At 47.0% G+C, this 231,605-nt stretch overlaps 1 protein-coding gene across 4 annotated transcripts; it reads right to left on the reverse strand.

The window, feature by feature from the left end:
* Nucleotides 1–48,731: 48,731 nt before the first annotated feature.
* Nucleotides 48,732–213,501, reverse strand: LOC147109516 (gephyrin). 4 transcript variants are annotated; one of them, XM_086003527.1, is made up of 15 exons: nucleotides 213,338–213,501; nucleotides 156,975–157,067; nucleotides 156,817–156,872; nucleotides 152,605–152,724; nucleotides 152,410–152,430; nucleotides 151,092–151,150; nucleotides 133,522–133,675; nucleotides 119,982–120,103; nucleotides 98,494–98,581; nucleotides 75,750–75,823; nucleotides 68,090–68,154; nucleotides 65,957–65,995; nucleotides 60,138–60,241; nucleotides 54,998–55,094; nucleotides 48,732–49,692 (listed from the first exon to the last, which is right to left on the reverse strand). In XM_086003527.1, the coding sequence occupies exons 1-15, from the start codon at nucleotides 213,429–213,431 to the stop codon at nucleotides 49,559–49,561; spliced, it is 1,320 nt and encodes a 439-aa protein (XP_085859653.1). In that variant the 5' UTR covers nucleotides 213,432–213,501; the 3' UTR covers nucleotides 48,732–49,558. The 4 variants fall into 4 exon arrangements, with proteins under 4 accessions (XP_085859653.1, XP_085859650.1, XP_085859651.1 ...); XM_086003524.1 differs by having other exon boundaries at nucleotides 152,605–152,757; XM_086003525.1 differs by lacking the exon at nucleotides 152,410–152,430 and having other exon boundaries at nucleotides 152,605–152,757.
* Nucleotides 213,502–231,605: the final 18,104 nt, after the last annotated feature.

Genomic DNA, 231,605 nt, shown 5'->3' on the forward strand with positions numbered 1-231,605 from the left:
GGGCCCGGCTCGCACGGGGAGATGGACCCGGCTCGCACAGGGAGAAGGGCCCGGCTCGCACAGAGAGAAGGGCCCGGCTCGCACGGGGAGAAGGGCCCGGCTCGCACAGGGAGAAGGACCCGGCTCGCACAGGGAGAAGGGCCCGGCTCGCACGGGGAGAAGGACCCGGCTCGCACAGGGAGAAGGGCCCGGCTCGCACGGGGAGAAGGACCCGGCTCGCACAGGGAGAAGGGCCCGGCTCGCACAGGGAGAAGGGCCCGGCTCGCACGGGGAGAAGGACCCGGCTCGCACAGGGAGAAGGGCCCGGCTCGCACAGGGAGAAGGACCCGGCTCGCACAGGGAGAAGGGCCCGGCTCGCACGGGGAGAAGGGCCCGGCTAACACGGGAGAAGGGCCCGGCTCGCACAGGGAGAAGAGCCCAGCTCGCACAGGGAGAAGGGCCCGGCTCGCACGGGGAGAAGGGCCCGGCTCGCACAGGGAAAAGGGTTCTGCTCGCACAGGGAGAAGGGCCCGGCTCGCACAGGGAGAAGGGCCCGGCTCGCACAGGGAGAAGGGCCCGGCTCGCACAGGGGGAAGGGCCCGGCTCGCACAGGGAGAAGGGCCCGGCTCGCACAGGGAGAAGGGCCCGGCTCGCACGGGGAGAAGGGCCCGGCTCGCACGGGGAGAAGGGCCCGGCTCGCACGGGGAGAAGGGCCCGGCTCGCACGGGGAGAAGGGCCCGGCTCGCACGGGGAGAAGGGTCCGGCTCGCACAGGGAGAAGGGCCCGGCTCGCACAGGGAGAAGAGCCCGGCTCGCACAGGGAGAAGGGCCCGGCTCGCACAGGAAAAGGTGCCCGGCTCGCACAGGGAGAAGGGCCCGGCTCGCACGGGGAGAAGGGCCCGGCTCGCACGGGGAGAAGGGCCCGGCTCGCACGGGGAGAAGGGCCCGGCTCGCACGGGGAGAAGGGCCCGGCTCGCACGGGGAGAAGGGCCCGGCTCGCACGGGGAGAAGGGCCCGGCACGCACGGGGAGAAGGACCCGGCTCGCACGGGGAGAAGGGCCCGGCTCGCACGGGGAGAAGGGCCCGGCTCGCACGGGGAGAAGGGCCCGGCTCGCACGGGGAGAAGGGCCCGGCTCGCACGGGGAGAAGAGCCCGGCTCGCACGGGGAGAAGGGCCCGGCTCGCACACAGAGAAGAGCCCGGCTCGCACGGGGAGAAGGACCCGGCTCGCACGGGGAGAAGGGCCCGGCTCGCACGGGGAGAAGGGCCCGGCTCGCACGGGGAGAAGGGCCCGGCTCGCACGGGGAGAAGGGCCCGGCTCGCACGGGGAGAAGAGCCTGGCTCGCACAGGGAGAAGGGCCCGGCTCGCACACAGAGAAGAGCCCGGCTCGCACAGGGAGAAGGGCCCGGCTCGCACAGGGAGAAGGGCCCGGCTCGCACAGGGAGAAGGGCCCGGCTCGCACAGGGAGAAGGGCCCGGCCCGCACAGGGAGAAGGGCTCGGCTCGCACAGGGAGAAGGGCCCGGCTCGCACAGTGAGAAGAGCCCGGCTCGCACAGGGAGAAGGGCCCGGCTCGCACAGGGAGAAGGGCCCTGTAATGTATATACCTTTCAGGGAGGAACTACTTTTTACAGCTCATGTATACTGTCGTACCGGCAGTGACCACACCTGTATATAGCACTGAGTAGTAATCTGTACAGGCAGTTGCAGTGTGAGCCACGTTGAGTAAACACCTGTTGTACCGTTCTCCGCAGTCTGTGTCTTATTATACACGAACACTACATTGGCGACGAGGCAGGTTCGAACCTACCTGCAACTCTGCATCACCTCCCGGGGATTCGTTCCTGGAGATCAGTGGATTGGAGGTCAAGGCCAGAGACTCGGGCGTCGACCACGGGCAACCGCCCAGTCATCCAGCAGAGACTCGAGAATTGCGGGGGAGGCTGTCGAGAGCCAGGCTTGGCTTTCCAGTCGAGGTGGTCCAGTGAAACGGGCTGGCAACAGGTAGTGCGCAGACCCTTCCCGGACAGCGGCGGGCTAGAGCCCGACCGAGCGGCACAACAAAGGGCCGAGCAGCGTCGACGGGGGAGAGAGAGAGAGGGCAGAGCGCACAGGGCGCAGCCGGTGTTCAGGGGCCGAGCAGCGTCGGAGAGAGGGAGAGAGAGACGCACAGAAACCCGCGAGGCGCCGCCATTGCCACAAGGACCGCCGAGAGCGGCGTTGGCAGCAGCGCAGGAGAAGTGCGCGAAACCTATAGGGCGCCGCCATTGCCATGAGAACCGCCGGGAGCGGCGTTGGCAACAGCGGGGGAGGAAGGAAAGCGCGGGAGACGCCATTTTAAGCCATTGGGAGATGCCATTTTAAACCACACCCAAAATGCCGAAGAGTGGCAGTATCACCGCATTTGACAATGAAGTCGAAGATTGGACTACATATGTCGAACGAATAGAGGTGTACTGCAAGGCAAATGAGGTGTCAGATGACAAGAAAGCGTCGGTATTGTTAAATTTAATGGGTGCAAAGACGTATGGTTTATTAGGAAATCTAGTAACCCCAATGAAGCCAATGGAAAAGAGTTTTGAAGACATAGTAACGATACTAAAGGAACATTTAACCCCACACCGCTGCTGACAGCAGAAAGATTAAAGTTTCACAAACGGAACCAGCATAAGGATGAAAGCAATGCTGATTATTTAACAGAACTGCGCAAACTATCGAAACACTGCCAGTTTGGAGCGGGACTGGCAGATACCTTAAGGGACAAGTTTGTGTGTGGGCTTCAAAGTGAAGGAACCCAGAAACGGCTTTTATCTGAAAAGGACCTTACGCTGGAAAAGGCATTCAGCATTGCGGTATCATATGAAGCAGCAGCACGGGGCGCTGCAGAGATACAACAGAGACCGCAAGAATATGGCACAAACGAAATGTCATATGGAACAGAGAAGTGCTATCGCTGCGGCAGAACAACACACGACCAGAATGATTGCTGGTTCAAAGACAAAGGCCTAGAAATTCAGTGCCCTTAGCACCGATTTTGCGGCGCTAGAGGGCCTAGCGCTGCAATTGGCGCCGGTTCCTAAATTGCCTGGGGCCCTTCCGCGGCGGTAGACCGGTAGCACTGCGCCGGCACCGATGACGTCATCGGTGTGCGCAGTATCCCGGTTGCCGTGGTAACCCGGCCCCAAGCCGAAATTCAGTTGCGCCCGCCTCGCCCGTGGCAGGCGCAACTAAGACTCTGGCAACAGAGTCTTCCCCCAGTGTGCGCCGGCGCATAAAGGTGGAGCGGCGGCCGGCCGCGTTCCCGGCGGCCGCCTGCCCGCACCTCCCTTCCCGGACTCCTGCATTCCCCCCCCGCGGCCCTGATCAGTGTCTCATGCGAGCCCGGCACTTCCCCGAGGTGCCGGGCTCAGATGTCGGGTCAATCCGCCGGACAGTTGTCGGCTGCAGGCAGCTCCTCCTTAACAGGAGGAGGAGGCCTGCAGTTCCCCCGCCTGCCGCACCGCATCGGGTGCCGCAGCGGGGGATTAGCGCCGGGAAACCCAAGTTCGCGCCCGTTTTGAGGCGCTAAAGGAGGGTTTTAGCGCCCGCCGCCGTCTGGGCCCAGCGCACCCGAATTTTCGGCGGGCGCTGCCGCATTACCGCTGGCGCAAACTTTCTGGCGCTACAGCCCTGGCAAGACCAGAACCCAATTTCTAGGCCAAAGTGTGCAGACAGTGTGGAAAAGTAGGACACATAGCACGAGTCTGCAGGTTGGGAAAGAAAACCAGCAATAAGAAACCTACCAAAGGAAAGTACAAGAAGGTACATAAGATGACGGAGAATAGTTCAGATGAACAAAAGAGTGATAATGACTCCGAAAGCAGGGAACTGAGTTGTCTGAAACTACATAATGTGATCACAACGGAGGATCACCGAACCATTTGGGTCACTCTCAAGATAGCAGGAGTCCAGGTAAAGATGGAATTGGACACAGGATCAGCCCTAACAGTCATAAACCGACGGGACTACGAGCGGCTATTCTCACACATACCCTTGAGAGACACAAAAATTATTTTGAAGACGTACACGGGGCAAAAAGTCTACCCCAAAGGAAAAATAAGGGTGACCGTTATATATAACGGTAAGGAAACACCAAAACTAGACCTGTATGTATTACAAGATGGAGGACCACCATTACTGGGACGTGAATGGATCCAGAAAATACAACTGGATTGGCATTCCATACAGGCACTGACTGTGGCTGACAAAAAGGATGACGACGTCACACCTGGGCGACTGTCAAAGATCCTAACTGACGCGAAAGAAGTGTTCCAGCAAGGACTCGGAACACTAAAAGGCATGACAGCGATGATTAAAATTGAAGAAAACGCAAGCCCAAAATTTTTTACGACCAGACCGGTACCTTATGCGATCCGCCCAGCCGTCGAAGCAGAGCTGGAGAGTCTGGAATGTTCAGGTGTACTGTCCAAGGTAGACTGGAGCGAGTGGGCTACACCCATCGCCCCTGTGATGAAAAAGTCGTTGAGCAGCACGCCTGGGGAACCAAGGAAGGTTCGCATCTGTGGGGACTTTAAGGTAACAGTGAACCCGGTCCTTCACACCGTACAATATCCACTTCCGCGGATTGAAGATATTTTCGCCTCGCTATCTGGAGGGAAACGCTTCACTAAGATTGATCTGGCCCAGGCGTATCTGCAAATGGAGGTAGAAGAAGCATCAAAAAAATACCTCACAATCAACACCCATAAAGGTCCCTACCAATACAACCGGCTGGTATTCGGGGTAGCATCAGCTGCGGCTATTTGGCAGAGGGCAATGGAACAAGTCCTGCAAGGGATCCCAGGGACCCAGTGTTATTTGGACGACATCCTGGTCACGGGCGAAAATGACAGTGATCACCTTGCCAACCTGGAGCAGGTGCTCACTAGATTGCAGGAATATGGGCTCCGAGCTAACCGTCCCAAATGCGAGTTTTTTAGAAAACAGATCTCGTATTGTGGCCACGTTATTGATAAAGAGGGGTTACATAACTCCCCAGAGAAGATTGAGGCAGTAGTCAAGGCTCCAGCACCGGAAAATGTGTCACAACTGAGGTCGTTCCTCAGGCTGGTAAACTACTACCATAAGTTCTTGCCAAATTTGTCTACAATACTACACCCACTGAACACCCTACTGCAAACTGGGGTGCCATGGAAGTGGAGTGACAAATGTAGACGAGCTTTCCAGAAGAGCAAAACACTAATCACATCAAAAGAGGTATTGGCCCATTACAACCCGGCATTACCAATTCGGTTGGCATGTGATGCGTCACCCTACGGCATTGGAGCGGTGCTGTCGCACAAATTTTCAGACGGCTCAGAGAGGCCAATAGCCTTTGCGTCACGATCACTAACCTCAGCCGAGCGTAACTACGCCCAGATTGACAGGGAGACCCTCAGCCTAGTGTGGGGAGTGAAAAAGTTCAATCACTATCTGCACGGGCAGAAATTCACCTTGCTGACTGATCACCAGCCTCTTGTCTCCATTTTTAATCCGAAGAAGGGCATTCCGGTGATGACTGCGCAACGACTACAAAGATGGTCACTTTTTCTAGGGGCGCACCACTATGAGATTGAATATAAGGGCACGAAACAGCATGGAAATGCTGATGGACTATCACGCCTGCCACTGCCTACTGCGGAGGAAGCACCAGCAGTGGATCCTGTCGAAATATTCCATTTGACTATAGTTGAATACCTACCGGTAACTAACGCTTGTATCGAAAAGGAAACCCGAAATGACCCGACACTGTCTCAGGTATATGATTTGACGGTGAAGGGATGGCCAGCACATGGCGACTCACTGTTGCCAGCATTCTCGACAAGGAGAGAACAGCTGTCAGTGTGCCTGGGGACCTTGATGTGTGGATCCCGAGTGGTAATTCCACCCAAGTTAAGGGATAGAGTGCTCAATGAGCTTCATGAGGGTCATCTGGGAGGGATAAAAATGAAAAGCCTAGCCAGGGCTTATGTGTGGTGGCCGGGAATCGATAAACAAATGGAGGACCTGACCAAGAGCTGCTCAGGATGCCAGAAAGTCCAAAATGCACCACCACAGGCCCCTCTACACCCATGGGAGAGGCCCTCATCTCCATGGCAACGGGTGCATATTGATTTTGCTGGTCCATTCATGGACTCAATGTTTTTAATAGCCGTGGATGCGCACTCGAAATGGCCTGAGGTCATCAAAATGTCCTCCACCACCACCGAGAAAACTATTGCAGTCCTATGGACCATTTTTGCCAGGAATGGCTTGCCAGAACAGATTTGCTCCGACAACGGACCACAGTTTGTGTCCGAAGAGTTCCGGAGGTTCTTGAAAAAGAATGGGGTAAGGCATTACACATCCGCCCCGTATCATCCAGCCACAAATGGATTGGCTGAGAGGTTCGTACAAACCTTTAAGAAGGCAATAAAGGCTATGTACAATGACAACATTCCGCTGCAGCACAAGGTGGACAATTTCCTGTTCGCCTACCGGAATGCGACACATGCAGTCACCAACCAGGCCCCAGCCATGATGTTCTTTAACCGAAGGTTAAGATCTCGCCTGGATTTGCTCAGACCAAACGTACGAAGAGATGTTGAGAGTAAGCAATTCCAGCACATCCATGAGAAGCCAACAAGGAGCTTCAATGTGGGGCAACCAGTCTTGGCCCGCGACTACCGAACAGAAAAATGGCAGCCAGGAACGATATGCACACGGCAGGGCCCACTAATGTACACAGTGGACGTTGGGGAGAGCATCGTGAGACGTCATGCTGACCAGATCCTAGAGTCACAGGAACAAGTCAACCCCATGCCCCGCCCATACGTACCTGGTGATGAACCCGACGTACAGGTCGCATCTACCCCAGAAACAGTAGCATCGGAAGCTGATGAACCAACCGACGACAGGGGGCCAAAATCGCCTCCGCACCAAGAGCAAGACACTTGGGAAAGGCGCTATCCAGAAAGGATCAGGAAGCCTCCCCAAAGACTGAATATATAAATAGACTATTTTCAGCTAATGTTGCATGTTAAAAGTGTTAATTGTAGTTAGTTTGATACTTAATTGTTAAATGAGTGTTATGGTACTGTTAATCTAAAAGGGGAGGAATTGCAATGTATATACCTTTAAGGGAGGAACTACTTTTTACAGCTCATGTATACTGCAGTACCGGCAGTGACCACACCTGTATATAGCACTGAGTAGTAATCTGTACAGGCAGTTGCAGTGTGAGCCACGTTGAGTAAACACCTGTTGTACCGTTCTCCGCAGTCTGTGTCTTATTATACACGGACACTACAGGCCCGGCTCGCACAGGGAGAAGAGCCCGGCTCGCACGGGGAGAAGGGCCCGGCTCGCACGGGGAGAAGGGCCCGGCTCGCACGGGGAGAAGGGTCCGGCTCGCACGGGGAGAAGGGTCCGGCTCGCTCGTGGAGAAGGGTCCGGCTCGCACAGGGAGAAGAGCCCGGCTCGCACGGGGAGAAGGGTCCGGCTCGCTCGGGGAGAAGGGTCCGGCTCGCACAGGGAGAAGAGCCCGGCTCGCACAGGGAGAAGGGCCCGGCTCGCACAGGGAGAAGGGCCCGGCTCGCACAGGGAGAAGGGCCCGGCTCGCACAGGGAGAAGGGCCCGGCTCGCACAGGGAGAAGGGCCCGGCTCGCACAGGGAGAAGGGCCCGGCTCGCACAGGGTGAAGGGCCCGGCTCCCACGGGGAGAAGGGCCCGGCTCGCACGGGGAGAAGAGCCCGGCTCGCACAGGGAGAAGGGCCCGGCTCACACAGGGTGAAGGGCCCGGCTCGCACAGGGAGAAGGGCCCGGCTCCCACGGGGAGAAGGACCCGGCTCGCACAGGGAGAAGGGCCCGGCTCCCACGTGGAGAAGGACCCGGCTCGCACAGGGAGAAGGGCCCGGCTCGCACAGGGAGAAGGACCCGGCTCGCACAGGGAGAAGGGCCCGGCTCGCACAGGGAGAAGGGTCCGGCTCGCACAGGGAGAAGGGCCCGGCTCGCACAGGGAGAAGGGTCCGGCTCGCACGGGGAGAAGGGTCCGGCTCGCTCGGGGAGAAGGGCCCGGCTCGCACAGGGAGAAGAGCCCGGCTCACACAGGGAGAAGGGCCCGGCTCGCACAGGGAGAAGGGCCCGGTTCGCACGGGGAGAAGGACCCGGCTCGCACAGGGAGAAGGGCCCGGCTCACACAGGGAGAAGGGCCCGGCTCGCACAGGGAGAAGAGCCCGGCTCGCACAGGGAGAAGGGCCCGGCTCGCACGGGGAGAAGGACCCGGCTCGCACAGGGAGAAGGGCCCGGCTCGCACAGGGAGAAGAGCCCGGCTCGCACAGGGAGAAGAGCCCGGCTCGCACAGGGAGAAGGGCCCGGCTCGCACGGGGAGATGGACCTGGCTCGCACAGGGAGAAGGGCCCGGCTCGCACAGAGAGAAGGGCCCGGCTCGCACGGGGAGAAGGGCCCGGCTCGCACAGGGAGAAGGACCCGGCTCGCACAGGGAGAAGGGCCCGGCTCGCACGGGGAGAAGGACCCGGCTCGCACAGGGAGAAGGGCCCGGCTCGCACGGGGAGAAGGACCCGGCTCGCACAGGGAGAAGGGCCCGGCTCGCACAGGGAGAAGGGCCCGGCTCGCACGGGGAGAAGGACCCGGCTCGCACAGGGAGAAGGGCCCGGCTCGCACAGGGAGAAGGACCCGGCTCGCACAGGGAGAAGGGCCCGGCTCGCACGGGGAGAAGGGCCCGGCTAACACGGGAGAAGGGCCCGGCTCGCACAGGGAGAAGAGCCCAGCTCGCACAGGGAGAAGGGCCCGGCTCGCACGGGGAGAAGGGCCCGGCTCGCACAGGGAAAAGGGTTCTGCTCGCACAGGGAGAAGGGCCCGGCTCGCACAGGGAGAAGGGCCCGGCTCGCACAGGGAGAAGGGCCCGGCTCGCACAGGGGGAAGGGCCCGGCTCGCACAGGGAGAAGGGCCCGGCTCGCACAGGGAGAAGGGCCCGGCTCGCACAGGGAGAAGGGCCCGGCTCGCACAGGGAGAAGGGCCCGGCTCGCACATGGAGAAGAGCCCGGCTCGCACATGGAGAAGGGCCCGGCTCGCACAAGGAGAAGGGCCCGGCTCGCACATGGAGAAGAGCCCGGCTCGCACAGGGAGAAGGGCCCGGCTGGCACAGGGAGAAGGGCCCGGCTCGCACAGGGAGAAGGGCCCGGCTCGCACAGGGAGAAGGGCCCGGCTCGCACAGGGAGAAGGGCCCGGCTCGCACAGGGAGAAGGGTCCGGCTCGCACAGGGAGAAGGGTCCGGCTCGCTCGGGGAGAAGGGCCCGGCTCGCACATGGAGAAGGGTCCGGCTCGCACAGGGAGAAGGGCCCGGCTCGCACAGGGAGAAGGGCCCGGCTCGCACAGGGAGAAGGGTCCGGCTCGCTCGGGGAGAAGGGCCCGGCTCGCACGGGGAGAAGGGCCCGGCTCGCACAGGGGGAAGGGCCCGGCTCGCACAGGGAGAAGGGCCCAGCTCGCACAGGGAGAAGGGCCCGGCTCGCACAGGGGGAAGGGTCCTGCTCGCTCGGGGAGAAGGGCCCGGCTCGCACAGGGTGAAGAGCCCGGCTCGCACAGGGAGAAGGGCCCGGCTCGCACAGGGAGAAGGGCCCGGCTCGCACAGGGAGAAGGGCCCGGCTCGCACAGGGAGAAGGGCCCGGCTCGCACAGGGAGAAGGGCCCGGCTCGCACAGGGAGAAGGGCCCGGCTCGCACAGGGAGAAGGGCCCGGCTCGCACAGGGAGAAGGGCCCGGCTCGCACAGGGAGAAGGGCCCGGCTCGCACAGGGAGAAGGGTCTGGCTGCCACAGGGAGAGGAGCCCGGCTCCCACAGGGAGAAGGGTCTGGCTCCCACAGGGAGAAGCCTGTTGTTTTAATTCCAGATCAATGCCTATTCTATCCCATGGCTTGTGTTAATATGCTAACTCTTTGGGCTCGAATTTCCAAGCCCCTTGGAGGCGGGAGTGGTGGGAAAATTGCAGAATCGGGGGGGACGAACCCATGCCGTCCCCAACTCGCCTCCGTGCCGATGTCCCAGGAGGTGGGTATCTGACCTGTGCTGGGAGCCGCCTCCCCAAGGCAGGAAGGGGATTAGTGGCAATTAACTACTTGTTAACAGGTAGTTAACAGGCAGTTTTTTGCCTAATCCCTATTTTTAGCCCTGAAGTGTGGGCTTCCCGACGGCTCTGAACCACGCCAAGTTAGCGAGGTGGACTGTTGGTCTGAAGGGGTTGGAGGGGTCGAGATGTCCGTTGTGCAGGTGAGTGATGGATGCATGTGTGCAGAGGTAAGTGTGTCAGGTAAGTGTAAAGTGTTTTAATAAGTTTTACTTACCTTTACTTTCTCCTGCAGGCTTCCTTCCTTCAGTTCTCGGGAGTCCCTCAGTTCACCGGCACAGAAAGCAGAATGGCCGCTGAAATGTCAAAAGCTGCAGCCTCTGCTTTCTGGTCTGGAGAGATCTTTAACTGAGTCTGAGTAGAAGAACTCAAGTTAGAAGACAGATTGTCAGTGTTTGACAGCTTCACAGAGCTGTCAAACGCTGATTTTTCCTCTGTCAAAAGCTCTTGACAGATGAAATGTCAATCATTGACGTCACCAGTAACCATGTGTCCCTTAATTGGCCTGCTGAGCCCGCTGGGCGGACTTAACAAGGTCAATCAAGGGAAAATAGCGTGGGTTGGCCACAAGTCGATGGAGGCGGGACTACAACCCAAAAAGTGGGAGTCCCGCCTCCATCACGTCCCCATTGACAAAATCCAGCCCTTTGACTTTTGAATCTTCCAGAGAATTAGTGGTGTTCCATCCTTTAATTCTTATTCTGTTAGAAATAAATTTAAAAGAAGCATTTGCATCAATTTCTAATTTACAAACGTATGAAAACAACGAACAGGGGAAGACAGGAATTGAGCCTGTACCGTATGATCTTTGTGCAATTTATGCACACCATGAGTCTCATCCATCCCTTCCCCCACCCAACCACCCACCAGTCACACAATCTCATGGAAGAGGCGGGAAAAACCTTAGATCAATTTAAGAAAAACCTCTGGGAAATTCCTCCAACCTCTGAGGACGATGAAACAAGTTCCAGGAGTCCACAGTGACTGGGAGACACATCCTCCCAATCCCCACATACCTTCTATATGCACTTAAGTTGGCCACATTCAGGAACTTGTCCAGCTCCCTTTTGAAAATTTGCAGTGAACCTGCACTTACTGGCAACTTGTTGCATAGGTCGATGACTCTGTGAAGTACCTCCTGACATCTAACCTAGTTTTATGCTTATGTCACTTATAATCATCATGTCCCCTGGTCTTCCCTAACCTACTTAACTCAAATAGCCTGTCCACAAGGACTGAATCTAATCCTTTCATTATTTTAAAGACCTCAATCAAATCTCCTCAAAGCCCATGCTTTTCTAGAGTAATCCTGGCAAGTATGGGTTTTAAACTAGGTATCAATCTAGTGGCCCTCCTCTGGACCTTTCCCATGGCTTCTGTATCATGCACTATGTGAGGGGACCAAAACTAGTCACAGCAAATGAGGCCTGCCCAAGGTCTTATACAAAAACAGTATAGTAACTGTTTTGCATTTAATTGTCCTGGCAATACATCCTAACACCCAATTTGCTTTCTGATAGCCTCACCGTACTGGTTGTGGACCTTGAGAGATTCATGTATTTTAACACCCAGCTCCTTCTCCAGCTCAAAAGCCTTGAGCACACAATACTGCATGGTGCAGACATGCTCGGTGTTGCCCCTACCTAAGTGCGTAACACTACATTTATCTCTATTAAACGACATCTGCCAGAATGCGGGCCCATTCCCCCATCACATCTACATGTGTCTACAATCTGTTTTTCTTATCTAAGTTCCTAACACTTGTGCATGTCTTTGTATCATCCACAAACCTGCAGATGGTTCCCCGATGCCTTCATCCAGAACATTGATACAGATAATGAAGAGCAATGGCCCTAGCACCAATGCCTTAAGGACTCCACTAGTAACCGGTCCCCATGCAGAACCATTACCATGAATAACAATCTTCCATCCATGAGAATATAAATAATTCCAAAACTCTGCCCACCTCTTCCACGGGACTCAACCGTATTAAGTAACCTATTGTGTGGCACCTTGTCAGAGGCTTTTTGAAAATCAACCTTTAGAATGTTGACTGGGCTACCGAAACCCACCAACTTTCTGGAATCTGGACAATGAGTCCAACAGACTACTTGTTTTACCTCCAGGCAGGCGGCTTAAAGGCAGTGCACACAGAGGCCTGGCAGCAGTTAATCTGTGGGGGGACCCAAGAATGGGGGAGGCGGCGCGGTAGGGTGGGGAAGGTATGAGGAAATGGAAGTGGAAACGAACTAAAAATATTAGCAAAGAAAACATTGCAGTGTAGCTTCATTGACACAGATGCTTAGCAGAAATTAAGATGTTAGACTATATTATTAAAATGTTAACATGGACTCCCTAGATTATTTATTTCTGCCAAACAAAACGTTTTACACCAGTGGAGAGCAGAAAAATATGAAGAAAAGTTTCAAAGAGTTTGTTTTTCTGCTGTAGAAAGAATTTAGTGTTTACTTTGCACTTCCAGCCTAAACTAACAGTGTTCACTTAACCAAAATATCTCAATCACTGTCTGCTCCTCTAATAAAGCCCGACACTAGATGAAACTGAAAAGAGCAAGTGAAAAGCTAATGCGTAATATAAAACATTCGGATTTTTCTCTCTCCTGATCCTGTGCAGTCTGAATAAACTGGATTCAAGAGAAAATGCAGTTGGGTTGTGTTTACACAAGGGGAATGTGATTAGAAAACAAGGTTGACACTTGATGTTCAACAGATCTGCTTGATGTGTGTGCATGCATAAAGAGGTACATGGACTCGAGTGTAAGAAATTGAGATGCATAACCACACAGCACAGGGCATACAAGAGTGCTCCTAAACAAAATAACTGGCAGACTCAACTAGTATTCCAGAGCTGCAGATATAGGGACATCTTGTAGTCGAGCAGCCAGAGATAAAAAGGGTCTGCTCCCTTCTTGTGCTATCTGTAATGGGAATCGAGATTAATGGGAATCCAGATTAAAACCAGAGCAGCTAAAATCTCTGTTAAATTAGCATTTGATTTGAACAGCTCATCATTTCCATGCCTTGATCACTAATGGTGTCACAAATGTTGTCACAAATATCAGAATCAAATTTTGGCCAATGGCACAATGCACAATGCACAGTTTGAACCCAGAAATCACATCTTCAAATTCCTGGCAGCCTCAGCTTGATTTGGATGGCATGGCCTTTAGGAATTGAAGGAGAAAGTGCCATTCCCTGCCCTATCCCAACAGATGTGCCATTCCCTGCCCTATCCCAACAGATGTGCCATTCCCTGCCCTATCCCAACAGATGTGCCATTCCCTGCCCTATCCCAACAGATGTGCCATTCCCTGCCCTATCCCAACAGATGTGCCATTCCCTGCCCTATCCCAACAGATGTATTCCTTTTGTTGGTCCATCATGGATTAACATTAATGGTAAAATACCATCAATGACTTTGATATATTTGAAAGCGTTCAGAAAAGAAGACAATTCTAAGACTTTGGATCGAAAGTTCTGAAAAGAGACACGAAGGATCGGATTTGTTTTTTTTGGAGGGACGGCCATCAAAAGGGACAGAATCCAAAGTTAATGAACTTAGAATTATAGAATCATAGGGGACAGTTTTCTGGGGGGTTAGTAAGCGCGATCAGTGGTGGGTCAGGTGGGAAAGTGTTTTTTTTGATAGCGGGTCGGGAACCCGCTATCAACCCGCCACCACGCGCCTTTACCAAATGTCGGGTCTGCCAGCGCTGAGCAGGCCCGACACGCAGTGGCGGGGGAGGCAATTGAAATCATTAGTGGCTTGTTTACAGCCATTTAACAATGCTTTTTGTCCCAGCTTTTTGATTGTGACAGGTCACCCACCGGTTTCCCGCTGTGCCTAGACCTCATCAGTGAAGCTGAGGTGGGAGGTGACTTGCCATTCTTTCAGCTGATGAGTTGACAGCTTCAAATGTCAAGTTAAAGCTCCCAGCTGAATCAGATATCTTCCCTTAGCCACTAGCTTCTCTAAACTGCACTTCCACTACAAATTCAGGATGCTGCAAGTCTTTACACAAGTCTCCATCCAGTCTGACCTCATTACCTCTCCCACCATTGACAGATCGCTTCTATCACCTCTACCTCACCTGCCATCTATTCCATCAGCATGGGTGCCCTTGAAACTATCTCACCTTGGTCCTCAGAATCCCACCACGATCAGCCCCAACACCAGCATCACCAGGCACACCAGCAGCAACAACAACACCAACCTTCTCCACAATCAACTGATGCTGCACAGGACACAGGGCATCAGCACCTGACCACATTGCTGCCCGGGAGGCCAGGGATGGTCTCACCATGGCCACATTTACTTCATTTGACACTGCACACCCTGGCTGCCACATAATGCGCCAGGTTGGCACCACCCCACCCCAACACCATAAAGCATCCCTACAATGCCCAAGCCATTCCTTTCACATTCATTACCATTGCAGGGGGTACTATTATGTCTCACTGCAACTCACTAAGCCACTTCCAAAGGTGTACACCAATCTGTCGAAGAACACAAAGTGTTGAAAATAAAGGTTTCAATGTTTGACACCACATTAACAGAAACTTTACATGAACATTGCATAAAACAGCCAAGTGCTGACCCTTGTGTGTTGTTAGTTGGTATGATTGCACTAGGATGAGGGTGAGTGTGAGGGGTGGCTAGTGGGGAAGTGATAATGTAGATAGAGAGGGATGGGTGGAGGTGCAAGGTAAGTTGGTGTGAGTAAGGGTGTGCAGGAGTAGGGTAAGGAAGGCAGAGTGATGGAGATGTGATGAGTGGCACAGCAGGATAAGGTTGAGTGTGGCTTTGCAGTAATGTTTTGTGATCTACTGAGATCATTGAAAGGTTTGCGCCACTGCAGCCTGGTCCTCCTGATGACATTCCTGCTTGTGTTCTCCTGCGCAATCTGCAACCAGGCTGCGTTGGTCTCCTGGGGAGGTTTCTTCTGCCCATTGGAAGGGAAGAGAACCTCCCTGCGTGCTGTGACACCCTCCATATGGAGGGAGTCATGGGAGAGCCTGGGTGCAGCCGTGCACCTCTGTGCCGTGCTTGTCAGTGTTTGCAGCACCTCAATGCTGTAGAACACTGACAGCACAAATGTCAAAATAAATTTGGGCATAGTCCCTTTAAGGAAACCGGCTGATGACGCGTCATCAAATGATGTCACCAGACCCGCTTCCTTCAATTGGCCGGCAAACACGCTGGGTAAGCTTAACAAGCCCAATCAGGGGAAGTCATTCTGCACAGTGGGCTGGAGCCAGCAGCGAGGCCAGGACCTGCCAATGACATCGCCCGCCATGGACCCGCCGAGGTTGGTAAAATCCAGCCCATAGAATCATAGAATAGTATAACACAGAAGGTGCCCATTCAGACCATCGAGTCTGCGCTGGCTCTTTCAAACAGCAATCCAGTTAGTCCCACTCCCCCGCTCTTTCCCCATATCCTTGCAATTTTTCCTCCTTTAAGTATTTATCCAATTCCCTTTTGAAGGCTACTATTGAATCTGTATCCAGCACACTATCAGGCAGTGCATTCCAATACTAACCACTCTTTGTGTAAAAGAGATTTCCTCATGTCGCCTCTGGTTCTTTTGCCAATCACCTTAAATCTGTGCCCTCTGGTTATCGACCCTTCAGCCACTGGAAACAGTTTCTATTTATTTACTCTTTCTATACCCTTCATGATTTTAAACACCTCTATCAAATCTGTCAGCTAAGAAGAGGAGGGCATGAGTGCAAAATGATCAAGCCCCAAGCAGGGTGAGAAATTATAAGAAGCTGTTGCTTCAAAGAGTAGTAAAGACGTGGAATAGATTCCCAGAAAATAAATTCATGATCCTGAAATCAAAATTGCTGGATGAATAATTAGTTAAAACCAATACTGCATGGAGCACTCCTGTGCAGTTTGGACCATGGAAATGCCATTCATGGAGTGTAAGTGGGTTGTGGCTGAATAATGTAGGTTGTAAAATTCAATTGGAAATTTGGAGTTTTGATACATTAACTTAGGATCTTTTAAAATAATTAAAAAGTTTTATCTTGTTCAAAATGTCATTTGTATCTTTCCCTCAGGAGATTAAATTGGGTAGAATCGGTGATAGGGCAAATTGTACCAGGCCTGTGGTAGCAATGGACTTAACAGGTCAAATAGCCTTTGCCCATCCCATAGTTCACATCGTTAAAATTGGAAGGAAGAAAAAGAGTAAATAATAAAGCACTGCCCTTTATCTATTCTTATCTTGATTATTCGGCGTATGTGTGCTATGTGCTTGAGTTTTAAAATCTACTGAGTCAATCTGGAGCAGGGAGACAATTAATGGGAATGTTTGTTTTACTGGGGAAATTTTAAACAATCAGTTTACTTCCAATGATTAAAAGCAGAAGAGAAAGTTTTCTAAAAGGGTGTTGGATTCAGCAAATTCACACGGAAATCCAAGCTCTGCTTACTATACTGCATGCACCAGAAATGGAGTGGACTGTGTTGTTACGGCCCGGAATTTGCAGTCGGGATGATGGCGAACTGGCAGTGCTCGCCGTCATGCTGCCTTTGAAACTGATCGCAACTTCGGGATTTGGCGCAGGCGCATGCGGAAATCCCGAAGTTGCGGGCTGTCAATCCATCTTTCCTGGAACTCCATGTTTGAATCCCCCCAATCAGGTTTCCGCCCCTGCCACAGTACCGAAATGGCTCTCAGCAAAGTCACAAATGACACCTTTGTGACTGTGACAAAGGTAAACTATCCCTCCTCGCCCTTCTCGACCTGTTTGGAGCCTTTGACACGGTTGACCACTCCATCCTCCTCCAACGCCTCTCCACTGTCGTCCAGCTGGGTGAGACTGCACTCACCTGGTTCCATTCTTATCTATCTAATTATAGTCAGAGAATCACCTACAATGGCTTCTCTTCCCGCTCCTGCACCATTACTGTAATGTCCGTGTGTAATTGAGACACGGGCTGCAGAAGTTGGTTATAACAGGTGTTTACTGAATGGAGACAAAACTGGAACTACTATACAAAGTTACTACACAGGCTTATATACAGGGGTGGTCACTACTGGTACTGCAGTATACAGGGGCTGCAGAATATAGTTCCTTCTTCAAAGTACATACACTACAATTCCTCCCCTTTTAGCTAAACAGTACATAACATTCACACAGAATCACAGAATCACAGAAACCCCACAGTGCAGATAGAGGCCATTTCGGCCCATCGAGCCTGCACCAACACATATCCCACCCGATCCCCGTAACCCCTACACCAACACCAACACATATCCCACCCTATTCCTGTAACCCCACGTATTTAATCCCCCTAACACTAAGGGTCAATTTATCATAGCCAATCAACCTAACCCGCACATCTTTGGACAATTAATAATTAAATAACATATTTACAATTACAGTTGCTATATACATTAGCTGAAGTTAATCAATTATAAATTCAGTCTTTGAGGAGGCTTCCTGATTCTGTCCAGATAACGCCTCTTTGGGGTATCAGGTTCTTCTGGCAAAGTTGATTCGGGATCAACGTCGTTGTTTGGTTCGTCTGCTTCCAATATCACCGATTCTGAGGTAGATGCAATTGGTACTTCGGTTTCATCACCAGGTGTATTGGATCGTGGTGTAGATTTGACATTTTCCAGTGACTCTAGAATCTGGTCAGCATGGCGTCTTACAATGCTCTCTCCAACGTCCACGGTATACATTAGAGGTCCTTGCCGTGTGCAGATCGTTCCTGGCTGCCATTTCTCTGTGCGGTAGTCCCGGGCCAAAACTGGTTGACCTATCTTGAAACTCCTGGTTGGCCTTTCATTCATATTCTGAAACTGCCTGTTCTCCACATCTCTTCTGACGTTTGGCTTAACCAAATCCAAGCGGCATCTTAGTCTTCGATTGAAGAACATCATGGCTGGAGTTTGGTTGGTAACCGCATGTGTCGCATTCTGGTAGGCAAACAAGAAGTTATCCACCTTGTGTTGTAGGAGTATGCCTTCATTACACATTGCCTTGATAGCCTTCTTGAATGTTTGAACGAACCTCTCAGCCAATCCATTGGTGGCTGGATGATATGGGGCGGATGTGTAATGCTTAACAGCATTGTTCTTTAAGAACCTCCGGAACTCTTCAGACACAAACTGTGGTCCATTGTCGGAGCAAATCTGTTCAGGCAGCCCATTTCTGGCGAATATGGTTCATAAGACTGTGATCGTTTTTTCTGTGGTGGTTGAGGACATTTTTATTACCTCTGGCCACTTTGAATGTGCATCCACCGCAATTAAAAACATCGAGTCCATAAATGGACCAGCAAAATCAATGTGTACCCTTTGCCATGTGTGGTAAACCACTGTTATACCTGTCTGTATGTGTATGTGTATTCCACTAGGTACAGGTCTGGACATGCCTCGGCTGACTCCTCTCACTATTCCAAGTATATAAGTGACTACCTCCCAGTCCCTTAGTATTCTGGACGGGTCGACCACTCGAGACTAGACCTTCATTCTTTAGTTAATAAAAGCCTGGTTGTTACTCGCTTAACCTCAGTCTTTTGAGTAATTGATGGCGCATCAATTTTATTAACTAAATTTTTTATAATGGAGAAGATCCTCACACCAGCATGCCTGGACCTGGACAGTCGGGAAGCGGACGCTTCCACCAAGTTTGCTCACTGGCTCATGTGCTTCGAGGCATTCCTGACTGCCTCCACTGCGGTCGTAACGGATGCGAACAAACTGTCTGTCCTGATCTCCAAGGTGAACCACCGAGTGTACTCAGTCATCCGGGACGCGACCTCGTACACAGCCGCCCTCCAGCTCCTCAAGACCCAGTACACGCGCCCTGTGAACGAAGTTTACGCCAGGCACCTCCTGGGGAGTCGCAAGCAACAACCTGGGGAATCGACTGAGGAATACCTCCAAGCACTGTCCGTGCTTGGCCGGGCCTGTGGGTGTAAGGCGGTAACGCCCACTAAGTACACGGAGGAACTGATCTGGGATGCCTTCGTAGCGGGCCACAGGTCCAACTACACCCGACAGCGACTGCTGGAGCAGAGTGACCTCACCCTCGACAAAGCCTCCGAAATCGCACTAACGCTGGACGCAGCCTACCGGGGCATGGATGCCTACTCCTCTGCACCATGGACGCCGCGGGGAACGACAACCTGGGACACGGTAGGACAGCCCCATAGCACCGTGCCACCCCAGCCACAGCCCAACAACGGCCCAACCACCGCAGCAGTGTCCCAAAGCCAGACAGCAGTATCCCAAGGCCAGAAATGCTACTTCTATGGCCAGGCCAAACACCCCAGAGCGCGCTGCCCGGCGAAGAATGCGACCTGCTCGGGCTGCGGGAAAAAGGGACACTACGCTAGCGTCTGCAAGGCCAAAGCCACCCCGAACGGCAGCAGCGCTGCGTGTGGGCCGTGTGAGCCGCCATCTTGGGCCCCCAACAGCGCCGCGTGTGGGCCGTGCGGGCCGCCATCTTGGGCCTCCCCAGCCATGTGCGAACCACCGCAGCAGCAGCCATCTTGGACGACTCCAGCCACATGGGAATCATGGACGCTGCCATCTTGGACACCAGCCGGGACGCAGCAGGCCGCCAACCCCCCCCCATCTGATACCCGCAGCGACACACCGACCCCTACGCTGGCCTCTGTTACGCTGGACCAAACGAGACCGCACCAACTAGCTCGGTCCAAAATGGACGTTAAGGTAAACGGCCATGCAATAAACTGCCTTTTTGACTCCGGGAGCACAGAGAGCTTCATCCACCCCGACACGGTGTGGCGTTGCTCTCTCCCAGTCCTGCCTGCGCACCAGCGGATTTCTATGGCCGCTGAGCCCCAGTCAGCGGACATTGGCGGCTACTGCGTGGTGACACTAGTAGTAGACGGGACTGTGTTCAATAATTTTAAACTCCTGGTCCTGCCCCAACTTTGCGCTGCCGTTCTACTGGGGTTGGATTTCCAGTGCCACCTCAAAAGCGTTACGATGGCGTACGGTGGCCCCCTCCCCCCACTCACAGTCCGCAGCCAGCAGCCTCCAAATTGCCTGCCATGCACCAGATGCAACCTCTCCACACTCAGAGTCCCACCCCCCCCACTGTTTGCTAACCTCACCCCCGACTGTAAGCCCATCGCCACAAAGAGCAGGCGATACAGTGCCGGGGACAGGGTTTTCATCAAAACCGAAGTGGAGCGGCTCCTGAAGGAGGGGATTATTGAGGGCAGCTCCAGCCCCTGGCGAGCCCAGGTTGTGGTCGTTAAGACCGGCGAGAAACAACGCCTGGTCATCGACTACAGCCAAACAATAAACCGCTACACCCTGCTGGACGCCTACCCACTCCCCTGCATAGCTGACATGGTCAAGCAGATCGCGCAGTACCGCATCTTTTCGACCATTGACCTGAAATCAGCATACCACCAGCTCCCCATCCGCCCCGAAGACCGCCAGTATACTGCTTTTGAGGCAAACGGCCGCCTCTATCACTTCCTTAGGGTTCCCTTTGGCGTTACCAATGGGGTCTCCGTCTTCCAAAGGGAGATGGACCGGATGGTCGATCAAAACGCGCTGCAGGCCACTTTCCCTTACCTAGACAATGTGACCATCTGCGGCCATGACTTGCAGGACCATGACGCAAACCTCGAGAAATTCCTCCGCACCGCCCAACTCCTGAACCTGACATATAACAAGGAGAAGTGCATATTCCGCACAGACCGCCTCGCCATCCTTGGCTGTGTTGTGGAACACGGGGTCATCGGTCCCGACCCGGACCGGATGCGTCCCCTTATGGAACTCCCACTGCCCCACTGCCTAAAAGCTCTGAAGAGGTGCCTAGGTTTTTTTTCCTACTACGCCCAATGGGTCCCCTACTATGCAGACAAAGCCCGTCCGCTGATCAAATCCACCTCTTTTCCCCTGATGGCAGAGGCCCGCTCGGCCTTCCACCGTATCAAGGAGGACATTGCCAAAGCCACCATGCACGCAGTGGACGAATCCATCCCCTTCCAGGTGGAAAGCGATGCGTCCGACTTCGCTCTGGCCGCCACCCTTAATCACGCGTGGAGACCTGTGGCATTCTTCTCACGAACCCTCCAGGGCCCGGAGACCAGACACTCTGCGGTCGAGAAGGAGGCCCAGGCTATTGTGGAGGCTGTGCGTCATTGGAGGCACTACCTGGCCGGAAAACGATTTACCCTGCTCACTGACCAGCGTTCAGTTGCTTTTATGTTCAACAACAAGCAGAGGGGCAAAATCAAAAATGACAAGATCTTGAGGTGGAGAATCGAAATTTCCACCTACAATTACGAGATTTTGTACCGGCCTGGGAAGCTCAATGAACCCCCAGATGCCCTATCGCGTGGCACCTGCGCCAGCGCGCAGATCGATAGGCTGAGGGCCCTCCACAATGACCTCTGCCACCCGGGGTTCACCAGGTTCTTCCACTTCATCAAGGCCCACAACCTGCCTTACTCCATTGAGTAGGTCAGGACCATGACCAAGAACTGCCAAGTCTGCGCTGAGTGCAAACCGCACTTTTATAGACCAGACAGAGCCCACCTGATAAAAGCCACTCGCCCTTTCGAACGCCTGAGCGTCGATTTTAAAGGGCCTCTCCCCTCCTCCGACCGCAATGTGTACTTCCTCAACATCATTGACAAGTACTCCCGTTTCCCGTTCGCTATCCCCTGCCCGGACATGACCAGTGCCACGGTCATTAAATGTCTGAACAGCCTCTTCACCCTGTTCGGTTTCCCCAGCTATATCCATAGCGACCGGGGCTCATCGTTTATGAGCGACGAACTCCGCCAGTACCTGCTCGCTAGGGGTATAGCCACAAGCAGGACCACCAGTTACAACCCCCGGGGGAACGGACAGGTGGAAAGAGAGAATGCAACAGTTTGGAAGGCCGCCCTACTAGCCTTAAAGTCTAGGGGCCTTCCGACCTCCCGCTGGCAGGAGGTGCTCCCCGATGCATTCCACTCGATTCGGTAACTGCTCTGCACTGCCACCAATGCCACCCCTGACGAGAAAATGTTTGTCTTCCCAAGGAAGTCCACATCGGGGACAGCGTTACCGCCATGGCTGACGTCCCCAGGGCCGGTACTACTGAGAAGACACGTGAGGACCAATAAAATGGACCCCCTGGTCGAGAGGGTCGACCTCCTCCACGCCAACCCCCAGTACGCTTACATTGCATACCCGGACGGGCGGGAGGACACAGTCTCCATACGAGACCTCGCACCCTCGGGGACCACTGTAACCCACTACCCATTACCACCCCCCCCCACGACACCCTCTGGGACCGCTGTAACCCACTACCCATTACCACCCCCCCCCCACGACCCGATATCCGACCCCAGCAGCCGGCTCGCCTCGGACCGTCACCCACGAGGACTACACTCCAGTGCCCCAGCCTACACGGGACGCGACGCCGGAAGCTCCACCACCCCTGCCGTCGCCACGTCGATCACAGCGGCAGACAAGACCTCCGGAGAGACTCCAATACACGAACTTTTAAATACACTTCACCCCACCGGACTCATTTTTAAACAAGGGGTGAATGTGGTAAACCACTGTTATACCTGTCTGTATGTGTATGTGTATTCCACTAGGTACAGGTCTGGACATGCCTCGGCTGACTCCTCCCACTATTCCAGGTATATAAGTGACTACCTCCCAGTCCCTTAGTATTCTGGACAGGTCGACCACTCGAGACTAGACCTTCATTCTTTAGTTAATAAAAGCCTGGTTGTTACTCGCTTAACCTCAGTCTTTTGAGTAATTGATGGCGCATCACCATGGAGATGAGGGCCACTCCCATGGATGTAGAGGGGCTTGTGGTGGGGCGTTTTGGACCTTCTGGCATCCTGTACAGCTCTTGGTCATCTCTTCGATTTCTCTATCGATTCCCGGTCACCACACAAACGCTCTGGCTAAGTTCTTCATTTTTACCCCTCCCAGATGACCCTCATGAAGCTCTATCCTTCAATTTGGGTGGAATTACTACTCTGGATCCACACATCAAGGTTCCTCGGCACACTGACAGCTGTTCTCTTCTCGGCGAGAATGGTGGCAACAGTGGTTCGCCATGTGCTGGCCATCCCTTCACCGTTAAATCATAGACCCTGGAGAGTGTCGGGTCATTTCGTGTTTCCTTTTCTATGTTTGCATTCGTCACAGGTAGACATTCGACTATGGTCGAGTGGAATATCTCCACAGGATCCACTGCAGGTGCTTCTTCCACCGTCGGCAACGGTAGGTGCGACAATCCATCAGCATTCCCATGCTGTTTAGTTCCTTTGTACTCGATGTCATATTGGTGTGCCCCTAGGAAAAGGGACCACCTCTGTAGCCGTTGTGCTGTCATTATCAGGACGCCCTTCTGAGGGTTGAAAATGGAGACAAGAGGTTGATGATCAGTTAGTAGAGTAAATTTCTGTCCGTGCAGGTAGTGATTGAACTTCTTCACCCCCCACACCAGGCTGAGGGCCTCTCTGTCAATCTGGGCATAGTTACGCTTGGCTGAAGTTAACGAGCGTGACGCAAAAGCTATCGGCCTCTCTGAACCATTAAGGAATTTATGTGACAGTACCGCTCCAACGCCGTAGGGAGACGCATCACACGCCAATCTTATCGGTAGTGATGGGTTGTAGTGAGCCAATACTTCTCTTGAAGTGATCAGGCCTTTACACTTCTGAAAGGCCCGCTTACATTCATCGCTCCATTTCCATGCTACTCCAGTTTGTAGCAGGGCATTCAGTGGGTGCAGAATTGTGGACAAATTCGGCAAAAACTTATGGTAGTAATTCACCAATCCGAGGAATGACCTCAGTTGCGACACATTTTCAGGCGCTGGAGCCTTAACTACCGCTTCAATTTTGTTAGGGGACTTATGTAACCCCTCTTCATCAATCACGTGGCCACAATACGATATTTGTTTCTTAAAAAACTCGCACTTGGGGCGATTGGCTCGTAGCCCATGTTCTCTTAGTCTAGTGAGCACCTGCTCTAGGTTGGCAAGGTGTTCACTGTCATTTTCACCTGTCACTAGGATGTCGTCCAAGTAACACTGAGTCCCCGGAATCCCTTGCAGGACTTGTTCCATCGCTCTTTGCCATATAGCCGGAGCTGATGCTACTCCGAATACCAGTCGATTATACTGGTAAAGACCTTTGTGAGTGTTTATCGTGAGATATTTCCTAGAGGATTCTTCAACCTCCATCTGCAAATATGCTTGCGCTAGGTCAATTTTTGTAAAACGTTTCCCTCCAGATAGTGAGGCGAAAATATCTTCTATCCTCGGAAGAGGATACTGTACTGTGTGAAGGACTGGGTTCACAGTCACCTTGAAGTCCCCACAGATGCGAACCTTCCTTGGCTCCTCAGACTTATTGTTTAACGTTTTCTTCATGATAAGAACGATGGGTGTCGCCCACTCGCTCCAGTCTACCTTAGATAACATGCCTGCATTCTCCAGATTCTCCAGCTCTGCCTCAACGGCTGGGCGAATTGCATACGGTACCGGTCTTGCTTTGAAAAACTTGGGAATTGCATTCTCTTCTATTTTTATCGAGGCGGTTATGCCTTTAAGAGTTCCCAGTCCTTGTTGAAATACCTCTTTAGCGTTAGCTAAGATTTTTGACAATCGTCCAGGTGTGACGTCGTCATTCTTTTTACCAGCCACAGTCAGTGCCTGAATGGAGTGCCAGTCTAAACTTATCTTTCTGATCCATTCACGTCCCAATAACGGTGGTCCACCATCTTGCAGTATGTACAGATACAATTTCTGTATTTCCTTGCCGTTGTATTCGACAGGCACCCTTATTTTCCCTCTGGGGTATACTTTCTGCCCCGTATATGTCTTCAAGACAATGGATGTGTCTTTCAAGGATATGTGTGAGAATAGCCGCTCGTAGTCTCATCGATTCATGACAGTCAGGGCTGATCCTGTATCCAATTCCATTTTGACTTGGGACCCTGCTATCGTGAGGGTGACCCAAATGGTTTGGTGATCCTCTTTTGCGATTACGTTGTGTAGTTTGAGACAGCTTAGTCTCTTGTTCCCGGATTCACTATCGCTCTTCTGGTCTTCGGAACTACTGTCTGTCATCTTTTGTACTTTCCTGTACTTTTCCTTAGTAGTCTTTTTGTTGTCGTTAGTCTTCTTCCCGGACCTGCAGACTCGTGCAATGTGTCCCATCTTTCCGCATTGCCTGCATGTTTTGTCCTTGAACCAGCAGTCCTTCTGGTCATGGGTTGTTCTGCCGCAGCGATAACATTTTTCAAATCCCCATGTCATTTCATGGGTGCCGTATTCCTGTGGCTTTTGCTGTATTTCCGCAGCTCCCCTTGCTGCTGCTTCGTACGATACTGCCACGCTGAAAGCCTTATCTAGCGTCAGCTCTTTCTCTGAGAGTAACCTCTTCTGGGTTCCGTCACTCAGGAGTCCACAGACAAATTTGTCCCGTAGGGTATCTGCCAGTCCTGCTCCGAACTGGCAGTGCTTTGATAGCTTGCGTAGTTCCGTAAGGTAATCAGCATTGCTCTCATCTTTATGCTGATTTCTCTTGTGGAATTTAAATCTTTCTGCTATCAGCAGCGGTGTAGGATTTAGATGTTCCTGTAGGATATCAACAATTTTGTTAAAACTCTTCTCCATCGGTTTGACTGGAGTGATCAGGTTCCGCAATAGGCCGTACGTTCTTGCGCCCATTAAGTTTAGTAGTACCGATGCCTTTTTCTCATTGGCTACTTCATTTGCCTTGCAATATACTTCGACTCTTTCCACATACCTGGTCCAGTCTTCTATTTCATTATCGAAGGCAGTGATATTGTCAGTCTTCGGCATCTTGGAGATCTAAGATGGCGCCTCCCGCGCTTTGCCTTCTTCCCCGATTGAACAAAATGGTGCCTCCCGCGCTTTGCCTTCTTCCCCGATTGAACAAAATGGCACCTCCCGCGCTTTTCCTTCTTCCCCGCTGGATTAAGATGGCGCCTCCCGCGCTTTCTGTCTTTTCCGCTGCTGCCAACGCTGTTGCTGGCGTTTTTATGCCTTGATGGCGACGCCCTATGGTCTTCGCGCGCTTCCCCCCGTGCTGCTGCCAACGCCGCTCTCCGCGGTCCCCGTGGCAAACTGCAGCTCCTCGCGGCTTTCTGCGCTTCTAATTTATTTTTCTTTTATTTTAATTTCTGTTCCCGTCGTCAGAGCAGACCCTATGGGACACTTTCCTCCCTCTTCTCGGGTCTGTATGCTGCCCAGCTTCGTAGCACCGGCCGCGCCCTGTGTGCTCCACCCTCTCTCTCTCCTCTTCTCGACAACGCTGCTCGGCCCCGTTGAAAAGCCACCCGATCGAGCTCTAGCCCACCGCAGCCCAGGAAGGATCAGTGTACTACCTGCCACCAGCCCGATTAGCTGGAACACCATAGACTGGAGAACCAAGCCCAGCTCTCGACAGCCTCTCCTGCAAATCTTCGAATTCGATGAATCAGAGGGCGGTTGCCCACGGTCGACACCCGTTTCTTCTGTTTTTTTTCTTCTCTTTTTGGATTTCTTCCTTCTGGCTTCGACCTCTAATAACTTCGCTTCAGGGATGGATCCCCGTGAGGTGGTGCAGAACTGTAGGTAAGTTCGGATCTGTTCGTCGCCAATGTAATGTCCGTGTGTAATTGAGACACGGACTGCAGAAGTTGGTTATAACAGGTGTTTACTGAATGGAGACAAAACTGGAACTACTATACAAAGTTACTGCACAGGCTTATATACAGGGGTGGTCACTACTGGTACTGCAGTATACAGGGGCTGCAGAATATAGTTCCTTATTCAAAGTACATACACTACAATTACCTCTGGTGTCCCCCAAGGATCTATCCTTGGCCCCCTCCTATTTCTCATCTACATGCTGCTCCTCGGCGATATCATCTGAAAACACAGCATCAGTTTCCACATGTACGCTGACGACACCTCGCTTGACCTCACCATCACTTCTCTTGACTCCGCCACGGTCTCTAAATTGTCAGACTGCTTGTCCGACATCCAGTACTGGATGAGCAGACATTTTCTCCAATTAAATAGTGGGAAGACTGAAGCCATTGTCTTTGGTCCCCTCCACAAACTCCGTTCCCTAGCCACCAACTCCATCCCTCTCCCTAACATCTGTCTGAGGCTGAGCCACACTGTTTGCAACCTTGATGTCATATTTGACCCTGAAATGAGCTTCCGACCACATATCTGCAGCATAACTAAGACTGCCTATTTCCACCACTGTAACATTGCCCGTCTCCGCACCTGCCTCAGCTCATCTGCTGCTGAAACCCTCATCCATGCCTTTGTTACCTCTAGACTTGACTATTCCAATGCATTCCTGGCTGGCTTCCCACGTTCTACCCTATGTAAACTTGAGGTCATCCAAAACTCGGCTACCCGTATCCTAACTCGCACCAAGTCCAATCACCCATCACCCCTGTACTTGCTGACCTACATTGGCTCTCGGTTAAGCAACGTCTCGATTTCAAAATTCTCATCCTTGTTTTCAAATCCCTCCATGGCCTCGCCCCTCCCCATCTCTGTAATCTCCTCCAGCCCAACCCCCCCTCCCCCCCCGAGATATCTGCGCTCCTCTATTTCTGCCCTCTTGAGCATCCCTGATTATAATCGCTCAACCATTGGTGGCCGTGCTGGCAGCTGCCTAGACCCTAAGCTCTGGAATTCCCTCCCTAAACCTCTCCACCGCTCTTTCCTCCTTTAAGACGCTCCTTAAAATCTACCTCTAACTGCCCTAATTTCTCCTTATGTGGCTCAGTGTCAATTTTTTTGTCTTGTAACACTCCTTTGAAATGCCTTGGGATGTTTTACTATGTTAAAGGTGCTATATAAATACAAGTTGTTGTTGTTGATGACAGCTCTGAAACTGGCTGCGTTGTGATTCACGCACCCCACACCTCCACAGAGCCCGCAATCAGTGAAATCTCATAAATCATTGAAACTGACGAAAACTTCGGCTCTTCCGCAATAAGTACGCTGTTAATATCCCCCCCAAAAGGTCCCAAAGGGATTAGGTGTAACTGGGGTTTTAACAGTGTATTGACTGCTAAAAAAAAGTTTAAGGGCCTGGAAAACGAATTTTAATTTTGTGCAGTGTGAAATTTGTCCATTTCACTAAAAATTAAAATTTTTAAGAAACTTCAAAAATGTTTTAAAATTTCTTTTTAAGTTTGTCTATCTTTATTTTAGATTTGCCTTTTCCCCATGTGAGAACCCCAATCTTTCTTTTGCTCTAACTATTTAAAAAAATTAGAATTTTAAGGGCTTACTCACTTCCTTGTTCGCTGTCTGTGAGAATTCTGCCTTTTGATTGGCTGCTTAGACAGCCTGTTGACGTCACAGCAGTTCAAACAAGGGGATTCCCATTAAGTTCCGTTGAATTGAATTCAAGGTCAGGAAACCCAAAGTTCTCGACGCAGGGATTGTGAGATCCTTGTGCGGAGCCTACTTCGGAGCCAGCAGTGAATGCCTTCGCTTCACTGCTGACCGCAAATTCCGGGCCAATGTTTTCCTGGATAAAATAGGATGGTTGGGTATATATGAGATAATTCCATTGTCAGTACTGCATAACAATTAATGGGTTTCAAAATTCTTACCTGGTGTCACAGGCCCTGTTTTAATCCACTATTAGAATTGCACGTGCTGTCTCCTGGCAACAGTTATTTACTTCGCTCTGCGCCCAATCACATCTTTCTTTCAGGCCAAAGCCATACAATTTGCATGTGTCTGAACCTGGAATATAACTACGTGCGGTATTGCAGAGTTTGGATTCCCTTGCAAATTTGCTGAATCCCACACCCTTTTAGAAAATGTGCTTTTCCAATTTTAGACATTGGGAATAAACTGACAGTTTAAAATTTCCCCAGTGAAAGGAACAGCCCCATTAATTGTTTTCCTACTTCAGAATGACTAATCCAATAGCTCCTCTGAACTTTTCTTTTGTTACTCCGACACTCAAAGACATCACCTTACATACTCTTTCCTGCCAATGTGTTGAAGTCAAGACTCATTACATCTCTTACTCTCACAAAAGCAAAATATTGCGGATGCTGGAAATATGAACTAGAAACAGAAAATACTGGAAATACTCAGCAGGTCAGGCAGCATCTATAGGGAGAGAAACAGAGTTAATGTTTCAGATCGATGACCCGTCGTCAGAACTGCTCCTATTCTAACTGATTCTTCCTGAACACCTAAAACTTGTGGAACTCCTTATTTTCTGCAATCTTCCCATCCTCCAACAATCTTCAAGCATTCAAAACCCGAGCTTGGTGCCACCTAATCAGCATTCCTTGATTTACCTTCTACTGCTACGAACGGTTATATGGCATCCATAACATAGAAAAATGTCCCACAGTGTTTCTGTTTGGTAAGAATCCAAAAGGTCACAAACAGCTGCCATACTGATAAAATGCTGAGGCTCAAAAACAGATGGAGATTAACTACTGCTTTATTATATTTTAGCAATTACTGCTTCAACAAAATTAGCAAATTTAAAATTGAAGTAAGCTGGGTGAGGTTTGGAAAGTCTTAACAGAACATAATTTGTGCAATGTGATTTTGTAATAATCTGTAAAATACCTACCAGCTACACAATCCATTTCTCAGGTTGGTTGTTGACTCATAATTGAATCATGTGGAGGAGCTTAATTATTGATGTATTGTAATACAGGAAACTTCGCGATATCTGGCACCGACGGGACCGGTGTGATGCCGATCTATGAAAACTTCTGGACAGACCAGCGCTAATGTTGAAGGGTACGGAGGTTTTCATCTCCATATCTGACAACAAACACTGTTGCTTAGCAACAGCTTGTAAACAGTCGGCCCGTACCTTGGAAGCGTCTCTGTAGCTTAGCAACAGCTTCAGAGAGGCTTTCCAGAGACTGACTGTTTAAAAAAATGCTAGGAGAAGAAAAAAAAAGAAAAAAAAACTAAAACGGCTGCTGATTTCTGCCGTTAGATCGAGGTTTCCGGCCATACAACCTCCGGATAAACCAAAGTTTCCTGTATACCATTTTCCCAATTACTTTATCGATGGCCTGAGTATATCTCTGTAATAATTCCTATGTGCGTCATGACTGTTACATCTGTCCTTTATATTTCTTCTTCCTCAGTGGTTAAGTTTCTGCATTTTTCAGCGACGCCCGCGAACTTCCCTGGCGGTTTTGTGCTGGTGCTAACACCGCCTTGGTCTCCAGTGCCCCATAGAACGTGACATCATCAAGTGCACAGCGCCCCATTACCGCCCCGGATGTGAAATTCGCTCCTGCCCCCTGCTGTATCGCTGGGCGTCAATAATGGCAGCAACAGGAGGTGCCGTCACATCGGCTGACCACTTGAGGAGCGATAATTAAAGGCAGTGGTGGTCAGGTAGGCCAAACGTTATTCTTCGCACCAGTCTGGTGCCTGCTGAAAGTTTTTGAAGCCTCATTGCTGCGCGATGCCTATGCCCTCCACTCTCCGAGAATGATTGGGGCTGTAATGGAAGTCATGTAGGTCCCCTGGCCCCACAGAACTAAGAAGAAGAATGTTGCAAACCATCATTAGCCCTTACCTTTAAGCGAGGGAAGGAGCCTCTGATGCTGGTAGCACTGCACTGCACATTCTTCAGCGCTCTGCTGCTACCACCCCTCTCACACACTTTAGCGCCCTAAGAGAAGTGGTTAGTGCTTGATTTCATGGGAGGCGAGAATGATTAGCGCCAGGCGCTAATTTTTCAACTTTTAAAGTTTTAGCGCCCCGTACGGGGCTATACCAAATTTTTCCCCCATTGTCTCCAACAAATTTCACTAAAATATCTTTACCCGATCATACTACGGACACCACAATATTCCCTACCCAGGCTCAGCCTGAGAGGATATCTTTTGACAACAGTGTTTCTTTAAGTGTGAATTCTGAGACGAGGGGATTATCAGATGCCCTCAGATATAAAATGACAAAGGGATTCCGTGCACATCGATTTCCCGTATGTTGGTGGAGACTGCTCGGCCTCTTGTTTAGGGCTAGGGCAAACAGCACCATTACGGAGAAGTGTATATAATTTAAAATTTGCTGTCTGCACCCCTGCTTGATAGGAAATTAGCTAATTGAGTTTTGTTTGAGAAAGGGCGATACATTGTTGTGGAGACAATTATTGAAGCCCAACTGTTATCAAGTGATATAACAGCAGTGGCAATGTTCAAGAGTCTGCGATCAGTGCAGCTAGCAACAATGAATCAAATTAGTGACAGGGGACAAAGAAATACAAAGACAATGCAGGCTCAAGATCCGAGAGCAACAGTAATCACTTCTTTTCACTTTAGCCATCACGCAGCCCATATGATATTTTTCCAATTTTTTTGAGCACAAATGTATTCATGCCATTCATAACAATCTTTTCATTATATATTCATTCATTTTGTTGTTGTTGTTGTTGGGATGTGGGAAACACCAGCAAGCATGTAGACCAGACCAGGCAGGGTGGCAGGTTTCCTTTCCTGAAGAATATTAGTGAACCAAGTGGATTTTTAATGACAAAACAGCAGCTTTCATGGTCAGTTTCTGGTGATAGCCCACAAATTATCAGATTTATTCAATTCAATTTCACAACTCGCCATGGTGGGAATTAAACTCACAATCAAGTGGGTTGCTAGTCCAGTACTGTAGCCACTGGGCTACCATACCCATACTTCCTCTAAAATTTCCATCTGTAACCCTGGAGAGTGAGTGCTTGTGGTCTGTTTGACAGTGGAAACCTTTGCAATCGAGCCCAGCCCTGTCCTCACATGCACGGTGTTGAAGCAACAAGATCAGAATGCTGTGAGTTTTCCACTTACCCAATGAGATGCACCAATCCCGCTGGATCACCTGGGGTTGGCACTCACTCGATATGCAAGGAAAGGCCCGGTCTGGGCCTGCAAGTGGTAGCTCATCACCGGAGAGGTTGGGCAAGAGATGTTGGGAGTAATTTTGACTTTGGGTGGCTTAAATAGAAATTTAAATTGGGAGAGATGTAGAATGGGTGCCTAATTCAATATTGCCAATTTTACTCTATCTCCCAAAGTCAAAATTACCCCTGTTGTGTGTTACCAGCCCTTAAAGGGCTGATGCCCAAATTAAAGGGACATGGGATACTTAAGGTAACTGGCCGCATGTGGGAACAAAGCTGTTGTTCAGCCTCTCCAAAGGCTGTATGGTGCAAAAAGAAGTGACTAGCAAAAAATGAATGTTTTGGCATGAAATTAAAGTTTATGGGTAAATGATGGATTGGCACAGCAACTGACCCCATGTTAGGAGGGCTGGCCTGTTTGGTACTACAGACACCCTCCCAAGAGGGCAGCAATACAGTGTGCCTGACAGTCCAAGAACATCTTAGGGAAGTTATCAAGTTAAGACTACCCAACAATACTATTTCAGGATTTAGCACACGTGCAGCCTAACACGGAAATCCTGAAGTTGTGGTCTGTCATTTGCCTCTCCTCCACAGTCTGTGCTGAAGTCGCCTTGACATGTTGAGGGAGCACATACACAGTGATAGATACTTGCCCAAACCTCAACCTATTCTGAGTGTCCATAAGTGACTATGCAGCCATTGTTACAATACTTTCACGTGCCATTGAAAATATCATGGCTTTCAGCTGTAAGTTACAGCTTCAGCATGTGCCCTATTGAAGTATGGATCTGCATGGAAAACAATGACAGATTCCCACTAAACTACGTTGATTTCAACTGCACGTCGGAAAAGCTGAACTTCTCGTCACAAGAGATCGCGAGATCTTTGTGGGAAGCATACTTTGGGGCCAGCGGCGAATGCCTTTGCTTTGCCGCTGACTGCAAATTATGTGCGATACAAACCTGAATTACCAACGCGCACTTCTGGTGGATGAGGCTCACCCGCCAGAAGCACAAAGTAATACATACAAACATACGAAAAGGAAGGACGGCGAAGGTCAGTTGGTCCATCGAGCCTGTCCTACGCTGTCAATGTGTAACTTTTGCACACCATCACCACCAGCCGACCCATCAGCCACACAACCTCCCAGGAAAGGCAAAAGGACAGAGAAAAAAAACCATAAGCCAATTTATGAAAATATCTGACCCCAAAGGCAATCAAACAAGTTCTAGGAGCCCAGAGTGACTGGAAGACACGTCCCCAATACCCACCTAGCTTCTACATGCAATTATGTTGGCCATGCTCAGAAAGCATATGCTGGCAACTTGTTCCAGAGGTTGACAACTCCCTGCAAAAGAAGAAACTCTAACATCTTACCTAGTTCCATGCTTATGTAATTTATACTAGTGTCCTCCCTAACCTATTTCGCTCAAATAGACTATCCATGTGAACCGAATATAATTCTTTCATTATTTTAAAGATTCAATCACATCTCCTTGAAGCCTATGCTTTTCGAGAGTAAAAAGCCCCAGCTGTCCATACCTCTCATGGTAACCGAGGGCCTGTAAACTATGTATCAATTTAGTGACCCTCCTCTGAACCTCGTTCAGGACCTATATATGATCCACCATTTGAGGAAACCAAAACTGGAAACAGTATTCTAGATGAGGCCTGATCAAGATTTTATACAGAGACAGGATAGTACTTTTTGTTTTGTATTTAATTGTCCCAGCAATACTGTATATCTTGAAACTTTATTTGCTTTCGCAATAGCCTCACAGCACTGGTTATGGATCTTCAATGACACATGCACGATAACACTCAGAGTTTTCTCCTGCTCATCAGCCTTGCGCACGCAACCCTGCATGGTGTACACATAAGAACATAAGAAATAGGAACAGGAATAGGCCATACAGCCCCTCGAGTCTGCTCCGTCATTCAATAAGATCATGGCTGATCTTCTACCTCAACTCCACTTTCATGCCCGATCCCCATATCCCTTGATTCTTGATTCTCCTAGAGACCAAAAATCTATCTATCCTCCTCAAATTCGGCTGCCCTCAAAAGTTTGTCACCATCCTCCGCCTGCTTCACAACGACATGCAAGCCGTGATCCTGACCAACGGTTCCACCACAGACCCAATTCATGTACGGACTGGGGTCAAGCAAGGCTGTGTCATCGCACCAACGTCCTTCTTGATCTTCCTTGCTGCAATGCTCCACCTCACCCTCAGTAAGCTCCCCGCTGGAGTGGAGCTAATTTACAGAACAAACAGGAAACTGTTCAACCTCCGTCGCCTCCAGTCCAGATCCAAGGTCGTCCCATCCTCTGTCGTCGAATTACAGTATGCAGACGACGCTTGTGTCTGTGCTCACTCTGAGGTCGAACTCCAAACCATCGTCAACACCTTCACCGAAGCGTACGAGAGCATGGGCCTTACACTAAACATCCATAAGACAAAGGTCCTCTACCAACCTGCCCCCGCCACACAGTACTGCCCCCCGATTATCAAAATCCACGACAAGGCCTTGGACAACGTGGACCACTTTCCATACATCGGGAGCCTACTGTCAACAAGGGAAGACGTCGATGAAGAAATCCAGCACCATCTTCAGTGTGCCAATGCAGCCTTCGGTCGCCTGAGGAAAAGAGTGTTTGAAGACCAGGACCTCAAACCCGGCACTAAGCTCATGGTCTACAGAGCAGCAGTGATACCCGCCCTGCTGTATGCCTCAGAGACATGGACCATGTACAGCAGGCACCTCAAAGCACTGGAGAGGTACCACCAACGCTGCCTCAGCAAGATCCTGCAAATCCATTGGCAGGATAGGCGCACCAATGTCAGTGTTCTCGCTCAGGCCAACATCCCCAGCATCGAAGCTTTGACCACGCTCAATCAGCTCCGATGGATGGGTCACATCGTCCGCATGCCTGATACGAGACTCCCAAAACAAGTGCTCTACTCAGAGCTCCGACACGGCAAGAACGCCCCAGGTGGGCAGAGGAAACACTTCAAGGACACCCTCAAAGCCTCCTTGAAAAAGTGCAACATCCCCACTGACACCTGGGAATCCCTGGCCCAAGACCGCACAAAGTGGAGGAGAAGCATCCGGGAAGGCGCCGAACACCTCGAGTCTCTTCGCCAGGAGCAAGCGGAAGCCAAGCGCAAGCAGCGCATGTCAACCCAAGCACCCCACCCACCCGCCCCTTCAACCACCGTCTGCCCCACCTGTGACAGAGACTGTAGGTCCCACATTGGACTCATCAGTCACCTGAGAACTCATTTTTAATGTGGAAGCAAGTCATCCTCGGTTCCGAGGGACTGCCTAAGAAGAAGATCTATTGGTGGATGTAAGTAGCTTGGTAAACATGCTTGCTATTTCCCCAACCCAAGTGCATAACACTATATTTATCTATATTGGAAGACACCTGCCAGATGCAGGCCAGATGCATCACATCCAGATCTACCTTCAATCTATCTTTCTCCTCAAAGGCCCTTAACACCTGCACTTATCCTTGTATCATCTGTGAACTTGCGAACAGTTCCCCCGCTGCTTTAATGCAGATCATTGATAATGATGGTGAAGACCAGCAGTTCTAACATCGATCCCTGCGGGACTTCACTAGTAACCTGTCCCCATGATGAACCATTGCCATTAATAACTACCTTCTGTCTACGAGAATGCAAACTGCTCCTTATCCAAAGCAAAATCTGTTTGCCAATCGCACAGGACTCAATCTTTTCAAGTAATGTTTTGTGTGGCAACTCATGAAAGGCTTTCATGAAAATCAAGATACACAATGTTGACCAAGCTACTTATATCCAACAACCTAGTAAGCTTTTCATGAAATTCAACCAGGTTGGTGAGACATGACCTTTTTCAGAAACCATCTTGAGGTTTCCTTATACCCTCATCTATATCAAAACAGTTGTATGGTGCATCTCTAATGATTCCTTCCAACAACTTCCCAATAACCTAAGTCAAACTAAGGACTGTAATTTTCCAGTTCTGACTTACTGTCCTTTTTAAATATAGGGCTGGATTTTGTCATTGGGGACGGGCTGGGGGCATGTCAGGTGGTCGGCGTGTCAGGACCCCACCTCTGATGTGAGGCGGGACAAAAGTGCGATTTTCCCCTAATTGGGCACTTGATTTCCAGCGTGTGGGAACCCCTGGCCCAATGAGTCTTTTGATACTGAAACTCGCCTCCGATGACGTCATCTATGCAGCTGGATTTAAGGCCTGCAAGCAGCCTTGCTTCTTTTTCAGCCTTTCAACTTACACATCATACTTCTGAGGGATTCCTACTGCTACTATGTCCAGCACCAGACCAAAGTGTGTACCCAGATTCACTGAGGCATCCCTCCAAGCTCTGGTAGAGGGAGCAAGAGCAAACAAGGAAGGGCACTTTCCTTCCTCAGGGAGGAAAAAGCCTCCACAACAGACTAAAGCTGTGTGGCTGCAAGTGGCACAGGAGGTGAATGCCATTTCAATGTGCAGCAGAACCTGGCTGCACTGCCGAAAGAGGTTTCATGACATTCTCTGCACAGGAAAAGTGAGTACAGTATTACATTCCCATCACCCTCAATCTGATCCCCATCGCCTCTCATCACCAGCACTCTGCTTTGTCAGCCTCCTCCTCCACATCCCACTTCACCCTTACATCTCTGCACCCTTACCCATTCCCTCTCTCTGTATGTTCACATTCACTTAACTATTCGACTATGTAGCCCTCACACTCCCTATCACTGTGATGCTATGACAACAACTTACAACACACAGGGAGGGCCCTTGGTCTTGGCACCTCACTCCATCTTTGTGTCCTTCTAAGCATCTATGCTATGGATTCTCTACACTCACTCCTTCATTCTCACTCAAACTCCACTTGTGTCCCTCATTGCAGGAAAAGAGAGCCCACAATAAGAGAGGGCAAGGACAGGAGGCGGGCCATCCTCAATAGCCCAGCTCACCACTGCGGAGGAGGCGGCCCTGGAGATCGTGGGAGTGGAGGAGGATGTGCAAGTGGGGGACGGACAGACGGGCGCATCACAGCAAGCTGGTGACAGAATAGTTTTTCATCTCTCTCACTGACATTGCATGAGTGACTGATATTGATTCTGATGCTCTAACAGATTGACTAATGATCATCTGCACAATTCAATGTGCATGCAATGTTTACCTCACATGTCTAACTCTTTCCTTTACTCCCCCACAGGACCAGCGACAGCCCCCCCCCCCCACTGTCCAGGAGGAACAGCCTGAGCCCCCAGACTCCTCAGAGGAAGCTGCAATCTCTGAGGGCGCAGCGCCAGCAGAATTAAGCACACCCAGCACCAGCGCAGGCACTCACACCTCAGTGGGACCTTCGAGGGATAGAGTTGTTACCTGGTGTATCACAGCTCACAAGTGAGCATCAGCAGATGGTGGAGACAGGGACAGCAGTGGAGAATCCTCTTCGGAGGGCGCAGGACTCTCCCAGCTTGGCTCCGCTGCATGTCGACCCTGTGCCTCCGGGTCCATCCAGAAGGAGAGCGGTGCTGGAACTCCAGGAACAGGTGCAGGAGTCTCTGGCAGGTTTTGTCTCCAGGGTCGCTGCGAGTGTGGAGCAAATGGAGGAGTCCATCGCTAACATGAGCAGAGCCTTTGTGGAGGCGTTGGCACATGAACGCATCACCATGGAAAGGATGGCAACCTCCGTGAAAAGGATTGCTACCTCCATGGTAAGGCTGGCTACCATAGAGGAGAGGATGGCTACTGGAAGTCCTCTGGAGTAGGACTTCCAGTGCAGAAACGGGTCTTCCTGGCCCCCCTGAAGTGCAGCAAGGTGCTGTCAAGCCACTTGCTAGCTCTGAAGTAGGGCTGACCCATGAGAGGGATGTTGGTGGCAGAGAACAAGGAAGTGGGGGCTCCTCTCCAAGCGCTCACATGACCATGCCACTGCAGAGCCCCACCAGAGTCCTCACCCAACTGAGATCAGTGTCTCAACCCCTGCATAGTCGTAGGAGCACCAGACTGTTGCCGAGCCCTCATAGGCTCGCAACCCCAGAGGACGCCCGCCAAAGGTGTTGAGGCAGGAGCAGCAAGAAAGTGAGCAAGTGGCCTCCACATCTGCTGAAGCAACAGGGGAAGCACCACATAGGAGCACACGTAAGAGGAAGATAAAGCACAAGTAGTCACAAGGGTAGTCACTTGGGTGTTACGTTGTGTTTATTTTTTAAATGCCATCCGTTGATTGTTGTGATAAAAAATTCTGATGGCAAACTGTTGAAGTTGTGGCCTATGTCATTTCGCAAATGGGACTTCCACATTGAGGGCTTAGGGTGACTTGCAATTGTCAGTATGGTGGTCAGAGTTATAGGAAACCGCAGTTTCTTGGCCATTGTCAATGCTCTGGTAAGAGGTGCGTTTGATTGGCCAGGCTAAGGAAATCTGGCCAAGATGAGTGCGTCCCTTGCATCCCGGGCAGCAATGTGCTCACGTGCTGCTGCTACTGGTTGATGCGCCTCTGCAAACTGTTCGTTGTCGCTCTCCTCCTCCTCCTCTTCATCTGAAGAGGCTATGTGATGAGTCACTTGTTCCTCAGGCATCTGCAAGCCACAATGCTGTGCCATGTTGTGAAGTGCACAGCAAACCACGATCATTCTGGAGACCCTGGCTGCTGAGTACTGCAGGGCTCCACCTGATCTATCAAGGCATCTGAAGCGCATCTTCAGCAAGCCGATGGTTTGCTCGATTAAGGATCTGGTGGAAATGTGGCTGGATTTGTACGCTCCTCAGCTTCGTTGGATGGCCTCCTCAATGGCATCATTAGCCACGTCTTCAGGGGATAGCCCTTGTCTCCAAGTAGCCATCCGAAAAGTTGGTCTGGCGGACTGAAGAGCGGAGGCACACTAGACTGGCGCAGGATGAAGGAGTTATGGCAACTGCCAGGGTACTTGGCGCAAACATGCAAAATTTCCTTCTTGTGGTCACACACCAGCTGCACGTTGAGGGAGTGGAAGCCCTTGCGGTTGACAAAAATACCTGGATTGTGATGGGGTGCCTTAAGGGCCACATGTGTGCAGTCAACAATGCCCTGCACCCTTGGAAAGCCTGCCAGATTAGCAAATCAAACCGCACGCGCGCTTACACTGGCTTGATCCTTGGAGAAGTTGATGTCATTGTGCGCGATGGCAAAGAGGACATCGGTTACCTGCGTGATGCAAGTGTGTGCGGCCGCCTGGGAGATGCCACTAATGACTGCTGCTGATCCCTGGAATGAGCCTGAAGCAAATAAGTTAGTGCGGTGGTGACTTTGATGGCCACTGGTAAGGGGTGTCCACCTGCTCCTCTAGGCTCCAGGTCTTGCTGCAGCAATGCGCAGATGTCACCCACTACCTCGCGCGAAAGACTGAGCCTCCTTTGACACTGCTGCTCAGTCATGTTGAGGTAGCTCATTCTCTGTCTGTAAACCCTGTTTTGGGGGTATTTCCTGCGGCGAAGTGCTTCCATGCGCTGGCGCCTTCTTGCCTGTGCAGCTTCAGGTGGGTGAGCAGCAGCTTGGCGGTCCTGTTGTTGCTCCTGCTGTTGGTGCTGCTGTTGTTCAGGGTTCTGCTGCTGCCGTGGCTGGTCTTCGTCCGAATCTGATGTCCAGGAGGAAAGGAAATAAATGGTTCCCATTCTTCTGGTATATACCTCAGTTGAGGAAGTGCTCATTCAAGATGGGGAGAGGTGTTTCCCAGGAAGTCACACTTGTAGTGTATGTACCTTTAAGAGAGAACTACTTTTACAGCTCCTGTATACTGTAGTACCGGCAGTGATCACACCTGTATATAAGCCTTGAGCATGCCTCTGTACCCCAGTCTTGAGACTACCCTACTCCAGTAAATACCTGTTGATTGTTAAGTTACAGCATCCGTGTGGTTATTGAAAAACATCATACTCTCAGAATCACGGATCTAACAGTGGCGACAAGTGTCAATTCGAATCTACCTGCAACTCTGCATTTCCCTTCGAGGATTCGCTCTGGAGGGCAGTGGAAGAAAGTCGAGGCCAGAAGCACGAGCAACCGCCCAGTCGTCCGGCAGAGAGTGAACATCGCAGGGGAGGCTGTGGAGAGCCGGGCTTGGTTCCCCTGCCACGACGATCAGCAACAGACTGACGACAAGTACAGCGCAGACCCTTCCCGGACAGCGGCGGCTGGAGCCGACCGATGGCGGAGAAAAAGCTGAGCAGCGTCGACGGGGTAAGATAGAGGGTGAAGCGCACAGGGTGCAGCCGGGGGTTGAAAACCGAGCGGCGTCGAGGAAAAACAAAACGGACAGAGAGAGGGTAAAGCAGCAGTCGGGTTCAGGACCGAGCGGCGGAAACGGGAAAGGAGCACAGAAAGAAAAAAAAAAAACGCGCAGAGCACAAGGGCTGAACAGTGTCCGCGGGGAGAAGGGAGAGCGCGGGAGACGCCATTGAGCCGCGGAGAAGGAAGAGCGCGGGAGACGCCATTTTTAGAAGCCGCAGCAGAGAAGGGCGAGCGCGGGAAGGAAGGAAAGCACGGGAGACGCCATTTTGTGCCAGCGGAGAAGAAGGGGAAGCGCGGGAGACGCCATTTTTGACAGTTAAATCACACCCAGGGATGCCGAAGAGTGGCAGTATCTCTACGTTCGACAATGAAGTCGAAGATTGGGCGACATATGTGGAACATGTTGAGGTGTACTGCAGGGCGAATGAAGTGCCAGATGCTAGGAAAGCACTGGTTTTGTTAAATTCCATGGGTGCAAAAACTTATGGGTTACTGCGAAACCTAATAACCCCAGAGAAGCCTGTGGACAAGAATTTCGAAAGCATAGTAGAAATCCTACAGGACCACTTAAACCCCACACCGCTGCTGATAGCAGAACGATTTAAGTTCCATAAAAGGAACCAACACAAAGACGAAAGCAATGCTGAGTACTTAACGGAACTGCGCAAGCTATCGAAACACTGCCAGTTTGGAGTGGGACTAGCAGATATGTTAAGGGACAGGTTTGTGTGTGGGCTGCAAAGTGAAGGAACCCAGAAACGGCTTCTATCAGAAAAGGATCTTACGCTGGACAAGGCTTTCAGTATGGCAGTATCACACGAAGCAGCCGCAAGGGGCGCTGCAGAGATACAACGGAGACCGCAAGAATATGGCACCAATGAAATGTCCTATGGAACAGGGAAGTGCTATCGCTGCGGCAGAACAACACACGACCAGAAGGATTGTTGGTTCAAGGACCAAGTGTGCAGACAGTGTGGAAAAGCAGGACACATAGCAAGAGTCTGCAGGTTTGGGAAGAAAACCAACAGTAAGAAATCTCCACAGGAGAAGTACAAAAAGGTACACAAGGTGATGGACAGTAGTTCAGACGAACAGAAAAGTGACACAGACTCCGGAAGCAAGGAGCTGGGTTGTTTGAAACTACATAAGGTAACCAAAATGGAGGATCACCAGACTATCTGGGTTACACTCAAGATAGACGGAGTCCAAGTGAAAATGGAATTGGACACAGGATCAGCCCTAACAGTCATAAACCAAAGGGACTACAAGCGGCTATTTTCACACATACCCTTGAAAGCTACAGAGATTGTCTTGAAGACGTACACGGGGCAAAAAGTCTACCCCAAAGGAAAAATAAGGGTGAAAGTGATATACAAATGCCAGGAAATACCTAAAATAGACATATATGTATTGCCAGATGGAGGACCACCACTGCTAGGACGTGAATGGATCCGGAAGATACAATTAGATTGGCATTCCATACAGGCACTGAAGGTTGAGGCCAAAAAGGATGACGACGTCACACCTGGACGACTGTCAAAAATGCTAACTGACACAAAAGAAGTGTTCCAGGAGGGACTCGGAACACTAAAAGGCATAACAGCAACGATTAAAATAGAGGAAAATGCAAGCCCAAAGTTTCTTAAGGCCAGACCAGTGCCTTATGCGATCAGACCAGCTGTCGAAGCAGAGCTGGAAGGGTTGGAACGTTCAGGAGTACTGTCCAAAGTAGACTGGAGCGAGTGGGCTACACCCATCGTTCCTGTAATGAAGAGGTCGTTGAGTAATACGCCTGGGGAACCAAAGGAGGTCCGCATCTGTGGGGATTTTAAGGTGACAGTGAAACCAGTCCTTCACACGGTACAATAACCGCTTCCACGAATTGCGGATATTTTCGCCTCGCTAACTGGAGGTAAACGCTTCACCAAAATTGATCTAGCCCAGGTGTACTTGCAAATGGAGGTAGAAGAAGCCTCGAAACAATACCTTACGATTAACACTCATAAAGGTCTCTATCAATACAACCGGCTGGTGTTCGGGGTAGCATCGGCTCCGGCTATTTGGCAAAGGGCGATGGATCAAGTCCTGCAAGGGATTCCAGGGACCCAGTGTTATTTGGACGACATCCTGGTCACGGGCGAAAATGACAGTGATCACCTTGCCAACTTGGAGAAGGTGCTCACCAGATTAAAGGAATATGGGCTACGAGCTAATCGCCACAAGTGCGAGTTCTTCCAGAAGCAGATCTCGTATTGTGGCCACGTCATCGATGAAGAGGGGTTACATAAGTCCCCTGAAAAGATTGAGGCAGTAGTCAAGGCTCCAGCGCCGGAAAATGTGTCACAACTGAGGTCGTTCCTCGGGCTGGTAAACTACTACCATAAGTTCTTACCAAATTTGTCCACGGTATTACACCCACTGAACACCCTACTGCAAACAGGGGTGCCATGGAAGTGGAATGACGAACGTAGACGAGCTTTCCAGAAGTGTAAAGAATTGATCACGTCAAAAGAGGTGTTGGCCCATTTCAACCCAGCACTACCAATTCGTTTGGCATGTGATGCATCACCCTATGATATTGGAGTGGTGCTGTCGCACAAATTCCCAGACGGGTTGGAGAGGCCAGTAGCCTTTGCGTCTCGGTCACTAACCTCAGCCGAGCGCAACTACGCCCAGATTGACAGGGAGGCCCTCAGCCTAGTATGGGGAGTAAAAAAATTCAACCACTATCTGCATAGGCAGAAGTTCACCTTGCTGACTGACCACCAACCACTTGTCTCCATCTTTAATCCTAAGAAGGGCGTTCCAGTGATGACTGCACAACGGTTACAAAGATGGTCCCTGTTTCTAGGGGTGAATCAATATGACATAGAATATAAAGGCACGAAACAGCATGGGAACGCTGATGGGCTATCGCACCTGCCACTGCCTACTGTGGAGGAAGCACCAGCAGTGGACCCTATCGAGATATTTTATTCGTCAATAATTGAACGATTGCCAGTAACGAACGCGGATATAGGGGAGACCCGCAATGATCCGACGCTGTCTCGGGTATATGATTTGACGGTGAGGGGATGGCCAACACATGGCGACTCACTGTTGCCAGCATTCTCATCCAGAAGAGAACAGCTGTCAGTATGCCAGGGGACAGTGATGTGTGGATCCAGAGTGGTGATTCCACCCAAGTTAAGGGAGAGAGTGCTAAATGAGCTTCCTGAAGGTCATCTGGGGGGAGTGAAAATGAAAAGCCTTGCTAGGGCTTGTGTGTGGTGGCCGGGAATCGATCAACAAATCGAGGACCTAACCAAGAGCTGCTCAGGATGCCAGAAGGTCCAAAATGCACCACCACATGCCCCTCTACACCCATGGGAGTGGCCCTCCTCTCCATGGCAACAGGTGCATATTGATTTCGCTGGTCCATTCATGGACTCAATGTTCTTAATAGCAGTGGATGCTCATTCGAAATGGCCTGAGGTGATAAAAATGTCCTCAACCACTACAGAGAAAACGATTGCAGTCCTACAGACCATATTTGCCAGGAATGGCTTGCCAGAGCAGATTTGCTCTGATAATGGACCACAGTTTGCGTCCGAAGAGTTTCGAAAATTTATGAGAAGGAATGGGGTAAGGCATTACACATCCGCCCCGTATCATCCAGCCACAAATGGATTGGCTGAGAGGTTCGTACAAACCTTTAAGAAGGCGATAAAGGCCATGTGCGACGATGAAATTCCACTACAGCATAAGGTGGACAATTTCTTATTAGCCTACCGAAACGCGACACATGCAGTTACCAACCAGACCCCGGCCATGATGTTCTTTAACCGAAGGTTGAGATCTCGTCTGGACTTGCTCAGACCAAATGTGCGAAGAAATGTTGAGGATAAACAATTCCAGCACATCAATAAGAAGCCGACAAGGAGCTTCAACGTAGGACAACCAGTCTTGGCCCGTGACTACCGAACAGAGAAATGGGAACCCGGAACGATATGCACAAGGCAGGGGCCATTAATGTACACAGTGGATGTCGGGGAGAACATTGTGAGACGCCACGTCGATCAGATCTTAGCGTCACAGGAACGAGTCAACCCCATGTCTTGCGTACCTGGGGATGAACCCGACATACCGGTAGCATCTACCTCCGAACCAGTAGCAGTGGAACCCGATGAACTAACCGATGAAAAGGGGCCAGAATCGCCTCCGCACCAAGAACAAGAACCTCAGGAAAGGCGCTATCCCGAAAGGATCAGGCAGCCGCCCCAACGACTGAATCTATAAATGGACTATTGTTGTTTAATGTACATGTTAAAGTGTTAATTGTTATTTGAATATTATGGGTACTGCTAATCTAAAAGGGGAGGAATTGTAGTGTATGTACCTTTAAGAGAGAACTACTTTTACAGCTCCTGTATACTGTAGTACCGGCAGTGACCACACCTGTATATAAGCCTTGAGCATGCCTCTGTGCCCCAGTCTTAAGACTACCCTACTCCAGTAAATACCTGTTGATTGTTAAGTTACAGCATCCGTGTGGTTATTGAAAAACATCATACTCTCAGAATCACAGATCTAACAACACTGGAGATGGATCTCAGGCTCCAAACTTCCATAACAATGAGTAGGCCTGCTAAAAGTTCCCCCAGACCTGAGTCAACAAAGTTTTGCCACCTGCAAATGATGATTGCTGAAAACTCCTTTTTAATGGTGGAGCTGCAGCTGTTAGTAAGCAGTCCACTTGTGAGGCCGCTAGGGTTAACTGGCGTGTTCCAGAGGAGACGTGCAGCACGGGGGGAAACTGTTAAATTCAGAAAGGCCTCTCAAAATTGGATTATAGAGGCACTTAACTGGTTGTTAAGGGCCTATCCCGCCCTGTTGGAGGTGGGATGGAAGCGGGGTCTGAAACCCCGATTTTGGGAAAATTGCTCTGAGGCGGGCTGGAGGCGGGATCGGAGCCGCCTGCCATTTTTTGCGATTTTAACACCTCACACACCTCCAAACCCGCCTCCTCGGGCCTGGCAAAATCGAGCCCATAGACTCTACACAGGCCTTTCTCCAGTTCATAGGAACAATACAAAGGAATAAATGTGAACTGCAGCAGGGCTCATAAGTTACAAGCTCTGGACCCGCTTGTTGACCAACCTGGACCTAATTGTATATAAGAACATGGAAGGAAGATGAAGCTGCAGATCTCCCTCCAAGCCTAGTGCCAGAGCTATCTTGATAGTACATCGAGTCCCACTTCTCCCTCTCTCTTGCACAGGCATACACACAACCACACAAACATTACACAGCAGATATTCCTCCGCGGGCCCTCTGCCGGGTGCCAAATAGGTGCAGCGCACTGGAGGTGCTGGGAGGAGTTTGCTGGAATTTCCTGGCCTGGGCCATTTGCATGGCCTGGGTGTACTCTTGGTTGGCAGCAACGGGGCCTTCTGACTGCTGCAGGACAAGCCAGCACCTCATTGCGACCAGTGCCTCCATCACCAATGCTTAGAAGCAGAGCCAAACACATATTAGAGGACTTAATTAGTGAGCTTGAGGAGATGGCTATGGTGAGCCACAAGTGAAGAGGAATGAGCAGTGGTGAGAGAGATGCCTCAATGGTCTAGTTGATATCAATGGATTCCTGTAGTTTGGGAAATGCATCTGTGCAATGTCATTGGGCAGCTGCATCATGCTTCTGTTACTATTTAGTGGGAAATGGCAAAAGAATTGGCCGTGCTGACCACTGCATGAATCACCTGTTTGAAACATTTGTGGACATCACAGTGGCTGATACTGCAGATGACCCCTCTGTTGGATGCAGAGATAGAAACGCGATGGTGAACGTAACCTCCAATGGCAGTGCCGCCCCTGTGTTGGACATCCGCTGCAAGGTTCCTTGCCTCAGATGGCACAATTCCAACTGGCTTCCCTGTTCACTGGGAATCTGCTGTCTTAGATCATTGCCAGGTAGATGTGTGAGGGCCTGCAGATATGTTTGGTGGAATAATGAGATGCAGGCACAATGACTCTGGTACCTGCTGATTTTCCTTGGATACCTTCTTTCGTCTCGCACCACTTCAACCACGAAATATGGGATGTTCAGGACCAACCCCCCTATCGTTAATTAATTTTAACTCGAATAGGCGACTGCCATCAGTGTGCACTTTGGATTCATTGTTCCCAGAACCCGTGAAAGTTTGCAATCCAAAAGACCCTTCGTATGTACCTGTTTCTTTTGAACGCTTTCTGTTCTGCTGAAGTCTTGTAAATGTTTAGTCAGCTTTCCAGTGATTTGCAGGCATTTGCTTCTTCTGGCATCAACGTAAACATTTCCTAACATATTCCGAAAAAAAAACTGAAAGAAAAAAATAACTGTTTTGAGAAAAGAAGCAAAAAGAACCCCAAAAACCAGCACTAAGTTGTGGAAAAATGGAAAGAAAAAATTACACAAACAAACAAGGATCAGTCATTTGAAGAGTTCCCTCTCACAGAAAACTTGTGTTTTTGCTAACTTCAGATGGGTGAGCAGAGTGCATGATGCGATCCTACCCTAAACAGATGGGAAAGCATGCTGTGTTTTATTAGTATATACACTTAAATTGATATTTAAATTACGCTCTTGCACTTTTTGCACAAAAGCACTTTAGGTTAGCTGCAGATAGCACGCTGCCTGAACTGGGAGGGGCAACCTACGAAATGATTTCCTCTTCAGTTCCCAGGTCCCCAATCCCCCACTGCCCCGTAATTTAGTCTAACATTTCACAAATGTTTTCCTTCCCTTGTCTGTTGCACATTGCCATTGCAAAGGTCAGTTCTACATCTTGTTTGGGGAGCTGCAATTAAGATGCTACCTTATGGCTTTCCAGAACAGCAGTAGCCAATGTCAAATGGTGTGTCTTCAGTACCTGATGAGTTGAAGGGACAAATAGCAATTGCAAAAGCAAACTTACATCTGATGCCCCTTGGCGACATCATCCGAAAACACAGCGTCAGTTTCCACATGTACGCCAATGACACCCAGCTCTACCTCACTACCTCTTCTCTCTGTCAGACTGCTTGTCCGACATCCAGTTCTGGATGAGCAGAAATTTTCTCCAATTAAATATTGGGAAGACCAAAGCCATTGTTTTCGGTCCCTGCCACAAATTCCGTTCCCTAGCCACTGACTCCATCCCTCTCCCTAACATCTGTCTGAGGCTGAACCACACTGTTCACAACGTTGATGTCATATTTGACCCTGAAATGAGCTTCCGACCACATATCCACAGCATTACTAAGACCGTCTATTTCCACCTCCGTAACGTTGCCCGTCTCTGCCCTTGCCTCAGCTCATCCGCTGCTGTAACCCTCATACATGCCTTTGTTATCTCTAGTCTTGACTATTCTAACGCATTCCTGGCGGGCCTCCCACATTCTACCCTGTGTAAACTTGAGGTGATCCAAAACTCGGCTGCCCGTGTCCTAACTCGCACCAAGTCCCATTCATCCATCACCCCTGTGCTCGCTGACCTACATTGGCTCTCGGTCTACCTCTCTCTCCTCCTTAAAATCTACCTCTTTGACCAAGCTTTTGGTCACCTGCCCTAATTTATCCTTATGTGGCTCAGTGTCAAATTTTTTGTCTTATAATACTCCTGCGAAACGCCTTGGGATGTTTTACTACAGTAAAGGCGCATGTAAATACAAGTTGTTGTTGTTGTCAACGAGTGATCGACATTTTGGATAGACATCTGGGTGGAGGAAAAACCCGGCAATTACAAGAAAAAGCTAGGTGTTGTGAGGTGGAGGACTCTTGGTGCTCTCTCGATGGATGAGCTGGGATAGGCCTTCCTCATCCATATCTATCTTGTGAGCACAGTACACATTACTTTTCATCATTGTAATATTAGACTTGTATAAGGTGTTCAAGCATTCTACAAGGCAATGAAACAGTCAAGTTCAAAACCAGCAGTCTTAATATTGATGTTGGAGGGAACCGGCTGGGTGTGAACCTGTTGGTTATTGTTAGTTTATGTGAGTGATTTCTGTGACAACTATCGGACAAACAGTGGAAGCCCTATGAAATACAACTCATTCTTTCCCCTTTTTGGCATATATTCTTTTGAAAAATCAGGTCTAGTTCCAGCAATGCTGAACCAGCAATCTGATCACTGAAGTGAAATAGGGAAGTAGCATTTGATTAGTGATAGAAAGAACACAATCATGAACAGTGTAGGACAGTTCAGTGGTCCTAATAACTGTAACCCCCTGTGCCACTGGGGATGGTGTTCCTTAATATTAACGCAAAATAAAAAAGTGGATTTATTTAATGTAAAATTCCAAAGCTATTTTCCACATTGCACCATGACAATATAACTACGGCACAAAAGCAGCAAGAAAGTTTTTTTTTTTTAAAAAGACATTGAATATCTTTGCAGATAAATTTTAATAATGATCAAGGATTTTTATTAATATTTAATATCATTACAGAAAATGTTATGGTACAGTGTTGTTAAATGTCTTTCATTGCTAGGAATTACCACATGATTGCTGGTACACTATTATCTGTACAATATCAATCTTTGTATTACTGTACACTTTTTGTTTAAATTGGTAAAAAGGCTGTCAGCACTTAAGGAAGCAATTTCTTTGTTCAAATGAAAGATTTCCAATTCCTGTCCAACTCGGTGGTCAGCTGAGACAGGTGGCTGCTGGGAATTTTCTCAGTCAATGGCACTGAAAGGGCAATATACCAACCCAGTCCACTCCAGCTTTTGGCACTGAGCACATGAACACAAGATACAAGATAAAGAACAAGCAAAGCTCTGTGTGAAGCAATTATGTTGCGTACTAATAAGGATAATAGCTGTGTTTATCTAAGCTGGTATAAAGTAAGCAGACAGCCTTGCTAGTAGCATAAGTATCTGTATCTGAAGATGAGAAAACACAAGTTTAGCAGGCACCTACCGCTGTCTATCAAAAGCTACTGCTATCAGACCTAGCATTAAACACACAAAGCAACTGTAATGAAAGAGAAACTTTGCTCTGAATATGATACAGTATGGATTCAATGCATTTCTTTTCTCTCCCTCTCATTTCATTTACTTTATCTGATTTCTTTTTGAAATTACTTCAAGATGTCAACAACACTGGTCAATTATTTTCAAATCATTAAAAACTAGCTGTGCCGTTCCATATTACAGGATACAGTCAATGATATGTAGACATGCACCGACGCTGCTTTTGTGGTGACATCATAGTCTTCCGATCACCATGACGTCTACCACTTCACCTTTGTGGAGCTCCACGTACTGCTCTGTCTTTGGAGGTAGCATCAGCAGTCCATTGGCACTACGCATGCTCATCAGACGACTGCTCATCTGATTTCCTGCAGAAAAATAAACAGATGGTTTAAAAATCTTCCTTGGCAGTGATGGAGTACTGACAGAGAACAGTTTATTCAAGCAAAGATCAAACTGTAGCTTTGCTTCAATCCCAATCGTATATTGATCTATATTACTAAAACAAATCTTGTGCCTGTAGCATTGTGTAATTGCTTTACTATTGCTAGCCTCTATCATTCCTGATTGGCCCAGATTGTTGCAGTAAACAGGTTTTGCCAGTTTTCTTCGCAGCCAAGTTAGTTCCCTGGGATCTTCCACCTTGTCCAACCTCTGCTCCCTTCCAGGCCACTTTCCTTCAGAGTGTTACAGCTCTGCTCTGCTGCCTCGATTCTCCTCGGCCCACTGTAAGTGCTGCACTCCTTCCCCCGCCACTGGGGCCCTCTATAAATGCACCAGCTCTCACTGTTTCTTACCTTGCAGGCCCACCCAAGGACTCCAGCCAACTCCTGCTGTCTCAGTGAGACACATGCCGAGTACTCCAGCGGCATTCCCTCCCTCCATCGAAGTCCTTGCCAAGTACTTGTGCTCTGTCTCCATTTCTCTCTGCTTAGCTCTGAGTGCAGCTCGTCTCACCAAATCCCATCCAACTCTGAAGCTTGGCAGAGATTAAACATTGGTTGGCCATTTAAATGCCATGTTTACTGTATTTTTAGATTTTGTTCATAGTTATCTTGACGATCTGATTGGTCTGCCTTAACCATGTCACTGTTAATGTATTATCGTTCATGTGGACCAATTCCCCAGCTACTGGTCTGACTATCACCTGCATCCGTGCTCCTTCCAAGCCTGAACCCCTTACCCCCACCCCCCACCCCCCAAGAAACATTTAGGGCGTCTAACATAGGCAACAAGATGACAGTGCTCTGTTCCCAGAGGATGACAAGATCATTTCTGCAGCTGTCATAGGTTTGGAACGTCTAGTCTGACGGGAAAAGGAGAAGGTACAAGACAAACAAGAAAAAAAAGAGACATAAAGAACGAGAACGTGTGTAAGATGCGTACAGTGTAACAGTTAAACAGAAAGATTGAAAGACAGACATAGAAAGACCGTATGGGTTAGATGAATACAAAGAGAATAAGAGACATATAGAAGATAGGACATACAGAGAAGGACAGACTTGCAGTGGGGGTGGGGGTGCGGGTGGAGAAGAGAAAGAAAGAAAAGGAAACAGGAAGAATTGAAGTCAAACATAAAGACAAATAATTAGAGAAAAGCTGAAACAGAAGAAAGAGGCAATTTCTTCATTTTTATCCATGAGCAATGTCACAAGAGAAAACTAGTTTTGATCAGTTCAGCTGTAATTTTAAAACAGTTTAATTGTGACCAGTTTCTGATTACAGTGACTGCATGGTATGGTAAATATATTGGTCGGGACTCCAGTGGGATCGGCGTTGGAGAGAAACAATGGTGCGGTGTGGGTATAAACGCGGGGTTTGCAGTCAGCGGGTTTTTGGGGTCATTGTGTGACGGGGATATCTGTTTTTTATCCGAAGGGCTGCAGCAAATAAGAAGTTTAAAGAAGATTATTGGCCCAGAAGTTCAGGTCCCCACGGGTGAGTACGTGCTGGGTACTCACCCGTAGGCCCAACGAAAGTGCCGGTTTTGTGCATGCACTGCGCATGCGCGGGAAACTGGAACTTTCGTTCCCTTAAAGGAAGGGGTTCAGAGGTCGAACGCGTGTGCCGGAGAGGCAGCGTGTACGCCTGGAACTTCCGTTTTTTTCCAGGTTTTTCCGGGAGGGTAAGTCTCCAGGAGCTATGCTTATAAAAAGCAGGCACAAGGCCTGCTTTTAACAAGGTAAGTGGTGAATTAAGTAAAATTAAAACATTTTTTCCACAGGTTTATTATTTTTAAATACTTTAAAGAAAGGTAAGTTTATATTTAGCCCTGTTAGAAACTGTAATTAATTTTTTCAAAAATTTAAATTATTGTTTAAAATAGTTATTTTATGTAATTTAGTTATTTTAAAAATGTGATTAAAAAAAAAATTATTTGAAGTTTTAGTTATGTTTTGGGGCTGAATTGTATTCATAGATTTGACAGCTCTTCCTGTCAAATTTATGAATGGGCATTCCCTGCTACCATTGGCTCTCCATGGCCCACGTGATCCCAGGGGATGCTTCGAACTAACTGCGCCCCTGGAATACGCAAGCACTGTGCGCCGGCAGTTGGAGCAGGCCCAGGATCGGAATCCCACGCGGGCCCACAGCACAGCGGCCGGCGCGCTAGGTAAGTGCAGGTCGGGGGCTTACACCCGCGGGAAGCCTCCGACCCGAATTTCTGGGCCATTATATTTTAGACTGAGAACTGATGTCAGTAGTTGGCTTTTTTTTCTCCTTATGGGGGGACTGTTTCGATGGATAGGTGAGTACACTGCAGAGGGAGCTGACACATTCTCCAAAATATGCCTGCAACAGTGATCTGTGCATTTCCCACCCTTTCATGTTTGGTGGGAAGAATAATGTTTTACAATCGGAAAAAACACTCATATTGCTTTTATATTTCTCAAAAAACTTAGAGATTACAAGACTAATAGTTGGACAGTGGCCTTTATTTCTTCCTTTTATGATTGTCAGCAGTAATACTGTGACTTCATTTTTGTTGGCTTAAAATTGTATTTTGTTTTCCTTCAATTGTACCTCTTCCCACCCAGTGCACTGTCCCCAGTGTAGGGCACTACCAGCTTTTGTCTATAACATTTTGAGATGAACGTTTTGCTGCACCCCATTTTCCATCCTTTTGAGTTAAGTACCTCCTCCTAGCACTTGCCTACAGCATGTCCAAGGTTGGAAACTTGTACGTTAGCACTCTGTAGCAACACGTTGGTGCACCACTGTACTGTGCCCAGTAGTACCGTGTGTTCTGACATGGTGTCAGCAGCAGTAACATTTATAAACTGGTTTTATCCCTGCCACATGGTTCATCCAACAATCCCTGCACCAAAAAAACCAAATCAAACTCCCACTTATTCCTTGGGATATGTAGGATTCGCAAAATCCAGAAAATACAGTCTAGATTGGTAAAACCCCTGAAATGGCCACATTGTGAGAACACAAGATGGAGTTGGCAGTTCTCATGGCTCAGTTCAAAAGGACACACCAGCAGTATCTTACAGCAGCCTGAGTCATCACCGATTAGAAGATTCCAGAACATACTGCTATTGATATGATAATATGGTTACAGCAGTAACGAACTCGTAAACAAAAGTATTTGCACCTGGAGGTGCGCTAATTGCTAGCAAAACGCAAACCCATCTCTGAAATCGCTGAGCACAGAAAAAAAAACATTATCTGTACCAAACTCAGAGGGACACAGGACAGATCCCATCAGTTTCATTTACAAGACATTAAAATAAAGTACTTGCTTTTGTCAAAGCAGCCTGCCCATTACCTTGACAAAAGAAAACCCCTGATTTGGTGCCGAGATAAGGGCTAGGAAACAGTATAACTGTTGAGGGAAATTCTAACAGGCTAGATTCATTCAGTGAGATTCAGACAGATTCAAAACACAGTTTCATACAGGAGCACCAAGGTCAAGGACAGTTTTAAAAACCCTGGTGAGGTTCGAGGAGCACAGAGGGCCCACAAGATTGTGCAGGAGAGCAGATTCAGAAGTTCAGTCCAGATCCAAGACCATCAGGAGTTCGAAGGCCGAGTGGAGAGGAGACGGTTCGAGGAGTTCGGAGGACTTTCAAGATTGTGCAGGAGAGATTCAGCCAGACTCAGACAGATCCACAAGATTCACCAGAAGCAGTGAAGTCCAAGTCCAGATACCATCAGGAGTTCGAAGACCGTGCGGAAGAGTAGACGGCTCGAGGAGTTCGGAGGACTTCCAAGTTTGTGCAGGAGAGCGGGTCCAGGAGCCGGTCCCATAAGGAAGATTGGAGATCCCGGATGTAACAAGGAGTGCCAAGGTCCAGGAGGGTTTTAAAATTCTGGTGAGCATAAAGGTCCAACTCTACCTAACTGATATAGTTGAGGTATATTTTAGCAACGGGAGGGTTTGTAACATTAAGGGTTTTGTCATTCAGGAGTGTGATTTATCCCTCGATGTGTCCGTGCGCTTTTCCCACCCCCCGTTTTAGTATACCGCTGATTAAGAATTGTTGTATGATTTAAGATAGTCAAAGTTATTCCTTGTGTGTTAAATTTTAGTTCCCATTGGGAGACGTGCTAATGATTTTTGTCTAAATTGATTCTTGCATTCTCTGTGTTTATTCTCCTTGAAAATAAAGATATTTCTGATTTAAAACTCACCTTGTCTCACCTGATCCATTTGTCTTCCGAGTCACAAGTTGGGCCACACATCAAGGTTGTCTGGCAATAAGCCCAGTGTCTAGAACCGGTGAGGGGGGAGCGCTTCGGAACCGCTCACGAGCAGTGCGAAATCAAAACCGATCTAGCACACCATAAGCTCGTTAAAATGACCCCTTACAGATAGGTCAATTATTTACAAACACTCTGGCACCAATTCAGTGAAAAAGCCTGATGCAAAAAGCATGTTCACTGGACAACATTTGCACATACCTTGTTGCAAGGGTCGGTAAAGGTAGCACAGAGAAATAGGCTCATCACTGGAAGTCAATCTTACTATACCTATTCCTTTTTGGGATGGGGGAGGCGAAGAGAAGTGGGGTCTCTTTGGCTCCAAGATTACATGCCTGCCACTGGAAATTCAAAACCAAGTCAACCCTCTGTGGCAGGCTTGGTAACCCGATAACTGAGCCAGGCAGGTCTGCAGTACTCCAGGGCACTGTTCATGTTTGACCAGCTGACTTGGCTCACTGAAGAAATCTTGATGGGTAGATTGTCACTGGCAGGGATTCTTCCCACTCAGCTCCAAACAACTATACAAGCCAATGGCCCAATGAACAGGGTAGTCCTGCCTGAGACAAGCCGTAGGAAGCTTGTGTGCAGATTGAATTGGTTAAACTCCAGCAGTATCCTTGGAGCAGCCAAGACTGGCCTCCCTAGACTTAGAGAGAGCATGTATCCTGTATCTGACAAAGAGAAATTCTACCTGTGTGGATTTCTCATTAGCTTGGTTAGAAGGGTCTTAAAATATGATGATGGGCGTCAGACCAAAAGAAAATCATTACAATTACTGGATGATTCAAATTGGAATTGGACAAAAACCCTATCTGGATACTGTACAATATATCAATTCAAAACCAGTTCATGACCATCAACCTTTGTAATAGTGCTTTAGTGACCATTTTCTGTGAATAACTGCTATTTTCTAAATTAAAATTACAAGTTATACTTCAATAATTGCTTCAAAAATCTCACCTGTACTCTGTGCCCAAGGCAATGGTTCCTGGTGGTGCCAAGTCAGAATACAGCGATGGTATTCAGGCCGCGGATCGAGCTTCACATCACAGGACAACTGCAAAATGATAGCGTTAAAATGAAATTATTGCTAACTCGTCCACACAAGGCAGCTGATCAAATTCAGCTACATATTCCATCTATCTCCTTCCTAACTAATTATGACCCCAGGGTGGCTAATGGAAGATGCTTAAATATCATATTCATTGATGTTCTTGCATATCAGTGTATTTAAATAAAAGTCAGAGGTAGGACATCAACTGGAACAATACACAAAATGGTATAATGTATAAAAATAGGGTATGCAGGAAAGAGTTATCTTTGTGAGATCAGAGCTTGATTTATTTCAAAGATAAATCAGACCCTTTTAATCTTCATTATTCAATGATTTAGTTGCTTTGGGTTTTTAAATTGTCCTACTGTCCACTATACAAGTTTATACTTATGATGATGGGAGGTGGGGAGGGGAAATGGCCATGTTTTCTCTTCATACTCACTCTACACGTGCACATTTGTGGACAATAGCTGAAGAAAGGATTTGGATTGGTTGTGCTTTTCACCAGTGCTGACAAGTCTATTGACAACAAAACTTGCATTTGTTCATCACCTTTAACAGAAAAATGTCCCAAGGTGTTTCACAGAGGTGTAAGAAAAAAATGGGTGTCCAGCCAAAGAAAGATAAATTAGCAGGGGTGACCAAAAACTTGGTCAAAGAGGTGCGTTTAAGGACGGCTTTAAGGGGAAGAGAGAGGTGGAGAGGCAGAGGGGTTTAGGGAGGGAATTGCAGAGAGTGGGGGGCAAGGCTGCTGAAAGCACTGTCGCCAATGGTGGGATGAGAAAGATGTAGCGCTGCATGAGGTTACAAATATAAGGCCATGGAGGAACTTAAGCACAAGGATAAGAATTTTAAATTTGAGGCACTGAGGGACTAGGAGTCAATGCAAGTGCAAGTCAGTGAAGACAGGGTTGTTGGGCAAGGGGAACTTAGAGCAGGATAAGATATGGCCAGCAGAGTTCTGGATGAGCTAAAGCTTATGGAGGGTGGAGGATGGGCAGCCAGCCAGGACTGATAGAGTCTGGAAGTGACAAAGACATTGAGGAGGGTTTCAGTAGCAGATGGCTTGAGGTAGTGATTGAGGCAGGTGATATTATGAAGGTGGAATTAGGTGGTCTTTGTGATGGAAAGAATGAAAGGCTGGAAGCTCAGTTTGAGGTTGAATAGAATGCTGAGATTGAAACCAGTCTGATTCAACCTGAGACAGTGGCCATGGGGAATGGAATCATCGGTGAGGATACGGGGTTTGTGGCAGGAGACAAAGACAATGGTTTCAGCCTTCCCAAAGTTTAAATGGAGATTGCAGCTTATCCAATACTGACAACACAGTGGCGGTGGATGGGCTGAGAAAGGTGATGGAGAAATAGAGCTGGGTGTCATCGGCGTACATGTGGAAGGTCATCCCACGTCTGTGAATGATGTCGGCACGGGGCAGCATGTGGATGAGCAAGAGGAGGGGGCCAAAGATAGATTCTTAAGGTGCTGAGGTGATATTACGGGAGTGGGAAGAGAAACTATTGCTAGAGATGCTTTGGCTATGATCGGATAGGTAAGAGTGAAACAAAGCTAGGGCAGTACCACCGAGCTGGACAATGGAGTAGAAGTGTTGGCGAATGATGATCTGGTCAATTGTGACTAAGGGTGCAAAGAGGGCAAGGAGGGATAATCCACCATGGTTACAGTCATAGAAAATAGTGCTGTGACTATGTTTACATTTGGAAAGGTGCCAGTGTGTGAGGAAAGGGAATCATTCACAATGCTGACTAGAATGGACCAGGGAGGAAGTTGGATAGTCAGGAGTTTAGTGGGAATGGGGTTGAGGCAACAGGTGGCACATGGGCAAGGGCATGGGGGGAGATTGGAAGGAAACTAGAAAGAGATGGGAGTTCAGGGCTTGAGCGGAAGGGAATTGGGAGAGGTTTGGCTTGGTGGGCAAGGGGAAGGGGGAAGCAGCAGAGGCAACTGAATGGATGGTTTCTATTGGCAGTCACTACCTCAGCTCACTCTAGGAGAACAGCCACCCAGTAGGGTACTGGAAGACAGTTAGAGCAGGTGGAACCTCATCCAGGCATTGACTATCACTTTCAGAAAAAGAGGGAGGGAAAAAATGAGGGGAAAAATTAGAATAAATGCATTGGATTTAAATGAATCTCTTGTTTTGGCTAAGGTTGTAGGATAGTGTATAATATAATAGGAAAAATAGCTTAATACAGAAATATTATGAGAATGTATTCTGTGTGATAGAGGTTAACACTTGGTTTAGATTAGATCATTAGGATTCCGCAGGGGAATGCTAAGTAAGTAGGAGGTGTCAGGTAAATGCAATTTAAGAAGCATCAGAGGGTTTGTGTAAGAATTATAGCAGTTTGGAGCTAACATGTCTACGTTTTAGCTGTTAGCATTCTGTTAAGGTGTGATATTTATAACCCCATGCAAACTTGTGTTATCTTATACATAAATGGCAGTTACATTCTCATGAGAATGGAGTGCATCTGGTGTGACACTGCCATCGACTGGTGAAATTACATGTGACACAAAGATCACAACAATAATCTCAGTATTGAAAGGTTTAGAGCGAAACATCTGACTTTGGCCATCCAGGTGTATAAATAGGCTCACTTTCTGTAATTCTTTGGTATTCTGTGCTGAGAACTCGCCTGGATTGGTTTGTAGTTTACAGACTCCAATGGGTACTCTACTATCTCATCTCTTCTCTTCTTCTTCTTAGGCAGTCCCTCGGAAACGAGGATGACTTGCTTCCACATTAAAAATGAGTTCTCAGGTGACTGATGAGTCTAATGCGGGACCTACAGTCTCTGTCGCAGGTGGGGCAGATGGTGGTTGAAGGGGCGAGTAGGTGGGGTGCTTGGGTTGACGTGCACTCCTTCCGCTGTTTGCACTGGGCTTCCGTTTGCTCCCGGCGAAGAGACTCGAGGTGTTCGGCGCCTTCCCAGATGCTTCTCCTCCACTTTGTGTAGTCTTGGGCCAGGGATTCCCAGGTGTCAGTGGGGATGTTGCACTTTTTCAAGGAGGCTTTGAGGGTGTCCTTGAAGCATTTCCTCTGCCTACCTGGGGCTCTCTTGCCGTGTCGGAGCTCCGAGTAGAGCGCTTGTTTTGGGAGTCTCGTATCGGGCATGCGGACGATGTGACCCATCCATCGGAGCTGATCGAGCATGGTCAAAGCTTTGATGCTGGGGATGTTGGCCTGAGCAAGAACACTGACATTGGTGCGCCTATCCTGCCAATGGATTTGCAGGATCTTGCAGAGGCAGCGTTGGTGGTACCTCTCCAGTGCTTTGAGGTGCTTGCTGTACATGGCCCGTGTCTCTGAGGCACACAGCAGGGCTACTATAGGAAGTGTATAGATGTACAACTTGCTTGTACTTTTTGTTGATAATAATAAAACCAAGTTGATTTTTCTCTGGTGTCCAAACCTATATAATTTGGATTAATCTGCTCGGTTGATCTAACAAAGGCAAGATACATTAGTGCTGGGGAATGGGGAATGTGGTGATATGTGGAGAAAAACTCTCCCCACTCTGCTCCAGCAATGAGCCTCAGCCCATGTTGCAACAATATGTAATGTTTCTAGTTCCCACACCTGCCCTGCTGTGACCTTTTGGAGTGAGACTGCCAACATAATGGCCCGGATTTTCTGGGGCCTATGACTACGTACGCTGCCCCGCAAGTTCCGGGTTTCTGCATGCGATGCGCATGTGCGAAAACCTGGAACTTGCAATCTGTCATGTTTCAGCTTGACAAATCGTATGAATGGACATTCGCTGTCGCAGGGTTGGGTTTGCCCAACTACTGCCCAGTGAATGCCCATGAAACTCTTATGCCTGGTAAGGCTGTCTTTTACCAGAGTAAAGGTTTAAATAAATATAAAAATAATGTTAAAAAAATGATTTAAACATTCAAAAACCCTTAAAATTAATTCAGATTATATTGTGGCCCCTTTAAAAATGTTTAAATTTATTTTTCAAAAAGTAATTTTTGATTTAAATGTTTAATTAAATTGTATTTTAATTAATTTTTTACCATGTGATGATTTGTTTTATTTAAGTGGGGTGAGAGTGTGTTTTTTAGGGGATTCCTATTATGCTTATGGAGAGTCCGTACGTAAATGGAATCTCCATAAGCATAATGGGAATCCCGCTTTTTGATTGGTTGGGCCGGTCCACGTGATCCCAGGGAACCGCATGCGCCCCAGGGATCTGTGGGCCTTTGCGTAAGCCTGCAGGCCCAGAACCGCAAGAGTCCGAGGTACGGCGGCACCAGGTAGGTGCGTACTTTTCTTGCAGTTTGGAGGCATTCGCCTGCGGGAAGCCTCTGACCGCAATTTCCAGTCCTATACCACATTAGGAGCTATTTCTTTGCTGTGAGGCAGTGTTCTTTTTTTAATTCATTTTTTATTGGGATGTGGGCATCACTGGCAATGCCAGCATTTATTGCCAATCCCTAATTACCCTTGGGAAGGTGGTGGTGAGCCGCCTTCTTGATCCGCTGCAGTCTGTGTGGTGAAAGTACTCCCACAGTGCTTTGTCGTAGCGGTCTGGTGGAACTGAGTGGCTTGCTAGGCCATTTCAGAGGGCAGTTAAGAGTCAACCACATTGCTATGGGTCTGGAGTCACATATAGGCCAGACTGGGTGAGGATGGCAGATTTCCTTCCCTAGAGGACATTAGTCAACCAGTTGGGTTTTTAATGACAATCCGGTAGTTTCACGGTCACCATTACTGATACTAGCATTTTATTCCCCAGCTGCTGTGGTGGGATTTGAACCCACGTCTCCGGATCATTAGTCCAGGCCCCTGGATTACTAGACCAGTAACATGACCACAATGCTACCGTTCTCTTAAAACGGACCCTTTGCAGCCAGCAGACAGATTAGACTTTCACCCTCTCATTCCAAGATGGATTCAATCCCAGGTAAGACTGGAAAGATCAGTATCGAGCTCACTGCGTCACCAAGCCTCATTAGGCATTTTTCAAATTTTACCAAGTTATAATGAGCCCTCACTTGTTGGAAACGTATTTGACCTACCCTGGCTTTGATGATGGTGGGTCGAGGATCAAGGATTCCTTGCATTTTCCTCAGTGCAGGGATTACAAAGAGATTGCAGGTAACAACTGCTGACACCGGATTTCCTGCAGGGAAATCATATTACCATGAAATAACAGCACCAGATTACAAACAATTAACGGTGGCATGCAAAGAGAATCATGCCTGGAACCAAGCAGGCAACTGCTCCAACTCCAAAAATCAATTAAAGGCACACTTGGAGAGCTAATTGTTTCTGCTGTTTGCTTCCAAGTATTTTCTTATGGGTAGCCTGTTCTTTTACTGTGGTGACTTCAGCTGAAACACTTGCTGCAGTGCCAATGCTATACATGACTCGTTATTCATTACAAATCTCCCATTGCTGCTTATGTGACTTATAAGAAGCAGGCATCAGGGAGATAAGCAGCAGTGTGCTTAGAAGCTTCCACTCCAGACTGCAGAAGATGACTTCCCAATTTAAGATTATTTTCTTCGCCCATGCGGAAAATGTCAGTTCAGAGCAGTTCATCTACTGAACTGGCATCGATTGAAGCTCAGAGCATGAACTGATTTGGAGTTAATTCAAGAGCCTCTGCTTGGATCCAAAGAAAACTTCAATTGGGTTCAAAGCTGCCTCCACCATTTCTGTTTTCCTCAACTCAGTGAGGTGGAAGGAAAAAGTAAAACAAAGAGGTCGGGTGAATGCATGATTAGAGTATTCACTGTACCTGACAATTGCAAGGCACTTCCTTACAAGTCACGCTACATTGCAGCAGCTGTTTGTTGTGTAATTGGTTACACAAATTAGATAATTAATGCAACTAAAAGAAATCCTTGGGCATCACACAAACAATAGAACGCCACAAGCTTTCCTTTTATAAATATGAAAAACCTATTACTATGAAATCACCACAGTGGGAGGTGAGTTATGTTTTTGCAAATGAAATTGGACTAATTTGCTTTTTTTCCAAATTATTATTCAAGCTTCAGCACTACCCATACTGAAGTTCACAACATCAAAAAGCATTCATATGCTAAACATTACACTAAGTTTAAAATCTAGAACATGCATGTTTCAAAATTGCTAAAATAATGATTTAACTGCTTACCAATGAGATTCAATAATAATTCAGGCTACAATTGACTAAATGCTTTTAGTGTAGAACAAAACATTATATCAGTACTCATTTAATTCTTTAAGTAAACCATATCAATTACAAGGAATTACAGGCTAAGCTCACTGATGTAAGGAGACGGTTTCATAAAACATTATTTGTTACAATTATCAAACTGAACTTACAGATAGTCAGATTTCAAGGAAAGTCTTAAAATTATCTCAATTTAATGAATTGCTCTATTCTGAAGAGTTACAACTTATAAATGTTGATAATTCCAATTTTGTTTTACTTGTTCAATGAAATTATTATCTCATATCAGCAGAGCAGGAAAGGCTGCACTTTGCTGCCCTCTTTGGTTGATTTTTGAAATATTTCACAATGCATCAACATTGAATGTTCACTTAAGAGTTCTGTTCACACAACAATTGCTTTTCAGTTATAAAATTACACTTTGTCTCCAAGCAGAGTAAGTGAAGATAGTGAGAATAATAACAAGTGCAGTTGTCCAATTTTGCCAAGTGACACATGAATATTAGCACAATTTTTAGAACACTTGCAATTTCATTTTTCTACTTTCTGATGTGATTTTTTTCAATACTTAAACTCCCCCCCCCCCCCACTAATTTCCTTGACTTTAGTCTTCCTCTTCTTCTTTTAAAAAAATGAGGTTGGTAAAATCTTTTAAATAGGCCGTGTGCCTCAATTTTTGCAGGTTTGTTATTTCGGCCAGGTTTCCCGGGCCTCGGCAGGAAACCCAGCAGAAAAAAGGAGGCAAGAAGGGCCAGATCCAAAAGGTAAGTGCATTTACAGCACTGCTTGTGGGCCAGGAGGAGCAGGAATGTTCCCTCCAGGCCCAACAAGCTAGCCTGCTTCCCTCCCAGTGATCGACTGATGCCCCCCCACACCCCCACGATCTCAGATTCCCCCAATCTTGCCCCACCTCCACACTCTTCCCATCTCCAACAATGATTCTTTCTCCCCGACCACAATCCTCCCCCCTGACCATGATTCCCCCACCCCTCCCTCCTCTCTGCTCCCCGGTTGTGGCCTTGTGCCGTAGACTTTCCCGCCCGACAGGCAGTGCTGCGGTTAATTTCAGCGGAACGTCTGGTAAAGCATACTTCCAGGTTTTGCATCCACAACTCCGCCCCACTGTTCCCGCCACGCAAATATCGGGGCCCAAGTCCCTACCAACATTGATCTATAATCAGCCACTAAGTGGTATGGATGGTAACCCCGGCCTACTATTAACTAATTTTTCCTCCATGCCACTGGGAATGGCCAAGCCTCCACTTGGTGCCCCTCACTGATGGTATAAGTCAAAGTTAATAGTTCCTTCTCGTATGAACCAACAACCGTCTGCCTCATAGCAACATGTACTGAAGAACTGGGTAAAGCTTTTGTTTTCACTTCAACTGAGTGACTGTACTTAAAGTACATCGTTCATCTGCAGAGTAAAACAAAATGATCCTTTAATGTCTTTTAACATGAGCCTTTAACATACAATCTCACTTTCAGCTAAGTTGTGTCTTTTTGACACACATGGATGTTTGAAACTTGAGGTTTGGCAATCCTGGACACTTCACAAAACTGACCCTTGTGCTTGCTTAGAGTGCAAAAGGTATGGAGAATTTGTTTTTTGCCTGTCACGAGGCAAGACCGAGCTTCCCCATGGCCTACTGTATGCTGCAAAAATCCCATCGCTTCTGCGTTGAAGTTCAAATGCAGATGTCAAGCACCATCTGTCCAGCCAGAGCTCCAAGCTGTGAAACTGTCCCAGAGAGTTTCACAGGCAGAAGTGGTTTGTGATATGCCATGCAAACATTTTAAAATTGATACAGAATTCAGAGATGTAGCTTCAGTAATTTGTATTCTTAAATAAACATCATTTTGTTCCAGTTATATTCTTGCAGACTGTTTGGCCCCATGTCTGTGCTGCAGAAATTGGAGTCTTGCTTACAGTAAGCCACCTCCATCCCATCCACTGGTCTGCATGACTTTGGATTATACCAAGTCCAGGAGTAAGAGAAAGGTCTTTTCTGCACCCTGGCATTCGGGGATACATTGGGCCGGATCTTGCTGGACATGTTGCGGCTGCCCCGTTAGTTAGATTTTTCTCTGCACCCTTCAGTTCAAAAATATTTTGCGCTGTAAATTGCTGGAAATGCGAGCTGGTAACAGCGCAGCGAGGCCAACAGGACATCCGGGGCCTCAGTGAACAGTGGGACCAACAGTCCATCTCCTTAACCAATTAAATGTAAGGATTGAGAAAGAAACAGATGCTGATTTAGAAGGAGGGCGAATTAGGTCAAATCAGGTACAGAAAGAGAAATAAAAAAAGAGGGAAAGACTGGATTAAGAGAGAAAAAAGACAGAAAAGAAAAGTAAGAAAAAAAATAATTTTATTTGACATTTAAAAAATTTCTAAGAACAATTTACCACCTAAGCAATGAGACTCCAAAGTTTAAATTGTTCACTTTCTGGGCCAGAGAGGTTGATTGGCACTGCATTAACAATTATCACGCTGTTAAAAAGGTACTTGCGCTGTTAATTACTAGACTTAACTTTCTGTGGTGAGTTTAATGGGTAATTAATGTGAGAATCCAGCAACTTCTTAAAAATAATGGAGAGGCTAATAGCGAGATGCTGTTTGTTTAAAGCAAACGGCGGAGCAGCGTAAATCAACCAGCAAGTTCTGGAGATTCGCAACTCACAGCGTATCTCTTAAGCCCCTGAATTTGCCGGCTGATTTACACAGTAATAATGGCTTGCGTTGTTAACACGCCATTATTTTTTCAGCAAAAACCGGCCCAATACCAATTTTGCACAGACACATGCCTTGGATAACACTCAAATTGGGAGTATTCCCTGACATTAGAATGGTAATACATGCAAATATTTCACTGAGTTATTATGATTTTACCAAGATTTTTATGTCAATACTGATGTCCTGGAGACAAGTTGCCATATCAATCCCAAGATACTGAAGAAACAATTGCTGTGTGAAAGAGGCTATACTATCTATTCTGGGTTCAGCAATCGTGTTCGAAAGTACTGCAAAATATTAATTACTTTGCATTATCACCCATCAACTCGTAAAGTTTGGCACTTCCACCAACCAAAATATTATGATACAATGTCTTGTCCTACGAGGGTTTCAGTCATTCAGAAATTTGGCCTAAATCTTTATCAGAACACCTTCCAGAGCCACAGTGCTTTCACATTTATATATTTTTATTTCTTGCAGAGGCTGAACAACAGTTTATTTCCACAGAGCAACAAAATACAAACTCAATGATGGGCACACAGCTCAATTAAAGTTGTAGGCTCCTTTTATTCTGACTTAGTAACATTAAATGTTGCAACAAATGGGAGAAACTACATAACATCCTGGTTCTGATCTGGCAATAGGGATCAGTGTTTGCAACTCAAAAGTTGTCCTGTAATTCCATTTCACCACAATATTAGTAGAACTAATAAATTTCAAATATAAGGGGCCTGACTGACTAGTGAATTTTTTCCATGTGTGTATGATTTGAGTTCCAGTTGATGCCCATTCCAATTTCCAGTCAGAAAAAGAAAGCTCAACTAAATCCCACCTTTTTTACATTTAAAAAGTTAAGATTTGCCATATTGACTTATTTCGCTATCCTCTTTTTGGTCCACTATGCCACAAACACCAATCACTTACAGACAGGTTAGGCAGGAGCTGAATTTGGTGGCCTTCAGCTCTGTTGCTCTCCAGCAGTCTACTGTGAGATGTGTGGGAAGAGACAAAGGGTGACTTCCCAAATCATTTTCCTTCTCTCCCTCTGAAGAAATGCCTAGACTCCACATACAGCATCTTCCCCGAGACTGACTGAGATGAGCAAATCAACGTCTGACAACAACCATCAACCTACTGGTGTTTCTTTTTGTTAAATCATGCCAGGGTATATAGAAGGACTGCTAAGGAATATAGAAGGACCAAATTAGTTTGCTCGTCAGTAGTAGACTTCTGTTGAAAAAGCTTTTAGCAGGATACCAAATAATGATGAACAAATAAAGTTCTATTCCTGGAAGGCAGATGACGTTTGAACACTAGTGGCCACACTGCACAATAGTACAGCTATGATACTTTTTCACACTATATTAATTATACAACTAAACTACTGTAAGAAATAATGACATGAGTTCTTGCTAAGGATTTTTAAAATCTGAAATACGAGAACCAAGTTGGTAATCTTTCACTTATAATGCTATATCTGGTGACAGCCCCAGTGGCACAGTACATTCATGTATTAATACTCTATACCGCAGAATGGTTGGAGTCAGGCTTGCAGATCAGATTCCATGCACACGGTGAATTTCCAGACTCAGTTGGAGCCAACTAGGAAACCGGCAGATGGAGGGGAGGCAAATTCTCCAAGGGAGGGTTGGAAATTTGAACTGTAAGTAAATTCACACTGCTTTCACACTGACTGGCTCAAAGCAAAATAGGCAGAGGCTTGGAAGTAGCATCAGGCAACCAGGGTCGGGGGAGATGATAGAGAGGAACAACTGGAAAAACTAGGCTAAGGGAATAGAATATAAAACGCTGCAACTTTATCTGCTTCTTTGTGTAAGTACTGGCTATAATATATACTGAATAGTTTATTTAGTGGTAATTCGTTGTCGCAAAAAAAGCTCGTGATACTGTAATACCCATCATGTGATGCCATATACCTTCAGATCCTACGTCACCATCAGCCTCTACCGCGCCCGCTGCATAACGGTAAAAAAAGTTGAAAACGAATGTTATTTTCAAATAAACTATTCAATATATATTACAATCAATCAACAAATAGCTTGCAGTGACTTTTAAGGCTTCAATTCAATCTCAGGGGTTCTGCTGATGTTCTTAAACCACTCCAGCTCATTTTTGTGGTTCATGTTATCAGCACTGCTCAACTGAATTGCAGCCTCGTAATTCATTGTCAGCTATGTATTATCCTACACACAAGGGCCTAGAAATTCGGTAGGCTTAGCGCCGCATTTGAGGCGCTAGAGGGCCTAGCGCCGGAGTTATGGCCAGTTGAGAAATTCCCTGGGGCCCTAAATCGGCGTTGCACCGGTAGCGCTGCGCCGGCACCGATGACGTCATCGGTGTGCGCAGCGTCCCGGTTGCCGTGGTAACCCGGCCCCAAGCCGAAATTCAGTTGCGCCCGCCTCGCCCGTGGCAGGCGCAACTAAGACTCTGGCAACAGAGTCTTCCCCCAGTGTGCGCCGGCGCATAAAGGTGGAGCGGCGGCCGGCCGCGTTCCCGGTGGCCGCCTGCCCGCACCTCCCTTCCCGGACTCCTGCATTCCCCCCCCGCGGCCCTGATCAGTGTCTGATGCGAGCCCGGCACTTCCCCGAGGTGCCGGGCTCAGATGTCGGGTCAATCCGCCGGACAGTTGTCGGCTGCAGGCAGCTCCTCCTTAACAGGAGGAGGAGGCCTGCAGTTCCCCCGCCTGCCGCACCGCATCGGGTGCCGCAGCGGGGGATTAGCGCCGGGAAACCCAAGTTCACGCCCGTTTTGAGGCGCTAAAGGAGGGTTTTAGCGCCCGCCGCCGTCTGGGCCCGGCGCACCCGAATTTTCGTCGCGCGCTGCCGCATTACCGCTGGCGCAAACTTTCTGGCGCTACAGCCCTGGCAAGACCAAAACCCAATTTCTAGGCCAAAGTATATTAAAATGTCATGATTTTTTTGCCAACGATTCCAGCGCCAAAGTATTTTTTTACTATCGCACCATTACATAGTAAATAAATCTTAACATTAAAATCCAGATCATAAGTAGTTATTTCAACTCATTGTTACCCACAATTTAGTTTGTAGTTTTCTAGAAAAACCTGAATCGATGCTAAATGCATAGGGCTACAGCTCCATTGCATATATCCAAATATGCTGGACATATCAAACGGGTTCAATTAAGAGTTTAGAAACAACACCCGAGTTAAGACTGGCTTCATTTCCAAGCAGATATTTCTCCATTTAAGAGCTGTCACCAAAGGTGTTGTATTTAAAAAAATAAGTAGAAATCAAATGGAAAACTTTTACTATCTTGATGGTCAACAGTGAGTAAAATAACTCAACTTGAAGAATGATGAGTCATAATGACCTGACACAATTATGTTTTCATGACACAAATCATGACATTGTGACGTCAATTAAGCTGCGCATTTATGAACCGGCGAAATAAAAGTTAGTGGGTCATCAAGGATGGATACAATGAGCTTGTATATGTTATCCATGTACTAAATTCCTGAACAGAAATGAGGTCAAGTAGTGGGGGGGTTGTCACATCAATGCGGGCCCCACTAGCTGGTACGGATCCAAAATGTCAGCACAGTATAGGATCTCAAGCACTCAATCATTAAACAACTTTTCACAAATCAGAATTTCAAACTTACAACCCAAATATTCCTATACCCTATACAAATAGAAATGAAACCACAGCCTTTAAATAAGGTTACAATTCATTTCAACCAGTAATACGGAATGCATTGGTGTACAGGGCTCTTGATTTCTGAAGCTGTTCACAGGAAAAAAGTAATGCTTGCAATTCAACTGCAATGAATGAAGCTTATCCAATGTTGTAACGCATATAACCTACTCAAAAAGTAAATGATCTTTTGAAATAAATGAACTGCCCAAAACTGACATGTGGAATTGGAACACCTACATGGCTGCAAACATTAAATAAAATTGCCAATAAATTTACAGTGACCAGCATTAACTTGCCTTACCTTTAGACATAACAACTAACAGTAGATTTTAAACTAGTCACATTTCTAACAGTTAGGTGGTATTCTGCTAAGAGATTAACAGGTCTGTTACCTGGCAGCGCAAAGATGATTTTTCTGATGCCATCGGTGTCCAAAGTTGCAAAAGTTGTTGGGAGGCTGTGGAGGCAAGGATGTGCGTTTAATATATTGCTTTGACTGAAAACCACACAAACGATCAATTTAAATTCATTAATTGAATTTCAAAGTGTTCAAAGTGAACTGTAATGCGATTCCACAAAACATAGGAATAGAGGTACTGGAGTAGGCCATTCAGCCCCTCGAGCCTGTTCCGCCATTCAATGAGATCATGGCTGATCTGTATCTTAACTCCTACGTGCACAATCACAATCACAGAGTGGGGATTCCACATGTCCAAGGCCTCTATAAGAAACACTGATATTTTTGTATTTATTATTGAGATTGCTGTGAATATTTTCTGTAAATAGCTGGAATGGGATTCAATGAATATAACTGGAAGCATAGATCAAAATTCTCATTTTCTTCTTTTTGTTACCTCACACCACTCATCATTCTCCAGCCTAAGGGAGGGAAGAAACCAGGCTTTTGCAAATTTCTCTTAAGCCAGTTATTGGAGGTTGAGTTAACAAGTGGCCCATAGCGACTTAAGCAGATTTTTCCAACCTCCCTGACCGGTGACTAGCTAATGGAAGAAAACAAGATTGAAACAGAAAAATAAATGCAACTGAATAAAAACAAAATAACCAGTTAATTTACATCTATTCTATATCAAAATGCTGAGTGGCTTTCAACAGTCCATTTCAAAATTCACTAGAAACTCCTGCGTCAGGCTTTATCTATGGCAAAATCCATTGCAAAAGTATCAACATTTACCTCCAACACTGTTAGACTCGTGATAGGGATTTCCAACACAATTAAGTGTTCTGCTTTTGAATTAATGTATGTGACAGCCTAACTCTTCATGTGTTTTATACAGTGCAAATGGCAAAAAACACCATCAGCCTTAGCTCAAGAGGGCCATGGACTCGAGCCTCACTCGAGGACTTGAGCACAGAATCTAGGATGAGACTTCAGTGCAGTACAGAGGGAATACCACATTGTCAGAGGCATTGTTTTTTAGTTAAGGCATTAAACCGAGGCCCTGTCTGCCTGCTCAGATGTATATAAAGGATCCCTTGGCACTAATACAGAGGAGTTCTCTAAGTGTCCTGCCCAATACTTAACCCTCAACCAACACCACCAGAAACAGATTAACTATTCAGTTATCTCATTTGCTTTTTGTGGGGCCTCGCTGTCCACAAATTGGCTGCAATATTTGCTTACAAAACAACAGGGACTATACTTCAAAAGTAATTCATTGGCTGTAAAGCATTTGGGATGTGAAAGGCGTCGTATAAAGTTGCAGACTCTGGGCAGCACTGTGGCATGGACTGAAATCTTTTCCTTTGCTGCTGAACAGAACAGAGTGGGATGATGGATTAAGCTTGCAAGCCAGACATTTTTAGGTGTAAGTGAACAGTAGAGATGACAAATAAAAACAGAAAATGCTGGAAATACTCAGCAGGTCAGGCAGCATCTGTGGAGAGAGAAACAGAGTTAACGTTTCAGGTCGTCAACCTGAAACGTTAACACTGTTTCGCTCTCCACAGATGCTGCCTGACCTGCTGAGTATTTCCAGCATTTTCTGTTTTTATTTCAGATTTCCAGCATCCGCAGTATTTTGCTTTTGCAGTAGTAATGACACTATCCTTTAAGCGGAGAGGCTTTCAGCAAGTAGAACACGATGGAGATTTGGTGAGGAATTTACATATTTAACAAAGTGCAAATCTAATTTTGTTATGGTAATCATGTTTTATTATATTCTCTGAAGCAATTTGTCTGTCTTGAAGAGTTCAAGCAATTTTTTATACTAAGCAAATTTTTAACCCAAGCAAGGAGCCAGCATAGTTATGTGACAGATAAATGGACAGAGAACTTAACTTTACAGTCTGTTGACAGCTCTAATACGGACCTGCAGTGATGGAATTTCACTCCTTTCTCTCTCGACCCCCCCATAATAAGCTAGACAGTAAGATTAGAGAATGCCAGGGTGCAGCCTCAGTGGGACCAATCTTTCATCTGATAATGTGTGCTCTTTTTGATGTATTGCTCCTTGTGAAAAGAGACATACAGGAGAATTTTAACTCTCCCTGATCGGCAGGAAAGGACTGGGGAGCGGGTAAAATAGAGCAGCTCCGTTTCCGCTCCATTCCTGCTGACTTGCGATTCTAAAGCCGCTGGCTTTGACGGTGGACTGAGCTTCCGCTGGACTACGTGGAGGTTCCTTCAGGTGAACCTGACGAGAAGCCAGCAAGACGAGTTTTAAAAAACTTTGCTCGTGGGGCTCAGGGGAAGCAGGAAGAAATTCCAGGCCTTTGCTGTCCTGGGCTCTACCCTCCAGCTGTGAAACCTTCGCACAAGCCTGTTGCCAGTAGCGTTGCCCGATTTTCTTTTCCCCCCAATGGCCAGCATCCACCTTCCGCTGGAAATGGCCAACCAGCTAACCAGTTAAAATCTGCCAAGCTGCTGAATTACACGCCCCGCCGGCTTCCTGCCGGGAGTTAAAATCAGCCTGACAATTTAAGTAATCCTCCAATACTTCTTAAACTGCACTGTCTGTATCGTAACTGCTCATTCAAAATAAAATGCTGCTAATTTCAAAAGGATAGGGACCCCATTCTCATCTAGTATAAATCAATCAGTTTGATTCACTTCTCTTGCCTTTCTGCCACACCAGTTCGATCCTCCATCTGCTCCTCTTGGCCCTTTCTTCCAACCTCTCTCATCTGTTCATCGACTCGTAAATAGCCTTCCATAGCAAGCAATTGCTGGCACTAGCCTTTCTCATCTGCCTATTGACTCCAGAATTGTGCTGCAAACTGATATTTAAACGGGGTACTTAATTGTCCTGATGAATACATCGATCATGACATAAAATTGTAGCTTTGACAAGATACTGTAATAACACCTGTTCAATAAAATTATACCAAAAGTTGCAGCTTTTTTGAGGATTAACTTATTATGGAGATCAGCACTAAATTTCATTCAATTTTCAATTTCTGGAACAATGCAGTTTCATAAGCAAAGATAGATAGAGAGCTTGTTACCTGTAATGATTTGGGGCATTGAGCGGTGATTTATAACATTTATCAAAAATCCAAACCAGTCCTTGTTCATATAACTAATGATTTTACTTGTTAACCATCTGTTTGGGATAGAAATGCTAATCTGTCATTTATGAGACCAGGGATTGAATCAACTTTAGGCTAATGGGATTAATGATTCCCCTCTCTGAAGGATCTAAATGCCTTTCGTGAAATTAATTTTGCAATCTCATTGACACAGGGCTGGAGCAACAAACAGCTTGCAAATTGGAAATTTGGAAATTAAAATACTCTAAGATAGAGCTGAGGTAGATTAGAGGGAGCTTCAGTTTGCATCTGACCTATTCGATTTTTTGCTTTGAAATCCTTGATGATGACAGCGGGTGTCAAAGGAGAAAATCATTTTATTCCCCAACATAAAAATTCCCCCATCGTAACACAAAAATTCACCCAAAAATACATCGCTGTGTTGTATTTGGCATTATTCAGAACCTCAATTTTGCTTCATTTTTAGTTTTGTGCCTAAACTCATTAATAACATTTTACTTTCAGATATATGACATTTCACATTCAATTTTTGGTGTGATTTGCACAAAATTGGAGACACAAAAGCTCAAGAGCACCAGCGTAGGCAGGCAGACATCTCATCTGTAACAGGTATGAGGGTTTTGATAAGAGTAGATAGGGAGAAACTGTTTCCACTGGCAGGAGGGCCGGTAACCACAGGACACAGATTTTAGACAATTGGCAAAAGAATCGGTGTGGGGGGCGGGGGTGGGAGATGAGGAGAATTTTTTTACGCAGCGAGTTGTTATGATCTAGAATGCACTGCCTGAAAAGATGGTGGAAGCAGATTCAATAGTAACTTACAAAGGGAAATAGGATAAATACTTGAAAGGGCTATGGGGAAAGAGCAGGGGAGTGAGACTAATTGGATAGCTCCTACAAAGAGCCGGCTGTATGATTCTGTGAGGTAGAAAGCCGTTAGTTGTACTACTGACCAATCAACCTCATATTGATTGAGCATCTTGGCTAATCATAATGCGCTGTCATATTAATATCAACCAATCAAGTTTGGAGCTCACAGACCAAATAGAGATGGTTAATTTAGGCGGGAGTTTTGAAAAGTCCAATCAAGTCATGACATTTAACAGCAGTGAATGGGCAGGAGCAGCACACATTCATGGTACTGAGTGTGAAACACAAAAATGGTGGCAGTGAGGTAAGAGATTTGAATCCAGGAGCAGGATCAGCGCAAATAGTGGGACAGGATGAGTCTTTAAAAAAATATCCTTGCACTCAACTTAAACAGAGGAATGCTGCAGGCTTAGGAATTATATCAAGCCATCTTAAAAGCAGCAATGAATAGGAGAAAGGTGTCTGGAACACAGGAAGTTCACACTCTCCAAATGAAGAGTTTGGGCGGTTTTATAAAGTGTACTTTGTGGTAATCAACTGTAATGAGGAGATTAGTTTCACCATATTAATCATGATGAGCCTCAAGGTGTTCATACGCCACAAATTGTATGAAATATTTATACTGTGTGACCCAAGCATTGAAATTCTCACCAAGAAAACAGCTGAGTCCTACTGTTTTCATGACATTAAAAAAAACAAAAAATTCATTTGAGATAAGCATTGTATCAAGATACCTATTTCACAAAGGTTTTGGAACGATCCCTCAGGCAATGAAAAAAAGGGATGCAGACAATGTGAATCTTTTATAATGGCTATCCTTATGTAATCTGTTGAAAATATGCTGCTTCACACAGTAAAACAAAGGATGTGAAATAAAAGTACAGCTTTCGCTCAATACAATGTGCTCTTTTACAGCACTATTTTAGATACAATGGCCCGTATTTTGCAGCCCCTACGGGAGCGTACGAGGTGTGTACATGCCCGTAAGGGACTTGCAAGTTCTGGGCTTTCGCACACGAAAACCTGGAACCTGCGATGTCAAAAATCTTCTTGACAGATCATCCGCATCCCAAGGAAAAGGGCCTCCGCGGGCAGAGACTTCTGCCCAGCGACTGCCCGTGAAATTCTTACGCCTGGTAAAAGCAGGTGTAAGGCCTGCTTTTACCAGCATAAGAGTTTAAATGAACATAAAAATACATTTTTTCAACCATTTAAACATTAAAAAACCTGTAAAATAAGGTACGGTTATTGTTAGCCCCTTTAAAACATTTAAATTTATTTTTCAAAAAATTAAATTGTTTTAAATATTTAATTAAATGGCATTTTAATTAATTTTAAATATGTAATTTAAAAAAATGTATTTCATGTGTAGATGTACTTTTTAGGGTATTCCCATTCATGCTATGGGGATTCCATACATACAGAAACTCCATAAACATGAATGGGGATCCCCTTCTTTCATTCGTTGGGCTGGCCCACGTGATCCCAGGGATGCTTGCGAACCGCCTGCGCCCCGGGATACGTGGGCCTCTACACATGTCTATGCATAGAGGCCCAGGAGCGCGAGTCTCCGTGGATTCAGGACCATCGGGTAGGTTCGTAGATTTTTTGCCGTTCTGAGGCATCTGCCTGCGGGAACCCTCCGACCGCAAATTCGGGCCCAATTCCATTTTCACCTGCCTTTAAAAGCCCCTTTTCCAGGAAGACGTTTAGAAGCCATCTCTTTCAATTGTGTACATGTTGGGAGATTGGCGGCTTGTTCTGGGGTTTCCCATTGGCTTGAATATCGCTGCACTGATGGCCTTTGTGGAGTGATTGTTGGGATGGGGCATTAAAATGAGCTGATACCTGGGATGGCAGGAATGACGTATGAGGAGAGATTGGGTCGATTGGGCTTATACTCACTGGAGTTTAGAAGAATGAGAGGGGATCTCATTGAAACTTATAAAATTCTGACAAGACTGGACAGACTAGATGCAGGAAGGATGTTCCCGATGGTCGGGGAGTCCAGAACCAGGGGTCACAGTCTAAGGATAAGGGGTAAGCCATTTAGGACAGAAATGAGGAGGAATTTCTTCACCCAGAGAGTGGTGAACCTGTGGAATTCTCTACCACAGAAGGCAGTAGAGGCCAATTCATTAAATATATTCAAGAAGGAGTTGGATATATTTCTTAAGGCTAAAGGGATCAAGGGATATGGGGAGAAAGCAGGGACAGGGTACTGAATGTGGATGATCAGCCATGATCGCATTGAATGGTGGAGCAGGCTCGAGGGGCCGAATGGCCTACTCCTGCTCCTATCTTCTATGTTTCTATGTTAGCACATCCAGAGACTGGGAGAGGACCATCATTACATGGATGATGGCTCATCTCACAGGTATCACTGCTAGAATACATGCTATTTTTGTTTGGCTCCTGAGAACAGTACAAAACTTTGATATTTTCCCATTTTGTCATCTTGAATCAAAACTACACTTTCTCACATAGTTAATCCCTCAGCAGCTCAATTACTTTATCTTCCTCGGCCTTTTGGCCAAGCTGTTGGCTCTTACCAATATTTCCGGAAATGGCATGAGCAAATAAACAAGAAGAATTCAGCTGATGCTTTCTGAATTTCTCATTGCTTCTTGGGGGATCAACTGGTCTCTCCACCTGACAGATCAGGAAGTCAGTGTGCAGAAAACAGGAAACTTGAATTGTGTTGTTAAGTTGTGAGCAAAAGACTCGAGAGAAACTTGGGCATTTCAGCCTTGAAAGAAAATGTCCGAAAGGTGATCTTATATAGAGATGTATAAGATAATGAACGGTATGGAAAATCTTGGAGATTATTCCAAAAGTGTGACATTACAACAATGGGACACAGTTTCAATTTAGTAAAAAGGCAAATTTAGGACTGATGTCAGGAAGCTCTCCATCACATACACAATGATCAACAAATGAAATAGACTCCAGGATAGAGTATGGAGGCAAAAAAACTGCAATCATTTTAGAACCACTGGATGCTGCAATGGGGGAACTTTAGTCTCTTTTTGATGGATAAACTAAGGCAGGTCAAATGGCCTTCCTCGCCCATAATTATATTGTGATCCAAAGTCCTATCACTTTGTGACATGACCTGTTGAGTACATCAAAGCACTATGGCAAGAGACCACCTCTTGTTTTCTATAAAAAACTCTTCAACTGTGAGTGCTAAAAAGTTCAAAATCAGCCTTGTGCCATTCTCTCAAGCCACTGCCTGTGGGAAGCAACTATTTTATAAGTAAAGAGCCAGTGACCTCTTAGGTTGGAAGGTCACTGAGCCGAGAAATACAACAATTGATCTCCCTATACCTTAGACAAAAGAGTGTTTCATAACACTGTCCTTTTGTCTCTCTCTTTTCCACTTTCCACCTCCCAATACAACAAAACTAGCAGGTCAGCTTATTCTCAATAACAATCTGCAAATCATGGTTGTAAATAATATTTCAAAAGATAATAGCCTAACTTGCAGGTTTGTTGTTGGAATTTTCACTTCAGGACCACTGTCATAGCAGATGTGATTTTACTTTATGAGTGGAAATCAATCAGTTGAGATCTTTGACTAAAATCATGCTAGAATTCTTCCTTAATCTTTTAAATGCAAATATCACATTATGCTATAAAAATGTTATTTTGTGTTTTTTTGACATTTACCCAGGTTTCATGAAGACTCTGCCAAAGTGGATCTGGGCATGTAGGTCAATGTCCAACACCTGCTTCAGGTAATCCTACAAGACAGTAATATTATAATACTTGTAAAAGCTTGCACATGATTTGATTACCACCATTTTGAAATGAATACAACCATCATTACATAACAGCACTTTACTCCATATCTATTACACTATGGCATTTCACATTATAGAAAATGTATCATGGCATGGTCCCAGTGATAAAATAGGGATTTCTGGTTTTAGCTTTATAGTTTCCAAGTAGCTAGTGTTAAAATGGAGGCTGCTCTGTTCAACAGATACAATGAAAAAGACAGGAGACAGACATAATTGTTGCAAACATTATCCCATTGTCTATCAAAGTGTGAATACTTAATATATATATTACTTGATCACTTCAAATAGACGGCTTTAAATCGAATAAGTTCTGCCTGCAAGTCTTATGTTGTGACGAAAATGCACCAAGATCTGATAATGCTTGTGACTTACTGATCATATACACAACATCTCATCCTAAAGGTACACTTCAACTATGGACTGTATACAAGGAAAGTGAATGCTCAACTGATTCAAGAAACTATAAAGTCATCTTTCTAAAAATGGGTACATGTCCTTCTGGACTGATTCTAGTTCTCTTACATAAATATTATGCTGGTTAATATTTCACCAATGTCATTTTGCTTCTATGTATTGTTTTATTTGTAAATAAATCCAACAGTGCTTAAGCCTGTATAAAGTGGTGTGCAATTTTTCCATCATTCAGAAGACAGAAGAGGTGGTGGCCTTGTTATGTATTCTCCAGTAAGCAATCAACCACAATTGAAATGAATTGATAGACCTGAGCCATATTAAGCAAAATACGGCAAAGAATAAAGATGCAGGTTTCAGTTTGCAGCAGATCTCGGTCTGCTTAAGGAAACTGTTGTGAAAACATTTACATGAGAAAAGGTATTGGAAAAAAGTCTGAACTGTAACAGTCCCTTTAAGTGCAACAATTACCGCCAATGCCAGCACACCTGGGGTTGACGACTTTAAGTTGCTAATGGTTGCACAAGGTGTAAACAGCATGTCCATTTCCTGAACAGGACAACTGGTCACCCCTTAAGTTCATCTGGCACTACAGAAATGATGTTGAGCTTGCAGTGAGATTGCTATGATCATTGCTATAGGCGATTGTGTCTAAATTTTTGTTAATAGGAAACTATATGTTTGAAGTCAAATATTGTTAAGTACTTTTGGCTGGATGTCTAGATGTGAACTTGCCAAGTGTTACCAATTTGGGTCTGTTGTAGATAACTTCACGGGTTGAGGGGCGTGACTTACTGCTGTAGGTAGTCTGACCACCTTACTTTTATGGGAGTTACCTCACACTGCCTATATCTATTAGTACGATAGCAGGACGCGGGAGTATAACAATAAAACCCCCTTATGACCATTGGCAGATATCCAGGTCTTTTACATGTGTATTTTTTCTTCAATCTCTCTGAAGGCAGACTGAATTGACACTAGATGAGGCAAGGCTTGGATCAAATAATTAACCTGTTTTATTCCACAGTAAAGTGAACATACAGAGCAATAGTTAAAATCAGATTCAATTAGTTCAATTGATACAACTCATCTCCATGTAATAACATGAAAATAACATAAATGCTACACTAACCCACTTTAGCGTGTTGTCTTGCTTGACTTAAATAGACTAACTTCTCTTTATTTTGCGCTTCTGAGCTTGCCTTTTGTGGTGCCTTTCTGCCTTAGCTGCAGATTCTGTTGCAAAAGCTACACTGACTTTTTAGCTGTCTGACGTTCTGTTCACACCTGATTTTCACACTCAGAAATAGATCAAAATCCGACCAATATAATGGCTGTGAGCCATTTATGGATTATGGAGAAAAGCCACCAAATTGCTTATTATTTAAGTCTATAAGGAAATAGCATCATGGCTTCGTGGTTGTGGTTGACATGGCCCTCGACCTTGTCCGTTCTATCTCCCGCACTTCTGCCCTCACCCCTGCCCCTCCCTCCCGGAACCACGATAGGGTTCCCCTTGTCCTCACCTTTCACCCCACCAGCCTCCACATTCAACGGATCATCCTCCGCCATTTCCACCACCTCCAACGTGATCCCACCACCAAACGCATCTTCCCCTCCCCTCCCCTTTCAACATTCCGTAGGGACCGCTCCCTCCGAGACACCCTAGTCCACTCCTCTATCACCCCCAGCACCCCTTCCCCTTCGCCCAGCACCTTCCCGTGCAAGCGCAGGAGATGCAACACCTGCCCTTATACCTTCCCCCTTCCCACTGTCCAGGGCCCCAAACATCCCTTCCAGGTGAAACAGCGATTTACTTGTACTTCTTGCAATCTAGTATACTGTATTCGCTGCTCACGATATGGTCTCCTCTACATTGGGGAGACCAAATGCAGATTGGGTGACCGCTTTGCGGAACACCTCCATTCAGTCCGTAAGGGTGACCCCGAGCTTCCGGTCGCCTGTCATTTTAATTCACCGCCCCATTCCCACTCAGACCTCACCGTACTCGGGCTCTTGCATTGTTCCACGGAAACCCAGCGTAAGCTCGAGCAACAGCACCTCATCTTCTGATTAGGCACTTTACAGCCTTCCGGACTCAATATCGAGTTCAACAATTTCAGATCATAACCTCAGCCCCTATTACATTTTTATATATATTTTTTATCCACACCTTTGTTTTGTGCCCTTCCCCCTTTTTTCTCTCCCACATGGCAGCTGTCTCTCATTCTGCCAGCGCATCCTAATCTAGAGCCGTCTTTTGTCTCTTTACTAGTCCTATCACCATCTCGTCTCGTTTTGAATACCTCTTAATGTCTCTTCACTTCTCTTTTGTTCTTTCATCCCCATTTCCCAGCCCCCAAACTGGCCTTTTAATCGGTTTCATTTCCTGTGTTTTTTCAGTCCTGACGAAGGGTTTCGACCTGAAACGTTGACTCTATTTCTCTCTCCACGGATGTTGCCTGGCCTGCTGAGTTTTTCCAGCATTTTCTGTTGTTATTTAACATCATGGCTTGCTCATCAGCATTTTAATTACCTACCATCTCATTTGTCATACTTGCAGTACTACACTGCACCTTTTTAAAACTCAAAATTTGAAGTAACTTTTCTTTCTCCAAATAATTTCTGTGGAAAAATGCACAAATATTCCTTAAAGAAGTCGACTTGAATCAGCCAGCTTCACTGTTGAATCTACTTCTTAAAACAAGCTCATCCCTTAACATGGGTTTGAGTAAATACTGAGATCAAAAGAAAATGCAGCTTAAAAACTGGGAACATCTCCAGCTGAAGAATCTTGTCTGAATTCTGAGAGTAGAAGTAGTTCTCAACAGTGAAAAAGCTCATGCTGAAGAAAGAATGCTATTGTTGGAGTGGGCTAAAAGAACTTTGTTCAAGTACTGCAGTAGAGTTTGGTGACAAGGGAAAATTAATCCCTTAAGGCAATGCTCATCAGATCTCTGTGCAATAGTGCATCATCTGGCATTTATCAAATTCATTTAAGCTTCATTTGTTTCCATTTAATTATAGATAAATACTTAGCTTATTTTAGCTTGTTAAAGTTCTGGTCTGTCTTTGTCATTTTGCCGTACTGAACTGATCGACAGCATAGCATGCAACTATGTATATTCCAGGACACAGATTATAATACTTCTTACTAATGCTGTTAATCACATGCTTTCTGCAAAGCCAGCCTACAGCTTCTGGATCATATGAAACAAGTCCATTCGTGGGAGCCACTGTGAAATTGTTCAAAAGGAAATTGGTACTCTAAAAACTCAAAACCATAACAGAAAGAAAGTTAGATTATCTACCTAGTCACGTCTGCCTTGATTCTCTGAATGGGAAACATTCTCCACAAATCACAAAGAGGTGAGCACTGAAGATACCGTAATGTTGGTCTTAGTTTTGTGATTTCCCTTGCCGTGCCATATAAAAAGCATATCATTTGCAGGTTTTCTTAGGAGAAGTGAAGCAATATATACTTAAGTAAAACAAAATCATTCAAACAATACCAACAATTCACTACCTAGTTAATTTTCAAGCTGAAGAAACAACAGCCAGTTGAATTAGTGGAATATATGGTTCATGTATCTTCCTCAATCTACAAATGGGAAGCAAGGAGGTAGACAATCTGACTGCATGATTTGCATCCTCCACATACCATTTAGATGACAACTAAATGGTATTTTTCCATTCCTTCAGATTGAGGAGGGTGGAGTAAACAGGTTATTTATATGGACAGATTAGTAAAGACAGTTAGTGAATGTAAGAGGATTAATCCGTGTGGCAGCCATGTGGATTAATTTGAATGTTAAGATTTTTGACATTGAACCAAGAAATTGTGCTGAGATGGGCAAGATGACTCTCAAAGGTTAAAGCTTTTTTCTATTAATAAGAGTATTCATTCATTGAATCAAACATTTGATAAATCGTGTTTAATTTCTAAAAGAAGTGGGTGTTATGATGCTATAGTCATGGAATTGATACCATTGCTTAGGAAGTTTCTCAAAAGCTCCTTAACTGTGGACTGAATTGAACTGTGTGCTTCTCCATGTGGCAGCAATACCATTTTCCACCTTTTACTGATAGATGTGTTGCTTGGGAAACATGACTGTTTTCAGATTCATGAGTGAATTAATCCAAACTGAGGCCAGTGATACTGGCATGGAACCTTAATCTGGTTTTACAGAAACCTTGGTTCCCGCTATTTGAGTTGCTGACTCACGCAACGTAAAGTTGTTCAGTTACAAATCAGCTTTATTGGTGGATCTGGTGTCTTCAAGAAGGTTCAGCCAAGTGGGCCTGGCAGAACAATGGTATCTAATATATTGTAAGGGGAGGGCAGCAGTGGCATCCAGCTAAAGTCTATCCCTAAATAGCAGCAGCTTCACCTTGCTATCCTCCTTCCTGTTTTCAAAAGTCTCCTTAAAATCCTTAACTTCGATCATTCTTTCATCAATCCCAATCCCATTTCTCTCTTCCGCTTGGTATCCACTTTTCTGTGCTCCATGATTTTTTTTATATGGGCAATACTATATAAATATAACTTGTTATCGTCTCAAGAAATAGTGGGGGAGAAATTGAGTAGAGCCCCGTTTGGGGCGCCAGCCTCGCCAGGGCGATAAAAGTAGCGCCCCGGAAACATTCGTGTCATCGCACCGGAAATTGAGTAGTTGCGCCCCAAAGGGAAGCACGGCGCTACTGGAGGCGCCCCGCATCCCTCTTGGGGCGCTGCGAGTGAATATCGTGGCGCTACGTGCCGCAGCGCCACACGCTGCGGCACGTCGCGCTGCGGTATTGCAGGCCTTCCTCCCCTTCTTAAAGGGGAGGGGTCTTGTGCCGCGCGATCTGGGGCCCAGCTGGGTCCCCGAGGATCGGGAGTGCAGGCAAAAGAGCCTGGCACCGAAGAGAAGTGCCGGGCTCTTGGAGCGCAGCCAGCACTCCGCAGGGGGGGGGGTTCAGGAGGCCGGGGACGGGAGCGCAGGCAGGTGCTGGCAGGCAGCCAACAACAAAAATGGCCGCCCCGCACCTCGCCTTTAATTTACGCCTCCCCGGCTGCAGGTAGGCCCCCCTGAACCCGTCGGACATAGCGTCCGGCGGTAAATCAGGGGGCGCTGCCAAATATCGCGGCCGGGGCGTCAGCGGGACACTGCGCACACCGATGACGTCATCGGCAGCGGCGCAGCGCTAACGGTTAGCGCCACCGCTAACGTCCCGCGGAATTTAGCGGGAGGCGTGGGCAGTGCTGCGCCCGGGCGCCAGTTGGCTTGCGACCCACTTAGCGCTAACGGGTGGCGCAACCAACTGAATTTCTCCCCCAGTTATTTTAGCATTTTATTCTACAATATGAATGATTGCACATAGAATTTTTCAATTCGGGCAAAATTCTGACTGATATCCATCCAAATCAGGTACATTTTTAATAAAACGAAACAGATTGGTTTGTCAATATTTAAAAGGTTGCCTTATGCAATATTTTAACTTGATTATCTTCTGACCTGCAGCAAGTGCCTGAGGAAGATTAAAATATAAAGGAAAGGAGGATTTTCCAGAACATTTATACTGAAGAAAGATATGCCATTACATTGACATAAATAACCTCCCCCCACTCAATAACAGATGATAGGTCTCATAAATTTTGTGTGTGTAAATATATGAGAAGGTGCTGATAATTTTACACAACAAAGCCCTCTTGAGCTACTTATAACCCAGGAACAATACACAAACAGTGGTCATCAATATACAAATGCGACACAAATGTTCATTGTACTAATGATGTGTTGACAGGTATTACTAAGAAGAACAGTTATGTTCTAGTGAGGTTTATCTCCATACATTCAGACATGAGAGCTGAATGGATGTGAAGAGGGCTGCTTGTCATAATAGGCAAAGGGAATGCATTACATTCAGTCTCATTATATTCTTCGAATCCCTTTCTATATTCATGGGCTTTGCTTTTGTTGAATGCCATTTGTGGATTAGTTTGTTGGACAGTATTTTTTTCCCAATGAAATTTGGAAAGAATTTGAATTGAATTCAGCCATAATTCAGGAAAAATGTACTTGAAATTATAACAGAGCAATCTGAAAATTATTCTGACTATGTATACATTTGGATCTGCTTTTGCCTACAAAACAAAAAACCCCATCGATGTCTTCTCTTAGACAGTCCCTCGGAACCGAAGATGACTTGCTTCCACATTAAAAATGAGTTCTCAGGTGACTGATGAGTCCAATGCCGCAGGTGGGGCAGATGGTGGTTGAAGGGGCGGGTGGGTGGGGTGCTTGGGTTGACTCCTTCTGCCGATTGCGCTTGGCTTCCGCTTGCTCCCGGCGAAGAGACTCAAGGTATTCGGTGCCTTCCCGGATGCTTCTCCTCCACTTTGTACGGTCTTGGGCCAGGGATTCCCAGGTGTCGGTGGGGATAGAACATAAGAACATAAGAACATAAGAAATAGGAGCAGGAGTAGGCCAATCGGCCCCTCGAGCCTGCTCCACCATTCAATAAGATCATGGCTGATCTGATCCTAACCTCAAATCTTCTATCACTCTGCATCCACCCGAACCCATGTGATCTCCCGGGAGAGGCGAAAAACCAGATAAAGACCCAATGGCCAATTTGGGAGAAAAAAATCTGGGAAATTCCTCTCCGACCCATCTAGGCGATCGAAATTCTTCCAGGAGATCACTCTGTCCCTATATTTTCTACAGTACTTACCTTCTGTAAAGGCGATCTCCACCCCAGCCAGGAACAGGAATAAAACCATCTCCTGAAATCTAACACAGAATTAGAACACAGTAGGAGCAGAACAAGGCTACACGGCCCCTGGGCCCGCTCCACTACCCACAGGGCCATGACCATTCCGAACCCAGACTCATGTCCAATTTCCTGCCCGCTCCCCGTAACCCTTAATTCCCTTTACTTCTAGGAAACTATCTATTTCTGTTTTAAATTTATTTAATGATGTAGCTTCCACAGCTTTCTGGGGCAGCAAATTCCACAAACCTACCACCCTCTGAGTGAAGAAGTTTCTCCTCATCTCAGTTTTGAATGAGCAGCCCCTTATTTTAAGATTATGCCCCCTAGTTCTAGTTTCACCCATCATTGGGAACATCCTCACCGCATCCACCCGATCAAGCCCCTTCACAATCTTATATGTTTCAATAAGATCGCCTCTCATTCTTCTGAACTCCAATGAGTAGAGTCCCAATCTACTCAACCTCTCCTCATATGACCACCCCCTCATCCCCGGGATTAACCGAGTGAACCTTCTTTGTACTGACTCGAGAGCAAGTATGTCTTTTCTTAAGTATGGACACCAAAACTGTATGCAGTATTCCAGGTGCGGCCTCACCAATACCTTGTACAACTGCAGCAATACCTCCCTGTTTTTATATTCCAACCCCCTAGCAATAAAAGCCAACATTCCATTGGCCTTCTTAATCACTTGCTGCACCTGCATACTAACTTTTTGAGTTTCGTGCACCAGGACCCCCAGATCCCTTTGTACTACAGTACTTTCCAGTTTCTTGCCATTAAGATAATAACTTGCTCTATGATTTTTCCTGCCAAAGTGCATAACCTCACACTTTCCAGTATTGTATTCCATCTGCCAAATCTCTGCCCACTTACTTAGCCTGTCTATGTCCCTTTGCAGGTTTTTTATGTCCTCCTCACTCACTACTTTCCGTCCCATCTTTGTATCATCTGCAAACTTTGATATGTTACACTCGGTCCCCTCCTCCAAATCGTTAATATAGATTGTAAAGAGTTAGGGACCCAGCACTGACCCCTGCGGAACACCACTAGTTACTGGTTGCCAATCTGAGAACGAACCATTTATCCCAACTCTCTGCTTTCTGTTAGAGAGCCAATCCTCCACCCACGCCAGAATATTACCCCCAATCCTGTGATTTTTTATCTTGAGCAATAATCTTTTGTGTGGCACCTTGTCAAATGCCTTTTGGAAGTCTAAATACACTACGTCCACTGGTTCCCCTTTATCCACCCTGTACGTTACTTCCTCAAAAAACTCAAGCAAATTTGTTAAACATGACTTCCCCTTCATGAAACCATGCTGAGTTTGCCCTATTAAATTATGTTTATCCAAATGTCCCGTTACTGTCTCCTTAATAATGGACTCTAACATTTTACCAACCACAGATGTTAGGCTAACAGGTCTATAGTTTCCAGCCTTCTGCCTACTACCCTTTTTAAATAAGGGTGTTACATTAGTAGTTTTCCAATCTGCCGGGACCTTTGCTGAGTCCAGTGAGTTTTGGAAAATTATTACCAATGCATCCACAATCCCTACCGCTACTTCCCTCAAGACCCTAGGATGCAAGCCATCAGGTCCAGGGGATTTATCCGCCTTGAGTCCCATTATTTTACCAAGTACCACTTCCTTAGTGATTTTAATTGTATTTAGTTCCTCCCCCCCTAGAGCCCCCTGTTTGTCCAGTGTTGGGATATTCTTAGTGTCCTCTACTGTAAAGACTGATACAAAATAATTGTTCAGTGTTTTTGCCATCTCCATGTTTCCCACCATTAATTTCCCGGTCTCATCCTCTAAGGGACCAACATTTACTTTAGCCACCCTTTTTCTTTTTATATAAATATATAAACTTTTACTGTCTGTTTTTATATTTTTTGCTAATTTACTTTCATAATCTATCTTCCCTTTCTTAATCAATCTTTTTGTTATTTTTTGCTGTCTTTTAAAGACTTCCCAATCTTCCATCCTCCCACTAGATTTGACTACCTTATATGCCCTTGTTTTTAGTCGGATACTATCCTTAATTACTTTACTTAGCCACGGATGGCTATCTTTTCTTTTACACCCTTTTTTCCTCAGTGGAATATATTTTTTTTGGAAGTTGTAAAATAACTCCTTAAATGTACACCACTGGTCATGTACCGTCTTACCCTTTAATCTATTTTCCCAGTCCACTCTAATTAATTCCGCTCTCATACCTTCATAGTCTCCTTTATTCAAGCTCAGCACGCTTGTTTGAGATCCAACCTTCTCACCCTCTAATTGAATATGGAACTCAACCATGTTACGGTCACTCATTCCAAGGGGATCCTTTACTAGGACATTTTTAATTAATCCTGTCTCATTACACAGGACCAAATCTAAGGTTGCTTGCCCCCTGGTCGGTTCAGTTACATACTGCTCAAGAAACCCATCCCTAATACACTCAATGAACTCTTCCTCAAGGCTGCTCTGCCCAATTTGATTTGTCCAGTTAATATGATAATTAAAATCCCCCATAATTATAGCTGTTCCCTTATTACAAGCCTCAACTATTTCCTGATTAATACTCCGTCCAACAGAGTTGCAACTGTTCGGAGGCCTATAGACTACACCCACTAGTGTTTTTTTCCCCTTATTATTCCTTACCTCCACCCAAACTGTTTCACTATCCTGCTCCTTTGACCCAATATCATTTCTCTGTATTATAGTGATTCCTTCCTTTATTAACATAGCCACCCCACCTCCTCTCCCTTCCTGCCTGTCCTTCCTGATTGTTAAATAACCTGGTATGTTTAATTCCCAGTCATGGTCACCCTGCAGCCATGTTTCTGTAATGGCCACAAGATCATACCCATATGTCATTATTTGTGCCGTTAACTCATTCATTTTGTTACGAATGCTACGTGCATTCAGATAAAGAACTCTCAAATATGTTTTGTAACACTTAGTTCCTGTTTTTTCCCTTTTTAGTACTTTACTTTTTACTCCATACCTTCTGTCCCTTCCTGACACATTCTGTTTTGTAATTCTCCCACTGCTACCTAAGTCTATGACCTTCTCTGTTGTCATTTCTATTATTTGCTCTCTAGAAACCTCCCCCCCACTAATTAGTTTAAAGCCCTCTCTACAGCCCTAGTTATATGATTCGCCAGGACTCTAGTCCCAGCACTGGCCAAGTGGAGTCCGTCCCAACAGAACAGCTCCCTCCTGTCCCAGTACTGGTGCCAGTGTCCCAAGAAGCAAAACCCATTTCTCCCACACCAGTCTTTGAGCCACGCATTTAACTCTTTAATTTTATTTATCCTAGCCAAATTCGCTCGTGGCTCAGGTAATAACCCAGAGATTATTACCCTTGAGGTTCTGTTTTTTAATTTGACCCCTAGCTGCTCATACTCCTTTAACAGAACCGTCTTCCTTGTCCTATCTACGTCGTTTGTACCAACATGGACCACGACAACTGGATCCTCCCCCTCCCACTGCAAGTTTCTTTCCAGCCCAGAAGAGATGTCCTTAACCCTGGCACCAGGCAGGCAACACAGCCTTCGGGACTCCCGCTCTTGACTGCAGAGAACCCTATCTATCCCCCTAATGATACTATCCCCTACCACTACAACATTTCTTTTTACTCCCTCCACTTGAATGGCCCCCTGTACCACGGTGCTGTGGCCAGGTTGCTCATCCTCCCTGCAGTCCCCGCTCCCACCCTCACAGGGAGTAAGAACCTCGATCCTGCTGGACAAGAACAAGGGCTGCATCTCCTTCAACACTACATCCTGGATCCCTGTACCTTCCTCACTCGTAGTCACACCGTCCTGTCCCTGACCACGGACTACATCTGCAGTAATTAACTTCATAGGTGTGACCATCTCCTGAAACATAGAGTCCAGGAACTTCTCCCCCTCCCTGATGTGTCGCAGTGTCCGAAGCTCGGTCTCAAGCTCCATAACATGGAACTTGAGTTCCTCTAGCAGCAAACACTTGTCGCAGATGTAATCACCGTTAGCCTCAATGGGGTTCAACGGCTCCCACATCTCGCAACAGTAACACATCACCTGCTCCATTCTATATAATTAATTTAATTTCTTATTATTAGTTATGAAGACCCTGCCCGGATATATATGATAATATCACACCACTATTCAATAGGACTTACCAACTTAAAGGTATGAAAGAGAAGAGAAGGAAGAAAACCAACCAACAAGCTGATCATCAACCTCCTCCTTGAATACTGTCTGTGGAGCCTGTTTGGTTGACTCGTCTCGCTGCTCCGCCTCCACAGTGCTGTCTAAGCCTGGGAGTGGGGAATAAAACAGAGCAAAAAACACACCCTTACCTCCCACTTATCCGAACTCTCCCACTTAGCAAAACTCCAACAGCACTCAATGCACAAAGCACTCTTGTTGCACTTTTTCAAGGAGGCTTTGAGGGTGTCCTTGAAGCGTTTCCTCTGCCCACCTGGGGCTCTCTTGCCGTGTTGGAGCTCCGAGTAGAGTGCTTGTTTTGGGAGTCTTGTATCGGGCATGCGGACGATGTGACCCGTCCATCGGAGCTGTTCGAGCGTGGTCAAAGCTTTGATGCTGGGGATGTTGGCCTGAGCGAGAACACCGACGTTGGTGCGCCTATCCTACCAATGGATTTGCAGGATCTTGCGGAGGCAGCGTTGGTGGTACCTCTCCAGTGCTTTGAGGTGCCTGCTGTACATGGTCCATGTCTCTGAGGCATACAGCAGGGCGGGTATTACTACTGCTCTGTAGACCATGAGCTTGGTGCCGGGTTTGAGGTCCTGGTCTTCAAACACTCTCTTCCTCAGGCGACCGAAGGCTGCACTGGCACACTGAAAGCGTTAGGTCACTGATTATACCTATAGTTGGATTTTATATTGTTTGTGATGTTGTTAATTCTCATTTGGCTCAGAGAATCATTTTAGTGGCTTTGTAAAAAAGATCTGAGGTTACTATGGTGTTTGAGCTAAAAACTAATTTTTTTAAATGGCCACCTAAATGAATATCTCTAGAGCTACTGCCAGTTAAAGGATATAAAGAAAAAATACTGGTGTCAGTGAGAAGTTATATCCAAAGTGTGCCATTAATTGAGCCAAGTACAATCAATATATTTTTCATTATTCTTTTATCATTCTATCCACTTGAATCTACTCCTCCATGTTGAACACCACTTGGAAGAAGCACTGAGGGAAGCAAGGGCACAGAATGTACTCTGAGTGGGGGACTTCAATGTCCATCACCAAGAGCTGCTAGGTAACATCACCACTGATCGAGCTGGCTGAGTCCAGAAGGACATAGCTGTTAGATTGGGCTTATGGAAGGTGGTGAGAGAACCAAAGTGAGGGATAAACCTACTTGACCTCATCCTCACCAATCTAGCTGTCGCAGATGCACCTGTCTATGACAGCATTGGTAAGAGTGACCACTGCACAGTCCTTGTGGAGACGAAGTCCCGTCTTCACACTGAGAACACCCTCCATCGTGTTGTGTGGCACTACCACCGTGCTAAATGGGATAGATTCAGAACAGATCTAGCAGCTCAAAACTGAGGCGCTGTGGGCCATCAGCAGTAGCAGAATTATATTCCACCACAATCTGTAACCTCATGGCCCAGCATATCCCTCACTCTACCATTACCATCAAGCCAGATGACCAACCCTGGTTCAATGAGGAGTGTCGAAGAGCATGCCAGGAGCAGCACCAGACGTACCTGAAAATGAGGTGCCAATCTGATGAAGCTACAACATAGGACTACATGCATGCTAAACAGCAGAAGCAGCATGCTATAGACCGAGCCAAGTGATCCCATAACCAATGGATCAGATCAAAGCTCTGCAGTCCTGCCACATCCAGTGAATGGTGGTGGACAATTAAACAACTAACAGGAGGGGGCTCCAAGAATATCCCCATCCTCAACGATGGTGGAGACCAGCACGTGAGTGCAAAAGACAAGGATGAAGCGTTCACAACCATTTTTATCCAGAAGTGCTGAGTAGACGATCCAGCTCGGCCTGCTCCTGTGGTCCACCATTGGCCAGTCTTCAGCCAATTCGACTCACTCCATGTGCTATCAAGAAACGGCTGAGTGCACTGGATACACCAAAGGTTATGGGCCATGACAACTTCTCGGCTGTCGGGCTGAAGACTGGTGCTCCAGAATGAGCCGCGCCTCTAGCCGAGCTGTTCCAGTGCAGCTACAACACTGACATCCACCCTACAAAGTGGAAAATTGCCCAGGAATGTCCTGTCCACAAAAAGCAGGACAAACCCAAACCGGCCAATTACCACCCCATCAGTCTACTCTCAATCATCAGCAAAGTGATGTAAGGTGTCGTCGACAGTGCTATCAAGTGGCACTTACTCACCAATAACCTGTTCACCGATGGTTCCGCCAGGACCACTTGGCTTCAGACCTTGGTCCATAACATGAACAAAAGAGCTAAATTCCAGAGGTAAGACTGATTGCCCCTGACATCAAGGGAGCATTTGACCGAGTGTGTCATCAAGGAGCCCTAGTAAAATTGAACTCAACGGGAATCAGGGGAAAACTCTCCACTGGCTGGAGTTATACCTTTTTTATATTCATTCACGGGATGTGGGCATCGCTGGCAAGGCCAACATTTATTGCCCTTAACTGAGTGGCTAACCATTTCAAAAGGCAGTTAAGAGTTAACCACATTGCTGTGGTTCTGGAGTCACATGTAGGCCAGACCAGGTAAGGACGGCAGATTTCCTCCACTAAAGGACATCAGTGAACCAGATGGGTTTTAACGACGATCTGGTAGTTTCATGGTTACCATTACTGATACTAGCTTTTTATTCCAGATTAATTCTAATAGGTCTAAGAGCGTTACAAAAACAAGCCTGAAGGCTTTGGCCTAGAAATTCAGTGGCCTGCGCCACCAGTTTGCACCCAAAGAGGGCACTCAGAGGCTTTTGCGCCACTGGCCACACCTACCGCGATATTTAGCGGGGCGCTAATGGCGGCGTTAGCCTGTAGCGCTGCGCCGCCACCGATGACGTCATCGGTGTGCGCAGCGCCCCGATGGCCATATTTGGTCGCGCCCGCCTCCTCAGCGCCGGCCGCAAATAGCGACCGGTACACAGGGGCCTACCTGTGGCGGTAGTGGCGCTAGTTAAGGTGGAGGTGCGACCGGCCGCTTTTTCGGCGCCCGCCTGCCCACACCTCCGTCCCTGGCCTCCTACACACCACCCCCCCCCCGTGGCATTGCCAGCTGTTTCCCAAGAGACCGGCACTTCTCCTTGGTGCCGGGCTCATTTGCCGGCACTCGCGAACGGGGATCGCGCTGTTGCAGGCACCTCCCCCTTAACAGTGGGAGGAAGGCCTGCAGTACCGCAGCATGCCGTGCCGCAGCGTGTGGTGCTGCGGCCCTTAGCGCGCCGATATTCAGTTTCAGCGCCCCAAGCTGGGCGCGGGAAGCCTCGTTTAGCGGCCCGCTTCCATTTGGGGTGCAGAAACTGAATATCTGGATGGCGCAAGTGGCTCCGCACACAGCGGTAATTCCGGCGCCCAGGCGAGCTTGGCGCCCCAAACTGAATTTTTAGCCCTTTGTGTCTTAATGCGAGGAGCATTTGTAATAAGGTGGATGAATTGGCTCCGCAAATAGAGGTAAACAAATATGATTTGGTTGGGATTACGGAAACGTGGCTCAAGGATGGCCAAGACTGGGAACTCAACATCCAGGGGTATTCGATATTCAGGAAAGATAGGCAAAAAGGAAAGGGAGGTGGGGTAGCATTACTGGTTAAAGAAGGGATTAACACAATGGTAATGAAGGATATTAGCTCTGATGATGTGGAATCTGTATGGGTAAAATTGAGAAATACTAAGGGGAAAAAAACATTAGTGGGAGTGGTATATAGACCTCCAAACAGTAAGGCGGAGGTTGGGGATGGCATTAAAAGGGAAATTAAAGAAGCGTGCAATAAGGGCACAGCAGTCATCATGGGTGACTTTAATCTACATATAGATTGGACTAACCAAATTAGTAACAATACTGTGGAGGAGGAATTCCTGGAGTGTTTACGGGATGGTTTCCTGGATCAATATGTCGAGGAACCAACCAGGGATCAGGCCATCTTAGACTGGGTATTATGTAACGAGAAAGGATTAATTAGCAATCTTGTTGTACGAGGCCCCTTGGGTCGGAGCGATCATAATATGATCGAATTCTTCATTAAGATGGAGAATGAAGTAGTTGACTCAGAAACTAGGGTCCTCAATTTAAATAAAGGAAACTATGATGTTCTGAGGAGCGAGTTGGGTAGGATTGATTGGGGAATGGCACTCAAAGGGTTGACGGTGGATAGGCAATGGCAAACATTCAAAGACCGAATGGATGAACTACAGAAGTTGTTCATCCCAGTTTGGCATAAAAATAAAACAAAAAAGGTGACTCAACCGTGGCTAACAAGGGAAATTAGGGATAGCATAAGATCCAAGGAGAGGACATACAAATTGGCCAGAAAAAGCAATAATCCTGAGGATTGGGAGCAGTTCAGGATTCAACAAAGGAGGACAAAGGGATCAATTAAGAAAGGGAAAATAGAATATGAGAGTAAGCTTGCAGGGAACATAAAAACTGACTGTAAAAGCTTTTATAGATATGTGAAGAGAAAAAGATTGGTGAAGTCAAGCGTAGGTCCCTTGCAGTCAGAATCGGGGGAATTTATAATGGGGAACAAAGAAATGGCAGACCAACTGAATACATATTTTGGTTCTGTCTTCACAAAGGAGGATACAAATAACCTCCCAGAAATACCGGGGAACATAGGGTCTGATGAAAGGGTGGAACTGAAAGAAATCAGTATTTGTAGGGAAATGGTGTTCGGAAAATTGATGGGACTGAAGGCCGATAAATCCCCAGGGCCTGATAATCTACATCCCAGGGTACTTAAGGAAGTGGCCCTAGAAATAGTAGATGCATTGCTGGTCATCTTCCAGAACTCGATAGACTCTGGAACAGTACCCATGGATTGGAGGGTAGCTAATGTTACCCCTCTATTCAAAAAAGGTGGCAGAGAAAAAGTGGGGAATTATAGACCGGTAAGCCTGACATCGGTAGTGGGGAAAATGCTAGAGTTCATTATAAAAGATGTAATAGCAGAGCACTTGGAAAGCAGTGACAGGATCGGACAAAGTCAACATGGATTTACAAAAGGTAAATCATGCTTGACTAATTTACTGGAATTTTTTGAGGATGTAACTGGTAAAATAGATAAGGGAGAACCAGTGGATGTGGTGTATTTGGACTTTCAGAAGGCTTTCGATAAGGTCCCGCATAAGAGATTAGCGTGCAAAATTAAGGCATATGGGATTGGGGGCAAGGTATTGACTTGGATAGAGAACTGGTTGGCGAACAGAAAGCAAAGAGTTGGAATAAACAGGTCGTTTTCCAAGTGGCAGGCAGTGACTAGTGGGGTACCGCAAGGATCGGTCCTAGGACCCCAGCTGTTCACAATATATATTAATGATCTGGATGAGGGAATTGGATGTAATATCTCCAAATTTGCAGATGACACAAAGCTGGGTGGGAGGGTATGCTGTGAGGAGGATGTCATGAAACTCCAGTACGATTTGGACAGGTTAGGTGATTGGGCAGAAACATGGCAAATGCACTATAATGTGGATAAATGTGAGGTTATCCACTTTGGAGGCAAAAACAGGAAGGCAGATTATTATTTGAATGGCAATAGATTGGGTGAAGGGGAAGTGCAAAGAGACCTGGGTGTTCTTGTGCACCAGTCGCTGAAGGTAAGCATGCAGGTGCAGCAGGCGGTTAAGAAGGCAAATGGTATGTTGGCCTTCGTAGCAAGAGGGTTCGAGTACAGGAATAAGGATGTCTTGCTACAGTTGTACAGGGCCTTGGTGAGACCACACCTTGAGTATTGTGTGCAGTTTTGGTCGCCTTATCTGAGGGAGGACGTTCTTGCCATGGAAGGAGTGCAGCGAAGATTCACCAGGCTGATACCTGGGATGGCAGGAATGACGTATGAGGAGAGATTGCGTCGATTGGGCTTATACTCACTGGAGTTTAGAAGATTGAGAGGGGATCTCATCGAAACCTATAAAATTCTGTCAGGCCTGGACAGACTAGATGCTGGAAAGATGTTCCCGATGGTCGGGGAGTCCAGAACCAGGGGTCATAGTCTAAGGATAAGGGGTAGGACATTTAGGACTGAAATGAGGAGGAATTTCTTCACCCAAAGAGTGGTGAACCTGTGGAATTCTCTGCCACAGAGGGCGGTGGAGGCCAGTTCATTAAATATATTCAAGAAAGAGTTGGATATATTTCTTAAGGCTAAAGGGATCAAGGGAGAAGGCAGGGACAGGGTACTGAATTTGAATGATCAGCCATGATCTCATTGAATGGTGGAGCAGGCTCGAAGGGCCGAATGGCCTACTCCTGCTCCTATCGTCTATGTTTCTATTAATTTATTAACTGAATTTAAATTCCCCAGCTGCCATGGTGGGATTTGAACTCATGTCTCCGGCCTCTGGATTACTAGTCCAGTAACATAACCACTATGCTACCATTCCCTAGCACAAAGGAAGATGGTTGTGGTTGTTGGAGGTCAATCATCTGAGCCCCAGGACATCGCTGCAGGAGTTCCTCAAGGCAGTGTCCTAGGCCCAACCATCTTCAAATGCTTCAACAATTACCTTCACTCCATCATGTCAGAAATGGGGACATTCGCTGATGACTGCACAGTGTTCAGTTCCATTCGCAACTCCTCAGATATTGAAGCAGTCCATGCCCGCATGCAGCAAGACCTGGATGACATTCAGGCTTGGGCTGATAAGTGGCAAGTAACATTCGCGTCACACAAGTGCCAGGCAATGACTATCTCCAACAAAAGAAAGTCTAACCACCTTCCCTTGACATTCAATGGCATTACCATCAACATTCTCGGGGGGGGGGGGCGGCGGGGGTCACAATTGACCAGAAACGTAACTGGAACTGTGGCTACAAGAGCAGGTCAGAGGCTGGGTATTCTGCAGCCAGCGACTCATCTCCTGATTCCCCAAAGCCTTTCCACCACCTACATGGCACAAGTCAGGAGTGTGATGGAATACTCTCCTCTTGCCTAGATGAGTGCAGCTCCAACAACACTCAAGAAGCTCGACAACACCATCCAGGTTAAACACCCCACTTGATCCGCATCCTCATTCACCAACTTAATTATTCACTTCCTCCACCAACGTGCTGCAGTGTGTACCATCTACAAGATGCACTGCAGCAACTCGGCAAGGCTCTTTCGACAGCACCTCCCAAACCCGCGACCTTTACCACCTAGAAGGACAAGGACAGCAGGCGCATGGAAACACCACCACCTCCAAGTTCCCCTCCAAGTCACACACCATCCTGACTTGGGAAATAAAATCTCCATACCTTCATCGACACTGGGTCAAAATCCTGGAACTCCCTACCTAACAACACTATGGGCTGCAGTGGTTCAAGAGGCGGCTCACCACCACCTTCTCACGGGAAATTAGAGAGTGCTGGCCTTGCCAGTGATGCCCACATTCAGTGAATTAATTTTTTAAAATGACTTTCCCATATTTGATTCATTTGTTTGTTTTTTCCTTCTTTCCTTATTCTTTAATTTTCTCTTCTGTTCTTTATCTGAATTCACATTTCCTGGTGTTTTAATCATCTGTCCTCACTGCTCTCTCTCACTTGAGAGTTCCATACTAATGGAAGCAGAGCTTATCCATACTGCTCAGTGAGAGTGAATCTTACCCAGAACTTTTAGAGATTAAACTGTCAGCCTTGACCCAGTGGTAGCACTCTTGCCTCTAAAGGAAATTAAAGGCAAGGTCCTGCATTTATATTGTGCCTTTCACAATCTCAGGATGCCCCAAAGCACTTTATAGCCAATGAAGTATCTTTGAAATGTAGTCACTATTGTTATTTATGGAAACGCAGTAGCCAATTTGTGCACAGCAAGGTCCCACAAACAGCAATGAAATTCATGATCAGATAATCTGTTCCAGTGATGTTGGTTGAGGGATAAATATTGGTTAGGACACCAAAAGAACCACCATGCTGTTAAAATAGTGCCATAGGATCTTTACGTCTACCTCAGAGGGTTTAACTCCTCATCCAAAAGATGGCACTTGCAATAGTGCAGCAATCCCGTCAGTAGTGAACTGAGATGTCCTCAAGTCTCTAGAGTGGGGCTAGAACCCTTTACTTTCTGATTCATAGTCAAGAGTGCTATCACTGAGCCAAGGCTGGCATCTTGTCAGAAGTCAGAAGGTTGGAGATTCAAGCCCCACTCCAGAGACTTGAGTACATAATCTAGGCTGACACTTCAGTGCAGTACTGAGGGAGTGCTGCAGTTAGAGGTGGCATCTTTTGGCTGAGGCATTAAACCAAGGCACTGTTTGTTCTCTCAGGTGGACATAAAAGATCTCATGGTATTGTTTGAAGAGCAAAGGATTCTCTTGGTGTCATGGCCAACATTTATCCTTTAACCAATATCACCAAATTAGATTATCTGGTCATTTATCTCATTACTGTTTGTGGGAACTTGTTGTGTGCAAATTGACAGCTGTATTTCTCTATATTGTAACAGTGACTACCAGGGACACCTTGAAGATGTGAAATGCAAATAATTTCTTTTCTGCCTAGTAGAGTGTATACGGGATGGTTTCTTGAAACAATATGTTGTGGAACCAACCAGGAAGACTATTTTAGATCTGGTAATGTGTAACGAGGCTGGATTAATTAATGATCTCGAAGTGAAGGATCCTCTTGGGAAGAGTGATCATAGTGTGGTAGAATTTCAAATTCAGTTTGAGGGTGAGAAAGCTAGGTCTCAAACTAGTGTCCTGAACTTAAACAAAGGTAATTACAAAGGTATGAAGGCAGACTTGGTTAAAGTGGACTGTGAAAATATATTACAGGCTAAGACTGTAGAAAAGCAGTGCCAAACATTTAAGGAGAAATTTCATAACTCTCAGCAAAGATATATTCCAGTGATAAAGAAAGACTCCAAGAGAAGGAGGAACCATCTGTGGCTAACTAAGGAAGTAAAGGATGGTATCAAATTGAAAACAAAAGCACACAATGTTGTGAAGAATAGTGAAAGGCCAGAGGATTGGGAAATTTTTAAAAAGCAGCAAAGGACAACTAAAAAAATGATAAAGATAGAGAAGATAGCTTATGAGAGTAAGCTAGCAAGAAATATAAAAACAGATAGTAAGAGCTTCTACAGGTATATAAAAAGGAAGAGAGTAGCTAAAGTAAACGTTGGTCTCCTAGAGGATGAGTCTGGGGAATTAATAATGGGAAACAGGGAAATGGCGGAGACCTTGAACAATATTTTGTATCAGTCTTCACGGTAGAAGACACTAAAAGCATCCCAATAATGGATAATCAAGGGGCTATTGAGGTGGGGTGGGGAACTTAAAACAATCACTATCACTAGAGAGAAATTACTAGGCAAACTAATGGGACTAAAGGTGGACAAGTCCCCTGGACCCAATGACCTGCATCCTAGAGTCTTAAAAGAGGTGGCTGCAGAGATAGTGGATGCATTGGTTGTAATCTACCAAAATTCCCTGGATTCTGGAGAGGTCCCAGCGGACTGGAAAACCGCAAATGTAATGCCCCTATTTAAGAAAGGAGGGAGACAGAAAGCAGGCAACTATCGACAAGTTAGCCTAACATCTGTCATTGGGAAAATGCTGGAGTCCATCATTAAGGAAGTGATAGCAGGATATTTAGAAAATCATAATATAGTCAAACAGAGTCAGCATGGTTTTATGAAAGGGAAATCATGTTTGACAAATTTGCCAGAGTTCTTTGAGGATGTAACGAGCAGGGTGGATAAAGGGGAACCAGAAGATGTCGTGTATTTGGATTTCCAGAAGGCATTCGATAAGGTGCCACATAAAAGGTTACTACACAAGATAAGAGCTCACGGGGTTGGGGGTAATATATTAGCATGGATAGAGGATTGGCTAACTAACAGAAAACAGAGAATCGGGATAAATGGGTCATTTTCAGGTTGGCAAACTGTAACTAGTGGTGTGCCACAGGGATCGGTGCTGGGGCCTCAACTATTTACAATCTATGTTAATGACTTGGATGAAGGGACTGAGTGTAATGCAGCCAAATTTGCTGATGATACCAAGATAGGTGGGAAAGCAAATTGTGTGGAGGATGCAAAGAATATCCAAAGGGGTATAGCTAGGTTAAGTGAGTGGGCAAAAAATGGCAGATGGAGTTTAATGTGGGAAGATGCGAGGTTATCCACTTTGGTAGGAAAAATAAAAAAGTAAATTATTTAAATGGGGAGAGATTACAAAATGCTGAGGTACAGAGGGATCTGGGGGTCCTTGTATATGAATCACAAAAAGTTAGCATGCAGGTACAGCAAGTAATTAGGAAAGCAAATGGTATGTTAGCCTTTATTGCAAAGGGAATGGAGTATAAAAGTAGGGAAGTCCTGTTACAACTGTACAGAGCGCTGGTGAGACCACACCTGGAGTACTACGTACAGTTTTGGTCTCCTTATTTAAGGAAGGATGTACTTGCATTGGAGGCAGTTCAGAGAAGGTTCACGAGGTTGATTCCGGAGATGAAGGGGTTGTCTCATGAAGAAAGGTTGAGTAGGTTGGGCCTATACTCATTGGAGTTTAGAAGAATGAGAGGGGATCTTATTGAAACATATAAGATTCTGAAGGGGCTTGACACGATAGATGCAGAGAGGATGTTTCCCTTCGTGGGGGAATCTAGAACTAGGGGGCATAATTTCAGAATAAGGGGGCACCCTTTTAAATTGGAAATGAGGTGAAATTTCTTCTCTCAGAGGGTCGTGAATCTTTGGAATTCTCTTCCCCAGAGAGCTGTGGAGGCTGGGTCATTGAATATATTTAAGGTGGCGATTGACAGATTTTTGAATGATAAGGGTTATGGGGAGCGGGCAGGGAAATGGAGTTGAGGCCAAGATCAGATCAGCCATGATCTTATTGAATGGCGGAACAGGCTCGAGGGGCCAAATGACCTACTCCTGCTCCTACGTCTTATGTTCTTATGTATGCTGGAAACGTGTAGTATTTGTGACATAAAACTGTTAATAAAAGTGAATATAAAATTGGGTTTTGTGACTCCAATGGAGTTTTACATCTGTCTGCAAAGTTTGATTGTTATCACGTAATCTAAGAATCCAATATGCTTAAAATAGCTTTTCTATTAAATTATTTGTTACAATCCCCATCTTTCATCCCTCAAGGAATATGCTATGGGCTGGTGCAAGGGTCACAAGGTAGGAACCTTCCAGTTCTGAGTTGAGAGGAATCATGAGTATTCTTCCACCGATCAATCCATATGTATCCAATTCAATTCACGTAATTTTAAATTAACTTGTATTTTAATATATATACATTTATATTTCAAGTCGATTACCTTTTCTCCCATGGATACACCCCCTGAAGTAATGATGATATCAGCACGACTTATGCCTTCATTGAGAGCATTCAGCAGGTCATCAGGGCTACAAATCAAACAAATATATTTATTAAATACGATTAATAAAAAAACTTCAAAAACTCTGAGAAGCTAAACTTGATTAAGTATTTATGAAGATAGCACAGATTACATCACCCCATCACACCCAACGTGAAAATTCATTGGATGAGCCACAATTTCCTCCAGGTTAATGTTGATTAAACTAATGCCATACCCTTGGCTCCAGCAGCACCTATGTGCCTCTGATCTTGACACCAGCAGCAGTTCTTGCTAAAACTGGAGGTGCAGAATTTTGTTGCACTGCTCGACTATGAGCTCAGACCTTTCCCCACACCTGTTCAGTTACCAACAATGTTTGTTTTCACTCTTGAGGCTCTCACCGTTGCAAAAATCTTGCTCATGTATTTATCACCTTGAGGTTCAACTATTTATGCTATTAAAAAGTGTTCTTGTTTATTGGATAGATTGCCCCATACTTCGATTGATCCAATGGAAGATAAATATCAGAGAAACAATAGCTGAGGCTGTCAAGAGAGTAAAGAGGACTGGTATCCATTTAATGTCATATTAATTCAGTGCACTTTTAGTTTTTATTTTGAATAAATTTTAAAAACTCTTTTTTGAAAAAGCAAAGCAGAATTTTTTGCATTAAGGTTTAACACTTTTTTGGGTCAGGTGAAATCTGCACAGCACTGAATCTTTAGTTTTCATGTTGGCAATGCAAAGTTATATATATGTGTAATTCTGTACTCAAATCTAGGATGGGTATGGGGACAAGGCGTGTTAGCGACTCTAATTTGTTAATGATTCTAATGCACAATCAGCTAAACTGCTGAAATTTATGTATTATTCCAGAAGTTTTTTTTATGAATATGTCTTGTGATGGGTTCAAGATCAAACATACAATTAATATTTGATGTCTGGTAAATAATTAAAGACAAAAAAGTAAATGTGAAATGATGACAAAGAATCTTCACATTGTGGGATGAAATGTCTCAACTGAAAAATACACTGAACGGTGAAGGTTTACTGTTCTCTCCTCACCCTCATTAATAGGTGTTCACCTGGGACATCACACCAGTAATAGTTCGCTACTGTTGTTATTTCAGCAAGATGCAAGAATAAAGTAGTTTCACAAGACCATCTCAAGCGTGAATGAACTGGAATCTACTGCCACCTGGTGAAATATTTGTTTATTCCGCAACTGTTACTGGTTGCAATGTAGAACGGGGTGTAACACACAACTACAGATATTCTCACATGAGCACAGTGTGAACTCCAACTTTCAGAGGCTGTGAAGGTATTTCAGAAAACAAATATGGAAATAATGGAACGATTGAAAGGCTTCAATTTTATCATCTGAACATCTTAATCAAGGCTGTTGTCAAACTACAGATACCTGTTTCTGATGCACAGCTGGCAGCTTTACACTGGTGGCTGCCTCTCACTACAGTTGCACTGAGCTGACTGATAAAGAAGGGTTGTATTTATATCATTGGAGGTACATGCAGAGCTGTGCTCCCTGGGCAGCTAATTTTAATGTTATGACACAGTGATGCATGATTGATGGGTCAAAAATAAGTCTGTGAAGTACCCTGGAGGTTCAATAAACCACCTAAATACTCTTAAAATATAGTTGCACACCATATTGGACATATGTTGCACCTGGTGTGAAACCAGTTGTATGCCATAAATGTTCAAATCTGTCACTTGGACTTAAGGGAACGAATATGGGGGCTGTACCAAGGGGAACAACCAGGGTGGAGAGAGTAAGGGGGAAAAATTGGGTCGCGCCCCATTTGGGGCACTAACTTCACCGGGGTGCTACTTTTAGTGCCCCGAAAAGGTTAGAACCCCCGAGCCCGAAATTGAATGGTAGCGCCCCAAGCAGGAGGCGGGGCGCTACTGGAAGCGCTCCCCCTCCCTCTTGGGGCGCTACCATCGAATATCGCGGCGCTACGTGCAGCAGTGCCACGTGCGTAGGCATGTAGCGCCATGGTACTTTAGGCCTCCCGCCCCGGATTAAAGGGAAGGGGCCTAGCACAGCGCGCACCGTGCCCTGCTGGACCACCGGGGAGTGGCACTCAAGATGAGTGCCGGGCTGACAGATCATGGCCGGCACCCCGCAGGAGAAGGCAAGAGGGGACAGGTGCTGGCAGGCGGCCCCAAAAAAATGGCCGCCCGGCACCTGCCCTTTAATTTGCGCCGCCCCGGCTGCAAACACGGCACCCTGATCCTCAGACATAGGACTGGATTTTGTCAGTGTGGGCGGGCTGGGGCATGTCAGGTGGCAATCGTGTCAGGACCCCGACTCCTAAGTGAAGTGCTGAAAAGGTGGGATTTTCCCCTAATTGGGCACTTGATTTCCTGCATGTGGGAACCCCTGGCCCAATGAGTCTTTTCATACAGAAAGTTGCCTCCGATGACGTCATCAATGCTGCTGGATTTAAGGCCTGCAAGCAGCCTTGCTTCTTCTGGAGACTGGAAATGCTTTGGACATTGTATGAAGGACTTCATTTACCGACCATGTCCACCAGCAAGCAAACGTGTGCACCTCGCTTTGATGAGCCCTCCCTCCAAGCTCTGGTGCAGGGAGCAAGATCTAATAAGGAGGTGCTCTTCCCTTCCTCAGGGAGAAAAAACCCACCGCAACAGACTAAAGCTGTGTGGCTGCAAGTGGCCCAGGAGGTCAATGCCATCTCTATGTGCCGCAGAACTTGGCTGCAGTGCAGGAAGAGGTTTCATGACCTTCTCCGTACAGGAAAAGTGAGTATGACTTTCTCATCACCCTCAATCTCATCCCCATCGCCTCTCCTCACCAGCACTCTGCTTTGCCAACCTCTTCCTCCACATTCCACTAGACACTGACAGCCCTGCACCCTTACCCATTCCCTCTCTCTCTATGGTTACAGTCACTTAACTATTCGACCACGCAGCCCTTACACTCCCTATCACTGTGACACAATGACAACAACTTACAACACACAGGGAGGGCTCTTTGTCTCCTTCTAAGCATCTATGCTATAGATTCTCTACACTCACTCCTTCATTCTCACTCAAACTCCACTTGTGTCCCTCATTGCAGGAAAAGAGAGCCCACAATAAGAGGGAAAGAGCGAGGACAGGAGGAGGGCCACCCTCAGTAGCCCAGCTCACCACCTTGGAGGAGGCGGCCCTGGAAATTGTCAGGATCGAGGAGGATTCCCAAGTGGGGGACGGACAGGCGGGCGCATCACAACAAGCTGGTGACAGAATAGATTGGCATCTCTCTCATTGACGGTGCATGAGTGACTGATAATGATTCTGATGCTCGAACAGATTGACTTATGATCATCTGCACAATTCAATGTGCATGCAACCTTTACCTCACATCTCTAACTCTTTCCTTTACTCCCCCACAGGACCATCGAAAGCCACCGTCCCCACTGTCCAGGAGGAAGAGCCTGAGCTTCCAGACACCTCAGAGGAAGCTGCAACCTCTGAGGGCGCTCCATCAGCAGAATTAAGCGCACCCTGCACAGCGCAGACATTCACACCTCGGTGGGACCTTCGCGAGATAGAGTAGTGTTGTCACCTGGTGTATCACAACTCACAAGTGAGCATCAGCAGATGGTGGAGACAGGGACAGCAGTGGAGAGTCCTCATCGCAGTGGAGAGGACGCTCCCAGCTTGGCTCCGCTGCATGTCGACCCTGTGCCTCCGGGTCCATCCAGAAGGAGAGTGGTGCTGGAACGCCAGGAACAGGTACAGGAGTCTCTGGCGGGTTTTGTCTCCAGGGTCGCTGAGTGTGTGGAGCGAATGGAGGAGTCCATCGCTAACATGAGCAGAACCTTTGTGGAGGCGATGGCGCATGAATGCATCACCACGGAAAGGATGGCAACCTCCTTGGAAAGAATGGCTACCTCCATGGTAAGGCTGGCTACAGTAGAGGAGAGGATGGCTACGTCCATAGAGGAGCTTAGTTGCCAGGGTATGGAAAACATGGTAATTGTTCAGAATAGACTGACATCTCTAGAGGAGTGATGGTCAGCTATTCAGCAAACAAACCAGACCTTCATGCAAGTCCTCTGGAGTAGGACTTCCAGTGCAGAAACGGGTACTCATGGCCCCCTGCAGTGCAGCAAGGTGCTGTCCAGCCACTTGCTAGCTCTGAAGTGGGGCTGACCCATGAGAGGGATGTTGGTGGCATACAACAAGGAAGTGGGGGCTCCTCTCCGAGCGCTCACACGACCATGCCACTGCAGAGCCCTCGGTCAGAGCCCCACCAGAGTCCCCACCCAACTGAGATCGGCGTCTCAACCCCTGCACAGCCGCAGAAGCAGCAGACTGTTGCCGAGCCCTCACAGGTTCGCAACGCCAGAGGTCGCCCGCCAAAGGTGTCGAGACAGGAGCAGCAAGAAAGTGCGCAAGGGGCCTCCACATCTGCTGAAGCCACAGGGGAAGCACCACGTAGGAGCACGCATAAGAGGAAGATAATGCACAAGTAGTCACAAGGGTAGTCACTTGGGTGTAATGTTGTGTTTAATTTTGAAAAGCCATCAGTTGCTTATTAAATAAATGGTTCCCATGCTTCTGGTATATGCCTCAATTGAGGAAGCGCTCAGTCAAGGTGGCCAGAGGGGTTTCCCAGGAGGTCACACTGGAGATGGGTGTCAGGCTCCAAACTTCCACAACAATGGGTATGCCTGCTAAATGTTCCCCCCGACCTGAGACAACACAGTGCTGCCACCTGAAAATGATGATTGCTGAAAACTCCTTTTTAATGGTGGAGCTGCAGCTGGTAGTAAGCAGTCCACTTGTGGGGCCGCCAGGATTCACTGGCATGTTCCAGAGGAGACGTGCAGGATGTGGGAAAAATGGTAAAATCAGAAAGGCCTCTCAAAATGGGATTATAGAGGCACTTAACTGGTTGTTAAGGGCCTTAAGGGGATGGAAACGGGGTCAGAAAACACGCATTTGGGAAAATTGCTTGGAGGCGGGATGGAGACGGGATCGGGCCCGCCTGCCAATTTTTGCGATTTTATCACCTCACACGCCTTCAATCCCGCCTCCTCGGGCCTGGCAAAATCAAGCCCATAGTGTCTGGCGGTAGGTCAGGGGGTGGGCGAGCCAAGTTTGTGGCCAGGGCGCGAGCGGGGTGCTGTGCAGGACGATGATGGGGCGCTACCGGCTACTGAATTTCGCGGGAGGCGTTAGTGACACTGCGCCCAGGCGCCAGGTGCTTTGGGGCACTAATGGGAGGCATGTTGTAACAGAATTTACAAATTTCTTTATTTATCAAAATGATCTGCAAACTAGCTGGAGTATGAATTTAAAAAAATGTCTGAGGTATTAACTATTAATAAGTCTTTATTTATTACTTCAGAGAGACTCATACAAATGGGCTAACTAAAGCACCAGTCCCTAACATTGTTTATCCTGAGAATTCAAAAGTACTGATTGTTTGCAGGAAGGTTTATTTTATCTCAGTCCAAGAACTGACGTGTTACATTTTCTCTGTTTCTCCAAATGATTTGAAAACAACATGGAAACTAATTTGAGAGGCTTTTTGAGGGAAAGTTTCATAACACGTGCTTACTCTTTACTTCAGAGAACTATAGACAGGTGAATGATTAGAGCACCGGTGCTTTATTTTGCTTACACTGAGAATTAGAAAAGAATGATTGTTTACACAATGGTACTAGGAATTTATTTATCAGCTGCATTAACAAGGGCAACATTGTCTCAGAAACTATGGCCAAAATTTTCTGGGTGTTAGTGGGTGGGATCAATGGCGGCTTGGGTGGGAAAGTGTTTTTCTTTCCACAATGGGTTGGGACCCCGCTTTGAACCCACCACCACGCACCTTTTCCAATGTTGGGTCTGTCAATGCTGAGCAGACCCAACCGGCAGCAGTGGGGGGGCCTAATTAAAATGATTAGCATCTAGTTGACAGATGCTTAACAGCCTTTTTTCATTTACCTTTTGTCTTTAACGTCATGACCACGGGATCCCTGCTGTGCACAGACCACGGCTCTCAAGCTGAGGCGTGAGTTCAATGGCCATTGCTCCAGCTGATTACTTGACAGCTTCAAATGTACAGTAAAAGCTCCCACCTGACTGATATTCACTTTCCTCAGGCAGTAGCTTTTTCTCACTCTATTTCCAGCACAGATTCTGCAGGCTTTCCACTTTCCACTCTCCAACCACTCTCACCTCATTGGAAGAACTCTCTCACCATTGACAGAATGCTTCTGTCATCTGTACTTCACCTGCCATCTATTCCATCAACATGGGTGCCCTTCACACTCTCTCATCATGGCCCTCAGAATCCCACCATGATCACCCCAACAGCAGCAGCACCAGGCACACCAGCAGCACCAACAGCAACACCAACCTTCTCCGCAATCAACTGATGCTGCATAGGACACAGGGCATCAGCACCCGAGCACATTGCTGCCCGGGAGGCCAGGGATGGCCTCACCATGGCCAGATTTAGTTCACTTGACTCTGTACAACCCTGGCTGCCAGGTTGGCACCACCCCACACCAACACCATAAAGCATCCCTACAATGCCCAAGCCATTCCTTTCACACTCATCACCATTGTGGGGGGACCGTTATGTCTCACCATTCACTGCAACTCACTAAGCCACTTCCAAAGGTGCACACAAATCTGTCCAAGAACGCAAAGTGTTGAAAATAAACGTTTCAATGTTTGACACCACATTAACAGAAACTTTACATGAACATTGCATAAAACACCCAAGTGCCTACCCTTGTGTGTTGTTAGTTGGTATGACTGCACTAGGATGAGGGGTGGCTAGTGAGATGGGGATGTGATAATGTAGATAGAGAGGGATGGGTGGAGGTGCAAGGTAAGTTGGTGTAAGGATGTGCAGAAGTAGGGCAGGGAAGGCAGAGAGATGGGGATGTGATGAGTGGCACAGCAGGATGAGGCTGAGTGTGGCTTTGTACTAACGTTTCATGATTTACTGAGATAATTGAAACGTTTGCGGCACTGCACCCACGTCCTCCTGACCACATCCCTGCTTGTGCCCTCCTCTGCAATGTGCAACCAGGCTGTGTTGATCTCCTGGGGAGGTCTCTTCCACCCATGGGAAGGGAAGAGGACCTCCCTGCCTGCGGTGACTCCCTGCATAAGCATATGCAGGGAATCATGGGAGAGCCTGGGTGCAGCCCTGTGCCTTTGTACAGTCATTGTTTGCAGCACCTCAATGCTGCAGAACACTGACAACACAAATGTCAAGACAAATGTGGACATGGTCCCTTTAAGGAAACTGGCTGATGACGCGTCATGAAATGACGTCACCAGACCCGCTTCCTCTAATTGGGCCGGATAACGAGCTGGGCGGCTTAACAAGCTCAATCAACGGAAAGTCGTTTTATGCAGCAGGATGGAGACAGCAGCGGGGTCGGGACCCGCCGAGGTAAGTAAAACCGCAACCTTTTTCACCCCACTTGTAATAGCGCAATTTCCATCTCAACATGAACAATGCCATAGGACATCTGCTAGCACCCTAATGAAACCTGTACATTCTCACATGCAGATGTCACACTTTGTTACATGGACAAAAGAATGTTAAAATGTTGTGTGCTGGAGACTGAAGCTAATAAGCACATTTCAATTTTCAAGGTTCCTTGACTAATGAAATAAACTATGAATGATCTTAGGCGAAATATTCAACAATTTGACTTTGTGGCCTTAAAAAGATACAGCTCAGACTTAGTAACAAAATATTGATCATTGCGTGGTTAGCACTTCTGTAGTTATAAAGGAGCCGAAAGCAGTGTCATGGGATATCTGGGCATATTCTTTCACTAATGATAGCGTAAAGAATAATTTTCAAAAAGATCTACAATTTATATGTGCAATTAATTAAAAGATCAGGAGGGAAATATTCGGTTGCTTTGCGTCTCTCATTAGCGCCCTAAGAGGGCGCTAATGGGGCGCAAAGCAACTAGCGCCCGGGCGCAGCATCGCCAGCGCCTCCCGTGAAATTCAGCGGGAGGTTAGCAGCAGCGGTAACTGTTAGAGCCCTGCCGGCGATAGCGTCATTGCCGTGCGCAGCGCCCCACTCGCGCCCCAGCCACGATCTTCGGTGGCGCCCCCTGACTTACCGCTGGATGCTATGTCTGATGGGGTCAGGGGGCCCACCTGCGGCCGGAACGGCGCTAGTTAAAGGCGAGGTGGCGGGCGGCCATTTTTGTTGCTGGCTGCCTGCCAGCACCTGGCCACTTTGCCGTACCTGTGAAGCCCCCCCCACCCCCGTGGGGTGCCGGCTGCTCTCCATGAGCCTGGCACTCCTCTTGAGTGTCAGGCTCGTTTGCCGGCACTCCCTATCCCTGGTGGCCCAGCTGGGCGCCTTGACGCGCTGTGCCAGGTCCCTCCCCTTGAGCGCCACGATATTCCCTCGCAGCGCCCCAAGAGGGCGATGGGGCGCTGCTTCCCTCTTGGGGCGCTACCATTCAATTTCGGCCGTCGGGGCGCTAATTTTTTCGGGGCGTTAAAAGTAGCGCCCTGGCGAAGTTAGCACCCCAGAGGGGGCACGACTCAATTTTTCCCCCCAGGTTTACATGTTTTTATTTCAACAACTCTCAAATCTTATCCATTTTCCAAATAGTTAAATCAATGAATCAACATCAACCATTTAATTTCACACTGAGAGAGAGAGTGAGAGAGACAGAGAGAGAGAGAGTGAGAGAGACAGACAGGATTTACACTCCGGTCATCTGGGTGCTTAAACATTGTAATGTTGTTGCATATTATGAATTGATAAAATAAAGTTTTGATCTGTGCTATGCAACTGTAATGTTTGCTCTAGTTTGTCTTGCGGAGTTAGTATCTAACTCACTCATTTTCAGTTGACAGAACAAAACCAATGCTCCATGCAAAAGATACAAGTGGATTCAAGTCTAATTTTTTTTTACTAACAGGGTCCTCATGGGGCAAAACATCAAACTGGAGCAGGGAGAGTTCACTGAAGCACGATCCCAGCCCAAAGCTGGAGTACTTGAATGACATACTGGGGTAGATCTCGACTTTGTGCGATAGTGTAAAACGAGTAATAGTGAGTCGGCAGCCCGTTGTACATCTCTTCTGATTTTTTCTTCCCTTTAAGTTACTGGAAATAAAAATCTGGAGAGATGTAAAACGGGCTGCCGACTCGCTATCAGCCGTTTTACACTATTGCACAAAATCAAGGTCTACCCCACTGCGTGGGATAAAGGATGCCTGGTGCTGAATGGTGTAATGTCTTTGCTTATCAACAGAACTTCATTGATAGTGGACAACATGAAGGTAAAAAGGTGATCTGCTCAATAATGATACTGCCTGTCTCAGAAGGATGATTAACTCCCGGTTAAAGAGGATTCAAACTGTATTCCATTGTCATCAAACCCCAAATTTTGATGGTTTATCTTTAAATGGGACCTTGCTGTTTAAGACAGTAATAAAATTCTGTCATAACTGTTCATTTTGTTGAGATTTAATTCAACACTTGCACTCAGCAATTCATTGATGTGCACACTTTTTACTTTCCATCCTTATGCAAAGTCCATAATGAACTTCTCTGTATAGTGGTCATCTTAAAAATGTGGAATGCTTGATCAATCTTCATTTTTGATTTTAAATACCAACCAGAAAACCATCTCTGTTTCCCAACAGTTGGGTTTTACATATGCCGTAGAGAGCTGCCTCAGAGTGGTACCTGCAGAGTTCAACGTAGAGCTGGTAGACCCAGCCCAGCTAAAACAGATGTGTAAGCTCCACTCACTCAATAGCGTCTGAATGTCAGATACATTTTTAATGTTGTGGGGAAGAATTCAAGTACAGTAAGTAGTTATACTGCAGCTGGCTTGGGGCTCAAATGATTTGAGACTATCGCCTGAGGGTGATCACACATACTTGGGCCTTTCGCGTGGCCTGCAGCGAGATCATCAAGAGCATTCTTGAGTTTTGTCTCCATGTGTCTGAAATCACTTTGCATCAATGCAAAAACAGTCAACTGGCCCATTTGATATTATGTAATATTATAATTTCACACATGCAATTTACAATATTCCAGTAATCTGACCCAAATACACTAATATGATTTCAAGTTCTGGGGAGCTGTATTTGGACCATTGGAAATTAAGGCACATTAGACAGTTAAGTGGCATGAAGTACTTTGCTGTACTGCAGCTCTGATGAAAGGTCACTGACCTGAAACATTGGGGGGAATTTTAACCTAAAAAAAAGGGTGGGTTGGGGTCGTATGGGAAGTTAAAGTGTTAAAAATCCCGACCAGAATCCGCCTCCAACCCGCCCACTTCTGGTTTTAACAGAGGCGGGCAGCCAACCCACTCCCAGGAAGCAGGTCATCCATTTAAATATTTTAATGAGGCTGGAGCCTCTGATTTAACCTCCATTTTGAATTTAACTTTAGCTGGTTGGGTTTTGCATGCCTCGTGAAACTTGCCAGCTAAAGTAAGGCTAGGGCTGCTGGATCCAGGAGGAAAGTGCCTTTACACTTATCTCCTGGATCCAGCGTCCCTGCCTAACCAACCACCCGCGATCGGAGAACCCCGAACGAGGCCTCCAATCCCCCCCAGCCCCAGGCCTCCGATCCCCCCCCATGCTCCTCCAGCCCTCTGATGTCATCTGCCTACCCCTCCGCTCCTCCTGGCCCTCCGATGATGCTCCGAACTCCTCACTTCTCCTCCGGCCCCTGATCGTTGCCGACCCCCCACCCATCCAAAACCCCGCTCCTCCGGCCCCTCCCCCGCCGATTGTTCCCTAATCCCTCCCCCAGCTCCTCCGGCCGCTGATTGTTCCCTAACACCCCTCCCCCGGCCGCCAATCATTCTCGACACCCCCACAATCTCATGCTGCTCCCGACCCCCGATCGTTCCCGACACCCCCCACCCGTGCTGCTCCCGACCCCCGATCGTTCCCGACCCCCGATCATTCCCGACCCCCCCTCACCCGTGCTGCTCCCGGCCCTCAAGCGTTCCCGACCCCCGATCGTTCCTGACCCACCCCCCCACAATCCCGTGCTGCTCCCGGCCCCAGATCGTTCTGAACCCCCACAATCCCGTGCTGCTCCCAGCCCCCGATCGTTCCCAACCCCCCCTCACCCATGCTGCTCCCGGCCCCCGATCGTTCCCGACCCCCCCACAATCCCGTGCTGCTCCTGGCCCACAATTGTTTCTGACCCCACCCCACCCGCATCAGCCATTATTAAGGGGAACAGCTAGGGTAGATAGAAAGAAACTATTTCCGCTGGTTGGGGAGTCTAGGACTAGGGGGCATAGTCTAAAAATTAGAGCCAGACCTTTCAGGAGTGAAATTGGGAAACACTTCTGCACACAAAGGTTGTTAGAAGTTTGGAACTCTCTTCTGCAAACGGCAACTGATGCGAGGTCAATTGTTAATTTTAAATCTGAGATTGATAGATTTTTGTTAACCAAAGGTATTATGGGATGTGGGGCAAAGGCAGGTATATGGAGTTAGGTCGCAGATCAGCCATGTTCTAATTGAATGGTAGAATAGGTTCGAGGGGCTAAATGGCCTATTCCTGTTCCTATGTTCCACCGTGCTGCTCCCAGCCCCCGATCATTCCTGACATCCCACCACCCACCCCCATGCTGCTTCCTAGCTCCCGTGCTGCTCCCTGCCAACCTGGGGAAGCTGCAACACAGGACTACATGCATGCTAAAAAGTGGAAACAGCATGCTATAGACAGGACTAAGCGATCCCACAATCAACGGATCAGATCAAAGCTCTGCAGTCCTGCCACTTTCAGTCGTGAATGGTGGTGGACCATTAAACAACTAACGGGAGGAGGAGGTTCCATGAATACCACTTCGGAGCAGCCCCCCACTCCCAACCCGCCTACCCATTAAATTCAGGCTGTCAACTCTGCTTCTCTCTCCACAGATGCTGCCTGGCCTGCTCTGTGTTTTCCAGCATTTTCTGGTTTTATTTCAGATTTCCAGCACCTGCAGTATTTTACTTTTACTTTACTGTAGAACTGTTTAAATTTGCAGGTAATGTGCCAGGCAATGACTATCTCCAACAAGCAAGAGTCTAATCACCTCCCCATGACATTCAACGGCATTACCATAATAAGAAAGTTGTGTGTGGGCGGGTGGTGTGAGTATTTTCGTAGTAAATTTAAATTCAGAATTCAAACTCTGCTATCCATACACTCCACATAATTAAGCTAAATATATTTTTGTGTACTGGATTTCCCCATGGAAAACATAAATTTAAATTTGCCACAAAAATAATAAGTTTCCATGGTAGATTGGTTCGCTGCCCAACTGGAAACATTGCATAATCTGAAACAAATCATATTAATTTACCCAGATATATTAGTTAAAAAGATTCAGATTTACAACCAACAGTAACATTATGCAAATTAATCTGATGTCAATTAATAGTAAAAGGCAGAAAAAGACAACCATTGTTTGACTGAACTATTCAGTCTGGTAAAACAATCATTTAAAACATAAATATACCATTTTTGGTATAAAATATCTGAACATCAGAAGGGTGTTTGAAGTCTTGGACCATGTATGGACATAAACCCAACACAGCTAAAATATCTTTGCACAGGACTGCCAAAAATATATGATGCCCTGAGTTAATAATAGGACTGTGATGAGGCACATGAGAATATACACTCTTCTGACAAGAGAGAACTAACATCAGTCACTAAAGATGTGTCACCCAAGGACTAGAGTCTTTTCTGTGCTCTGCTGAGTGTCAGGAAGACCCTTCACACAAACCAGGTGTTTCCCATAAAGGTGAGAGGTTCTAGAATAAGATATGTAGTCGATGGTGGTTTTCTGATAGATCTACCACCACCCCAGCACACGCTGAAGGAGTTTGTGAAATAGTTCAAGCTGTGCAGGCTGTTAGCACTCAGATGCACATCAATACAGTCACCTTGCACTAAACAAGCAATTAGACTGGCAGTTGGTGGAACAGCTTGACTTGATAACCAACCTGCTTCGCCAACTGCAAAATTTAACAGTTGACAACTGATGACTTGCTTACACATGGCTCTGAGATGCTGTTATTTTGAGCTCCCTTGAGTTGCCTGAAATAATTTGAACGGGGAGTACGGGATAATATTTTTAGTTCTTCTGTAGCTGCGCTAGTCCTGGACTTTAAAGGGGACATGCGGTCCGGGACAAGATGCCCAACACAGAGATTTTAGCATGTCAGTATTGTTAGGGCCTAGTCTGAGTGTATTTAGAGCTCTGGTGAAGTACACCATGCAACTAAGTCAGAATATAGCATGTGATTAATGGCAATTATATCTAACCCTGAATAACTGGCTTCATTAGTGTTTTAAATCTATAAATGTGAAACATTTATTGCTGTATTAAACCTACATCAGAAATTGCAAACTAGTGTTAAACCACTTTATTGCTTAGACTTGCAATTTCCACATATCAGTAAATGGTTGCAATAATTATCAACAGTGTGAGTATTTTCCCCTGTTCTTTAAAAGCTTAGAATTTGAAATATTCTGTTTAAAAAAAAATCACACAGCTCCATCAAGATTAATTAAGCATGGTTTAGGGTGAAATATTTTCCAGGCACTCAATCTTTCTGCTGCGAGCTGCAAACACAAGGGGCCATATTTTGCGGTCAGTGGCAAACGTTACACTTGCCCATGGACTTTCTATGGGATTTTACATTGGAAGTTCCTGTCAGCCAACGATCGAAAAAGCACAGCGCCCTCTACAGAGCAACTGTGTATATCCTTAACCAATCAGTTTGAAGAATCGTTAATGAGCAGCATAGAGTCAGAAACCAGGAAGTGTAAGTTAAAATAGTGAATTCAATGTCAAATCAGGTACAGAAAGCGAAATAAAGAATGGATTAACAAAGAGATAAAAGAGAAAGAAATAGTAAAATAAAGCCATTTTAAAATTTAAAAAAAAATCTCCAAAGTAATTAAAATCTGAAGTGTCAGAGAGGTTGTTTGACAGTAATTAAGACTGATCACGCCATTAAAATGGTACTGACACTGGAATGGACAAGCCCTAACTTTTTCTGGCGAGTTTAGTGGGCATATATCACTTAAGTACAGCAACTTCACGGCTTTCTATATATTTGAATGGAGAGTCTTTCAGTGAGAAACCATTGTCGCGCAGCTTCTGGTGGAGCAGGGCAACTCCGACAGCAACTTCCTGATTTACGCGTTTAACTGCGCATGTGCGGTCGCTGGAAGTTGCTGTCTGATTTACACGTTAATAACGGTGAACACTGATAGCCTCACTGTTATTTTTACTGCAAAATCCAGCCCAAGGCTTTCCAATAATTATGCATGTGATTAAATATATTAATATCACAGTTATGCTTCGGAAACCATTATTTGTTCACCATCTGTCAGAAACAGTTACACCCAGGACATTTACCTGGATTATCAAACCTTGGGTCTAAAATGTCGTACAACAGTCCAAAGATGTGCGGGTTAGGATGATTGGCTATGATAAATTGACCCTTAGTGTTAGAGGGATTAAATACGTGGGGTTACGGGGATAGGGTGGGATATGTGTTGGTGTAGGGGTTACGGGGATCGGGTGGGATATGTGTCGGTGCAGGCTCGATGGGCCGAAATGGCCTCTATCTGCACTGTGGGGTTTCTGTGATTCTGTGAACATTGTGTAACTGAAGGAAATATCTTTAAAAAATGGATGTTTCCACAAGTGCAATCAACATATAAAAAATGACTGCTGCAATGTAGCAACACTTTCCACCCATAAGAAAAGACTGAACAAAAAAAACACAAGCAAATCACAGCAAGGTTTTATGATTTGGCACAATTAACACAGAATGAATTCAAGTATTTAAAAACAAAAGAAAATTATGCTGTAGCCAAAATTTACAATTTTTTTTGCATTGTGCTAAATGTAGCACCTTCACAAAATGATAATGTACATAGAGAAGTTAGTGCCACAAAATTAGTGTGTATATATGATGTAAAGTGCGTACATCCTATTTATCGCACTTAGTTCCTTTGTCATAATTTTGTCATGGCTGGCAGTCACTCCTGGGTGCAACACCTGGAATTGCTTTTAAACTGTAAGATTTCTGTACTTCCCAATGCCTACCGGCCAGGCCTTCCTGCGCGAGGTGAGACCAGGGCTCCCCCAAGCTCTGTTTCTCCAGAAGGCACTCAGGTAAGTTTTTCTTTTACATTCATTAAACCATCATTATTTTCCAGCAGTTAAGCTTTATTTTAATTTATTTCAATTTACAGCTTACTAGTCGATCTCCTGCGGTTTTAAGGGATTGAAGACAAAGGGAGAGGAAGGAAGGATGAAAGAGGGGGAGGACTTTGGGGGAATTGAGAAAGCATGGGGGTGCGGTCATGAGAAGTGAGAGGAGGGGTTCTGGTAATTAGAGGAAGAGGAGGGGTTATGGTAATCAGAGAAGGAGGAGGGCTTATGGTAATCAGAGGAGGAGGGGTTATGATAATTAGAGGAGGGGTTAGGTAATTAGATGAGGAGGGGTTATGGTAATCAGAGGAGGAGGGGTTATGGTAATCAGAGGAGGAGGGGTTATGGTAATCAGAGGAGGAGGGGGGTTAGGTAATTAGATGAGGAGGAGGGGTTATGGTAATCGGGAGGAGGAGGGGTTATGATAATTAGAGGGGGGTTAGGTAATTAGATGAGGAGGGGTTATGGTAATTAGAGGGGTAATGGTAATTAAAGGAGGCGTGGTTATGGTAACTAAAGGAGGAGGAGGGGTTATGGTAATCAGAGGAGGAGGGGTTATGGGAATCAGAGGAGGGGTTATGATAATTAGAGGAGGGGTTAGGTAATTAGATGAGGAGGAGGGGTTATGGTAATTATAGGAGGGGTAATGGTAATTAAAGGAGGTGAGGTTATGGTAACTAAAGGAGGAGCAGCTATGGGAATTAAAGGAGGAGGTGGGGTTATGTTAATTAGAGGAGTTATGGCAACTAAAGGAGGGGTTATGCTAATTAAAGGAGGGGTTATGGTAATTACAGGGGGTGGGGTTATGGTAACTAAAGGAGAAGGAGGGGTTATGGTAATTAAAGGAGGAGGCAGGGTTATGGTAATTAAAAGAGGTGGAGTTATGGTAATTAGAGGAGGAGAAGGGGTTATGGTAATTAAAGGAGGAGGATGGGGTTTATGGTCATTTTCCCCTTTCCTCTCCATTTTCAATCTTCCCTCCCATCCAGCCCCAAGTTATATGCCATGTGTCCAAGTATCTAGGTGCTGAACAGTGTAAAGGGAATGAAGAAAACTGCTCAATTTGGCCTTTTGCCAGCTTCCTCAGGGACTGAGAATTAATGAAACTCCATTGTATGGTAGCAAAAGAGCAAAGCTTTAACTAATATTTATTTTCACTCAGCCTATTATTGCAAATATACAGATCGTCAATTGATATATAAAAAATAACAACAGAGAATGCTGGAAAAACTCAGCAGGTCAGGCAACATCCGTGGAGAGAAAATTGAGTTGACGTTTCGGGTTGAAACCCTTCTTCAATTGATATATGTTTGGTTTTAAAATAAATAGGTAACATTTAAAGTTACATAAAGTCAATGGCAGGATATTCACTGTGCAGAATGTGCCAACCAGCTAACAGGGACATATTTCACCACCAAGAATGGGCTACTGAAGCTGAAGAGAAGAGACCACTGAGCAGTTAACAGGCAGGAGTGATTATTAAAGGCCCAGAACTTCTTATGTTCATTAATAAATAGACATTCTTATTATGAACACAGCTAGCTTTTGCTAGTTACTTTATTGAGCACATGTGGACTGGTACAGTGTCTGTAGAGGCTTCCATCTTGACTGTTGCCTTGTGGGTAGCCTAGTGCCTCATGGGTAATGTAGTCTTAACATATATATACAGCTGGGTAGTGTAGTCTTATATACAGCTCTACGGCTCCACCTAGTGTCCACTATAGAATGACATGTTATTGATCATTACAGAACTGACTGCTGAAATTGAAGAGAGAGGTTGCTGAGTGACTAAAAGGCAGGGATTGGAAGGCATTGACATCTCATTCAATGGCACAACCAGGCTTAACACTTGTCATTTGAGGAACTGCAGAAAAGAATCCACATCCTGAGACTCCCTAGTTCAGTGCACTGAATCAGCACATGACTCCATTGTTCCTTTTCATTGAGACACTTAGATGATAGGCCAAGACCAATGCTGAGAGTGCAGGGAAGCAAGGTTTAAAAGAGTGAAAGAAGTCAAAATAAATCAAGCAGCAGTGGTCAGGTAATGATAAGCTTGGGTTTTAGAAGCCGAATGGCTGTAAGAGGAGAAGAAAGCTGAAGATGGTCAAGAGTCGAGTGGTCTTGGAGAAGTAGATCATGCAATGAGCCTTGATTGAATACAGTGAAATGCAGAGAAAAGGAAATGTAGGATTTATACTTGAACAAAAAGACAGTGAAGTTCAGCGGAGCAGCAACTATCATTGATAAATTTGATAAAAACAAGTATCACATGACGGAGATAGAGTGAGTGTTAGATGGTGACCTTTAGAAGTGAGAGAAGGCTCATTTTTGGAAAATTAAGACATTTCTTGAAACTTGAAGAAATAATCTTTAAGGGTTTAAAGTATGTGAACATTTACAGCGCAGAAACAGACCATTCGGCCCAACTGGTCCATGTCGGTGTTTATGTTCTACTGAGCCTCTTCCCACCTTACTTCATCTCACCCTATTAACATATCCTTCTATTCCTTTCTCCCTCATGTAACTTGGTTTATCTGTGATTTACAAAACCAGAAAGTTATTTAAAAGCCACACTGTATATATTTTTTCATTTTGCAATTTGTTGGCAATTAATTTCACAGCCATGAAGGATAGATTTTCAAGAAATAAAAAGTGCATAAAATAGTCATTTTGAATTGAAGTAGTAACAGCAGCAAATGTATGATATATGGCACTGCATGCAGTGTTGACTGAATTATAGTGACATTACAGCACGACACGTTCAATCTTTTCCTAGCTATGAATATCATTTCAAAAGAGACAAAAACTGTCCTGTTCTTGAGTTCATCTTAAAGCAAAATTACCATTAACAATGAATGCAATTAATATAACAATTAACTATGAAAAAAAGGCAATTTTAAAATCATTGGAGCTTTTTAGTTTTTGATCACATACATGATTTCGCTGAAGAAAGAGACAACCCCAAAACTGAAGAATTCACCCAGATATCAGGATGAAAAAATGCACCAATAATTTATTGGAAAATGATTACTGCATAGCACAGTGCTTTGGTAACTGTTGGAAAACCACATTCCATTCCATTTGAATGTTGGAAACCTGCATTTAAAATACAGCCCAGAGAAGGTGGATCAAAAATTTCCGTTCATCAATAATAATGACTGAAAATATTCCTCCTGTCCTTGATGAGAGTGACTTCTCTTCAATAATCACCTATTCCCCTGAAATCCATGGAAACAGTCATTTATCCCCAAGATCAGAGCAAGCATCATTTGAGCACAGTAAGCCAAAAATTGCTTTTCTCCCCTTGCCTCATGAAATGTTTTTCTATCCATAGATAAAATCTGAGAAATACTGAATCTCAAGATTGAATAACAGTCTGTCCTGGGGCTTGAACTTCGGGCCTACTGAGTTGGAAACCTGCAAGCGGCTCTAATTTTGTGTGGGATGTTTATTTTGGCAGAGAGAGGAGACTTGATCTTCATCATTCTGGGCAAAAACTATACATTTTAGAAATCTCAATTGCACTTGTTACTTAAACCAGGAACCAGTCATCTAAGAATAAGTCCTACTTAAAGCGTTTATCATAACTTAAGCTGCAGATGTACCCAACATTCAATCACTTCAATTGCAGGGCAAAACAAGCTAAAGTATACTAATGCCGTTTGCAGCAGCAGTAGATTTAGAAATGAATGTAGAGGTGTAAGTGCTGAAGGTATGCAATTCATTTTCTGAGGGGCTCTGGGGGTTTGTACAGTGAGGAAACTTTAGCTTTTGGTATTATATTTGGTATATTTTGGAGCCAACCCTGATTCTGCCTCAAAGGGTTACAGATATTCTAAATATGGAAATAAAAGTAGTTGCAAGAACTTCAATACAACATGCACCTACAATAATCCCAACCTGTTGTGCATTCTACATACATAAGACAAAACTGTCTTGCAAACACATCTGCCCCATCCTATACCACATAACATCCCAGATCAGATGGTTGATTAGCAGGATCGAAAGAAACAAATAAATCATCAGAGATAGATATTTATCATAGAGAGTTGAAAAAAACTAGGGAGGAAATTAATGAGGCACGAACAATAAATGTGAGGGAATCACTGGACAATGGAGATAGACCAGTAGATTGTAACAAGGCCTAATGCAGTGCCCATTTTCTATAAAGGGTGACAAAACAGGCACAGGCAACTACAGACCTATTAGTTTCACTTCCATTCCATGTAAAATAATGAAATAGATTATCACGAGTAAACTTGAGGATTACCTGTACACTAATAGCCTAGTAAACAGTAGCCGACATAGATTCAGATGGGAAGATGATTGCTAACCCTAACCAACCTCTTTGACTTTGAGAACTATGAAGTGGGGTGCCCAAGGGCTTGGTATTGTAACCACTACTGTTTCACATTAACACAAATGATCTGGATTCAAAGTCAATGCAAAGTAGTCAAATTTGCTGCTGATGTCCTCTAGGAGGGGCAGTGAAATCATAGGAGGCAGCTCAGAAATTACAGAATGAGTTGGACAAAATAAATATGTGGGATGAACATTGGAAAATGAGATTTACAGCAGACAAGTGCAAAATACTGCACATAGGATGGAACATGTACTCCATGAATGGTATTGAAATAGCTAAGTATGAAGTTGAAAGAGACCTAGGAGTCTTAGCAGACTCAATGCTAAGCATGTGAAACCAATGCAAAATCAATCAACAAAGGCACCAGAATGTTGAACTGTGTAGCTAAAACGGTAGAATGTAAGTCAGAGCAAGTCGTGATCAAAGGTACAGTGCTGTGTATAGGCAACACCTTTAGTACTGTGTCGAGTTCTGAGTGACAAGACAAAAAGATAGACTTTTAAGTGGAGACAGTGCAGAGAGGAAGCATGAGGCTGATTCCTTGTGTTAGAGGTCTGAATTATGAGGAAAGGCTGGAGATTTGGGTTTTCCAGACTAGAAGGAAGATGTCTGAGGCATGATCTTATAGAGGCATGCAAGATTGTAAATGGTATGGAAAAAGTAACTCTGGAATATTATTTGAAATTAAACTGTGAAGAGTAGGATGAAGGGACACAGGTTCAAGCTAGTTAAAGGATTATCAGGAAATTCTTCTTCACACAAGGAGTGAGCAACACGTGGATGGGCTCTCGGGTAACAGAAGGCAAAATCCCTGGAATCACTTAAATAATAACTGGATGTGAAATAGGGGAATTGTAGGGCACCTGAATGGATAAACGAGATGGCCCAAATGGTCTTCCTTATGTGTAATTATCTTCTGACCTTGTGTGCTGGTTTAACTATTTTAAACTTTTATTTTTGAGTAGCTTCAGAGGGATCTGGGTGAGTTAGTATCATTGAAGCAAAACCTTTTTGACGAAGGGTCACATCCAAAACGTTAGCCCGTCTTTATTTCCTAGATAAGCATTAACCTGCTGTGCATTTTCTGTTTCTTGGTCGTGAATATACATGAGAAATTACAGTTGGCAATAATACTGAACACATAATAAATCGTTACGATGTTGCTCTGTTCAGTATTTTAATAGAGATATTAACCCATTTAAAATAAGTGGCAAATCTCCGAGAGCGTCCAATGCTGCCCTCCAATCCCAGTGACAAAAGCTGACTTTCCTTCTGAAACGCTGACAAGACGATTTCGGAGTTGAAATGCTGACTGCCAGTTGAAAGAGTACATGATGTACTTTGGGAACAAATTTAATCAGAGTATATTTCCCTATTCAATTCATGCCATCAAGTTTCTGCTGCAAAATGTAAATTTATAAACCATAATCTTCACCCTTTACCTATTTTCTCCTTCAGACCACATGAGTGACACACATGGGGTTACATACCCCCTGTACACTCTTGTTCATGCACTGCTGAACTCACAGGTCCAAATTCCTACCTGCACTATTTTAAAGCAGTCACTAACCTCTTAAAAATGCTTTAAAACACTGTAGTAGAGATAGGAATTTATATGAACAAATTCACTGGTGGGTTAAAAATAGCACACGGGGAATTAACACCATAATTTGTGAAAAAAGCCTCAAATGTGTCCTCGGTCAACTCTTAAAAAGGTGAGAAAAGCTGAAGTCTGTTCTTGACCAGTACTGAAACCTGGAATTTTACCAGAAGGGATGTACAATTAACAAATACAATTAGTTTTTGAAAGATGCACTGTAATGTGTAACAGTACTTACTTATCTCCCACAATTCCCAGGTTGATGGTTGGGTATCCATGTTCCTGAATTGTTGCTAGAAGGGTTGAACGATTGCTGTCCCGAATCTTTCCTGGTGTTAGTTCATCCTCAGGATTCAGGAGCTGTAGGAGAAAACCGTGCAGATTAAAATATCAATCCATCAGTACTTGATTTACTGTGGTTAGGTGATAAGCTGGTCACACATTGCTGGATAAACCATTTTTTCCAAAAAAAAGGAAACAAACAAGAAACTAAGGAGGATTACTAAAATGATCAATATGCTTATCTTGTAAATATTGTATATATAAATAATAAGCCCAAGTCACCAATATGATGAATGATGAAGGCAAGATCACTTTCAGAAACCTCAGGCATCAAGGCATCAGACAAGTTTCTCTCCTTTTCCAGATCTTAGTTGGAGGGCACGTCCCCAAGAAGCCAAGAAATGTGTACAGCAATGAAGAAGATGGTAATAACTACAAAGAACTTGTAGGACTGATATTCCGAGAGGTCCAATATGGGACTGGTTGGTGGGTACATCATATCTAGATGATATTTCTATTTGAAAAATGAATGTCACTTTCTTCTCCACATATCCTCTACGTACCACTATGCCTCTTGACAAATCAGTACACTCAAAATGATGGTGGATCTTTTTCAGTAAGATGAGATACAGATCCATCAGCAAGTAAATACTGTTCAGAAGAGATTCAAACAGGACTATTTGGTCAAAGTTTGAGAAATTATTTATGTAGCAGCTGTGACCTAAGTTATACTGCACATGCAAGTGCTGTACACTAAGTTGGTAATTTGTCTCTTGGGATGTGGAACTGGAAGAATTGTTGGTTTTGTGGATGAATAACTACATCTTTAAGGCCCCCCATTGAGAGCTATGCTCCCGAAAGACAGCTCAACTGATCTGTGATAAAAATGACCATTTTAAATGTCTCCTTTGATGCAGCATAGAACAAATGAAGACACAAGATTGAATGGTATGCCAGAGTTACAGACATAAAATTCTTCACTCCAGACCTGTTGATACTGCCCTATGATAGTGGATTCTCAAAGAGTACTGAGCTTTGCTATTGGGTTGGCATCAAAAACTGGACTACCCAAGTCATCCAAACAGAACAATCCCCAAATCTCTAAATGTGAAGGATACATTGCATCAATTGGCACCGAGCAACCTTGTGATGTTGGCTCTGAAAATCAGCATTTCAACACATTTTGATGTGGAATCAAGCCTAGTATGAGTTGTTGCTGAGAGTTATGTCAAAGTCATCAGAGCCAAAGCAGATCAATTAAGTACACCTAAATATATGGAACTAAACTGCTGCCCTGTGATTATGCCCATAGGAAGTCAGGGTGAATTAGTGACTTGCAATTTTGTGTCGTCCTTTTAAATTCCAATGTCGGTCTGGAGGGCTTGTGCCGAGACTGGCTTAACCAATTTAACTTCAGCCACCGCAGGCCTATTATGGGTGGTCATGCAGTCCTTCAAAATCACCTCTCAGTGATGCAGTCAAATGTGTGGGAATGAAATTAAGAGCGAGGGGGAAGGAGGTTCTCAATGTACTTGACTTCCTAACTGCCCTCTGAAGTGGATTAGCAAGCCACTCAGCAGAATCAAACCGTGACAAAGAATAACAAGAATGAAACTAGATGGACCACTAGGCATTGAATCAAGCCATAACAAAGGCACACCAAGCTTAGTTTACGCTGCAAAGTCCTCCTCACTAACAACTGGGGACTGGTGCCAAAGTTGGGAGAGCTGGCCCACATACTAGTTAAGCAAAAACCTGATAATAGTCATACTCACAGAAACATACCTACGTCCAGACTCCTCAATCACCATCCCTGGGTATGTCTTGCTCCACCAGTAGGACAGACCCACCAAAACGTGGGGACTCCGTGGCGTACAGCTTGGGCGGGAGGCGGATGGGGAGATGGCCCTAGGAGTCCTCAACTTTGAGTCCGGACCCCATGAAGTTTCATGGCTTCAGGTCAAACATGAGCAAGGAAACCTCCTATGGATTACCACCTACCACCCTCCCTCAGCTGATGAATCAGTACTCCTCCATGTTGAACACCACTTGTTGGAAGCACTGAAAGTAGCAAGGGAACAGAATGTACTCTGGGTGGGGAACATCAATGTCCATCACAAAGGGTTGTTCAGTAGTACTACCACTGACTGAGCTTCCCAAGTCCTGAAGGACTTAACTGCCAGATTGGACTTGTGGCAGGTGGTGAGAGAACCAACACGGGGAAATAACCTACTTGACAATCCTCAGATGGAAGTATTGAGTGGATGATCCTTCTTGGGCTTCTTCTTACGTCTCCACCAGCACAGACGCCTATCTTCCAATTTAATTCCCATGTGACATTAAGAAACAGCTGAGTGCATTGGACACAGCAAAGGCTACGGCTCCGACAACACCCTGGCTGTAGTGCTGAGGACCTATGATCCAGAACTCCTAGCTAAGCTGTTCCAGTATAGCTACAAAATTGGCATCTGAATGACAATGTGGAAAATTACCCAGGTATACCCTAGCCACAAAAAGCAGGACTAATCCAACTTGGCCAATTACCCTTCCGCCAAGACCACTTGGCCCCCGACCTCATTACAAACCTTGGTCCAAACATGGACAAAGGAGCTGAATTCCAGAGGTGAGGTGAGACTGACTGCCCTTGACATCAAGGCAGCATTTGACCGAGTGTGGCATCAAGGAGCCCTAGTAAAACTGAAGTCAATGGGAATTGGGGGGGGGGAAACGTTCCACTGGCTGGAGTCATACCTAGCACAAAGGAAGATGGTTGTGGTGGTTGAAGGTCAATTATCACAGCCCCAGGACATCGCTGCAGGAGTTCCTCAGGGAAGTGTCCTAGGCCCAACTTTCTTCAGCTGCATCATCAATGACCTTCCTTCCATCATAAGGGTACTACAGTAAACATGGGTGACTTTAATCTATATATAGACTGGCCAAACCAAATTAGCAATAATACTGTGGAGGATGAGGAGCCAACTAGGGAACAGGCTTTCCTAGATTGGGTATTGTGTAATGAGAAGGGGTTAATTAATAATCTTGTTGTGCGGGGTCCTTTAGTGAAGAGTGACCATAACATGATAGAATTCTTCATTAAGATGGAAAGTGAAGAAGTCCAATCTGAAACTAGGGTCCTAAATCTAAACAAAGGAAACTACGAAGGTATGAGGAGTGAGTTGGCTATGATAGATTGTGGAGCTTCATTAAGAGGCATGATGGTGGATAGGCAATGGTTAACATTTAAGGAACAAATGCATAAATTGCAACAGTTATACATTCCTTTCTGGTGCAAAAACACAAAAGGAAAAGCGGCCCAACCATGGCTAACAAAAGAAATGAAGGATAGTATTAGATCCAAAGAGGGGTCATATAAAGTTGCCAGAAAAAGTAGCAAGCCTGAGGATTGAGAACAGTTTATCCAAGAGATTGATTAAGAGGGGAAAAATAGAGTATGAGAGTAAACTTGCAAGGAACATAAAAGCAGACTGTAAAAGCTTCTACAAGTATGTAAAAAGAAAAAGATTAGTGAAGACAAATGTAGGTCCCTTAGTCAGAAATGGGAGAATTTATAATGGGGAGCAAGGAAATGGCAGAGCAATTAAACATGTACTTCGTTTGGTTCTGTCTTCACGGAAGAGGACACAAATAACTTCCCAGAAATGCTAGGGAACCAAGGGGGAGAAATTCGGTATCGCCCCATTTGGGGCATAAGTATCAGCCGGGCGCGGAATTTTGCGCCCGGCGCAAATTATCGCCACTTACTGCTAAATTGGCCTCCTTCGCCCCAGGAGGTGATTGGAGCGCTAAAACAGGCGCTGCACGACTGTCTTGAGGCGCTACCTCCGAGGACAGACGCAGCGCAGGTGCTGTCAGTTAGCGATTGCACACAGACACGCTGGCGCCGGTCAGCTCTTAAAGGGGAGGGTCGATCTTGAATTACAGCCACACCCTGCGCATCAGAGCCCTGAATCTCGGCCTGGACAGACCTGTTGCCACATACTTAAGCCAAGGACCATGGAGAGGGCCAGGGAGCGAGCGCAGTGGTTCAGCGAGGGGGCCTTGGAGGCTCTGGTTGGCGCGGTGGAGCGCAGGCAATCTCTCCTGTACCCGGACAGTTGCAGGAGGCCGCTGCTCAGCGACTATCGAAAAGCTTGGAGGGAGGTGGCTCACAGAATGACCTCCAGCAGCATGGTGCCTACGACCCCTGTGCAATGCAGGAAGAAGTTCAACGACCTCACTCGGGTCGTCAGGGTGAGTATCCTTTTCAGAATCCTCTTCATCCCTGCACCTCGACCTCACTTTATGGCCAAAGGGTCCTGAAAGCCCCAATGCCCAGCACTCATCCAACACCTATGGCCCTTTCAGGAAACTCACACGCACATTCAGCACTTTGCACACTGTAAGGGCTATTCGGCCATGGGAGGCATTGCAGCCAAGATCAGGGTTGCACACTGTAAGGGCTATTCGACCATGGGAGGCATTGCAGCCAAGATCAGGGCTGCACACTGTACTCAGACCCCGTCCTTTCTCTTGCAGGGCAAGCTGGCGCATAATAGGAGGCAGCAGCAACGGACCGGGGGTGGCCGGCCTCACCTTCAAGCCCTGACCGATCTGGAGCAGTGAGTCCAACGGATTATGGCAGGCCGGATGATTGGCCCCGTCACCACTGGAGATGTCGACCCCGTTATGGACAGCAATGGTAAGGTCATCACCTTTTTGACCTCTCTCCTTCCACTTGTTCCTCACACCAGCATCCTTTGCCACTTTCGAGCCAATACAGTGCATTGCAGCACTCACGCCTCCCTTGCTGCCACCCTGTCCTCACGCTAAAGCCACTCTTATACCTCCCTGCTTTCAGATGCTGATTCACCAGGTGAGGAGGCGGGCCCTCAAGCTGCCACTGTGAGTGATTCTGAAGGCGACGACGAGGAGGAAACTGGACCATCAGTGCCACCCTCAGCCGAGGCAGCCCATGGCCATAATGGGGACATGCCTTCCCTGGAGGGGAGCAGGGGGGAATGGTCTGAGGAGGGTGAAGCTCCGGGGCCCAGCGGGCAGCAGCAACGCGAGGGGGGTAGGGAAGCTCGGAGGCTGTCTCCCCGGAGGGAGAGTCTGGCCTCGAGTCCTGCTGCACTGAGCGCGGACGAGGTGCGGGTCCTCGCTGAAATGAGCGCCCAGGCGGAGCACAGGCACACTGAGCTCATGGCTGCAGTGGCAAGGATGCCAGATTCCATTGAGTCACTGGCAAGGAGTCTCCAGGACTTCGGCGCAGCACAGGCAAGGATTGTGCAGGACTTCAGCGCAGCACAGACGGCTGCCACGCAAGTGCTAAGTGCTGCAATGCAGTCAGTGGCTGGTCTCATGCAGATGCAGATTGATGCCACACGAGCACTGACTGCTGCCACCCTCGCTGGATCGGGCAGGATTCCCCGGGGCCCTCACCGCGCCGCAGCAGGCCAGCAATCTGTACTCCAGCAGATTGCTCCGCATGCTGCAGTGTTGCCCTGTGGGAGTGCCAGTGTGTCGGCCAAACAGGGAGTGCCTGTCCTCTCTCAGGATGACAGCTTTCCTGCTGCGAGCACGGTCACTTCTCCACTGCAGCTGCCACCACCTGTAGGACAGACTGCTGCCGCTCATGCAGAGTTGGAGCACTCAGCAGCCGGGCCCTCCAGGCCCAGAGCTGGTCCAGGCCGTCCCTCAAGGGCATCTGCAGTCTCAGTTTCTGACACTCAGCAGCCTTCCCCCAGCCTTGCTGCAGCCACTGGGGTCCCATTACGGAGGAGCTGCAGGGTGGGAAGGGGCCAATCTCGCAAGCGAAGCAGATCACCCTCGAAGGGCAAAAAGTAGGAGGTGTGGCAAAATGTTGTTAATTGTTTTATCGAAGGCAGAGGATCGTGGTCATATTTTTGTTACTGTTTTGGTCATTGTCTCCAGGTTGTGAGAGCCAGTTATGTGACTGACTGTTTGTTTGGGGGTTTCTTTCTATTACTTTGTCATGCAGGAAGGGTACACAGTTTGTTAAATAAAGAAGTGTCTTTATTCAGAATGTGCATGTTTGCTCTTTGAACTATTTGTTGCCTTGACCGGCTTAGGGGTTGCGGCACGGTTCCATTCAGGTTCTTTGAATGGCAGAAGCCATTCCCTCAGAGGGGGCCTAGAAGCGACTTGCTATAAGCCGCTGACGGACGGCCCTTGCACTTTGTGCCTCCCTCCCGTCTTGGTGCTGCTGCTGCTCCTCCTCCTCTGCTGGTGCTCCAATGTCTGGTGGCATTGGCTGAGTCCTGAGGATTGCCAGGTTATGCAGCATGCAGCACACAACGACGAAGTGGGAGACTCGCTCAGGTGAGTACTGAAGGGCTCCTCCGGAATGGTCCAGACAGCAGAACCGTTGCTTGAGCACGCCGATTGTGTGCTCAACGATGTTCCTGGTAGCTTGATGGCTCTCATTGTATCGTTCTTCAGCAGGGGTGCTGGGCGAACGGAGCGGGGTCATCAGCCAGGTGCACAGTGGATAGCCCTTGTCCCCGAGAAGCCAGCCTCCTGGGTGAGCCGGGGCCTCGAAAAGGTCTGCCACAGAAGTGTGGCGCAGGATGAAGGCGTTGTGGCTGCTGCCTGGAAAGCGGGCATTGACAGCGAGTATCAGCTGTCTGTGGTCACAGACCAACTGGACGTTCAACGAATGGAACCCCTTTCGGTTGCGGAAATCCTCGGCATTCTCTTGCGGCGCCCGCAAAGCCACATGCATGCAGTCAATGGCGCCCTGCACCATGGGGAAGCCCGCTATTCTTGCAAAGCCCATTGCGCGTTCTTGCTGCTTGTCCGGGGTCATGGGGAAGGAGATGTACTGTCGTCTCCTTTTAAAGAGGGCATTCGTGACTTGACGGATGCAGCAATGCACCGCGAACTGGGAGATATTGGCAATGTCCCCAGTAGCGGATTGAAAGGAGCCGGTGGCATAGAAGTTGAGAGCCACTGTTACCTTCACTGCCACCGACAGAGATGTCCTGCTCCTCAGTTGAGGCTGCAGATCTGGCTGAAGCAGGTGGCAGAGCTCAGTGACCACCTCCTTGCTGAATCGCAGCCTCTGAAAACACTGCTCCTCAGACATATTGATGTATGAGAACTGTTGGCGGAAAACCCTGGGAGCGTAAGGTCTCGTGTGCCGACGCCTGTTGGCCCTCCTCCGTTTGGCCATGATTGCCACTCTCTCTCTGCGTCTCTGTGCCCTCTCAATGTAATGGAGAAGCACGACGTTCCCATCCATTGCAGCCCCCATAGTATGTGGCCATTCAAAGTTATGCCGGTGAAAAAGCAAAGCAACTACAAAGTTCTGGTCAGAAGCCAAAAGTACCTCTGTGAGCGCTGATTCAATGCAGAAATCTCTCTCCCTTTGTCTCTCTGCAAATCTCTCTCTCTCTCACACAGAAGCAGTGGTCCAAAAATGGCTACCACAAAGAAGCCAGGAAGAGCCCCCTTTAAATAGCGCCCCCCCAGCCCCACAGCGACTGGAAACCGTTCCAGTCAACCTGTCGTTGGGAGCGACAGGCGGAAAGGAGGGGGGAGCCACTGAATTTCCGGTCCGGGGCGCCCCAAGGGCGTTGCACTCTGAAATGATGTCAGGATCTGTGCGCGCAGCTGAGCGGGTGTTGCGGTTTAGCGCCGCCGCTAAATGTCTGCTCAATTTCGCGAGAGGCGCAGGTATCGCCACGCCCGGGCGCTAGCTGGTTCGCGCCCCACTTATCGCCCTCTTAATGCGCTAACGGGTGGCGCAACCAACTGAATTTCTCCCCCCAAGGGTCTAGTGAGAAGGAGGAATTAAAGGAAATTAGTAACAGACAGGAAACAGAGTAGGAATAAATGGGTCTTTTTCAGGGTGGCAGGCGGTGACTAGTGGGGTACTGCAGGGATCAGTGCTTGGGCACCAGCTATTCACAATATATATCAATGATTTGGATGAGGGAACCAAATGTAATATTTCCAAGTTTGCTGATGATATGAAATTAGGTGGGATTGTGAGTTGTGAGGAGGATGCAAAGAGGCTTCAAGGCGATTTAGACAAGTTGAGTGAGTGGGCAAATACATGGCAGATGCAGTATAACATGGATAAATGTGAAGTTGTCCACTTTGGTAGGAAAAACAGAAAGGCAGAGTATTATTTAAATGGCGATAGATTGGGAAAGGTTGATGTACAAAGGGACCTGGGACACCAGTCACTGAAAGCAGGCGCAGCAAGCAGTTAAGAAGGCAAATGGTATGTTGGCCTTCATTGCAAGAGGATTTGAGTAAAGGAGCAAGGATGTCTTACTACAGTTATACAGGGCCTTGGTGAGACCACACCCAGAGTACTGTGTGCAGTTTTGGTCTCCTTATCTAAGAAAGGATATACTTGCCATAGAGGGAGTGCAGCGAAGGTTCACCAGACTGATTCCTGGGATGGCAGGACTGTCGTATGAGGAGAGATTGGGTCAACTAGACCTGTATTCACTAGAGTTTAGAAGAATGAGAGGGGATCTCATTGAAACGTAAAAAATTCCAACAGGGCTAGACAGACTGAATGCAGGGAGGATGTTTCCCCTGGCTGAGGGTCTAGAACGAGGGGTCACAGTCTCAGGATACAGGGTAGGACATTTAGGATTGAGATGAGGAGAGATTTCTTCACTCAGAGGGTGGTGAACCTGTGGAATTCTCTACCACAGAAGGCTGTGGAGGCCAAGTCACTGAATATATTTAAGAAGGAGATAGATTTCTAGACACAAAAGGCATCAAGGGGTATGGGGAGAGAGCAGGAATATGGTATTGAGATAGAGGATCATATTGAATGGCGGAGCAGGCTCGAAGGGCCTACTCCTGCTCCTATTTTTCTATCTTTCTATAAAGGTTATAAGTGGGCTGTTCACTGATTGAGTACAGTATTGAGCTCCTTTCCCAATTCCTCAGATAATGAAGCAGTCCATGCCTGCATTCAGTAAGACCTGGGCAACATCCAGGCTGATAAGTGGCAAATAATATTCATGCCATATAAGTGCCAGGCAATGACCATTTCCAGGAGGGAGACTAACCACCCCTCCATAACATTCAACAGTATTACCATTACCAAGTCCCTCACCATCAACAACCACTGACCAGAAACTTAACTGGACCAGCCACATAAATGCCGTGGCTACTAGAGCAGGTCAGAGGCTGGGTATTCTGTGGCGAGTGGCTCACCTCCTCACTTTCCAAAACCTCTCCACCATCTACAAGGTACAAGTCAGGAGTGCAATGGAATATTCTCTACTTGCCTGGATGGGTGCAGCTGCAACAACACTCAAGAAGGTCAACACCATTCAGGACAAAGCAGTTTACCTCATCCACCCTCTCCACCACTGGCATAACGTGGCTGCAGTGTGTACTATCTACAGAATGCATTGCAGTAACTCGCCTAGGCTTCTTCGGCAGCACCTCCCAAACCCGTGACCTCCACCATCTAGAAGGACAAGGGCAGCAGATGCATGGGAACCCCATCACCTCCAAGTTCCCCTCCAAGCCACACACCATCCTGACTTGGACGTAGATCACTGCCATTCCTTCATCATCGCCGGGTCAAAATCCTTGAACTCCCTACCGAACAGGACTGTGGAAGTAACTTCACCGCACGGACTGTAGCAGTTCAAGGCAGCAGCTCACCACCTTCTCATGGCAATTAAGGATGGGCAATAAATGCTTGGTTTTCCAGCAATGCCCACATTCCAAAAACAAATTTAAAAATAATTTCCCTCTTGTCTGGAGTCTAAGTTCCCACTGCTGATCTAAAATTGGAGAAAGCTCAGGAGGATAGATACTGGACAAAGAGATTTAAACTCAGCATTGGGAGGCAGGAGAGAGAGAGCTGTCATTTTAATGCAACAAAAACTTGCATCTTTATAGTGCCTTTAACATAGAAAAACGTTCCAAGCTGTTTCACAGAGGTATAATCAAAAAAACAGATGCTGAGCCAAAGGAGATATTAGGTTGGGTATAATGAAGATTGGTTAAAGATGTGGGTTTTAAGGGGGTCTTAAAGGAAGGGAGGGAGCTGGAGAGCCAGAGGGAATTTCAGAGCATGGGGCATAGGCTGCTGAAGGCACAGTCTGCAATGGTGGGACGAAGAGAGGGGAGATATACCACAGTACTGGAGGAGCAAAGCAATAGCTGATCAGAATACCATGTTTAAAATGTGAAAAAGAAAATGTATCTATGGACACCAGTTGACATGGAGTTGAGAATTTTGGTAGATAAAAGCGCTCATCTTATATGAGGATCACGTATTTCAGCAGAATCTTGAAGGAGTTCCTTATATAGGATTATGAGGAGATTTGTTAAGCCCTGACAACCATTACTGGATATTGAGAGTCACTAGACATTCAGGAGGAACCAGTAGATTGGAAATAAAGCAATCTGGTGCCCATAATCAAAAATGGGAATAAGAGAGACACGGGCAACTCCACATCTCAATGCCATTCTGTGTAAAATACTGGGATTGATCATCATGAGTAAATTTGAGGAGTATCTGTACAACAACAACCTAGTATACAGCAGCTAACATGGATTCAGAAGGCATAGATCATGCCCGGGCGACCTCCTTGACTTCTTTGTGGAAATGACATCCCAGTGGAGTATGAAAAGCCAAACAACAGTGTACATAGTTTTCCAAATGGCACAAAGTCCCACATGAACGGCTATTAGTCAAACACAGGGTAAACACTGGGAATGCATACGAAGCTGGCTGAAGAGCAGAAAACAGTTGAGTACACAATAGAGGAGTTCTTTTGGGGTGAGGAGGCCGAGTACAGAGTGGGGTGCCCCAGGGCTCGATATTGGGACCACTATTGTTTCTGACGTACATAAATGACCTGCACCCAGAAACTCAGTACAAAGTGGTCAAATTTGCTGATGATACTGAAACAGGAGGGACAGTGGAATTGGAGGAAACTGCCTAGAAATTACAAAGTGAGTTGAACTAAATAAATATGTGGGCTGATCAATGGCAGGTGAAATTTAATGCAGACAAATGCAAGGGGCTGCACACAGAAGGAAAAATAAGCAACACATGTACTTCATGAATGTTACTGAAACAACAAAGGAGGAAAATGAAAAAGACCCAGGAATCTTAGAAGACACAATACTAAACATGTGAACCAATACAGAACAACAATCAACAAAGCCAATACAGTACTGAACTATATAGCTAAAATAGTAGATTATAAGTCAGGGCAAGTCATGATTAAATTGTAGAGTGCTCTGGTTAAACCACACCTTGAGTACTACGTCCAGTTCTGGTTGACAAGACACAAGGGAGGCTTTCAAGTGTTGGATGCAGTGTAGAGAAATGCCACTAGGCTGATCGTAGCGTTAGTGGTTTGAGTTATGAGGAAAGGCTGGAGAAACAAGGTGATACGGGTTTAAACTAGTAAAAGGCAAATTTGGTACTGATACCAGGAAATTCTTCTTTACACAGAATGTTCAATACATGGATTGAACTTGCAGGTGCAGTAGTGGAGACGAAAACTTTGGTATTATTTAAGAAATAAATGAATGCGGAAATGGGATGGACTGCAGGGCGTGTCTGGATGGAGAAATTCAGATGGGCCAAAGGGTCCTCTTAATCCGTAATTATCTTGTGATACACTGTATTCTAGTGTTTTGTGGGTAATGTAGAATAACGAAGAAATGTGACTCACAACAAGAAATCTATGAGTAGCAGGTTAATCTTAATTTAAGTTGATTAAAAATGAATTGTCTCTGGCATTCTTTTATAGTTTGCTGGGAAGTGCACATGCACAGATCAAGGACTCACAGACCTATTTTCCTTGTGAGGAGCTTACAACTTCAACTAGTACCTCTCCCTCTGCTTGCAAAATGTGAGCTAAGAAACTAATCTGTGAACAACTGTTGGGATGAACTTGTATTCTATCAATCACTATTACAAAACATTGGGATACCAAATTACTGTGCTACATGTTGATGATTTATTGCTACTGTGTATTGCGATAGTGGATTAAAAAAATGGACAGAAAAACAGTCCAAATTCACTTTTTAATTTGCTGACTAAAAGAAAACTGAGCTCAGCCTCCCTTGCCCTCTCTTTCCCAGTGTTAGTAGTTATGTGGAAAATTTCCTTACAGCTAATTTTAAAAATAAATGAATCACATGGGGAAGTTATTTATCAAATCTGGAAAAATCACAATGAAGATTTTTAAGATGAAAAATTAAATGTTTACAGATTTACAGCGGGAAATACAGATGGAACCCAGGAATCCAGTGTTTGAGGAAAGGATTTCTGATTTTGGAAAAAGTTTTCTCCTTACTTTTTAGGCACGAACAATGCACACACCATTTCTCAATCATTTCCAAATTCCCCTCCCATCTAATGGAGGTGGCGATGGAAGTCTTCTCTGTTCTGGATCACCAGGACCATCCATCAACACCTCTCCCTGGGTGAAACTGTGAGTGTTTATCCATCTTACTTTTTTTCTGCTGCAGTTTTTCTACCCCAACTCTGCTTTGCTTCTAAAAATTATAAACCAGATGAGATGTTACTACATTGTGATGAGAAGATATTGTTTATGGACAGAAACAAAACATAAATTTCCCCCCACTCTTCTCTTGTAGAATCACAGGGAATTAAAAATGAAATTTTCCACAACATTAAACAGAAATGACAGCTTTTGTGTTGCATCAAAATTAAAAAATAAAATTAGTTAACTGCCCATTAAAAGCAAGTCAACTGTATTTAATTGCTAAAAAAACATTAGGGTGGCTTCATGTGCAACATTGTGAAATGACTGTTTTGTCACTTTTTAAAAAAACCTGGCTTAAACTGTTCACACGAGTTAAAACAAGAATAGAATAAGTAGGAAACCAGTTGAGTTTTTCAATAAAAGAAACAGGGATAGCTTCCCCCACCCTCTCCTTTCATCATCGAATCATGTAAGTTCTGCCCAAATTGTGTTTTTATTTGATGAATGTCTAGTTTTACCACAATCCACAATATCCTACAAAATTAGCTGTGAATCAAAAAAATCAGGCCTGTTACAGTTTTGTTTGGAATAAAAAACAGTTTCAGAGCATTTCAGCAGTTTTATTATTTCAGCACAGGCAATCTCTCAATTGTACTACAAGGCTTCATTCTGAAAGTGGGATTTTTGTGCAGGAAAACGAATGAGAAATGTTAAATACTTCTCTAGCAGCTGAACTGCATCTTGTAAAGTGCTCATGAATTAGGAAGTCACAACGCTGTAGTAAATTCGATACAATTATGCTAAAAATGGCTCGAATAGTTTCGATAATGAAAATGGAAAATCACAGCATAAGATAAGCTGACATCACTGCATCTGGCTCATTAAATCAACCAGTCCAACTTCACTGGATCAATTTGGTTAAAATTCAAAGAATTTTTGTGTTGTGCGTTTAAACACACACACACACACAATTAGAGCACCCTCCCCAACCCCATATTCAGAGGTAATAAAACTTACCTCATTCCCTGTGGACATCACTGCAACCACAGGAAATTTGTGAACTTCAACTTCAGTAACCCCAACAGTTGCTAGAAGGCCGATCTCAGAAGGCCCCATGTGGGTACCTTTTGCCAGAACACATTCTCCTCTTTTGATATCATGGCCGATTGGTCTAAGAAAAAGAAGAAACAAAATCATCTAAGTGATTCTGAATAAAAACCAAGAATGTGACTGGCACTAATCTGAATTACTGTTAGGCTACTGAAGCACCACATCAAAGCATTTAATCAGCACAACTTATTCATAAGTCTTGCTTTTTAGTCAAGGTGAAGTTTTATATTTTTCTCATAAATGTTATTGTTATTCTCTCATTCGGTAATGTTGTATCGTATTAACTAACAGAGATATGAAGAATCTGCTCAAATTAAGTATAAAATAGAACATGGCTAAATCTATTTTTTATTAGTTCATGGGATGTGGGCGCCGCTGGCAAGGCCAGTATTTATTGCCCATGGTTTCTGCTCAAATATGAATCTAAACCAATTCATATTGGAGCAGGAACCATGAAATTTGTACATATTGAAGGGACATCTGTTGATAAAGGTCAAGAAGAAAATGGTTTTGGCTGTGTTTATTGACCATTAATAGAAAGTATCCCGTCAATGTGGAACACTTTAACAAAAAGACTAATTATTTGGCACTGAGATCCATTTAAGGAGCATTTGATTATAAGCCCAAAAAAATAATTTTAAACACTGTTTAACTCATTGGTAAGGACACATTGGCCTAGAAATTCAGTGGGCTGTGCCACCCGTTAGCGCCTTAAGAGGGCACTTAGTGGGTTGGACGCCACTGGCCACGCCTCCCGCTAAATTTAGCGGTACGCTAATGGCGGCGCTAGCCGTTAGTGCTGCGCCGCCACCGATGACGTCATCGGTGTGTGCAGCGCCCCGCTACTGCCCTGATCGCGAAATTTAGTTGCGCTCCCTGCTTTAACGCCGGTCGCTATTTGCGACCGGTTCAGGGGGGCCTACCTGCGGCGGTAGAGACGCTGAGGTGCGGGGCGGCCATTTTTTTTGCTGGCCGCCTGCCAGCACCTATCCGCACGGCCATCCCTGGCCTCCCGAGTCCCCCCCCCCGCCGCGGAGTGCCGGCTGTGTTCCAAGAGCCCGGCACTTCTCCTCGGTGAAGGGGAGGAAGGCCTGCAGTACCGCAGCGCGCAGCGATATTGAGTTGCAGCGCCCCAAGAGGGATGCGGGGCGCCTCAATAAGCGCCGCGCTTCCCTCTGGGGCGCGCAAAGTCAATTTCTGGCGGGCGGCCGTGACTACTTCTGGGGCGCTACTTTTAGCGCCCTGGCGAGGCTCTAGGCCATTGGCTTCAAAATGCAATACCCTAGCGACATAGTCCCCACTGCTTATAGCGGGCACGTTTGTGCGACTGTGATTTACCCGCCATGTTTGAAGGCCGGTATAACATTTGACAGACTTTATGGCACTTTATGTGCCACCACTTTTAATAAGATATTATTGCAAGTGTAAGGAATATTGCCAAGCTCTATGGGCCAGCAGAGAGCATCATGATGTGTGTAAGCAACTTTGATTCGAAAGGCGCTGTTAAGTGCTTGTAAAACATAAAAAATACATTTAGATCAGCAAAATAAAACCCAGCAGTTTTTATACCATAATTTAAAAAAATCCTGTTTGAAATTAAAGCTGAAGAATTCTTGTTTATCTTGATAAGCCCAGCCTATGTGATTGTGCATGCTTCAGGAATTAACATTTAACAAGGGGGTGATTCAAAAACATTACAATAGTTCTGCAGGGCGTATGGCTAAATTTATATCTGTTTCATCGTTGGTTTAATCATCAGCTTCTCTTATAGTAACAGTTAGACTGTGGTGGTTGCTGCCTATGAAGTGCCCTGGTCAATTTCAAAGTTCCTGAACCACTGCCGCCGTGTTTGTGAATGTCTTTCAGAAATTAACGTTTTATAAGGGGGTGATTCAAATACATTAAACATGGCTGCAGCGCGGACGGCAGTGGATGAAGATCCTGAACAGCTGCTTGAATGGCCTGAAATTGCCGGCCCGCTTAATACGGTTTAGGCGGCACCTTTGTAATTGATGCCTATGGGGTAGCAAACAGTCAGGGCCATTTGCCGGATATAGGCGGCTGTCTGGGATAAACAGGGACAGTGTAAGTAGTGGGGACTGTAGTTCAATGAAGAGCAACGAGGATAATTACAGGATTTAGCGCTCAAGGAGAGATTCACAAAAGTTAACTTGTTACAGTGGAGAAAAGATGACTAAAAGGGAAAAGTTTCAGGTCTTAAAAATGCTGAGAAGCATAGATAATACGGCTATAAACAGATTATTTAAAAGGCCGTGAGCAGAGAATTAGGGAATATGTACAAAAGTGACGAGCCTCAAGTGAGGCTAGAGATTGAAAGATTTTATCCCTCCACAAAGTAGGTCTGTGGAACAGATTCCCAGGAAAACAACAACAACCTGCATTTATAACACGTCTTTAATGTAATAAAACATCCCAAGGTGCTTCACAGGAGCGTTATCAAACAAAATTTGACAGCGAGCCATATAAGGAGATAATGGTCTGGAATTTGCAGTCAATGACGAAGCAAAGGCATTTGCCGCTGGTCCTGAATAAAGCTGCCCACAAAGATTGTGCAATCTTTGTGGTGAGAAGTTTGCTTTTCTCGACACGCAAGTCAGATCAGTGCAGAATAGTGGGGAATCCTTAGTGCGATGCTGCTGTGACATCAACAAGCTGTCTAAGCAGCCAATCACAATACAGAATTCTCACAGACAGGGAACCAGGAAGTGAAGAAGCTGCTTTTATTCGGACTTAAAAAAATGATTAGAGAGAGCAAAACAAAGATTGGGGCTCTCACATGGGGGAAAAGGTAAACTTGAAATAAACATTAAAAAAAATTTTTTTTTTTAAAGTTTGTTCAAGTTGCTTAAAATTGTAATTTTCAACATTGTGGAGAAATTTGACACTCCACAAAATTAAAATTAGTTTTTCAGGGCTATTTCGTTTGTTTAGCAGTCAATACGCTGTTAAAACCCCCAGTTACACCTAATCCAACAAGGCCTAACATTTAATGGGGTATTTAATAGCGACATTACCGTGGAAAAGCCCAAGTTTTTGGCAGTTTTACTGATTTCCCTGATTATGTTGATTGCCGGCTATGGGGGAGGGGGGCCCACAGCGCAGCCAGTGTCGGATAGTGAATGACTGACCGCAACTTCAGGATTTCTGCGTTAGGATGCGCATGCGCTACATCCTGAAGTTATGGTCAGTTTCAAAGGGGTAATAACAGCGAACAAATTCCGGGCCATTAGGACAGGTGACCAAAAGCTTGGTCAAAGAGGTAGGTTTTAAGGAGCATCTTAAAGAAGGAGAGAAAGGTAGAGAGGCAGAGAGGTTTAGGGTGGGAATTCCAGAGCTTTGGGCCTAGGCAGCTGAAGGCACCCCCGCCAATAGTGGAGCAATAAAAATTGGGCATACGCAAGAAGCCAGAATTGGAGGCGCACAGAGGTCTTGGAGGGTAGTAGGGCTGGAGGAGCTTACGGAGATAGGGAGAGGAGAGGCCACGGAGAGATTTGAAAACAACAATGAGAATTTTAAAATCGAGGCATTGCAGGACCGTGAGCCAATGTAGGTCAGCAAGCACAGGGGTGATGGGTAAGCAGGACTTGGTGAGTTAGGGTAGGAGCAGCAGAGTTTTGGGTGAACTCACATTTACAGGGGTGCAAGGTGGGAGGCCAGCCAGGAGGGGATTGGAATAGTCAAGTCTAGAAGTAACAAAGGCATTAGCAAAGTTAATTCTGTGTCAACTAACTCTTTCAAAAAAGAGATTGATAATTAAGAACTGAACTGAAGGCCATCAGATAAACACAGACAATCAAATAGAATGGAAGACAATGACTTTGGTGCTGCTCAGGCCATGGATGTGCCATTTGCAAAAAGCAACTGGTCAGAATTCAACAGTGTGGTTTTTAAGATTGGATTAATGCTACTGGATTCTCTACAGGGTTGTGGTAAACCACTGTTGTTAGTATTGTTGTTCACTGTTGTTCGCTCTTGCACATTGTTGTACTTGTCTGTGCATGCCTCAGCTGACTCCGCCCCTGGCTCCACCCTCATGGCCGGGTATAAAGGTGACTGCTCGGCAGCCCCCTGCCCTTTTGGATACCAGGCAACCACGAGAGGCATGCTCTGTTCTTTGGTAATAAAAGCCTGTTTGTTACTCTCTCAACTTCCAGTCTTTTGTAGTAATTGATAGCGCATCAATTTTATTACCAAAGTTAAATGTTGGCTCTGAATGCTGATCAACCGATGGCGCAAAACGCTGAGCAGCAGGCGCTGCTGCGAGCCCTCAGACCAACATGCCTGGACCTAGACCCCCAAGAAGCGGGTTCATCGACTAAATTCGCACAATGGCTGCGTTGCTTTGAGGCGTATCTGGAAGCCTCAACCGTGACTCTCGATGAAAATAAACTGAAAATCCTGGCCTCGAAGGTGAGCCACCAAGTCTATACTTTAATCCAAGATGCGACGACCTACGCGGCGGCTATCGACCTACTGAAAGGGCAGTATGCACGCCCGGTTAACACGGTCTATGCCAGGCACCTTTTAAGATCTCGCAGACAGCAGCCCGGGGAATCAGTGGAGGCCTTCCTACGGGCACTGCGGGTACTCGGACGCGGCTGCAAGGAAGTATCGGCCGCGGCACATGCGGAGGGACTGATACGAGACGCTTTCGTTGCGGGTCTAAGGTCCGACTACTCCCGGCAGAGGCTGCTGGAGAAGGGTGAAATAGACCTGACAAAGGCAGTGTCCCTCGCGCTCTCGCTCGACGCGGCCCACAGAAATATGGACGCTTTCTCCCCTAATCGCCCCGCGCCGTGGACGCCGCAATCTTGGGCCATGGGACCGCCACCTCCGACTGCTGCAGCGATGTCCAAGGCACAAAAATGCTATTTTTGTGGCCAAGCTAAACACCCTAGAGCACGCTGCCCCGCGAAGAATGCTACCTGCTCTGGCTGCGGGAAGAAAGGTCACTACATTAGCGCCTGCAAAGGGAAGACCGCTAACGCCAGCAGCGCCGCGTGCGAACCGTGGGCGCAGCCATCTTGTCCGCCATCTTGGGCTCCCCCAGCCGCGTGGGGATCGGGACCGTGGGCGCCGCCATCTTGGACGCCTCCGACTTCGGTTACGGGGGACCCGGACTCCACCACCGCCTCATCGGACGACCGCATCGACGCGCTTGAACATACGCTGGCTTCCGTGACGCTGGATCAATCTCTCCTGCATCAACTGTCCAGGTCCATGATGGACATTACGGTAAACGGCCGCGTCACTACCTGCCTTTTTGACAGCGGGAGCACGGAGAGTTTTATACACCCCGACACGGTGCGCAGTTACTCTCTCCCGGTCCTGCCGACGCGTCATCGCATCTCTATGGCTTCCAAAGCCCAGTCAGCGGACGTCGGTGGCTACTGTATGGTGACTCTTTCAGTGCGGGGTACTGAATACAAAAATTTTAAACTTCTGGTCCTGCCCCATCTCTGCGCTGCCGTCCTACTGGGGTTGGATTTTCAGTGCCACCTTAAGAGTGTCACTTTAGCGTACGGTGGACCCCTCCCCCCTCTCACAGTCTGCAGCCAGCAGTTTTTAAATCGCCCGCCGCACGCCATTTGCAGCCTCTCCACCCTTAAAGTCTCCCCCCCCTCCTTGTTCGCTAACCTCACCCGCGACTGTAAGCCCATCGCTACCAAAAGTAGGCGTTACAGTGCCGGGGATAGGGGTTTCATTAAATCCGAGGTAGCGAGACTCCTGAAGGAAGGGATTATCGAGAGCAGCAATAGCCCATGGCGAGCACAAGTGGTGGTGGTGAAGGCTGGCGGCAAACAGCGCCTAGTTATTGACTACAGCCAGACGATCAACCGCTACACCCAGCTGGATGCATATCCACTCCCCCGCATATCTGACATGGTCAATCAGATAGCACAATACCGGGTGTTCTCGACGATTGATCTGAAGTCGGCATACCACCAGCTCCCCATCAGGGCTGAGGACCGCCAGTACACAGCTTTTGAAGCTGACGGTCGGCTCTATCACTTTCTCAGAGTTCCCTTCGGCGTCACCAACGGAGTTTCTGTCTTCCAACGGGAGATGGACCGGATGGTTGACCAGAACGCGCTCCAGGCCACTTTCCCATATCTAGACAACGTCACCATCTGCGGCCACGACCAGCAGGACCACGACGTTAACCTAGAGAAATTCCTCCGGACGGCCCAGCGGCTGAATCTCACATACAACAAAGACAAATGTATGTTTCGTACTACGCGCCTTGCTATTCTTGGCTGCGTAGTGGAGAACGGAGTCATCGGCCCAGACCCCAATAGAATGCGCCCCCTTATGGAGCTCCCCCTCCCCCACTGCCAGAAAGCACTGAAGAGATGCCTGGGGTTTTTCTCTTACTATGCTCAGTGGGTGCCCAACTATGCGGATAAAGCCCGACCCCTCATCAAGTCCGCCTCCTTCCCCCTGACAGCAGAGGCCTGTGCAGCCTTCACTCATAAAAGGAGACATTGCGAAGGCCACAATGCACGCTGTGGATGAGTCCCTCCCTTTTCAAGTGGAGAGCGACGCATCCGACTTTGCCCTAGCTGCAACCCTTAACCAGGCGGGGAGACCCGTGGCCTTTTTCTCAAGGACCCTCCAGGGCCCCGAGATTCGACACTCCTCTGTCGAAAAGGAGGCCCAGGCCATTGTGGAAGCCGTGCGACATTGGCGGCATTACCTGGCCGGAAAACGATTTACCCTGCTCACTGACCAGCGTTCAGTGGCTTTTATGTTTCATAATAAGCAGCGGGGCAAAATCAAGAATGACAAGATCTTAAGGTGGAGAATCGAACTCTCCACCTACAATTACGATATCTTGTACCGGCCTGGGAAACTCAATGAGCCCCCAGATGCCCTATCACGTGGTACGTGCGCCAACGCGCAGGTTGATAGACTACAGACCCTCCACAATGACCTCTGCCACCCGGGGGTCACCAGGTTCTTCCATTTTATCAAATCCCGTAACCTGCCCTACTCCATCGAGGAGGTCAGGACCATGACCAGGAACTGCCAGATCTGTGCCGAGTGCAAGCCGCATTTTTATAGGCCAGACAGAGCGAGCCTGATCAAAGCCACGCGCCCCTTCGAGCGGCTGAGCATCGATTTTAAAGGGCCCCTCCCCTCCTCTGACCGCAATGTGTACTTCCTCAATATAATTGATGAGTACTCCCGTTTCCCGTTTGCCATCCCTTGCTCGGACATGACCAGTACCACGGTCATTAAATGTCTGAATGACCTCTTCGCCTTGTTTGGTTTCCCTAGCTATATCCATAGCGACAGGGGCTCATCCTTTATGAGCGACGAACTTCGGCAGTACCTGCTCGCAAAAGGCATTGCTACAAGCAGGACCACCAGCTACAACCCCCGGGGGAACGGCCAGGTGGAAAGGGAGAATGCGACGGTCTGGAAGGCAGTCCTTTTAAACTTAAAATCTAAGGGCCTTCCGACCTCCCGCTGGCAGGAGGTCCTCCCTGCGGCGCTCCATTCCATTCAGTCGCTGCTCTGTACAGCCACCAATGCCACTCCTCACGAGAGAATGTTCTCCTTCCCCAGGAAGTCCACGTCGGGGATTTCGCTACCAACATGGCTGACTTCTCCAGGACCCGTCCTACTGCGGAAGCACGTGAGGACCCATAAGGCGGACCCCCTGGTCGAGAGGGTGAGCCTCCTCCACGCCAACCCGCAGTATGCTTACGTGGTGTACCCGGACGGGCGGGAGGACACAGTCTCCATTCGAGACCTCGCACCTGCGGGTGCTCCTGAAACACCCTCTTCGCCACCCACCGCTACTCATGCCTACCCCCAGGACACAGTCCCCGCACGAGACCTCGCACCTTCGGGTGCCTCTGAGAGACCACCATCGCTACCTCCCATTACCCGCGCTCCGACCCCTGTAGACGGCATGCAGCAGCCCCAGGGCCCGCCACTGGCTACACCTCCTCTGAACGAGACACCGGGTTCAACGTTGGATGCTGCACTATCACCGCCGCTGCTGCGACACTCAGGACGGCTTAAAAGGCCTCCTGATAGACTTCAGTACACGAACTTTTAGTGCACTTCACCCCGCCGGACTCAATTCTAAACAAGGGGTGAATGTGGTAAACCACTGTTGTTAGTATTGTTGTTCACTCTTGCACATTGTTGTACTTGTCTGTGCATGCCTCAGCTGACTCCGCCCCTGGCTCCACCCTCATGGCCGGGTATAAAGGTGACTGCTCGGCAGCCCCCTGCCCTTTTGGATACCAGGCAACCACGAGAGGCATGCTCTGTTCTTTGGTAATAAAAGCCTGTTTGTTACTCTCTCAACTTCCAGTCTTTTGTAGTAATTGATAGCGCATCAAGGGTTAAGGGAGATATTTCACACCATTTTGAAGAGGTTTTACCTATGGTTGATGACAGAGCTGAAAAGATTGTGTGGTGAGCCGAAGGTAAACCAATTTGTATCTGGTCCCTGGATGACTTTTTATCATTCTAGACTTGGCATTCTTGCGTGCACTCTCTTGCTGAAGACAACTTTAGGATCATAGAATGGATCATAGAATCATAGAATGGTTACAGCACTAATGAAGGCCATTTGGCCCATTGAGCCCGTGTCGGCTCTCTGCAAGAGCACTTTAGCTAGTCCTACTCCCTCGCCTTTTCCCCGTAGCCTGCAAATTTTTTCCTTCAGGTACTTATCCAACTCCCTTTTGAAAGCCACGACTGAGTCTGCCTCCACCCCTTTTCAGGCAGTGCATTCCAGACCCAAACCACTCGCTGCGTAAAAAAGTTTTTTCTTATGTCGTCTTTGTTTCTTTTGCCAATCACCTTAAATCTGGGTCTTCTGGTTTTTGACCCTTCTGCCAATGGGAACAGTTTCTCTCTATCTACTCTGTCTAGACCCCTCGACTTTGAACACCTCTATCAAATCTCCTCTCAATCGTCTCTGCTCTAAGTAGAACAACCCCAGCTTCTCCAGTCTATCCACGTAACTGAAGTCCCTCATAACTGGAATCATTCTCGTAAATCTTTTCTGCACCGTCTTTAAGGCCTTCACATCCTTCCTAAAGTGCGGTGCCCAGAATTGGACACAATACTCCAGTTGATGCCAAACCAGTTTTATACAGGTTCATCATAATTTTCACGCTTTTGTACTCTATACCTCTATTTATGAAGCCCAGGATCCCATAAGCTTTTTTAAACTGCTTTCTCAACCTGCCCTGCCACCTTCAACAATTTGTGCACATATACCCCCAGGTCTCTCTGTTCATGCACCCCCTTTAGGATTGTACCCTTTAGTTTATATTGCCTCTCCTCATTCTTTCTACCAAAATGTATCACTTTGCACTTTTCTGCGTTAAATTTCATCTGCCACGTGTCCACTCATTCCACCAGCCTGTCTATGTCCTCTTGAAGTCTATCACTATCCTCCTCACTGTTCACTACACTTCCAAGTTTTGTGTCCTTCGCAAATTTTGAAATTGTGCCCTGTACACCCACATCCAAGTTATTAATATATATCAAGAAAAGCAGTGGTCCAAGAACCGACCATTGGGGAACACCACTGTATACCTTCCTCCAGTCCGAAAAACAACCATTCACCACTACTCTCTGTTTCCTGTCACTTCGCCAATTTCGTATCCATGCTGCCACTGTCCCTTTTATTTCACGGGCTTCAACTTTGCTGGCAAGCCTATTATATGGCACTTTGGCTATACAAGGTTTATTTTCCTGAAGAGGGACAAATCAAAAACAATGAAAATAAATAAATAAGCGTTAACATGCCATTTGCATTCCTCGACCAAAATCCGGGACTCTTTGGACCTCACCATTTGTGCGGGCTGTTAGCACTGTGAACATCAAAAATGGGTGTTCCTGAAATTATCCCCCTACATTTCTCTTGCGATGTATTTGTTAAAATTGGGACTTTGTTTCCCCTGAAAAACTCTATTTGTACTCACAGCAAAGGGTATCTTCATAGGCTGAACCATGCCTCGTATGATTCAAAAATTATAACCTTATGTGTGGAGTGAATGATTAACTGTACTGCAAGATTATTATTTACCCGTGTACCAAATTATTTTGCTAGGTTTTCCCACCATGCATTCCTATCCTCTTCGCTAGGTGGTAAAACACCAGTGTCTGACCATATGATAGAGGCTGAAGTTAAAATCATATTTATTGCCGGACATAGTAAGACAAATCAACAGAGTAAATGCAATACAGTACCTAACTTCGACTAGTAATTCAAACCATTTTCTAAAACCAAAACAATAAAGCGTTTCAATATTCTTAGTCCTTTTTTTTTAAAGATCTTTCACTGGATCTTGGTTGAATGCGGGGGGAGGGGGCAGTATTACAGCTATACAGAGTTCAGCCTCGCTGCCATGATGTGGAAATACAGTTAAAAAAGAACTTGCATTGATATAGCGCCTTTCACAACTGCAAGATGTCCCAAAGTGCTTCACAGCTAATTAAGTACTTTTGTAGTGTAGTCACTGTTGTAAAGGAAAAGCAGCAGCCAATTTAGGCTGAGTGAACTTCAGACCAGGGAGAAATAGCAGCAAATATATCTCACAAGCCAGTTCATCAGACATCAGATATAGAAGACCTTTCACAAGAGGCAGGTGCCTATGAAGAAAACTCAAACTCTTTCTCACCAGACTGGTAATCGACATTATTTTAAATCACCTGGTTGGATAAGACGATAGCACGTTAACACCCCCTCACCATCTGATGGGTTGTTGGGTATGTCAGATCTGAAACAAAACCTATCATTTGGCTTGACATTTCCTATTATGGTTGTGGCAATCACAAAAAATGAGCTTCTGCTAGATGTCAAGTAAAATTATAGGAGAATTATTTATTTGTAAATAATTGAATTCCTAGCCCAAAATCCGGGACTCTTTGGACCTCACCATTTGTGCGGGCTGTTAACACTGTTTTTTGGACATTTTAAAATAAGACTCAAGAAAATTGAGAAGTATTTAAGAGCGCACAAAACAAATTTTCATTATCAAGGTCATTCCCTCAACAAGTCTTTATGCAACCACTTCCACAAATTGTAGTTTTTTTTTTACTTCACATGATTCGGTTACAGCGAATGATCAATAATTCCATGCAGGGATGCAAATGAAAACTGTTCACGGAGTAAGTTGAAACTTTAAACTTTAAATTCAAAAGTCACACAAGAGTCTTTTATTATTGATAGCTTCAGTCAAGCGGGAATCGTGATGCTGCGAATATTGATGGCCCAAGCTTGTAATGTTGGCTAATATGATTTTAAAATGATAAACTGGATTTTCAGATACAAAACCAATTTCAAAACTAACTTTGTTCTATATTACATTAGCATTCAGTCCAAGAAAATGTATGTTTGAGGAGAGCATAAAAATGTTATGACTCCATCATGATCTGTATTTTGTGACCCATCAACTAATTAACCTCAAAACCTTACTAACTGTGCTACATCCAACAAGTCTAATCCATTCTAAACGTGACACTAATGGACTCAACTGATCTATTCAATACCGAATGCCAATTTGAACCAATGACTGAAAAAAATAAAAAACATGTATTCTGCCAAGTGCAGGATACTCAGCACACCAAACAAATCCAAGATGACTAACGAACATGTAACTTCAAATAAATGTAACCGGGGTAGAATACTCAACAGCATTCTGTGAAATCTGTTTTCTCTTCCCTCAAAATTTTAGTTGGCAACAAAATTAAGGGGATTTCGATAAACTGGCTCCAAGTCTCCCTTAAATTCTTTAACACAATCAACCAGAAAAGTTGATTCAAGCAAGGGAACAATACAATCCACCATTGTATTAAGTTTACGGTTTGCACTGTAGGAAGCCAAGTCCACAATGTCTTTGCATCACAATTAGGTCAAGCCACAAATTCTGCAGATGATTGACATTTTAATTAGATATCATAGAAAGGATCCAAGGTGTCCACATTATACAGCCTATTAATATAATAAAAAGGTGTTGAGATACCGCGGCAAATGTGGGAGTCGAGACCAGAGTTAGTGAAACACAACTGCTTTAATCAACCTCGTGGCAAAGAGAAACTGGAAAAGCCCGCGCAACCACTTAAATACTCCCCAGACAGGAAGTGCTCCCGGCAGCCTGTCCCTGCGGGAAACAAGTTGCTGGAGGAAAGGGCCCCCGGCTGGGGGCGTCTGCTTAAACTGTCCGTGCCGCCGTGAGCAGATTATGTCCAGTAGTGGCGTGTCGCCACAAAGGCTTTGTTTACAAGAGATCAGTGGTGAGCAGAAAATTATCACGTCCAATGAGCTTAACCGCAACTGCCAAGAACATCAATCAGGAGATCTGCACTGTAGCCCCAGTTAGCATATCTAGTAGGAATTACAGTGAAAGCATCTTGTATTGTTGCATCCCAGCCATGAACAATTTTCCACTTAAAAGCAATGGTTCTTTGAAGGAGATTCCTGTTCATTCCTTCATCAAACATCACTGATTTTTGGTGCCAATTCTTAACCCTCTTATTAAATAAAATAATACATGACTGACACGAGAATACTGGGTAAACACAACAGCATGCATGTAAGCAAGCTGCAGAATACTTTTGCTGACTTTTTTTTCCCCACATTGGCTTTTTTAATTCAATTCAATATTTGACTCATGAAAACTGGACTCGGGAGTCTGAATGGATGCCACAACCTACATTTTCTGTTGACTGTCCCCCAATTTCACGATACTAATCAGACGCCTGGCAGCTCCATAACACTTGGAGATCCATAACGCCAGATCTCAGCCCATTTTAGTGCTCACCCCCTTTTCCAATGTGATTTTGTTTGCGCTCCTTCATAAACAAAACCAGTATAACATGGTTGTCCGGGGTTGCTAGTTGCAATAGAGAAGGCAGAACATAATTTAAAGTGTCTAAACCGAATTGTAACAAGTGCATTAAAAAAATATTTTTCAACATTTTTTTAAAATTTTGCTGTTGCCAACTAATTTGTCGTTTACTTTTGTGCCATTGCTGAGGGCTGCATTTTACCCATATCCACTTCCGACAGTGCACAGTGGCTTTCCCATTGCAAATGCCCCTCTATTTTTGCTTTATGGAAGAGGAGGAGCAGCAACAGAGGGACACTGAACTGATGAGGCTGCACCAGGGCTGTATGGAACCCACTGGTTGGTATCCCCCACACAAGAGTATACAGGCAGAGATGCCCAACCTGTATTTGCAGCGTCTGCTTTCCAAAGGAGCCCATCACTGAGCCATTACACATAGTGCAAGGAGATCTGCACCCACCGTTCTACTAGTGATCGTTAAGGTCACCATTGCCCTTAGTTTCCATTCTATTATGTTAATCTAGGCTGCTTTTGAGGACATATGTAATATTAGCCTACAGCTGTGCATAGATGTAGTAAGCAATTTACAGATGTGCACGGTTCTCTTGAGCTTACAGCTTCATCTTCCCCATGGACAGCAGGATAGGGCACTGCATTTTGCAGAGTGGTAAGATTCTCAGAAGTTGAGGAATCATATATAGCATGAGGTACATTCATCGATCAGAGTCATGATTAACACACTATTGGCAATTTGAAGTGTTGCTTCAGGCATCTGGATTGACCTGGGGGCGTGCTCCAAAATAGGCTGGCTAGAGTCTCAAGAATCATGGTGGTGTCCTGCATGTTGCTGAATTCTGCCTTCATAGAGTCCCCAGAGGATGAAGGTCTCTTTAGGCAGCAGGGCAATCAGGAAGAGGAACAGCAGTAATAACTGCCTGAAAATTATGCTGCTAGCTGCAAGACATGTTTGTGCCACATAAGGCAGACCTCTTGATGACATCTAGCCACTGTATTAACAGTCTTGTGTACATCTTCCTCCTTCCCACTGCTAATAAGACAGCATCTACAGACGCTTTTCTGTAGGCATCACACAGTTCCCATTCATGCCACATGATGAAAGCAACTTCTAAAACTTGCCAGGAACAATGACTGCATGCACAGAAACTTTGGTTCAGCCATAACTTTAATGAGAATCCATACTGTGCGTTTGCATGGTGCTTCTGGTGCACTGGCCATTTTGTTTCTTTGCCTGATTTCTGGGTGAAATTTTGTGTCAGTGTGTGATGTATGAACCCTCAAGCCCAGCCCAGCCCTGTGCTTCTCCTGGCTGCGACCTGAGTGGCTGGAGTGTATGAGGTCACTGGCTGCTGCGTTCCAACAAGAAACTCTTGGGTCTTCGGTGGCCTTGTCTCTTGTGCTGCTGCATGGCTAGCCTGGCCCTGTGTCCTTTCAGCCATATGTGCTGACAGATGCTCCAGAATTAACCGTAGTGCTGCAAAACTATCCAGAATATGTGGGTAGTGGATTCCGTCACTTGATCAGCTGGCTGTCACAGCACTCAGTATCTCCACATATGTTTGATGCTCTACAAGTATGCTTCTTCAAAAGCATGACTTTTGTCATCTGGATCCCTTGGCTCTTCAGCCAAGAGACAACGTACCCAACCTTCCAGTCAACAATGTCTCTCTCGTCATGTTCTTGCTCACTTGTGCACTGTCAACCCCTTCTGACTCGATCTCTAAGCACTCTGGGGTGGATGTCTCTAAGCTGGTGCCTGCAAAGACTCCTCTTCTTCTTCTTCTTAGGCAGTCCCTCGGAACTGAGGATGACTTGCTTCCACATTAAAAATGAGCTCGCATGTGACCGATTAGTCCAATGCGGGACCTACAGTCTCTGTCACAGGTGGGGCAGACGGTGGTTGAAAGGGCGGGTGGGTGGGGTGCTTGGGTTGACGTGCGCTCCTTGCGCTGCCTGCGCTTGGCTTCCGCTTGCTCCCGGTGAAGACACTCGAGGTGTTCGGTGCCTTCCCGGATGCTTCTCCTCCACTTTGTGCGGTCTTGGGCCAGGGATTCCCAGGTGTCGGTGGGGATGTTACACTTTTTCAAGGAGGCTTTGAGGGTGTCCTTGAAGCGTTTCCTCTGCCCACCTGGGGCTCTCTTGCCGTGCCGGAGCTCCGAGTAGAGCGCTTGTTTGGGAGTCTCGTATCGGGCATGCGGACAATGTGACCCGTCCATCGGAGCTGATTGAGCGTGGTCAGAGCTTCGATGCTGGGGATGTTGGCCTGAGCAAGAACACGGACGTTGGTGCGCCTATCCTGCCAATGGATTTGCAGGATCTTGCGGAGGCAGCGTTGGTGGTACCTCTCCAGTGCTTTGAGGTGCCTGCTGTACATGGTCCATATCTCTGAGGCATACAGCAGGGCAGGTATCACTGCTGCCCTGTAGACCATGAGCTTAGTGCCGGGTTTGAGGTCCTGGTCTTCAAACACTCTCTTCCTCAGGCGACCGAAGGCTGCACTGGCACACTGAAGGCGGTGTTGGACTTCGTCGTCGACATCTGCCCTTGTTGACAGTAGGCTCCCGAGGTATGGAAAGTGGTCCACGTTGTCCAAGGCCTTGTCGTGGATTTTGATAATCAGGGGGCAGCACTGTGTGGCGGGGGCAGGTTGGTAGAGGACCTTTGTCTTACGGATGTTTAGTGTAAGGCCCATGCTCTCGTATGCTTCGGTGAAGGTGTTTACGATGGTTTGGAGTTCGACCTCCGAGTGAGCGCAGACGCAAGCATCGTCTGCATACTGTAATTCGACGACAGAGGATGGGACGACCTTGGATCTGGACTGGAGGTTCAACAGTTTCTCGTTTGTTCTGTAGATTAGCTCCACTCCAGTGGGGAGCTAATCTACAATCTACAGACTAGAGTGAGTGACGGTGACTGATCTGAAGTTCTGGCAGGGCCAGATCCAGTAGTGCCTAGTTCTACTTCTTCCAGCACATGTAGAGGGGGAAAAGAGTAATAGCGGTTTGAGTAGATTGTTGGGAAACGTCACTTACAGCAGGAGTGATATGAGGGTTTCATGAAATCATTTGCAGACAGTTACTGAGAAGTAGGATGAGGTGGTAGAGAAGCAGGATGTTGTGGCGGAGCCACCAAGGGTCTCAGAACAATTGGTAATAATCCCTTTAACTACAGTGTAGTGCAACCGCGGACTGCACCTTTAAACTGCCTGTTAACTGTACTGTATTGTGTTTTCCTGCACTCCACGTGATGACGCCGATCACGTGACCACCAGTGGCGCGAAGAACGCGATGACGTCAGCTTCCAGAATCTTCCAGTAGTCGTCGAGTGCCCAGCAAGCTGTATAGACCTGTGTACCGTTTCTCCTGTAGTTTCCCTGTTAACTTCGTTGTTCATTAAAACCTGTTGATTTGATTCATCGAGTCGAATACCTTATTCGGATAGGAACCTCCGTTCCTACAATGTCATCATAACCCTGTGCTGGTACCTGACCTTCAACTTCCACATCTCTACATCACTATGGCCTATCTCCTGAGGATTTGGATAACTTGCTCCTTATAGGGGGGGTGAGAGAGTCCTCCCCCTGTTGCATTTCTCTCAGTTAAAGGCTGTCTCCATGTGGTAAACCACTGTTTGTATTCCTGTTTGTCCTGTTTGTATTCCACTGTGTACATGCCTGGACATGCCTCGGCTGACTCCTCCCACAGGTCCTAGTATAAAGGTGACTGCTCCCCAGCCCTTAGTATCATGGACCGGTCGACCACGCGAGGCAGACCTCCATTCTGTTGTTAATAAAAGCCTTTGGTTACTCTTCTAACTCTCAGTCTTTTATGAGTAATTAATAGCGCATCACTCCATGAAAAACGAGAAAACTGAAACTGCATTACCAGCAAACAGCCCACGATGGGTGTGATGACAGGTGCATGCACCAAGCAATTAGATTCCATGTGAGGCTTTTAGTACGGTGATTGTATGCAAGGCTGTGAGTGAGTTTAAAAACCTCCTCAATACCAAACTCTTTGATCAAGATTTTGGTCACCCCTTCTTGGGCTCGGTGTGCCTATATACATGTAGCTTTATTCCAAACCGTCCCCCCTTCCTCTGCCAGACTCCCTCGAGCAGCACTTCAACAGCTGCAGCAGTGAACCAAGGGACTCCCTGCCCAGACCTGACAGACATTATTTTGGCAGTAACCTGCTGCTGTGTTCGCAAGCCATTTATTTGGGTTACTGCCCCTCTAAGGTGCTACGAGCCTTTAAATCCTGCAGTTGCACACGACATTTCACCCCTTAACAAGGCAACTACCAATCAATGCTTTTGCTTTACTTACTGGGTTCCTTGGAAGAGTACAGATGTAGGGGGACAGATTGAATTGAACACTTGTACCATGGGTTTGTAATCTTGATGTCATAACATGTTGAGCTGATTGACAGTTTCTCTTCACTTTGCTGCCTATTTTGTTATTGTAGTTAGCGGTTAAAAAGAAACAAAACTAGTTTATTATTGAGCTACACCAGCTTCCCCTCATTTACAATCATTGCTTCCAAAGTGGATTATGTTACACCTTCATCAAATGTAGAGAAATGAACTGCCATGCAATATACTGACACTGACCTGATGTCCTGTCCTGGGCGGGCCTGTGTCAGAATCCGTACTTCCAGCTCTTCTGTGCCCTGCAACATTAAACTGCAACATAAGCTAAAAGGAAATCTAGGATACTCTGCTAGTGAAGCCACAAGAGTCACTGGCCTAGAAATTGGGTTTTGGTCTTGCCAGGGCTGTAGCGCCAGAAAGTTTGCGCCAGCGGTAATGCGGCAGCGCGCGACGAAAATTCGGGTGCGCCGGGCCCAGACGGCGGCGGGCGCTAAAACCCTCCTTTAGCGCCTCAAAACGGGCGTGAACTTGGGTTTCCCGGCGCTAATCCCCCGCTGCGGCACCCGATGCGGTGCGGCAGGCGGGGGAACTGCAGGCCTCCTCCTCCTGTTAAGGAGGAGCTGCCTGCAGCTGACAACTGTCCGGCGGATTGACCCGACATCTGAGCCCGGCACCTCGGGGAAGTGCCGGGCTCGCATCAGACACTGATCAGGGCCGCGGGGGGGGAATGCAGGAGTCCGGGAAGGGAGGTGCGGGCAGGCGGCCGCCGGGAACGCGGCCGGCCGCCGCTCCACCTTTATGCGCCGGCGCACACTGGGGGAAGACTCTGTTGCCAGAGTCTTAGTTGCGCCTGCCACGGTCGAGGCGGGCGCAACTGAATTTCGGCTTGGGGCCGGGTTACCACGGCAACCGGGACGCTGCGCACACCGATGACGTCATCGGTGCCGGCGCAGCGCTACCGGTGCAACGCCGATTTAGGGCCCCAGGGAATTTCTCAACTGGCCATAACTCCGGCGCTAGGCCCTCTAGTGCCTCAAATGCGGCGCTAAGCCTACTGAATTTCTAGGCCACTGTGTCTTGTTATTCTAAAAGCATTATTGATGAGCACTCAAAGACATTCGGGAATGCGGCATGTGGAGCTCACATGGAGTAATAATTCTCAGCCATACATTATGGCTTTTGGTTTCACTGTAATGAATTATCAGATGCATTGCATTGTAAAAATTGGCCGCAATGCCCAGAGAATAAATAAGAGATAATACAGTGAAATTTAGCTTCTATGTCAGAAATTAGCATGCGGCATTCTTTTGCTGTCATATATTGTTACATTAAAATGAAACGAATGGACACAAAAAATTTGAAACAAATATTTTATGAAATTCACTAAATGGAACAATCTACAACACATAGAAAAAGAAACAATATTTGTGGGCATGAAGATCTCATGTGTGCATGTGTCCTAAGTTAGAGAAGAAAAAAAATCATACGTTTGACTGGCTAAAATGTAAGCACTGCTTATGGTGCCCAAAAAAAGTATAACAGCTATATATCAACTTACCATGATTAGAAGTACATCATGCTGCATACATAAAGAATATCAACATGAAATGAACATGCCAATATTTAGCATCCATCCTAGTCCTCGACTAAAAAGTTCTTATAAATCAATGAATCTTTGAATAATTTCATAATATTTTCCATCAGGATATATTGAAAATATTGAACAGGAGTGAAATCTTCTAATTTTACTTACATCATCTGATTCCCTGATGAGCTCTGTATCTTCAACCTGCACAACTGCATCTGCACCACAAGGTATTGGAGCCCCTGTTGTTACCCGCATCACCTGACCAGGCATCACTGTCTGGGTGGGCTGCAGAAATATGCAGGAATAAAAGAAAATCATCTTTGAGATTATTAGTCAAACTTCAAAAGCTTACAGTATAACAAAGAGTGAACTAAATCTAAAGTGAACAAGACACTCTACTCTTTGAAATTCATTTAAAAATTGACAGAAAGAACACCTACATAATTTGTTCTTTCCTCTTCATCCCTAGTCCCCTCCCCATTGTTATGTTCATTAATAACTAGTCGTTTTTATTATGAACACAGCTAGCTTTTGCTAGTTACTTTATTGAGCACATGTGGACTGGTACAGTATCTGTAGAGGCTTCCATCTTGACTGTTGCCTTGTGGGTAGCCTAGTGCCTCATGGGTAATGTAGTCTTAATATATATACAGCTGGGTAGTGTAGTCTTATACATACAGCTATATACAGCTCTACGGCTCCACCTAGTGTCCACTATAGAATGACATGTTATTGATCGTTACATCCCCCTTTCTTTGAGGTTTAACAAAATCAATATCAATCAACTTTCAAGAAAACAATAAAGATAATATCAGTAACACTTTTGTTAGTGCTCTATAAACATAAACATTTTCAAAACAGTCAACACATTTTCAAAGCTTTACATTGTACTCAAAGATTCTGTCTATCAGGCTCTTTTACTTCACGTGTGGATCTTCTCAACACGGGTAAGTCTGATGTGTCTTCATGAGATTGTTCTGGCGGTGAATGACAAGATGCAGTTGCGGCATTGTCATCAATCTGCTCTTGTATAGATCGAGGTCTCCTTGCGATCTTTGCTTGGAGAGGGTTTCAGTGTTTCCTTCACTCTTCATGCCATAACTCTCAATGTAGTCAATGCACTCTCGAAAAACTGCTGGCAGCTGGATCCCATCATACAGCATAGTCCTCTCAGCAGCCTCGGCTAATGGAACACCAAAGATTGGCCTGAGGGAAGGAGGAGTATCCACCGGAACTGCTTCCTGCTCTGGTGCAGGCTTCTTCTTTTTCTTTTTCTCTTTCCACTGCTTAACAACATCTGCTGCGGTTATATCTTTGGACTTTTTCTCCTTGTGTTTTTCCTCTTTGTGCTTTTCTTCCTTTGGCTTCTCTTTGACCTTAAAGTCTTTTTCTTTCTTCTTGGAGAAACTAGGCTTTTTGAAGACATGGATACCCTTTGGCCTTTTCATCCTTGATGGGCTCTCTGCTTCATCACCTGAGTCATCTGGTCTGCTTATGGCACAGTTTATACGGTAGACTCTCTTGACCAGTTCTAAGTCTTCACAAGCTTTGTCACCTAGTATCGAATCAAGTCTTTCAGCCACAACAGAAAACATGAGATGATGCACTTTGTCTTTGACTGTCACTTTAAGTCTGCATACACCTAAGCTATCTATTTTCTGTCCATTATAGCTCTTCAGTAGTACTGACTTTTTCTGTATTTTGGGCTTTTCTTTCATATTTTTTATGTCACTCATACTGATTAAGTTTGCTTTTGCCCCAGTGTCCAGTTTCAATGTAACTAATGCTCCATTTATCTGCAGTGGGATCATCCATTTGTCCACTTTTACTGCATTGACTTTATGTTCAGCATTGTCCATTTCTGAGGGCTGCACATTTTCTGTATCTTTTTTGATATCGTCACATGACACCATTCCTACCAAAAATGTCTCACTTAAATCAGTGCCCTCAATCACATTAACTTGTTGCCCTTTCGTTGTTTTTACTTTTGAAAAGCATTGTTTGGCAAAGTGATTCTTTCCATTACACTTTGTGCACATTTTTCCAAACGCTGGGCATTGTCTTAACTGGTGTTTGTAACCACAGTGTTTACAATTAAAAATGTCATCCTCCGATTGCTTTTCATTTCTGTTCTGGCCACGTTTCTTCCCCTTGTAGGACACAGCACCGACAGCAGCATTTTCACTCATTACAATCGCATCATTATTGATTTCACTGAAAGTCTTCGCGTGCTTTCGAGCTAGCTCGCTGGCTTGGCATATTTTCACTGCATTTTCCAAATTTAGTTCGGTTTCTCTCAACAGACGTTCCCTGACTTTTTTTATCATGAATACCAAACACAATCTGGTCACGAATCATGGATGATTTCAGCTCAGAGAAATTACATGTCTGTGCTTTCAGTTTCAGATCAGTTATAAAGCTATCAAAAGTCTCATTTTGTTGCTGTGTCCGAGAACGGAAGATGTATCTTTCATACGTCTCATTCTTTTTGGGAGAGCAATGTGCATCAAATTTTTTTAGCACATCTTCTAATTTTTCTCTGTTCTCCGCTGGATTAAATACAAATGTATTAAATACCTCTATCGCCTGTGGGCCTGCAACCGTAAGCAGCAACGCTATCTTCCTTGCGTCTGGCTTCATACCGAATCCGATGGCTGCAATGTAGAGTTCGAATTGCTGTTTAAAAATCTGCCAATTGTAGTCGATTTTTTCTGTGAGATTCAAACGCTCTGGTGGCTTCAAATTCTCCATGTCGCTTTTCACAATTTTCAGCAGATCTTCACCACCCTGGTACCATGTTATGTTCATTAATAACTAGTAGTTTTTATTATGAACACAGCTAGCTTTTGCTAGTTACTTTATTGAGCACATGTGGACTGGTACAGTATCTGTAGAGGCTTCCATCTTGACTGTTGCCTTGTGGGTAGCCTAGTGCCTCATGGGTAATGTAGTCTTAATATATATACAGCTGGGTAGTGTAGTCTTATACATACAGCTATATACAGCTCTACGGCTCCACCTAGTGTCCACTATAGAATGACATGTTATTGATCGTTACACCCATCACCAAATAATGGCAAAAAAAAGGTCTTGGGAATGGTGAAGGGATGTTTTCTGCTGGAATCTGTAGACTTTCATTGTTTTACAAATATGGAATCATTATCTGTATCTCCTAACAGAACTCAATTTCATCAATTGAGCAGGAGCAGTATTGTACTAAAAAAGTGAGCCTTACAGAGGATAACCAGCATGAATAAATTCAAGCCAAGTATCCTTAGTCACAATCCAGTGTATCTCCACTTGTCTCATTATGCCATAGTTCAAAAAGTTACATTCTGACAGACTGGCAAGTACGCTTAATGCTTATTGGTAATTGCCCCCAATGTGCAATCACTTTAGAAAAGAAAAAGGTATTCCTCGCAGAAAGCAATGAACATAAAGAGGTTTTGTGCTGTTCAATAATTTAAAGAGTAAAACAAATTGAGAGATCTCAGCAATGATGTGTGAGAAGACTTAAGAGTTTAGGATCTGTAATCATTAGACAAGAGGTCACTATGATTGCTCATTACAAATACATACATCACAGGGAAATTAATTTCTCCCTAAAAACTACAAGTGAAGGCCAAAAAGGTCTTCATATTACCAGCTTGGAAATAAAATGCTGGTATCAGTAAATGTGACCATGAAGCTGCCGGATTGACATTAAAACCCAACTGATTCATTAATGCCCTTTAAGGAAGGAAACTTGCCTCCTTATATGTGACTCTAATCCAACACCAACGTGGTTGACTCTTAACGCCCCTCTGAAGTGGCCTAGCAAGCCACTCAGTTGTACTGAACTACTACAGAGAATAATGAGACCTTCACCACAAGGACTGCAGTGGTTCAAGAAGAAGGCCCACCACCAACGTTCCCGCTAAGCCGCGCGGCCACACAACTGTCTGCCGGTCCTGCAAAGCCCGGGACCGGCTTTTCAAATGTGAAATTTCGCACAAGCGCAAAACCTTGAATGGGCCGTGCAACCCATTAAAGGGGCCGCGCACCCAAACGAAATTAGGAGGAACATTGCCCATCACCACCTTCTCAACGGCAACTAAGGATGAGCAATAAATGCGGTCTTGCCAACGACGCCCATATCCCGAGAATTTGTTTTTTTTAAAGCCTTAAAATAAGTAAATAGAAACAATAGACTTAGCAGTTTTGTAAAGGAGCCTATTCTCAATTCCACACACATGAACTTGTGTAGCCTACGCTCACTTTTAGATATTTATGTTCATGTGACAAGGAAATTTATCAGTCATTTACCAGAAAAGTTCCTGTTTACTTGTCCTTAAGTGTTTAAATTCAATTCAACGAAAAGCAAACATCAATACTCACCTGCTCACCAGCCTGCGATTCACCAATAATGAATCTATCACCAGGGCCATCAGCAGCTGTAAAGAGTTAAAAATATAGGACATATCCAATTAAAGCAGTTCAGGCAGGATGTGTAACTTTAACAGCTGTCATACTAAAGAATATATTAAGCTCTTCACCTCGTACAGCATACCCATCCTTCACCGATGCTGGAAAAGGTGGCAGGTTGTCTTTTGCAAACACATCCTGTGCTAGAACTCGGCCCATGCCATCTAAAAAACAAAGAAACCAAACTCTATCAATGAAGTGACAAAGTTCATCCAGTGGGAAGGTCTCAAATTCAATCCCTGCTCTATGGTAGTTAACTTGTGTCAGCTGGGGTGGCACCACAGATGCTACAACTGGTCTTTGTATCATAGACTAATTGGAGGAAGGGTTCTTAGAGCAGGGCAGGATCAGACTAAGCCATGATGCCTTCTGACACTTGGGCCTGGATTTTCCTCTGCTATCCCACTCAAAATCGAGCAGGATAGCAGGAAAAAGCAGTTAACGATGCCTCCTGCCCCAACAAGACTTTTCCTCCCTCTGCCAGGATTGCAGCTGGCTACCCCTTCTCCACCCACCACATACTGGTGAGCCCCGGGTCACCGGCAGATTTGCCTGCTGTCTGCTCCTCTTATCACTGGCCCCCGGGACCACCTCAAAAGAAAGGTAGTAGTAGGCCTGGGGTAGCGGCAGAAAGACCCCAAAATTCTTTGAAGGGAGATGCCTCCTTTCCCTCCAATTGCTTACCTGTTGAAGGCCTTGGTCTTGGCCTGCTGGCAGGGATCCTGCTATGAATAGCTAATGACATTTGACCCAGAAACTTGAGTCATGGCGGCAGGTAGAAGTCCTGCTTAACCCTGTAAGGACAGATCAAGGAACATCCAACCCTTGGTGTTTTAGTTCACACATAAAGAATGACCACTTGGGGAAGTACTAAAAGGCTGCTGGCAGCTGTGGAATAGCATCCCAGCATGAGTTGGTTTCCATCATAAGAAGGGTGGAATTTGGAGGGAGGTAATACAAACAAGAAATGGGAGGTTAAATTCAATGGAAAAGCACTGAAGAAGGTAAATAAGAACATAAGAAATAGGAGCAAGAGTAGGCCATTTGGCCTCTCGAGCCTGCTCCGCCATTCGATAAGATCATGGCTGATCTGCTCTTGGCCTCAACTCCACTTTCCTGCCCGCTTCCCATAACCTTTGACTCCCTTATCGTTCAAATATCTGTCCATCTCCGCCTTGAATATATTCAATGACCCACCCTCCACAGCTCTCTGGGGTAGAGAATTCCAAAGATTCACGACCCTCTGAGAGAAGAAATTCCTCCTCATCTCCGTTTTAAATGGGCGACCCCTTATTCTGAAACTATGCCCCCTAGTTCGAGATTCCCCCACGAGGGGAAACATCCTCTCTGCATCTAACCTGTCAAGCCCTCTCAGAACCTTAAACATTTCAATAAGACCACCTCTCATTCTTCTAAACTCCAATGAGTATAGGCCCAACCTGCTCAACCTTTCTTCATAAGACAACCCCTTCATCTCAGGAATTAACCTAGTGAACCTTCTCTGAACTGCCTCCAATGCAAGTATATCCCTCCTTAAATAAGGAGACCAAAACTGTACGCAGTACTCTAGGTGTGGTCTCACCCTTGCAATAAAGGCCAACATTCCATTTGCCTTCCTAATTACTTGCTGTACCTGCATGCTAACTTTTTGTGCTGTGAACAGCAAGACCTTAGAGTTCAAATGCATAATTCCCTAAAAGAGCAAGTCGAAGTAGATAACATTATAAAGAAGGCCAACAGCATTTTTGGTTTGATAAATAGGAGAATAGAGTACTAGAGTCAACATGTAACAAAATATTTTTCAGAACACTGGTTAGACCACAGTTAAGAGTATTATGTGGAGTTTATAGAAAAGACATTAAAGCCATATATATATATAAAAGAGTTGGTTTGTCTGTCTGTCTGTCTGTCCGTTATACACTCAAAAGTTATAGAGCGTACCTACACGTATGTTATATCAAAAGGTTATGATCAGGGGAGTCTAATAGGCGTATTTCCTTTTTGCTCAGACAAAAATTGTTCGGACAGTGGACAAAAAACGTTCAAAAATCCGCTCATTAGCGGTTGACCAATCCTACCGCTCATTAGCGTTGAGTGACGTGATGGTGGACCAATCCTACAGTTCAGTGACCTGATGGTTGACCAATCGGTGCGTCACGGGCAGGACCTAATCCTGCAGCCTCCCGAAACTTCACCGCCATTTTTTTCATCCCCACAGCGACAGCACCAGCCAAACAAACCCCCACAGTGCGGCTCCGGGAGCGGGAGGTGAGTTGGAGTCACTCGGGCCGGGCCTCACAACCGCTCGGCCCGAGACACAGAGCGGGCGGGGGAGCGTCAGCGGCCAGCCGTAAACCGCATCACCTGCGGCGCCCTGCCGCACCGGGAGCTCAGCTGGGGTCCGTCTCGGCCCCAGAGCCCGGCCGGGCCGTAACCGCTAGGCCCCGCACGTCCACTGCGGCCGGGCTCAATTTTCAAAGCCCTTCTCCGGATGCCAAAAGAGGGGGAGGCAGGGAGGGAGGGAGATGAGAGGGGGAGAGGTAGAGAGGGAGAGAGACAGAGAGGTGACATACAGCGGCGGGGAGAGAGAGAGGGGCAGGGAGAGAGAGGGGCAGGGAGAGAGAAAGGGTCAGGGAGGGAAAGAGTGACACAGAGCGGGGGAACGTCAGCGCCCGGCCGTAAACCGCGCAGCCCAAAATTGCCCTGACAACGCCGGGCCCCCCCAGCTAGTACAGCATACAGCAGAATGATGCCACTGTTGGGAAACTACAGTTATGAGGAGAAACTTGAGACACTGGAACGGCCCCTCTGGAGCAGAGAAGGCTAAAATGAAATTTAATAGAGTTTTAAAACATTTTTTTTGACAGAATGAACAGGGAAAAAATATTATGAAAGATATTGATAAAATGAACAGAGAAAACCACTGCCTCTGGTCAGGAGTCAATGATGAGGGTCATCAACTTAAAACTGTCACCATAAGAGTGAGGAGAGAGGTTAGGAGAAATTCTCATATTTGTTCTATGAGGAGCATTGTATTGCAAACAATTAAAAAAGAAAATTAGCACTATCTGCATGGCATCTTTAAGGCTATATAGATCAGGTATCTGATACTAGAGTGTACGTTAGAATACTCCTAGCAGAGCCATCTCTCTCAGATTTATCATATTTATGTTACACCACAGAGGGAAGTGTCAGAGCTGTCATGGTTGAAATGGAGTTTGTGCTAAAACAATGTGGAAATCAGGGCAGATTTCAATTTCTTTGTACCTTATGTCATTTTAATTATAAAAAAAATTAAGACTCCAATTGACCTGTCTGAACCTTAAAAAGAGACACAGCAGTAGAATTCTACAAACATGTTTCCACGCCTTGTGAACACTGTCGGCAACCAGTATACCAGTGACACCAATCTAAAGTCTTCTGTTAATGTGATTATATGCTAAGGTGAACTCAATGTTTATTGATTTTTCAAACAGTAAGGGGGTCAAAATTAAACAAAGAAAAAAAACACTGAGCTGACCTACTAAACATATCAATCCCAAAACATTAATTTATGTCAGGGGAAAGGAGCTAAGTGCAGCATACTGTGTTGACAAGTTGCGTTTACCATCCAGTGATTTGATGAAGGCAATACCAGCAATTTCTGTCTTTTTAAAACAGGACTATAATCCAGACTACAGTAAAACTGACCACTACATGCTCAAATACCCTAATATCTACTTCACACCAGTACTGCCAATGCTCAGCTAACCAAGGTTGAGGCGACAGTCTTGCAGTAGATGTTTTTAAGCATATTTACTGATGTTCTTATGCTGGATTTTGTTTATGTATTACACTGCTATATTTATATTCCAAAGAGCAAAGAGCTACCCAGGCAGAGCCGATGCCTGACCTGCATACGGTTACTAATATATTTAGAGAATAAAGCAATGCAGTTTAACAGCCCATACAGGTTTGAGATGGAAATAGTTCTTAAACTTACTATGGGTTCTTTTGTAGCGGCAGCAGAAAATGAGGTTTTATAATTAAAGAAATTTTTCCTCCAAGTTTTGTCATTAATCTGTTTTCCTTGCAAAGTAACTCCTGAGGGATATCGAGTACAATGGCTTCAGGCAAAGAGCCAAATGAATTATGGCAGGCTGTTAAAATGAAATGTTAACTCACTGGAAATCTAATAAAAATGCAAGTAAAAAATTATTTGCTGTCATTCAATTTATAGCCCAAATTCTCTACACTTGGAACCACTACAGTTACGGATTATTTCATTCCTTTGCAGGGTCAAAATTAAAAATTTTCTTTAAAAAAGACTTCTAAAGAACCATGAACAGTTCAATGCTGCTTGTACAATACATTAAAATAAAATTATTGCTGAACTGCACAAGACTTACTCATCCAAAACTAGAAAGCAGGAAGAAAACGTAGCAATGTGTAGAAACAGAAGGCAACCACTGGGTTCAACAAATCCCCCACTTTTTGATTGGGGCTGTCCACTGCCATCCTTTCCATATTCTCCCTCAGTCCTTTTTTTTCTGCAGCATCATGTCTAATTGTCTCTTTAATCTACGTATACTGTCGTCTTCAATGGCCTTGACCTCCTAATTTATTCCACAAGTCTATTATCTTTCGAGTGAAAACTTTCTGTGTCACTTGCCTTCTCATAACTTTATAATTATCAAACTTGTGTTCGTTCCCCAGTTGTTATCTGTAAAACAGAACTCACCTAAATTGACAACTGCCGCTATTTAATGAAGTATTTGACACTTGCTTCTCAGTGGCAGCATAAGCCAAGCTGCGAATGAAAAAGGTAAATCATACTGGAGAAGCTGTGTCTGTTTATCCATTTATATTCTAGTGAGTGAGATCGAAGAGGGAATTTTAACTGGGAGCTGGATTCGGGCAGGTGAGGACGGGAGAGTGCAAACGCGCCCGAGGTCGGCATTGTAAGACCTGGGTGTTTTGAATTCCCAGGCCTCATCTGCATGCAGCAGGTGGAAGTGGAAGTCCGGGTGGCAGGAGACCGCTGGCTGGCATCAAAGGAATGCTCACTGGCTAGAAGGTAAGTTGCAGAAAGGCCTAAACTTTCCCTGTGGGGTCCATAGTAACACTTCTGCTCCTGCTGGTCACAGAAGGATTTTTTTTTTTAAATTACCTTAAATGGCCTCTTTTGGCCCATGATCCTCTCCTGCTGTTTTTACCTGATGAGAAAGCCCAAGAGATTTCCTTGCTCAGCTGCCAGTGTTAAAATTGCAGTTGGGGTCTGATGATGTAATTGGACCCCGATCTGTATTTAAAGTAGGACTCCGCTGGCTTCAGGGGAGTGCCTTTGCTGCTTGCTCAGGCGAGCAGGTTAGAATGGAAGACAGCGAGATTCAGGCAGGACATTGGCGGTAAGTCACCTGACCTGAACTCTTCCACCCTCAACTTCACCCTGTGTATAAACTGCCTCATACACACTCTCCTGACCTCACCATCATGCAAGGCCTTGTCATCTCTGAGGTCTCTACCATTGACAAGATAATCCATAATTGCTTGCTCATCTCCCTCACCATGCACACCTCCTTGCCAACCTGCACCATGTGCTTTGGAAAAATGACACTCCTCAGCTTCCTAACCAGCAACCTCCAGCTGACATGACAACGGTCCCTCCACTGACTTGCTTAATCCCTTCCACGTTTCGACATTTGGCATCTTCACCAGATCATTCAGCCTTCCACTTCAGCCATTGCCACACTACTACACCCACTCTTGGAATCTCATATCTGAGGGGTGCAGCGTTGAGCACATGATGTCTGTCTCACCTACTCAGTTAAATCTGGCTTCACCTTAAGCAATCCTAGAGGGCAAGCATAACCTGAATATCCTTTGTTCACTTTTTTGACCTCCCTTCCTTGTCCCTTCATTCTCACCTCTGATGCCAACTGTGAGGGGTGCATCACCAAAATGGAAACCCTTTGCTTGGTTGCTGCTCACTTCTGCTGCACATCATCTCCCTTATCCATGCCCTGACTCCAGAGTCCTTTTCTCGATCTCCCTCCATCCCTCATCAGACTATCTACTTCAGGAGATCCACCACCTGCTCCCTGAACCACCTTTTCAATCCAGTTCCTGACCACTCAACTATCCTCAAACCACTGCTGGTGGAAATCGCTAATTGATTGCGAAATGCAAACGTATCTTTTCTCTTTATAGATGTCGATGGACTTGATGTGAATTTTCAGCAGCTTCGAGTTTTATATCAGATCTCCAGTATTTGCTGGTTTTTCTTTTTCTTCTTGCTCTTCTCTGGTTATGTGATAATGGCCAGTATCAGCTACCATGTAATAGAAAACAAGTGGAGCATCTCCCATAGTTACACATCAGATTCAGGTATTGGGATTTCATTTTATTAACCGCACTATGAAACAGACATATCTATAAAAGTAGCTTCTTCAACCTTGTATCTTGACCTTAAAGCTGGCCAAGGGTCGCTGAGCTGATTTGTCCTGGGTTGGTATAAATATCTGATGGGGTTATTCAGTATTTTTCCTCAGGAGGGGAAAACTCAGCATGTGTGTTGTTGGGTTGGTAAACTAATAAACCAGCCCAAGATTAAATGTAGGTAGACAGCATTTAGCACCTAATCAAACCAAACAGGATCTCCATTGCAGTTGCAGTATAAACTCAGCAGGAAATCCCAGAGAGGTTCCTCCTTACAATAGAAAGCATCCATAATGCATTCTTTGAGGTACAGTATTAAGATTCCAAGAAATTTATTTGTAGTCATTTTCATTCAATTCTAAATGTAATATTAATTTTCTTTCGTGGACTCAATCCATGCATGAAGCAGTTCGAGGTTCACACAGGATTTCTGCTTTTCAGTCATGCTTCTGATATCAAATTTAAAAATGCCAATGAGCTACTTCTCACTGAGCTTAAAGATTTTCACTCAGTATTATTCAAACATGAAAATGATCCCAAAAATCAGGCAGAATGGTGACGGCGTAGCAGGGAACATTAAGAAGCCGCCTTATATTATCCATTAACTATTATGCCGGCGTGTTTGGTCCAAATGTATGAGCTTGATGAACACAGACTCAAGCGCCAGCAGATTACCCCAAACCACTAAGCTGAGTGGCAGGAGGCAATTTCGTACATGAACTAATGTTTCAAATAAGGAAACCAGTTTATCTGTTTAAAACTTTACCATGAGTGCGTAGTTCAGAATGCTTTAAAAAAAAGTCACAAAGTAGCTCATTGAGGCAAAGAGGAATGATTCATTTGCTTTATTTGGGTTGTTGTAATTGCGGTCTGTTGATACAATTGATATAGCGAGGCTCGTGTAGCTCTCCTCTTCACCACAGGGAGGCTTAGCTCAATCCAAACATCCTGGGAATGAGTTTGAACATTTGCTATGTGTAGCTAAAATTTAAAACTGCTTTAGTGAGAAACTATCGTTTTGCTGGTCTTGCCTTCAAATGTAGCAATATTAGAAGTTTTCACAACTGAAAATCTAGCAATTAGTTAGGTTTGTGGCTATGTTCAGTGTATTTCTGTCCAGTCACTCCAACTTGGCATTCCACCCTAATGCAGAGTTGGCTGTTGAACTCACACCTTGCTTAATTTCAAAAAGTTGGTCATCTGAGTCTGATTGTTTATGTCACTGAATTAAAAAAATCATAGAATCATAAAAATTTAGAGCACAAGCGGCTGCCATTTGGCCCATTGTGTCCGTGCTGGCCGAAAAAGAGCTATCCAGCCTAATCCCACTTTCTAGCTCTTCGTCTGTAGCCCTGTAGGTTACAGCACTTCAAGTGCATATCCAAGTACTTTTTAAAAGGGATGAGGATTTCTGCTTCTACCACCTTTTCAGGCAGTGAGTTCCAGACCTCACCACCCTCTGGGTGAATAAAGTTCAACTCCCCTCTAATCTTTCTACCAATTACTTTAAATCTATGCCCCCTGATTATTGACCTCTTTGCTAAGGGAACCAGGTCCTTCCAATCCACTCTATCTAGGCCCATCATAATTTTATACACCTCAATTAAGTCTCCCCTTAGCCTCCTCTGCTCCAAAGAAAACAACCCCAGCCTATCCAATCTTTCCTCATAGCTAAAATTCTCCAGTCCTGGCAACAACCTCGTGAATCATATCAGCATTAGTAGGAAACATTGGAGAATATTAAATGGGGAATGGTTCAAGTTTAACCAGAGGAGGCAAAGGGATGATGAGAATGTTTCTCAGTTTATGGCAGAACTGGGGATACTCCAAAATATGTGACTTTGGTGGTTTCTTGACAGTGCAACAACAGATAACTTTGTCTGTGGTTTGAAGGAAAGTCGATGCAAAGGAAACGTTTGGTAGAAGACAGACTCACGTCTGCTAGAACTCTCGAAATAGCACTTGGGATGGAGGCTGCTGCCAGGCATACTAGTGAGTTACAGGCCACAGGGTCCAACAGCTCTGGAATCAACAGAGTCACTCAACCATGTTGGAGGTGCAGTAAAAATAATCATCATCCAGACCAATGTTTTAGTAAGAAGGTTAAATGTCATAACTGCATGGAATTGGGCCATTTAGCTCAGTGTTGCCAGAAGCCAGTAGGTGCTGCTAGATTGGAGGCAGCGAGAAGAAAAGAAGGCCCCAAGTCATAACGTCATGGGACGTTTTTTAATGTTAAAGGCGCTTTATAAATATATAAGTTGTTGTTTGTTGTTGTTGTGAGGAATCAACAGAAGAAAAGAGAAAAATCCAGTGCCCATTATATGTTGATTCCGATGAGGAACCTGAGGAGGAAACTGCACCACAAGATGAGACGGATGAAGTGGAGACACATTTTCCTGTATATTCCTTAAAAAGAAAGTGCAACATGAAATTGTGGACCCTATCTAGACAGAAGGTATTAAATGTGAATTTGAATTGGACACTAGGGCCGTGGTAACTATTATGTTATCAAAAGTTTTTGAGGAAAAGTTTTGGAAAATTGTTCTAAAAAACCCAACATTTTACTGAAAAGATATTCTGGACACCCATTCCCAGTCCTTGGAAAATAAATGTCCAAGTAAAATATGAAAATTAGACAAAGAATTGTCTGTAATTCTAGTTTAGGGCAAAGGTTGCTCATTGATGCGCCAAGATTGGTTTTGTAGCCTGAAATTAAACTGGGCCAATATTAAAATCACCAAAGACCTATGGATATCCTGATGGAAGAGTACACAAGAACATAAGAAATAGGAGCAGGAGTAGGCCATTTGGCCCTTCGAGCCTGCTCCGCCATTCAATAAGATCATGACTGATCTTCTACCTCATCTCCACTTTCCTGCACTATCCCCATATCCCTTGATTCCCTTAATATTCAAAAATCTATCGCTCTCTCTTTTGAATATACTCAATGACTGAGCCTCCACAGCCCTCTGGGGTAGAGAATTCCAAAGATTCACCACCCTCTAAGTGAAGAAATTTCTCCTCATCTCAGTCCTAAATGGCCGACCCCTTATTCTGAGACTGTGACCCCTGGTTCTAGACTCCCCAGCCAGAGAAAACATCCTCGCTGCATCGACCCTGTCCAGCCCTAAGAATTTTGCATCTTTCAATGAGATCACCTCTCATTCTTCTAAACTCTACAGAATATAGGCCTAGTCTACTCAATCTGTCCTCACAGGACAATACCCCCATTCCAGGAGCCAGTCTGGTGAAACTTCGTTGCACTCCCTCTATGGCAAGTATATCCTTCCTTAGGTAAGGAGAACAAAACTCTACACAATACTCCAAGTGTGGTCTCACCAGGGCCCTATATAATTGCAGTAAGACATCTTTACACTTATACTCAAATCCTCTTGTAATAAAGGCCAACATACCATTTGTTTTCCTAATTGCTTGCTGTATCTGCATGTTAACGTTCAGTGATTCGTGTACAAGGACACCAAGGTCCCTCTGAACACCAACATTTCCCAATCTCTCACCATTTAAAAAATACTCTGCTTTTCTATTTTTCCTACCAAAGTGGATAACTTCACATTTCTCCACATTATATTCCATTTGCCATGTTCTTGCCCACTCACTTAGCCTGTCTATATCCCCTTGAAGCCTCCTTGCATCCTCCTCACAACTTACATTCCCACCCAGCTTTGTATCATCAGCAAACTTGATGTAGATTGTGAATAGCAAAGGCCCAAGCACTGATCCTTGCGGTACCCCACTAGTTACAGCCTGCCAACCCGAAATGACCCATTTATTCCTACTCTCTGTTTTCTGTCCGTTAACCAATCCTCAATCCATGCTAGTATATTATCCCCAATCCAATGAGCCCTAATTTTGTTTAATAACCTCTTGTGTGGCACCTTATCGAATGCCTTCTGAAAATCCAAATACACATCTCCTTATCTATTCTGCTAGTTACAACCTCAAAAAACTAACAGATTTGTCAAACACGATTTCCCTTTCATAAATCCGTGTTGATTCTGCCCAATCCTATTATTATTTTCGAAGTGCCCTGTTACCACGTCCTTAATAATAGATTCTAGCATTTTCCCTACTGCTGATGTCAGGCTAACTGGTCTGTAGTTCCTCATTTTCTCTTTCCCTCCTTTCTTAAACAGTGGGGTTACATTTGCTACCTTCCAATCCGCGGGAACCGTTCTAGAATCTATGGAATTTTGGAAAATGACAACCAATGCATCCACTATCTCTATAGCTAACTCTTTCAAAACCCTAGGATGTAGGCCATCAGGTCCAGGGGATTTATTGGCTTTCAGTCCCATAAATTGCTCCAGTACTACTTTTTTTACTAATACGAATATCTTTCAGTTCCTCATTCTCGGTAGACGCTTGGTTGTCCACCAATTCTGGGAAGTTTTTTGCGTCTTCTTCCGTGAAGACAGACAGAAAGTATTTGTTTAATTTCTCTGCCATTTCCTTATTCCCTTATTTATCAATTTCTTGGTCCTCCTTTGCTGAATTCTAAATCCTCAGGCTTACTACTCTTTTTGGCAGCATTATAAGCCTCTTCCTTTGATCTAATATTTATTCCTCAACCAACATAAAAAAAACAGATTAATAGGTCATTATCACATTGCTGTTTGTGGGAGCTTGCTGTGCTCAAATTGGTTGCCGTGTTTCCCACATTACAACAGTGACTCCACTTCAAAAGTACTTCATTGGTTGTAAAGCGCTTTGAGACATCCGGTGGTCGTGAAAGGCGCTATATAAATGCAAGTCTTTCTTTTTCTTTTTCTAATACTATCTTTAACTTCTTTTGTTAGCCACGGTTGGACCACTTTTCCTGGGGGGTTTTTGTGCCTTAAAAGGAATGTATATTTGTTGTAAATTATGTATTAATTCTTTAAATGCTAGTCATTGCTCGTCCACTGTCATACCTTTTAATGTAGTTTCCCTATCTACCTTAGCCAACTCGCCCCTCATACCTACGTAGTTTACATTTAAGACCCTAGTTTCGGATTTAACGAAGACACTTTCAAACTCAATATAAAATTCTATCATATTATGGTCACTCTTCCCTAAAGGCCCCTTTACTACAAGGTTATTAATTAACCCTTTCTCGTTGCACAATGCTAGATCTAAAATAGCTGTTCCCTCGTTGGTTCCTCAACATACTGATCTAGAAAGCTATCTTGCATACATTCCATGAATTTGTCCTCCACACTATTACTGCACATTTGGTTTGCCCAGTCTATATGAAGATTAAAGTCCCCCATGATTACTGTATTACCCTTGTTACATGCCCCTCTAATTTCCTGATTTATACTCTGCCCTACATTACAACTACTGTTTGGGGGCCTATAAACAACTCCCACCAATGTTTTCTGCCCCTTGCTGTTTCTTAGCTCCACCCAAACTGATTCTACTTCTTGATTTTCAGAGCTAAGATCCTTTCTCTCTACTGTCTTTATCCCATCCTTTATTATCAGGGCTACCCCGACTCCTTTTCCATTTTGCCTATCCCTTCTAAAAGTTATGCATCCTGGAATATTTAATTCCCAACCTTGGCCAATTTGCAACCTCGTCTCCATTATGACTATTAGATCAAACCTGTTCATTTCTATCTGTGCTATTAATTCATCTATTTTGTTGTGAATGCTTCGCGCATTCAGATATAGTGCCTTTAGCTTTGACTTATTTCTCTTTTTGCCTGATGTCACCTTAGTCACTGATGCCTTATTACCTTTGTTACTCTCTCTCTCTCCCTTCCTGACCCACTCTGCTTATTTTTACCCAAAATTCTGCTCTGCTCTAGAGCCTTGACATTCCTCTTGCTGCTTTTAAATTTACTCTTTCCTGAATCCTCCCGCCGCACCCCCCCCCTTCATTAGTTTAAAGCCCTGTCTGCTGCCCTCGTTATTCGGTTCACCAGGACACTGGTTCCAGCCCGGTTTAAACGGAGCCCGTCCCAACGGAACAGCTCCCTCTTTCCCCAGTGCCCCATGAACCGACACCCCTTCCTCCGACACCACTCTTTGAGCCACGCACTTAAACCTCTAATCTGTTTGTCCCGATGCCAATTTGCGCGTGGCTCAGGTAACAATCCAGAGATTATTACCTTTGAGGTTCTGCTTTTTAATTTGGATCCTAGCTCCTCAAACTCCCTCAGCACAACCTCATTCCTCGTTCTACCTATGTCGTTGGTTCCTACGTGGCCCACGACAACTGGATCCTCCCCCTCCCACTCCAAGTTCTTCTCCAGCTGCGAGGAGATGTCTTTAACCCTGGCACCGGGCAGGCAACACAACCTTCGGAACTCTCAGTCTCGGCTGCAGAGAACAGTATCTATCCCCGACTATGCTGTCCCCTACCACAACTACATTCCCTTTCACTCCCCCCACTTGAATGACCTCCTGCACCATGGTGCCATGGTCAGCCTGCTCATCCATCCTACAGGCTTTTCCCTCATTCACACAGGCAGCAAGAACCTCAAACTTGTTGGACAAGGGCAAAGGCTGAGGCTCCTCCACCTGGGGTCCCCTTACCTGCCTGAGTTGCAGTCACACCCTCCTGTCCCTGACCACTAACCAGACCTGTACCACTACCTAACCTAAGGGGTGTGACTGCCTCCTGGATCAAAGTGTCCAGGTAACTCTCCCCATCCCTGATGCCCCGCAATGTCTACACCTCAGACTCCAGGTTCCTCAAGATGCAGGCAATTACTGCAAACGTGGTTGTCCAGGATCACAATGCTCTCCACAAACTCCCACATGCTGCAGTTGCGGCACACCACTTGCACTGCCATCCCTATATGACCTTGATTTTTTGTAATTAGGTAACTTAGTTTACAGTGTAGTTTCCTGACTACTTACTTGATCTAGATTAAGTTAAGGGTACTGAAATTAAATATCTACCTGTAACACAAAGTACTACAAGTATTGTAGGCAAAAAGCAACAACTCCTTCCCTCTCTTCGAATTCCCGCTCTTTCCAAATTCCCAACCAAAGCACTCCATTTAATCCCGCTCTGTGCAGACCGCCATTCAGTCAAAAACTTGGTACAGCAAAGGTTTCCAGGTACGCCTTAATGCGAAGGAGGTGGGCGAAGCTAAAATATGTTAAGCCCAGATCAGTACTCTTTGTCCTAAAGGAAAGGATATCAGTGGAATTAGACTGCATGGAGCATGAGGGCATTATCGAGAAAATCAATCACAGCGACTGGGCAAGCCCGATTGTGGCTGCAGGAAAACCTGAACAGGATGGTTTGGAAAGTGTTTCTGAAAGTGAAAGCACCAAGACCAGCACCAAAGAAAGCCTCGATGACCTGGCTGAGAGGGTAAAGAGCAGGTTTTGATAAATCAGAAAAGGTAATTCTATGTTTTTGGAGGAACAGGGAATGGAAGTATAACCCATCTACTTGCAACCACGTCCACCAGGTGTTATTTTCTACAGCGGAGCTACCTAAGATTTGTAGCTTGATAGCTACATTTTCATTAAAAAGCAGGTGCTACTGACTGAATGGAGGTGTTCCGCAAAGCGGTCACCCAATCTGCGTTTGGTCTCCCCAATGTAGCGGAGACCGTATCGTGAGCAGCGAAAACAGTATACGAAATTGCAAGAAGTACAAGTAAATCGCTGTTTCTTCTGTGTTCAAGTCTCTTATGTGTGTGTATGACCAATACATGTTAAAGTCCTGCAGGAACCATCTGCTTCTCTCATAAGAACATAAGAATTAGGAGCAAGAGTAGGCCATATGGCCCCTCAAGCCTACTCCGCCATTCAATAAAATCATGGCTGATCTTCGACCTCAACTCCACTTTCCCGCCTGATCTCCATATCCCTTGATTCCCTTACAGTCCAAAAATCTATCGATCTCAGCCTTGAATATACTCAATGATTCAGCATCCATAGCCCTTTTGTGTAGAGAATTTTAAAGATTCACAACCCTCTGAGTGAAAAAAATCCTCATCTCAGTCTTAAATGAGACTATGCCCCCTAGTTCTAGACTCTCCAGCCAGGGGAAACAACCTCTCAGCATCTACCCTGTCAATCCCCCTCAGAATCTTATATGTTTCAATGAGATCACCTCTCATTCTTCTAAACTCTAGAAAGTATAGGCCCAATCTACTTAATCTCTCCTCATAGCACAACCCTCTTATCCCAGGGATCAATCCAGTGAACCTTCTTTGCACCACCTCTAACGCAAGTATATCCTACCTCAGATACGTCACATTGAGCACTCATAAATTGGGATCAAGCTGTTTTAAAAGGCTAGCCATACATTCGCAGTCCCATCATTCACACTCATTTCTGTAATGATCTCGTGGCCCATATTGCAAGCACTGAAGCATTCAATCCTAAACTGTGATAAAATATGAACATGAAGTCCAGAGTAATAAAAGGTCATTCATGCTGAAAAAAGCCCAATGAACAAAAACCTGACTGTTCCATTCATCAGATGAGTTATAGTTGAATACACTGTGATGAAAAAAAATAGAATTTTTCTCTTGGTAGGTTGGAGATGTATATTTTCTTTAGAAAAGATATGGTAACTAAAAATGGAGGCTGTTCCTTCCTTAAGTTTAAAATGCTGATTTGGAGGCGGCCCTTCAGTGAGAATAGGGAGATTCTTTTGATCAATAATTGATTAAGATAAAGGTTTTCTTTACGATAGCAAAATACTGCAGATGCTGGAAATCCGAAATAACAACAGAAAATGCTGGAAAAACTCAGCAGGCCAGGCAACATCCGTGGAGAGAAATTAGAGTCGACGCTTTGGGTCAAAACCCTTTATCAAGACTAAAGAGGCACAGGGAATGAAATAGATGAAGAGGCCGGGCTGGGAGAGAACAAAAGAGAAGAGACATTAAGAGGTATTCAAAACGAGATGAGATGGTGATAGGACTGGTGGAGACAAAAGACAGCTCTAGATTAGGTGTGAAATGCGCTGGCAGAATGGGAGACAGCTGCCATGTGGGAGAGAGAAAAAAAAAGGAAAGGGGGGGGGGAAACCAACACAAAGGTGTGGATAAAAAATATAAGTAACAATGTAATAGGGGCCGAGGTTATGATCTGAAATTGTTGAACTCGATATTGAGTCTGGAAGGCTGTAAAGTGCCTAATCATTCTGCCAGCGCATTTCACACCTAATCTAGAGCTGTCTTTTGTCTCCACTAGTCCTATCACCATCTCGTCTCATTTTGAATACCTCTTAATGTCTCTTCTCTTTTGTTCTCTCCCAGCCTGGCCTCGTAATCTATTTCATTCCCTGTGCCTCTTTAGTCTTGATAAAGGGTTTTGACCCGAAACGTTGACTCTAATTTCTCTCCACGGATGTTGCCTGGCCTGCTGAGTTTTTCCAGCATTTTCTGTTGTTATTAAAGGTTTTCTTTAGTTCATGAGTGTTAGGGGAAAGTTTGCTTATAATTCAAATAGAAACTGCAAGCCCTCAGCACCTGAGAAAGGGCAACATTTGTACTGTTACTTTGATATGGGATTTAATCAAACTTAACAGGCAATCCTATCTTCAAAGGGATGTGTCGGCAGCTCTACAGTGAGTGAATGCATCAGAAAGACTTCCAAAACAAAAGCCTACATTACATACCTTCACATGAAGGTGACCTCACAGAACTGAAAGATAGTGTTGGTATGGAGTTTATTGAACTATCTATCACTGGACTACAGAAGACTTTTAAACAGAAAAGCAGTCAGAGCAATCAAACGGTCTCATGGACTTTGAATAACGTATGCCTAACAATATTACCGTGAGCTTATATATTGTCGAGTTCCTAAATTTCTGCACATTTGGTTTAAATTTAAATCAACAATGTAGCAATTTTACCATGTAACAGTTGGGTCCTGAGAATAACAGGAGATGTAACGGAATCCCATGTAAATTCCAGTGCCCAGTGTTATTGCAAAAAAGGGCAATGGTTAGCTCTGGGCTGACAACTAAAGACCATGAAGTCCACCAATCACTCATGGAACGTCTGAAAGAGAATGACTTTAAAAATCTTGAACTGTAGCAATCAAACTTTAGTTGAACACAGCAGCAGCTTGATTTGTTTGGATCTATTTTTACACACCTTAATATACAGCACACTGCTTCAATAAAAAATGCAGAAAGTCAGCATTAAATCCTGCTAAAATTACCTTTTCATGTTGCCCTTTTTAATATTCCATAACATTAATGAAGAATGACCATCCCGAAATTTTAATAAATTTTGTTACAAAAATTGTTCCAAACAATATTTAAAAACAATCAGCGCATTAATGTGGCCTATTAATTCTGCATGGGTATTAAACATGTGTTAATCTCTGTGATTTATACACCACTATGTGGTGTAATTATACCATTTCTGTTATCGTTACAAAAGTACCCAGCAACATAGCTATTTAGTCACACATCTCACCAGAACTAAATTGTTATCAAAACAAAAGGATTTCCCACCACACTTTTAAAGTCAATTTAAATGACAAATTGGACCAAAGCCTCTAGCAATCTCAAGAATCCATATGAGCTCTGAATAATAAAACATTTCTTTCTCTTCTTTGTAACAGAGTAGAAGCACACAGATTCATAGGTCACCTTATTAGAATCCATTAATTACTGAAGGGTGAATTATTGCCTATCTTCATGGGCCAGTTAGCACTCAAAAACAGTAAGACAATGATTGGTGAAATGATTAATGTACTTTGTACAGCACCATGCATAAATAGCTCAAAAGCTTTTGAAGCCACCAGGGTTTTTTTTTCACAAATAAAATTATTTAAATTAAGGAGCGAACAAGCAAAGCAACGAGGGGCAGCTCTTTTTATGCTTTGAAAACAACAGGGTTTGAAACTAATCCTTACATTTCCCTACTGATCAAATACCACATATTGATATCAACCGCATTATTTATTTGTTATACAATGGCAATTTTCTCCTTAAACTTTCTCCCGTAACAGGACACCAGATGCGGCTGACATAATTTCAGACCTTCACCAATGGAACTAGGTGGTGCAGGAGAGTGGCCCTCCTTTATCCTGCGTCAGTCTGGTGTGCCAGCAATCTTCCAGCCACAACATCAAACCCAAGGGTGGCTGCTCGGAGACGAGGGCTATCCGCTCTGCACCTGGCTGATGACTCCCCTCCGCAGCCCCAACACGCGTGCCCAGCACTCGTATAATGAGCCATGCTGCCAACAGGAAACATCATTTAGCAGACCATTGGCCTGCTAAAGCAACGGTTCCGCTGCCTTGATCACTCAGGAGGAGCCCTCCAGTACTCACCAGAGTGGGAGTCCCATTTCGTGGTGGTCTGCTGCATGCTTCACAACTTGGCTATCATGAGGGTGCAGCCCTTGCCTGCAGGGATTACGGGACCGTCTCAGGAGGAGGAGGAGGGAGAGGAGGAGGAGGAAGAGGGAGAGGAGGAGGAGGAAGAGCAAGAGGAGCAAGAGGAAGAGGATGAAGAGGAAGGGAGGAGGCAGTTTGCAAATCCCCATTCTGGTCCGTGAACGCCTCATCAGACACCGAATCGAGTGAATGAAACCCCAGATTCCCGTTGCTCACCAGATCCCCATCATACCATTCCTCTGTCACAGAACAGCACAGCGTCCTGCTGGGCACAAAGCTGAAATGAGAGCCACCACAAAACAAACATTCCAAACAAAATTAATAAAGCAGTATTCAATTAACATTACAATATGAAAGAATCGCCCTTGTGCAATCCCTTAGTGGCTGTTGTTCGTGTACCATTTCCTTCTGTAGTGCTCCTACGCAGTGCTCCCCCAGTGGCTGCAGTACAGCCATGGGGGAGACTACAGATGGCCTTGCAGGACAACTTCGACCAGCTCTGGACCTGGAAGGCCCAGCTGTAGACTGCAACACCTCGGCATGGGCGGCAGTAGTCTGGGTTGGCTGGCTGACAGGCAGTGGCAAGGGCAATGGTGGAGTGGCAGTGGTGAGAATAGGAATGCTGTCATCCTGAGAGAGGACAGCAGGTTCCTGCTCCACAGACCCACTGCCACTCCTCCAGGGCAGCACCTCAGCATTCCAAGCAATCTGTTGGAGCAGAGATTGCTGGCCTGCTGCGACACCCTGCAAGCCCCGGTTGACACTCGTAAGCCCAGCCACGATGGCAGCAGTCAGAGCTTGGGTGGTGGCAAGCTAAGACTGCATGAGAGTAGTCTGCACTTCCACTGCAGCACTGAGACGTTGGGTTGCTTCTGCCTGTGCTGCAATGGAAGCCACGGCATCGCCCATCACATGCAGCACCATGGCTGGATCCACAAGGTTTCTCCTGGAGTTGTCCATCATTTCCAGCCTAGAAATAATGGGCTCCAAGCTCTGCACAAAGCCCCTTCCAATGGTGGAGCCGGCCTCCTCCATGCTCCTTGACATTACCAAGAGGCTCTCTGGCAGCTTGCCACTGCACCTAGCATTTCGGTGTGCACAGATATCACCATTCTTCTGAAGGCCGCCCCATCGAGGTCATCATCTGAGCCTATGCAGCAGAACTCGCGCGCGAGTTCGTCCTCCAGGGAGTTGGCCCCCGAGATAACCTTTCCCCCTGGCCTTGCTGTAGCCCACTCGTGCCTGGTGCCTCACCATGTGCAGATCCCGCATCTATGCTACCCTCTAAATTCTGCGCAGTGCCAGTTTCTGAGCTGGTGTCTGCGAGTGTCAGATGCAATGAAGGTGTGTCTTCTTCTTCTCCACCACAACTTCGGGGGCAGGCTGGCCTGCTGGCAGTTCTTGGTTATCTGAACGCAGAGAGGCACAAGAGTCGGGTTGTGGTGTGGGGAGGGGGGGAAAGCAAGATATCCATGCATACACTATCAGCAGCTTGTAAGTGAGAAGAGATTGTGGGATGAGGGGGAAGTGGGATGTGAGAAGAAGGATTAGGAATGACCATACCGTTATTGTCAAAAAGGGCTTCAACTTTGCCTGTTGCCACGGCCTCGGTGACTTCCCCTCCAATGATGTCAAGCACAGACTCCTCCAGTTGGCTCAAGGTCTGTAAAGCGGCTTGGACACCTTCTGTCTGCTGCTGCTCCCGGCAGTTGTGAGCTACCTTGGCCTACAAGTGAAAGGGAAGTGTGCGATTGAGTGTGGTGCAATGTGTTTGGGTGATGTGCCTGCCATAGTTGAATAGCTGTCAGTGTGAGATGTGGGTGTGTGTGTTGAAGCAGTGGTAAGGTTGTGAGGGTGAAGTGAAGTAATTATTGTGAGGTCTGAGTGGTGATTGCTAGAGATTGTTGGTAGGTGAGTGATGGGGGTGTGGTGCATTGAGCAGTGTGTGAGGTTTGTAGTGTACATGGTGGGATATGGCATTTGCTGAATGTGGTAAACCACTGTTATAGTTATCACTGTATATTGTTCTCACTGTTCTCACTGTCACATCACTACACGAGGTCGCCTCTTGTCGCACTGTTATACCTGGGCTGACCACCTCCGACTCCGCCCATTACCTGCCCAGGTATAAAGGTAGCTGACTGGCTAGTATTCCTCCCTGTTGGATCGGATCACCCACGAGGGTGGGCTCTGTTATTTAGCCAATAAAAACCTTCAGTTACGTTCTTAACTCGTCGCCTTTTATTGGACTAATTGATAGGCATATCAATTTTATTGGCTAAATTTTAAAGATGTCTGATAATGAACAGCAACAGCAAGGAGCTCACCCAGCAGCACAGCAACAGCAGCCTCCAGACAACGGGCCACACCAGCCGGCTTGGCTGCAAGCCTTGAAACCACCATACCTGGATCTAAACCCACAGGCACCAAACTCAGCCAACGACTTCAAACACTGGCTGGACTGCTTCGAATCGTACCTGGAGGAAGCCGTCGTCCCTCAGAGATCCAAACTAAGAGTCCTGAAAGCCCAAGCGAGCCCGAGAGTATATACACTCATCCAGGACATGACTACGTACGACGACGCCATCAACCTACTGAAACAGCAGTACCGGAGCCCGGTAAACTACATGTACACGAGGCATCTCTTAAGATCTCGCCAGCAACAGCCAGGAGAATCGATAGCTGAATTTTCACGAGCGCTGAGACAACTCGGCAGGAACTGTGACTTTAAAGCGGTGACGGCTACTGCGAACATGGAAGACAATGTCCGCGACGCCTTGGTGAGAGGCCTACGTTCCGACTACACACGGCAAAGACTGCTTGAAGCTAAGGACATAGACCTGGACAAGGCCGAAGCCCTCGCCCTCACCCTAGAGGCCACCCAGCAAGACCAGGAAGCGTTTGCCAGGTACTATTCGCGACCCTGGGACTCGGGCCCGACCCCCACCCCACCACCCTTCACAGCGCTGCCCCCGGGACCTACCTCAGCGTCTGCATCACGGATCCGACCGGGCCCGCTAGCCCCGGTACCGGCCCCGACATCAGGCAACCCCGATCGGGCCGCTGGCTGCTTCTTTTGCGGCCAGGAGAAGCATCCGAGGTCGCGCTGCCCAGCCAAAAACTCGACCTGCAAAACCTGCCTCAAGAAAGGCCACTTCTCCAAGGCCTGCAGAAGCAAATCCTCAGAAGCCAGCAGTGCCTCATGCGAACCCTGGGGGCGGCCATCTTTGTGCGGGGCAGCCGAAGCCTGCAGAGCCTCATGGGAAAACCAGGGGCGGCCATCTTTGTGCGGGGCAGCCGAAGCCTGCAGAGCCTCATGGGAAAACCAGGGGCGGCCATCTTTGTGCGGGGCAGCCGAAGCCTGCAGAGCCTCATGGGAACAGCAGGGGCGGCCATCTTTGTGCGGGGCAAACGATTTAAACAGAGCCTCATGTGAACTACGGGGGCCGCCATCTTCGCCGCCATCTTGTCATGACAACGACGCGCTCATCTACACCCTAGCTTCCGTGACCCTGGATCAAGCCCGCCCGCACCACCTGGCCAGCTCAATGATGGACATCAAAGTCAACGGCCACGCCACGACCTGCCTGTTCGACAGCGGAAGCACGGAGAGCTTCATCCACCCAGACACGGTGAGCCACTACTCCCTCCCCGTCCTGCCAACGTGCAGCCGCATCTCGATGGCATCGAGGTCGCACGCCACAGACATCAGCGGCTACTGTGTCGTGACATTGTCGGTTAAAGGGACAGAGTATAAAAATTTTAAACTCCTCGTACTCCCCCAGCTGTGCGCTGCCGTCATACTAGGGCTGGACTTCCAATCCCACCTCCAAAGTGTAACCCTAGCATACGGTGGACCCCTCCCCCCACTCACAGTCGACAACCAGCGAAAGTTAAACCGCCCACCGCGTAACACCTGCAGCCTATCCACCCTCAAGGTACCGCCACCTTCCCTGTTCGCTAACCTCACCCCCGACTGCAAACCTGTCGCTACTAAGAGCAGGCGGTACAGCGCTGGGGACAGAGCCTTCATTAGCTCTGAGGTGCAGCGACTCCTGAAAGAGGGCATTATTGAGGGGAGCAGCAGCCCCTGGCGTGCCCAGGTGGTGGTAGTCAAGACCGGCGACAAAAATCGCCTGGTTATCGACTACAGCCAGACCATAAACAGATACACCCAGCTGGACGCATACCCCCTCCCCCGCATATCGGACATGGTCAATGAGATTGCACAATACCGCGTATTCTCGACCATCGACCTCAAGTCGGCCTACCACCAACTCCCCATCAGCCCGGAGGACAGCCAGTACACCGCCTTCGAGGCGAATGGCCGCCTCTACCAATTCCTTAGGGTCCCCTTTGGTGTCACCAACGGGGTCTCGGTTTTCCAACGGGAGATGGACCGGATGGTTGACCAGAACGGACTACAGGCCACTTTCCCCTATCTCGATAACGTCACCATCTGCGGCCGCAACCGGCAGGACCATGACGTGAATCTGGAGAAATTCCTCCGTACGGCCCAACGGCTGAACCTCACCTACAATAAGGAGAAATGCGTGTTTAACACAGCGCGCCTTGCCATCCTTGGCTGTGTAGTAGAGAACGGAGTCATCGGCCCCGACCCCGAAAGAATGCGCCCCCTCATGGAGCTACCCCTCCCCCACTGTCCAAAAGCACTTAGGAGAACCCTGGGGCTTTTCGCCTACTATGCCCAATGGGTACCCAATTATGCGGACAAAGCCAGACCCCTCCTGAAAACCACATCCTTCCCCCTCACGGAAGAGGCGTGCGCGGCCTTCTCCCTCATTAAGGGAGACATAGCCAAGGCCACAATGCACGCAGTGGATGAGTCAATCCCCTTCCAAGTGGAGAGCGATGCATCCGACTTCGCCCTAGCCGCTACCCTTAACCAGGAGGGTAGGCCGGTAGCCTTCTTCTCAAGGACCCTACAGGGCCCCGAGACCCGACACTCGTCGGTCGAGAAGGAAGCCCAGGCAATTGTGGAGGCAGTACGGCGCTGGAGGCACTACTTGGCAGGCAAACGATTTACCCTCCTCACCGACCAACGCTCGGTTGCCTTCATGTTTAATAACAAGCTGAGGGGCAAGATCAAGAACGACAAAATCTTGAGGTGGAGAATCGAGCTTTCCACCTATGATTATGAGATCTTGTACCGGCCCGGTAAACTGAACGACCCCCCTGATGCTCTTTCACGCATTACATGCGCCAGCGCGCAAAGTGATAGACTTCAGACCCTCCACAATGACCTCTGCCACCCCGGAGTCACCAGACTCTACCATTTCATTAAGGCCCGCAACCTGCCATACTCCATCGAGGAGGTCAGGACCATGACCAGGAACTGCCAGATCTGTGCTGAGTGCAAACCGCACTTCTATAAGCCGGACAGAGCAAGCCTGATCAAGGCCACCCGCCCCTTCGAGCGTCTGAGCATCGACTTCAAGGGGCCCCTACCGTCATCCGACCGTAATGTGTACTTCCTCAACATCGTTGATGAGTACTCCCGTTTCCCCTTTGCCTTCCCCTGCCCAGACATGACCAGTAACACGGTCATTAAATGCCTGAACAAACTCTTCGCCTTGTTCGGGTTCCCGAACTATATACATAGTGACCGGGGCGCCTCCTTCATGAGCGAGGAACTCCGTCAGTTCCTATTGGAGAGGGGTATTGCAGCAAGCAGGACCACCAGCTACAACCCCCGAGGGAACGGCCAGGTGGAAAGAGAGAACGCGACGGTATGGAAGGCCACCCTCTTAGCCTTAAAGTCTAAGGGCCTCCCAACCTCCCGCTGGCAAGAGGTCCTCCCGATTGCGCTGCACTCCATCCGGTCACTACTTTGCACTGCCATTAACACCACCCCCCATGCTCGAATGTTTGTCTTCCCCAGGAAGTCGACTACGGGAACCACCCTACCAACCTGGCTGACCTCTCCGGGACCCGTCTTGCTGCGAAAGCACGTGAGGGCCCATAAAATGGACCCCCTGGTCGAGAAGGTGAACCTCCTGCACGCCAACCCCCAGTACGCCTATGTGGCTTACCCAGACGGACGGGAGGACACTGTCTCCTTACGAGACCTCGCACCCTCACCCCCCCCTCCCAACCCCCCGAGTCCAGCCGAGGTAGACGGCATGCCGGAACCCCACGAGCCTTTGCCGACTACGCAGACACCAGCTTTAACACCGGATAATGTAACACCGCCGCTGCGACGATCGGAGAGGCTAACGAAGCCTCCGGACAGACTGACATACCAGAGCTGGTAATACACTTCACCCCGCCGGACTCTAATCTAAACAAGGGGTGAATGTGGTAAACCACTGTTATAGTTATCACTGTATATTGTTCTCACTGTTCTCACTGTCACATCACTACACGAGGTCGCCTCTTGTCGCACTGTTATACCTGGGCTGACCACCTCCGACTCCGCCCATTACCTGCCCAGGTATAAAGGTAGCTGACTGGCTAGTATTCCTCCCTGTTGGATCGGATCACCCACGAGGGTGGGCTCTGTTATTTAGCCAATAAAAACCTTCAGTTACGTTCTTAACTCGTCGCCTTTTATTGGACTAATTGATAGGCATATCACTGAAACCTTCACCCACCTTGATATGCCGTGTGAGGTCATTAAACTTCTTTTGGCACTTTATCCAGGTTCTCGGAATGACACTGTTGGCCATGATGTAGGCAGCTATCTCTTGCCAGAGCCTTCTGCAAGTGGGCTTTGATGGCTCCCTGTCACCCTGCAGGAACAGGACACCCCACCCTCTCTCCACTGCCATGACCAAGGCCTCGAGAGCAGCACCTGAGAATCTTCTGGCTCTTTCTCGGTGTTGTTGTTGCTGTGCCATGGCTTCAGACTGCAATGACAATGAGGTACTGCTGCATCAAAGCACCTCCCTTTAAGTAGTGGAGAGCGCCTAGGCCCAACATTACTGGCCATTAGACTGCACCCGATATTGGCCCACCTGTTGAGCGCTAAGCCAATCAGCAGCGTGTTTAGCGCTGAGATCAGCGCTGCAATCATTATAATGAGCAGGCAGCATGAATTTTGCGTGCTGCCTGGACCACTTTCAATGGGCGCAGGCTAATAGCGCTGGCCCTTGACACTGCCAGTTTTCGGGCCTAATCGAATTTCTAGTCTGTAGTCTCAGGATAAAGGGTCGGCCATTTAAGACTGAGATGAGGAGGAATTTTTTCACTCAAAGGGTTGTGAATCTTTAGAATTCTCTACCCCAGAGGGCTGTGGATGCTCAGTCGTCGAGTATATTCAAGGCTGAAATAGATAGATTTTTGGACTCCAGGGGAATCAAGCGATATGGGGATCAGGCGAGAAAGTGGAGTTGAGGTTAAAGATCAGCCAGGATTTTATTGAATAGCGGAGCAGGCTCGAGGGGCCAAATGGCCTACTCCTGCTCCTATTTCTTATGTTCACATAACTCTCACCACTCACAGTGATATGGCTAAGGTTAAAACCATAACACAGTAGTCTCACATTTACAGTAATGCCTCAAGTCTCTGGCGGAAAAATTCAATTGCTTTGCGCCTCCCGTTAGCGCCCAAAGAGGGCACGAATGGGGCGCAAAACAACTAGCTAATTGACCAGACATTTTGCGGCAGCGCTAAACACTACCGCCACGATCTCCTGCGCCCGCAGATCGTGACGTCAGTCGAGCGTGCAACGCCCCGGACCGGATATTGAGTGGCACCCCCTGCCTTTCCGCCTGCTGCTAGCAACGACAGGTTGAGGGGAACGTTTTGCAGTCGGGAAGGGACTGGGGAGCGCTATTTAAAGGCGACCACTTCCTGCCTTTTTTTGTTGCCGACATTTTTGCACCACGCATTCTGAGAGAGAGAGAGACTTCTGGAGAGATTCAAAGCTGTGTGAAGGAGTTTTGAGTACTGAGCAGTACTTTGCAGGTTCATTTTGATTTGACCTTCCTTGCATCAATTTAGAAGAGACTATGGGGGCTGCACGCTGAGCTCTGTCCCTGGGCCTCTCCATTGTTCTTTCCAGCAGATTTGATGTACAGGTCTCTCCAGGCCGAGATTCAAGGCTGCAATGAGGAGGGTGTGGATGGAGAGCAAGATCGACCCTCCCCTTTAAGAAGTGGCCGGCGCCAGTGTGTCTGTGTTCCATTGCTGACTGACATCTCCTAAGCTTCGCCAGCACTGAGGTAGCGCCTCGCTCCTCGGCGTTAGCGCCTTAAGAGAGGTGTGTAGCGCCTGATTTAGCGCTCCAATCAACTCCAGGGGCGATAGAAGCCAAGTTTCCAGTCGGAGGCGATAATTAGCACCAGGCGCGAAACTTTGCACCCGGCCGATAATTGCGCCTCAAATGGGGCGATGCCAAATTTGTCCCCCTTAGTCTTTAAGATCACAATCTCAGGCCAATACATCGTCAAATAGAGCCAAATACATTTTAGTCCAAATCAATTTGAATTTTTCTTTAGCATTTAAAATATAGCAATTGAAATTTTTCTCTAATTGGCGCGTGAAGATTTATCCTTGAATAAATGGCAAGAATAGGACAAGGGAGCTTACATGGCTGCAGTGTGTACCATCTACAAGATGCACTGCAGCAACTCGCCAAGGCTTCTTCGGCAGCACCTCCAAAACCCACGACTTCCACTACCGAGAAGGACAAGGATAGCAGGTGCATGGGAACACCACCACCTGCAAGCTCCCCTCCAAGTCACACACCATCCTGGCTTGGAAGTATATCGTCATTCCTTCATCGTCGCTGGGTCAAAATCCTGGAACTCCCTCCCTAACAGCATTGTGGGAGTGCCTTCACCACACAGACTGCAGCGGTTCAAGAAGGTGGCTCACCATCACCTTCTCAAGGGCAACTAGGGATGGGCAATAAATGCCAGCCGTGCCAGTGATGCCCACATCCTGAGAATGAATAATTTTTAAAAAATAGCCAAAATGCTTAGCAGAGATTTTTAAAATGGATGCAAGGGTGAGGATAATAAAATTCAATTGGCAACTCTCCCTGCAGGAGATTCATCTGTCTACAATGATAAAATGTGCTTTATGAATTGATCCAATAATACAGGCTGTACCCCACAGCATATCACACGTTTCTTACGGATGAGGAAGGCCATTCAACCCATCTTATTTCATCTACCCAGAAAGATCACTCAAGTGTCAGCTGTGGCCCAGTTGGTAGCACATTCACCTCCGAGTCAGAAGGTTGTGGGTTCAAGTCCCACTCCAGGGACTTGAGCACATAAAGCTAGGCTGACAGTCCAGTGCAGTACTGAGGGAGCGCTGCACTGTCGGAGGTGCCGTCTTTCGGATGAGACGTAAAACTGGGGCCCCGTCTGCTCTCAGGTGGAAAAATATTCCATGGCACGATTTCGAAGAAGAGCAGGGGAGTTATCCCCAGTGTCCTGGCCAATATTTATCCCTCAACCAACATAACAAAAAACAGATTATATGGTCATTATCACGTTGCTGTTTGTAGGAGCTTGTGGTGCACAAATTGGCTCCTGCATTTCCTACATCACAACAGCGACTACACTTCAAAAGCAAATAGAGGTAATCGAAAATGATATGATTGGGATTACGGAAACATGGCTCCAGGGTGACCAAGGCTGGGAACTCAACATCCAGGGGTATTCAATATTCAGGAAAGATAGGCAAAAAGGAAAAGGAGGTGGGGTAGCATTGCTGGGTAAAGAGGGGATTAACACAATTGTAAGGAAGGATATTAGCTCTGATGATGTGGAATCTGTATGGGTAGAACGGAGAAATACCAAGGGCAGAAAACGTTAGTGGGAGTGGTATATAGACCTCCAAACAGTAATGCGGAGGTCGGGGATGGCATTAAAAGGGAAATTAGAGAAGCGTGCAATAATGGCACAGCAGTTATCATGGGTGACTTTAATCTACATATAGATTGGGCTAACCAAATTAGTAACAATACTGTGGAGGAGGAATTCCTGGAGTGTATACAGGATAGTTTCCTGGACCAATATGTCGAGGAAACAACTAGAGACCAGGCCATCTTAGGCTGGGTATTATGTAATGAGAAAGGATTAATTAGCAATCTTGTTGTGCGAGGCCCCTTGGGTCGGAGCAATCATAATATGATAGAATTCTTCATTAAGATGGAGAGTGAAGTAGTTGACACAGAGACTAGGGTCCTGAATTTAAATAAAAGAAACTATGATGGTATGAGGTGCGAGTTGGGTAGGATTGATTGGGGAATGTCACTCAAAGGTTTGACGGTGGATAGGCAATGGCAAACATTCAAAGACTGCATGGATGAACTACAGAATTTGTTCATCTCAGTTTGGCATAAAAATAAAACAAAAAAGGTGACTCAACCGTGGCTAACAAGGGAAATTAGGGATAGCATAAGATCCAAGGAGAGGACATATAAATTGGCCAGAAAAAGCAGTAAACCTGAGGATTGGGAGCAGTTTAGGATTCAACAAAAGAGGACAAAGGGATTAATTAAGAGGGGGAAAATAGAGTATGAGAGTAAGCTTGCAAGGAACATAAAAACTGACTGTAAAAGCTTTTATAGATACGTGAAGAGAAAAAGATTGGTGAAGTCAAGCGTAGGTCTCTTGCAGTCAGAATCAGGGGAATTTATAATGGGGAACAAAGAAATGGCAGACCAATTAAATACATACTTTGGTTCTGTCTTCACAAAGGAGGACACAAATGACGTCCCAGAGATGTCAGGGAACATAGGGTCTGATGAAAGGGTGGAACTGAAAGAAATCAGTATTTGTAGGGAAATGGTGTTAGGGAAATTGACAGGATTGAAGGCCGATAAATCCCCAGGGCCTGATAATCTACATCCTACGGTAATTAAGAAAGTGGCCCTAGAAATAGTAGATGTATTGCTGGTCATCTTCCAAAATTCAATAGACTCTGGAACTGTACCCATGGATTGGCGGGTAGCTAATGTTACCCCACTGTTCAAAAAAGGTGGTAGAGAGAAAACGGGGAATTACAGACCAGTAAGCCTGACATCGGTAGTGGGGAAAATGCTAGAGTCAATTATAAAAGATGTAATAGCAGAGCACTTGGAAAACAGTGACCGGATCGGACAAAGTCAACATGGATTTACAAAAGGTAAATTATGCTTGACTAATCTACTGGAATTTTTTGAGGATGTAACTGGTAAAATAGATAAGGGAGAACCAGTGGATGTGGTATATTTGGACTTGCAAAAGGCCTTCGATAAGGTCCCACATAAGAGATTAGCGTGTAAAGTTAAGGCACATGGGATTGGGGGCAAGGTATTGACTTGGATAGAGAACTGGTTGGCAGACGGAAAGCAAAGAGTTGGAATAAACGGCTCTTTTTCCGAGTGGCAGGCAGTGACTAGTGGGGTACCGCAGGGATCGGTCCTTGGACCTGAGCTATTCACAATATATATTAATGATCTGGACGAGGGAACTAGATGTAATATCTCCAAGATTGCAGACGACACAAAGCTGGGTGGGCGTGTGTGCTGTGAGGAGGATGCTGAGAAACTCCAGTATGATTTGGACAGGTTGGGTGATTGGGCAGAAGCATGGCAGATACAATATAACGTGGATAAATGCGAGGTTATCCACTTTGGTGGCAAAAACAGGAAGGCAGATTATTATCTGAATGGCAATAGATTGGGAGAAGGGGAAGTGCAATGAGACCTGGGTGTCCTTGTGTACCAGTCGCTGAAGGTAAGCATGCAGGTGCAGCAGGCGGTTAAGGCGGCAAATGGTATGTTGGCCTTCATAGCGAGAGGGTTCGAGTACAGGAACAAGGATGTCTTGCTGCAGTTGTACAGGGCCTTGGTGAGACCACATCTTGAGTATTGTGTGCCGTTTTGGTCGCCTTATCTGAGGAAGGATGTTCTTGCCATGGAAGGAGTTCAGCGAAGATTCACCAGACTGCTACCTGGGATGGCAGGAATGACGTATGAAGAGAGATTGGGTCGATTGGGCTTGTACTCGCTGGAGTTTAGAAGAATGAGAGGGGATCTCATTGAAACTTATAAAATTCTAACAGGATTAGACAGACTAGATGCAGGAAGGATGTTCCCAATGGTCGGGGAATCCAGAACCAGGGGTCACAGTCTAAAGATAAGGGATAAGCCATTTAGGACAGAGATGAGGAGGAATTTCTTCACCCAGAGAGTGGTGAACCTGTGGAATTCTCTTCCACAGAAGGCAGTAGAGGCCAATTCATTAAATATATTCAAGAAGGAGTTGGACATATTTCTTAAGGCTAAAGGGATCAAGGGATATGGGGAGAAAGCAGGGACAGGGTACTGAATTTGGATGATCAGCCATGATCGCATTGAATGGTGGAGCAGGCTCGAGGGGCCGAATGGCCTACTCCTGCTCCTATCTTCTATGTTTCTATGTACTTCATTGACTGTAAAGCGCTTTGAGATGTCCGGTGGTCGTGAAAGACGCTATATAAATGCAAGTCTTTCTTTCTTTCTTCTTTTCCCATATCATCATTCAATAGTTTCTTAAATGATTCCAGAGTTTTTGCCTCTACTACTCTTTCTGTACATTTATTCCAGACGTTGATCAAGGAGAATTTCGTAACATCAGTTCTAAATTTACCTTCTTCTGGTTTGAATCTACGTCGCCTTGTCCTATTCTTACCATTTAATTTAAAATAATTTAAAATAATATTCCAGACCTTCATTCCCTTTACTATTTTATATACCTCTGTAAGAACACCTTTCAGAAACCGTGAAGTTGTAGATGGCCTATTGAAGAAATGGAGAAGAATGTACACTTAACCTGTAGGGAACTTGGAGCAAGTTCACTCTCTACCACTCCAGAATAGTTACAATTACTTCAAACTAGCTGATTAAGTAAATCATCACTTTTAGGTGGGGGGTGGGTGAGGTGATTGATTGTGAGGTGAATTATTGTGCTCATCAAAGAAAAGGACCTGAAGGGCTGGAAAATTGAACATTTATCACTTTTGGCATCCAGAGTCAAGATTGAGCACTCCTAGCTCAGGTACAGTACCAGTCCAAAGTGCTCCAGGTGCAAATTCTCTTTTCTATTGCACCACCTAACACTGTTAAACTTACGTTTCAGTTCAGTCAATTGCTCATCACATCCCACTCAATCACAGTTTCAGTGTCGCTCACAGGCCAAGGACGACAGAGCCAGGAATGTGTAAGGGGGCCTGAAGGGCACCCTCCGTTAAAAGCAAGTTTTATCTATGATGACTGACAGTCCATCCTCCTGAGACTCACCTTCCAACTAAAACCTCCGTCTGTTGAACCTGGTGGCTTTCTCTGTTCCTCCGGGTGAAGGTCCATCCAGGATAGACCAATGGGGAAAGTTGGAGATGATGTAAATTTCTAGGGGCTTGGCTGATGTGATTTGTTTAAGTGTTAAATATCTGTTTCAAGTAGAAAGGCTGCGTACTTTGCTTTTTTCTAAAATTATTCTTCGATCTGATTTGATGCTGCTAAGCACATGATTAGCAGGGCCTGATTAGAAGACAATACTGTGAGCAATGACATGGGTGATTTTCCAGTCACATGGTCCCCATGGAGCTATCGGAGAGACATGAGACTGTAACAACAAATATTTATATAGCGTCTTGAATGTAATAAAACGTCCCAAGGCACTTCACAGGAGTGTTAAAAAAAAAATGACACCGAACCATACAAGGAAATGTTAGGGCAGATGACCAAAAGCTTGGTTGAAGAGGTAGGTTTTAAGAAGCGTCTTCAAGGAGGAAAGAAAAGTGGAAAGATTTAGGAAAGGAATTCCAGAGCTTCGGACCTAGGCAGCTGAAGGCATGACCGCCAATGGCGGAGCGAAGGAAGTCGGGGATGTTCAAAAGGCCAGAATAGGCGGAGCGCAGAGGTTTAGGGGGATTATAGGGCTGAAGGAGATTACAGAGATAAGGAGGGGCGAGGCCATGGAGGGATTTGAGAACAAGGATGAGAATTTTAATAACAAGACAGATAGAAATGGAGAAGGCGATTCTGCCCATCCTAGCTAATCCTTCCAGAAAGAACTTGAAGAGGATGACATTCAACAAGAAATGGGGTGAGTGCCTGAGCCTAATGGCCTTTTCTCATCCTAGGTTACTGAGCACAAAAATTTTTCATGTTCGGAGAGAAGGTGCTGGTGATCTCCTAATACTAAAAATAAACCAGACGGGCAGTGGAGCTCCCAGATACAATCAAACACATATATATCATCTTATTTTGTCACTGAGCTTAATGTGAGGCACAGGCAGCAATGTCACTTGGCTCTGCTGATGGGACATTGCACGACAGAGGCATCAGACTGTGATATAATGGTAGAGTTAAAGATCTTGGCCTGGAGTTTCCGCTCGGCTGCGCTGGTTATTTCTGCACAATTCCCCCGATATTGGCGTAACCGGCGCAAAAGATCATGGAATTTTAAGCGGAAATTGCATTCAGCGCAACTCGAGTTTCCGCTGTAGGAATGTCTAGTTCCTATCAAGAGACTGAGGTCGACTCAGGCGATCAAACAAACAATGCTTAATGTAAAACTAATTGAGTTTAACAAACAGTTGCAAGAGAACTATGAATACAGATCTAGTCAGTTCGGAGGCTCCACGAGGACTGCTTGGGCGGTCCCGTGGCTGGCGTCATGACGTCATCACGTTTTTCCCGCCGGTGGGGGATCACATGATGAACGGCGTGACGTTAAAGGGACCGCGCTCTGTACATGCAAACAGTATATACAAAGATACAGACTCAGGCTGTAGCTAACATATTGTTAAAGGGAATTATATACATTTGATCGGAGTCCCTTAGTGGCTCCGCCACATGCGCCCCCCATAACAGAAAAAGTGAAACGGCGAGGAGGCCTGACAAGCCTGTCAGAGCGACTTCTGTACACTTGGAGTGGAAGCTGCTGGACGGTGGGCAGGTTGGCGGGCGGTTGCGCTTGATCTGGCACGGTGACTGTGGACGGTCGGCCACGTTTTGGCGGCTGTGCGGTCTCGACCGGGCGGTCAAGGTCCAAGTGTGCTGGCTTCAACCGGTCAACCGAAATGTGGTCCGGTTTACCTCCGATATCCACTGAGAAAGTTTTGTCTCCCGGCTCTAGCACTCAGAAAGGACCAGTGTAAGGGGCCTTGAGCGGATCCCGATGAGCGTCGTGGCGGATGAACACATATTTGGCGTTCTTCAGCTCTGCTGGGACATGGGAGCTCTGAAAGCCGTGATGTGACGTTGGTACTGGTGCAAAACACCTGGCTGCCTCCTGGTGGCTGATGAGTTGATTGGATGCGGAACATGGCTCTGTTGGAGTCGGAAGGAAATCCCCTGGTACGCGTAGCGGCTGGCCATAGACGAGCTCTGCCGAGGACGAGCGAAGATCTTCCTTGGGTGCCGTGCGAAGACCCAACAGGACCCATGGTAGCCTGTCCACCCATCCAGCGCCTTGGAGGCTGGCCCTCAGTGTGGCTTTGAGCGACCTGTGAAACCATTCGCGCAGGCCGTTCGCCTGTGGGTGGTAGGCTGTGGTGCGATGTAGCTTGATGCCGAGCCCCTGAGCCACTGTGTTCCAGAGCTCAGAGGAAAATTGCGGTCCACGATCAGAAGAGATGTCCGCCGGTACCCCGAAACGGGCGACCCAAGAGGAGATGAATGCCCTGGCTACGTCTGCCGAAGTGGTGGATGACAAGGGAACTGCCTCTGGCCATCTAGTGGTGTGGTCTACCATCGTAAGGATATGTGTAAACTCATGAGAAGGTGGAAGTGGCCCCACCAGGTCCACATTCACGTGATCGAACTGTTGCTCCGGAACAGCGAAGGTGGCCAATGGAGCTTTGACGTGATGCTGCACCTTGGCCTTTTGGCAGACCACGCAGGTGTTGGCCCAGTCGTGGACATCCATATGCATGCCCCGCCAAACGAACTTGGACGACATCAGCCTTTGCGAGGCCTTCATGCCAGGGTGTGACAACCCGTGTATGGCGTCAAACACTTTTCGGCGCCAGGCGACCGGCACGATAGGGCGAGGATCTCCTACGGAGACGTCACAAAGTAGCGTGGTGCCTGCGGCGTGGAATTTGACGTTGGCCACTTGGAGGCTAGAGGGGCTGGTTCGGTAAGCTTGCACCTCTGGATCCGAGGCTTGATCCGCAGCCATGAGGGCATATCGATGCCGAGCTGGACCGCCTGAACGGTCGCGCGGGAGAGGCAATCCACCACCAGGTTGTCTTTACCGGCCACGTGCTGAATATCAGTAGTGAATTCAGAGATAAACGTTAACTGACATTGTTGTCGGGCTGACCACGGTTCGGCAGTCTTGGCCATAGCGAACGTTAGTGGCTTATGGTCTACAAAAGCAGTGAAAGGACGTCCTTCCAGCAAGAACCAGAAATGGCGGATGGCCAGAAAAAGAGCCAGCAACTCCCGGTCGAAGGTACTGTACTTCTGCTCGTTTTGCCGTAGTTGACGGCTGAAGAACGCCAGCGGTTGCCACATTCCATTTACCCACTGTTCCTGCACTGCGCCGATGGCGTAGTCTGACGCGTTGGTGGTGAGGGCAATGGTGGCACTTGGCAGCGGGTGCGCCAGCATGGTCGCGTTGGCGAGGGCGCTTTTTGTGTCAACGAACGCCCGGTCCATGTCGGCCGTCCAGCTTACCGGATCCTTGCCAGACTTGCCCTTGAGGGCCTCGTACAGGGGCTGCATGAGCAGAGCTGCCTTAGGCACGAAGCGGTGGTATAAATTTATCATCCCGAGGAACTCCTGCAGGGCCTTGATGGTCTGCGGGCGCGGAAAGGATGTCACCGCCTCTACCTTTGCTTGCAAAGGCACCGCTCCCTCCGATGTGATGCGATGTCCCAGGAAATCAATGTGGGGCAGACCAAACTGACACTTGGCCGGGTTGAGAATCAGGCCGTGTTGGCTGAGGCGACAAAAGAGGGTGCACAGGTGCGTGATGTGCTCCTCCTTATTTCGACTGGCCACGAAGATGTCGTCTAAATAGACGAAAAGGAACTTGAGGTCCCGCAGCACGGAGTCCATGAGGCGCTGGAAGGCCTGGGCAGCGTTCTTCAACCCAAAAGGCATCCTCAAAAATTCAAAAAGGCCGAATGGGGTGATGACTGCGGTCTTCTGCACGTCCTGCGGGTGTACCGGGACCTGGTGGTAGCCTCGGAATAGATCCACCTTGGAAAACACGGTGTTCCCAGCCAAATGGCCAGAGAAATCCTGAATGTGGGGGGATCGGGTATCGATCAGGAGTGGTAGCGTCGTTAAGTCGCCGATAGTCGCCGCATGGCCGCCATCCACCGCCAGGTTTCGGTACTATGTGGAGAGGCGAAGACCAGGGACTATTGGACCGGCGAATAATCCCCAGGCGTTCCATCGTAGCGAACTCCGACTTCGCGACCACCAGCTTGCCGGGTTCGAGGCGCCGGGCCCGTGCGTGGACTGGGGGGCCGGTGGTAGTGATGTGGTGTTCCACACCATGCTTTGTGGCCGTAGAGGAGAACGTAGGTCTGGTCAGGTCCGGAAATTCACCGAGCAGGCGAGCAAATTCGTCCGGAGTTGGGAAAGCGCAGGAGACGGTGCACGACATGGTGGTACCACGGTGGCAAGGAATGGAGTGAAATGTGGATGTGTTGATCAGCCGCCGGTTCTGCACATCGGCCAGCAGGCCGTTGGCGCACAGGAAATCCGTGCCGAGGATGACTTGTGAAACCCTGGCCGTAACAAATTCCCAAACAAATCGCTGGCCGCCGAAGCACACCTGGACCCGCCGTTTGCCGAAGGTCCAGATAGCTCCGCCATTAGCCATTTCGAGTGAGAGGCCGTGCCTCCCAGCTTGAACATCAATAGCGGACGCGGGTATAATGCTGCACTGTGCGCCGGTGTCGCATAGGAATCGCCGACCAGAGATGGAATCGGTGATGAACAACAGCTTGCCAGAATTTCCGATTGCCATCGCAGCCGCGGGGCACCCGTCAGACCCGTTCTTCTTTTGCCGGGGTTGCAGTTGGTTTTTTTTGGGAGAGAAGCTGCAGGGAGGGCGGTAACATCTGGCTTTCGCGCCAAACTGCGCGTGGTAGGAGCACAGCCCCGAAGGTTGAGGAGCTGGGGTGGCGTCTGTGGGGGATGGGCGCCTCGTGGCAGCGCAATACTGCTGCGTCACCGCGAAAATCTTGTCCGCTTCGGCAGCAAGCGCTGCGCAGTCTGTGACTTCGGACCTGGCCAGGGCAGCTTGTACTTGCTCCGGTAACTGACTGAGGAAGAGCTCCCTAAAGAGGAAGCATTCCGGTTCGGAGCCAAGGAGCGTGAGCATTTGGCTCATGAGTTCAGACGGCTTGGAGTCCCCGAGGCCGGGCATAGCGAGCAGTCGGCGGGCGCGCTCCGACTTCGTGAGCCCGAAGACCTGTAACAACCGCGCCTTGATTGTTTCATACTTGCGGTCGTCCGGGGGGTTCTCAAGCAGGCTGACGATCCGCGACGCGGTGGAGCTGTCGAGTGCGGAGACCACGTAAAAATATCGGGTCTGATCCGCAACGATGTTCCGTAATGCAAACTGGGCTTCGACCTGGATGAACCACGCGGTTGCTTGTTGCTCCCAGAATTGCGGCAGCTTCAATGCAACGGCGTTTGTTTCCATACTTCGTTCCTTCTGCGAAAACCGTTCGCAAAAGTCGGGGTCACCAATGTAGGAATGTCTAGTTCCTAGCAAGAGACTGAGGTCGACTCAGGCGATCAAACAAACGATGTTTAATGTAAAACTAATTGAGTTTAACAAACAATTGCAAGAGAACTACGAATACAGGTCTAGTCAGTTCGGAGGCTCCACGAGGACTGCTTGGGCGGTCACATGGCTGGCATCATGACGTCATCACGTTTTTCCCGCCGGTGGGGGATCACGTGATGAACAGCGTGACGTCATCGCGTTTGCCCGCGCTCTTAAAGGGACCGCGCTCTGTACATGCAAACAGTATATACAAAGATACAGACTCAGGCTGTAGCTAACATATTGTTAAAGGGAATTATATACATTTGATCGGAATCCCTTAGTGGCTCCGCCACACCGCGATCTTTTGCGCCAGTTTTACAAACATCGCGCTAGAAGCAGGCCCCGCCCACAAAACTGGCCACACCCCCAGGATGAATTAATCACCACTGGGAGTTTCCGTCAATTGCGCTCGTTTGCAGGCCTTTGAGGTTTGTAGGCTCCGAAAATTAAACTGGATCTTTTAGGCGCAAGGACACGAATAGGTAAGGTTTGAAAGGTTTTGAATGAATTTTTCTTTTAAAATTACCAAGGAACTGACTACTGTACCCCAATCTAACTAGAAAATTGTATAACTTTTAAAAGTCATTTCAGTCATTTAAAATCGGGTGGTGGATTGACACTGTGATTTAAAGTGCTTATTTTTTATGATAAACCCAGTTTCAGTTGTTTCAATCAACCTTCAGCAAGTTACCACTCTTAAATATATCAAGGAATATTTTTTAAAGCAAAATTTAAAAAAAAACGATGTCCTAAAACGCTGCCCGATTGCGCTGGTTCATGGCAGATTTTACATTCAGCGATATGCAAATGAATTTGAGCGGAAACTGGGGGGAAAAAACACTTCAAAAGGGGCGCAATCTGCGCCAGAATCACCGATTGAGTCCAAAGTGGAAACTCTACCCCAAGAATAAGACATAAAGGGCTAGAAATTGGGCACCTTAGCGCCTCCCGTTATTGCCTCCGGGGGACGATAACGGGACGCTAATCACTTACCGACCGGGCGCGGTGAGAAGATCGACTCCCGCTGTATTTGGCGGGAGGTTTGTGGCGGCGGTATGGCGTTGCACCACGATCTCCTTCGCCCGGCGATCGTGCCGTCATCACCGTGCGCATCGCCCCGGACCTGAACTTCGGTTCCGCCCCCTGCAGCATCGCTGGGCGAAAACACTGGCAGCTGCAGGAGGCGTTCATCGGGAGGCCGGTCGCGATACTTAAAGGCGAGGTGGCCGAGGTAAGGGAAAAAAATACTGAACTGCTGTTTCTGTTTTTTTTTTCATTTTTCTTCGCCAGCGTTCGATCAGCCCGGCACTCTGCTGCAGTGCATTGGGCTGATCGGGTGGCCATCGGGGACCAGGTAAGTCCTGCCCTTGCAGAGCCTACAGCGATGGCCCTTCCCTTCAACACAAGGAAGGAGCCTTCCAAAGCGGCAGCGCTGCACGGCCCATTGTGCAGCGCTGCACATCTACCGCCCCGCCTGCTGCATGTTGCACTCCAGGAAGGAAGTGGAGCGCTTGATTTAGCGCTGCACTTCCTGGAGCGCAAAACCACTTTTTTTTAAAGTTGAAAAACATTAGCACCTGGTGCTAATTTTTTCAACGTTTAAAATGTAGTGCCCCAAACGGGGCGATACCGAATTTCTCCCCCAAAATATTATGGTAAAGGTGTGAGCTATGCACAAACGATTTAATGCTATGTTATGTAATTTCATGATTAGAATCCAGAGTGCTTAAATAGACTTTAAAAATGGTGCAAACTATAAAACTGAATTATAATTGACTGAAAATATGACTTATCGGCGATTAAACTGTAATTTATCAACAGGTTATAAACCAAAAATATTTAACTGAACTATTTAAAAAAAAATGTGCTTCTAAATTGATAAGGCTTCTCACTGAACAAAATAACACAATAAATTACTGTTATAAAGAGATAAATGAACAACCTGCCAGGTCTACTTTATTATTCGAATCATGTGCATCAGCCACACGGACTGTAGGAGTACACAGTTCCTCAGTAGGTTCTGGAGAAACACTGTGCTCAGCATGCACATGAAAATGCTGTTGCAGATAGAACCGCACATGTTCTTCTTTTCCTGTATTATACAAACCCCAAGCTAAATTGAAATAAAACAAACTTAACACCAATAGCCCCAAAAACAATAGCCCTGCAGGATCTGTGAGAGGGGTGGGATTGTGCTCTGTGCAGGATGCAGATCAAAGAATGTATAAGATCCTACCAAATAAGTTATCTTCTTCATTCTATATCCCATCTTTCATAAACTGCAGGAAGATACCAAAGTTGTACAAATTGAGAGGAGGGAGAAGAGGAGCATCGTAATAAAAGCGCCATAATACTAGTCTGCGTGTTGCAGAAGGATTTGCTCCATAGTGAGTGAGCTTGCAGTTCAGATCTGCAGGGATTGAGGTCTATCCTGCGCTTTCTGTGGTCTCCCGGATTCAAGCCCATAAAAGGCTGAATGAGATGGGTAGGACCAGCATGTTTGCAGAGTGAACACCTCATCAGCGAGGGACAGAAATTGTGGAGCACGTGTGGGGTGCAGTACCCTCAATACATTATTCTGAGGTGGTCCTCGTGCATTCTGCTGCAGGTGGCAGTTGTCTGCTGGTCCAGGTCTTGCTTCCAGGGTTCTCTGAGGTTTTTTGTGCTGTCTTTTGATCTGGAACCAAACCAGGTATATAAATAGTAAACGGGTAGTAAGAGGCGGGTTGGGGCCGATTAGGGACCAAAAAGGAGACCTACGCATGGAGGCAGAGTGCATGGCTGAGGTACTAAATGAGTACTTTGCATCTGTCTTCACCAAGGAAGAAGATGCTGCCAAAGTCATAGTGAAAGAGGAGGCAGTGGAGATTCTGGATGGAATAAAAATTGATAAAGAGGAGATACTAGAAAGGCTGGCTGTACTTAAAGTAGATAAGTCACCAGGACCAGATGGGATACATCCTAGGATGATGAGGGAAGTTAAGGTGGAAATCGCGGAGGTACTGACCATAATCTTCTAATCCTCCTTAGATACAGGAGTGGCACCAGAGGACTAGAGAATTGCAAATGTTACACCCTTGTTCAAAAAAGGGTACAAGGATAAACCCAGCAACTACAGGTCAGTCAGTTTAACCTCGGTAGTGGGGAAGTTTTTAGAAACGATATTCCGGGACAAAATTAACAGTCACTTGGACAAGTGTGGATTAATTAAGGATAGACAGCACAGATTTGTTAAAGGCAAATCATGTTTAACTAACTTGATCGAGTTTTTTGATGAGGAAACAGATAGGGTTGATTAGGACAATGCGGTTGATGTGGTGTACATGGACTTCCAAAAGGCGTTTGATAAAGTGCCACATTATAGGCTTGCCAGCAAAGCTGAAGCCCATGGAATAAAATGGACAGTGGCAGCATGGATACGAAATTGGCTAAGTGACAGGAAACAGAGAGTAGTGGTGAACGGTTGTTTTTCAGACTGGAAGAAGGTATACAGTGGTGTTCTCCGGGGTCGGTACTAGGACCACAGCTTTTCTTGATATATATTAATGACTTGGACTTGGGTGTACAGGGCACAATTTCAAAATTTGCAGATGACACAAAACTTGGAAGTATAGTGAACAATGAGGAGGATAGTAATAGACTTCAAGAAGACATAGACAAGCTGGTGAAATGGGCGGACACGTGGCAGATGAAATTTAACACAGAAAAGTGCAAAGTGATATAATTTGGTAGGAAAAACGAGGAGAGGCAATGTAAACTCAAAGGTACAATTCTAAAGCAGGTGCATGAACAGAGCGACCTGGGGGTACATGTGCACAAATCGTTGAAGGTGGCAGGGCAGGGTATGAAAGCGGTTAAAAAAGCATACAGGATCCTGGGCTTCATAAATAGAGGCAGAGGGCTGGATTTTGATACTGGGGTGGGCTGGGGTCGTGTAATCCGCATTTCGTGTTAGCCACCCGATTCTAAATCGATGTGGGAAAATGATGCCATTTTAACTTAATTGGCCAATTGAGTTCCAACGTGTGGGAACCCATGGCCAATGAGTTTTCCCAGTCTGAAAGTCGCCTCCGATGACGTCATCATTGCTGCAGCATTTAAGGTCTGCAACAAGCCTTGCTTCTTCTGCAGACTGCCAAGCTTTTGCCCTTGCATGTTAGAGGCACCTGCAGGAAGAATGGCCAGCCAGAGACCTAGGTCTGCACCCCGCTTTGATGACGTTGCCCTGCAGGCTTTAGTAGAGAGAGCAAGAGCAAATAAAGAGGTGCTCTTCCCTTCTTCAGGGAGGAAGAAGCCTCCCCAGCAAACCAAGGCTGTGTGGATCCAGGTGGCAGAGGAGGTCAACTCTTTGTCAATAACCTGCAGAACCTGGCTTCAGTGCAGCAAGAGGTTTCATGACCTTCTGCACACTGGAAAAGTGAGTATGACTTTCCCATCACCCTCAATCTGATCCCCATTGCCTCTCCTCACCAGCACTCAGCTTTAGCAATCTCTTCCTCCACATCCCACTTGACACTGACATCCATGCATTCTTACCCATTCCCTCTCTCTCTATGGTCACAGTCACCTAACTATTCAACTATGCAGCCCTCACACTCCCTATCACTGTGATGCAATTAAAACTTACAACACACAGGGAGGGCCCTTGGTCTTGCCATCTCACTCCATCATTGTCTCCTTCTAAACATCTATGCTATGGATTCTCTACACTCACTCCTTCATTCTCACTCAAACTCCACTTGTCTCCCTCATTGCAGGAAAAGTGAGCTCACTATAAGAGGGAAAGAGCGAGGACAGGAGGAGGGCCACCATCAGTAGCCCAGCTCACTACCTGGGAGGAGGCGGTCCTGGAGATCGTGGGAGTGGAGGAAGATGGACAGATGGGCGCACCACAGCATGCTGGTAACAGAATAGTTTTCCATCTCTCTCAATGACATTGCACGAGTCGCTGATAATGATTCTGAAGCTCTAACAGATGGACTTATGATCATCTGCAATATGCAATGTGCATGTAACCTTGGCCTCACATCTCTGACTCTTTCCTTTACTCCCCCACAGGACCATCGCAAGCACCCGTCCCCACTATCCAGGAGGAAGAGCATGAGCCTCAAGACTCCTCAGAGGAAGCTGCAACATCTGAGGGCGCAGCGTCAGCAGAATTCACCGCACCCAGCACCAGCGCAGACACTCATACCTCGGAGGGAACATCGCGAGATAGAGTAGTATTGTCACAAGTGGGCATCAGCAGAATGTGCAGACAGGGACAGCAGTGGAGAGTCCTAGTTGGAGGGCGCAGGACTCTCCCAGCTCGGCTCAGTTGCATGTCGACCCTCTGCGTCTGGGTCCATCCATAAGATCAGCGGTGCTGAAACTCCAGGAACAGATGCAGGAGTCTCTGGCAGGTTTTGTCTCCAGGGTCGCTGTGAGTGTGGAGCGAATGGAGGAGTCCATTGCAAACATGAGCAGAGCCTTTCTGGAGTCATTGGCACATGAATGCATCACCATGGAAAGGATGGCAACCTCCATGGAGGTGATAAGTCGCCAGAGTGCAGAAAACATGGTGAGTGTTCTGAATAGAATGACATCTCTGGAGGAGCGATGGTCATCTATTGAACAGAGAAACCAGACCAGACCTTCATGGAAGTCCTCCTGAGTAGGACTGCCAGTGCAGATACGGGTCCTCATGGCCCCCCTGATGTGCAGCAAGGTGCTCTCAAGCCACTTGCAAGCGCTGAGCGGGACCTGACCTATGAGAGGGAAGTTGGTGGCAGACATCAAGGAAGTGGGGGCTCCTCTCCAAGCGCTCACACTTCCATGCCACTGCAGAGCCCTCGGTCAGAGCCCCACCAGAGCCCACACCCAACTGAGATCGGCGTCTCAACCCCTGCACAGCCGCAGGAGCAGCAGACTGTTGGCGAGCCCTCACAGGTTCGCAACCCCAGAGGACGCCCGCCAAATGTGTCGAGACAGGAGCAGCAAGAAACTGAGCAAGGGGCCTCCACATCTGCTGAAGCCACAGGGGAAGCACCACATAGGAGCACGCGTAAGAGAAAGATACTGCACAAATAGTCACAAGGGTAGTCACTTGGGTGAAATTTGATGTTTTATGTTAAAAAGCCATCAGATAATTACTGTAAATAAAAAATCTGACGGCTACGGCTGTAGTTGTGGCATGTGTCATTTCGTGAATGGGACTTCCACATGGAGGGCTTAGGATTACTTGCAATTGTCAGTATGGTGGTCAAATTGCTAGGAATCCGCTGGTTCTTGGCCATTGTCGATGCTCAGGTAAGAAGCTGCGAGGCAAAAGTGCTTGATTGGCTAGGCTAAGCAAATCTGGCCAAGATGAGTGCGTTCCTTACATCCCGGGCAGCAATATTCTCGTGTACTGCTGCCGCTGGTTGATGGGCCTCTGCAAGATGTTTGTTTTCGCTCTCCTCCTCCTCATCTGAGGAGGATATGTGACGAGCCACTTGGTCCTCAGGAATCTGCAAGCCACGACGCTGTACCATGTTGTGAAGTGCACAGCAAACCACGACGATTCTGGAGACCCTGGCTGCTGAGTACTGCAGGGCTCCACCTGATCTATCCAGGCATCTGAAGCGCATCTTCAGCAAACCGATGGTTTGCTCGATTATGGCTCTGGTGGACATGTGGCTGGAGTTGTAGCTCTCCTCAGCTTCGTTGGATGGGCTCCTCAACGGCGTCATTAGCTCGTCTTCAGGGGATAGCCCTTGTCTCCAAGTAGCCATCCGTTAAGTTGGTCTGGCGGACTGAATAGCGGAGGCTCACTAGACTGGCGCAGTATGAAGGAGTCAGGGCAACTACCAGGGTACTTGGCACAAACATGCAAAATTTCCTTCTTGTGGTCACACACCAGCTGAATGTTAAGGGAGTGGAAGCCCTTGCGGTTGACAAAAATACCTGGATTGCGATGGGGTGCCTTAAGGGCCACATGTGTGCAGTCAACGATGCCCTGCACCCTTGGAAAGCCTGCCAGATTAGCTAATCCAACCGCACGTGCCGTGACACTTGCTTGATCCTTGGTGAAATGGATGTGATTGTGCGCGAGGGCAAAGAGAGCATTGGTTACCTGCATGATGCAAGTGTGCGGCCGCCTGGGAGATGCCGCTGATGTCTGCTGCTGATCCCTGGAATGAGCCGGAGGCAAAAAAGTTGAGTGCGGTGGTGACTTTGACGGCCACTGGTAAGGGTTGTCCACCTGGTCCTCTGGGCTCCAGGTCTTGTTGCAGCATTGCACAGATGTCACCCACTACCTCTCGTGAAAGTCAGAGCCGCCTTTGGCACTGCTGCTCAGACATGTTGAGGTAGCTGATCCTCTGTCTGTAGGCCCTGTTTGGGGGGTATCTCCTGCACCGACAGGCTTCCATGCGCTGGCCCCTTCTGGCCTGTGCAGCTTCAGGTGGGCGAGCAGCAGCTTGGCGCTCCTGTTGTTGCTGCTGCTGTTGGTGCTGCTGTTGTTCCTGGTTCTGCTAGTGCTGCGGCTGGTCTTCGTCCTCATCTGATGTCCAGAAGGGAAGGAAATAAATGGTTCCCATGCTTCTGGTATAGGCCTCAGTTGAGGAAGCGCTCCGTCAAGGTGGTGAGAGGGGTTTCCCAGGTGGTCACACTGGAGATGGGTGTCAGGCTCCAAACTTCCACAGCTGTGGTTATACCTTCTCAAAGTTCCCCCAGACCGGAGACAACAAAGTCCTGCCACCTGCAAATGATGGCTGATCAAATCTCCTATTTAATAGTTAAACTGCAGCTTATAGTCAGCAATCCAATTGTGCTACCGCCAGGTTTCACTGTCGTGTTTCAGAACAGGCGTGCTTCACGTGGGAAAAGGGTTAAAATCACGAAGGCCTATCAAAATGGCATTATAGAGGCAATTTAGTGCTTGTTAAGGGCCTTAACGGCCTATCCCGCCTCTTGAAGGCGGGACAGAGACGGAACCCGTAGATACGATTTAATGAAAATTGCTTGGAGGCGGGGTTGGGCTCGCCCGCCAGTTTTTGCAATTTTAACCACCCACACGCCTCCAATTCCGCCTCAACGGCCCGATAAAATTCGAGCCCATAGAGTACAAAAGCAAAGAAGTTATGATGAACCTTTGTAAAACACTGGTTCAGCCTCAGCTGGAGTATTGTGTCCAACTCTGGGCACCGCACTTTAGGAAGGATGTGAAAGCCTTAGAGAGGGTGCAGAAAGATTTACAAGAATGGTTCCAGGGATGAGGGACTTCAGTTATGTGGATAGACTAGAGAAGTTGGGGTTGTTCTCCTTGGAGCAGAAAAGGTTGAGAGGAGATTTGATAAAGGTGTTCAAAATCATGAGGGGTCTAGACAAGACTCGATAGAGAGAAACTGTTCCTATTGACTGAAGGGTCGAGAACCAGAGGACACAGATTTAAGGTGATTGGCAAAAGAACCAAAGGCGCCATGAGGAAAAACATTTTTATGCAGCGAGTGGTTAGGATCTGGAATGCACTGCCTGAAAGGGTGGTGGAGGCAGACTCGATCATGGTTTTCAAAAGGGAATTGGAGAAGTACCTGAAAGAATTTTTTTTGCAGGGCTACAGGGAAAGGGCGGGGGAGTGGGACTAGCTGAAGTGCTCTTGCAGAGAGCCGGCAAGGGCTTGACGGGCCGAATGGCCTTCTCCCGTACTCTAACCATTCTATGATTCTATGGTATAGCGCTTGGAGATGTGTTTGTATAGATTTGTCAGAAAGAATGCTTTTTTTTGTGCAGATCGGTGACTTTGGACGTTACTGTTACCCCAGGTACTTGAGCCAGTTCCTGTCTACCAAATGAAAAATTGGGAGCACAGAACCAGGGTCACTTTGAAATGCTTTCTTGGGTTATGATTTGGGATGGTTTCTAAAGTCCCCAGGGGGCATATTTACATTCACACATTGGCTGTAGTGCCATTCCTGAGGGAATTTAGTCCAAAGTGCTCCAGGTGCAAAGCATTGTTAAGTCGAGCCATGATCTTTGAGTAGAGGAGTTCCTGTCTGAAGAGTCCTGCGTTGCGAGACCAATAATTAGCTCCTTAGAGGGATCAGATTCAGTTTGGACTTGAGCTACAGAGAGTATGGCGCTGTTGATGTCTCAGGCAGCAGTTTATCAGTGACAGTGAGCTCTCCAGTTCTGCAGGTGTTTCCTCAACACCCTTTTGTGTTTTCAGCAGCTGTGTGTAGCTGAAAGTCTTAGCCTTATTGTGCTTGTTTCTCTTATTCGGAATAATACATGTAGCCATGACTTCTGGGTGTGTTCTAAGAAACCAAAATAAATTTAAGGCGTTGTGGTATTATAGTTAGGGAACAAACATTTTATGCAATGACTACATGAGTCAGTGGTTGTGACTTAACGACTTTGGCAGATATTGGTGCAGATGTGCTGCCCAACTATGGATACACTTTGTTTTGATACAGACAGAGCATTGCCCAGGTCAGCGCTGAGCGGGGTACTGCAGGACCACAGGTCACCTGGGCAAACTCACTGCTGTGTGTACAATTTCAATTTATTAGTCCCTTGTATGTTAATGTTCATTTGTTTTTGTCTGTGTTATTTTCTCTCCATATAACTGTCTAGGAAACAATGGATTTATTGCTATGGTCACCACATAAATTGAAGAGCACATAGCTTTTTTTTCTTCTGAATGCATGCGTTGTAAAGTACAGCCTACTGTGACGTCTGTTGCCCAGTGCCAACTGTAATCGTCATATTAAACTCCTCAGATACCTGACAAGAAACAGACTGATCAACAAAATGTTGAATACTCTAATTTCCAAGTGATCGTTACTGTTCCTGTAGAGGGGCTGGAGACTCAGCTGCAAATCTTTGGCAGAGATCAACACAAGGACCAAAGAACAAAGAACCTTTACCTGGGTCGGGGGGGGGGGGGGGGGGGGAGAACTGGTGTAATGGTTTAAGACCTGGGAATTTATAATAATGCAGGCAGTAGTACATATCTGCAATATCATCACAACATTTTCATGTGCATGCTCAGCATATGGTTATCTCAGAGATTATCAAATTTGGTTACACTCCTATAGTATATGGAGAATGCAGAATGAAGATATTTAATGCACAGAGAATTTCTACTTGCAACAAGAGAAACTCTATTTAGTCCTTACATTTATTTCTAATATATTGTCTTTAATCTAATTTCATCATTCAGAGTTATTAGTTAATAACATTGCGATTAAATAAAGGTAGATTTTACTAGACCTTGCCCATAGGAACATAAGTAGGCCTTTTGGCTCCTCAAGACTGTTCCGCCATTAAATTTGATCATGGTGGAACTCTACCTCAATTCCATTTACCTGCCTTTGCTCCATATCCCTTGATACCCAAGATGAGGTACTTTGCCTGGTGCCAGCATGCATCAAGAAATGGTGGGTGCTATGCATGCAATTTTCTGTCCACTGATTTCAATAAGACAAAAAAAAAAATCGTGTGCAGTGCACCAGTGACTTTCCTTTATGTGTTGGCGGCAGGTGCAATACCATGCCAGAGGTGAAGACTCAGAAAATATAACCCAAGTCGTTATCTTTTCCTACATAAGGTAGAGAGAACAAATTAGAACTATTCCACTTTTACTGTGGCTCACTGACAGTGCCGAAACAGAATTGCAAACCCTCATAGCAGAGAGCCTCCTTGTCACAAGTGAAAGCTATGGTTTATGTATTTTGCACTGAAAACGTGAAACAAAATCAGAGCAAAATCTAAATTTATCATTTTCAAAAATACTGCAATGTTTTACAAGTCTCATTGATTTTCGGCCTTAAGCAAAGGATATAGGTCCAATGACCCGAGTTGAATATGATTTTGCCTTCATCTACAAATCCCTTACCACCTTCTGGTAGCCATGCAAATGAAGTGAATTAGGGTTGAGACAAAGGACTGAATGATCCCAGGGGATTTTCAGGTTTAAAATAATGGTTAGAAAACAAATATTCAACATATTAGAGAGATTTTTCTGGGGGTAGACGAATGGTTCATAAATGTACAATACTTACGGGTGTGCTGACTGTTTTTGGAGAATTTGCTGGATTAGATTGGAGCCTTGGGAAACTACACACGTAACACTGGAGGGCTACGGAACCATGGAGAAGGCAACGAATGTCAGGTAATATTTATCACAAGTGCAAAATGGATATAATCAACTGTTTTTCTAGTTGTTGCACGTCACATTAATATAAAGATCACAGACAAACTGCATTGAGATATCAATTTTTATGTCCTCTATACATAGGTATGCAACAAATACCACAGAGCAATTCATACTCTAGATTTTTAACAAGTACGAATGAACTATTCTTCGAACTCTTTTTTTGCATTGTAACCTATTTTAATTTTATTTAAAATTGTGACTATGGAGCACGTTACTTTGTGCATGGGATCCACTTATTCTTTTTTGCTCATAGTTCATGCTGAATACAGGAAACTTTGTGATATCCGGCACCGACGGAACCGAGCTGTTGCCGATCTATCAAAACTGCCGGACATACAAAGTTAATGTTGAAGCATACGGAGGTTTTCATCTCCGTATCTGACAACAAACACTGTTGCTTAGCAACAGCTTCTAAACAGTCGGCTGCAGCTGCAAGCATCTCTAGCTGAAGCTGTTGCTATAGCTACAGACCTTGCAGTGCCTGACTGGGAAAAAAAAGCAACGAGAACTAAAAAAACTTATAGAAAACGGCTCCTGATTTTTGCCGTTGGATCGAGTATTCCGGACATATAACCTCCGGATAAACCAAAGTTTCCTGTATTTAAAAATGAGAAACAGACTTCTTAGTATGCACCTGTTTTCAACTGGTACTGTAGATAGATTTGTAAAGTAATTAGAATGCCCAGTGTTTTTACATGAGTAATATAAATTCTAGAATGCATTAGTGTGTGATATTTTTTCAAATACAGATCTTTCATTGGGTACTACAAAATAGAAGGTCAATCAATAAACATTGCTTCTCATAATCAGTGTCCCTACGGGGAGTAAGCATTCCATTGTACTAGTACATATGGCAAATAAAATTGAATTGAATTGAATTGAATCTTGTTTTTTTTTAAACTGTTGCAGGATAGGATGTCTTTACCAATATACATTTCCTGCATTGTAAATATGCACATCATTATATCTGTTTGTTGTGATAAGGTTAAATTAATAAAGGAAAAGTATTTTAATGGTAGGCATGTTCTTTGGCTGTAGTCATATTGTACATTGGGCATGAATGCCACACCATTATCAGAAGGATGCTAGAAGAACAAAACATTGCCAGAACATGCAGTACAAGCTGAAATCCCCTCTAGCAGGTGCTCTTACTTTTGTTGAATTTTACCAACCCACCAAACTATTAGTTAACTTTTAAGGACTGAAAAGAGTTGACTATCCTATCAGCTGTCCTTGGCCACTAAAAGCCTCAGCAGCCATTGAAGGCGTGGAAACAGTACAAAGGTCTACGTAATAAGAACATAAGAAATAGGAGCAGGAGTAGGCCATACAGCCCCTCAAGCCTGCTCCACCATTCAATAAGATCATGGCTGATCATCGACCTCAACTCCACTTTCCTGCCCGATCCCCATATCATTGGATGCATTTTGGGAGGACTAACAAGGCAAGGGAATACACAATGACCCTAGGAAGGACAGAGGATCAGAGGGACCTTGGTGTGCATGTACATAGATCCCTGAAGGCAGCAGGACAGGTAGATAAGGTGGTTAAAAAGGCATATGGGATACTTATATTCTATGCCTCGGCTAATGAAGGCAAGAGCAGGGAGGTTATGATGGAGCTGTACAAAATGCTAGTTAGGCCACAGCTGGAATACTGTGTGCAGTTCTGGTCGCCACACTAGAGGAAGGATGTGATTGCACTGGAGAGGGTGCAGAGGAGATTCACCAGGATGTTACCTGGGCTGGAGTGTTTCAGCTATGAAGAGCGACTGGACAGGCTGGGGGGGACCTGATTGAGGTGTACAAAATTATGAGGGGCATAGAAAGGGTAGATAGAAAGGAACTTTTCCCCTTAGTAGAGGGGTCAATAACCAGGGGGCATTGTTTCAAGGTAAGGGGCAGGAGGTTTAGAGGGGATTTGAGGAAAGACTTTTTCACCCAGAGGGTGGTTGGAATCTGGAACTCACTGCCTGAAAGGGTGGTAGAGGCAGGAACCCTCACAACATTCAAGAAGCATTTAGATGAGCACTTGAAACGCCATAGCATACAAGGCTACGGACCAAGTGCTGGAAAATGGCATTAGAATAGACAGGGCTTGATGGCCGGCGTGGACACGATGGGCCGAAGGGCCTCTTTCTGTGCTGTATAACTCTATGACTATCCCTTGATTCCCCTAGAGTCCAAAAATCTATCTGACATGAATCTTGTCATTCATGTGGAAATGACTTATGAAGTAATACTGGGCGGCCTGCTGGTGGCGCTGTCCAGGGAGAGTATAAATACTCGGGCATGGGCCCAGCTTGCTCAGGACATTCGTTAACAGGAACTAGTGAAGGACACAACCAGATCTCCATGTTGAAAATCAGTTGATTAAAGCCTTGTTTAATACTCAGACTAAGTGCCTAGTAGTTTTCTTACATCACTATCTATCTCAGCCTTGCATGTACTCAAAGACTCAGCATTCACAGCCCTCTGGGGTAGAGAATTCCAAAGATTCACAACCCTCAGTGAAGAAATTCCTCCTCATCGCGGTCTTAAATGGCCTACCCTTATCCTGAGACTATGCCCCCTAGTTCTAGACACGCCAGATAGGGGAAACAACCTCTCAGCATCTACCCTGTCAATCCCCTTCAGAATCACCTCATTGTTCTAAACTCCAGAGAGTACAGGCCCATTCTACACAATCTCTCATCATAGGACAGCCCTCTCATCCCAGGAATCAATCTAGTGAACCTTCGTTGCACCGCCTCCAAGGCAAGTATATCCTTCCTTAGATAAGGAGACCAAAACTGTGCACAGTACTCCAGGTGTGGTCTCACCAAGGCTCTGTACAATTGTAGCAAGACTTTCTTACTCTTATACTCCAACCCCCTTGCAATAAAGGCCAACATGCTATTTGCCTTCCTTATTGCTTGCTGTACCTGCATGCTAGCTTTCTGTGTTTCTTGCACGAGGACACCCAAATCTCTCTGAACACCAACATATGATGTTTGTATGACTTGCTACTCATAAAATTCTGTTGTATTGTAACGCCAGGCTAAGATTGCTGAATTCAAATGCAAGAATCCACAGTAAACCATGAGAAAGAAAGAAGTTTATAGTCCATTTGTTATAAATACTGATTTGTATTTGCATCATGCATGTCATCAAGCACCTGGTCACCATTTCTGCATTAAAATAAAATTGTAATAATGTAGGAACGTGGGTTCCTAACTAAAAGACCGAGTTCTACTCAGGCGATCAAACAAAATGAACTTTAATGAAACAAACAGGCTTTAACAATAAACTGCAGGATAACATCGAATGTAGGTCTGCTCTCTTCGGAGGCTCCACGAGGACTGCCCCTGCAGTCCTGTGGCTGACGTCATGACGTTTTCCTGCCAGTGGGGGATCACGTGATGAACGGCGTGATGTCATCACGTTTTAACCGCGCTGTTAAAGCAACCACACTCTGTACAGTTAAACAGCATAAATAAAGATACAGGCCTAGAAATTCAGTTGGGCGCGCCAGCCGTTAGCGCCTTAGGAGGAGTAGATCTCGAGCGCTAGGCGCTTAGCGCCCGGGTGCAGCGCGATCTGCACCTCGCCCCAACTTCAGTACACATTTAGCGCCGGCGCAAAGTCTTAGCGCGCGCAGATCATGACGTCATTTACTAGTGCAACGCCCTGTGTGTGCCCCGAACCGGAACTTCACTCGCGCCGGCCCATTGTGCGCCGGGCGGCCCTAATGACTGTGAAGTGGAACGGTACACAGCCGATGCGGGCCGCGGGGAGCGCAAATTACAGGGCCCTCCTGTACTAGAAATGGTATGGCTGGCGAGGAGGAGGAAGAGGAAGAGGAAGAAGAGGAAGAGGAGGAGGAGGAGGAGGAGGACGACGACGACGGGAACACACAACAAACTGATGGAGAGAAACCCTCCCCAAAACCACAAATACACCAGTGTCAGCCTTTCAAAAAAACAAATCCACCCTCCCCCTTTAAGAGCTCACCGGAGCCAGAGTGTCTGCCGTCAATCAGCAGTTCGCCGCACCTGCCCTGCGCCCAACTTCCGGTTTAGCGCCCCGGCCCGCCGGTTTAGCGCCTAAAGAGAGGCGTGCAGCGCCAGTTTTAGCGCTCGAGCAAACTCTTAGGGTGAAGCTAATGAATATCGGAGAAGTGGCCTCGATTTGGCGGCGGGCGCAAACTTTAGCGGCCGCCCGACTTTACCGCCCCAGAAGTGGCTACAATGAATTTCTAGGCCACAGACTCAACTGTAGCTAACATGTTGTTAAAGGAATTATGTACAAATGATCTGAGTCCTTTGGTGGCTCCGCCACATGCGCCCCCCCAGAATTGTCTTTAACAGCAAAAGTGAGACGTCGAGGAGACCTGACAAGTCTGTCCGAGCGACTTCGGTAACCTGGCAGAGGAAGCTGATGGACGGTGGTCGAGCTGACGGGCGGCTGCGGTTGAGCTGGCGCTGCGAGTGTGGTCGAGTTGGCGGACGGCTGTGGTTGATCTGGCACGGCGGCTGCGGGCGGTTGGCCACGTTTCGGCGGTTGAGCGACGACGACTGGGCGGTCCAGGTCCAGGTGAGCCGGCTTCAACCGGTCTACCGAAATGTGATCCGGCTTTCCTCCGATGTCGACCGAAAAGGATTTGTCTCCTGATTCGATGACGCGGAAAGGACCAGTGTAAGGGGGCTCGAGCGGATCCCGGTGAGCGTCGTGCCGGATAAAAACGTACTCGGCATTCTTCAACTCCGCTGGCACGTGGGAGCTCTGTAAGCCGGTGATTTGATGTAGGCACCGGAGCGAAGCATCTGGCCGCTTCCTGGTGGCTGACGAGTTGCTGGGAGGCGGACCATGGCTCTGTGGGAGAAGGGAGGAAATCCCCTGGTACTCGGAGCGGCTGGCCATAAACGAGTTCGGCTGAGGACGATTGCAGGTCTTCTTTGGGCGCCGTATGAAGACCCAAAAGGACCCATGGGAGTCTGTCCACCCATCCTGCACCTTGAAGACTGGCCCCAAGGGCGGCTTTAAGCGACCTGTGGAATCGCTTGCAAAGGCCGTTCGCCTGTGGATGATAGGCGGTGGTGCGATGAAGTTTGGTGCCGAGCCCCTGAGCTACAGCGTTCCAGAGCTCCGAGGAAAATTGTGGCCCACGGTCGGAAGAGATGTCTGCCGGTACCCCGAAACGGGCAACCCAACAGGAGCTGAAAGCTCTAGCGACGTCTGCCGAAGTGGTGGAAACCAAAGGAATTGCCTCTGGCCACCTAGTGGTGCGGTCTACCATGGTGAGGAGATGCATATAACCATGAGAAGGCGGAAGTGGCCCCACAAGGTCCATATGCACGTGGTCGAAACGACGCTCCGGAACGGCGAACGTAGCCACTGGAGCTTTAACATGACGCTGGACCTTGGCCTTCTGGCAGACCACGCAGGTGTTGGCCCAGTCACGGACATCGAGGTGCATACCCTTCCAGACGAACTTCGCCAACATTAGCCGCTGTGAAGCCTTCATACCAGGGTGCAACAACCCGTGTATGGCATCATGCAACTGGCATGATAGGTCGGGGAACGCCCATGGAGACGTTGCAAAGGAGCGTGGTGCCTGCGGCCTGGAAACTGACATCGGTCGCTTGAAAACTAGAGGGGCCGATTCTGTATGATTGGACCTCTGGGTCCGAGGCCTGATCCGCAGCCACGAGGGCGTAGTCAATCCCCAGGTGAACCGCCGCACGGGAGAAGCAATCCGCCACCAGGCTGTCCTTACCAGACACATGTTGAATGTCCGTGGTAAATTCAGAAATAAACGTCAGATGACGTTGTTGACGAGCAGACCATGGTTTGGCGGTCTTGGCCATGGCGAACGTTAGAGGTTTGTGGTCGACAAAAGCCGTGAAGGGACGTCCTTCCAATAAGAACCGGAAATGGTGAATGGCTAGGAAAAGGGCCAGTAGCTCCCAATCGAAGGTGCTGTATTTTTTTTCATTTTTCCGTAGTTGACGGCTGAAAAACGCCAGCGGTTGCCACGTACCGTTCACCCACTGCTCCTGCACTGCGCCGATAGCGTAGTCTGACACGTCTGTGGTAAGGGCGATGGTGGCACCTGGAAGTGGGTGCGCCAGCATGGTTGCGTTGGCCAAAGCGCTCTTGGTGTTAACAAACGCCTGGTCCATCTCGGCCGTCCAGCTGATTGGATCCTTACCGGACTTGCCCTTGAGGGTCCCGTACAAAGGTTGCATCAGCTGAGCTGCCTTAGGGACGAATCGATGATAAAAGTTGACCATCCCCAGGAACTCTTGCAGGGCCTTGACGGTTGGCGGGCGCGGGAAAGAGGTAACAGCTTCCACCTTCGTCAGCAAGGGGACGGCGCCATCTGATGTTATGCGGTGTCCCAAGAAATCGATCCGCTGCCGGCCGAACTGGCACTTGGCCGGGTTGATGATTAAACCGTGCTGGCTGAGGCGTGTAAAGAGGGTACGCAAATGGGAGATGTGCTCTTCCTTGCTAGCGCTGGCGATGAGAATGTCGTCAAGGTAGACGAAGATGAAGTTTAGGTCTCGGAGCACGGAGTCCATTAGGCGCTGGAAAGCCTGTGCTGCGTTCTTCAAGCCAAACGACATCCGCAGGAACTCAAAGAGTCCGAAAGGGGTGATGACAGCGCTTTTCAGGAAATCTTGCGGGTGCACGGGAACCTGGTGATACCCCCGGACGAGGTCGACTTTAGAAAAGATAGAATTTCCCGCCAAATGGGCCGAGAAATCCTGAATATGCGGGCTCGGGTACCGATCAGGAGTAGTGGCGTCGTTCAGGCGTCGGTAGTCACCGCATGGCCGCCAGCCGCTGCCCGGTTTCGGAACAATGTGGAGAGGCGAAGACCAGGAACTATTCGACCGGCGAATAATCCGAAGCCGTTCCATCGTTTCGAACTCCGCTTTCGCAGCCGCGAGCTTGCCGGGTTCGAGCCTTCTAGCCCGTGCATAAACCGGGGAGCCAGTAGTGGTGATATGATGTTCAACACCATGCTTCGTGGCCGAGGAGGAGAAAGTGGGCCTAGTCAGCTCCGGAAACTCTCCGAGGAGCTGAGTGAAGTCATCCGGAGAAGGGAAAGCGCAGGCGATAGAGCGCGCCACGGTGGTACCACGGAATCAGGTGGAAGGTGGCCGCGTTGATCAACCGGCGGTGCCGGACATCGACGAGGAGGCCGTTGGCACACAGAAAATCTGCCCCTAGGATGGCCTGCGAGACTGTAGCCGTGACGAATTCCCAATGGAAGCGCTGGCCGCCGAAACAGACTTGGACCCGCCGCTTTCGGAAAGTTCGAATTGCTGCGCCATTAGCCGCCACGAGGGAAAAACCGTGGTTCCCAGCTTGTACATCGAGATTCGATGCAGGTAGGATGCTACACTGCGCCCCGGTGTCACAAAGGAAACATCAACCCGAAAGAGAATCGGTGATGTAAAGAAGTTTCCCCGTAGATCCGACGGCCATTGCAACCGCGGAGCGCCCGTTAGACCCAGTCCTCCTTTGCCAGGAACGCTGCAGGAGCTTTGGGTTTTTTTTGGGTGAAAAACTGCAGGGAGAGTGGCAGCATCGTGCTTTCGTGCCAAAACGGGCGTGGTAGGAGCACCAGCCCGCTGCAGGAGGAGCTGGAACCGCGTCTGTGGGGGATGGGCACTTCGTGGCCGCGCAGCACTGCTGGGTTACTGCGAAAATCTTATCTGCTTCGGCAGCAAGCTTGGCACAGTCTGTAATCTCGGCTCTGGCTAGGGCAGCCTGTACCTGCTCCGGCAGTTGGCAGAGGAATAGCTCCCGGAAGAGGAAGCATTCTGGTTTGGCACCCAAGAGCGTGAGCATTTGGCTCATGAGCTCGGACGGTTTGGAGTCCCCGAGGCCAGGCATCGTGAGGAGCCGGGGAGCGTGTTCTGACTTTGAGAGCCCGAAGACCTGTAGCAACCGCGCCTTTAACGTATCATACTTGCTGTCAGTAGGAGGACTACCGAGGAGGCTGACGATCCGCGAGGCAGTTGCGCTATCGAGGGCGGAGACCACGTAGTAATAACGGGTCTGATCCGCGACGATGTTCCTGATGGCGAACTGGGCTTCAGCCTGGATAAACCAGGCGTCTGGTTGTTGCTCCCAGAACTGTGGCAGTTTCAGAGTCACGGCGTTCGTGTCCATGCTGAAGATCTTCCGCGAAAACTGTTCATGAAAGTCGGGGTCACCAATGTAGGAACGTGGGTTCCCGTGGGTTCCTAACTAAAAGACCGAGTTCCACTCAGGCGATCAAACAAAATGAACTTTAATGAAACAAACAGGCTTTAACAATAAACTGCAGGATAACATCGAATGTAGGTCTGCTCTCTCTGGAGGCTCCACGAGGACTGCCCCTGCAGTCCTGTGGCTGACGTCATCACGTTTTCCCGCCAGTGGGGGATCACATGATGAACGGCGTGACATCATCACGTTTTAACCGCGCTGTTAAAGCAACCACACTCTGTACAGTTAAACAGCATAAATAAAGATACAGACTCAGACTGTAGCTAACATGTTGTTAAAAGAATTATGTACAAACGATCTGAGTCCTTTGGTGGCTCCGCCACAATAAAATAAATTAGATTTAATCTTCTCTCCTCACCCACCCACCGCCCCCCACCCTGCCACCCCCAACAAATTATAGTACAAAGTTAACTTCAGAAAACCTTTCATAATGAAGCCACTTACAGATCTTTAAAACAAACTGTAATCCACAATTCTCAATCCTACCTCGATAGTTGATTATTTCAGTGCCGAGAACGGGGGTCATCTCCAGCACGGTGATGAAGGCCTTGTCCATCGAAGTTAACGGGAATGGAGACATGCGGTGTCGTCGTGCTACCTTGCTGATGTCAACTGCACTGTGGCCTAAACATAGAAAAAAACGGTTGGGTCAATATTCCTGCCATTTGTGTGTCTTATAGTTAAGACTAGTAACTGTATGCTATTGAACAAGCTGATCATTCTCCTTTCTTCCCCTGCATCACCAAATTAAAAACATAATTTTACAGGATGTAAAGAAGTTGTGATAGTTCAGTACTGGATTTTCAAATGAGGAATATTTCAACTTTCAAGCCGTACTATCCCAAATGGTAAAATTTGCTGATTCTTGGCTTGGCCAAAAGGTAAGTGCTTTGAGGTGGTTGGATTACCCAACCTTTTGAAAAAGGCAGAAATTGTGTGCAGCAAACAAGAATTTCTACAAAAAAACATTTCCAGTGCTATAGAAAACTAATTCATTATTAGGGAAGGCCCAACCATCTTCAGCTGCTTCATCAATCTATCATAAAGTCAGAAGTGGGGATGTTCGCTGATGACTGCACAGTGTTCAGTGCCATTTGCAACTTCTCAGATAATGAAGCAGTCCATGCCAGCATGCAGCAAGACCGAGACAACATTCAGGCTTGGGCTGATAAGTGGCAGGTAACATTTGTGCCACACATGTGCCAGGCAATGACTTTCTCCAACAAGCAAGCTTCTAACCACCGCCCCTTGACATTCAATGGCATTACCATCATCAAATCCCCCACCATCAATATCCTGGGGGGTCACCATTGACCAAAAACTTAACTGGACCAGCCACATAAATAATATGGCAACAAGAGCATGTCAGAGGCTGGATATTCTGTGGAGAGTTTCTCAAATCCTGACTCTCCAAAGCCTTTCCACCATATACAAGGCACAAGTAAGGAGTGTGATGGAATACTTTCCACTTGCCTGGATGAGTGCAGCTCCAACAACACTCAAGAAGCTTGACACCATCCAAGACAAAGCAGCCCACTTGATTGGCACCCCATCCACCACCTTAAACATTCACTCCCTCCGCCACCGGCGTACCATGGCTGCAGTGTGTACCATCTACAAAATGCACTGCAGTAACTTGCTAAGGCTTCTTCAGCAGCACCTCCCAAACCTGTGACCTCTACCACCTAGAAGGACAAGGGCAGCAGGTGCAAGGGAATACCACTACCTTCAAGTTCCCCTCCAAGTCACACACCACCCTGACTTGAAAGTATATCGCCAATCCTTCATCGTCGCTGGGTCAAACTCCTGGAACTCCCTCCCTAACAGCACTGTGGGAGTACCTTCACCACACGGACTGCAGCGGTTCAAGAAGGCGGCTCACCACCACCTTCTCAAGGGCAACTAGGGATGGGCAATAAATGTTGACCTTGACAGCGACGCCCAGATCCCAAGAACGAATAAAAAAAAACGTTTTTGGATCATTTTATGCATAAAGCCCAAATTCTGATGTTAATATAAAGAGAAATTTGGAGGGCTCCCCCTGGAGCTATTTGCCTCGACAGTTCCACTCATCTGGTTGCAGGCAGTGCAGAAGCATGAAGAAGGCTGAGGGGGAAATGATTTTTAAAAAGTAACAGGGAATCTGCTCCCCTGGTGGCTCAGCAAGTGAAGGTATCAATATCACGGCAGTGAGCCAACATACACCAGGAAAGTCTCAGGTTCATCTGCTGACTTGCGCTAGTTTACCAGTCCAGCTGAGGCAGCAGTGGGGAATTACAATTGGCATTGATAATTTGTGCTAGGTACCTAAAAGAGAAATACCATGTATGTTGTAAATGCCCATCAATCAGGTGTCTTAGCTTGGCACAGTTGGTTGTGTTGTTGCCTCGAATCTGAAAGTTATGGGCCTGGAATTTGCAGTCGGGATGACGGGCCTCGGGATTTGGCGCATGTGCAAATCCTGAAGTTGCGGTCTGTCACTGACAGCTCCGAAACACGCTGCGCTGTGCCCCCGTCCCCCACAGAGCAGCAATCAGTGTAATCACCCAAATCAGAGAAACTGATGAAAACTTCAGCTCTTCCGCAGTAATTACAGTGTTAAATTCCCCACTAAAAGTTAGACCCAAAAAGTGTGGTGTATGTAACCTGTTCCACCTTAAGAGAACTACCTTAAGAGATGTACTACTTTCTCTTGGCTGCTGTATACTGTAATACCGGTGGTGACCACACCGGTATATAAACGTTGTGTAGGGATTTGCTGGGCAGTTCAGCCCTGACCTCCGAATAGTAAAGACCTGTTAAAAGTTATTCTTGTGGTCTGTGTCCAGTGATTTATAATAAGCATAACTGGGACACACAGACTTAACAGTGGCGACGAGTCCGATCTTACCCTGCGGCAGTTTTACATCCAAGGCAGCTTCGTCCTCAGAACGGGCGTCGAGAAGAGGCATTCGCCCTCATCATCCTGCTGAGCACCATCGCACGGGAGGCATCGAGAACCCGGGTTAAAAAGAAAAATTCTGACCACGAAGCCCTCCATCAGCGACAGGCAGTGATCATCCCTTCTACCACGGTGGTGGGTAAGCCGATCAGCAACACGAGCAGAAAGTCGGCCGCGTTGACTGTGGAGTGGGGGAGGGAAAACGGAGGAAAAAGGGCGGAGAACTCGACCACGGCCGGTGAAAAGGGCCGGGCTGCAATCGAGGCCGAGAGGCGCAGCGACTGGGGCAGCTTAAGGCACGAGAGCCGCGGAGAACTCAAACGCAGCCGGTGTAAAGGACCGGGCTGCATGTGGGGCTGAGAGGCGCAACAGCAGGGGAAGCGTGAATGCCCACGGGAACCGCGGGGGAGTAAAAGCAGTGTCGGGGAATTGAGAATCGCTGGGGAGGCGAGAACGGCAGCAGGACGGCAATCGCCATTGCAGCCAGCGGGGGAAGAAGGCAAACGCGGGAATCCGCCATTGTAGTCGGTGGGGGAAGAAGACGAGCGCGGGAAAGACCGCCATTTTAGTAGGCGGGGGAAGAAGACAAGCGCGGGAAGCCGCCATTTTGAGAAAAAGAAAAATTTAAAAACTTGCAAGGATGCCTAAACATGGGAACATTAATACCTTTGATAGCGATATCGAAGATTGGACCACTTATGTAGAACGCATGGAAGTTTATTGTAAAGCAAATAAGGTACCAGATGATGAGAAAGCACTAACCTTATTAAGCTCAATGGGTGCAAAGACATACGGGCTATTGAAGCACCTTCTATCACCAGATAAACCGGCGGATCAGATTTTCGCGAATATTGTTACTGTCCTGAAAAATCATTTAAACCCCACGCCGCTGATGATAGTGGAACGATTTAAATTTTACAGAAGAACGCAGCTGAGAGACGAAAGCAACGCTGAATTTTTAATTGAACTGCGTAAGCTATCAAAGTACTGTCAGTTTGGAACAGGACTAGCAGATGCGCTGAGATAAATTTGTGTGTGGATTGTTAAAAGAAGGAACACAAAAGCGACTGCTTGAGGAGAATGATCTTACGCTTGATAAAGCTGTCACTATTGCAGCATCGCACGAAGCCGCAGCGAGAGGCACTGCGGAAATGCAGCTACGGTCACCGGAACTCAGCACCAATCAAATGGTCTTGGGTACAGTAAAATGTTATCGTTGTGGAAAGACAACGCACGATCAGAACCAGTGCTGGTTCAAAAATCAGGAATGCAGAAAATGTGGCAGGCTTGGTCACATAGCTAAAGTATGCCGGTCAGGAAAGAAGACCAGCAACAAAAAGTCACCGCAGGAAAAGTACAGAAAGGTACACAAGGTGACAGAGAACAGTTCGAACGAACAGAAGTCAAATTCAGACTCCAGCGGTAATGAACTGGGTAGTCTAAGAGTACACAATGTTGGTAATGAAGCAGACCTCCAAACAATCTGGGTCACACTTCAGATAGCAGGAGTCCAAGTGAAGATGGAATTGGACACTGGATCGGCATTGACGGTCATGAATAAGCAAGATTACAAAAGGTTATTCCCACATATTCCCCTACGGGATACGGAGATTGTATTGAAAACATACACGGGGCAAAGAGTATACCCCATCGGGAAGATAGAGGTAAAGGTGGTCCACAAGGGCAAAGAAAGCCGAGGAATGGACTTATATGTGCTACCTGAGGGAGGTCCACCACTACTGGGACGGGAGTGGATTAGGAAAATAAATATGGACTGGCATTCCTTAAAAGCACTAACGGTAGATTCCGGTAAAAAAGATGTCAAACCTAACCGATTGTCCAGAATATTGGATGATGCTAAAGAGGTGTTCCAACAGGGACTGGGAACACTGAGAGGAATTACGGCAAACATCAAGGTTGAAGAACATGCAAACCTGAAATTTTTCAAAGCCAGACCGGTACCTTATGCGATACGACCTGCTGTGGAAGCTGAGCTGGAAGGGCTAGAACGTTCAGGAGTACTGTCTAAGGTAGACTGGAGTGAGTGGGCCATGCCCATTGTTCCCGTCATGAAGCGTTCATCGAGCAACAAGCCGGGGGAACCGGGGAAGGTGCGCATCTGTGGAGATTTTAAGATCACTGTTAATCCGGTGCTTCACACGGTGCAGTATCCGCTTCCGCGGATTGAGGATATCTTCGCTTCGTTGTCTGGCGGGAAACACTTCACCAAGATAGACCTGGTGCAGGCGTACTTACAGATGGAAGTTGAGGAAGAGTCACGCCAGTATCTCACGATCAACACGCATAGAGGCTTGTACCGGTATAATAGACTGGTTTTTGGAGTGGCATCGGCTCCAGCAATTTGGCAGAGGGCCATGGAGCAGGTATTACAGGGAATTCCAGGCACACAATGTTACCTGGACGATATTCTGATTACAGGAGATGATGACGAGGAACACCTTGCAAATTTGGAACTGGTGCTCACCAGATTGAAAGAATATGGACTTCGAGTTAATCGCCAGAAATGTGAGTTCTTTCAGAAGCGGATCTCGTACTGTGGTCATGTCATTGACCAGGAGGGGCTTCATAAGTCTCCTGACAAGATCGAAGCTGTTGTGAAGGCTCCCGCTCCGGATAATGTATCCCAGTTGAGGTCGTTCCTAGGGTTGATTAACTATTAGCATAAGTTTCTGCCAAATTTATCCACGGTGCTGCATCCGCTGAACGCTCTTTTGCAGAAGGGAGTACCATGGAAGTGGAGCGAGGACTGTAAGAGGGCCTTTCGCAAAAGCAAGGCATTGATCACCTCAGAGGAAGTGTTGGCTCACTTCAACCCAACGCTGCCTATTCATTTGGCTTGTGATGCTTCTCCATATGGTATTGGGGCAGTACTCTCACACAAGTTGCCAAATGGCCTGGAGAGGCCAGTTGCGTTCGCATCCAGGTCATTGACCTCCGCTGAGCGCAACTATGCTCAGATAGATAGGGAGGCTCTCAGCCTTGTGTGGGGAGTAAAGAAGTTTAATCATTACCTGCAGGGCCAAAAGTTTACGCTTCTGACAGACCACCAGCCGTTGGTATCCATTTTTAACCCTAAGAAGGGTGTTTCGGTGATGACAGCACAGAGACTCCAGAGATGGTTCCTTTTCCTAGGGGCACATCAATATCAGATCGAATTCAAAGGTACAAAGCAGCATGGTAATGCTGATGGGCTGTCGCGCCTGCCACTACCTACAGAGGAGGAGGCACCGACGGTTGACCCTGTTGAGTTGTTTCACTCGACCATCATCGAATGTTTACCAGTCACCAATGCAAGTATTGAAAGAGAAACCAGGAACGACCCGACACTGTCCCGGGTCTACGAAGTGACAGTGAAGGGATGGCCAACACATGGTGATCCACTGTTACCGGCATGCTCAGCAAGACGAGAACAGCTGTCCGTCTGTCAAGGAACATTGATGTATGGAACAAGGGTGATTATTCCTCCTAAGTTAAGAGAGAGAGTTCTAAAGGAACTGCATGACGGTCATCTGGGGGGGAGTCAAGATGAAAAGCCTTGCTAGGGCTTGTGTGGTGGCCGGGTATCGACCAACAGATAGAGGATCTGACGAAAAGCTGCTCAGGGTGCCAAAAAGTGCAAAATGCACCTCCGATTGCACCGCTGCATCCATGGGAATGGCCTTCAACCCCATGGCAACGTGTACATATTGACTTTGCTGGTCCGTTCATGGACTCCATGTTTTTAATTGTGGTGGACGCACATTCTAAATGGCCAGAAGTGATTAAGATGACTACCACTACCTCGGAAAAGACGATCGCGGTGCTAAGAACGATATTTGCAAGAAATGGATTGCCAGAACAAATATGTTCAGACAACGGACCGCAGTTCGTGTCAGAAGAATTCCAGAAATTCATGAAGAAGAATGGGGTGAAACATTATACCTCTGCCCCATATCATCCGGCTACAAACGGGTTGGCCGAGAGATTTGTACAAACGTTCAAAAAAGCAATAAAGGCCATGAGCGAAGATTAGATTCCACTACAACACAAGGTGGACAAATTCCTACTGGCATATCGAAACGCCACTCATGCAGTGACAAACCAAAGTCCTGCCATGATGTTCTATAACAGGAGGTTGCGGTCCAGGTTGGACTTGTTAAAACCAAATGTGCGGAGGGAAGTTGAAAACAAACAGTTCCAGCATATAAATAACAAGACCACTCGGAGTTTCGAAATAGGACAACCAGTGTTAGCCCGGGACTATAAAAACGAGAAATGGCAATCTGGAACAATTCGGGCCAGACAAGGACCCCTGATGTACACGGTAGATATTGGTGAAAATGTAATACGGCGTCATGCTGACCAACTGGTAGAATCAAGAACAAGGGTCGAACCCAGGGTTACGGCAGAGACAACCGTGGAAGAAGTTAGTGAACCTGAAGCATCTACCTCAGAAGTGAATGTACCTGAGGATGATGTCCAATCCATAAGAGATCAACTAGATGAGTCACCCCAGCAACGAGAATCAGAGACCCTTGAAAGGCGTTATCCAACTCAAATCAGGAGGCCTCCTCAGAGACTGAATCTTTGAACTGTTTTGCATGAAGTTGTATATATATATATCTATATGTTATTATGTTATGTTAAATGGGGATATAACTGTTAAGCTAAAAAGGGAGGATTGTGGTGTATGTAACCTGTTCCACCTTAAGAGAACTACCTTAAGAGATGTACTACTTTCTCTTGGCTGCTGTATACTGTAATACCGGTGGTGACCACACCGGTATATAAACATTGTGTAGGGATTTGCTGGGCAGTTCAGCCCTGACCTCAGAATAGTAAAGACCTGTTAAAAGTTATTCTTGTGGTCTGTGTCCAGTGATTTATAATAAGCATAACTGGGACACACAGACTTAACAAAAAGATTAGGTGTAACTGGGGTTTTGACAGCGTTATTACTGCTAAACAAATGTTAAGGGCCTAAAAAACTATTTAAATTTTGTGCAGCGTGATATTTGTTCATTTTAATAAAAATTAATTTTTTTAAGAAACTTAAAAAAAATTTGCCCATCTTTATTTCAGGTTTGCCTTTTTCCCGTGTGAGAACCCCAATCTTTGTTTTGCTCGCTCTAACATTTAAAAAAAGTTTGAATTTTAAGGGCTTACTCACTTCCTTGTTCGCTGTCTGTGAGAATTTAGCATTGGCTGTTCAGAGAGCTTGTTGATGTCACAGCAACTCGCACAAGGGGATCCCCACTATACTTCGTTGATTTGAATTGAATGTCGGAAAACACGAAGTTCTCGACACAGGGATCGCAAGATCCTTGTGCGAAGTGTACTTTGGGGCCAGCGGCGAACTGCAAATTCCAGGCCATGATTTCAAGCTTCATTACAGACTTGAGCACATAGTCTAAGCTGGCGCTTCAGCGCAACAATGAGGGAGTGCTGCATTGTCCAACGTACCGTCTTTCAGATGAGACGCTACTCCCTCAACCAACACCAGAAAAACTATGCGACCTTGCTGCACGCAAATTGGCAGCCATGTTCGCCGAAACAACAGTGACTGCATTTCAGGTCCTGAGGATTTGATAACGCAGAAGAGAAATGCAAGTTCCTTCTGTCCTACCTTACATACAGCTCACTGGAGTAAAGTTTCTTTTCCTCTTCATTTTATTTATACAGCCCAACTTTTGAAGTTTGATTTGGAGGGCTCTCCCCGTAACTCGGTGGGTATATACACTATCCCTTGTGCCAATGAATCCTACAGACCACGACCTCAAGATTTGATCTTCCGGATGAGGTGTGAAACTGAGATCCCATCTGCCTGCTTAGGTGAATGTAATAGATCCTATGGCATTATTTGAAGAAAAGCCGGGAAATTCTCCCAGTGTTTTGGCCATCGTTTACCCCCCAAATAACACCACCAAAGCAGAATAGCTCATTTGTCTCATTGCTGTTTGTGAGATCGTGCTGTGTGCAAATTAGTTGTTGAATTTGCTTACATAACAAAAGTGACTCTACTTTAAAAGTATATCCTTGGCCGTGAAGCGCTTTGGGACATCCCAAGGATGTGAAAGGCGCTGTATAAATGCACGTTCTTTCTTTGTTTCAGTCTTTGTGGAGGTAGCCAGGAATGCAACAATGCTCCAGCATTCCTTAGCTGCTGAGAAGGAGAAACAAAGAAATCATTGCACAGAGTCCAATATTAGCCAACGCCTGCTGGAAGTTGCACATGTGGATATTGGTTGAGTCTTGGAATATCCTTCCAATGATGCTACTCCCATGCTTTAAATGTCCACCAATACTCACTATCCCAACTGAAACATTCAGAATGGTTATTTGAGTGCTGTACTGGAGGGCAGCTGGAGCCCATATAATTATGCCTACCATTACTCAGTACCTCCATGAAAATATGAGAGAAAATCAGAGGGGAAAAAAACATGAGTACACTAAACATGACACTTAGTTGTATACAGACCCCCAAACAGTAATGCTGAGGTTGGGGATGGCATTAAACGGGAAATTAGAAACGCGTGCAATAAGGGCACAGCAGTTATCATGGGTGACTTTCATCTACATATAGATTGGGCTAACCAAATTAGTAACAATACTGTGGAGGAGGAATTCCTGAGTGTATACGAGATGGTTTCCTGGACCAATATGTCGACGAACCAACTAGAGATCAAGCCATCTTAGACTGGGTATTATGTAATGAGAAAGGATTAATTAGCAATCTTGTTGTGCGAGGCCCCTTGGGGAGGAGCGATCATAATATGATCGAATTATTCATTAAGATGGAGAGTGAAGTAGTTGACTCAGAGACTAGGGTCCTGAATTTAAATAAAGGAAACTACGATGGTATGAGGCGCGATTTGGCTAGGATGTATTGGGGAATGTTACTTAAAAGGTTGACGGTGGATAGGCAATGGCAAACATTTAAAGGTCGCATGGATGAACTACAGAATTTGTTCATCCCTGTTTGGCATAAAAATAAAACAAAAAAGGTGACTCAACCGTGGCTAACAAGGGAAATTAGGGATAGCATAAGATCCAAGGACACATAAGTTGGCCAGAAAAAGCAGCAAACCTGAGGATTGGGAGCAGTTTAGGATTCAGCAAAGGAGGACAAAGGGATTAATTAAGAGGGGGAAAATAGAATATGAGAGTAAGCTTTCAGGGAACATAAAAACTGACTGTAAAAGCTTCTATAGATATGTGAAGAGAAAAAGATTGATGAAGTCAAGCATAGGTCCCTTGCAGTCAGAATCAGGGGAATTTATAATGGGGAACAAAGAAATGGCTGACCAATTAAATACATACTTTGGTCCTGTCTTCACAAAGGAGGGCACAAATAACCTTCCAGAGAGGTCGGGGAACATAGGGTCTAATGAGAAGGAGGAACTGAATGAAATCAGTATTTGTAGGGAAATGGTGTTAGGGAAATTGACGGGATTGAAGGCCGATAAATCCCCAGGGCCTGATAATCTACATCCTAGGGTACTTAAGGAAGTGGCCCTAGAAATAGTAGATGCATTGCTGGTCATCTTCCAAAATTCTATAGACTCTGGAATAGTTTCCATGGATTGGAACGTAGCTAATGTAACCCCACTATTTAAAAAATGTGGTAGAGAGAAAACGGGGAATTACAGGCCGGTAAGCCGGACATCGGTAGTGGGGAAAATGCTAGAGTCCATTATAAAAGATGTAATAGCAGAGCACTTGGAAAACAGTGACAGGATCGGACAAAGTCAACATGGATTTACAAAAGATAAATCATGCTTGGCTAATCTACTGGAATTTTTTGAGGATGTAACTGATAGAATAGATAAGGGAGAACCAGTGGATGTGGCGTATTTGGACTTTCAGAAGGCTTTCGATAAGGTCCCGCATAAGAGATTGGCGTGCAAAGTTAAAGCACATGGGATTGGGGGTAAGGTACTGACTTGGAGAGAGAACTGGTTGGCAGACAGGAAGCAAAGAGTTGGAATAAACGGGTCTTTTTCCGAGTGGCAGGCAGTGACTGGTGGGGTACTGCAGGGATCGGTGCTAGGACCCCAGCTATTCACAATATATATGAATGATCTAGACGTGGGAACTAGATGTAATGGCCCAGAAATTCGGGTCTCTACGGGTGAGTACGCATGGGGTACTCACCCGTAGGCCCAATGGAAGTGCCGGTTTCCTGCATGCACTCCGCATGCGCGGGAAACCGGCACTTCCGTTCCCCTGAAAGAAGGGGTTCAGAGTTCGAACGCGGTGCGCATCGACCTTACGTTTATTTTGTAGGTTTTCCCGGGAGGGTAAGTCTCCAGAAGTTACACATATAAAAAGCAGTCGCAAGGCCTGCTTTTTACAAGGTAAGTGGTGAATTAATTAAAATTAAAACATTTTTTCCACAGGTTTATTATTTTTAAATACTTTAAAGAAAGGTAAGTTTATTTTTAGCCCCGTTAGAAAATAAAATTATTTTTTCAAAAATTTAAGTTATTGTTTCAGAGTTATTTCATGTAATTTATAGTTTATTTAAAAAATGTGATTTAAAAAAAAATTTATTTGAAGATTTAGTGATGTTTTGGGGATTTTAGTATTTATAAGTTTGACAGCCCTTCCTGTCAAACTTATGAATGAAGCATTTCCTGCTCCGATTGGCTCCCCATGGCCCACGTGATCCCAGGGGATGCATCGAACTAACTGCGCCCCTGGGATACGCAAGCACTGCATGCCAGCAGTTGGAGCAGGCCCAGGATCGGAATTCCACGGGGGCCCACAGCTGAACGGACGGCCCGCTAGGTAAGTGCAGGTCGGGGGCTTGCGCCCGCGGAAAGCCCTCGACCCGAATTTCTGGGCCATTATCTCCAAGTTTGTAGATGACACAAAGCTGGGAGGGCATGAGTGCTGTGAGGAGGATGCAGAGAAACTCCAGTATGATTTGGACAGGTTGGGTGATTGGGCAGATGCATGGCAAATGCAGTATAATGTGGATAAATGCAAGGTTATCCACTTTGGTGGCAAAAACAGGAAGACAGATTATTATCTGAACGGCAATAGATTGGGAAAAGGGGAAGTGCAACGAGACCTGGGTATCCTTGTGCACCAGTCGCTGAAGGTAAGCATGTAGGTGCAGCAGGCGGTTAAGAAGGCAAATGGTATGTTGGCCTTCATAGTGAGAGGATTCGAGTACAGGAGCAAGGATGTCTTGCTGCAGTTGTACAGGGCCTTGGTGAGACTACACCTTAAGTATTGCGTCCAGTTTTGGACGACTTATCTGAAGAAGGATGTTCTTGCCGTGGAGGGAGTGCAGCGAAGATTCACCAGACTGATACCTGGGATGGCAGGAATGACGTATGGAGAGAGATTGGGTCGATTAGGCTTATATTCGCTAGAGTTTAGAAGAATGAGAGGGGATCGCATTGAAACTTATAAAATTCTAACAGGACTAGATAGACTAGATGCAGGAAGGATTTTCCCAATGGCGGGGGAGTCCAGAATCAGGGGTCACAGTCTAAGGATAAGGGGCAAGCCATTTAGGACTGAGATGAGGAGGAATTTCTTCACCCAGAGAGTGGTGAACCTGTGGAATTCTCTACCACAGAAGGCTGTTGAGGCCAACTTATTAAATACGAGCTGGAGTGCCCGGTGGTGCCGAGGGTTTTTTGAGGGCATGTTGTTATGAAAAAAGTAGAAATAATTTTTATATATATAAATGAGTTTGTCTGTCTGTGTGGGAAGGAGAGAGAGAGAGACTGGGGGGGGGGGGGGGCAGAGAGGCCCGGGGATCGAGAGAGAGACTGGGGGGGGAGAGAGAGAGAGACTGGGGGGGGGGGGGGAAGAGAGAGACTGGGGTAGAGAGAGAGAGAGAGAGAGAGACACTGGGGGGGAGAGAGAGAGAGAGAGAGAGAGAGAGAGACACTGGGGGGGAGAGAGAGACTGGGGTAGAGAGAGAGAGAGAGAGACACTGGGGGGGAGAGAGAGACTGGGGAGAGAGAGCGAGAGAGAGTGAGAGAGAGAGAGAGAGAGAGAGAGAGAGAGAGAGAGAGAGAGAGACACGGGGGGGAGAGAGAGAGAGAGAGATAGAGACTGGGGGGGGAGAGAGAGAGACTGGGGGGAAGAGAGAGAGAGAGAGAGAGACTGGGGGGAAGAGAGAGAGAGAGACTGGGGGGAAGAGAGAGACGAGAGAGAGACTGGGGGGAAGAGAGAGAGACGGGGGAAGAGAGAGAGAGAGACAGGGGGAGAAGAGAGAGACAGGGGGGAAGAGAGAGAGAGAGAGAGAGAGAGAGAGAGAGACTGGGGGAGAAGAGAGAGACAGGGGGGAAGAGAGAGAGAGAGAGAGACACTGCTGGATTTAGTTCGGGATTAGCCTGGAGAGAGAGGGGGGGAAGGAGCGCCTCAGGCCTGGCCTGATGGACCCCTGCGAAGGGAGGAAGGAAGAAGGCCTTAGTTTTCCTTAGTTCCCTGTATTAAAGTTCAGGTTTTTAAGCACCCCATAGCTAAGACAACTGCACTACATGATCTGGCATTAAGCCATATAGAACAGGAAGGTGGCAGCTGTTAAAATGTGAATAAAAGTAAAAGTTGAGGTAAAGATGGCCGAATTAACGGCAGTTTGAAAGATTAGGCCCCGCCCACACTCGCCATGAAACGCCCCCCGTGACGCAGCATGCTCCCCCCGTAGGATTGGTCAACCTTCACGTCACTCAATGCTAATGAGCTGATTTCCCCCGTATGATTGGCCAACCACTAATGAGCGGAATTTTGAACGTTTTTTGTCGACTGTCCGAACAATTTTTGTCTGGCCAAAAGTAAATACGCCTAGGACACCCTCCTAATCATAACCTTTCTTTTGATATAAGTATGCTCTGTAACTTTTGAGTGATGCCCGGACAGACAGACAGACAAACACCACTATCCTTTTATATATAGACTAGCTGAAGTGCCCGGCGGTGCCGAGGGTCTTTTGAGGGCATGTTGTTGTTGAGAGAGAGAGGGGGAAGAGAGAGCGCGACTGGGGGGGGAAAGAGAGCGAGCGCGACTGGGGGGGGAAAGAGAGCGAGCGACTGGGGGGGAAGAGAGAGAGCGAGCGACTGGGGGGGAAGAGAGAGAGCGAGCGACTGGGGGGGGAAGAGAGAGAGCGAGCGACTGGGGGGAAGAGAGAGAGCGAGCGACTGGGGGGAAGAGAGAGAGCGAGCGACTGGGGGGAAGAGAGAGAGCGAGCGACTGGGGGAAGAGAGAGAGCGAGCGACTGGGGGGAAGAGAGAGAGCGAGCGACTGGGGGGAAGAGAGAGAGCGAGCGACTGGGGGGAAGAGAGAGAGCGAGCGACTGGGGGGAAGAGAGAGAGCGAGCGACTGGGGGGAAGAGAGAGAGCGAGCGACTGGGGGGAAGAGAGAGAGCGAGCGACTGGGGGGAAGAGAGAGAGCGAGCGACTGGGGGGAAGAGAGAGAGCGAGCGACTGGGGGGAAGAGAGAGAGCGAGCGACTGGGGGGAAGAGAGAGAGCGAGCGACTGGGGGGAAGAGAGAGAGCGAGCGACTGGGGGGAAGAGAGAGAGCGAGCGACTGGGGGGAAGAGAGAGAGCGAGCGACTGGGGGGAAGAGAGAGAGCGAGCGACTGGGGGGAAGAGAGAGAGCGAGCGACTGGGGGGAAGAGAGAGAGCGAGCGACTGGGGGGAAGAGAGAGAGCGAGCGACTGGGGGGAAGAGAGAGAGCGAGCGACTGGGGGGAAGAGAGAGAGCGAGCGACTGGGGGAAGAGAGAGAGCGAGCGACTGGGGGGAAGAGAGAGAGCGAGCGACTGGGGGGAAGAGAGAGAGCGAGCGACTGGGGGGAAGAGAGAGAGAGCGAGCGACTGGGGGGGAAGAGAGAGAGAGCGAGCGACTGGGGGGAAGAGAGAGAGAGCGAGCGACTGGGGGGGAAGAGAGAGAGAGCGAGCGACTGGGGGGAAGAGAGAGAGCGAGCGACTGGGGGGAAGAGAGAGAGCGAGCGACTGGGGGGAAGAGAGAGAGCGAGCGACTGGGGGGAAGAGAGAGAGCGAGCGACTGGGGGAAGAGAGAGAGCGAGCGACTGGGGGGAAGAGAGAGAGCGAGCGACTGGGGGGAAGAGAGAGAGCGAGCGACTGGGGGGAAGAGAGAGAGCGAGCGACTGGGGGGAAGAGAGAGAGCGAGCGACTGGGGGGAAGAGAGAGAGCGAGCGACTGGGGGGGAAGAGAGAGAGCGAGCGACTGGGGGGAAGAGAGAGAGCGAGCGACTGGGGGGAAGAGAGAGAGCGAGCGACTGGGGGGAAGAGAGAGAGCGAGCGACTGGGGGGAAGAGAGAGAGCGAGCGACTGGGGGGAAGAGAGAGAGCGAGCGACTGGGGGAAGAGAGAGAGCGAGCGACTGGGGGGAAGAGAGAGAGCGAGCGACTGGGGGGAGAGAGAGAGCGAGCGACTGGGGGGAAGAGAGAGAGCGAGCGACTGGGGGAAGAGAGAGAGCGAGCGACTGGGGGGAAGAGAGAGAGCGAGCGACTGGGGGGAAGAGAGAGAGCGAGCGACTGGGGGGAAGAGAGAGAGCGAGCGACTGGGGGGAAGAGAGAGAGCGAGCGACTGGGGGGAAGAGAGAGAGCGAGCGACTGGGGGGAAGAGAGAGAGCGAGCGACTGGGGGGAAGAGAGAGAGCGAGCGACTGGGGGGAAGAGAGAGAGCGAGCGACTGGGGGGAAGAGAGAGAGCGAGCGACTGGGGGGAAGAGAGAGAGCGAGCGACTGGGGGAAGAGAGAGAGCGAGCGACTGGGGGGAAGAGAGAGAGCGAGCGACTGGGGGGAAGAGAGAGAGCGAGCGACTGGGGGGAAGAGAGAGAGCGAGCGACTGGGGGGAAGAGAGAGAGCGAGCGACTGGGGGGAAGAGAGAGAGCGAGCGACTGGGGGGAAGAGAGAGAGCGAGCGACTGGGGGGAAGAGAGAGAGCGAGCGACTGGGGGGAAGAGAGAGAGCGAGCGACTGGGGGAAGAGAGAGAGCGAGCGACTGGGGGGAAGAGAGAGAGCGAGCGACTGGGGGGGAAGAGAGAGAGCGAGCGACTGGGGGGGAAGAGAGAGAGCGAGCGACTGGGGGAAGAGAGAGAGCGACTGGGGGGAAGAGAGAGAGCGACTGGGGGGGAAGAGAGAGAGCGACTGGGGGGAAGAGAGAGAGCGACTGGGGGGAAGAGAGAGAGCGACTGGGGGGAAGAGAGAGAGCGACTGGGGGGAAGAGAGAGAGCGACTGGGGGGAAGAGAGAGAGCGACTGGGGGGAAGAGAGAGAGCGACTGGGGGGAAGAGAGAGAGCGACTGGGGGGAAGAGAGAGAGCGACTGGGGGGAAGAGAGAGAGCGACTGGGGGAAGAGAGAGAGCGACGGGGGGAAGAGAGAGAGCGACTGGGGGAAGAGAGAGCGCGACTGGGGGAAGAGAGAGCGCGACTGGGGGAAGAGAGAGCGCGACTGGGGGAAGAGAGAGCGCGACTGGGGGGAAGAGAGAGCGCGACTGGGGGAAGAGAGAGCGCGACTGGGGGAAGAGAGAGCGCGACTGGGGGAAGAGAGAGCGCGACTGGGGGAAGAGAGAGCGCGACTGGGGGAAGAGAGAGCGCGACTGGGGGAAGAGAGAGCGCGACTGGGGGAAGAGAGAGCGCGACTGGGGGAAGAGAGAGCGCGACTGGGGGAAGAGAGAGCGCGACTGGGGGAAGAGAGAGCGCGACTGGGGGAAGAGAGCGCGCGACTGGGGGAAGAGAGCGCGCGACTGGGGGAAGAGAGAGCGCGACTGGGGGAAGAGAGAGCGCGACTGGGGGAAGAGAGAGCGCGACTGGGGGAAGAGAGAGCGCGACTGGGGGAAGAGAGAGCGCGACTGGGGGAAGAGAGAGCGCGACTGGGGGAAGAGAGAGCGCGACTGGGGGAAGAGAGAGCGCGACTGGGGGAAGAGAGAGCGCGACTGGGGGAAGAGAGAGCGCGACTGGGGGAAGAGAGAGCGCGACTGGGGAAGAGAGAGCGCGACTGGGGGAAGAGAGAGCGCGACTGGGGGAAGAGAGAGCGCGACTGGGGGGGAAGGGGGTGGGGGGAAGGGGGTGGGGGGGAAGGGGGTGGGGGGAAGAGGGGGGGAAGGGGAGGGGGAAGAGGGTGGGGAAAGGGGAGGGGGGAAGAGGGGGGGAAGGGGAGGGGGGAAGGGGAGGGGGGAAGAGGGTGGGGAAAGGGGAGGGGGGAAGAGGGGGGGAAGGGGAGGGGGGGGAAGAGGGGGGGAAGGGGAGGGGAAGGGGAGGGGGGAAGGGGAGGGGGGAGGGGAGGGGGGAGGGGGGAAGGGGGGAGGGGAGGGGTGGGAGTGGGGGAGGGGGGAAGGGGAGGGGGGGAAGGGGAAGGGGGGAAGGGAAGGGGAAGGGGGAGGGAGGGGAGGGAAGGGGGAAAGGGGAGGGGGGAAAGGGGAGTGGAGTGGGGAAGGGGGGGAGGGGGGGAAGCGGAGGGGGGAGGGGAAGGGGAGGGGAGGGGGGGAAGGGGAGGGGTGGGAGGGGAGGGGGGAAGGGGAGGGGGGAAGGGGAGGGGGGAGGCGCAGGGGTGTGGGGGAGGGGCAGGGGTGTGGGGGAGGGGCAGGGGTGTGGGGGAGGGGAAGGGGAGGGGAGAGAGGGGAGGGGAGGGGGAGGGAGGATGGAGAGGGGGAGGGGAGGGAAGGAGGAGGGGGAGGGAAGGAGGGGGGAGGAGGAGGGGGGGAGTCCCCGAGCCCCGCCCCCCCGGAGTCCCCAAGCCCCGCCCCCGATGTCCCAAGCCCCGCCCTCCCAAGCGCCGATCTCCCGAGGCCCGCCCCCCGATGTCCCGAGCGCCGATCTCCCGAGGCCCGATCTCCAGAGCCCCGCCCCCGATCTCCCGAGGCTCGCCCCCCGCCCGCCCCCCCCATGATCTCCAGAGCCCCGCCCTCCCGCTGCGCTCTCCCGAGCCCCGACTTCCCGAGCACTGGCCTCCGGAGCCCCGCCCTCCCCGCTCTCCGGAGCCCCGCCCTCACCGCTGCACTCTCCCGACCCCCGCGCGCGCGCCCTCCCGTGCTCCGCCTTCCCGAGCCCCGCCCCCCGCCCGAGCCGGCTTCAAGACCAGAGAGACGCCGCCGCGCAAGCTACTGCGTGAGGCCCGGCCGGACTCAAGTTGTGCTCCGGGCGGAAGATGACGCGGACGCTGACTCCCGCCCCGCCCGCCTTTACTAAGATGGCGGCGGTGGCGACGCTCGGCTCAGGCCCGCCCCCTCCAGCCTTCACAAAGATGGCGGCAATCGCTGGCCTTTTGTCGATCGCGACTGGAGGCGCCTAGCTCGGGCGTGGCTGGTCAACAGACACCCAGGCTTTGAGGCCTGGAAAAACGGTGAAAGGTAGGAAAATTATAGAGGTTAGACAAAAGATTTACAAATGAATTAACTTTTTTAAAAACAATTTGTCTTTTAAATGCAACTTTTTTTTTTGCTGGAAATGTAGATTTGAAAAGAAACACGCAGAAAGCGGGAAAAAGAAATGAAAAGTTTGGAATCAGATGGTGGCGACTCACCTCGGTTCAGAACGATAAGGCCCGCCCACACATGCACCGATTGGTGGACCGTCAGGTCGCCGAAGCGTAGGATTGGTCAATCGTCCCGTCACTCGACCGTAGGAGGGCCCGCTCGCACGCGCCAGGAACCCGCCGTATGATTGGTCGACCTCGATGTCACTCGATGCTAATGAGCGGATAATGAGCGGAATGTTGCAAGTTTTTTGGATACCGCGGGCGGAATTTTTGTCCGGCCGAAACGTAAATATGCTTAGGACGGTTCTGGAATCGTCAGCTTTCTTTCGATGTAACACACGTGTAGGTACGCTC

Source organism: Somniosus microcephalus, chromosome 12 (assembly GCF_052327205.1).
Source record: "Somniosus microcephalus isolate GS21.2 chromosome 12, FLI_Smic_1.0, whole genome shotgun sequence".
Classification (NCBI taxonomy): Eukaryota; Metazoa; Chordata; class Chondrichthyes; order Squaliformes; family Somniosidae; genus Somniosus; species Somniosus microcephalus.

Excerpts from the sequence above, each read along its gene's own strand:
- LOC147109516 (XM_086003524.1), bottom strand. The coding sequence starts at position 213,431 with ATGTCTCCATTCCCGTTAACTTCGATGGACAAGGCCTTCATCACCGTG. Across the intron at positions 152,431-152,604 it reads TCATCAGGGAATCAGATGAT|CATGATGTACTTCTAATCAT; the intron begins GTAAGTAAAATT and ends TTATGTATGCAG. Across the intron at positions 55,095-60,137 it reads CCACCATCATCAAAGCCAGG|TTGTCCTGTGATGTGAAGCT; the intron begins GTAGGTCAAATA and ends ATCATTTTGCAG.